The 288358-nt window shown below is 39.0% G+C and overlaps 6 protein-coding genes across 7 annotated transcripts in view; 3 read left to right on the top strand and 3 right to left on the bottom strand.

Annotated features, from left to right (window-relative positions):
* LOC307133404 (zona pellucida sperm-binding protein 1-like) overlaps positions 1-34527 on the top strand; it is a 596987-nt gene extending 562460 nt beyond the window's left edge. The window contains exons 2-5 of the mRNA XM_079828475.1: positions 30063-30152; positions 30225-30382; positions 30468-30651; positions 30721-34527. Of these exons, the coding sequence (XP_079684601.1) occupies positions 30088-30152; positions 30225-30382; positions 30468-30651; positions 30721-30757 (444 nt within the window). The 5' untranslated portion in view covers positions 30063-30087 and the 3' untranslated portion in view covers positions 30758-34527. The remainder of the gene's footprint in view (positions 1-30062; positions 30153-30224; positions 30383-30467; positions 30652-30720) is intronic.
* Positions 34528-97821: 63294 nt separating this feature from the next.
* Positions 97822-120840, bottom strand: e2f3 (E2F transcription factor 3). The gene is made up of 7 exons (XM_079829118.1): positions 120355-120840; positions 118425-118527; positions 118066-118285; positions 117784-117951; positions 114668-114782; positions 99750-99888; positions 97822-99656 (listed from the first exon to the last, which is right to left on the bottom strand). Exons 1-7 carry the CDS (start codon positions 120610-120612, stop codon positions 99382-99384), a joined length of 1278 nt encoding a protein of 425 aa, XP_079685244.1. The 5' UTR covers positions 120613-120840; the 3' UTR covers positions 97822-99381.
* A 537-nt stretch (positions 120841-121377) lies between these two features.
* srfbp1 (serum response factor binding protein 1) lies at positions 121378-127995 on the bottom strand. The gene is made up of 3 exons (XM_079829478.1): positions 127661-127995; positions 124843-125495; positions 121378-123753 (listed from the first exon to the last, which is right to left on the bottom strand). The coding sequence occupies exons 2-3, from the start codon at positions 125473-125475 to the stop codon at positions 121810-121812; spliced, it is 2577 nt and encodes an 858-aa protein (XP_079685604.1). The 5' UTR covers positions 125476-125495; positions 127661-127995; the 3' UTR covers positions 121378-121809.
* On the top strand, positions 127767-143994 carry maco1a (macoilin 1a). Its single transcript, XM_079829479.1, has 11 exons — positions 127767-128015; positions 129507-129648; positions 129796-129922; positions 133538-133661; positions 134798-134976; positions 138243-138735; positions 138825-138983; positions 140202-140384; positions 140542-140662; positions 141725-141899; positions 141993-143994. The coding sequence occupies exons 1-11, from the start codon at positions 127936-127938 to the stop codon at positions 142193-142195; spliced, it is 1986 nt and encodes a 661-aa protein (XP_079685605.1). The 5' UTR covers positions 127767-127935; the 3' UTR covers positions 142196-143994.
* A 2005-nt stretch (positions 143995-145999) lies between these two features.
* Positions 146000-178732, top strand: ldlrap1a (low density lipoprotein receptor adaptor protein 1a). 2 transcript variants are annotated; one of them, XM_079828500.1, is made up of 10 exons: positions 146000-146232; positions 157662-157804; positions 160704-160816; positions 169109-169223; positions 174071-174143; positions 174626-174721; positions 174818-174921; positions 175045-175079; positions 177344-177375; positions 178036-178732. In XM_079828500.1, exons 1-10 carry the CDS (start codon positions 146148-146150, stop codon positions 178080-178082), a joined length of 843 nt encoding a protein of 280 aa, XP_079684626.1. In that variant the 5' UTR covers positions 146000-146147; the 3' UTR covers positions 178083-178732. The 2 variants fall into 2 exon arrangements, with proteins under 2 accessions (XP_079684626.1, XP_079684625.1); XM_079828499.1 differs by lacking the exon at positions 177344-177375 and having other exon boundaries at positions 146015-146232.
* Positions 178733-191789: 13057 nt separating this feature from the next.
* fndc5b (fibronectin type III domain containing 5b) lies at positions 191790-225240 on the bottom strand. The gene is made up of 6 exons (XM_079829123.1): positions 225011-225240; positions 212701-212816; positions 208052-208250; positions 198254-198343; positions 196877-197062; positions 191790-192936 (listed from the first exon to the last, which is right to left on the bottom strand). The coding sequence occupies exons 1-5, from the start codon at positions 225087-225089 to the stop codon at positions 196923-196925; spliced, it is 624 nt and encodes a 207-aa protein (XP_079685249.1). The 5' UTR covers positions 225090-225240; the 3' UTR covers positions 191790-192936; positions 196877-196922.
* Positions 225241-288358: the final 63118 nt, after the last annotated feature.

Genomic DNA, 288358 nt, shown 5'->3' with positions numbered 1-288358 from the left:
CTGTGCAAGCAGGTTGTCACGTTGGTTATGTTGACAGAATATTTTCAGGCACTGCGTAATATCATAATAATATAATGTTGGTGTTATTTTGTCACTTATTGAACAGTAGGCTAGCTGGAGCCATTTACCTCCAGTCTTTGTGCTAAGCTACGGTAGTGGTGGGTGCGTCAGACAGAGTTATGGCACACACGGAGGCTTTAGGCTGCTGATTTTTGTTCTTGGCATTCAACTGCAAAAAGACAGAATAAATATGTTTGATATCTTTTTTTTTTTTTTACCTTATTGGAATCGAAACTGGGAATTGATAAGTATCGGAATAGAATCGCTAAATTTCAAATTATACCTAACCCTAGTGGCTAGTACTTTTTTGAGATGAAAAAAAAACTACAAGTAGAGGACTTTGCCTTGGATGTAGTCTCGCGTAGCTTTCTTTGGTCGAGGACCGCCCAAGAGGATGTTTGACTGACATGTAACGCAACCCATCATGTTTAGGGGCGTGAAAATTTAAAGTCTATGTCCCTGCAATAATAGACCGGCGTGCATCTATAAATGTTTCATTCAAGAACGTTGCGCAAGTTTACTGCAACAATGGAGCCGAGAACCTCAGATACTTTTGAAAATCCAGCGTTTAGTTGATCCTGGTAAGCGCTCATTGTCACAGTTGTAAACACGACGCCGTTCTTCTTTCACAAGGGAGTTTGGCGTCACGGAATTTGTTTCTAGGCAGACCATTAAAGAACGCAACACACTCGCCTCGCGGACATCCTGTAGAATTCAACCAATCAGATGATGACTTCGAAACTCCTGAAGTGTTTCCAGATAAGTGTGCATCAGACGTTTGAGGCTGAGACTACCTTGAATGCCCAAAACAGCTGACCGGATGCGTTGCAAATATGGCCGCCATGTGAACAGACTTTCCTTAAAAGGGATTTTGGTTTAACTGACCAAAGCTGTACTGACAAAAAAGAAAAGAAAAAAATACACCTGTGGTTACCAGAACTTCAAAACATTAAGCATTACAGTATGAGGATGACTTTTATGTTTTACAGTTCCAATATGTCATTAATTCATTTAATATGCCAACCAAAATATATACCAATAGTTTTATGAGCTATTAACAGCACAGCTGGTACACAAACTTCAAGAAATCATAAAATTATCCTTTTCAATTGACGCCAATAGTTTAATACATGGCATTTATTGCAGTGAAAAAGGCTGGAATACACTACATGACTTTTGTCCAGATTGTACCCGATTTACAGTCTGGATGAGATGCCACTAATTGCCGAGAGTCAAAGCCAGTCTTCAGTTTTGGGGGTAGTCAGAGTTGACAGATTTCACAGAAAATCAAGTAGTGCTTGATGGGCATAAACTGGTTTTGTAGCTTCAGACTTTGATTCCGTCCAGTCGGAGGATATAAAACATGTTTTAATTTGTTACACGACTCATGCCTCGCATTCCCCTAGCAACAAGGCAAATGTTTCTATGTGAGTATTTGTTGTTGTCGTGTAGGATGCCTTTTGTTTTAAAATCTGATTTTAAAAGTCATGTATTCTAGCCTTAATATGCATAAATGCAACAAAAACACCCCAAATAGGCCTACTCATACTCAGAATATTAATTCAAAGATTCAAACAAAAATACATTTTTCTTTTAACTTTTTTCAAAACATTAAATATGGATTTTCTTGTAAGCACACATATTTGTCACAACAAAATAAGCAAAATAAAAATAAGCTAGAGAAAAGAATGTGCTATATTTTTTACATATTTTACGTCATCTGTGAAAAGATTTTACTCGCGTTTACGTGGAAAAGACACTGAGTGACATGTCAAACCAGCCTGTTACCCACTACTGCCTGCATATTAGAGAATGTAATTTATTTCATTTTTAATACGACAACCCATTCAGGCACTGATATCACAAAATCACAGGCTCTAATAGTCATTGCTGCTTGCTTTATCTAAGATCTGTTGTTGCTGAAGTCTAATCATGAATGACATTTCTCTGTAGTGGAGGATGTTGGGCTCCAAGCATTGCAAGCCCCCCTGAAGTAATCACCATGTTAATTAAAACAAGGAAAAACAAATCATTCATTAGCGTGTCTCAAGGTGTCTCCTCAATATAATCTATTTATAACCGCAACACAAAGAAAGAGACCCCAATTAACCTTCAAATGTACTTTAGACCTACAGTATATGAACTATTACAAGAGCTGATGATAACACAGATAAGGGATAAAGAAAGAGAAGTGAGGGGTAAACGAATACTTAACCATATCATAACAAATGGGGCAAAAAAAATCAAAATCAAAGGAAGATACACGTTTACCAAAACTAAATGGAAGTTCAAATATTATGCAAAGTAATCAAGCCAGTGCTTTGGAGAGGAAGCACCACGTCCACCTCCATCTCTGGAAATTACTAATTGACAGATCAGTCTATTGGACGAGTTGCTACTGAGGAAAAGAGAAAAATAAAAAAACAACAACTGAAAATCAATTCACTTACAAATGACTACTGAGCCAGTTAATTTTGGTGATTCAAAAACAATAGCAAAAAGGTTTTGACCAGTGCACAAACAAATCGACAAGTCGATTCTTTTTAAGGAATCAAAAACACACAGCTCCACCAGCATATTCCAATGCAATTGATTCTTTTACAGTTTTTCTCTGTCGCTTTGGTACATTTCTCGAATCATCCTCGACATTTGCAAAATAGTAAGTGCATTTCTCCAAACAATTCGTACAAATAGCAAAACACCATGGATTACCTGCAAAAGCCAATCTCTTGCTCAAAATCCTTAGTTCATCTCTCAAAAGTAAATATCTGTGTCAATGAACATGTCAGTGCCATCAGAATGACAAGTCCTTGTGTCATTGTGTACGGATAAAGGCCAATTTATACTTCTGCGTCGAGTGCACGCAGAGAGTACGGCGTACCCTACGCATAGACGCGTTGGATACGCCGTAGCCTACGCCGTAGCCTACGCCGTAGCCTGACGCGCTCCTCTCCAAAAATGTAACAACGCGTCAATTCTACGCGGACCGCAAGCGCTGTGATTGGTCTGCCAGAACCCTTCCCTCAGGTCAATAAATAAATAAAAAATCTGCGATAGGAGTGTGTGTGTGTCCAGAAATTGGATGATAGTTCCTTATGTCTGCTATAACACAATATTTTGCAGTCCAGCGATTCTTTATGGTAGTAAATAAATACATAGATCCACTGAGTATAGTTTATTTATTTTCTCATTAAAACCAAAGATGTTAATCAGTAATTCTATATCAAGAACAGGGACACATTAGGGTATATTTCGTGAATGAAGTCGCCGCAACAGCAATCGATTGCTCGAGTCACCGCTGCTGAAAACAGCGGCCACGAGCTCCGCATGATTTCACAAACACATTCCAGCGCCAGATCGCCTTATTTAACTTTACTAATCAACTAGAGATGCTTAATTTGTATTAGATACAACAACTCAAGCTGCAAGAAAAGCCGCTCTCTCACTGCTGCTGATACTCCGACATGAATGTACAGATTCTACACAACAAGCTGCTTCTTCTTCGGCTGTTCTCTTGATTACACCAACATGCCCGAGGACACTGCCTACTAGCGTCTGCATGTGTAATTGCACATTCACGCAGACAACAGCACAGAAGTATAAATGCTCACGACGGCGTCGGCTACGCGCGTAGCCTACGGCGTACACTACGGCGTACACTCGACGCAGAAGTATAAATTGGCCTTAAGACGGTCAAAATGCTTAGTCATGTTGTCAATATAACCTTGTATACACTGGAGGGATGTTCTGATGTAAATATGGCTACAGTTTTGATGACAATTATTCTAAATTGTAGGTTACACCTTAGTGTATGTGGGAGTTTGATTGCAAGAGACTGGACAAGATTCACATTTACGCTTTTACTGTTTGTACTGTAATTTGTTGACAGACCATGTCATTGCGATACAGAAAGGAAAAGACAGCACTGCATAGCACAAAGAAAAAAAAGAAAAGTAGAAATGTGAACATCTAATGGAAATGTATAGAAATATGCTTGACATATTATGACAACTTTTTCAACCATTTTGCATGTAAAGACTTATGCTATGAACTAATGGCTAAATGTTGTGGGGGGTGAGACTATTCAACAGAGACCCATTATAATACATTTTGATCAAAATGACGTAAGCAATTGATAATGTAGGAAACAGCAGAGAATTGTACATAATCATTTGCATGGATGTACCAAAGCATTTGCAACTTGTTCAAAGAAATGAGAAACTGCTTTTTTGATGTGCACAAGTGACACAATGATGTGAAGATTGAACAGGTAGTTTTGAGAATTTCAATTCTGATCTGAGAAATGTACCAAAGCGACTGAGAAAAACTGTAAAATGAATTATTCAAAAGGACTCACAAACTTACCGGTTTTTAATCAGTCTGATGAATCATTCACAAAATGAACTGACTGAATCTGTAAGAGACATTAATGAATCAACGTCTGACTAAGGGGCCATTTACACGACACAGTTTTCAACTAAAAATGAAAATTTTCGGGGGCCTGAAAATGCTAACTTTTGAAAAACTTTTGAAAATGCTAACCATTTTTTATAGAACGATACCGCTATTGTCTCTGTGTAAAGTACAAAATTGCACATTTGTTTCTTTTAAGGTGGGCGTACACTGTGCAAATTCGGACACTCCGGAGGTCGTGAGATATTGTACTGTACATGTCATGAGTCAGCTGGTACACGGCACGAACTCGCGTGAGCTTTCGCACTAAACACAGAGTGGAGCTTTCAATGTTGCATCTATCTTCGAATACATCGCAATGGCGGCAGAATATAGCGTTTTAGTCGTTTCCGTGGATCTGTGTGAATGGGGATCATTTTGACAATGTTGTCATCTGTATGCGAAAAACGCAAAGGAAAAACGCATATGTTTTTAGTACATCATTGTCGTGTAAACACCCTAACTTAGTTAAAAAGTTTACATTACTTTCAGTGATATAATACATATAAAAAAAACATTTAAACATAGCTACTGTCACATTTTTGAATTTGACATTAGTTCGAATTGTTAAGGCTAAAACTTCAAGGTTATTCGAAGAACAAACTAATGTGGCGTTATTTCGAACAAAATCAGGCCAAAACGAAGTTTGGTTGGAGTTCACATCGGGAGTTTGAAATAGCCTACCAAAGTGAAATTTCTGGAAAAGTTTGCACAGGCTGGTAAACACCTTTGAACTACCATTGGAATGTGGCGATTACGTGATTGCCCTGTAGCTCCGCCTTTTTTGACGTGGAAATATTCTATGGTTCATTCCTTCTGTTCAGTCCGTCGTGGTCAGACGGGAGTAAAGACAGTATTCATCTAACATGTTTGCAAACAGTATACCGCTGCAATGATATTTTAAACTTATTTTTACCCCTTAGCAAAGAATGAAAAAGAACTGTGTATCGGAGCCTTTACTCGTCTAACTTTTGCAGTGTAACTTGTAATTAGCTACTCCCCATCAAAGCAGAAAATGTTTGACAGCTACAAACACAGAAGAACCTTAGTTTTGCTTGCAAGAGAGTGCAGACACTCCCAGGCAAAAATCACAGAAAAACTTCTCAAAACTTCATTATATCCTCTCCACCCTTCAAAATAATTTTCTGATTTGCCGATCGTGTCTATCGGCGTGCTGTATTTTTGCAGACAGTCTCTTGGGGTTCACACTGAACAACCAGGACTCCTCCAGCAGGTAATTGTCTCAAAAAGATCCTTCTGCTGCGAGAGCCTCTGCAGGAGTGACTTGACCCTTCATCTCAATCACCCATTCAACAATGCTCCAAACCATTCAGAATCATTACCCTCCATTACCCAGCAGCCCTTGCTGTAATGCCACCGCATCACATTCCACAAGGTCTCTCACACACGCTCACATACAAAAGACTAGGTGACACGGCGACCCGTTAAAAGTATCTCATCACACTGTCTTTTTTAATGTAGAGGAGTGTGAGAGGAGAAGGGCTACGGGAGAGCGGGGTAATGACACTTTGAAGTGTCAGGGAGGTCAGGTGAAAGCAGCGTTTGTGACTCTACTCCATTCCTGCCGAGAGAGGATTCAATTATCTTCATCCAGACCAATTATAGGCGTTCTTCTGTGGCCCGTGGACCTCACCTGCATTATTCAACCCTGCTCTTAAACATGAATGACATGATAAGGCAGAAAGAGTGGGATTTGTCAGAAAAAAATTGATGAATGCACACAGAAGAAAATGTGGAGTCTGAAAACAGTTCATGTGGGGATTTATGAGAATGGTACCTCATGTTCAAGAGCAGAGGGGCTTACGTCCAGACTGAGCCAACTAGAGCATGATGGGTCATCCTGACATGTTGTAGGCAATCCGAGCATATTCTTATTTGTAGACAATCTAGTTTGTAACACTTAAAGGTTCCTGGTATCTTTTTGCTGTATGAGGTTGTTTTATTTATTTTTTTGATGATTGAAAGAGTTCTTGTGCCTGTCCATTATTTTTCAGTGGTCTTGGTTCTGAAGTATTAAGTATTATTTTTTTTCAAAAGATTTTTTAAGTCTACATTAAAGAATTATAAGCCATGAATAAAACCAACCAGCTACAGATGAATCACAACATTAACTTTGATGTGAAGCATTGAAGTATTTAAAAAAATAAATAAAAAAATAAAGATTGTGTGATTAATAATGAAGGGAAAGAACTACAATCCAGCAATGTAAATGGAAATAGATAGACAGACAGACAGATACACCCTTAAAAATAAAGGTGCCAGGAAGAACCAAAAAGGGGTATTAACAGTGAAGCTATAGAAGAACCATTTTTGGTTCACTGAAGATCCCCTTTGTGAAAGGTTCTTTAAAGAACCATTTTTTTCTAAACATTTTATAGTCTAAAGAACCTTTCTAGAATACAAAGAACCTTTTGTGTAAAGGTTCTTTGGATATTAAAGGTTCTTCATGGAACTATACACCCCGCCAAAGAACCTTAATTTTTAAGAGTGTAGATAGATAGATAGATAGATAGATAGATAGATAGATAGATAGATAGATAGATAGATAGATAGATAGATAGATAGATAGATAGATAGATAGATAGATAGATAGATAGATAGATAGATAGATAGATAGATAGATAGATAGATAGATAGATAGATAGATAGATAGATAGATAGATAGATAGATAGATAGATAGATAGATAGATAGATAGATAGATGTTATCCGTGTCACCTCTGTTTGTAACATAGATAGATTTTTTTTTAATTACCTGTATGTCATGTGACCATTAACTAACATCATAGAACCGTGAGCATGTAAATGTGTTAAATTGCATGAAATATTAACTTAAAATCTCAGGGAGTACTTGAATTAAATATTTTAGGAATATAAATATTTGATGTTTTCAGCTCACAAAAAAAGTTAGTGTATCCCTGTTCTGCAGCATCATGGTGCAGCTTTTTGAAACCTTTATTTATAAGAGAGACAATGACAAACGAGTCCCCAAAACCTCACAAATCAGCAAGCATAAATATTTGAAGAGCATAATCCCAGTTTATCACTTCACCTTCAGAAATTGTAACAATAGCAAAAGCTTAACTCTAAGTATATTTAACACAACAATACATTACATAAATAATATTTTTATAATCTTAACAAATGGATTTCCAGTTCATTCGTCACACTGGAAATAAAAAGGTCATGCTGAGCAGACTGCATTATGGCATACAGTAATATTCCATCCATAGAGAAATTTTGCATACTATGCACAGCATGTATGCATATTATATGACATAATGGTATAATGCGTTTCTACCCAGATTGTTCTTACCCTATGGTGTGGTTTGTACAGAGCAGATTTAGAACAGGACACATGGAGGGAGAAAGGAGAAAAGTGGTGTCTTTCATCACTCCCATTTCTCTTTTCTCTTACCACCTCTACTTCATGGTCTGACAGTTTCATAGGGACAGGATTTGCTCAGCTCCAAGTGTAAGAGGAATCCTGCAAGGACTCCCAAAACTAAGTTGACGTGGAGCACCAAGGCTCACCTTGAAAATATAACTAGAAAGCTGAAGAGACAATGTAGATAATTCATAGATTATGGGATGAGGGAGTACACTAAATGAAAAAAATGAAGAAAAAACAAACTATTAACACCCTGATTAACTGGCTTTATTCAACTCGAAAATATTATGTATCACTGAACCTAAATACATTACACTCAATGTTCCAAAAGCAGGTTTTCACAACGCAATAGAAGAACCTCTTTGAGTTCCAAACCCTTTTACTGAACAGCATTTTTCGTAGTGTGAAGAATATTTTTAAAAAAATCTGAAGAACCCTTTTCCACTATAAAGAACCTTTTGTCAAATTAAAAAGTTCCATGGATCTTAAAGGTTCTTCGTAGGACAATGGATGACAATAAAGAATCTTTGTGTGTACCAAGAAAGCTAGCTTGGTTTAATCAGGTAGAAATAATTTCAAGATACCACATTTTAAAGTGTACAATATACAATGTAAACTAAGAGTAGGCCTGTCGATTTAATGCATTTATATAGTGTGATTTATTGCAATTAATTTGATCAATTAATCAGAACATCATGTAATTTGATCAACATTTTTAATCAGCCCAAGCAGAAAGCCTTACAGAGGACTAATAGCTCGAGCCTCTGCCATAAAAGCACACAGCACTGAAACTGCAGGGGTCACACTGTGAGTTTGTGAGTGTGTGTTTGCGTACACACAGAGCAGATGAGAGCACAGCATTACTCTATGATATGAGTGGCTGTTCGGTTCCCACATGTGTTAAATTATTCAGGTCCAACCTTCAACTCACATCAGATCACCCCCCTGCTGGACAATACGCTCTCATTTCAGTCAACAATCCTGACGATACTGTCGCCCAGAGACCATTATTGCGCCAAGGTAAAAGGCAGCTCAGGAGTGATCTGGCGAGCAAGCAGAGAGCCGTGTGTATGTGTGTAAGGTGTAAGATGCCCTTAATTACTGCTGTTATTTCTGGCAGTGTGTAAATCATGCGTTATCCTCACTAATGAGAGCTAGCGCTCCATACGTGACTGTAATACAATCTCACAGCTTCAGAATCATAATTGTCTGCTTTTCCTTTATCGGGAATTCAAAAAGACAGACAATATCCTGTGATCAAAGATTGTAAGTGTAAAAAAAAAACATGCAAAGGTAGGGTAGCTTTTTTTTTTGTATAAACACTTTTTTGTTATACTGGTTGAAACTCTCTTCAAATCCTGAAAGCAATCAATAATAGTAGTGGTCTAAATATACATATATTTTAAAAATAAATTTCTGTCAGGAACACTTTCGTCAAAGAAGATTGACAATTAGAATATAGTTTGGATTGGCTGTATGGTTCTGTTCGGGGCAAGAACTCTCTGCGCATGGATAGGAGCAGGGAGAGCAGCAATAACCCCCTTAGGGTAAACAGAACAGAACCAAAATTATGTATTACAGATATCATTATGTCAATATTTAATGTACAAAATAATTTAGGAATTTTATTCAAGGGGAATCAGAATACCAAATCCTGACTGGACGAGAGGAGGAGCTGGGGATGGAGGAGGGTAAATGAGCTCTGGAGAAACGCGATAGCTGCTGATAGTACTGAAAGATCTTATATATGTATGCTGTAATAGACATCGTATTCCTATAGGTAGACGTGATCAGCTGACAGTTAGCTGATGCGAGCTTAACTAACGTGACCTGCCAGAACCGACGCTAAACTTGATATATCTTCTGTGGAAGTCTCAGGACCAAATAATTGTTTGTCCAATCATTGCATTCAGTCCGAATGAAATAAAATAAGGTCCAACCTGCCTGTCAACATATGTATTTCCATACCTCCACACACATCATATGTCATCAGTGCGTTCCATGAGGCTATGCAGAGTTGTTGACAGACAGTCACAGAACCTGAACCAAAACAATGAGCTTATGCTGTGATCACGCCATGTCATAACCGCAATTTCGAGAAGGCAGCTGTTCAGCCGGAGCTGTTCAGCCAGGCCCCTTTAAAAGTGCACTATGTAAAATATTTTGAGTAAAATATCCAAAAACCACTAGGCCAGTGTTATATATTTTGTTCAGTTGAGTACTTACAATACCCCAAATGTTTCCAACTATTTGTAAATTGTGAGACATTGCTATTTTAACCAAAGAACAGGGACGTGTGAGGGAGTCGCCTGTCAATTGCATCATATCTGCGTTACCCTCGATTTCCGAGGTTATTTTGCAGAAACGCTTTACTCTCACTGAAGTGTGAACAAGTGTCATAGCAGCACAGAGTAACGTCATAACTTCATTTTCAACACACTCAGATGTATCTAATATGATAAACAGAGCTGCATTACCTCATACTCATGGCCGGAAAACCGGAAGTGGCGCCGGCGACTGTGTCATAATAAAAGTCCCACCAGAGACTGTGTCATAATAAAAGTCCTGCCTCTCTTATCATTAACAATCGCTCCAGCGGTCTAGCTCAGCTCCACAACACTCGGCCCTGCTCTGCTTCATACTACAGTAACGTTAATAATCACATCCACCAACATGATTTCTGCCCAAGTCCTATCCCGATTCTTTTCCACCGGCTGTGAAGTGAAGACCACATGTCACAAGATTCTGCGCTCAAACGTGGCGTCATCAAACTATGCCTTTGTTTTGAACAGGCGACCTCTAGTGGGTGGAAAAGTTACATTGTGCACCTTTAATCGCTAAACATAAAGTGCCCTTTCGGTTGTATTATGGTGCCTACATCTCACCCCTGCACTAGCGGAGGTTTGTAGTGCATGCCACTGGGTTCTTAGCCTGGTCCTACCAGACTCTTGCACATTTAATCAGAGAGTCTGGCCACTCTCCATTGACAAGCGTTAACTTCCTTGAAGGCGGGTACTCTGTTGAAGTTTAAAACGATTGGATCTGTCCAGAGCCACTTTGGACCTGCCATAATCAATCGCTTACGTTTGGTCGTGACGTATGTCATCTCAAACTAGCGCACAACATCAATGTCATCGTTCTCAGCCACTTCCTCTGTTCGCTGATTGGACCGGTTAAAATTTGACCGAATAAAACCAGAGAATATACCACAATCCCAGACGGAGTACTGAAGGAAAATAGAGCCAGGCTACTGGGTTCTGTGAGGAAGCAAAAAATGGTTATTCTATAGCATTGCTGAAAAAACCCAGTTTTGGAACCTAAACAAACAAACAGATAGATAAATAAATAAATAAATAAATAAATAAATAAGTAGATTGATGTTTGTGTGTGAAAAACAGTATGTGGCAAAAGAAGTGTTAGGTTATTTTCTTTATTTTATACCCGTATAATTAGGTTTCAGTGAACAAGTTCAGGCTGTTTCTCATATCATAGACAATACAACAGACAACACAAAAACAATACTAAACACTAAAACATTATAATAAATCTGTTACTTCATCTTATTACTGTTCATATGGTTAATCACTACAGGGACAAAGCTGTTCTTATACCGTTTTGTTGTACACTGTGATACTCTACTCTAAACCATTGATTAGATGGAAGATAGAAGTGTAGTCCAAATCAGACGGTAAAAAACATGACTGGTGTGAAAGCGAGGCTGTGAGGGATAGACTTACTATATTTTCAATGGCATCTGTTGTAAAAAGCTGTATATCCTAGATCACTTATTATTTTCCACAACTCATGCTGTCTGGGTTTTTTTGTCTACTCAAATTTCATGGAAAGATACTTTTGACGTGTTTAATCAGCAGAACAATCCAAAAACACATTATATAACACTGCAACACAATGAAGACATGAATGTATATCCCTCACAGCCTCGCTTTCATTCCCGTTTAAAAAGATGGCGCTACTGTAAATAAGGTCTATTCAAAGCACTCATGAAAGAGTAGGCATACGTAGGCAAAGAGAACCCGGGTGACCAACTTCCGGCGAAATTCTGAAGTGTGCAAATGATGGACATTTTAATGTGAGACCACGGGAGAGGATTTGCCCGACAGGTCCAGATATTTAGAATCACTCGTCTGTGATTCTCTCTGATCGCGTGTTTGATAATTCACACTGCATGATTGTCACTCAAGTGCACAAGCACCGATTTGCCTATGACTAGGGCATTTGTCTGCGATTTCGTGAAACCTATTGGCGAGTCAAAATCGGGCAGTGTGAACTCTGCATAAGCGAGTGAAGGGCATAATAAAAACTAAGTGGAACACAGTGATTAACCATTAAAGTGCTTAGGAAGCGGTTGTGTTGCTAAATTTGGAACTAAATACTACTCTTACTATTTCTGCCATATAAAGATATTGTAAAAGTAGTAATGCTGGGCTTCCGGTATGGCGTTGAGGTGAGTGGCCGTGTAGTTCGAGAGCTCCCAGACAATTCTGTTAATCTCCCCAGTCTAACCTAACTTTGCACCGTGTAATTAATTAATGAATATGGAGGGGGAGAAACAAAGAAAAGGCAAATTATCACAAAAACCTGAGAAAATTTAGAGACAAACAACGGAAAATGACGGCGGCGAAGACAACGCTGACGAACACGAGGCCGCGGATAAAACGCAAATTTGCATCAGTGCTATATATTCTGAAATTAAGGCGATTCTATCTGACGTGAAGACAGAGCTAAACAACTTTAAAGAAACCTTCACCAGAGATTGGAAAACTGACTTGGCAAGTCTGGGAACGGACATCAACCTTAAACTTGACGAAATTGCCAAAGATCTTAAAGACACGGTGAATAGAGTGGAGGAGGCAGAGCACCGGGTGGCGGATTTGGAAGAATGGAGTACCGAAGCTAGAGACGTGATATGCCAAACACTTGATATTCAACAAAAAATGCAAGCAAAGCTGACAGATCTCGAAGCAAGATCACGACACAATAATATACGCGTATACGGAATCCCGGAGGAGGCCGAAGGAGACAACATAATGGAGTTTATCGAAAGCTTCATCAAGATGGAATTGTCCCTCCCCGATGCCGAACTTGGGATACAGCGCTGTCACAGGGCGCTCGGCCCCAAGCCACCGCCAAGTGCGAATCCCCGATCGGTGGTTATCTACTTTCTCGAATATAGGATTAAAGAGATGGTCCTCCGTTCTGCATGGAAAAAGAGGGAAGTTTACATGAAAGGGAGACGTGTGTACTTTGACCAGAATTACCCCGCGGAGACCCAGAAGAAGAGGAAGGCATACACTCCTGTCAGGAAATTACTCAAAAAAAAGGGTCTCCATTTCCACACACCACCCCCAGCCAAACTTCGGGTATTTTTTGAAGATGGTCCCATTGTTTACAACAGCGCTACGGAGGCGATGGAGGACCTTACAAAGAGAGGACTGAGCTCGGCCAGCATCAGAGAAGATGACACCGTCGCATCAGCTTCAATGGATAAGCTGAGTAAAAGTTCCTGGGAAACAGCGGGCGCGAAACCGCGACGCAACCGTGATGGCCATCAAGAGAGGGCACGGAAAATACTCCAGGATTTCCGCCGGGACACCGGAGAGACTGTTTGACTCTTACGCAGGGTAAATTCAGAAAAACTGTCACATCCAAAAGCAACATTGCTAAAATATAGCAGTTTAATAGAACAAGAGTTTTTGTAAGGTTATATCTTTATGTTCATTCTCAACGACTTGATTTTGGAGTGCCATCAATGTTTGATTTACATTAGGGCTTGACAGACTCATAAATGAATAATGTTATGTCTGGGGGCTGAAGAGAACGCGTGCACTGAGTTATCATATCAGTTAGCACGGGGGAGGCCCTTCGTTAATCGAAGATTTTCCTTTCCAAATAGAAGTTACTTTAAAAGAAACTTTGATTATGGAAGTTGCTGTTTTTTACGATTATACTTTTTCCCTTACTTTTTTGTTCTGTGTTACTTGTGTTACAATGTTAAGGTCAATTGGGATTTACGTTATGACAGTATGCCTTAAGATAAATGTCACAAAAAGAATATAGAATTATTTCACTTAATGTTAATGGGTTGCAAAATCCTGTTAAACATAGTAAATTCATAACTAAGATGAAAAGAGAGAACCAACATATTATTTTTTGGCAAGAGACTCACCTAGTACAAACTGAACATGAAAAATTGAAAAGGTTAGGATTTAGAAATACTTTTTATTCATCTTATACTAAAGGACATGCTAGAGGAGTTGCAATATTGATATCGAATAAGGTGACTTTCCAGGTCTCCAGCCAAATAGCTGACAAAGAAGGAAGATATATTCTGGTGAAAGGGATCCTTGACTCAAAGGAAGTAACACTATTTTATGCTTACAGACCACCAGGACAGGATAAATTACTAATTAAAAAAAATATTTGAGCTAATAACTTCAGAAGCGTCAGGCACACTTATTTGTGGAGGGGACTGGAATGTGCAGTTGCATCCTACCCTAGACTCGTCAAATCCAACAAAAAAGATAAATTCTGAATCAGTGTATGTTAAAAGAAACTGAAACATGCAAGAAACTGGCATGATAGATATATGGAGGGAACTCCACCCAGTTGCGAGACAGTTTACCTTTTTCTCCCACCCTCACACAGTCTATTCAAGGGTTGATTATTTTTTCATGTTCCACTCAGACAGGCATAGAATTATAGGTTGTGATATAGGAACTAGAGATGTTTCAGATCATGCGGGAGTGTATTTGAGACTCCACCTGGATGTTCAATCAAAGAACACTATCTGGAGATTGAACACAAGTCTCTTAAATGACCCCAAATGTATAGAATATGTTACAAAAGAAATTAAAGATTACATTGAATTTAACAATAATGAGGAAATGTCACCAAGTGTTATATGGGATGCCGCCAAGGCAGTGTTAAGAGGAAAGCTTTTAAAGTGGTCCTCAAGGGAAAAAAAAGAAAAACAGAAGGTACTGACTGATTTATCAAACACACTAAAAACACTAGAACAAAAACATATTGAATTAAATAAACCTCAAATCCTAGAAGAAATAAAAGTAATAAAACAACAAATAAATAAGATACTTGATAATCAAGTAGAGATTAAAATTAAATATATCAAACAGAATTATTATGAGAATGGACCTAGAGCTAAAAAAATGTTAGCATGGAAACTTCGTAAACAGCTAACTGAAAGGTCAGTTTTCAAAATTAAAAATCCAGTAACCAATGCAATGTGCTATAAACCTGATGAGATATTAAGGTCATTTGAAATCTATTATAAAAGATTATATTCCCAACCAGAAGCAGCAGATCCATCTATTATTGAAACTTTTTTGGACTCTCTAGACTTACCATCAGTAGGGGTAACACAAAACAAACTGGTAACACAAGAAATTACAGAATCAGAAATTGATGGGGCCATATCAAATTTAAAGACAAATAAAGTACCGGGGGGATGGGTTTCCAGCTGAGTGGTATAAAACATTCAGGGAATTATTAAAACCTATGCTTTTAAACTGTTTTAACCACGTTCTTAAAGGGGGAGAGACACCGGTATCCTGGAAACAAGCTATCATATCAGTAATACCAAAAGTTGGAAAAGATAAGACAGAATGTGGATCATACAGACCAATTTCGGTTTTGAATATAGATTATAGATTATACGCTTCTATAATAGCAAAACGATTAGAAAATATAATTCCTGAGTTGATTGATACTGACCAAACAGGATTCGTGAAAAACAGGCAGACACAGGATAATGTAAGACGAGCATTATTTTTGATTGATAGCATGAATAAAAGTAATTCTAAAAATTTAGTAATTAGCCTCGATGCCGAAAAGGCTTTTGACTCTGTCCGATGGGAGTTTTTATACCTGGTACTGCTACGTTTTGGCTTCAATGAAAAGGTTATAAGATGTCTTAAACCACTATATTATCTACCGACTGCTCAGATTAAAATAAATGGTAATGTTTCTAGCTCAATCACATTGGAACGGGGATGCCGCCAGGGATGCCCCTTAAGTCCCACGCTTTTCGCACTATTCATAGAGCCACTTGCTCAAGCTATTAGAGAGAATGCAGAAATAAAAGGATTCCAGTTTAAAGGAAATGAACACAAAATATGTCTATATGCGGACGATATTCTTATGACAATCTCCGACCCAGACTCCAGTTTACCTAAACTTATGTCATGCCTTGAACAGTTCGGTTGGTTCTCAGGATACAGATTAAATTTAGACAAAACTCAAACCCTCTCTTTTAAATATTTACCACAAAAAAACATATGTAATAAATATCATTTTAAATGGAAAACTAATAACATTAAATATTTAGGAGTTATCATACCAAAGAATGTGACAAAAACATATACTGTAAATTATGAATCAATAACAAAAGAACTAAAAGAGGATTTGGACAGATGGATGCCCCTAACCCTTGGTTTGTATAATCGAATTGAAATTATAAGAATGAATGTATTACCACGATTACTATTTTTATTCCAATCACTGCCTGTAGAGATTCCAAAAAAACAGTTTAATGACTGGAATAGAATGATCTCTAGATTCATATGGAGAAATCAGAAACCTAGGGTCAGACTTAAAACACTACAATTATCAAGGGAGAAAGGGGGACTGTCTCTTCCCTGTTTGGAGGATTATTACAAAGCATCACAGTTGAAATGTCTAGTTTGTTGGTGTAATAATGAATATGATGCAAGATGGAAAGAATTAGAATTTAGCCAGCTGGACATTCCTCTCCCCTCCTTATTAGGGGACAAGGCCACTAAGATTAAGTACTCAAATAAATTGAGCCATTGGACATTAGTTCCTCTCAATATTTGGTTCAAGGAATGTAAAAATTTTAAACTTGAGAAACAAACACGGATGTTGAGATGGGTGGCCTTTGACAAAGAATTTAAACCTGCAGAGTTGGATTCAAGGTTTAAACAATGGACGTTGAAAGGCATTACATCATATTGCACAGTCTCATCTAATACTGGTTTAAAGAGCTTCCAACATCTTACTGACACCTATGTTTTAGAAAAACAAGATTTCTTCAGATATTTACAGCTTAGGAACCATTATAATAAAAATATTAAAATTAATGAAAAATCTGAAATGAATATCATCAATGTTTTTATTGATGCGTATAAGAATGGATCTCACAAGAGACTGATATCAAGAATATATTCAAGTATACAATCTTCTAAAAAACACTCTACAATATATGTAAAAGATAAATGGGAGAAAGAAGCAAACATAATTTTATCTGATGAAGAATGGTTAAACATTTGTAAAACACATGCTACCTCCAGCTCAGGGCAGTGGAGAGAATTCTCATGGAAGAATATTATACGATTTTTTATTACTCCAAAAAGAAAATATTTACAGAATGGTAAACCGGAATCTGCACTCTGTTGGAGACAATGTAAGAATTCTATGGCTGATTATTTTCATATATTTTGGAAATGTCCAGCAATTCAGTCTTTTTGGTTTGAGAAAGTCACTGAAATAAAATTGATAATAGGATTCGAAATGGAGAACAGCTTTGGTACTATATATTTAGGAAACATACCAACTGACCTCAATACTCAAGACAAATACCTACTTAAAGTATTATTGGTTGCTGGTAAAAAAACAATAACTAAGAAATGGTTGCATGAGAATCCACCAACAAAAGAAGAGTGGATTGTGATTGTAAGAGATATGTATAATATGGAAAAACTGACCTTCTCTCTAAGATTAAAAATGGATGCATTTTACAAATACTGGTCAAAATGGTTAATGTATAGGAGTGTGGATTGGACATAAGGAGATATTGTAAGTGTACTGACATTTGTTTGTTATTTATTTTCTCTTTTCTGAGACATTTGGGAGAGTAACCCCTGATATATAATTAACTGTATATGAACACCGTAAATGTACATGATACCTGTAATTGAATGTGACACCCACTGTGACCTGTCTGTTCTGTTCTTTTTTTTTTTTTTTTTTTTTTTTTGGTTCTACAAAAAAATAAATAAAAAGTATAAAAAAAAAAAAAAAAAAAAAAAAGTAGTAATGCTAGTTAGCAGCATGTCTAAAAGCTAAGCAGAATGCACCAAACATCTACCCAAAGTACTTTGGGCAAGCTCCAGTAGCAAACCTGAGCTACTGTCCTTTTTATTTGTCTTCAATATGACAAATCTGACTAATTGGAATCAAGAAACATCACATGCGTATAATTTTGAGAACCAATGAGAATCATCTGGTAGCACAAGCTCCCATTTGGGCAAATCTGGAGTATCATGACTGTTAATGAAGAGGGAGGGATTAGCGTTAATTAGCCAAAATCTGTAGAATAAAAAAGGGCAGCATCTCAACAGTGTGACCAGCTGTTGAACAACGCCAGGAATTTGGTGTGCTGTTCAATCTTTGGCACTTTGTGTGTGGTTGTGTGCGCTTTCTCTCATGCTGTTCCACAGTGGAGTAATCTGCCCCAGAATCCTCAAGCTCTGATACAGCAAACTGACCAGCAGGTTCAACAACTGGTGATGCAAAGTCCGATTAATTTCCGTGAACTGGTTCTTTTTGGACAGTTTGGCTCAATGAACTGGTTCAAAAAGCTGATTCATAGGTTCCTGACACATGCACTATGCATTTCTCAGTGTCATGTAATATCAAGGAAACATTCAGATAAAGTAATCTGTGTCAATGCATATTGAAACAATCGAATAAAGTTATTTGCGTGAGTGCATGTTGCTGATTATTGCCTTTCATTCACTTAAGTTAATGGTGTTTGTGTTCACATTAAATTAATCTTTCCTTCACGTCGGATTTGACTGAAAATTACCAGAACCAATGTGGCCCATCTGGTATCAGTGGTGCTGAGTGTCAAGCTATCAACTGCTGCTTTAACGGACAGCAGTGTTTCTATGGGAAGGCAGGTAAGAGTGTTGAGTCAATGTAAAGGTATTCATGTTAATCCACTCCTCTGCAATAACCTGCTCTTGTACCTTGTTCCAGTGACTGTCCAGTTTATAAGATAAGGTCAGTTTGAGGTAGTGGTAGCTAGAGATGTTACGCTACCTTGTTTGGAGCCTGGATTCAGTCTGTCTCCTGGGTCGACAGCCATTTTGAGTAGGTGGTTTTATGCTTTTGCATAAATGTTATTCCTTGACCAATGCTACAATCTCACTGTTTCCCCTGCAGGAAACCTCTGCAGCCTTACCCGATTCCTAGTTAGATTCCTTAATGTTAGTCCTTATTTTATAATGATTTCTGTGGCAACAACAACAAACACTCACTTTTTCTAGTTCAGCTTTGCTCACAGGAGCCAGGAGAGGGATGGCACACCACTGTACTACAGTGGATGAAGATTTAACAGAGGAGAAAAGGGTCAGGTGCTGCTGACCAATTAAGACTAGCACTTACCTATTCAATACTTGGGTCACTTTTTCAATACTTAGATCACTTTTTTCAAACTTCACTCAGTGATCACAACATCAGTCTATGTGAGCTAAACTGTGGATCATTTATTGTTTTGGAACAAAATACATTCAATAATGACATCTTTCAAATTATATGAATTATTTTCTTACTTGGACACAAACACCACCAATATTTTATGGTCAATTTGTACGTTTGCATACTCTTTTCATATATATATACAGTAATTTATGAGTGACAGCATATCTAGTGGGCCCTGGAACCATTTTGATGACCTCCAGCAGCACTGTGGGTGCTTCTCAATTCTTATTTGTGCATCCTTGTTTCCTTTCCTCGCGTCTTATCTCCACCCCTTCAGGATGCGAGGGAAGGATGCAAGGAAAAGACGCGAGGACGGAGGAATTGAATCAAGTGAAATATATTCTCTCTCCTTTTAGTGTCACTTCAATGCGTCATCAATTAATGATGACTACACTGCTGGATTTTGTTTGCATGTCAGGATTCTTGAACATAAGAGATAACTATTTATATTTTAATAGTTTCAACCTCCACAAAACACCACATTTGTCCATATTTTATTTAATATTACCAATTATTATTAACAGCAAATTATTAACTGCTTTTTATTTGTTGTTTATAGTATTACAGTTTGTTTCTTTAATTTTCTTGAGCTTTGATATAATTCTGCAACTGTCAGTTGTTGTTATTCGACAAACATTTGTGTCTTGTACATGTAAACATAATAACAATGAATAAACTGTGGCAAGATGTGAAGGGGGAGGAGAATTAATACGTGCGTCACGTTTAGTCGATAAAACACTTCCACAAAGGATACACCCGTGTATCCTCGCTCATGACTCCTCAGGAAGCCTCCTCAGTCCTCGATCCTCCCCTCCTCACAGTGAAATTAGAAAATTGAGACGTCCTACAAGATGGCTGAGCTCGGTTGGTTTCCGGGTCATAGGATGGAGGACGGAAGAGCGAGGAAACAAGAAGGGATATTGAGAAGCACCCAATGTCTGCCCTGTCGTTCCAGTGGGAAGCGGGACCATAACGTGAACTAGTGGTTCTCGCAATACTACAGGTATGGTTTGGTTAGGTTAGGTTAGAGCCCTAAAACAGAGGGAAGTTGTTTGAAAATGATATTGAATATATACAATTATAGCATGTTATAGTTACCTCAATAAAACAACCAAAATAAATGTGTGTAAAATTTGTATATTTCTCATCTTTTATTAAGCTAAAAGAGCCTGGGGACAAATTGACCCCAAAGAACACCGATCCTACAAAATGTGTACATTGGAAAGACATTGTAAAAATATCATCATGTTAATTTTATTTTTACAGAGTTGTGCCCATTAAATTGGGAAAAGTCATTCAATCTGAAGCAAAAAATAATAATAATGTCAATCGTGGTTTTACAGACATTAAACATTGAATGGGGTCAAATTGACCCCGAAGATAATAGGAGGGTTAATCTAGTTCAGTGTAACTAGTTACTCCCCAACACTGCTAAATACAAATGAGTAGACTCATCCCCTCTGTCATAATCAAGGAGTCGAGGGTCTGTCCATATAAACCTTACTTGTCCACTTGTGGAACACTTCAAACTGGCAACAGGGATTACCCCGATAGGAAGTGTTTCAATTTGGAACTACACACTACTCTTACTATTTCTACCATATAAAGACATTGTAAAATTTGTAGGGATGGCTGACGCGAAACTAATATTCCGGCGCTTTTTCGAGATCCCGAAGCGCAGATGTTTCGAAACACTGCTCCGAACTGTGATTCGAAACACCCATGTCACGTGACTATGGTTAAATGAAGCTTTGAATTGTTTCATCAGGTGGCGCCTGTCGAAACTGCATTTGATTGAAAGGGGAAATTATATGTAAAAAAATAAGTCGACTAAGTCCTTCAACAGCAGAGCAAATAATATTTTTGATTAAAAATGTTATGAAACAAATGTGACACATTGAGGCTTTATTTATTTTATTAATGTTCATTTTTCATGACCAAAAAAACCTATAGTTATTCACAATGAGGAGGCTACAGGTTACAAAACCAAGATCATGTAGTTGTCAGACAGATGTTAATAATTTTTTTTTTTACATGGATCATTGTCAAGGTATTTCAGATCAACACATGCAAGTGACCACTAAGTGTCACCGTAGAGACGGGTGTCGGATTAATTCGAAGCTTCGAAACAATATGGCACATTTGCTTTAACTGTTTCAGTGCTTCACAAAGCCTCGGTCTGCCCATCCCTAAAATTAGTAATGCTAGTTCCCTTTCGTTCAGTCACTACGACGTACGTTAGTGACTAACGAATGGGGGTTTCGCTTAGAAGCCAATCATCTTCATCGTATTCAACAGCGCCCAATGGCAGTGCCAATGCCATGGGCATGCGGAATTTGCATGCGTAACTCCGCCCCACCTCGTGGGTATATAAGGAAGTACGCTGCGAACATCGCATTATGTTTCTGCTTTGGAGCCAAGAGGATCTCTTCACTCCTACAAGCCTGAATTCTGAAGTCTTCTCTTCAGTCTTCGAGACCAGCGGTTCTCCAGGGTGTTGGTGTTACGGCGCGTTCCAGCGATCTCATGCTGCCTGCCTGCTGATCTGTGCAGTGATCTGCAACAGCTGTGTGTGTGTTTCCCTGGGCGCTTCGGCACTCTGCAGAGCTTTCCTCTCACAAAAAGAGCTTGCGCGTGGCACGTCTTTTTCAAGACGGTTCGCCCGTGCACTTCCGGGTGCGATCGATCTCCGTTGCTGTCTATGGGCACATTCACTGCTCGATGTGTTTGGGCTTCAGCACGTTCGGGCAGTGTTTGTGGATGCGTCATGTTCCCACTGCGGGAACGTGACCATCGCGATGTTGCGGTCGAGACTCAGTGATCTCCGTGAGGAGAGAGAGTCCCCTCTGCCACACCCCAATCTACCGTCTCCGAGTGAGGTGGTACTTTGGCTGGTGGCCAGGGTGACCTGAGTGCGGTGCCGTGGTATTAAGAACCCCGACGATCATTCCTCGGGCCACGCCCCCTCTCGCACATTGCTTTAACCCGCGAGTGTTGGACTGAAACAGCGGCCCGTCTCTGACGCCTCGTTCGTTTCGTTCACGCTCCAGATAGCAGTGAGATGTCGATCGCCGCATCCCAAGGTGGGCTGGAGTCCTTTGGGGATGACGATTAGGAGTTGTGCTCCGCCTCCGGGTGTGTCAGCACTGCCTGATCCGACCTAAGGTTGACAGCCATGTTATCTCGGGCAGCCGCGAGTCTCGCGCTGGTGTGGAACGCCGCCCAGTCGCGAGTGCTTGTGGTTGCGCGATTGGTTTTTGGGGACGGCACCCGACAGCTGTTGGGCCCCGCCCCCAATGCCTTTCGCTCCCGAGATGCATGAGGAGATCACGCGGTCCTGGAAGTCCCCGTGCTTCCCGCGATCGTTTGGTGGCCTCCTCCGCCTTCTCTGCCCTTGATGGGGCCGCGGCCTAGGGTACACTGGGGCCCCCTCACCCCCACTGTTGAACTCTCTGTTGCGCACTACGGTGTCCACAGAGGGCTTGACGTCGCGTGGTGTGGCTGTCCTAAGCACCCTCCCAAAGCCTGTGGGCTCGTCTACTTCGGTGGCGTGGTCCTGCAGAGCTACGGGCAGGCCGCCGCCCCGTTGCACATGCACAAGGGTGGAGCCGACCCAGGGCTCTTCATTGAGCTGCGTGCCGCGACTGATCCCGCCCCCGGGCGGTGAAGGTGGCCACACGCTCCCTGGGTCGGGAGATGTCCACAGCTGTGGTCCGGGAGAACACCTGGCCTTACCTGGTGATTTGGAGGACGTTGAGTGGGCCCGCCCCCTCAACTCACCCATATCCCAGGCTGGCCTCTTCGGCGGCGCGGCTGGGAACTGCGCCCAACAGTTCTCGGCCGCCCCAGAGCAGACTGAGGCTGTAACACGTACTGCCCCGGCGGCCAGCTGCTGCACCAGCCGCCGGCTCAGTCGCCTCAGTCCGCTCGCCGCCGAGGGCGCCCTCCCTCTTCCCGCCCGGCCCCAGCAGCAGCCTTAACCTGGGCCGCGCCGTGGAGGTGGTTGAGGATGTCGCCCAGTCCGCTCCCCAGCCTGGTTAAACGCCACGCTGGAAGTGGACAACTCAGAGATGGGTTCCAGTTCTTCCCAGGGGATGGTAGCAGGAGGGCCGGGGGAAAATCCTTCCGCTGCTGGCCCCCGGGCTAGCAGCGCTTGGGAAGAACTCATGTTCCTGTCTCTGAGGACCCAGAGACCGGTGATGACAGTGCGCGCCACCCACGGGTCCCGCCACTCGCATCCCTCTCTGTCGCCAGCCTCCTGGCAGAGCAGACCCCAGTGGAACGCGCGTCCTTCCCTGGTCTCCTCTGTCAGGACGCAGCCGTTAACCGCACCCCCACACCGGGACGCCCAACAGCCTCCCTTGTCCGGGTCGGTAACGCTGCATCGCTGCCCCACTCCGGGTACACCTGTAGTCCGATTGACCCCGCTGGTGCAGTTCCTGGGAGCCTGGCTTCAGATTCCAGGGCTGTCCCGCTGGGTCGCGAAAGACAGTCAGGTGCGGCTACGCGATTCAGTTCGCGCAGGTTCCTCCCTGCTTCCGGGGAGTCCGTTCCACTATGATCGGGGCTAATGCCCCCGTCATGCGAGCGGAGGTTGCCACCCTACTGGCGAAGGGTGCGATCGAACCTGTCCCTCCAGCCGAGGTGAATTCCGGGTTTTACAGCCCGTACTTCATTGTACCCAAAAAGACCGGTGGGCTTGACCGATCCTGGACCTGCGCGTCTTGAACCGTTACCTCCACCGGTTTCCGTTCAAGATGTTGACAGCGAAATGCCTTTTCGAATGCGTTCGTCCAGACGATTGGTTGCAGCGATCGACCTGAAGGACGCCTACTTCCATGTCTCCAGTCTACCTCGACACAGACCGTTCCTACGGTTTGCTTTCGAGGGGCGGGCATATCAGTACGCAGTTCTACCATTCGGGCTATCTCTGTCCCCTCGCGTCTTTACGAAGATTGCCGAGGCAGCCCTTGCGCCCCTTCGGCAGCACGGGGTTCGCATCCTGAATTACCTCGATGACTGGCTCATACTGGGTCACTCTCGAGAGCAGGTTTGCGGACACAGAGATTTGGTGCTCCATCACCTAGCCCGTCTGGGCCTTCGGGTCAACTGGGAGAAGAGCAAACTTTGCCCCGCGCAGAGGATCTCTTTTCTCGGTATGGACCGACTCGGTCGCCATGTGCGCGCAGCTTTCGAGTGAGCGCGCGCAGTCTCTGCTGACTTCCCTTCGACGACTCGAGGGCAAGAGTGCGGTTCCACTGAAACTGTTTCAGAGGCTCCTGGGGCATATGGCATCTGCAGCCGCGGTAACGCTGCTCGGATTGCTTCATATGAGACCGCTTCAGCACGGGCTACGCGATCGAGTCCCGAGATGGGCATGGCGGTCTGGCACGCTCCGGGTACAAGTGACTCGGGCCTGCTTACAGACTCTCTCCCCGTGGTCGAACCTCAGTTTTCTACGGACCGGAGTGTCCTTAGAACGAGTTTCCAGGCATCTTGTTGTATCAACAGATGCATCATCCACGGGCTGGGGTGCCATGTGCAATGGACAAGCAGCCACGGGCTCCTGGATAGGACCCCAGCGCCTTCTGCATGTCAATTGCCTCGAGTTGCTGGCAGTACGGTTCGCCCTGCACTGCTTCCGAGCGTTGCTGAAGGGTCAACATGTACTAGTCAGGACAGACGACACGGCCGGGCGGTCTACGCTCCCGCCGTATGTCTCAACTCGCCCGCCATCTCGTTTTTTGGAGTCAGAAGCATCTGAGGTCCCTTCATGCTGTCCACATCCCGGGAGTCCTGAACCGTGCAGCCTACGAGCTCACGGCTTCAGCCACTTCCTGGAGAATGGAGACTCCATCCCCAGACGGTCCAGCTGATATGGGAACGGTTCAGCGACGCACAGGTAGTCCTGTTGCCTCCCAGGACTCTTCCCATTGCTCCCTGTATTATTCCCTGACCTATGGTCGGCACGGATGCACTGGCGCACAGCTGGTCGTCGGGGCTACGCAATTATGCGTTTCCCCCAGTGAGCCTTCTCGCACAGGTACTGTGCAAGATCAGGGAGGACAAGGAGCAGGTCATGTTGGTCGCCCCGTTGGCACGGCCGGACCTGGTTCTCAGAACTGCTACTCCTTGCGACAGCCCCTCCCTGGCCTATTCCTCTGAGACTCCTCAGAGACGGGGCACCTTTTGGCACCCGCATCCAGCGTTCTGGAAGCTCCACGTGTGGCTTCTGGACGGGACGCGGCTGGTTTGAGTAGCCCTCCACCTGCGGTGGTCGCTACCATCACTTCCGCTAGGGCAGAGTCTACACGACACCTCTATGCGTTGAAGTGGGACCTCTTCGTCACATGGTGCTCTTCCCGCCAGGAAGACCCCTGGAAATGCCCGATCGGGTCTGTGCTTCGTTTCTCCAGGAGGGGGTGGGACGAAGGCTGTCTCCTTCCACCCTTAAGTGTACGTGGCCGCAATATCTGCCTACCACGATCTCCTGGGAGACAAAAAGGTAAGTAGCAGCACGACCTGATCATCAGGTTCCTGAGGGGGGCGAGGAGACTGAATCCTCCTCGCTCTCCTCTCGTTCCCTCTTGGGACCTCTCAGTAGTCTTAAGTGCTCTGCAGAGGCCTCCCTTTGAGCCTTTGCGGTCGGCTGAGTTTAAGCTCTTGTCTATGAAGACGGCTCTGCTGACCGCATTGGCCTCGCTTAGAGGGTCGGGGACCTGCAAGCATTTTCGGTTGACGAAGCGTGCCTTGAGTTCGGGCCGGCTAACTCTCACGTGATCCTGAGACCCCCGCCCGGATATGTGCCCAAGGTTCCCACCACTCCGTTCCGAGATCAGGTGGTGAACCTGCAAGCGCTGCCTTTGGAGGAGGCAGACCCAGCCTTGGCATTGCTCTGTCCAGTACGCGCTCTCCGCGCCTACGTAGACATGACGCAGTGTTTCAGGACCTCAGACCAGCTCTTTGTCTGTTATGGTGGAGAGCGGAAGGGAAGTGCTCTCTCAAAGCAGAGGTTGTCTCACTGGATAGTGGACACCATTGTTTTGGCTTACCAGCAGCAAGGCCGACCATGTCCCCTTGGTGTGAGGGCACACTCCACCCGGAGTGTGGCCTCCTCTTGGGCTCTAGCGCATGGCGCCTCGCTAACAGACATCTCAGAGCTGCAGGCTGGGCGACACCCAACACATTCGCCAGATTCTACAATCTCCGAGTGGAGCCAGTGTCCGACTATGTACTCGCCCCTACGGGTGGCCGGTAATGGACCAGGCTCAGGTGTCTTCGCTTGCTCGCCATTCCACTCCCAGGACTGGATACGTGCGATATTTTCCTCAGGTGAGCTCCCCGAGAGCCCTGAGCTCCTCCAGCACTGCTTACGCCGACATCAGTTCAGTCTGCCCTTTCGAGCCCAGACCCTCATGTCCGGCCAGGTGCTCCGTGTGCATGGTTCCCCTCCGGCGACCCCCACACGAGTATTCCCACCGTAAGCCTCCTCAGTGAGCAGGTGTCTTTCCCTTGGCAAGTCCCTGCCACCCCTAGGGTTAAAAATCCACCTTCGGCTGGTACCCTAGAGATCTTCCATATGCAACCCTCAGCGGGTCATATGTGTATTCTCTAAGTCCTCCCTACGGTAGGCATCTTGGCATTCCCTCACTGGGATATGCTTCCCAGTGTACCTTGGTATTCCTGTGATAAGTGGGAGTCCTACGGCCTTAAGTGGCAGGTCTCACACTTACGCAGGGCACTGGATGACAGCTGAGTGGCGTTGTTGAATAGGATCCCCCATTCGTTAGTCACTAACGTACGTCGTAGTGACTGAACGAAAGGGAACGTCTCGGTTACGTATGTAACCCTCGTTCCCTGAGGAGGGAACGGAGACGTACGTTTCCTTAGCCACGTCAGCTGTGCTGCCTGGAACGCGGAGTTCAGTCTTGGCTCCTGCAGCAGTAACATAATGCGATGTTCGCAGCGTACTTCCTTATATACCCACGAGGTGGGGCGGAGTTACGCATGCAAATTCCGCATGCCCATGGCATTGGCACTGCCATTGGGCGCTGTTGAATACGATGAAGATGATTGGCTTCTAAGCGAAACCCCCATTCGTTAGTCACTAACGTACGTCTCCGTTCCCTCCTCAGGGAACGAGGGTTACATACGTAACCGAGACGTTACTATTTAAGCATGTCTACAAGCAAAGCAGATTGCACCAAACATCTACCCAAAGTGTATGGGCAAGCTCCAATAGCAAACCTGAGCATGAACATTTTTATTTGTCTTCAATATGACAAATCTGACTAATTGGAATCAAGAAACATCAAATGCGGATTTGAGAACCAATGAGAATTGTCTGGTAGCAAGCTCCCATTTGGGCAAGTCTGGAGAATCATGACTGTTAATGAAGAGGGAGGGATTATTGTTAATTAGACAAAAACTGTTGAATTCCAAAAGATCAAAGGGCAGCATCTCAACAGTGTGACTAACTGTTGAACAATGGCACGAAGTTGGTGTGCTGGTCAATCGCTGGCACTTTGTTTGTGGTTTTGGGCTTTCTGTCAAGCTGTTCCACAGTGGAGTAATCTGCCCCAGAATCCTCAAGCTCTGATGTTACAGCAAACTGACCAGCGGTTTCAACAGCCAGTTCAACAAGCGAGTCTCAGCAGGTTAAACAGCAAGCTAGTCAACAGTTTCCTCAGCAGGTTAAACAACAAGCTAGTCAACAGTTTCCTCAGTAGGTTAAACAACAAGCTAGTCAACCGTTTCCTCAGCAGGTTGAACAACAAGCCAGTCAACCGTTTCCTCAGCAGGTTAAACAACAAGCTAGTCAACTGTTTCCTCAGCAGGTTAAACAACAAGCTAGTCAACAGTTTCCTCAGCAGGTTAAACAACAAGTCAACAGTTTCCTCAGCAGGTTAAACAACAAGTCAACAGTTTCCTCAGCAGGTTAAACAACTAGTCAACAGTTTCCTCAGCAGGTTAAACAACTAGTCAACACTTTCCTCAGCAGGTTAAACAACTAGTCAACACTTTCCTCAGCAGGTTAAACAACTAGTCAACACTTTCCTCAGCAGGTTAAACAACTAGTCAACAGGTTCCTCAGCAGGTTAAACAACTAGTCAACAGGTTCCTCAGCAGGTTAAACAGCAAGCTAGTCAACACTTTCCTCAGCAGGTTAAACAGCAAGCTAGTCAACCGTTTCCTCAGCAGGTTAAACAACAAGCTAGTCAACAGTTTCCTCAGCAGGTTAAACAACAAGTCAACAGTTTCCTCAGCAGGTTAAACAACAAGTCAACAGTTTCCTCAGCAGGTTAAACAACTAGTCAACACTTTCCTCAGCAGGTTAAACAACTAGTCAACACTTTCCTCAGCAGGTTAAACAACTAGTCAACACTTTCCTCAGCAGGTTAAACAACTAGTCAACAGTTTCCTCAGCAGGTTAAACAACTAGTCAACAGGTTCCTCAGCAGGTTAAACAACTAGTCAACAGGTTCCTCAGCAGGTTAAACAGCAAGCTAGTCAACAGTTTCCTCAGCAGGTTAAACAGCAAGCTAGTCAACAGTTTCCTCAGCAGGTTAAACAGCAAGCTAGTCAACAGTTTCCTCAGCAGGTTAAACAGCAAGCTAGTCAACAGTTTCCTCAGCAGGTTAAACAGCAAGCTAGTCAACAGTTTCCTCAGCAGGTTAAACAGCAAGCTAGTCAACAGTTTCCTCAGCAGGTTAAACAGCAAGCTAGTCAACAGTTTCCTCAGCAGGTTAAACAGCAAGCTAGTCAACAGTTTCCTCAGCAGGTTAAACAGCAAGCTAGTCAACAGTTTCCTCAGCAGGTTAAACAGCAAGCTAACGAAATGAAGCTAATGAACAGGAAGAAACGAATGCACCGACGGGGATCTCATTGGCTGGCGTGCACCTATTACGGTGCCTGTTTTGATTTCAGCAAATCAGTAAGAATGAGCGCTGACAACGTGATTAATATTCATGAACCCAGAAGCTCATTAATCCTTAGTGCAGTTTATTTTTATTAGTAGAAGAATTCGTGGTATTATCTTATCAACTCAAATTACTGAAGTTCTATCATTATTTTCAACTTTTTTGTAATCTGAAGACATTTTTGGGATAATTACTTTTGCTGTTTCTGCTATTTTTACCACTGTTTGCACCATGAGTGTATGAATAAATACAGAATCAGTTTACATGTAAAACTTGTCATTGATTTGAATTATTATTGTTTGTATTGTGTGATGTTTTTTAGCACAGTTGGACTATTTAAACATTACCTGCACTTTTACAGAAGACAATTATATCTGCAACTTTTCCATTTCTGAAAAGGCTGGTGTGGAATTTTACATTAAAAAAAATAATTAATTAAATATATATATATATATAATATATAATTTTTTAATGTATTATAGGAGCCTATTTGATGACATGTACGTTTTACTTTAGATCATTGTTTGTTTTTCTGAAACTCGCAAGAATGCATGCAGCTTTCACTTGTATCCAAAAACATGGGGAATGATACTACATTTATCGTCATTGATATCGTTATCGCAATAAATTCTAGAAAATATCGGGATAAATTTTTAAGTCCTTATCGCCCATCCCTAGTGGATATGTGGTGTATGAAAACCGAATGACCTCCTCGTATGAAGTGGGTGTTGGACCACTTGGTTCCATCACAAGGGACAGCCATTTTGAGTAGGTGGTTTTATGCTTTTGCACAAATATTAATCCTTGACAAATGCTACAGGCTCACTGTTTGTTGTCCAGGCTTCTCTTCCAGTGTAGGTACTCTGCTACTTCTGTGGAAGATCTAGTTGTGGAGGTCAACACTGTTCCTGCACCTCCACCAGTAGCTGCTCCTGGACCCCTCAGGGTGGAGCTTAGACTGGCAAATGGCCAATGTGTCACCAAAGGCTGTGCAGAAGGTAAGTGTCTGTCCCAAGTATACATAAGTATTTTCTAAAACTCCAGGTTGCAGCAGTTTCTGGTTAAACAGCTGTTCTTCCTCAGGGGATGAGGCATACACGTCCTACTACGGTGGTGCTGATTATCCGGTCACAAAAGTCCTGCGGGAGCCTGTGCATGTTGAGGTGCACATTTTGGAGAGAACTCAACCCAACATTGTCCTAATGCTGGGGCGTTGCTGGGCTACATCAACCCCCAGTCTACCCCAGTGGGACCTTCTGGTTGATGTGTGAGTAAGGCCAATCTTTATCTATCTAGTGTGCTGTAAGGCATTTCTGACTGCCTCTTTGCCTTTTAGATGCCCTTACCAGGATGACTGTTACCTCACCACATAAGTTCCGGTGGCTGGATCTTCTGGTCTTCAGTTCCCAACCCACTACAAGCGCTTTGTTGTGAAGATGTTCCCATTTGTGGATCCAGCATCACTGGCTCCTCTGCAGGAAACCGAATGCTCTGCAGTCTTGCCTGATTCTTTAATGTTAGTCTTTTTATATTGATTTGTGTCTTAACCCCTTCCCCCTCTGTTAGATCTTCATCTACTGTAGTACAGCGGTGTGTCATCCCTCTTCAGGCTCCTGTGAGCAAAGCTGCACTAGGAAAAGTGAGTGCTTGTTGTAAACTGACTTCAGGAGTTCACTGACTTCACCGTCTTCCTGCTGTGTAGTTGACTTGGATGTACATCATTGCATGATTGCCCACTACTGGTAGAACCCTTGCAATAGGTTGAATTGGAAAGTCCCAGTGTTGGGAAGGTTACTTTGAAAATGTAATCGATTACAAGTTACCCTATTTATAATGTAATGAGGTGTTACTTTTTCAATTACTTAACGTAATGTAACATTTGATCACTTTTTGATTTACTTTTCTAATTTCAGCACTGGAACGCATTTCACTTGTCATGGTGGCATCTCTCAGACAGAATTTAGCCTTATGCTTTCAGCGGCAATGTGTATTGATGTAATTGGCTGTTGTGCTGCAAATTCAAACAAGAACCAATCAAAAGCATCAGAATAACATTGTTTTACTAAATGACCTTTACAGTTTTTAACAATCACAAGGACCCATTTCTCAATACATTAATCATTTAGCAGACAAAAAAAAATCCAAAGCGACTTACACATGAGGAGAGAAATAGATGCAATCAGGCCAACACGGGGCAACAGCATGCAAGTGCTGTAACAAGTCTGTTAGTCTAGCACAGTAAAGAATTTTTTTTTATTTAAGAAAAACAAATAGAATAGGTAAGTAGTCTTAATTGGTCAGGTCCTTCTGACCAATTTAGATTAGCACTTACCTATTCAGTACTTTTTTTTTTAAACGTCAGTGATCACGACATCTGTCTATGTGAGCTAATGTGGATCATTTATTATTGCTTTGGCACCAAATGCATTCAATGACGAAATCTTTCAAATTACATTTTCTCAGACAACACCACCAAACCTTTATGTACTATACAGGTCAATTTGCATACTCTTTTACAGTTTTTCTCAATTGTTTACACATTTTCTGAAAGCATGCCTCATTCTCAGAATTCTACACACAAATCCAAAAAAACACACACAATGGGCAAAACCCCTCAATTCTCCTGCAAAATGAAACTTTACATTCAAAATAATGTTATTTCTTCTCAAAATGGGATTTTGTTTTCAAATGACACACATAAACATTATATGTATAGACATTTATAAGAACCAGCTAAACACTGTGCTCAATGTAAAACACTATGATGAATGTAAAACACTTCTCCATTCATCATAATGACTTGGGCCTTTTTTTTTGGTTCAGTGTTACACTTACTACAGACAGTACAAACAAGTGTGTTGCAAAATATTTGAGAATATTGTTTTTATTCTCCGAACACATACACGGTAACATTTTATTTTTCCTGCAAAAACAATGTACATAGTGTACATCCCATTCCCAACCAACACAAAGTTGCACATACACTACATACAAAACAACAGAATTTACTGTATACAGTTACAGTAAAAAAAACCTATGGTGCATCCTCTCTTCTGTTGCGGTCTGGCCACAGCACCTCATCCAATAGTACAATACTGTAAATACAAAGGTATACATTTCCTAAATACTTGAAACATACTTTACAGTATTTTTACAGTCCTACAGAACAGTCCACAGGCAATACTGTACTACTGTACTCATTGAGTACTGTATTGATATGCAGTACTGCAATTTTCTAGTGAGAGTAGATTTCTTACTTATTCTCATTTCGGAAAGTCCGGATGATGGATGCTACAGTGTACCTGCTCAAATGTGGCTGTACTCTTTGCCCAGCCTCCCTCATTGTTAGACCATGGTTGACCACATGATCAACCAAAGTGGCTCGGATCTCATCAGAGATTACGGTCCTTGGCCTTCCTCGTCCTCGTCCTCGTCCTCGTCCTTGTCCTCCCCGTCGTCCTCCTCTTACTCTCACTCCTCTGGCTCTGCCTCTGTTTCCAATGTTGGCATCCATTGCTCCAAAACAGAAGAGCTTACCTGTTGTCCTTTTATGCTAAAGCTCTGATTGCTAATTGTAAAACTGTGTGATGGGTGTTTGCCCTTGTGATGAATCAGTGTGAATATTTGAATGGCAGTGTGTTCCTTGTGAAAACAAGATATTTTCTGCATGAAAATTGTGCCAAAAGCAGAGAATTGTGTGTAGTGTTTTGAAAAAAGTGTGTTTTAGAACTGCAATTTGAGTGCAAAGCAGGAACTGTGCTTGTAGTTTAGTATAATTGGTTCAGGGGGTTGGTGAATGAGTTACATGTTGTGGTCATTGTGTCTCAAGTACCAGAATTTGTGTGTAAACAATTGAGAACAACTGTAAATAAAAAAAAATAAGACAGAAATTTGCAACATTGTTTTATTCTGAATCTAAAAAATCTAATGCTATCAAAAAACTAGGTGTAACTGAACACCTACACATTACCATCCATTCAAAGGAGGAAAACTTAGGAATAATTGTGTAATGTAAACATGCATAAACTGCAGTGAATTATAAGCAGTACAGAGTGTCATTCTGCTTTTGTAAAGAAGTTTTACAATAGAAAATCATTGATATAATCATTGAAATAATTGTATAATGCAACCTGACGTTAGTGTTTTTTTTTGGGGTCTGTGTTTTATGATTGACAAAGTGTGTTTGTTGGTTGAAAATCTTTGCTAGTGTTATGGAAGAATGAGTTGATTTGAGAAAAGAGAGAAGTTTGTTGGGAGAACTGTGTGAAGAGTTTTGAAAAAGTGACCTAAGTATTGAGAAATGGGTCCTAGCAATTGTTAAAAACTAAATGGCGAGAGGCATCTTGCACATCAAAATCAGGCAAAGCAACAAATTAATATTATTCAACATATCCTAGCTTTTTACAGAAAATATTCAGATGTAACCCCCCTTTGTAATAATTAATATTTTCATAAGTAACTAATTTAATTACATATTTTTTCAGTAACTGTAACTGATTACAGTTACATTTATTTTGTAATTAAATTACGTAATATTACATGTAACTAGTTACTCCCCAACACTGCAAGTAAATGATATTGAATGCACGGTCCTTATTGTAACATTTTTCAATTATTAGTTGGGCTTATACATAAATTAACATGCTCAGTCTTAAAAAAATTAAAGCTATCCCATGACTTGTATCACTTTTCCTTTTAACATTGTGAACTGCTCACATCCTGTTAATTTTTAATAACTATTTTTGCCATTCATAAATGTAATTGCTGTACTTAAATGGAAGGGATGCACTGCAACTCTAAACTAATGTAGGCTACAGTACGTATTTCTACCCAGACAGATGACAGATCCCAACCTCATCATCTGCAGAGAAATTTCCTTTTCACGTTATAAATGGACATGTGGGATTTTTTTCTTTTTTTTTTAAGTATTCATATTTAAAAAAGTGTTTATCCTTTAATAACATCAAACCGGTTTGGCATTCACTTGAAATTGAGAGCAAGAGAAAGTGGCATGTATCTGTTCCATCATTTTACTAGATGGCTCTCAGGTGGGCAAAGAGTGCATATGAGTAGGTGGTCTCAAGTGTGTCTAATGTGTTTAATGTACGCCTGCTCAAAACGTGCCAATAAAACAACAACCATGATAATCAAGAGCGACTCAACACATGCTTAGAATCCCATATTCACTGAACATATGTCAAATGAATACCTTCAGCAACATGTAGATTTATCTAAGACCAACACAATGTCACACACAAGACGAAGAGCAGTGTCACCATGAAATCAAAATGGATTTCTTGTTTTTTTTTTATGGAATATTGCAGTATTTATTATAAATGATTTATCCATGCACACACATTTGTTTTGTATAGTGACAGCTCAAATTACATACTACTTTCTAAAGGTAAAAAAAGGCCAAGTATGTTATCTTTGCTCTTTGAAGTTTGTCTCTTAGGCAACAGACAGCTGAGAAATGGTCTTTTATGCAAAAGACTTGGGAGGTGATTATTTTAAGATATAACCTAAAGAGCACATAAAAGGTCCACATTTAAATGGACAGATAAAGGCTCAGGTTAGAACAGCCAAACAAATAATTACTATAAAAGTCAGTCCTGTCACTGCCTGAGCTAAATGCCACAGAAATAAAGCCGCTTGATGCAGATATCTAAGACAAGGTGATATGGTACCATATAACCGGAAAGAGGTGTGTGTGTGTGCATGTGCATGTGCGTGTGTGTGTGTGTGTGTGCATGCGTGTGTGCGTGCGTACATGTTTTTCTATCCCGGTGAGGACTACAACCTGAATGCACACAGACTCATGGGGGACTTGTGTCACCGTGGGGACCTAAATTGAGGTCCCCATGAGGAAACAAGCTTATAAATCATACAGAATTAGGCCCCGTACACACGGAGTTACGTTTAGCTGTGTACGTAAAAATTTGTATCATATCAGCGTTTCGTCCAGACGGTTCCGGTGTTTTGGGAGCCTGAAACCAAATTTTTTTTAATCAGGTCCCAGAGTGGATAAATCTGAAAAAGACACCGTTGCATTTCATTTGTACAGCCAATCCGTATATTTTGTGAAACGATGATATCATCACCCCACGTCTAGACCCAAGTCAGACGCCGCATGTGCATGCTCCAAGTCTTCTTCTCTGTTTTTAGTGTATCTATATGGCAGAATAAGAGCACCACATACTAGTCTGGCATGTTTACTACATCGTTTTGAGTCGGTTTCAGTGGTTTCATGTACGCAGATATTTCTTGAGACAAGGGAAAAAAATGATTGGATAGGAAAAGCTCTGGCTTCGTGTGGATATGGCCAAAAAGTTTTCTGTGATGGGTAGGTTTAGGTGTAGGGTTAGTGTAAAGGATAGAATTAGTCCTGCCGCTGGCCGTCTTGGTGCCCTAAGTGAAATTACTTTTTGATGCCCGTGATCGTGACTTTGTAGAGAATGAGAGAATTTTCTTGTGGTCCTCAGCACTTGGTGCGTGCTGCGTGTTGGGAGCGGCAGCACTGGATAGAATATACAGTTTGTACAGTATAACACCCATTATGTCTATGGAGAGACCCCACAAAGATAGTAAAACGTGTGCGTGCGTGCGTGCGCGTGTGCGAAGTTTAGCTTTAGGTTAGTTGTTTGACTTTACTAGAATGTATTTTACTTCCTTGACATTTAGGTGGTTCAATGAGTCAATGATACATATGAACCATCTCTTTGTTGCGTAAAGGAAACCTGAGCAATATTAAGTGTCGTTTTTAAATCTTTTGTTCAAAACTATTCAGCACAATTTCAAAAATTTCATTTTAGGGTGAAATGTCCCTTTAAATATAGCTTGACCTTCCAGTTAAAGGAATGCTGAAACGCATTTGTTTTTATAATAGTTTAATCTTACCATAATATGGTATGGTATTATGTTTGTTGTTACTTTTTATCCATTTGAGCCTTTTTTTAATTAATATTTCTACATTTACAATGAATGACTATTCAACTGTATTGTGCCTTCTAAAATATAATTAACCACAGTGGAGAAAAGTGTCCTTGTACTATAGAAAATATCTTTCTTTAGTTTGTTAGAGCTGCCAACACATTCCCTCGTTTATTCAACGAAAATAACGCTTGCTTTTTCAATGTTTGCGCCGAATATCATTGTGACTTAGTCAGAGGAAGGTTATCTTAACAATAATCCGTTTCTGTGACAGACTGGAACAAGCACAGGCATGATTAGACCTCTTTAGCACAGTCGGATATTCTGCCAAGACCTGAAGAAAAACAGCTGGTGAAATATGCGAGTGAAAGAGAAAAGCATGTGTGTTTTTGAAACGTTGGAAAGTCTCAAATAGATTGTTTTCATTCACCCATGAAAGCCTCAGTGGTGCAGGCACTGGGAGCAGAGGACACGTCTGGCTAATATGTATTTGATGAAACATATTAATATTCTTCCGACAGCTTTTGGAGTGAGCTTCTGAGGGAACAATATGACCTAATATTGAAGTTAATAGCATCTAAGAAAAAACGATATATGAGGTTTAATGTAACACTGCTGATTTTCAAAAAAAAAAAAAGCAGCTAGAATAGAGATGAGTATGAAATGCATGAACACACACTTACATACAGTACACACACTCAGCCCTTGTGTGCTGACATTTGCTCCTAAACAACCTGCAGGCTGTGAGTGTATTTCTATATATCTGTACACATATGTGAACAAATTACACAGCTCCAGTGAAGATGACCTAGAGGTCAGGTTAGAAAGTCCAAAAATATATACTAGGCAATTTTATACTATATTAGACTTCAGTCTGTCATGTTTATACGCCTTTCTCTTTATTAATCTAGCTCCGTAAACGCTGATACTCATCCTGCTGACAATGTGCTTTGGAAAAGCTTGTGATTAACAATTATGCTTCCACATTTTGATGATTTAATAAAAGCAGAATTAATAACTGTAATTGATTTGCAAGTCATTTTACTGAATAAGCCAACCACATAATTAGATTCATGTGACTGGTTTCATGTTCCACACTGCAACTGATTCTTTCGCCAAAGAACAACCAGTTAATTCATGGCTAATGTCAATCAACATAGAATACTGTAGCACTAATACAGCTTATGAGCTCTTGCATGTTTGACGTAGTTATACTTTCAGCCAAATTGTAATAAAAAAATGAATGTTTTCCTTTTCATTAATTTAACATATTTCATGAATTTGTTTACTGTACATGGTTTGAAAATCAAGCTAATTGTGCCTGAGGCTACTTATAGTATAAAGTTAACTAGATCTGGACTTGCTAATTAGATCTCCCTTAGTCGCTGCTAATTATACTTGATTACTGTCTTTTTTAAATTGAATAAAGATTGACTGATGCTTTTGTGAAAGAAGAACCACTGAATTCATGGTTCACGATTATAGATCCTTTTCACATTTCTGGGTTTCTCAGAGCGGAAGTCGTCATAGTTCGGTTAAATATTATAGCTGTGAATGAGAGAATACATTAAATATTTTTGTGTGTGCCCATTTGCTCAAATAGCAAAAGAAAAACGCCACAATAGGGATTTCACAACTTTCAAAAAGAGGGAAAAAATAGTGAGATTGATAACGGCAGTCAAAAGAGAGAAATATGTTATTTTTTACCATCCCTCCCATAGACGCTGTATTAGAAACACCCTCACAGCAGCGGTAACTTGTTTTTTTGTAATTTGATACAAAAGTAATAAAATACAAGTATGAGTGTTATAAATGTACATACTGTATATATAAAAAAATGAATATACAAAAAACGTTGCAGGATTTACCGTTACATCACATTTTCACAGAATGTGATGACGCGATTTATGTGATGCTATAGAGCTCCGGAGGTTTACGTCACGCATAACTCCGCCATTTTGGCAGGCAATCGATAGAGCGGCTGTTGCATTGCTATCTATAAAATAATTTAAAACCAGACTGTTTAAAACTTTCTATTTCAACATGATGGACAGCTGACGTGCACCAGGATGCCAGAACAGGCGGGGGGAAGCAAAGGGGAAATAATTTTTTCATAGTAAGTTGTTGAAAGGCTGTGAATCTCAGTTTATTCTTCATTCTTAACTGGTACTTTTGCCTCATGTAACTAATGATAAAAATAAGTTCCCATTAAATACGATACTTAATCATGAATAACAGAAGCTCTTTTATATATAAATAACATTCAGAAACTGTAGGCTATTTGAAAGGAAATTAAGGATCAATAAATAAATACTGAAGCAAAAAATAAGAAATTGCATTTATTGATTATGACTGATTTTATTTGACATGCACAACACAGACCGATGGGACATATGCACACATCGGCGCGCTGTTTTGGATGGGTTCGTGTTAACCGCTAACATATAACGTTGATCAATTCACATGTTTTGTCTCTTACAATGTAAGCGCATGTAGGCCTATATCATTTTCATATACGTGTAAAGAATTGAAGTCTGTAATGTAAAACAAGAGCGTATTGATGCAGTTCAGTCTGCCTGCTATTCCAACCCATTCTCACTCTCAAGGCGTCAAAATCCGAAGCATGGTCAAGTGCTTTCCGCATCACAACCAAGACGCTAAAGGCACTCCTAGGCATCACTATATCGACTCCATTCATTTCAGTTGTTTACCCAATGCATCAGATCAAGACACATTTTATTATTTGCATTTGTAAAAGCAGACATGATTTTATTAATATTTAAAGATTACTTCAATATTTTGGAGCATCTAACCCAACTCCTACCCTAAACTTACCCACTTCTAAACAATATAAAACACGTAACAGGCAAATACAAATATAGTCACATGAATTTATTGCAAAAACTGACCAAAAACAGTATAAAAGTATTAACTCATGTTGCATTCAAGTTTTCTGAAGTCACCCGATGTCTTTATGTAAAGAACAGAGTTGATCTTATTGTTTTAATCGCTGAAATGATAATCCTGCCACTCCATGAACGCACTCATTCCTATTTCATTCAAATAATATACACGACTCTTAGCATGACGCATTCGGTCACAAGACACATGAGAGCCAATGACATTTTACAATCAAAGCTGACGTAATGACGCAACTGGTCACGAAACATACGAGAGCCAATGCAATTCACTATGAAAACTGACGTAACGGGCAGCAATATTTCAAATTGAATGTGTTCATGATCTTCTGCGGATGGAGACGCTTTTGGGGATTTCCTTCACACAAATCAATCGCTTGGCCTCGGAACACTTGGAATATTTGTGCTTTTTGAATAAATTGTGCATGCAGTCGTATCTGCCTGTTATATTGGTTTTATATACCACACAAATTGGTAGGTTTAGGGATGGAATGGGGTGGGGTTACATGTTAAAACGTGTCTAGAGAGCATAAATAAAATTATGCTGGGAGATTAAATTGAGAATCCCACTCAAACATGTCATAATGGCAAAAGAATAACCCAATATATGATCATCATTACAATAACGTTCCCATGCCCAGCGCATCTGTGTATGACGCCAAAGGTTTCTCATTGAAATGAATGGAGCACCTAGCTTTGGGAGTGAGAACGGGTTGGCTACTCTATCTGAAATGTTACTCCTGATTGGAGGCTTCCGTAAATATTTAGTTTATACGTAGATTTAGGCTTCAACTTAGTTTAATGGTGCAATGCAAAAATATTTAGTAGTTCATAAGTTGTAACTTAGTGACCAATTTACGTCAAAACTAGGCTATTTGTAACTTGCGCACAGCTGGTGCAAAAGGTGTCCTGACAGGAAAGCTATCCGTTCCTTTATCGATACACGTGAAAAGCACCCCGGGGCATTATAGGGATCTGTTATGTTTAATCTATTAAGTTTTGCCATTTACAAGTCTATGTCTTTTGAATTAAAGTGCACAGTGAACTCTGTTGCCTTGAAACTCATGCTGGCGCCGGGACAGAATGGGTCACGTGACCTCCGGAGCTCTATTGTATGTCATCAAAAGTATTTTTCAATTAGCATGGGTCTTTCATTCAAAATGTATGAAGAAAAATTAAATAAACACTTTATCATCAAAAAGCATAAGAAAGAATTGAGTGCATGAATATCTATCCATCTATCCATCTATCCATCTATCCATCCATTCATCCATCCATCCATCCATCTATCCATCCATTAATCCATCCATCCATGCATCTATCTGGCACTTTGCCGACAATGTGATATGGAAAAGCTCTTGTGTGCTTCCATAATTCGCTGATTTAATGAAAATAGAACTGATAGCTAATTGAATTGCTCATTCTATTGAATTAGCTGACCAAATAATTAGTGGGTAGTTTCATGTTCCACACCACAACTGATTCTTTTGCCAAAGAACAACCAGTTAATTCATGGGAAATGTCAATCAACATAGCATACTGTAGCACTAATACAGCTTGTGAGCTCTTGCATGTTTGAAGTAGTACTTTCAGCCAAATTGTATATAAAAAAAAAAGAATATTTTTTTTTCCCTTTTCATTAATTTTACATATTTCATGAACTTGTTTACTGTACGTTTTGAAAATCAAGCTAATTGTGCCTGAGGCTACTTATAGTATAAAGTTAACTAGATCTGGACTGGATTTGCTAATTAGATCTCCCTTAGTAACCGCTAATTATACTTGATTACTGTCTTTTTTAATTAAATAAACATTGATTGATGGTCGACAGAGTTTGTTTTTAGTGATGCAATGGCTGCACTTAGTCTTACATGAATTAAATTTTCTCTTAAATTAAATTAAAGACATTTTCTAACAAAATTGTTTCTACTAAGTTGGGTACAAGATGTAAGATTGGAGTAACAATTTCTTTCATAAAGTCTATAGAGCATGTTTGGGTCACACCGTGTTAAAATTTCTATGCATGTCTCTTTATTTCACAGCTTACGTTTATTTAACAGCCTAGCATTCCTGGAGCTCAATTAGTAGAGCATAGCGCTTAGCATAGCAATGTCAAGGTCATGGGTTTGATTCTGAAGGAAAGCATGATCTGATAAAACATGTAACTTAAATGCAAATGCACCAGATGTTCTAAATTACTAGATAGTGTCTACAATGTATATTTAAAAACAATGTATATATGCTTTACATTAGGAACAATTCTGAAAAATGAAATATGCCAACTATAATGTTGCATTAATTGTAAATGACATTTAAAATGCATTTCCATTCCAGCCAGTTTGTGCTGTTTATATTGTGAATTAATATAAAGTCCCACTTTAAATTAGGTGGCCTTAAAGGGGTACTTCAGCGCTGGGAAGATGAATATGCATTTAAACTGGGCCATTTATGTAGTAGAAATGTGAAATTATTTTTTAATTTGGTGCTTTCTAGACAGAAAATGTATTTTTGTCTCATGTGGATGAAAGACAACAACTCCCAGAATGTACTTGCTTCGCTGCCCAAAGCCACGGCCACTGGTTATCACTTGCCCACCATGACACCGCCCCCACCATTGTTTGGATTTTCATAGTAATAAAATAATTTCGTTCAGTTGGAGAATAGACACTACAATTAAAAACTGAACGTGTATTTTCAATAAAGTGTGAGTGAGCCGAACAAAAGTCACGGCGCAAACGCAGCAGGAGTCAGATTTCATTCATCACAAGAGCGAAGAGCTGAGCAGAGCTGAGGTAAGCGCAACAGTCATTTACGACAAGTGTCCAGTCAGGTGCGTTTTCAGATCAGGCCTATGGAAGCTTAACCTTCATAGGAATTCATTGAAAAGTTGAAACACTCACTTTGCTCCCCACCACTCCGTTATGAATGCTCGAGCCGAGCGGCCATGCGCATTTACATTCTGTGAGTGAGATCCCACCCCTATGGGCGGGTTGATAACATGCGGAACTAGCTCCTACTACTGGCTGTAGTCTCTAGCCTCTGGCCAAAAAATCCTCAGATGACGCGAAATTACTAAATTTGTGTCATCGTAGGATTTTTTCCAGAGATAAAATGCATAATTCTCTCGTCTCAGGGGGACATGAAGGGGGAAAGTACTATATTTTGAATATACTGCCGGGTTTCTACTGTTACAAAGCTTAATGCTAATCGCTGAAGTAACCCTTTAACTATGTACTAACATTTAAATTAATAATTTGATACAATGCACTTATTGTGTACATACATGCTTTTACATTGTACTTACATTTTAAAAAATACCTAGCCTGACGTCATACTCAATTCTACTCAGAATTTGAGTCTGATACTGCTCCGTTGGGCTGTGATTATGGGGCGTGTTTCAACCAAACCAGGAAAGACCTCAAGTGGATAGACCTACAACCAATCAGAGCAACGGAGCGACGCATAACGTTAGTTGTCAACAGAACTCAACTGCACTGTGTTGCCAAGTCCACAGGTTTTTCCATGTCCGCGGATTGAAGTGACCCCAATTATGTGATATACAGACCCAGGAATGCGAATTTTAAATGGGCAGCCCTGCCAAAATTATATATATTACCCCCCAAATGCAATTTTTTTTCCGGAGAACAGGTTCTGTTCGAGCATAATTACTCCTCTACGGATCAAGTCCAGACCAAACTGCCCAAGCTCAAATGTTGTGGGCAGGGCTAAGTTCGGCTGGCATCCAGGCGAAGAAAAAATACCTATATGTAATTAATTTCTTTAATTACATTTATAATTACACTGTTGACACCTCCCTTACACGTAACCCCACCCTTAAACCACCACACCTGTCCTTACCTTACCCATTGTTACAGTACACAGGAGGCAGACACCGACGGTGCTGGTTTCTCAGGGTGACTGTCGTGAAAGGTCTGGAGTAAACTGGGATCTAAGATGTTGTTCCTTGGGACCCAGGAGCGTTCCTCGGGGCCATATCCTTCCCAATCCACTAAGTATTCCAGCTGCCCACCACGACGTCGGGAGTTCAAGATCTCATTAACCTTGTAGGCAGTTCCGTCCTCCAGGATGAGTGGAAGGGGGGGTTCGGAGGGAACTACGTCAGGTAATGTGGGTGAAACAGAGGGATGGTGAGTTTTCAGTAGTGACACATGGAAAGTGGGATGTATACGATACCCTTGTGGAAGATGGAGTTGATAGGTGACTGGATTGACCTGCTTGACGATGGGGAATGGGCCAATGAACCTGGGACTCAGCTTTTTGCAAGGCAGACGCATTCTGATGTCTCTGGTTGATAGCCAAACCATCTGACCAGGCTGGAAGACCGGAGTGTCGGATCGTCGGAGATCAGCTACCATCCTGCGTCTGTGCAGGGCTCGCTGCAATTGATGGTGAGCTGAGTCCCAGACCCTCTCGCTCTCTCTGAACCAGTAGTCCACTGCTGGAACGTCGGAGGGTTCCCCATCGCAGGGGAATAGTGGAGGTTGGAAGCCAAGTACGCACTGGAACGGGGTGAGTCCTGTGGTAGACTGTTTCAGTGAGTTTTGGGCGTACTCGGCCCAACCCAGGAACTGGTTCCAAGAGTCCTGGTGGTCATGACAGAAGGTACATAGGAAGCGGCCAATTTCCTGTACCTTCCTTTCCGTCTGCCCGTTTGATTGTGGATGATATCCCGACGTCAGGCTAACGGCCACACCTAGGAGGGAGAAGAACGATTTCCATACTCTGGATATGAACTGGGGACCTCGGTCTGAAACAATGTCTTCTGGAACTCCGAAGTATCTGAAAACTTGGTTGAAGAGTGTTTCGGCTGTTTCCATGGCAGTAGGCAGTCCTGGAAGTGGGATCAGACGACAGGATTTAGAAAAGTGATCAACCACTACTAGGATGGTGGTATTACCGTCTGAGACCGGAAGGTCAGTGATGAAGTCCACTCCTAGGTGTGACCATGTGCGTTCTGGAACGGGCAGAGGAAGGAGTTTCCCAGCTGGTTGATGACGAGGAGATTTGGAAATGGCACACTCCCTACAGCCCTGCACGTACCTTCTGACATCCTGAGCCATCCCTGGCCACCAGAAGCGTTCTTTCAGCAACGAGAGGGTTTCATTGACCCCCGGGTGACCAGTACCAAGTGACGTGTGAGCCGAGTGAATGGTGGGAGTGTGTCGTGTCCGTGGGATGTACAGCAAGCCTGGTGGACAGCCCGGCGGAGGGTTCGTGGAGGCATTGGAGGAGGGGATAGTCTCTTCAGACCAGGTAATAGGACTTACGATGAGGGAACTTGGAATAATGGGTTCTGGTTCTTCGGTTTGTTCATCTGGAGAATGAAGACGGGAAAGGGCATCAGCCTTGATATTCTTGGTACCTGGGCGGTAGGAGATGGTGTAGTTGAAGCGGGAGAAGAACATAGCCCAACGGGCTTGTCTTGGGTTTAGTCTCTTGGCTGATCGAAGATATTCTAGGTTCTTGTGATCCGTTAGCACCAGGAACGCATGTTTGGCTCCCTCCAACCAATGCCTCCACTCTTCCAAGGCAAGCTTAACTGCAAGGAGTTCCCTGTCACCGATGGAGTAGTTGACTTCCGCCGGGCTGAGCTTGCGGGAGAAGAAGGCGCATGGATGGAGTCTACTTGGTGTCCCCTGCTGCTGCGACAACACCGCTCCCACTCCAGTTGTGGAGGCATCTACTTCCACGATGAAGGGTCTTTCTGGGTCTGGATGGACTAGTAAGGGAGCGGTGGTGAAGGCTTTCTTGAGCTGTTCGAAGGCGTTGGTGGCTGCCGGGCTCCAGGACAGAGACTTGGGCTTATTGCGTAACATACTGGTGAGTGGATGAGTGATTGAACTGTAACCCTTGATGAAACGTCTGTAGAAGCTGGAGAAACCGAGGAAGCGTTGGAGTTCTTTGATGGAAGTGGGTTCTGGCCAGTTGGTGATGGATTCCACCTTCCTCTCGTCCATCCGGATGCCACTGAGGTCGATGTGATAACCCAGGAAGGAAACAGATGCTTGGTGGAATGAACATTTTTCTGCCTTGAGGAACAGATGGAACTGACGTAGACGGTTGAGGACCTCCGCAACGTGTTGGCGATGTTCGGCCTGGCTCCGGGAGTATATGAGTATGTCGTCGATGTAGACTAGGACGAATCGATGGAGGAACTCCCGGAGCACCTCATGAATGAAATCCTGGAATACGGAGGGGGCGTTTACCAATCCATACGGCATGACGAGATATTCATAGTGTCCAGTAGGGGTAATGAAGGCAGTCTTCCACTCGTCCCCCTCACGTATCCGGATGAGGTTGTATGCGCTGCGGAGGACCAGCTTGGTGAACACAGTGGCACCACGGAGATGTTCTAGGGATGCTGGGACGAGAGGAAGGGGATATCGAAACTTGACAGTGATCTTGTTGAGTGAACGATAATCAATGCATGGCCGCAAGCCTCCGTCCTTCTTTGCCACGAAGAAAAAGCTGGAAGCAGCAGGGGAAGTAGACAGCCTGATGTAACCTTGGGCGAGGGCTTCCTTGATGTAATCCTCCATGGCCTTCTCCTCCGGGATGGACAACGGGTATATCTTACCCTTTGGTACTGGTTCACCCGGAAGCAGGTCGATGGCACAGTCCCATGGCCGGTGTGGAGGCAGCTTGGAAGCCCGTTGCGGGCAGAAGACATCTCTGAAGGGGGCGTAACACTTGGGGACGTCAACAGAGCGTTGTTCAACTGGACTTTCGATGGATGTGGCACAGAGAGTCAAATCAGGCGGAGACGATGACGGAAGAGGAAGTTCGGTGAGACATCGAGAGAAGCAAGTGTCGCCCCACTTCAGGATTTCGCCCGTCTTCCAGATGGTAGGGTTGTGCTGCTCCAACCAGGGGCGTCGTCAGCAGTCGAATCCTCCAGAACCAGCATGTGAGCCTTTTCACGGTGTAATAGACCTACTTGTAGAGTAACTGGTCCAGCCACGGTGCGGACGTACTTGCGACTGAGGGGTCTGCCGGTTATGGAGTTGATCCTGTAGGTGGTCGGAGACGGAGTGGTCTTGAGGTGTAACTGTCGGCAGATGGCACCGGAGAGGAAGTTGCCGGCTGACCCCGAGTCGAGGAGCGTGACCACTGAAAGGGAGACATTAGCGGCAGTAAGGATGGCAGTAAGCATAATCGAAAATAGACATGGATCCTTGTTTTAAATTATAAAGTTTCTCACCAGCTGAAGAATCTGTGATCGGTTTTCCAAACACTTCCCGGAAGTGGGAAATAAACGCTGCGTATGATTGCGTTACCGCGCCCTGTTGTGACCAGATGGAATCGGCCCGCATTGCAGCTGAGCTGAGAGATGACGAAAGCAATCTTGGAAGTGTCGCTCGGGTACAGGTGCGGCTGCATCTCCAGGACCAGTGTGCATTGCAGCAGGAATCCGCTGCAATTCTCCGCCGATCCTGAGTAGGGCGCCGGTTTGGCCATGGGACTTGCATACGGAGGTAGTGAAGGAGGGTTGTTGACAGAGTTGCTGGTGTTCGCTGGTGCAGGTGAAGGAACAGTAACTGGAGTGGGTGGTGGAGGAAATGTGCGCCGAAGCGCATCTACCAGTTCTTGGAACGGGTCCGGTTGGCTCATACTGGGTCTTCTGTGTTGGTCCGATCTTCTGTTACAGTACACAGGAGGCAGACACAGACGTAACAGGTAATGGTAGTTTATTAGACCTCAGTAGAGCAGATGTTGAGACACAGGTGAGTTAACTGGTAGTTGGTAGACTAAGAGGTGATATGAGAGAGAGAGTTACTGTCCTTTGTTTTGTAGATCGTTGAACGTTGGAGTATGGAGATCGCTGGAGAACTGAGGAACAGACCGGAACACACCCACACAGCAGACGAGGAACACAGACGGAAGGAGACACGCTGGAGACAGGTAAGTATGTGTAGAGAAGTCCTTGAGGTAAGCATAGCCTTGCGTATATGTGAACGAGACCGGACATGGAGTGCTGTGTGAGTGTGTGACTTATAGTGCTGGTGATGAGTGCCGTGATGAGGTGCAGGTGATGGTGATCAGTACTCTGGGGATGGAGTGCGCTGTGATTGGTGGAGGTTGGAACCTGACGTGTCTGTGACACCCATATGCCACCTCAATATCAGCAAAAGTGTTTTGCAATACAATATGAACACAATAAGTACATTATACTTATTTCTTGATGTAAGTATAGTAGAGAAGGCCACCTAATATAAAGCGGAACCAAAACATATATGTGAGATAAAAAAGAGGATTTTCTTTCATTCCAGCTATCCCTGGCTGCACAGTAATGTCATCTGTAAAGCCAAAGTATACAGAATTGCTTTTCTCGATAAAATGGTCACCGCAGCCGGCAACAATGCACAGGTGAGTATGATCTGAGCATCAATTACTATTATAAAAGCTTTGTGGCCTCTGGAAAGCACATTTTATTTATTATATAAGGAATGTGCTTTTCAACTCTAAAGCATTGGAAAACCTATTTATGAAGATGTTAAAAAGGAATGTAGAATTACACAAGTGAGTTTATAGATGTTTCTCTCCTTTTTGTTTAAGTAAAATCTATTATGTTCATGAAGGCCATAAGTAGCATTGTGAATGGACAGTATGTGAGGTCTTCACAATGATAAAAGGAAAAAGTGATAACTCAATTAATGTTTTTTGTGACTGGGCATGTTTATGCATTAACAATGGAAAGACTCTGACAGAGATATTGAATTTATGATCTATAATTGTATTGTTGCATGCTGTTGTTTATAAAGTAAACATAAAAATAATGGTAACACTTTAGTTTAGGGTCCAATTTTCACTATTAACTAGTTGCTTATTAGCATGCATAACTAGGATATTGGCTGTTTATTAGAATGTATAAAGCACAAATTAATGTGTGTACTTATTATGTTCAATGTACTCTCAACTATTATGTTCAGTGTACTCTCAATAAGTACAAAAAATATATCCCTTAATCCTACCCAATACCTAAATTTAACAACTATTTTAGTAACTATTAATAAGTAGTAATTAGGAGTTTGAGGCAAAAATCATAGTTAATAGTGAGAATTGGACCTTAATCTAAAGTGTGACCAGAATAACTTATATTATATTGTTAGTAATACTTTGAGAAACAATTACTGGACTGATGCAACTTAGGTTTATCCATGCATCTTTTTTTTTTTTTGAAAAATCATTAAACTGTGAGTATCAAATATGATACATCAGGCGTTTATTGGTACATCCATCAATTGTCATTGATTATATATATATACTGTATATATATTTGCCCCAACATTATAAACTACAGAGCTTCGATCATAAAACTAAACTAAATATCCTCTTACTAAAACATTTTCTTCAGGACGATGTAGTTCTAAATAGAACTATGACAATGTGTAAAGAGTCATCTTTTTTAGAGTGTATTTTTGAAGAGCCTAACTACATAATGCACAATGACTCTTTTTAATGAAAGACTGTAATACGAATGTGAGGAAGGTGAAAAGTTGCGACCGGGTCAGTGAGAAATATGCTTCTAAGATCCCATTGGTGTGAGCTTAGCACCATGACCGATCCTGTATGTAAAGTAAACAGGAGACCCCACGACTCCTAATCCCCAGCGAGGGTCTCACAGCATCTGGCCACATCTCCCCCAAAGCAAAAGGGAATCCAACTCCTGCTCTGATAACCAGTTAATCCCCTCAGCTTGTTAAAAAGTCTTTTATCTTCAACCAGCTCCATTCCAAACGGCATCTCTCTACATTTCCACTGAAATTCAAAGCAAGAAAAATCAATGGTTTGTCCAAAACAGTACAACATCAGAGTACCATAAACATTGCCTATTGCTATACCCCACAGAAATCCTCTAATCCAGCTAAAGGTTACCCTCCTGTCTGTTCTCTTCCTGCCAATCAAATCCTGTCGTGTTAATGTAAGTGGCAGTTGGCGGTCAAATCACGGAGGACCCTTTATTGAAAGCGAATCACCTGGGTATTGCAGGCAACTATAATCTGTGCACCACTGACACACTAGTCTGAGACTTGTACACTTAAAAGGGAGGTGATTGGTTAATAAATCCTAAAGGAAATCAATGAATTGTGAGAAATATGATGTTTCTCTTATCAGCTCCCCCAGAGGATACACTGATTTCAGTGAGGAGCCAGGCTTTTGTGGATCAGGGTAGAGAGATGATGTTCATAAACTGCTAATGCTGTATATCTGGCCCATGATGGGGACATCTCATCTTTAATCACTTTAATGCTGTGCGGCGTCACAGATAAGGAGAGAAATGACTGAGAAGATGAGAACTCAGCACAGGAAAGAATCTGATGTATGCGATGAGATAGGAGCAAAACCATCCTGCACCCCATCCCACACAAAGCATTAGGGCTAAATATGTGCTGAACTGATAGAGGCTGTGTATTTGTGTAACACTGGCATGCTCACACAGGACAGGAGCAGAATAGAGATCATTTTTTTGTGTTGGAATTAATAGGATAAACAAACAAAACATCTTCAGAATATTAACAGAATAAGATAATAGCCTGTTAAATGAATGAATGAATACATGATGATTACTAAACTATAGGGGAAAACTGACAATAAAATGGTACACCAAGTGTCCTGTTACCGGGACACTGACAGTTAACGGGCTATAGTCAATACAATTTTTCAAATGTACTAACACTATTGAAGTCTTTCTGCCGAGAAATAGGGTAGAGAGACGTTCAGACAAAACACCATCAGGGTAACATGACCCTAAAATAATACAATAAACATTAGCACAGTAGCTTAAAATGTAACAAAACACCATCATGTATTAACTGACATCCAAAATAAGAAGAAAAAAGGGTAACACTTTATAATAACTACACGCTATGAAGAATTTGTTAAGCAATAGTAAATAGTTAATTCATCATTTATAAAGCATTAATAGACATTACTAAGCAGTTTATAAATACAGCTGTAAATGCTTTATTCATGATTTATAAGCATATCTACACTGTCAAAAATTCCTGTAAATGTACATGGAAATGTAACAGTAAAATGATGTTTTCAAGTAATAACAGCAAGTTGCTGTTATTTACATTGCATTATGGGAAGACTTGTTCACCTCGGGTTGCGTGGTCGACCAACAACAATATTACACTGTTATTTAACAGAATTATACAATTTTTTTTTTTCAACGTGAAAAAGGCGGAATTTTGGATTATCTACACGAGGTAAGTTTGCAACTATTTATGATTGTATTTGCCTCTTTTTAAATTACTTTAATATTACAACTTAAACATCAAATGACACTACTGTTATTTAAATCAGGCGACTCTATTATAGGTAAAGGGGTGATTGAGCGACCGACGAATCGATTGTACGAGCCTCAGAGTCATTAGATACAGGTAAGAATCCCTCATTGTCATCCAAAATGGATATTTTACTAAACGTTATCCAATGAAACTATGACTGGGACTCGGTAGGAGTGAACAAAATCGATTGTTTTTTTGTTGTGTGGTAACTTTTAACGTGCGCCAGAGTCATGTATCTGCTAGTGTTTGCCACTATGTCCGATTTTAACCTTCAAGTACTTCTAAAAATAATATTATAAAGATCAAGTGAAGCCTTTGTAATTTTAAATAGGCTAGAAGCCGGTTAGTGAACGGGTATACGATTGCAATCAAATTGCTCGCGAGTCGTGAGCTCATTTGCACACACACACACGCTCACATACACTGCGTTTGTCGCCTATGCATCAATCATACAAGCGAAGTTTATGAAACAGCCAATTTCATGTGCTAATCTTTTTGTCTGTTAATGGTAAGTGAGGTACGAAATTTACAATTCTTGTTGTAGTATAATTACTGTATACATGATTTTCCAAACCGCTACTGGTTTGATCACAGAACTATTCGCGGGATGCCAATCTTGGACCGCATCTGCAACAGCCATTTTATGAAGACGCATTTAACGAGAATAGATGGGATTGGTAGTTAGTTAAGCTATCTGTTCTTTACAAAACTTCTCTTTCTTATCTAGTGGTTCAACTCCTAATGGCTCACTTCGCAGAAAAGCAGGAAGGACTCATTCTACAAGAAAATGTAAGTTTGTCTTTGTGTTTGTCTTTCATTGTGGTTGTTAGTTCTTAAAATTACACCTGTATTGGAATGGTTCAGCCGAAAATGAAATTCACTCAAATTTACTCACCCTTATGCTTTCTGAAATTCATAAGAATTTAAGGGGCACAGATGAAGATATTTTAATGAAGAAATGAGGTCTGTTTCCCTATAAAATGCAAGCAAACTTGAACTTCAGACTCTAAAAATGTCATAAATTGTTCTCTTTGACAATAGATGTCTGCCACTCCTGCTGACCTCGAGAAGACTGATAACCTGCCTGTGACTCCTCGTTTGATCCTGCTTGGTAAGTATATCATATTAGACATATCTGCAATTTGTTTAACTAAAACAAGGCTCATACAAGTTGTACTATTAGAAGTTCCACATGTATGTGCCTTACATTTACATTTATGCATTTGGCAGAAGCTTTTATCTTACATTGCATTCAAGGTACACATTTAACATTTGATCAGTACTTGCTTTCCCCTGGGAATCGAACCCATGACCTTGGCGTTGCTAGTGCCACGCTCTACTGTTTGAACAACAGGAGCTACAGGAAAGCCTTATTATAGCCTTATTCTAGAATCCACTGTCTTTGAATCATGTTTTATTGCACTGTGCTGGGCTACGTTTCTCAAAAGCATCATAAGCCTAGATTTATCTTATCTAGATAATCATTGCCACCAATTGGTCTCTACGATCAACTTAGGCGTATGATGCTTTTGAGAAACGCAGCCCAGGTTTGAATTTAAAATATTTATTCAACTAAGCCATGTCTTATTCTTAGTTTGAGAATTTAGTTCACCTATAGAAACCTCATATTTTTTTTAATCACTAATCACTTTGTGTTTTACCTTTTTTCCAATCTTGAAAGATGTCTTGTCGTTACAGTGTTAGTTCACCCAAAAATTTTTAATTCTGTCATTAATTCCTCACCCTCATGTCGTTCCAAACCTGCAAGAACTTTGTTCATCTTCAGAACACAAATTAAGATATTTTTGACTGGGAGCTCTCGGAGTTCATAAAAAATGTCTTAATTTGTGTTCTGAAGATGAACAAAGGTCTTACGGGTGTGGAACGATACGAGGGTGAGGAATTAATGACAGAATTTTTGGTTAAACTATCCCTTTAAGTAAAAAAGACAAGAACAAGGTTCGATGTTGTCATCCTGTACTCGCAGTCAGGTTGTTACAAATCAATATAACATTTTTGTCTATGGGTCAGCAATGTCACTTAGCATTCAAAGACATGACATTGTGTGCCGTTGTCAGGTTATGAAATAATTTTTCACTGCCTTTTCTACACTTTCTAGAGATCATAGAATAAACATTGTTCTATCCATTCCTTCATGGTGTAGGTGAAAATCCGGGGCAATGGATGAAACAGTGGATGATCAGCCTGGAAGGCCGAGTAATCTGCGAGGGTGTGCAGCCAACTTTTCTCACTGGACTTGCTGCATTGTTCTCTTTGTATTATATCTTTAATTTGCAGTACCAGGAGGAAGCAGCATCCACACTGGAATTCCTTCAAAGGTAAATTTGCACTTATATTATTTATTTCTAATTAATATGTTAGTATTAGTTTGGTGACTTAAAGGAATAGTTCACCCAACAATGAAATTTATCATCTCATGATTTACTCGTCCTCAAGCCAACCTAGGTGTATATGATATTCTTCTTTCAGCCAAACAAAATTAGTTATTATAAATAATATCCTGGCTTCTTCCAGCATTGTAATGGCATTACATTTTGTCCAAGTTTTGGAAGCCCAAAAAGTGTATTCATCCATTAAAAAAATGATTAACAGCTAAATTCCGTTTTTTCAGCCACAGTAGACAACTAAATTAAATGACAGTTGTCTACTGTAGCTGAAAAAAATTTATTTTGCTGTTAATTTCAAAAACAGTAGTGCTTCTTATTTTTACGGTATCATGCTGGCAACCACAGCTGCCAGTAGATTACCGTTTTTTTTACAGGGAAATGTTTTACAGTGTATAATGTGTTTAATAACTATTTTTATACTTCATAAATAAAGTATGAAAATACAATTGTTAAACACATTATAGATATGTTTATAAATCGAGAACAAAGCATTTATAGCTGTTTTTATAAACTGCTTAGTAATGTCTATTAATGCTTTATAAATGATGAATTAATTATTTACTAATGCTTTATGGCGTGTAGTTATTATAAAGTGTTACCGAAAAAAGTTATTTATATAATACAAAAATCATGTGTCACACAGGGACTACCCGGAATTATAAGGTCATTTATATTTATTTTAATGTATTTTACTTTACTCTGTTTAAAAAAAATAGGTTGTCCCCAGAAGCTGCTGCTTTTCCCTCTCTTGGCTTTTCGTGTAGCTCATGAAAAGGATGGGGAATTTAGAACAGAGCCATATCAAATGTAACTGCAAAATATGCCAATAAAAAGTTGACTAAAAGTTTGTCTATGGTGTTTTTACCTTACTGAACTAACAGTTAACCAGTTGAAATATATTGATGTGTTATTTTTAGGGGGGTTTCTGTAACAAATATAAACATTTTAGTGTAGTATATATATTTTTTATCTGTCCGTTTAAATAGATTGTGGAAACAAACCAATTCACTAGAATAAATTGCACTTTCCAATGCGACCTACATTATGTGAGAGAGGACTATTTAGGCTCAACTGATTTACTACAATGAATCTGACCTTCCTACGATAAGAGAGAGCCATTCAGTACGAACCAATTTACTAAAATGACTCAGATTTTCCAATGCTATGAGCGAGGGAACCATTTAGGATGAAAAGATTCACTACAATTAATTATACAGAGTGAGAGGCAAAAAGACGACAGTTGTGGTGAGAGTGTTTGATATTTCCTCAGCTCAGATGCTAAACCGCAACAAAGTAGTGTTTGGCTACACATTGGACAAAGTATCTTGTTAAGTTATATAAAAATAGCTGAACTACTCTCATGTAGGATGCTATTGAAAAATGTTGTTAGCTTAGCAGTGTCGCTAGTACTTAGGTCTAGTTTAAACTAGTGAAGCTATTCAAGAACTGATGAACGTATAGCTGCTATACAGTGATGATGACCTATTGACTCCACCCATCATTGCTCATTTTCAGAATGGCATAATTCACCTGTGAAGCCGCCCTCTGTTTCTGGTTAACCATATTTTCTTATCTCACCCCTTTCATTTTCATGTCCTCATAAAGCCTGGCTGGTAATTGGAAATCCGCTAGCATGCCTGGTTGAACTCTTTGTGAGGAAGGAAATCTCCAAATGGGACATTAGGATAACACACAGGACCTTCAATGAGTAATCAATCATGTTGTTCTTGTTGTTATGCAAATTATTTGTTGATTGGTTCTGAATCAATTAGCAGCATTCATTAATTAAGGACGAGGTGATCTGGACGACGTCAGAGCGGTGGGTAGATGTGCAGTGGGAGACTAACTCCTGCGTGTGATTAATGGTTGTATAAATATTGACTCTCTCGAGACACTGACTGGATTTATGTGCTTTTGTTGTGTGTGTATGAAAGTAAATGCTGACATTTTGAGTGATCTGTGCGTCTGTGTTTAAAAAGAGTGGCTGGTAGAGTTTAAGTTGGCATGAAATGGAAGTTGCTTTCCTATAGTTTTGTCTTTTCTATTCATAGTTTTCAGTCATGTGACTGTCGCGGAGCCCTTTGGGCAAAACAGCCATAGAACTGTCAGAGTCAGTTTTCCATCTTAAAAATAAAAATATATGAACAAGATGCAAGTTTTGGGCACTTGTGATCCATATACAGCACCTGCAGCAGTATTTCAATTACTAAAAACAGTGGGACGTTCAAAAACACTTAACGTGAAAAACACTTAGGGTAGGTTGCACCAATACGGATTAAATTAAGCAAAGTTGTTGATATGGGTTTTATTTTAAATTGAGTTGTGTTGCACCACTTAATTTTAAACACAGAAAGACTAGCAGTTATATGATGGATAGATGCACTTTTACGGACTTCAAAAACAAAACAAGAAGTAAGCTTGGAAGAGCCAGGACTTTTTTTTTATATAACTTATTCGTCCTAAAGAAGAATGGCATACACCTAGGATGACTTGAAGATGAGTAAATCATGGGCTAATTTTAATTTTTGGGTGAACTAACCCTTTAAAAGATCAAATTGATTTCTGCATACTATATATACAGGCGAGCAGATGTATATAGTGTATAGGCTGACTCTGTCTTGACGGACACTTTCCAGGACTCCAGGACAGACCTAGCCTCGGCCACATCTGTACCATGGCATCAAACCCCAATTGGGCTGGATGCATGAGAGAAAACCACAGTGGACAGTGGGCCATCTCTCGAGACACAAATAGATCCTATTCCACTGAGCCGAACCTCTTGCATATGGACAACACCTCTGGGTGAAGTCTCCACTCCCCGGGGCCTCAACCACTACCTCGACAGGACGTCTGCTCCCTGAATCTGGTCCCCGGGGACATACATCGCTCTGAGAGAAGACCGTTTCCCCTGGGACTACAGGAGGATATGATGTGCCAATCTGTATAGAGGGCATGATCTCAGACCACCCTGATGATTCAGATAAGTGACTACCGACGTATTGTCTGAACGTATCAGAACGTGGTAGCCCTTGATGTCTGGGAGGAAGCTCCTCATAGCCCTGAACACAGCCAACATCTCCAGATAACTTATATGCAATGAATTATGATGGTCCTGCCACAGATCCCTGGCAAAGTGGCCGCCCATGACCGCGTGGAAAGCCAGTGAGGGAGCCAGCCAGTGAGGGAGGCATCTGTTGAAACGGTTTTCCGGCGACATGACACTCCCAACACTGGGCCTTGGGAGAGAAACCACGGTTTCTTCCATAAGGAGAGGGAACGAATGCATTTGCGCATAACCCTGATCATACGGAACGGATTTCCCCTTGAGGAAAACCACTTGGCTTTCAGCCACCACTGTAATGGTCTTCTGTGCAGCAGGCCAATCAATTACGTTAGACGCAGCTGTAGTCTTTGAAACTGCTTTACAGTGATGTTATGGCCTAGCTTCATTCTGGAGATCATCGCCCATATGGGCTGGATACATGCAGGAGACATTTGTGCCCGCATCGTAGTCAAGTCCCATACCACTCAACCCCAAGCTCTGAATGTGGCCAAGGACGACATCCCGATGCCGAACTGCTATATTCTTGTGACTGTACCAATATGAGCCAGTCGTCAATGTAGTCCAGTACACGGATGCCCTGGAGCCTCAGTGGAGCCAGAGCTGCATCAATGCACTTGGTGATTGTGCGAGGGGAAAGAGCTAGGCAGAACGGAAGCACCCGATATTGGAACGCTTCGCCCCCGAAAGCGAACCTCAGGAACTTCCTGTGACATGGAAGGATGGATATGTGGAAGTATGCGTCCTTTAGATCTATCGTGACAAACCAGTCCTCGGATCTGATCTGACTCACGATGGTTGGAATTGTGAGCATCTTGAGTCTGAATCTCTTCAGAGAATGATTCAACTGCCGCAGATCTAAAATTGGACGCAACCCCCCCATCCTTCTTGGGAGCTATGTAGTACCGGCTGTAGAACCAGGAATCTCTGTCTGGTGGAGGAACACGCTTTATGACCACCTTTACCAACAGAGAGTGAACTTCCTGTTTCATTACCCAACCCGTCTCAGGGTTCACCACAGTCCAGACCACCCCGTTGTACTTCGCGGGATGATAACTGAACTGCAGTCTGTACCCCTTTTCTACAGTCTGCAGGGCCCATGCAGATATGTACGGAAGGCATAACCATGCGCCGAGATAATCTGCTAAGGGAATCAGCCTCTCGAGGCTGACTTCAGGTGTTCTTCGAGTATCATTTACAACCCCCTGAAGCGACTGACCGGCAGGGAGAGGTCGAAAATGATTTGCGGTGTGTGGACGCAGTCACTGCCCGGCCGAAACCCTTTGAGGCAGAAAAAGCAGCGCGCGTTCGCAGGAAACCGATGTGGCCTTGGACAGCGGGATCACAACAACGATTTCCAGAGGGCTCCGCGGAGGAGGCGACCTCGATCACTCCTCCCCAGGGTCAGAGGTCCTGCCAGAGCTAGGACCTCTTTCCGAAGCAGCCTCTCAAGACTAACCTCTGGTATTTTACATTTACTGAGTTCGTTGCCCTGAAGCGGCTGGCCGGCAGATGAGACCTGTACAAAATTGTGTTCAGTTTTCTCCTAAGGGAGCAACTTGACAGGGCCGCTACGACTTTGGGCGGACACTGCGATTAGCAATAGCTGGAAACCAATGTGTCCTGAAGCATAAGGTGGTGAGAATAAATATCGATTTTCTGAGGGGTCCGTGGAGGAGCGAGATCCTCACAATGCATGCAGGCAGCCCCATTAGAAACTGCCCATGCATGCACTACTCCCATCTTAGATTATTATTTAGACAAGTGAAACACGGTTCGGATGATAGGCTGATTTGAAATATCTAACTTCTCAAAGTTACATAATGTTTCATTCTAATTCCTCAGAATTAATTGCAGCCATAATCACCAGACGGTACTGTTTTATACGGTCTCGTAATCTACACGTTGCCTCTGCAAACACAAGATTCGAGCCGTTCTCAATATTTTTGACTTTCATCCCTCGCGAAGAAAGTCAACAGGCGCGAGGCTGAAACACTCGAAAGCGCACAGCTGTACGCATCAAGATATTTCTCAATGAACACAGCTCACACCCAAACATTATCACATGCACACTGATCGTGTGTCACTCTCGGCAAACGCGAGATCGAGCCTTAACCGGACACGCAAACACGTCATCAGAGAAGAGATGTAACTGCAAGTGGGAGGGGAAGTTATTTTGATTGAAGTTAATAAATTCATATAAAAGGATCAGTGTGTTACCCCTCTCAGCACCTGTTTCCGTTTGTCGGAGTTTGTTTTCACCCGACTGAACATGTTCAATCTGCGTTTGTTAGGTCTCAGAATTTCTGATCAGTGTGGTATGATTTTCCAACAAACGACAACAAACTCTGATCTGGACACAAACCGTTGTCATGATGATGAGGCCCTTGCAAAGACTGCGTGTAGGGGCTGGGTGTAAATTGTCCTTGTAATGAAAATGGCAGGTTTCTGGACAAATCAGAAGAAAATTATAGAGAAAGATCAAGGAGATATTTGCAAGACCACACTGGACAAGCGAGAGCAAAGCCATATTTGAAAGCACACGTCCAGTAAGTTTTGTGCTAGAGTGAATGAAATCCACCTTCGAGGATCAGGATCAAAAATGACTTTAGATTTTTAGTTTTTATTAGTGAAGTGTTAACTTTCCTCTCCTGCATCCTATTCTTCTGCGATCCAGAATGGCCTTACAACTGAAAGGTTTGTTTGAGCTGGTCGGTCCGATCCAGGACTGGACTGGTAATCTGGCATACTGGGCATTTTCCCGGTGGGCCGACTCACTTTGGGGCCGATAGCCTGATGAGTTATTTATATATTTTTTGCCACGGACTGGCTCATCATGCAGGGACAACGGCCCATTGGTTTGTCTTCTGAATTGACAGGCCAAAGCGAAAGAGACCTCCCCTCGTCCATATTAGGCACTGTTTTTTTTTTTTTTTTTTAGTGCATGGGAAATGGCAAAAAGCGAATATACCCTCAGTGCTGCCGCTGACGAACGTGCGCTACGTTTTTGCTGCTCTATGAAGTGATGAATGGCACTTTGACTCCGAATTTTGTTTTATACAGTCATGTGAAATGGGAACATTACAGGTTCTGTGGTTAATCAGCTGAAAACAGCCACGACCATGTAAATACATGACGAGGTAAATTGGAAAATGTACACACAACTACAAACTTGTCAATCTAGCACCACCACACCTTTATAATAATTTACCTTGCAGATACTTACAGTGAATAAATATGGCGTTTTGGCAGAAATGTATTTATTAAAAATGTTGCTATTATTACTTACATTAAATTTTGCAGAATGCAAATAACTTTTATGGAGGCTGTTTTCATATTTTCTGTTCACAATATTTTTTATTACAAATTCAATAGTTTATTATTATTTATTTATTTTAGAAGCCCATGGTAATGAGGAGCATGGTTTTACCTGTGACTACCATGATCTTAAAGTTAAATGAAACTACAGTTAAACTATAAATAAAATATCATTAGGGCAATTAAAGGATAATTCAACAAAACAGCTTTAAAGCCTGGATCCCATTAATTAAGGACAAAACTTTTTTCTCTTTAAATGTTTCATGAACTTTTTAATAGTTCTAATGAAATGTAATTAAATGTTATTTCAATGAGAGCCTCATTAAAGATAGATATCATTGTCTTACATAAATTAGGTGTTAACTCTAAAATATTATTGTTTTTAAAGGGGCAGTTCAACCCAAAATGTGATAATTTACCCTATATGTCATTACAAACCTGAATGAAACAGTTTTTTTTTTTTTTTTGTCCATACAATGGTTTGGTTGCCAACATTCTTTAAAATATATTATTTTGTGTTTCACAGAAGAGAGTAAGTCAAACAGGTTTGGAATAACTTAAGGGTGAGTAAATGATGAAATAATTTAATAGCAGTAACTTTCACTTTAATGCATCCTAGCTCAAAATCAGTTCTTTACTGTCAAGTGCTTTTCTGTGTGACAAAATTGCAATGTTAAATTTGTTATTTGCAGTAAATTTAATAATATCCGTCATTATTTGTCCCTGTTCTATTTTTATTTATTTACTCGAATTTAAGGCAAAAACATTTATGGGGGTACTCATGGGCTGGATGGGCTGGTTTTGTCCAGGGCCGAATTTTAGCCCCTGTCCAGCCCTGGTCCGATCTCATCACCATAGTATTTGTTCTGTTTGTCGAGTTTTTGTATTTTCAGAGTACTGAGGTTGTTATTTTGTGTTCGTTTTTATTAAAATTACTTTTGCGACTATATCCAGCCTTTATTTTCTTCCTTGCTTCAACCACTTCATAATTTGAGTATTGATTTTCTAGAAACATTGAGTGTTATACAAAGGAAACAAAAGTTTTTTTGACAATTAGATTTATTCAAACATACTTAAGACATCACTAACAGATAATACACAAATTATCTTGTCTTTCAAATGAGTTTACCAACTTTTAATGCAATGTGAATGTAACATTGTTTTAGTAATGTATCCATTGGGGGGGTTGCTATAACTATTAGTAAAAAATAGAAGAAGAATTGATTCACTCATCATGCCAAGCTACTAAATATGTATTTGTTTTTTTAATCAGATAGTCACAATCTAGTCTAGTCTGATTTATTGTTTTATGATTATCAAATCATATATTGTTGTCAATCTAAACCAAGCCTTATTATGCAGCCCTAAACATGTCACACAAAAAAAAACACATATTCCAACACGTTCTCCTGTATTTTCTGCGCAGGTTCATTTTTCACTTCCGAAATGAGTGAAGAAGGAAGAAAAAGTACTTAAATAACAATCTTTGCACCTAACATAACCTCCGGCGACAGTAGCAACACACACACCCACAATTCCACTTCACTGCAGTTTGTTCACACCTTACTTGTGAAAACTCTGCCTCCTCAGGCTACCAACTGCTCCCTTGTAGCAGAATAAGGGCAAATCTGGACTGCCAGACACCACCACTGAGTCATGCTAACACATACACGCTGCCCAACATTTCCTTGAGCCCAAGACTACATACCCTGTTTCCCGCACAAGAGAACGCTTTCTACATTCCAGCAATGCAACGCAGGGAAATTTAACATGCCGTCAGGCTCGAATAACTGGCCTTTGATCACAGGCCTCTTAATCTTTGCACAGACACCATTGCAGTTCGTCATGCATTCCTCCCAAATCAAACCCAAAAGCTGCTTGTTAATTCTTAACCTGTCTGGCGAAATTCGAGCGAAAGTCCCCATCCGATCTGAAATAATTACCCCCTTTATTGAAGAAAAATTAACCCACACCCCTCTGCTGCAGCAGAAAGCACCACCGGGGCCTTCGAGGTTCCCTTATCTCCACAAGTAATAAACATTCCAGTCCCTCAAGCTTCCAGTGTGAGTGAAAAGCAGACAAAAATTAAATAAATAATTAGAAAATCTCATGCATGCTCTGAACCCCTTTTAACCGATGTTTTCAACGCAGCTGATAATCAAAAAGAGGTATTACACACAGAACAATCAATCGTGTGTCTGCGCGGATATTCTACACAAGGCCTATTTGTGACAAGTGCTGGAATTAAGATTATATATCCTTCACTGTATTTAAAGAAGTATTTTATTCAAATAATTCAAGTAGCCTCACCTTATGCCACAGAGTGCCTACTCACACATATGCATGTTAAATAGAGAAATAGAAAGCGCTTGGCTTTTGTGTGTGGCTTTGCAGATGGATAAGGTTCTGATTGTTTGCAGGGGAAGATGTATTTTTTTCTCGCACACCGCTCCTTTCACACTCGCACCCTCTCTAAATATTGAATCATATAAAACTGAAAAGACCACATTATCCAGAGGATTCAATGCAATTTGCATATTCATTAGAATTAATTAAAATTCGTTGCTGTCTCTATTTTTTTTTCTCTTTATTTTCAGTACTCGAGAGGGGCAAAAGACAAAGAGGAAACAATCGGAATTAACAATTGGAGGGAGAGAGCTATTTGACTTCACCAGTGGAGGAGTCTTGCACAGGAAATGTGTTTTCATTCAAAATCAAGCCCGGATCCCTGTAATGAGTTCTATTCAAAATTAAGCAAACATGGTTGCTTTTTGAAAGCCTGGCCACTGTCTGTGATTTGAGGGAGTTTGCGTGCCTTTTCAGAAGGAAATTTACATTTTCAATGCCGCCCATGCCCCACGCCAGACGCACAAAGACCCCGGTGGCTTTTTGTGTGCGAGCTGCGATGTATGAAGCAGTCAATCAGTCGAGCTGAATGCATACACACGAGAAACGCCTTGATGCATTTACAAGCTTTTAAGTGAGGTATTGAAGAGCGAAGGACAGGTATGCGACGAGGTGATGGCAGCTCCGTGTCACACTCATTCTAATGGACAACATCGAAGGCTCTTTAAAAAAAGGTTTAGAGGAAGTTGGTGTAACACCAACAACTCTAGTTTCAGCGTTCTGTGTATGCGAGAAATGTCGCCATGTGAATTTTGTGATGGGGATTCGTGCCATTTCTCAGGTTTTGTGAAAGTGTGCCATTTAAATTAAGTGGAAAAGTGTCATAGCGACAATGCCGTCCAGTCTCAAGCTGGCTTGAGTGAACTCTGGCACTTGGAAAGCTGCCTGGATTATTCCTCGTGAATATTCATTCTTTTATTATTATAGTACTGACAAAACACATACTGTGTGTTAGGGATGAAATGGTTACTGGTTTGGTGATAAAATCCTAGACAGTTAGTATTACCATTTCATATTCTAACTATCATTAAAATCGTATTTGTTTACCACAGTTTGAAAAACTCATGATAAATAATGTCCATTATTAAGTTACACAGGTGCTACATGCAATGTAGGTTTTGTTTAGTATAAAAACATGCATGGCGTTACAACTTCTACAACCTTTACAATTGAGTGCTGAGGGAAATGATGTGTGATGAATATATACATATGAATGAATTTTATGAATGTATCTCTTAAGGAAACTGACTGTCTTCAGAAAAGATTCATTTTCTTTTCATCTTACCTCCGTGTAATGCGTAATAAAGTAATGTTTATAAGCGTAACGCTGGTTTGAAAGAAAAATCATTTACATTTTAATTCAGCCAGTCTGCCGTTTTGGTTGAAACCAACGCGAAAATCGGACAGAATTTTTTATGCACTGTTGTAAATTTTAACCGGTTGCTGGAAAATAATATGGGACAATGTACATCCAGCCGGTTGTTATCACAGAATAAACCTAATTAGACATGAAATATTGATCTAAGTCAAATTATTTTATGGCAGCGGCTATTTACATCAAGGGCCCTATCTTGCACCCAGCGCAATTGACTTTGTACACCGATGCATGTGTCATTCCTATTTTGCACCCGTGCAAAGCGTGCTTTTCCCTCCACAGAAGCATGTCGCTAAACTAGTGAATGAACTTGCGCTCCCTGGGCGGTTCAGCGCAAAAAAGGAGGCGTGTTCCGGTGTGTTCATTATGCTATTTTAAGGGCGCATGCTTGACCATAATGTATAGCGTGCACAACGCGCATACACTTTGCTCATGTAACCTACACAGATGCAACAGTTATTTTTGCAAATCATAAATTGTTACACTAAAAAAATATTAACACGAGATGACGGAAATCATTGTGGTGTGCCACGAAGATGTGAAAAAATAGGCATAAATCTAGCTTACAAATGATTCAGGCTAATTGTAATAATTAAGGATAAGACCTGTTTGCCCAATAGTGGCAAGACATATATGTATATAAGGACATCTGACAAATTGGTTTGTCCGTCAAGAACCAGGAAAAAAAATCGACTGAAAAACTGAAAAAACTGAAAGACTGAAAAAAAAAAGACTGTGAAATCACCTTTACCATAATGTACAACATTATAACTTCACTTCTCTGTCTTTCACTGCTCTTACAAGAACATCAGTCTCCTCGGCTGTGAACCGCTCCTGGCGTGCGCCTGGTAAATACGCCATAATAATAGCAATCCATAATGGAACTTGCGCACCTGCTTTTAAAGGGAATGTTGGATGACGCTCGGATTGGTTTATTCACGTTACGCCCAAACCACACCTATGAATAATGAAGCTACATCAGACCAACCCATTTTAGATTTGCGCCGGGCGCAAGAGCCATTTATCCCGCCGGGAAAATAGCAACAGCGTCGAGACCCGCCCACAAAGTTACTTGCGCTTCGCGCTTTGACACTTGCGTTTCAGATCGTTAAAATAGGGCCCCAAGTGTTAATAGCAACTAACATTCTATTTTCACTAAGTGAAAATAGCATATTTTCTTAACAATAAGTGCAAATAGCTGTAGATGCTTTTTACTAAGTGAAAATCGTGATATATTCTATTTACACCATATTAAAGTAGCAGTTCTTTGCAATATGTGTAAATAGTAATTACATTTTATACTTTATTTTGACAGATATATAATATTTGCACCATAGTATTGTTGTACATTTACAGGATGCCATAATAACATAGAGTGTAAAGGATTTTATTTATTAAAATTATTAAATGGATGCCGCCTTAATGAGACAATAAAATCTCTCCCTACACCGACCCTTAACCCTACCCAATACATGCTTTTATTATTATTAAACATTTTTGTTAGGCACTTTATTTCCACTTTTAGAACATTTTCTTACTTTTTATTAAAAGTAAATGCCTCTCTGATGCGATATGTGATGAGAAAAGGGAGAAGAGCAAGCTCAGCAAAAGGCGGATTCGAACCCTGGTCGATCGCATCAAAAACAAGATCCTTAAAGGGATAGTTCACCCAAAAATGAAAATTCTGTCATCATTTACTCACCCTCAAGTTGTTCCAAACCTGTATAAATGTCTTTGTTCTGCTGAACACAGAAGATATTTTTAAGAATGTGTGTAACCAAACAGATCCAAGCAACCGTTGACTACCATAGTAGTGAAAAAAAAAGTCAATGGTTGCTTGGATCTGCTTGGTTACACACATTCTTCAAAATATCTTCTTCTGTGTTCAGCAGAACAAAGACACGGGACTATTTTTGCGTGTGTTTATCGTCTACGTTTAACGCCTCGTAACTAAACAAAGGGCACCAATGTGAGTGTGCACACAGACGCGCAAAATGGCAGGCGTAAAAGCTTCATACTATATTTCATAACATATTTTTTATTTTTTTGTTTTGACCCCTGCGCATTAAAAACTGGCCGACCAATGAGACTGGCGCTTTTGGTCACATGCCTGGAGCTGCTGAAGTTACAGTAAAACACGACTTGGTGGCACTCAAACACAAAATGGTCTTTCCGAGCACACATTGATACAACGAAGAGAAAGTAAGTAGTCGAAAAAGAAGGTGAGCTGCTAATGCTGCTTGCCAGTTAGCAAATAGTGTGTGAATGGTTTTGGCAAGCACGTAAATACTGTCTCTCTTCTTCTTTTGTGTGACAAGTGAGTTTCAGAAGCGTAAAGTGGTGCAGCACTACCTTGTGTACCGGCAGTGCCATCTACTGAATTTGCACGTTCACTCGGCGCATCGCCAGTGTAAATCGCTTGGGTGTGAAAACACCGCCGGAAAGCGTCTCGAAAAACGCTGGTCGTCCCAGTGTGCACAGGCCATTACTGATTGCGTCACTGAAGTACATTGAAATACAAGCATTTTTTTTATCTTGTTTGGCCCAACCAGGCATTATTAGGCGGAGCTAGTGCGAATAGCACTTGCCAACAAGGCATGCTATTTGCACTTGGTGGGAATAGACACTCCGTTATTTTATCAGCTCTTTAAACCCAAAGCTTCCACGAAGAGAGCAGTTAGCAAGTTCAAACTAGACAGACATTTAAGAGATAGGTAGAGTAATACCACTTATTACATGGCATTTTGCCACCGGAACCGGAACCGGAAATGCTAAAATGCTAGCTCGTTTCCGCGTTTTGCCCTACAAAGTGATGTCATACCTGCACTACTCTATAGCGCTGCTGACTTCAGTAACCCGGATGAGCCTGTGTTATCTGTTTTAGCGGTTGTTATCGGAGAATAACATACCACTGGATGGTGCGATTGACCAATCAGAATCAAGTATTAACAGAGCTGTGTAATAAGCTAAAATTAACCAACTGAAAAGAATCATTTGTTTGTGAATCAGACAATTTTTGTGCAGTCTGTTTTTGATTCACTTAAAAATAAACGCCTCACTCACAAGACTCATTTGTTTGGGAATTAGATTAAACTGGATGAGCTATATGTTTTTGATTCACTAAAAAGAGGCGACACATAAGAGTCATGTTTGGCAATCGGACTACACTTCTCACGTTGTCTGCTTTTTAAATCACTAAAAAGAGCCGGCTCATAAGAATCATGTTTGGCAATCAGACTACACTTGCCGAACTGTATGTTTCTGATTCACAAAAACAAACCAGCTAGTAATTTGTTCTCGAATTGGACTACACTGGTTGCACTGTATTTGTTTGATTCACCAAAGAGAATGGACTCACAAGAGTAATTTGTGCTGGAATCAGACTACACTGTATGCTTTTTAAATCACTAAAACAAACTCATAAGAATCATTCGTTCAGCATAGAGACTACACTTGCCATACTGTACGTCTACTAAATTGAATCGACTCATGACAGTCATTTGTTCGGGAATTTACGTTTGTGACTCAAAATTTAGACTGTAGAGTTTTTGATGATGAAATGCAATGTAGTGGTAAATGGACAACTAAAACATATTTGGCTTTGAACCAGCCTGGTTTGATGACTTTAGGGGGATTTTGGCCACTGGGGACCAGAGTATCAGTAGAGTATCTTTACAATAATGGAGTCAGCAGCCATTATGAATGCATACGATAATACCATAGAGTCTTGTGATGAGGTAAGAGCTGAACAGGCTTTAGTGTTTCTGAGAGGTTGTTGCAGCTGAGCCGATCTTTAGCCGTTTAAGTGTTGTGTTCTTTTATTCATGCTTCAGATGTTTATTAGCTTTACAGCTTCTAACCAGAACCTCTAGGGAAGAACAGAGAGGGAACAGTGAGGAGAAGAGAGAAAGAAGCAAAAGAACCACCCAGAGAGAGAAAAGAAGCAAACAGTGTATGTGCATTAGGTGAACCCAGATCTCACAACGGACAGTGATGTTCTGGGTATTACAGTCATGAATACTGCATTGCCTTGCTGTTAATGTGGCGTGCCAGAGACTGTTGTTTTCTCCATTCATTCATGCTCTCTATGGTCAGGGGTGAAACTCGCTCAATGTCCAGTGGGAAACATGAAATAGTGATTCTCTGCTTTAACAGCACTTGACCTGAGTCACAGTCTCCTGGTGAAATGTTCTAGACGGCCCTCAGGAACCCTGAGGACAAAGTTGAACCAGAGAGTTGTGATATTTGTAAGGGTATGAAGTGGCAAGAGATTCCAGTCACGCAATATGAAACATTACATTTGAGGTAAAAATCACTCTAATTTAGGTTAGAATTACCTACGCCTTGTTTTACAAATGAACTTCATTAGGTATTTAGTGAAGATATCCTAGCTGTAGGTCACCTAGGACTGAAAGAAACAGAATGTTCAAGTGCATACGAACATGATATGCTGACCCCTTTCCACCTCCATAAAGGTACAGGAAATTACAATTCTTACAGTTTATGAAAAGAGAGGTGCTTGCCGTGCCACCATGACAAAGAACAAAATGTTTTTATAACATATCTTACTGCTGCATTTTGATTGCAAATATATTTTTTAGAAACAACACATGAAATATAAAAATAAATTTAAATTAGTTAATTTAATTTTTATGTAAAATACGTATAAAATATGTAGGCAATTTCAGGTATAACATAGCCTTTGACAGCACTGCATTATTACATTGTAACTACATTATTGAATGCTCTTTTTTACTGTACAATAGCATTATTGCAATAGTAATATATCTATTTATTATTTTTTAATTAAAAATATATTATTATTATTGTAGTCATTTGAATGGGGAAAAAATAGTATTCCTTCTTTTTTGTCCTTAGCTGATCACATGCCTGAAACATCAACATAATCTATTTTATAGTGAAAACGAAATTAGATGAAATTGCAATGGTTGTAGGAAGTTTTGTCAAGTCATATGAAGATGATCAAGATGCAAAAGGTTCAAAACAAAAGTATTTATTATGTCGAACAAACTCTAGTCCACAGGAAAGAAGCAACATAATCGCAACATATGACAATACCAGACAACTAACTTAAAGAAATGAGGAACTTAAATACACAATGATGATTAACTCTAAGTTAACAGGTGTGATCGTAAATGAGTGTCCAACTAATGATTAGCGGGAACGAAGGAATACAGGAAACAGGAAACTGAGGGTGATTTCACACCTGAGCATTTGTTTTGGAACCTGGGGTGCGTCTCAATTCTTATTTGTGCATCCTTGTTTCCTTTCCTAGCTTCCTTTCCTCACGTCTTATCTCCACCCCTTCAGGATGCGAGGGAAGGACACAAGGAAAAGACGTGAGGATGGAGGAATTGAGTCAAGTGAAATTATATATCCTCGCTCCCTTTTCACTTCACTTCAAAGTGTCATCAATTAATGATGACTCTACATATTCTTGAACATTAGACATAACTATTTATATTGTAATAGTTTCAACCCCAACAAAATACCAAATTTTTCCATATTTTATTTAATATTACCAGTTATTAATAACAACTATTTATATTGTACATCACCTGCAGCTCAACCTTGTAAAGACAGAACTGCTTGTGGTCTCATCCAACCCAGCACTTCACCACAATCTCTCCATTCAGCTAGGTTCATCAACCATAACTTCATCCAGGACAGCCAGGAACCTTGGAGTTGTGATTGATGATCAGCTAAAATTCACTGACCACATCACTGCAACAACACGGTCCTGCAGATTTGCGCTATACAACATTAGGAAGATTAGACCCTTCCTATCAGAGCATGCCACACAACTCCTGGTCCAAGCTCTTGTTCTCTCCAGACTGGACTACTTTAATGCTCTTCAAGCTGGCCTTCCGGCAAGCACTATCAAACCCTTGCAACTGATCCAGAATGCAGCGGCGAGGGTGGTCTTTAATTTGCCGAAGAGAGCGCACGTCGCCCCTCTCTTCATCAGTCTGCACTGGCTGCCAATAGCCGCTCGAATCAAATTCAAGGCACTGGTGCTCGCCTACAAAGCAACCACTGGCTCTGCACCAATAAACCTGAACTCGCTTGTTCAGCCTTACACACCCTCCAGAAGCTTACGCTCTGCAAGTGAACGACGCCTCGTGGTGCCATCCCATAGAGGCATGAAATCACTCTCACAGACCTTTTCCTGGACTGTTCCCACCTGGTGGAATGACCTGCCTATCTCAATTCGAACAGCCGAGTCTGTAGCCATTTTCAAAAAACATCTTAAGACATCTTTTCCAGCAGCACCTGACCAATCAAGAATAGCACTTATCATTCTATTCGTTTTCTGTTTGTCTATTTATTTAAAAAAAATAGATATATAAAAAACTGTGTGTTCTGTGCTAGAATAACTGAGACGTGTTACAGCACTTGCATATTGTTGCCCTTGACTGTTTTTGTTGCTTCTATTGCTCTCATTTGTAAGTCGCTTTGGATAAAAGCATCTGCTAAATGACTAAATGTAAATGTAACAATAATAACCCAGTTATTAACTGCTTTTTATTTGTTGTTTATAATATTACAGTTTGTTTATTTCATTTTCTTGTGCTTTGATATAATTCTGCAACTGTCAGTGGTTGTTATTTGACATACATTTGTGTCTTGTACATGTAAACATAATAATAATAATTAATAAACTGTGGCAAGATGTGAAGTGGGAGGAGAATTAATAAGTGCGTCGAGTTTAATCGATAAAACTCTTCCGTAAAGGATACACCCGTGTATCCTCGCTCATGACTCCTCAGGGAGCCTCCTCGCGATGCAATTAGAGAATTGAGATGTCCTACAAGACGGCTGAGCTCGGCCGGTTTCCGGGTCAAAGGATGGAGGACGGAAGAGCGAGGAAACGAGGAGGGATATTGAGAGGCACCCTTGGTGTGTATGTTCTCACCCTTGGTTCAGTTCGGTTCGTTTAGGCATATGTGAACATGGCAATTAAGCTCAGATCTGCACCAAAACAATCGCGCTGAGACCGCCATAACGAGGTGGTCTCAGCCCGATTGCAAACAAACTCTTGGACGGTTTCCTTGAGGTGTCAAAGCAATCCGACCAAACAGACCAACGAACCAAATGGTATTATAATGCATAACATGAAATGTGCCATATAAAAAGCAGTAGTGTCTGATTCTTTGAGTGAGCACATTTCACAGCTGAAAACCAAAAGTGAAAACCAAAAAACAAAACCTAGTCATCTTAAAATTTTGTGTAATTGCGCTTCTCAGTGCGAGAAAGCTGTCCCGATGAAGCCTTGATTCCTGCTCTAGCTGCATTATAACATCCGTCTTGAGACAGTTAAGCTCTAGACAGCCCTGGGAGATCCAGTGAGATCGCGTTTGAATTTTCTGCTGTATTAATACGAATGTAGTATATAATTTAACATCGGGAATGACCGCTACATTCGTGTAGTGTTTGTGTGTCTGGACACTTACAAATAAAGCCACAATAAGCTCATGGAGCGAACTTGTCAATCATCTTGGTGGATGACGCAGAGGACTCTGAGCATTAAGAGGACAATTGTTCTCGCATGTGACTTGCTTGCGTGAACATATTTTGGTACAATTTGAAATGTTGCATGGTGAAAGCGAACCAAACCAGGAAGATATGCAACATTGCAACAAATTAAGTCCTTGTTTCGGAAGAAAACAAACAATCTATAGGTGTGAAATGTGGAATGTGAAAATGAGACCAAAACAAAGGCAAACCGTGACAAGTTTCATTTTGGTTTGTATCTTTGAATGAGGCGTTTTAAAAACATAGTAAAATACTACACACAAAAAAATTCCATAAGAGAGGTGTGAAGTGTGTAATTTTTGCACCTTAGTGGCATATCAAACAGAATTCCATAAATGATTAATGATTTCAACACCCAGTTTTCCATTGGCAGGAAAATAGTCCCAAACAAAGTCAAGACAACATGGAACATCATAGAGTTTCTGCAACGTTTTGAAAAAGCATATTTATTGCATTACAAATACAACTTTTACATTAAGTATGGCAAACATAATACAACCTGTATTTTGCATTTCTACCTTGAAACTTTTTGGTCACTGCCAAAAACCACAGGGAAAATTCCATGCTATTCGTTGTTCCCGGAGGGCACCGTGAGTTGACAGGATCGTTAACTTAGCAAGGAGTTAGTGTGGATTCAGACACGGTCTTGTGCACCAACTCCCTGAGTTTTCTGAACGCTTATGTGTAAAGAAGGTTAACATCTGCAAATCGGTGGAAAAATCTGTTAGTGGGCCACTAGCTTAATTCTGCTCTATTGCAGTGCCGGCATATTAAGGCATGTCTTGGATTCAGGACTTGTCCAATGTGCCAGTCACAGAACAAATTCTAGCTATAAGCCACAGTAAAATGCAGAATGGAAATTTCCAGAGGAAAAGCTTGTAGAGGGCATGAGAAAGAAATAGTGGAGCTGTAAAACACCACAGCACAATTAATTTAGCTCAGCTCACATTAGCTGGGCCTGACAATGGATTAAAGAGAAGAAATTGAGTCGTGTACTTGAAAAATGTGACACTTTCCTACAAATCCCTGCAAATTCTGTGGTAAGAGAGCTGTCCTCACATGACACGAAATTAGGACCTCTTCTTCTTTAATTTTCTCTCCGTCCATCATCCTCACACGTCGCCTCCCTCTTTGCCCTTTCTCTCATCTTGTTGCCTCCACCCTGGGTTTGCTGGAAAGGGCCAAGCCTAATTTGTGCGTTCTCCAGCAGCAAAAAGCAATTGTGAGAGGTCACTGTGAGAGCAGAGCAATATACTGAACTGGGAACAAGACCAACACAGGCCCTCTTGTATTATTATCAAGCCATTCTTTATGTTACCAAGTCATCCCAGCTGAAAGCTAATGAAAGTGGCAAAATTACAGTAACAAGCATCTTTTTTCTTCCCACAGTAACAGAGAAAATGTTAAGTAACAACACAATCACGGCCACTAAGAGTAGTGAAGATGATCATTATCACACTTTGCATAAATGAAGAGTATAGAACTAAAAGAGCAAGTCTTGTTTTTTCAAGATTTTGGTGATGCTTTTTCAAATGGCTTCTTTTTTGTGGTTTTCTTTGGGGAACTTGAGGGATTTGTCTTATTATATCAAATGTTTATCAACTTCCATCAATCTCTCCTATGGGCTTAAATGTGTGTTTAATACTCATGAGGAGCAGGATTTTGGTCCGATGAGTTTTTGGTGTAGGCGAGCCACAGACACAATGCAATCGACAAATTGCAGCTCTTTTTGGTGATTTGAACAGAACCTCAAACTAAAGCTCCATTCAGACCAGGGTCATTCAAACAAATTGTAGATTTTTCAGACAAACAAAATGTTTTCATTTATTAATATTTTCTCCCATAAAAGCTGATCTTGGCGTTATTACTAGTCATTGTCAATGCCGTTTCAAACAAGGTGAGTACAGGATTTCTCCTTTGGCAAGCAGTTTATTTACAGAAATCAACAAAAACTCTGAAACAACAGGGGCCCGTTTCAGAAAGGAGGTTAAGTGAAAACTCTGAGTATGTTAACCCTGGAATAAGGGAAACTCTGGGTTTTCCGTTTCAGAAGGGGAGGTATGTCAAACCCGAGAAAGATACATAGTAAGAAAAGTATTTTTTGCAGTGCTGGAACATTCATTCATTGATCATATTTTCATCATGAGGACACTGTCAAAGTGACAAAAATGGCATGTCCTTTTATACAGGATCCTGACGTTCACTTGATAAACCTCTAGAAGTAACCTAATAATTAGAATTTCCTTTAGGATTTACAGTGGTTGGACGCATTGATGACACTCATATTCCCATCATCACACTTTCAGAAAACGGATTACTGTATGGAATGGAAGGATGCTGCCAGATGGTAGTACGAGATATATGCCGTAACCACCACCACAGCTGTTAAATCCATTTATTTAAAAAATGTTATGGTCATCTTTATTTCCAACAAATGCTTTATTCTTTTTCCTGTTGGATGTTAATATTCTTCCTCCATCTCCTCTTCATCTGTCAGTGGTGCTGGTGTTTTGCTGGCTTTAGTAGAAGTCAAATGTTAATGTCATTACCCTAATTAATAAATGTAACAGGTGGGATTAGAGAACATTTCATTATGTGAAAAGAGCATAGCCCCTTTCGACATTTCTGGGTTTCCGAAGCTGAAGTCGTCATAGTTGGGTTAACTTTTATAGCGGTGAATGAGAGAATACATTAAATATATATTTTTGTGTCCCCATTTGCTCAAATAGCAAAAGAAAAACTCCACAATAGTGATTTCACAACTTTCAAAAAGAGGGACAAAATAGAGTGAGATTAATAATGGAAGTGAAAAGAGAGAAAAATATTATTTTTCACCATCACTCCCATAGACGCTTTATTAGAAACACCCTCAAAGCATTTAAAAAAATACAATAAATGTTGCAGGATTTACGATATTGATGACCATTAAAACACGTCATCACTGTGAAAAGGGTCTATGTGGGAAAAGCTGCTGCACATTGGACACTGAATGATATTTATTTAATATGTCAAATGTTTGTAAAGTAATTAAACCTACACCCATGAATATTTTATGATTGAATTATGTTTTTATTTTTCATTTTTGCACATTCTTTTTGTGCCTTTTGGATACCATGAAAATTAAACTTAAACTAATTAAGAATTAAACTTATAGATTGACCCGGAAGTATGGAAACATATTTTTGTTGGGTGCTGTTGTCATGGTGAATCATAATTTCGGAGCTGCATTGATCGTGGCTTTTCATAGTTGGAGTGCATGTGCTTTACTCAGAATCGGTCTACTCAGAGTTGATTGAACTACCTCAGTTCAGCTGTTCTGAAACCCAAGACTCAGAGTTTCCCATCTCAGAGTAAGTCAACTCAGAGTTCAAGTTTAAACTCAGAGTTGGTTGAACCTCCTTATTGAAACGGGCCCCAGGTGATCAGAACACCAATTCAGACGAGAACAGACAAAGAACTGAACCAAACATCAATATTTATAAACCGGATAATAAAGGGTGAAAAAAGGCACAGGTAGGACTGATCACTAACTAAACAAATGAGAACATACTTAAGCTGCGTTTAACTCCACTTTTAGATATACACTCGCATACTTCTCTAAGCACTTCCCCCAGGGGGAATCCCTGCCATCATTTTAAAGTGCGTTCAACTTGGTCAAGTGGGTGAGGGAAGTTTATTTGGCTGAGGGAGCCAAGCCAGTCTATAGCTATGTCTCAATTCAGAGGCTACATACTTCGAACGCCACAAAGGTCAGACTGAGCATTGTTAAATGGGATGGTCTAGTCTATGGAGGACTGTTCTTGTCGCCTAGCAACTGTAACAGCTGCCATTGATGAGTAACGCTTGTAGCCTACTGGACTTTTTTGAAAGTTGCATTAAACTGTCTGAAAACAAAACAGGGTTCACAAATATGTTCATCATGGTCCATTTATGTATATAATAAAGAGTATAAACTATATAATTCTCATCTATGATAATAATAAACTGTAATCTTATAAGATATGTCAACCGTTGAACCGCTTTAATGGTTTTATTTTTACATTTGTATCATTAGATGTTTGAGTAAGCTGAAACCCAATAGGTTACATTTAAAAGTGTAATTCAGCAATTTCTCTCCAAAAAAATCCTGTCGTCCCTGGCACGCAATGAATTCTGGGGTAGGCAAGGCCGTGAAGGATCCATTTGTTGTAACCTCCATTTCATGGGAAACGAAGGACTTATTTGGAGGCCGCATCAGGAGCCTTCGAATTGGGACAGCCTTCGTCATGCTGCTTCAATGAAGAAACTGATTCAGTGAAGGAAACAGGAATGTACACAGGAAACTAGGACTCAGATATAACAGGAACAGAAAAACTTCAAAAAAACAGTCTGTGAAACAAAGACAACAAAACTAGACTAAAGCCCCGTTTCCACCTAAATTACCCAGAACAATTTGTCCCAGGAACGTTTTTTCCCCCAGACCTGCTGCTGTCCGCGTTTCCATCACGGCCTAAAGCACTGTGAAGATTAGTCCGGTGACGTAGGACTGCACGCGACTCCAGAGCCCACTGGATTCCGTCCTCCATAATAAAGCCTGAACCTTGTCGTCTGTATATTTTAAATGCCATTGTTGATACCAATAGCAAACAGTTCTAACTGCATGCACCGCAACAGATTTGTAGGTTGAAATAAAATGCTGCGTGAGCTCAACCAATTAGCATGTTCAGCGCACCAGTCCCACCTCCAGAAGTTCCTGAACTTTTCAAAAGTATACTACCTCAAAAGCCTTGGAAATTTTTCATTTTAGACTTCATTTAGACCCCGGTTTCTGCGGTCCAAACACACCAAGTACCACCCCAAAGGCCCTAGTTCCTGGGAAAAGTTACTGCGGTGGAAACGTGGTATAAGTCTACCATGACAAGCACAAGTTTTCTATACTTTAAGGACAGTTTTTATTTTATTATTTTATTTCACAAATTAATAAAGTGTTGGAAATTAATTAAAAAAATACTTTGATATAATAATAATAATAATAATAATAATAATAATAATAATAATAATAATACATTTATTTTTAAGAATTTGCCAATATCATCTTAAAATATTTAACTCTTATCTGATTATAATCAATAAATTATAACTTTAAATTATTTTCATTTTTATTAAACATTTAAATGATCCATAAAAACATAAAAAAATTCAATTATTAACTTTTTCAAAATAATGTGCAGACTGTGCACCTTCTTAATCTGTACTTTAACACTTAATCTGTACTTTAACAATGAAAGTACTTTTCTATGCATTTTCAAAATAAAACTTTTAACATTAATAACATCTCTGATAAAAACAAGCATTCTTTTTTTATTGAAAAGGTAAAGAAGTCCAGGGTGCTCAGGGAGTTCAATAAGACGTATGAAGGTGCTCTTTGGGGTCAGGAATTAAAATGAATGTGAAAAAAAGGAAAATCCAAGGCACTCTTCTTCAACTTTGTTTGGGAAGCACACCCTGAAGAAGGCTGTCTGTGCCGCTACGCGTGGGTTGTGTCCCCCCCATGTCTTTTAAATTTTCTATTATGAAATAGCAAGTAAAATAAAGGCTTTTTAATAATTTGAAGAAGAGCGCCTTGGATATTCCTTTTTTTCACATTCTTTTTTTATTATTTGTATTATATTAATAGATTTTCTTAGACTGCATTAATGTGTAAACACAGAAAACAAATTAAAATAAATAAAACAATAAATAATGTAAATGTAGGGAACAAGGATTTTTCACATGCTTGACACATTCAAATAAATATAAAAAGATGTGCAAGACAAGCCTATTTCATATACTGTCTTTTTATAAACTGTTATGTATTGAAATGTAATTTTAATTGGATTTTCTTGGAAACATATGTCCATTTTTATTATTTTTTTATTACCAATGAATTACTTTTTTCACCTGTTTTGAGTTGCTGGACACGCCCATAAAAAAAATCTGGTAGTTTTGTTGCTGGCGTTAACATGTTAAAGCTTAACATGGAGGATATTAGCTTTTTATTGCTTGTCATTTTGCTGCGTCTTTCCTGATTAGGACACGGTTTAGTGCTAAATCACCGCAGATGAGCAACAAAGAATGTGCAATTTTGTTGCCCCCATGCAAAGCTCAAAGATTCACCAAAGTAGATGTGTTTTTGAAATCAGGCAATAAGCTATTCTTAGATGAAGTGAAAATATATCAAGAAACGCAAAGAGTTGGGAATAAAGTTGAGACAATTACCATGTGATTCAGAGAGACTACAGCACTCCCTTGAGTCACATTATTGGAAAGAGAACTAATTTAATTAAATGATCCTAATTAGATTTCCTTGACTCCATTTCTACTTTAGCAAAGCTTTATTTCATACTCCCGTTTTGCCTTTAAGAAATTAGAAACAAAGAAATATCCCTCATTTCCCACAGCGTGGTGATTCAAATGTGAGGACACTTCCCAGACAATTAGCCAATCAGGACGTAAATTACCCATTTGTCAGTCAGAATGTTCCCGCTCCTCAGCATGCTTGCGGTGATTTTCCACTCCTCCTCGGCCTGCTGTGGGGTCATGGTGCGGGTGCCAGTACTGCAGCGGTGGGAAGCAATGAAGCGCTCAGTTCACAGGCTGCTTTTTGTTATTCCTTGCTGGTGTGACACAGCATATAAAGGTCACTTCAAAGTGTGTGCATGAGCAAAAAAGTAATCTGCTATGGTGTCAGTTGCCATATTTTCCTACTAGCGTCGTTTGCTACAAAGGGTTTCTATAAACTGCTGACTGTTTACAGTCGATACATTGCACGTCGTTGCCAGCACGATTCCAAGAACTCTTGCACCTGTTTGCTGGGGAGAAGCCGAGATGTTACACCTTATTACACTGGCAGTTTCTTTGATACATTGCTTCTTTCCTGTTAGCTTTTCAGCTTCATCTGGCCAGAGCATTCTGGGATTTCACTGGGGCTTTAGCAGTAGTCAGCAGCCTGGTGCTGTTCAGATGGCAGCGGGTTCATGTTCCTTTGCCAAAGAGGTCACACATATGGCTGGCATTACTGTATTTTGACTGGCACAAACAGCGCTCATTCAGATAATGCAGAAAACTTCGGATGACACTGCATTAGGCGAATAGCCATGCCACTATGCCATGCACAGCAATCTGGCATCATGTGTGTGTATTAGTGCACGTGTACACACCTGGTAAGCATAAAGCGGTCAGGGTGCATGGCATGAAAATGAGTGTGTTCTAGTAAAACAAACACCCCGAAATACCGCAATGACCGAAGGGCACATGGATGGCACACTGAAACCATGTGGAAAAACCCTTCGTGCCAGCCTCCATACCAACTCGCTGAACTCATCGCAACCACAGGGGAGGAAACCAGGGCTGCTGTTAAAACACTAACTGCCTAAACCCAATAAACCTCATCGTGCACATTCACTGAGAGCTTTCTGGTGTCCTTGCAGGGTAATTTGGGGAGGATCTTTTTTCCATCTACCTCTTGGTTTTCGCTCACAAACACACACCCACATGCAAAAAAACACAAACAAAAGAGTGTTAACCTTGTGGACCTTTGGTTGATTATCCTGCTGTGACTCAGGAAGGCATACGATGAATACAGCTCTTCAAAAAAGCCACCATCTCAGGGATATTATTAGGGTCACGCTGGTAGTCACCGCTGAACACAAACTGAGGCGAACTAAACAGTTGCTGGAAAATTATAAGCACATGTTTTCCAAGCATGAGGGAATTAAAAAATGGCAGGACACAGAAAAGGGCTTTAAAGACCCCATTAAATCGCTCAACGAGAGCAGTTTTCTATTTTGTGTTGAGGTGTTTCCTGTTGAAACAGGAAGTTTGGGCGGGACATATTGAAAGGCCTTGTCGCTATACCCTTAATGTTGAAACACAGCACAAAAATGATAACTATACTATTGTAACTATAAGAATATAACTGAGCAAAATTTTTCATTTCCATTCAAAACAGACTCATGCCGCCATGTTTCATATTAACATGCCTCTTTCAACACCCACTCAGGTTTCATCCATAATTCCTGTAAATATTACTTTTGATTTCTACTTTAGAAATCTGACTAGTGCAGGATGATGTCATCAATGCTTTTGCTCCATTTTCCCAGAAGAGAAAGACTAAATGCTTTTAAAACTATGCAAAAAAGACACCGCTTTCATGCATATTCAGGATCTTACAAATGCGCTTGTGTCAGTGAAGGTTTCTGTGATGTCATCAGGTTTCATTCTTGAGTGCATTTGTTTGAATAAAAATCTGTGTAGTGCTAGATATTTCTGTTCCATTTTCCCAGAAGAGACAGACTGTACATTTTCTGAATGTGCTAAAAGTGTATTTTCATGAGTTTGTGTGCCCATATAATCTTAGTGAAAGTGGTAAACAGATTTGGCTTGCTGTCTGCTATAGAGGGGCTCGGAGAGGATATTCTACCCAGGGCTTAAAAACGGAAAAAAATATCAATCGGTTCACTCCGAGCAGAACCGATATTTTAACGTTTCCGTTTTTGCGTTCCTCATTAAACATTACTGTTCCGAAAACGGTTTGATTTGAAAAATAACGGTTAATAACGTTATTTTAATTTAGCCTATACTTTAAACAAATATGTATAAATAAAGACTTATTTTCACTCAATAATAATATAACCAATGATAATTAAACTTGAATATTTCTTTCATAACATTTTTAAAACCACAACAGAAATACATGCATTAATTACAAAGCATAAACAGCGGGACAAATATTGACCTGTTTTAATGGGGCGGAAAGTGGCCCTCTATATGCCTAATTCTTTTCAGAAGAGTGTTAACATTCTTTGTACATAACTTTTATTTCAACACGACTTGTTTTAAAAATTTCATGAATAAAGAATAAATAAACTGGATAACGGATACAGGCGGCCGAAATGAGCTTTCTCCGCAGGGTGGCTGGGCGCTCCCTTAGAGATAGGGTGAGAAGCTCAGTCACTCGGGAGGAACTCGGAGTAGAGCCGCTGCTCCTCCACATCGAGAGGGGACAGCTGAGGTGGCTCGGGCATCTGTTCCGGATGCCTCCTGAACGCCTTCCCGGGAAGGTGTTTCGGGCATGTCCAACCGGGAGGAGGCCCCGGGGAAGACCAAGGACACGCTGGAGGGACTATGTCTCCCGGCTGGCCTTGGAACGCCTCGGTGTCCCCCCGGAAGAGCTGGAGGAAGTGTCTAGGGAGAGGGAAGTCTGGGCATCTCTGCTTAGACTGCTGCCCCCGCGACCCGGCCCCGGATAAGCGGAAGAAGATGGATGGATGGATGGATGGATGGATGGATAACCATTGCTCTTTTAATGCACCGTCAACTGGTAATTTCAAAGCAAACACTGCGAAACACGTCCTTGCATCACATAATCAAATTCAGTCAGCTAATAAAGCTTGACTATTTAATGCAATATACCATTTAATACGAAGCATCAACCGTCTATATAGAAAACACTGACCTGTCCTGTATTGGCAATCTGAAAGACTATAGGAAAAATGTTTGATAGATGCTAGTAACCTACTTGGATAGGCTTAAACGAAATCCACAAACTAGCCTAAATCAGACTATTTGAGCTTAAAGTCCGTACTGCTTATTTAAACATACGAAAAGAATGTCCTCCAATACCTGCGCTTTCATTGCAGACCTCAGTGGGGAAAGAAAAGTACTTGAGGCATGAAAATGCGTGCTCTACACTGACTTGCGTTACCGGTAGATTCATAGATGACTGGTGCGCGGGCATTTCACTCACGCTTGATCCGTCAACGTCACATGCTGTACTACTCTATTCATTTTTGGTCACTGCCAAATTAAAATATTAAAGAGAACGATAAAATAACGTTATTAACAGGTTAATGGTCATTTCAAATTAACGTTTCTGTTCAGAACGATTCAAATTGATTTTGATTTTGATTTTGATTTTGATTTCATTTTCGTTTTCGTTCCTTGAACCGGTTCAGAGCCCTGATTCTACCCGAGCTCCGATTGCCCCCCTATAACAGGCAAAATTGTACAAAAGGAGGAGCAGGGGAGGAGGAGGGATGCTGCAAGAACTAACAACGGGAAGAGGTAAGCTGCTGGTTTTATACCTTGGTATTAATTGGAAGATTAGATGGGCGTACTCCTCTCGAAATTACGTTTAATAACTTCACTTGTAACATTTAGCAGTACACTAGCATACAAAACTGCCATTTAAAATTCTGCTGCCAATTAAAATAAAGCTCAAATAAAATTTAAATAAAACATGTTTAAAACAAAGCACTCGGTATACTCTTTTTAAAGGATGCAGTATAAAAGTTTTTTTTTTTGTTCAGTTGTAGTTTATTTGTATTAATTTGAAGACTTGTACAAAAAAGTTGGTTAGATCACCCAAAAATGAGAATTCTGTCATTAATTACTCACCCTGATGCCGTTCCAAACCTGTAAGACTTTTGCTCATCTTTATAAAACAAGTGAAAATCTGAGAGCTTTCTGTCCCTCCATTGACAGCTACGCAACTACCACTTTAACACTTCAAAAAGTTCATGAAGCGATTGTAAAACTAATCCATATGAACTGACCGGTTAAGTCCAAATTTTCTGAAAAGACTCGATCACTTTATATGATGAACAGATTGAATTTAGGCTTTTATTCACATATAAACATTCATCAACTCACACATCATTTGTGGTTAAACGAAATACTATTGGGTAAACTGTCAACGTTATCGCACAGACCAAACAAAAACACACATTCCGACACGGAATGCACATTTCAAAGTAGAATAACTGGCTGTGGCTTTGTTTTTCTGAGAAACGAGTAGGTGAATTTAGCATATGTCCTAAATATCTGCAAGCATGTTATGGTATTTTTATGCTTTAGTAAAGTGTAAAACTTACATACAGCACCTTTAATAAATAATGTTAAAAAAAAAATACAAAAATAACACTACAATATCCCTTGGATAAAACAGTTGATTGCTCTGTGTTGATGCTGAAAAAAAAAAAGTTGTGTAACACCCACCACAGTAAAGCGTCCTGACATTCAAGCTTGGATGAACACAAGCCACACTCTGCAAGGGGCCATCGTGTTTCACAACAAATATGCTGGCCTCTGTACAAATTTATATAAGACACAACGCCAACTGTAGACACTTACTTAACATTTGGAACATGGTGAGGGAGAAAAATGGAGGTATACAGTAAAAGAGTCAGCAGGAAATACATGCATAGGTCAGCTGCCACATTTAAAATCGTCTGTTTGAGCAAGCTTTCTCCATGCATTGGTTGACAGGGCACAGAATTGGTTATAGAGAGTTAACACACAATCCTCCCTGAGGGTTTCAAAGTCCAACGAGTGCTCAAGATATTTGTATGCATTCTGACTTTCACAGCCACCCTATGTAGGCATATAGACATGCACCATAATAGCCTGAAGTGTTGATGCAAAAAGCATCATTGCATGGAAGCAAATGTATAAACCTCACAGGCAGTGGATATGCCCTGCTGAGATAGTTCACTAGAGCAGCGTGCAGATCAAAGTCTAACGCTGTATCAGAGCAACTGTACCAGAGCCCTATAGGGCTAAATATGCATTCTGGGATCGACACTGAATGCACACCTTCTACACTTTCTGGCTTCTGCACTACTTTAACCTGCAGGCTACTGAACACTGGCGTACTGGCGCACTGCCAAGACCTTGGCTGAATATCCGCTGAGACTTGTGTATTATCCGTGAACGAAGCTCCTCATGAAGTCTGACTCCTACTTCCTCTCATCGGTTTGAACTGGGAGGAAGCAGATTATTTTTACCTGCCAATGATTCATGCACTGCTCGGTGATTTGTTTCCTGTTTGCTTATTAATTACTTGACAGTTATCTATTGGGATCAGCCGGAAAGATTTAAAGGAACAAAGCCTATGATATCACAAATAATCATTGAGATATTAAAGGTGCATTATGTAACTTTTTTTGTTGTTTCGAAATTAACACAATTTTGTCAATACATCATCAAAATGGAAATATTTGCTTTACTTTCTAACATTTACAGATGGAGAATATGTCTGTGAAATGTAAGTTATGTACTGAGGAGATTATTGTATGTCACTTCAACTTAAAGATTATTAATGGAGTTCTGTTTGTTCCCACCAATCGCTGCACAAGTAAAGGTTACGCATGATGATGAAAGCACGTTAGTGCTAGCCGTCCCAGAACCCATAGAGAATGCGTTGCAGTGCCTGCAGTTCGAAAAATAAAGTTGTCGGCCAGAGTGAAATCGCCCAAAAAGGGGCGGTACTCCACGGAACATGACTTGATGCTGATTAGACAATATATCCAGAGGCAGAACAGTCTAAAATAGTGACAGCTAGCGTAACTCTGTGATTGAATGTGATTGAAAAATCTGTCCCTTTCGTACTTTGGTGGATCGCCCTAATGAAGAAACCGCCCTCGCCTTATACGTGTTTATATTTTAGACCTAGCAGGAAAATTTCTGCAGGATATTATATACATCACTCGCCTCATACCTCATATCTGTTTAGAGAACAGTTGCTCTGACTACTTTGTATGGTGTGGGAGTGGCATAGGTTAGTTGTCACTGCGAGTGAGAAAGATTGACATGTAGAACACTAAATCTCAAACCTAAAAAACACTGAACAGAGGAGAGTCTGCAGGCAAAAAGAGAACGCGGCGAGCTTGTAATAAAACAAGAATCAACATTGCCTTGGCTTTTCTTAGACTGCGAGAACAGGGATTTGAAATGTTGTAAAATCGACATGGAGATAAGGTATTTTATTGATCAGATAACTTGCCATGTGAAGCTCTCTGTGGCGAGCAGCGAGGCTGAGGGACCGTGAGAGCGGGACGAGGCCGCGGTCATTATTATAATGATGAGCGCCAGCTGCGTGCCACATTGTCCTCGTCTCTTGCGGAGGAGTGACGGGAGTATAAAGGAGGAGCGACGACAGTGAAGGACGAGAGAGGACCAGGCCTGGATTTTAAGTTGTATTTTTATTTATGGTTTTGTTTATGTATGTGTGCGGCAGTAGTCCGTGAGGGGCTGCCGCTTTTACTTTCACTTTGTTTGTTTGTTTATTTGATTAAAGTTTATTGTTTATTGTTCGCCGGTTCCCGCCTCCTTCTTCCCACACGAACAAACATCGTTACACTGGTGCCGAAACCCGGGAGGAAGGAGAGACATGCTGTCGAAGAGCCCTCGCTGCTGAGGGGGATCGCGGTGCTGAGGAGGTCGGGCAGCGCGGATGCGTGAAGACCGCGAGGAGCTGCCCGAGGCGGTGGTGCTGGAGCGAATGAAGATCCGGTGGAACGGAGAACTCGCTGCCGTGCCCCTGGGTCGAGGTGGGGTGGCTGCCGTCCGAGAGGGAGCGGAGGAATCGCCAGCGCTTGCCCTGAGCCGGAGCCTGCTGCCGTCCGCCATGTTTGGAGGAGCAGGGAGCGCGGGAATGGGATTCGCTCCGGCTGCCCTCGACAGGAGGAGCCACCGCCGGCCGCCAGGGGGCGGAGGAGGATCGAGCCGTCCACCGAGCGTCCAGTGCCATCGCATAGCACCGCGAGGAAGAGCCTCTCGGTGGGCTGAGGTCCGAGCGGCAGTGTGTCAGGGAACCGGACTAATTTTTTTTTTTTTTCTCCTCTCTCCACTCTCTCGTCTCTGTCGCTCCTCGTGCTCCCGGCTCCGTTCTCTCACCTCGCTGTCCTTACTCCCAGGCGCTGCGGCCGCCGTGATCGGCCCCCCCGGGGAGGGGGGGGGGGGGGGGGTAGTGCGCAGGCTCGTGGGTACCCCCCGGCCTGCGAAGGGCGTTGGGGGTATGTGGCGAGCAGCGAGGCTGAGGGACCGTGAGAGCGGGACGAGGCCGCGGTCATTATTATGATGATGAGCGCCAGCTGCGTGCCGCATTGGCCTCGTCTCTTGCGGAGGAGTGACGGGAGTATAAAGGAGGAGCGACGACAGTGAAGGACGAGAGAGGACCAGGCCTGGATTTTAAGTTGTATTTTTATTTATGGTTTTGTTTATGTATGTGTGCGGCAGTAGTCCGTGAGGGGCTGCCGCTTTTACTTTCACTTTGTTTGTTTGTTTATTTGATTAAAGTTTATTGTTTATTGTTCGCCGGTTCCCGCCTCCTTCTTCCCACATGAACAAACATCGTTACACTCTCTAACAGAGTTCATTGGAAAGCATTATCTATTGTAAAGGGTCATTAAATTATGGGTTGTTGTAGCGAAGTACTGTGTCTATTAATGGGTATAGCTACAGGAACGTCTTCAGCTAGTCAGTTCGAGATCCTAAACTGTTTAAGATCAAGGTAAATTGTACTCAATTTGTCTTCTGGGAAACATGCAAGTATCTTCTGTTGCTTCTGAAGGACAATACTTATTGAAAAAAAAAGAAGATATTTCAACAAAATAAGAAACATTTAGACATCTTCATCCTGCTCAAAAGTTTTCACCCCCAGCTCTTAATGCATCGTGTTTCCTTCTGGAGCATCAGTGAATGTTTGAACCTTTTTTAATAGTTGTGTTTGAGTCCCTCAATTTTCCTCAGTGTGATGGATCTCAAAATCGTACAGTTATTGCTGGAGAGGGTTCAAATGCAAAAGATGCTGGAAAACTGAAGAATTTGCAGGACCTGGAGAATTTTTCTGAAGAACATTGGACAGTTTAACTGCTCAGGACAGACAAGGGACTCATGAACAACCATCACAAAACAAAACAAAAAACAGCCGTGGATCATCCAGGGAACAACACACAGTATTGAGAATTAATGGTTCATAAACTTTTGAACTGGGTTATCTTAATAAATTCAGCTATTTTTTTGTCTTGTGGCAATGTGTAAACAAATATGTAAAAAAAAAAAAAAGTAAAATATTTTATTCAGGACAGTACTAAACTGTGGCGGCTTGTCAATAGAGGCGCCGGGGCACCTCCCCCATCAAAATTCCAGAAACTGGCTTTGATCGGTTAGCTATTTTATATGTTCTTCAATATGTTTCATGCGGTTTCATGGGCGAGGGACGCCGGACAAATGGATGTCTATCTGAGTCCAAAAATCCACGGGCAGCATGTGACCTGAAGCTGGTCTCTAATTGGTTTCTTAAAGATCCTCCTCTGGACGCAGGTCGCTGCGTCCCTGTCGAATCAGAATTGGATGCGTGTTATTTTATCCAATCTGATTGGTTCTCCTCACCTGTCATTCAACAGCGAGCGGGCGACACCGTCACTCCAACTCCGCCAAAACCTTGCTAGGATGATCACTTTCGAAGAGATGGCAGCAGTTAAACCAAATTCTTTCTCAAGGCGTTCGCTGGAACTAAAAAAAAGGATAAAGGATCCCGAACTGGACCAACGAAATTTACAAATCCAGCAGCAGGCCAGTGACTGAGGATGAAGCTGCACTCTGAGCTTCATGTGCCTGTTATGAGAAACGTAGGTGGCTGGCTGGATGTGTTGTTAGCAATGCTCTTTATTGCTTTCCCTGTCTTTTATTTCAAAGTGTCAGTACTGAAGTTTTGTGGACAACAACGGGGGTAAGAGACCTCAAATATCTAACTGAACAATGCATACGTCATGACACTACTGAGATGACTGACTTTAATCAGAGAGTCATTGAGAAATTTGCTGGCCAGAAAGAAAGGAAAGCAACATTTATTCTCAAGTAGTCAACATGCTAGTCTGTTGTTGCTGTTTTCTTTTGTTTTTCCTTGGGACATGAATGTGTAAAAAGATAAAAGTGAAGACACTATTTTCTCTTTAATGCTTGAATTTAGTCTAAATGCATCTTGATACTGCTTTGTATTTATTTGCCCCCCCCCCCCCCCCGAAAAAAAACGCCACCCAAAAAATAATTATCACCAGCCGCCACTCGTACTAAATAAAAAATAACATGCATTTTGTATGATCTCTATTATTTAGTTAAAATTATTCCGCATTTCCACAGATTCTGTAAGTGGTTCACATACTTTTTCTTGCCACTGTAGCCTATATGTAATACTGGCCGACGTGATGAAGAAAAACTCTAGAACTGCAGGCGAATGATCGTTCCCAGTGGAATTTGTTGTTACTATTCAAAATTGTGTTCATACTAAAATGTACTAAATTAATATTCACTTTAATATTTAGGATTCGGGTCTTGTTCAAATGTCTAACCCAAACTACGAGTCATTGCAAAAGTGATGGTTCCCTTAGCAATACCTCTAACCATAAGCTAGCGCTGGAAGCTTACAACATTTTACTGTTGCTACATGATACCAAACACTTTGGATTGATATTGATTTTTGGTTGCACAAATCTTTGAGGATTTTCCATCTCGAGAACATTTTACCACTTCAGTTTCAGTTATTGTATCGAAACAGAGGCCACAATCTCAATGTGCAGGGCAAATGGGGTGGAAAAACAGAGATATATTTTGAGAAGACAGATAAAGACAACAAAGAATGGGTGCTGTAAAGCTCGCACGCTGCCGCTGTCACACTGAAGTTACGATGCTCTCAAAGGTGGTGTTCCAAATGGTGTTATTGAGGCGCCACTTCTCATCAACAGAAGCCCCTCAGGTATGACCCGCACATCTCCTTCATTCCAGATCCCCCTTGTGGATTTGACACGTTCCGCTTCCACAAGCTTCCACCCTGAAGGAAAGGAACCGTCTCTGTGGAACGACGCAAAGAGATTCTCATTTCGGACCACGACGCTCAGAAGCCAATCTGAGCATTTATTAGAGGCGTCAGAGCAATCAGAAAGCTTGCGATTGCAGCGAACGAATGAATAACTGATTTCCAGAGGTTGGGGTTAAAAGGCTCAGGAGGCTCCTGTTGTGGGCGTCAGGGCCTTGGTGAGAGATGCTATTGGCATATGGATTCGGAGGTGAATTTCACACTCCACTAGGAGCAGTGTCATTATGATTCTGCTCGCTCGCCCTCTCTCCCTCTCTTTCCTTCTCTGTTTCTCTCTCTCTCCAAAGCTTTTGGAGCTCCAGTCGAGCAGAAAAGCCTCAACCCAAAAGCTTAATTACAAATCTACCCTGAGGAGGAAAGAAAAATATACTCTGTCGCCCTCACACACACGCACACACACAGTCTTGTGCTCATTCAACTTGGTGGCATGTGGTTGTGGTATTTGAAGCAATCCTCAGAAAAGAAAAAGTGAGGTGCACAGTGAGGGTGAAACGTCTGGGACTACTAGTGAAAATGATTTATTTTCTAATTCTCTCTCTCTCTCTCTCTATATATATATATATATATATATATATATAAATTAATCAATTAATTCATATTAATATAATGCATTTATTTATATTTAAAAATCATTTGAAATATGTATGTATTATGTATATATGTATTAGAAATGTATCATCATATATATTTTGTATAAATTATATTATATAACAATAGCAAAGCAATATGAGTTAGAAGTTCAATTGAAAATGTCCATTCTTCTCATTAGTGAAAATGCAATTGAAAAAACAAAATTTCTTTGCATTTTTCTAAATAAAATATACTAAAACAAATACATTTATTATAATGAAAAATATATTCATTTATATCTATTTATATAAAATATTATCAGCATAACAATTTGAGTGTTAAGTTGAATTGAAAATTAAATAATTATTTATTATCTAGCCATCAGTGAAAATAAAAAAAATTCTATCTATAATAAAATGAATACATTTATTCATTTATTCAATATAAATGCTATTATCAACAACAATTTGAGTGAAAAGTTGAATTGAAAAATGTATTAATTAATTAATGTGAAAATCTATTCAGCATTTTAATTAAAATGTAATTTCATAAATTATATTATATCCATCCTTAAGATGTGTGCCTGTTTTGGATTTTGTGAAGGAGAAAAAAATCAACAAATATATATAAATGTTATCTTAAAACATTCTTCTTATTAGGTTTTAATCAGATCTCAAACTTTTAGAACCCACTACATATAAAAAGGTTCAAATCACTCGAAAGCTTTCTTAAAAAGTCCCAGCTAAATTGTTTTTAAATCAGTTCACTTCCTTCCGCCCGGCCCTGGGCTTTTTCTTCAGACAGTGACAGCAGAACTAGACCTTCGCATTAACCTGTGGCGAAATCAGACCATTTAACGTGGCAAAACTAACCTCCCCCGCTAATGTAATGAATGCATCTGCTTCTTTTCTGAGTGAGATTGATCGCGCTGATGAAGGCAACACTCATCATAGCCCGGCCTAATTTTTCATCCTTACGAAAAGTATGACAGAACATCTACACATGCAAAATGCAACTTGATTGGGAACAGCTTGCACATCCCTATCCTGACAGCATGCAAATGTATTCTCTGGGTCATAATGATACTTTCCTTAATGAAATTAATTGCAATCAGAGGCTGCTTTCTCCCCGCACAAGGACGAAGGCAATTAAGGTCACCTAGCAGAGCAACCTCGGTTAAGCAGCTCCTATGCAAATGAGATGCAAACTGAAAACTAGTTAATTTGGCCTCTTGACATAAACCAACAGGCTTTGGGGGGGTAACTGTATGCAAATGGCATGCAAATGACCAGGCCAGGGACCACTTCCGGGACCTATTGTGCTGTCCTTCGCAATGTCTGCGGTTTGCAGGTGGGGCAGGTAGGAAGTTCAGGTGCATCTGCCTGTGTTGGTGCAACTGGAGCGTTGCGGTAACAACAGCTGGTCTGTCACTTCATACAAGAAGGTGCTACCTTCGACAAATGCTACTTATGTTACATTAATTTCGCATTAACACCAAATAAAATAGACTTGGTTTGTCACTCGAAGGTAGTTAATTGCCATGTGCTGTTCCAATGTTACAAACTGGCCACTCAACAGGGCAGCGCTGCATATCTGCGGCATGCCAATTTAAACTGCCGGTTACTGGCTGCTACTTATGCAGGGGGCACACATTACCTCATCCCCGACGGCCAGGGTCAGTGCATGAAAGAGACAGGCCGATGTGCCAACTGTCAGGGGTTCTCATTTAAAAACCTTGGATAATACTTTTACTGAGCCTATATTCATGCAGCAACTGTTACAGTATGAATATACTAATAACTGTTTTCATATCTCACCATTAGTTTGAAGCAAAAAAGTGCTTCTAATTTATTACAGTAGGAATCCTGATCAAATAAACTCCTACGGACTGAATAATTCAATCCAATAAGAGGTATCGACAGTCATTCTTCAGACTTAATATAATTTCTCTTGTGAAACGGTTTGTGCCAATAAAAGCATTCAGTACAAAATTATGATTCCATCCATTTAAAGGGATAGTTCACCCAAAAATAAAAAATGTCATTTTGGGGTGAACTATCGGATATGTTCATGTGTTTATTTAAATTAGATGTCACATTTTCTGATGTTCAATTCACCTATAAATGAAAATTCTGTCATTGTTTACTTCCTACCCTCATGTCATCCCAAATCTCTACATGACTTATATTCTTCTGTACGGCAAAAAGGAGTTTTGTACATGTCTATACAATGAAAATCAAATAATTGGAATGAGGTTTGAATCCAAATGTTTTCCAAAATATATTTTGTGTTCTGCAGAAGAAAGTAAGTCATACACATTTGAAACAAAATGAGAGTAAATGATGACAGAATTTTCATTTTTGGTGAATTATCCCTTTAATGTTGCTATGTGGTTGCTAGGGTGTTGCTGCGTTGTTCTGAATGTTACCCCTATTTCCACCAAAATTACCCAGAAAAATTTGTCCCAGGAACCTTTTGTTCCCCCAGACCTGTTGCTGTCTGAGTTTCCATTGCGGTAAAGTACCGTGAAGATTAGTCCGGTGAAGTAGCTATTCGAATCAACTCATTGTTGATTCGAATAGCAAACAACTCTTACTGCACGCACCGCAACAGACTTTTAAAAATTGTGGTTGAAATAGAATGCTGGGTGGAGTCAGCCAATCGGCATGTTCAACGCCCAAGTCCCAGCCCCCGAAAGTTCCTGAACTGAAATTATTACCTCACGAGCAGGGCAGTTTTGAGGGGGAAATATTTACCCGGAACTTCATTTAGACCCTGGTTTCTGCGGTCGAGACACAGAGTACCACCCCAAAGTCCCTAGTTCCTGCATGGGGAAAGAGTTCCTGCGGTGGAAATGCAGCTTATGTGGTTGGTTTCTGATCAAAAAAGCTCACCCCCAAATCTCAGATATTCTAGTCTCTATATACACTCTAAGGGTCTGTTTACATGACACCATTTTCAACTAAAAATAGAAAACTTTTCTTAATTTACATGACAACAGCGTTTTGGGGGCCTGATAACGCAAACTTTTGAAAACGGGTTTTAAAGTGCAAATGTATGAAAATGATACTGTTATCGTCTGTGTAAACGAAACCAGAATTTGTTAAAAACGGTAACGTCATGCGTATTATTATTATTATGTTCAGTCAACAGGTGCGTAGGGTTCCTTGGCAAAGGCAGCAGAATGCAATGTTTTTAGTGGTTTTTCGCTGATCCATGTGAATGGGGATCTGTACGCAAAAAACACAAAGGAATCACTTTTCCATTTTCTGTTTTTAGTACATTGTCGTCGTGTAAACGTACCCTTAGAAAAAAGGTTCAATGGGGTTCAATATAGAACCCCTATATTGAGCATAAGTTGTTTTAAGGAACCCTTTATGCCGAAAAGGAGAAATATCTTAAATGGTTGCAGGATACTATTGGGTTTATTGGGTTATTTCCATTTTTTTCTAGTGAGAAGTATGCTTAGAAGTATGCTTAAGAGCTGTTTAATTCATAAAATGTAATTAAAATAAAAAATGTGTTCAAACTAAATCCATAAAACTATCCTAAAAGGTTCTATATGTATGAAATGTCTGACAGAACCCTTTAAGCTTCTATTGACTTCGGAAATCAAAATGGACCCTATATACTTTGTTAATATTACTAGTCTTGAATTGAACAATCATCTGTGCAAGTTAATACACAGAATTTTTGTTGTTGTTGTTGTGGTAATCTTTAATCAAAATCTGATAATGGACTCTGCTCTGAAATGGCGTTCCTTCTCTGTTTGGGTTTGAATATCCTTAACCACTCCACTCCAACCGTCAGTCTGCTATGAGCGAGGGATGGAGAGGAGGTGCGCTAAAGTAAAAAACCCGCCCTCTATTCAATCTTCTGTTTCAGTTGGATACACGTCAGAACACTGATGTAAAGTTGGTTGCAACTTCCGGTTCACATGGAGTTTAAGTCTGATCAAAGAAATAGATCACATCTCCTTAACAAGCCACATGATCTATGCATAAAGAAATTATCTATTTTCTAAATACATTATTGATCTTATTATGAACAATTCATCCGTGTAGGTTTCCTTTTGTTGTTGTTTTTTACCTTTAAATATCATAACTCAACTTCTCTCTGATGAGTTATGCTCAAATCATTTAGTTCATTTAAACCTCATTCCTTGCTTACAATAAATTTTGAGCTCCGGCATGGGAGGCGGGTGCGCTAACAAGAGCGCTAAAGACCAATGTTGCTAACGCACATCTTGAGGCCCTGGGAGTGAAGTTTACACACTCACCCCCCTAAACCTCACTCCCATCCGGGTCATGGCACCAAATGTCCTACTCGACCTGCTCCAAGAGGTATTCGAACCGGTGTCTCCGGTATGAGAGGCGGGCAAACTAACAAGGACGCTAAAGACCGCAGTCTGTCAGTTGCTAGTGTGCCTCTTGGGGCCTGGGGAGTGAGGTTATGAGTGAGGTTTGTCTTTTCCAATAACCCGTTACACTCTGATGTACATCATAATACTTCCGTTACAATGCAACTTTAAATTACTTGCAACTTTAAATTGTGCTAAACACCTTGTGGGTGAATCATGGTATATTGTCATGTATCATGAGTATATTATGATATACACTGTAGAGAAAGGAACTTACTAATAATTAGCCATCAAATGTGCGATATCTGCTACACAAACAGAATTTCTTCTTTTATTCCCATCTGGAAACTAAACCATCTGGATCAATCACACACATTTTCACTGACAACAGAGAATTCTGTCTGATTAATTATCCATCACTGAACTGCCTGCATTGTAATTGTTTAATTCTAGGTATCAAACACATATATAATTAATAATCTTATGTTAGTTCAGTGGATAAATTGTGGCAATCTGGGGGAAAGACATCTGTATCAATCAAATTTCAGTATTTCAATTAAACAGCCATATAAAATCCCTTGTGAAGTGTGCTTAATTATATTATGCTTATGTATATTTTTAAAAACTGTACTTGCAGATAATACAATGTTAATATAAAAGACCACTTAAGTGTACTTGAAGTACTTTCATGATTATGTTTTTAAACACACTTAAGTACACTTTTAAAAAGTGCACTTTGTAACAATGTCAAATTAAAAGTACACTTTATATCATTGTTCTAATAATCTTTTGTCATGCTTTAAAGACACTCAGATGCGTTGACTAACATACGCGATTACACAGTTCAATTCAATTCACATGCGTATAGCGCTTTTCACAATACATATAGTCTCAAAGCTGCTTTACAGAAAATGCATCCGTCTGCATTACAATTTAGAGTGATTTGTTTTCAGAGGTGACTGTGCCCAAGTTATAGATTTCAGAAAATATACAATCACACAGTTAGCTTACAATGTATTTATAAACAATGTAATAATTTAAGGCAGAAACAATGGGCTCATTGAAGTAAAGAATACATGTTGTTAACAATGATTATGGTATGTAGAAAAGGTTTGTTGGTGGTAGAGTTGTCTCTTCACAGGTGATGGTCATTTGAAGTCTTCATGAGAGGCGGGATCCAGACTGGAACTGAGCAAAGACAATCATGTGCACTGATATAACTGGAGTACAAGGTTATGAGATGCATTATGTGAATGCTTGGCTAAAGAGATGCGTCTTTAATCTAGATTTAACGAGTTCACACAGTCAAATTTAAATGCGCATTTGGCGTGGTGTCCGGGGGGAGGGCTCCGAGCCCGGAATTTGGCCCGAACCCAAAGTACTCCCACCGTGTAGTTTACTATTACCAATGCTGGTCAGTACATTCGGCAGTGCATTTTGATATTTCAAAAACAATAGAAGTAATTGTGAAATTACATATGTACTGAAGTCCTACTTAAGTGGGACAAAAATAGCACTCAAATGTGAAGCTAATTGCATTTAATATACTCTCACCTAAAGGATTATTAGGAACACCTGTTCAATTTCTCATTAATGCAATTATCTAATCAACCAATCACATGGCAGTTGCTTCAATGCATTTAGGGGTGTGGTCCTGGTCAAGACAATCTCCTGAACTCCAAACTGAATGTCAGAATGGGAAAGAAAGGTGATTTAAGAAATTTTGAGCGTGGCTTGGTTGTTGGTGCCAGACGGGCCGGTCTGAGTATTTCACAATCTGCTCAGTTACTGGGATTTTCACACACAACCATGTCTATGGTTTACAAAGAATGGTGTGAAAAGGGAAAAACATCCAGTATGCGGCAGTCCTGTGGGCGAAAATGCCTTGCTGATGCTAGAGGTCAGAGGAGAATGGGCCGACTGATTCAAGCTGATAGAAGAGCAACTTTGACTGAAATAACCACTCGTTACAACCGAGGTATGCAGCAAGGCATTTGTGAAGCCACAGCACGCACAACCTTGAGGCGGATGGGCTACAACAGCAGAAGACCCCACCGGGTACCACTCATCTCCACTACAAATAGGAAAAAGAGGCTACAATTTGCACGAGCTCACCAAAATTGAACAGTTGAAGACTGGAAAAATGTTGCCTGGTCTGATGAGTCTCGATTTCTGTTGAGACATTCAGATGGTAGAGTCAGAATTTGGCGAAAACAGAATGAGAACATGGATCCATCATGCCTTGTTACCACTGTGCAGACTGGTGGTGGTGGTGTAATGGTGTGGGGATGTTTTCTTGGCACACTTTAGGCCCCTTAGTGCCAATTGGGCATCGTTTAAATGCCACGGCCTACCTGAGCATTGTTTCTGACCATGTCCATCCCTTTATGACCACCATGTACTCATCCTCTGATGGCTACTTCCAGCAGGATAATGCACCATGTCACAAAGCTCGAATCATTTCAAATTGGTTTCTTGAACATGACTGAGTTCACTGTACTAAAATGGCCCCCACAGTCACCAGATCTCAACCTAATAGAGCATCTTTGGGATGTGGTGGAACGGGAGCTTCGTGCCCTGGATGTGCGTCCCACAAATCTCCATCAACTGTCAATATGGCCTATCCTATCAATATGGGCCAACATTTCTAAAGAATGCTTTCAGCACCTTGTTGAATCAATGCCACGTAGAATTAAGTCAGTTCTGAAGGCGAAAGGGGGTCAAACAAAGTATTAGTATGGGTGTTCCTAATAATCCTTTAGGTGAGTGTAAATGTAAACTGTAATGCAATATAATAGCAATTGATATGCAATTGAGTGTCAGTTCAGTTCGAACTAGTAGAGTATAATTTAGTGTATTATTATTATATTATTGTCGTTTTTTTTACAAGTATGCTAAAGGGTACTTTTAACCAGGCATATAGCCACGACATAAGGCCTATCTTTGTGAATGCAATTAACTGCAGATACAAACATTTCCTACACGTGAGACAGACCTTTTTGTTGGAAATAATGCTAAACACGTGGGGTATGGAGTAATATTTTGGATGGTCATTTGGTCAGTAGTCTGAAGAGGCAGCTGTCCGGTTGCTGGTGGTAATTTAGTCCACAAATGAGGCATATGGGTTTAAATCTCAAACATCTGTGAGTGAAGAAGACACATTTCCAGCTGGGTAACCCTATGATTTTCCTAAGAGACATGATTCTGACGTGATATAAATTTCAAACAAACTTGCAAACAACATGCGAGAATCAAAAAATAGCACAATATATCAACAGTAACAACAGTTATTCAGTTGCCTTGGTATCCACTACTTTGAATTCTACACAGAGTTGGCACACCTTATGACTGCTTTTCTTAGAATGCAAACATCTCGTCCTGAAAGTAACAACTAGGAAAATGAACACAAATGAATCTGGATAAGATCACACATGCAGATTGCTTTCAAAGCAAATGTATGATTGTGTTTTATGAGCTTACAGCAAAGCTTTATAGCCCTGTTGTTTGCATTGCAATCGCAATACTAATCTATCCTTGTTTATACAGTCCACAGACCTCTGGCCACTGCTGCAGGATCCAGTCGAGCAGTCAGACTCACAACTGAAACTCTGAAACAGAGCAGGAGGAATGGAGGGCAGCCTGCTTCTGATTGGGCATGTAGGATGCGGCGCGGCGAAGCGTAGCGTAGCCCTCATCCAATCAGTATCCATCAAAACACGCCGTGTGCTTTTATGAATGAGGAGCAGCGTATGCTGTGCATGTGCACACGTGTAGCGCTTCAACGCTGCGTGTATGTTTCAGCTTTAGTGTAGCACTTATACGCGTTTAGTGGAATGAATCGCATGCTCCAGTAACTGACTTAACTCTACTATTACTCAAACAATCACTTTGAGAAAAAAAATCTGATCATAATGTGGCAGTGCAAAAGGGTGCAGAGGCTGTACAAGCACATGGGCTGAAATAAAGGGTGCTTTGAAACTGTCTGGCTTGAAATTTCCCACCGGAGCCTGTGCGGACAACAGCAGCAGCTGAATGAAGCATTAATCAAGGGCACACAAATATCAGTTTTCACATAACCAATGAGAACAGCTGCAGCCATTTGTTTTAACTGCTGGATGCACACTAGAATTTGAATAACTGATAAAATATGTGACTTTCCATGAACCTAGTGTCTGGCAAGCAAAACTAGGGAATTAGGTTAAGTGTGTCTGGGCCCTCGTCGGCGTCTCAACAGTGCCCCCTACTGGCAAACGAGAGAGGTGCTACTCAAAACAAATTACATCATACATCGCCTGCCCATTCACTGCTGTTTCAGACAAAGAGCAGACAGCCTCAGAGCCGAGACACATTAGTCGAAGCATGGCGAGATAAGGGACATCTGTAGAAGAACGTGCCCGCCTGTTCATTCTGATGACACTGTCTGCTCTGATGGTCCTTTTAAAAAAAATGATGTGAAATTAAACATTTAAATCACCTGCACTGCAGGACTGAAATAATGCAAAAATGCATTTAAAAGGTTTTGAAATGATCATAATATATATCTTGCAAGGAAGCCCTAAAGAAAGAAAACAAAAAAAAAGTAAAACTGCAAGCCTTCATGCAAAAAACAAACTGTGCACTTTAGTTTTGTAAGAAGCAGTTTAAGATCTACATTAAATGGCATTGCATTGATTTTGTTAGAAGAAGTGTCACGGTTGCGGTTTAGAGACATTTCTGTCTTTCAAATGAAGAACATGCCATCTAATGGCAAGCGAGAGAAGGACAGGCGTTACAAGAGGCATCACGCTGTACCTTAATACACAGAGAATACATTCATTTATCAATTTAAATTATGACCTCAATTTAAATGAGAAAAAAAAAAAACGACAGCACACTAGAGAAATTCTCCCCATTAACACATTTTAAATGGACAATTCTGCATCCATCATTACACAATTGGCATTTAAATTCCGTAGCGAGCTCAAAAGCTAATCGCATATTTATTCTAATATTTATTTGAACTAAAAATTCTTCATATATACACACACACATACATATATTATATATATATATATATATATATATATATATATATATATATATATATATATATATATATATAGAGAGCGAGAGAGAGAGACTTTCTCTGATGGACACTTCCCACTTGAGTTCATAGAATACCAGACATTCTAAAATATCACTTGAGAAATGAAACTGGTGTAACTCAATTTCCAACATTGGGAAAATTAAAAAGTAGCAGAGTTTACCCTACTGGCATATTACGGTCAATAAATATCCCTTTTAGTATTTTTTTGTAACATTCAGGATCTGAGAAGTTTCTCAGACGAATCAATGAAATAACTGCAAAAATATGTTTTTTGCGCAACATTCCCTCAAAAGACTAGTGATGTTCTATAAATGTTTATTCAGAACCAATTTTGAATGATCCAAGTTTAGCACAGAGTTAGGATAAGACCAATGATTTTAAACAGAACCAGTCCACTCCAAATCAAGGCATTTAACTGACTTTTACAACCATACTTAGTAACAATGACCAACAGAGCAGAATGTGCAGAATTTCATAACTTTATTAAAAACAATTTGCAAACAATTAATGCACAGTTTACAGTCCACATATAAAACTTCACATTTCACACATTGGCACACAAAACTGCCTCTAATTGTAAAAAAAAAAAAATGAACACTTAGTCAAAATCAAACTGCACTGTAGAATGAAATACATGGCGGAGTGATTAGTGAACATTTTTATGCAATATGGCTGCATACATGACCAACATCCTCATTCCAATGCAGAACCAAGAGAACTAGTGAGCATTAGCACTAATTCAAATTTAATATATGTACCATAATTTACTTTAACCACAGCAAAAAAAACTGCATTAACAAGTTACTTCACATTTGAAGTATTACACAATCAAACTTTACAACTAAATACAACTAAAGTAACAGATTGGTTTAGTCTAATTTGCTGGACTGAAGATATAAAGAGTGTGAAAAAAAAAAAAAATAGCATGGCTGTAATGGTGTCGCAACAATTTTAAAAACTATCAACAAATTAACTTATAGGAATGGACAAAGAAACATATGATGGGGAATTGACATGAACTTCAAACAAGAAAGCTGCAACTGAAAAACCTAAAATTACCTATGGGACAATAAAGGTTCGATAAATCACATGGCGAGTTACGCCACAGATGTCCATGATGGCTTCATAAGTCTTCAGTGCAATTCAGATACTGAAATACATTCAACATGAAGGGGGACTAGATTAGGGGTAATATCCAAAATTCTGTTCCCAATCTAAAGTTTAAAAATTAGCCAAAACTTTAGAACTTGCAGAATCATTACATTGTTGTTTACACATGAATCACACCAAAATGGAGGAAAAGTTGATTTCTTTGCACAAATAATTTGGTAACATAAGTGATAAGACGCTGTAGTTCAGGAAATCCGATTTCATTCTACATTTACCCAGACATCACTAGATCACCACACAAAGCACTCACTCCTTGATCTGTGCCCTGAGATACTGTACACTGGCATATAGCAAACTAAGTGATAAAGCACCAAATTCACTTTGGATCATTCAATAAGAGAACAACTCGCTGATATTCTTTGATAGTTAGCTAGCCTACGATGCTGAGATGACTTTCTCCCCAGGAAAGCAAGCGAGAGATTAACTCCAATGGCAAAAACAACTTGCATTGAGAGTAGAGTAATACTCTATTTTTGAAGAAATTGTGACCTTTCTGCGTTATCCGCAGGGGCTGCCTATCACAAAAACCAGTATGACAGTTTATAGACCAATCACACAATTCATGCAATTCACCACACTAAAATAACTTTAAAATGACATTATGAGGGTACAGACACCCATCTGTACAGTATCAGACAAGAGAAACCTTGGATCCTATAGCAGTAAGCCTAAAGATCCATGCGTAAACTGTGAATGTCAAATGCGATGATGAGGGGGAAAAAGAAATTCAGTCTGTAGTTCATCCCCAGATTCACGCCAATCAATCTTGTCAATCTAGTTTTCATTCAGGAACCAAGCAGCACCGGTCAACTAACTTGAAAACTGGTCCGGCTGGCATCCGGGATCGCTCATATCCTAAGCAGGTCATCCAGTGCTAGCGTGTCCAGGTCGCAGGAGTCGAACAGATCGCTTATGCCCTGCTCATCACCCAAGCTCAGCATGTATTCGTCACTGAGCAGAGCAGGAGACAGTGGCACGAAGGGAATGGACTCCTCTGGCTGTTGGAGAATGGAGGACAAGGAGGAACTGAGGGGTGACATGGGGGCACTTCCAGCCAAGGACCCAAAACCATTGACGCTACCGTTCATCTTCACACCATCAGCAATTCCATCTGAAGCAGCTTCTGAAATATAGAATGGGAAAATATACTTGAAGGACATTTTTTTTTTTGGAAGGACCAGATGTTATAGTTGCTGTAAAAGTTGCGAGTTCTTGCCTTGGGAGACTTTGAGAAACGCAGGGTGATTTCCATTCACATCAAGGCCGTTGTGCAGCAGACTCCCAGAGTCACCACCGTCCGTACAGAGGAAAACATCAATGGGACCCTTGGAGCTACTCAGGTGGACCTGTAAACTCTGAAAAGACATCACAAAGAACTTAGTATAAAAGGAACAAATATAAATTACTTTAATGAGCTGCCTCTACTAGAACCAGAGTAACTGTGGTTATTCACAAAATGAAGGGCGTAAATCGCGGGGGGGACCCCCCCCAATCTGAGGGCTGTCCCCCCCTAAAAACCATGCTGAGTATTGTAAATAATTTAATGACATATACTTAAAATTAAAGTGTAAGTAGTAAAACAATACAAACGGGATAAATGCGTTTTAAGTTTAGAAACATTTTGAGTCATCCCTCCCCCCTTGCCCAACAGTGGTTTGATCCACCGCGCACCTCAACTACCCATAGACCGTAAAGACTACCACACAAGTTTGGGGAGAGGACAAAGCTCTTCAGACAGCAGTTGTGAAACACCAGGGAGTTGCTGTCAAGGCTATTTTATTCACTTTAAACATCAGATGAAGTGATTCTTTTCTCTTTAATACAGATTAGGCAAAACACCATTAACACCATTAGGAAACGGACATTAGATAATTTTTCAGTGCACCAAAACGCCAAATAAGTACGAAATAGGTTTTTTTGTGGTACACAAATTCTTACAAGTACGATTTTTCCTATTATTTGTGTGCCCTTCAAAAATTGCTCTTGAGAAATTTCATGTTTATTGTCCCCCCCAACTATTAGATGAAAATTACGCCTGACAAAATTTATTTACAGAAATTGAAAGTTCTCATTAGCCTGAAAATCGAAGATAAAGGTTTAATAAATCAATTATTCAATAACACTTTCACAAACTGTTACAAAGGCAGTTTTTATAATCAACTTTAAAACAAAAGCTTAGTGTCTACTCTATTCAAAAAATTAAATGGTGGTTGTAATAACAGATTTGTTTGAACATGCATAAAATAAGGAAGACATCACTAACTGTTAAAGTCAAGACATTTGTTTGAATTTAGGGCTGCACAATATTGGGGGAACTTTTTTTTTTACACATATTTTGTATTTCTGTGATATATATTGTGATAACGATTTGAATATCTCTTTATAAACAATCACTCTAGAATGATTGGGGTGATTTTTAGGGCTGTAATCAACCAAAGAAAATCTTGGTCGACTGAAGTCCTGAAATTTTCGACCAAAAATCGACTAAACTGACGTTAGGAAAAAAAAAACGTTAAATGAATAAGCTGCGCACTGTGCGCAGTACTTGGTAGCCTTGTTGTCTGCCTAAATTAATTATAAACAAACATAAAAAACTAGTAGGCTATTTGCAGAATATTAAATCGTTTTTGAGCTGATTATTTTGCACTGAAATGGCTCTGACAGCGGTGCATCACGTGCACCTGCGCAATATCATAGCCTATGACTTCCGAGAATATAGTACTATGTGTTGTCAACTAGATATCATCACAAGAACTTTTGAGGAATATGCAACATAATTTAGACAATTGTTTTTGTCATATGTATTATAATGACTGACAGCAGTATCATTTCAGCCGCTCTGTGCAGCTCGAACAGGAGCTGAGCTCAGCTTCGCGGCTGAGACACGAATAGACTATTAACTTAAAGCTTTTACTCTTAAACACAAAAGGCACGTCCACTTAAATAAAAAATGAATATTTATTAAACAAGCCAGATCAAGAGCAGAAAAAACGCTCACAATTAAATAAATAATATACAAGAAAACTAGCCTTCTTCAATCGGTCTCTCTTCTCCAGTGTGTTGGGCTAATCCAAAAGAAGTGGAAACAATGGGGGTGTTCTGAAGATAGTCTGTTACCTGTGAAACAGGGGTGCTCTGAAAACACCCCCATTAGCAATTAGTGCTTTCCACCTGATGAAATGAACGCGGCGCGGCAAAACTGATGAAATGAACGCAGCAAAACTAATGAAATGAACGTGGCTCGGCAAAACTGATGAAATGAACGCGGCAAAACTGACAGTACAGATCCACTTAGTGCGGGGTTGTGATGCTTCCCCTCATGTGTATGTTGATGGGCGTTCCTAAAGTTTACCGCTATGGGTGTGCGTTTGAGCCAGCGGGAATGAACAAAGGACCCGCGAGAGACTTCTCTTCGCCAATGGGTTGCAGGGCTCCAGAGTGCGACCAAATGGTCGCATTTTGCGACTAAAATTTGAGAGTGTGCAACTGAATTTTACATCCAGTCGCACATGTGCGACCTGTAAATTTGCCTGCTGTCGGTACTGGAGAAATTAAGAAAATACACTTACTAATTATAATTGATAGACGTTATGTCTGGCAAATTCTATCTTTGCCAGCCGTTTCTATATGAGAGAATATTAAACCATTTGTCCGTGATGCATTTCGCAATCCAGAAGAGAGAGAAAGCGAACGAGCTATGTCACGTGGAGCTACGCGAACACAACACCACAGTCAGCTTTAATGAGTGACGATGGCCAAGAACTAAACAAAAGTTTAGTCTGCTTAAACTTTAGGGATGTGCTGTGATATTAATCTAATTTTATTTTCGATTTTGGCTTCCAAGAATTATAAAAAGATGGAATGAGGTAAAACTATTCCTATAGCCGTGTTCAGTCGAGCGCGACATCCTTCCCTTCACAGCCTTGCGCTGTCATTTCTTGTTAAACCTAAACTAAACGTCAGATTCAGTGATTGTTGTAAACTGCAGTCTCTACTGTTGCTAAACTGTGGAATGTGTTTGATAATAAAGAGCTATTAAATGCACAATAATCCGCGCAAGAGACGCTGTTTCCAACTTCAAGGCGGCTTATGTGTGTGTGCTGCGAAATGGACCGACTTGCACTTAATATTTTAGGCTTCGTGTGCGCGTCTAAACCATCAAATAAACAACAAATAGCCGGTGTCAAAATGACCGGATTGGAGAGTAGTTATTTTAACAGTTTATATCTTAAATGGGCATAAATAGTTTGGAGAAATAGGAGAATATGATATTAGTTATACATTCAATCGGTCTTAAAGGGGCAGCGTCTAATAAACCTGCTGACGATTGAGCCATTAATTCGAATCGAACAAAAGGCAAATAGAAAATATTCACATCTCTTGAATTAATAACTTTAGCTTTTATAAGCATTAATCTATCAATTTATACAGTGAAAACTATGCAGTGTTATTTTACATTTCATTACTGTATTAGATTTCTTTGCAGGTTTGTTCTTTACTGTAATATTAATGTTAGCAGACCTTCCGAATGCCTGCACACTGGTCCATTTACAAATAGATGTTTTATATTTTGTTCAAACTTTGCGGTTTCTTTTGCTATAGATATTTTACTTTTCAGATTATAAAGCCATGTTAATTATGTTCTTAATTATGTTTTTTTTTTATAAAAAAAAAAAAAAAAAAAGTATAATAAAAAAGAACCGGTAAGAATACTGTTAAAGTACCGGATCGATAAGCAGTATCGGTAAGAGTAGTAATACCATTAAAACCTTAACGATACAGATCCCTATTAGTAATACAGTGGAAATTAGTAGATTTGGTTAGCATGTTGATTTACGGTGTGCGCCCCTAAAATTTCTGGTTGTGCCCCTAAAATTTTCAGTTGGGGGCCACTGTGCTCCTAGTGAAAAAAGTTAGTCTGGAGCCCTGCGTTGGGCTAATCCAAAAGAAGTGAAAACAAGGGGGTGTTCTGAAGGCAGACTGTTACCTGTGAAACAGGGGTGCTCTCAAAACACCCCCATTAGCAATTAGTGCTTTCCACCTGATGAAATGAACGCGGCGCGGCAAAACTGATTAAATGAACGCAGCAAAACGAATGAAATGAACGCGGCAAAAAAATCGACCAATCAGAATTTTGGTCGAGCCAGAACGTATCGACTAATAATCGACTAATCGACTGGGAGATTACAGCCCTAGTGATTTTGTAGGGGAGTGCATCTGCATAGAAAAAAATTTAACTACAAGTAGGGATGACACGATACCAAAATTCTAGTAGACGGTACCAATACCATTAAATTTTTACGGTTCTCTGTACCAATTTCTGTACCACATCAAAATCTGTTGGAATCATTTTACCATTTAAATTTAACTATTTGAAAAAAGAAAAAAATCAATTAAACGTGCAGCTAAATCTACTACACAACAGTAGCCTAATATTTCTCTAAATTTCTTCAAGTTAAACCAAACTTTTATTTTGACGGGTTGCCTTTGAGTGTGCGTTTATGAAATGGCGATAGTTTCTCAAATGAAAAGGTAAAATGCTCATGAAGTGGCTTTGGAAATTAAGTTTGCGTATTCATGCCCTCATGAAGTGAGAAGGTAGAGGCTAAAAAGACTGCGAGCGCCACATGTGCTTCTGTGTGTGAGCGGTAAGTGAAACCACCCGTCTGTGAAATTTTTTCACACAGAGACATGCAGGATTAATATTTAAATTGTCTTTTTGCGGTTTAATATTCAAAGACACTAGTACATATCGGCTACAAAAGCTCCTAGTAAACATGGAAGTGACTGAAAGCTGCAGCCTATTAGTGGGTACCGAATATACCCGGTACTACAGAAATCTATTACAGAGTTAATCATTCATTTGTCTCTTGCTCATTAAAAGCGATTGGAACTCCATTTAATTTCTGCAAAAGGTTATTTCGGACAGTTTGTTTCAATGAACCAGTAAAAAAAATAAAACCATACACCAGTAGATCTTCCAAATTGTGTAAAATAGAGTGCCAAGACACCTTAGACCTAAAAAAAAACCTCAAAAGCCCTGTATAATATAGGCGGAATAAATGTTAAGAGATCTTGGTTTTCTCTTTTATTTTTCAATTCAACTAGGTCATTGATTTAGCTATCTACTTATATATCTTATAAACTTATGAAAGCGACAAAGAAGAACGTGCGGAATGCTGTTGAATCTGGAGGGGGAAAGCCAATGAAACGCCAATGACTGGATGTTCGAATGTGCTTCTGAGAGGGTGGCATAGACCAAGGTGCTCTCCATGAAGTATCAACATTTGATACTGACAGGAATATCCAAACCATGATCACTGAACTTAAGGCCACAAGGCTTATGACAAGGATAATTGGAGGAGATTTAATTGCAATTTAGGCAAAATACCATTTACCATGCCTTGTAGCCTAAAGCTGAGAAATCATTATGGTGGACTCGCTAGTAAGAGCGACCAACGTCCAGAAAAAAAGAAAAAAAAATGAACGAGTCTCACGCTTCTTGGTCTTCAGGACTACGTTGAAAAATGTGTTGATTCTGGAGTCCTTCTCTTTATGTTATCGGAGCTCCACTCTTTGTATGTAAATCGACTTCAGGAGCTGGGTGTGAGGAAGCAAGTCAACAAAACCAGATTGAAAAATCATTTGCTTCATCGCTTTCCAGATGCACAGGAACAATTTGATGGAAGGAATGCAGTTCTTGTTTTTGAGGAGAGCATGATAAATATGCTAAGGGAAGCTCTGAGGAAGAGAGATTTTGATGAAGACGCCGTCATCCTGGCAAGATGATTAGATATGATATATTCAACCATACAGGCATCAAATTCACTGGCTCCTTCCCAGAAAGATGTCAAGAAATCTCACTTCTTTCAAGCCTAAAGTCTCTTATCTCGATGATAATGAATGTCTCCAACTTGAAAGATCAAGATAAATGTGAGTCTCAGGCTTGCCTCACAATGGGACAAGGCATTCTTTATAACACAAAGAAAAAGGCAACACCCCCTGCTCGGATGATCAGACACAGCCTTGAACGTGAACCTCAAGGTATTCCTTCTCCAAGGGACTATGGATGGACCACAGAATCAGGGTCTTGGGAACCAGTTTGAATGACACTTCTATAAGTCCCCACAGCCTGCAGAGAACTTATCAAATGTTGCTGTAAGGGGGATTGTTCCAACTGCAAATGTGGCAAAGCAAGTCTAGACTGCTCACCTCTTTGCAAATACAATGACTCATTTTTAAATTACAGGGCCAATAACGATCATATTGCTAATTCTGACATGTATTGAAGCTTTAGTAATGGAAAAGTTCATAAATGTTAACTTTCGGGATTCATTTGAACACCATCTTGTGCAGGAACTTCAAAATCGCTGTGTTTTTAAGCATATTTAATTGATAATGATATACTTCTAATATGACATGTTACAAAGTTTTTTTTTTCCGAGGGCTCCTAGGCCAAAATTACAGTATAGACCCTAAGGAAACACCATGCAAATTCTGGTGCTTTTATCACCTCGGTAACGGTATTTTCACTACACCACCGGACTAATAACTAGGGGTGCTCCGATTGATCGGCAACCGATCTCGATCGGTCGATAATCGCTTTGGGATGATTGATCGGCGGTCTCCAAAAAGGCCGATCTCATGATGACGACACATAAACCCGCACCTGCCGTGAGAGCTAGGGCATGATATGGAGCGACACCGTCTCATTCTCTTTCCAGCGCGGGTAAAATAATTATAATGCTGAAGGTGAGGTACAATTCATAGTTCTATATTAAATAACTTACGCAGTCATTTGAAAACTTTCTGTGGGACGTAAGTTCACAAACAGCGCGCGTGAATCACCGCGTGCGCGCTCTCTCTCTCTCAAAATGCTCAAATGGCTACATATCAGCGCATCGCATTTGCACTAAAATCGAGCTGCGCAGTTGACACAGGATTTGCCACTTTGCACAATTGAGGCAGTGTCGCATCGTCACTAAAGTTTATCATTTGCATCATTTATCATTTTTAAGTCTTGCCAGTGTTCAAACCGCTTAGCACTCGCGCGCACGGTCTGGAGAGACACACACACACACAGGCCATCTCACAAAAAGCTTGCGAGTACAAATTGCGGTGAAATGGTCAGATACACACAAATGTATGTACTAAATTACCGTCTTGACGAGTATGCACGTAAACCCCGTCGTGACTCGTGAGTGAATGTTAATATTTGTGCAACTGCATGTAACCGTATCCGTGTTCGCTCTTAAAGTGAGAGCTGTCGAATAAACTGCTGCTGTCTCTGAGTTTCTCTTGTGTTGTTTGATGAACCTTTATGACACTCACTGCTCTTGAATGACTAACTTTTGCAACCTTAAGTGTAAGGATTAATCTAATTTAATTTATTCAGGGAAGACCAATATTAATTTACATTTGATTTCTTATTAAATGTCTTTAGTATTTCTTACCTCAATACTAATGTTAGACCTACCTGAAAAAAATGTTTTTAAAAACAAAAATGCACTGCATGATCAAATATTTAGGTGAGATAATTATATACATTTATTATATACATTATTTGGGAAAGATGGCCTACAGTAGCCTTGAGTTCTCATTTTCTAAAATAAACACTTGGTGGTTCTTCAAGATCTTGACTCAGTTAATTTAGAGTTAGTTTCATTTCTACAAATGGAGCAAACTCTGCAAGATTATAGATAAAAGATTGCAATTCCCCTGCCATTCTGTGATCGGCAGTAATCGGCAATCGGCAGATCATGATCGGTAATCGGCCCCAAAAATGCTGATCGGAGCTCTACTAATAACATAACTTTCAACACACTCAAATGCAGTTTAGATAGTGTAGACCAAGTGAAACAGCATTGCGTTTCCTCTTAATTTTAATTTGTCAAATAAACTGACCTGTATGAGTAGTAATTTAGCACTTGCAACTTTACTGGATTTTTATAGTAAAATAATTTTGTTCAGTTAGAGAACAGACACTACAATTAAAAACTGAACGTGTCTGCTCAATACAGCACGAGCCGAGTGTCGCAGCATAAACGCAGCAGCAGTCAGATTTCATTTATCAGAGAGTGAGGAGCTGACAGACAAGATGATCGTGGAAGATTTGATTTCAAAGTGAGTTTGTCATTGTACCATTTTGTTGTTGCGTTTTCATGAACCCACAATTCAAGCAACCCGCCCCCGAATAAAATAAGTAGTAAAATAAAATAAATTTTACCCCCGAATAAAAGTATAAAAGAATAAAAACTACTTTTAAATAAGTAGTATGTATGTATTTTATTTTAATTATTTATTTTTTGTGTGTATTATGCGTTCGATCATTGTATGTGTACGTGGGCACCAGAGTCCAAGACAAATTTCCCCATTGGGGACAATAAAGTTCATTGAATTGAATAGGCACCAATTTTAAACCGAATCTAAAATGAGCATGGCCGACCGGTATTTATTCCCGGCCAACCGGCATTCATTCACGGTGCGTGTCCAGTCTGGCGCATTTTCATTTCATGACTATGGAAGCTTAACTTTCTTAAGAATTCATTGAGAACACTGGCTTTGATCCACACTGCTCCGTTATGAATGTCCGTGCAGCTGTCTTTGTCTTACATTGCTGTGAGTGAGATCCCACCCCTATGGGCGGGTTTAAAACATGCAGAACTAGCTCCTACTACTGGCTGTAGTCTTTAGCCTCAGGCCAAAAAAGCCTCCGATTTTGAGTCATCGGAGGCTTTTTTTCCAGACATAAAACCCATAAAATCACTCGTCTCAGGGGGATATGGGGGGTTGTGGGCACGATCATTTGAATATACTACCGGGTTTCTACTGATACAAAGCTTAATGCTAAATCGCTGAAGTAACCCTTTAAGGTCTCATCTTCCGGTTTTTGGTTTGTTTACATGTCTTTGGTGCATTTTGAATGAAATAGCAACACAGAGTTCTTTGGAAGTAGACCGCATCTCTTGGTGCACACCAGGGTTCAGATGGCAGTGTTCACAGCAATCACACCAGGTTTCGTTTTAATTGAACCAAACATGCCAAGTGTGAACACACCCTAAAAATACAATACATAAATGAACAGTGGCTTTCAGTTTTGCTCTCTGAATTCCATATGAATTTGTGTGTTTATTTTTATTGCCACTTTTTGTGTTATCCTGATTGAAAGCAGCACCAGGTTTCGTTTTAATTGAACCAAACATGCCAAGTGTGAACACACCCCTAAAAATACAATACATAAATGAACAGTGGCTTTCAGTTTTGCTCTCTGAACGCAATATGAATTTGTGTTTATTTTTATTGCCACTTTTTTGTTTTATCCTGATTGAAAGCAGCATACAGCATGTATCTGACTACACAGTGTGAATAAATGACTCCAAAAGAGAAGGTTCTTTTTAATTAACCTGTCAAAATGAACTCTTGAATGAGTTTGACTCATCTTTCATAAATGGCTCACCTGCTCAATGAATCAGTTGGAGCGGTTTGTGAATTAAAATCGGTCATGTGCAAGTCATTAAAGTATTATCTGACCCAAAACGAGCACTAAGGCTCCCCCATATATTCTCGGCGAAGCTTGTATAGTTAGGATAGTGATATTGATACGGTTTGATACTATCTAGGGATGTGGCGGTGAGGAAATTGTCCCACCGGTTAATCGTCATGTGACATCACGAGGGATGCACCGAAATGAAAATTATTGGCCGAAACCGAAAACCGAAAAAGAGGAAACCAAGGCCGAAAACCGAAACACCGAAAGAAATTATGCCAATTATTAGGACCATTGCATTTATGGCTATGACTGTGTATTAACTTTACTAAAATCAAGGCATTGCAATTGCATAAATTAATATTAAGTTTCAAAGAATAAATAAATTACAAATTATGCCAATATTTATTTAGCACATTGCAACAATGCACAGTATAAAATAAAATTCAAACCAAAAATGTTTAACTTGACCCCACTCATTTGTACATTAATGTACAGGCCAACAGACAGGTTTTAAAATTAAATGTTCTCTCATAAAAACAGTGCATTTAGGTCAAGTGCATTTAAATTTCTCTGTAGGACTACTACAAGAAAGTGCATTCAGAACAAGTGCAACTGCTTAAAGATACAACTATTTTCTCTGTAGGCCTTCAACATAGTGTATCAAAACAAAGACTGCCATAGCCCATATGTTAACTGTAGAATAGGGGAGTAACGGTACAGAAAAACTGACGGTTCGGTACAGCAGTTTTACAAAATGGCTTTTTATTTTTATTGGTTTACTGAAAAAAAAAAAGGTATGTCCTTAAATGAACTAAATTATAACTAAAAGTTTATTGAAAATTATTGCTTTAAACTATATATGGAGCCCTTTCTTGCACATTAATATTAATGGTTAACAACAGAGCCCAAACTATTAGCCTAAATTCAGTTGCCATTTATTTTTAGGTCTAATAATCAACACTCAAATAACATAGTACGCAAACATGTAAACTTCACATAAGGCAGTTTTTGCAATAACTTCTAAATCTAATTATAAAAGTTGTTGAAATATAATAATTTATTATACACAGTGTCTGTCATTTTCATGACAGGTTTATTTAAACATGCATGAAATAATCAAGATATCATTAACAGGTTAAGTAGAATATAATGAATATACAGGCTAATATAGGTCATATTTAGTGAAAGAGTTAATCTCTATAGTCAACTCACAGCTGTAGACACTGAATGACTGCCTGAGGTAAGTGTGATGCTAAAGTTACATGACATTGTTTAGTTTACAAGCAATTATATTGACGTATTTTCGCCGTTGAAACACTGATTGAGCGATTACACCACATATGATACGTGACAGTAAGTTGTAATGTATCCTCAAAACACCTTAGATATTCATTCATGTTTATTGATGATCGATCCGCGCTCACAGATGATCGCGTTCACGTGCGCGCGCCGCCGCTTGAACTGTGATGTGATCAGTGATGCCACATTAAAGAACGTCAAAACGGCATTTATCGTTTGAATTTCGTGAACCATGTTGATCGTTGTTGGTGTGGGAACTCGTTTTAAGCGCGGAACACACTTCAATCCATGCCCACTGTTAAAGATTGCGTTCGGAAACCGTTCGGGTTCACAGTGAAGTCTGGTCCTCTTCTCATCGAGAACATGAGCTCTCGCTGTCAGTGCTTGTGCATGGAGCAGACGTGTGTGTTTCTCACGTCCACACCGCTGACATGTTGCTTCAGACAAGCATGTGCAGGTCGCGGTTTCGGTTTGCGTCATCACAACATTTCGGCCGTGTTGTTTCGGTGAAAAAAGTATTTCGGACGAAAACCGAAACTTTTGGGCCATTTTCGGTGGCCGAATATTCGGTGCATCCCTAGACATCACCGATAAAACCAGCATCACCTGCAGGGCCTTTTCAAATCGCTAATTTTAAACCGAAAGTAAAAATGCGCACGGCCGCTCAGTCAGTCATTCATAACGGAGAAGTGGGGAGCAAAGCGAGTGTTTTCAATGAATTCCTATGAAAGTTAAGCTTTCATAGGCATGAACTGAAAACACGGCAGTGAATGAATGCCCGTGCGGCTGTGCTCATTTTAGTTTCGGTTTAGAATTAGCGTCAATTCGGGGGTGGGTTGCTTGAATTGTGGGATCATTAGCCTATTATTCTTCATAAAAAAATACAACAACAAAATGGTAAAATGACAAAATCACTTAAATAGGCGCCTTTAAATTTCGCTTTGAAACCAAATATTCCGCTATCATCTCGTCTGTCAGCTCATTGCTCTCATGATGAATGAAATCTGACTCCTGCTGCGACTCTTGTTCGGATCACACTTTGAGCAGACACGTTTAAATTGTAGTGTCAGTTCTCTAACTGAACGAAATTTTATTTCTATAAAAATGAATACTACGGTAGGGGCGGTGCCAAGGTGGGCAAGTGATGTAACCGGTGTTTCACCTTAACACCAGTAATCGACTATCGCAGCAAGCCTAATACTATCCATCATTTGGTGCAAAAAAGACATGACAAAAATACGGACTGCATTATTTATGTGGAAATGTTAAATATCCCTACAGTTGGCAATTATAACCATTCAAACTAGGCTGCAGTATCTTTGTACAAATTTACACCTGGTCACTTCATGCATGTTCTCTGATCGGATAGCTATCCCATTGTGAAAAGACCGGGTGTAAATGCTCTCTGAGAGGGATCCAAATCTGATAATTCAAGTCACTTAAGGAGGTGGTTTGAGATGTATTTCAGATGAAACTGGACAAGTTGAAATGCATCTGGTTGCTGAAGCCACACAATTCAGTGTTATACCGGCTCCCAGTAGCCAGATAAGAGCGGTACTGCAACACGCATCACCACAGATATGGTATGACAGATGAACAGTTGAGTATCTTTCTTCAGCAAGCAGACGTGCAAACTACCAAAAATAATTCACCATTTGGCGTCACATCCTGAAAGTGGCATAGGCTAAAGTCTTTCACAAGTGCTGGCACTGCCCTCTCGTATTGCGGACTTTGATCATGAAATAAACTGATAAATAAGTTGCTGCACATCTGTGGCTTTCGATGACGCCTTCCCCATTGAATTGGCATATAACGTGGGAATTGAAGATTGAATTTATATTCGTTTTATGGAGACGTGTGGCCAAGCCTAAATGAAAACACCTTGACAAGTGTAAAAAAGGTGCACTTAATGCACAGATTCAATATATTAACACACATCTGAGGTAATTTGATTTCTTCATGAATGGTTTACATTCACTCAAAAGACAACCAAGTGTGTTTACATGAATAAGACAGGCATTTTGACATACTGTTATGTGTATTTGGCCATTGAAGCACAATAAGCTGTGAAAGAACTGAATTCGGGATTGTGTGCCATCTAAGGGCGAGTTCACACTTGCAGTTCGGTTTGCTTGGTTTGTTAGGTCCGGACCAAAAAGAAAAAAACATTTCATCCTGGTCTGCTTACCATTCAGATTGGCATTAGGCTAAAGGCATTAGGGCTGGGTATTGACACCAATTTCACAATTCGATTCGATTTCGATTCACAAGCTTTCGATTCGATTCTTTCCGATTTCAATATTGATTATTTTGGATATGTATCAGGTATAATACATGGAAAATTTTCAAGGAAAACAAATTTCTGAACTAATGTTGTAAACTATGGGAGTCAGTTGATACTACATTAGCCTACTAATATTGAAGGTACAAATTAACAGATTTGTACAAACACTTAAATGACACTAAATTATGTATTTTTTATTATAATAAAGTTAAAATATTAACTTTACAATTACATAATCATAATTCTACTCCAATTAGATTTTTGAAATATAAACATTTAAATGGTGGCTGCATAAAAACCTGCCAGATTTATTCATACATGCATGCATGCATTAAATATTGAAGAACATTGACAATGAGTATCCTATGTAATGTGGTGCATTTAATTAGCAAAATGCTCCTCTCTAGAGTTAATTTTTCTAGCTAACTAACAAGTTTATGGACACTAGATATGGTTTTTCTGAGGAAAATGTGACGTTACATGATATTGTTTACAAGCCATTTTACTTGCATCTTTCTGCGGTTGAAAAACTGATTGAGCTATTCTATGTGACATGATACGGATTTTGGCAAGTTGTCCTGTATCTTTTAACACACTTTCAGATGCTTATTCATGTTTATTTCAAGCTGTTACTGGTATAAAGGTGGAAAAGATCCGTTCATGTTTGCTCAGCACTGCCGGTTCTCTTGAGCTGAGGCAGAGCGATCTCGCGCCACAGCGCCCAAAACTGTATATGTTTTTGAATTTCGTAAAAAAAAAAAAGTAATTTGAAATCTGAGACTTTGTTTCATATCAATAGTAAAAAAGCACAAAGATGATTGCGATTTATTGGATGGGAGGCGTGCTTCACTGTTTATTTCATCCATTAACTGCAAACAGGATGACTAATCGATTCTTGGGATTTAAGAATCGATATGGTTTTGTAAAAGTGATAATCGATTAAAAATCCAGAAATCAATTTTTTAATCAGCCCTAAAAGGCATAGTGATGGGGATATGTTCACACCCTGATTGGGTGGCTTTAATGAATTAGGCTATTGCCTATTTTAAGACTGAACTTATCGAAAATCCAAAACAATGCTGTGCGCGGTGATAAATGCGCTCGTTGTGTGCACAGCCTTCATATGATGGTATTTTGCCCAGCTGAGAACTCGTGAAGAGCTTATAAAATGTGTGACTCTGCCAAAACAGCGGCAGGAATCCCGCCGTCACACACACAAAGACCTGCTGCGAGGAGATGCGGCACTGACACCTGTACCAAACTGTGATTGGCAACATCACGACTATGATGGGAGGAAAAAAAGGCATGCGTGAGCATTCGGTCCTTTAAACGGTCTCATCTTCCAGTATTTGGTTTGTTTACAGGTCTTTGGTCAGTGCTGCGTTCATATATCACTCAAACGCCACCAGAGTTCGTTTGGAAGCAGACCATGACCCATCTTTTTAGCCGTCTCAGCCCGCTTGTTTGGTGCACACCAGGGTTCGGATGGCTGCGTTCGCACTTATTCAAATGAACCTCACTAACAGAGCAATCGCACAAGGGTTCGTTTTAATCGAACCAAACATGCCAAGTGAGAACACACCCTAAGAGGTAGGTCACAGTGTTTGTCAGAGCGAGTACCCCATTGAGAACTTAAGTCTTAAACATTACGCACCTCTCAAAGAAACAAACCTGAAAAGACCAACACATTATGGACCAATGACAGTTTAACAATGTTATTGCTCTGATGAGAAAACTTTGTTTTGGACCGATTTTGTTCGAGAAGAAATGTTTGTTTGTTCAACTTGTTTCTTCAAGATAGCTTGAAGTCTATCCTGGTGCCTTTATAGTGTTGAACAAAGTTTAAAAGTCTTCAAACTGTTTACTGACTGGATGTTCATATGACGTAGTTAGACTACAATGTAATAAGCTACATTTAAAAGAAGGTTTTTGAGTTGTCCTTAATATAAACATACTATGTACAGTTAGATTCCCAACCTTACAAAACAGTCCTCATTTCATTCTGGGAGTGAATGGGCCTTTAAACACTACATGCATGAAACTAAGACACAAAATTATTTACCTCCTTTGGGTCAGGCACTTCCAGCTTTGTTTCAGATGGTGCTTTGACCGCTATGACGGTTTGGTCTTTTAGGCTCTTTATTCTTCGGATGTCCTGATAGGTCACATAGGCATATGTGAGAAAAGTTAAGGACAAAACAAATTCAATATATCTTATGTTCATTCATGTCCATTTCCTGCTGTAACTAGTGGTAAAGAGATGATCAGTTCACATGCCACTTGATCTGAGGTGGTTACAGCAATCCGTCATGCCACATTAAAGAACAGTATTGTTTGAATTTTCTAATAAAACTGACAACTTGAAAGCTGACACCGTTTCATATCAAAAGTTTAAAATAAGCTTACTGCGATTAATTGGATGGGAGGTGCATTACAGATAAGGTTTTGTGTAAGTTTTGTTTCCGTATCAACTGAAAACAGCATAGACTAAAAGATAGAATCTTGGGTTTTAAGAATTGATATTGGTTAATCAAAATGAAAATCTATTAAAATCAAGAAATCAATCTTTTCAATCCAGCCCTACAACTGCTACAGAAAGTGTGCGCTTTTGGCAATCCTATAAGATCATAACAAATCATACTGCACGACATGGATCTAATAAACTTGGGTATGACATGCATGTAGACTGTAGAATGATGACACCTATTGAATCATAGGCTACGATGCAAGTAAGGGTGTGAACCTACACTGGTCTCACATTTCGGTTCGATTACGATTATGTCATCGATTCATTTCAATTCGATATCACGATGCATTAACGATGCGCTGCATCCTCAATTTTACTTCACATGAATACAATTTTGTCAATAAATAAAAGCAGTCAGATATATGAACGGAACCTTTAATTTTACCTGCTCAAAAGAAAACACGCTTCTTGAATGTTTCAAACAAAACTGAAGTCTGGACACAGAAGACAGGAGTATTTAGAACAAATACACAAAAGTAAATACTAAAAGCCACTTCAGTAGGTGGTCTGGTCCGCAAGTCTAAATGCATCGGGTTGTTGAAACCACATAAGTAAATTTTACTCCTCCAACAATGCTAAAAAATAAACGCCTGACAGCGTGTTATGGGCTATATGTCATGTTAAAGTCAGATATGACAGCGCTACTCTCCATCAAGCCAACGCACAAACTACCGCAAATAAAACCGAAAGTCGCAGATGCTCAACACTAGGGCTGGGCGGTAAAACGATAACGATATGTATCGCGATAGACACGTAATTATTTCAATAAAACGTAAGAAACCAGAGGTTGCGAAGCAAGTTTGGTTGCATGAACAAAGGCACTCACTCTCTGGTAACCAAGCAACGTAAGGAGTGACAGGCTAAGAGCCAATCACGTAACTGTATCAAGTTTGGTTGCGCCATATATCGTTGTGTGTGTTGGATTCATTCTTCAGTAAACAGAACCGGCGTGGAGTGACAAGTGGAAAATGAGTGCTGCAGTGAGCGAAGAAATTGTTGATAAAACAGGAAAACAAGTCAGCTCACCAGTATGGCAGTTTTTTGGATTTTTTAAGTCAATGTCGTCTGCAAGACTGTCGTCCCCACCAAGACTGGTAATCCCACAAACTTGTTTTACCAGCCTTGTTATAATTTCGTCTGGATAGTTCGTTTGGGGACGTGTTCATACTCTACGCGCTCACCGTTGTGCTATTCTTGACTTTGGCTGAATCCGAAATCGCCCCTAAACCCTCAATCACTATTCCCTACTTTAATCCACTAATACAGTTCATTTGAAGGAATGAATGAAAACAAGTGAGTGAATTTGGACAGCCGCTGTGTGTACATCAGCTGTACACTTGTTATTGCAGTGCAAAGTGGAATAGAATAAGTGCACTCAATAACGTCCACTATCGTTTTGGACACCACTACAAATGGCTGTCCCCTCAAATAGTGCCCTATTTAAGGGTATAGGGGGTGATTTCGGATTCAGCCTTTGAAACTATATGGAGAGGTACTCTGCATCAGTGCCTTATGACAAAGCATCTAAACAGTTACAAAGAAATAACGGAGGCATTGCACCTTAATGTTAAGAGATAATTGTTAAATGTTCATTGTGATTGTGTTTATATTTTAATTATTTGAGTGTTTTCATTGGTTGTGTTGACATTTCTGCCTTTAAAACTGAGGGGATTATAATCAGAGGAAGGTTACGTTTAAAATAAAACAAATTTAAATGTAAAATATTTTTCTCCTGGTCCTTATTTTAAATAGGTCATAAAAATATCAATAATTATCGATATCGACCGATATAAACACTTATATTGTGATAGTTTTCAGCCATATCGCCCAGCCCTACTCAACACACAATCGTCTTCATTTAAAGTAAAGCAACTAAATGATCTTACCAGGGCTGTTTCCACGCTCTCGCCTATTGCGGTCTTTGAATTTGAAATTAGCTGATTAATAAAATGCAGCTCATATCGGGTTTTTTCGGTGACGTGAACTCGTCTTTATATCCATTTTGCGGAGATACTGAGATACAGAAAAGTGACCAGGTGTAAACAGTCCCTTTAAGAACACTAACGTTGATATAATTTGATCCATTTTTGGCTGAGCTAGGTCCACCTTAGCACACAACAGCTCAGGGTTGTAAACGGCTGACGTGGTTTCTCAAGTTAGTGGCTTTACCCCCCTGCATATATTATTTGTGTGAGACATGATTTACACGCAGCGTGTCTTCTCCAGGTTGTTAATAAAAGCCTAAATGTGCCCAGATGTCGGCTTTTAAAGCAGTTGGAGCATTTTAATTACTCGCCTCCCTCTGCCATTGTATGCTACCTTGACAAATGACGTCAGACAAGCATCAGTACATTATAATCGGGTATGGTCTATTACTGAACTGATACCGAATCATCCTCGTCTGCATCGTCCTCGAAACTAAATTTGTGACAACGACCATCTTTGAACCTCTCTCACTGTACAACATAGGACCACCGTTTAGGAGCCACGACCACAAATCGACACGATTGGTCATCTTTCGTCTAGGACAGCTCAAAATCATACAATGTGTACCGGCATATGGCTTACATTCCTACTCTTGCTCTCCTTTTCTGGCCTTCAGTGATCACTACATACATCAGAAAGTACAGCTAACAGCTTGTGAAGGATATTTCTGACTGTGGATCTCCTCGGTCATCTGCTGGACGTTACGTGTGCAGGTCTGAATGAGCTCATCCAGGCGTCTCTCCTCCTGAGTGAGCGCCAGCATCTCTCTGGCCAGGCTGTGACTCTGCATCGCTGGAGACGGAAGACCACCTTCCGGCGGCAGACTGGAGCCCCTGCGAACACCAGAGGAGAAGTCAATGCTTAGGTGCTACTAGGAGCTTAAATCTACCCTAACTTCCAAAATAATCAGTGTTGCAAAATGTGAACCACAATTTTAAGAAACTTACAGCCATTGTATGTTGTTCTTCGACTTTTTCTTGATGAGGCGCACTCCCTCCAGCACGTTGGTGATGTCATACAGACGTCTCTTCTGTACATTGAGCACAATGGCAGCTTTATTGAGATCCAGCACTCCATCGGAGGACTGCGCCAGCAGCTGACAGAACTTTTTAGTCAAGAAGCCCAAGGATGTGTCGTATCGGGTCTTCTCTGGTGGGGTTTTGGGAGCTGAAATGCAAGCAGTCGTTCAATCATTCATAACTCTGCAGCAGAAGGAAGCAGGGCTGGTTGGTGATATAATCAGACGGTATAATTTAATATCGGTGCCTCTACACACTTCTCATGAACAACTGTGGAATGACAATACCTTTGGGGACCTTCAGTTTAAGAGCTCCTTTACGACTCTTAAAAGTTTTGGCTGGCTCGCTATATTGGTGATCTGTGATGTCCAACTCCAACCTCCTTTTAGCCTGTGTCAAGAAAAAAAATACTGGTCATGTACATGTTTACAAATTTGTCTTATACTTAAACTTATATTACACAATTTAAAAATCAGCCAAAACTACTGTGCAGATACACAAACTCATTTACCCCACTCAATATATGTGTGCATCATTAATAGAAAATGCATGAGTGGATCAAACAGTGTTATTTGGACAAAGTGATAGAATTATTGGACAAAAATGCCAGTCAACATATTGTGTGTGACCATTAAAAAGTACATTTTTACAAGCCTAGCAGATTGTGTGTACCTAAAAGGCATTAAGCAGATTGTACAGCCGCATAAATTCATCTGAAAAGCAGCAGATATTAGTTTTTCGATTGCCTAGTAATACCACTTCAAAAGTCAACACAGATTGTAGGGGGGAAATTAAAATGGCTGTCCTCCATTACCCAAGTCTTAAACCCAGTGACCAGTGAGAAACTCATAAAGGACCAATGACACTTTAGATAATTATAGATGCAGTGAAGATCTATTTTTTGCATTTTGACATGTTGCAAAACTACTGCTGTCATCATTACATGACAAATGGGAAATATACTTGATGTCATAGGAAGTGCCCTTCTTAAGAGCTGCACAAATGATTCAACGCATTGCAACTTTAAACAGATAAAATGCACTTTTTTTCTTTAGAAATTAGTTTACAAGCATAATCTGGTTTTGGCTGAATTTAAGGTCCTACATATTTAGTAACATTAACACAAGTGGCATTAACATTAGAAAGATCATAATTGTATATTTAGCATCACAATTTTAGTTTTATGATTAATACTTGCACTATAATTTGAATTATGGTAGCATTGTTATTTTATTAGGTTTTGTTGTTGTTCTTTCAGTCATCTCATCTACATTTACCTGCCAATCTTCACTCACTTGTAGTTCACTTCAGTTTTGCATTTGTCGTTTTTAAATCCAAAACAATTTAGATTTAAGTTTGAAAAAGTTGTAATTGGTCTATTGCCCCATGCCCTGAAACCTTTAAAACTATCATAAAACAAAAGTTTGTTCTTTCAATAAGCCGTTTTGGTTTGGGTAACATTAACACCATCGACCTCGCGTATGTTAAATGACTTTATAAACACATGCCAGTTAAGAGTTTCTGCAGTAAATCACGATAAAAACAACAGTTAGCAAAGCATTCGGCTTAGCACAGAGTCCGCGAGCTCAGAAATGACTCCATCCCCCATCCTAAGACAACAAACCAGGGCCTAGACTCCACTATATCAAGCTTTTGCGTGTAAAGCAGACTCTTAGACTTATGTTAGACTATATTTAGTCGATATTACATTGCATGTGGTCTATATCAGACCTATATAGCGCGGTTTACAGCAGCAACACTCGAGCTTTTGAAGAAAACTTTAAAAGGTGTGCAACTGGACAACCAACCGAGTTACAAATACTACAGTGCTGTCATTTTAAGTTAAACAACAACATAATGCATTGCAGCATCTAATTTAATACGATTATAGTCGTATTGACTAATATAGTTAGTTATATCGTAACTGCAGTGACTACATTGCGGAAATGTGCCTATGTCTGTTTGTGGTAAAACCATCATCATGCGTCATTACGCATTTTGAGTAACATTCAGTAAAGTTCTTAATTAGTTAAGTATCGTAAACGTGCTAAGCTCTGCATAATAAACCTGCCTAGTCCAGATACTGAATGCACGTAAAGCAAATACAGCAGTAGCCATGATGACAGCAGAAGTAGGCTAAGTGGACTTAGCCTAACGACTTAACATTGGCAGGATTGAATGTGCAACACTTTAACCCAGAATTGAAAAGACATTTACCGGTGGTCGTCCTAGTGTGGGTCGCAGTCCTGTCCCATGTGTCGCTCCTTGTAGAGGAGTTGTATACAAACTGTCAGCAGAAGCCTCGGGCACACAGACATTATTGGTGGACGGCGGTGTGTTTATTTGTATACGGGCTCCATTGGAATAAGCTGCACATCGTCGATCGGAAACCGCACTAAAAACAGCGTGTTGTTCGCCTCTAACAACCCCTGTTAACATCACTTGTCCTGGGACCGAGGAACCCCCCTTTCTCATGATCCTCAGAGGCACAGGTTCCCTTTGTCCCACTTGTGATTAGAGGCTCGTTTTCAATCAAATTCGAGCGAGTGGATATAAAATGATCATAAATAATGAAAGCGCACAGTCTTAGGAATCCATAGTTGTAATATGAGTGAAATTGCTCAATCCTAAAACACCCGATGTAAGCGATTAAAACGCGATGCAAACTCCCTCTCGCTAGAGCGAAAAATGGCTCCAGGAAGCGGACAATGAAGTAGGGGATGAGGTTTACGCGCGAAAGGTCCTCCCGCGAAACTCGGATTTCCCGGGAAATATTTGAAACAGATTTGCATATGCGCAGTCATTCGCCAGCTCCGTGCTGTTTTCCGCCCTCAAGTGCTGACGTGTAGGTATAGTGGAGCCAATGAAAACGCACGACGGTGGGTTTTTTTTAATACACAGGTTTTGCCTCTAGAGGGCGCTAGATGTACGGACACAGGATAAATGTAAAAATAAATCTGCTGGATGTTGTTAGCTAATGCTAACAGACAGATGTCGATATACATCAATATTAAACAAAAAGTAGACTAATCCACAGAAGCTCATAAAAATACCAGTGTTGTTAACCTTAACTAAAAGTAAAAATAAAAATGTAAATTGAAATAAATTAAGCATTAACCCCTTTTTTAAGTAAACTTATTTTCAGTAATACAACAAATGATTTCTAGTACTCGTATAACTAAAACTTAATAAAATTAAAGACATTTAAACAAAATTAAGTGACAAAACTACAACACATTCAATAAACATTACAATTTAAATGGAGTATTTTTAAATAAAAGTATATTAATGATACTTAATAACATTGAGAGGGACTTTATTTCAATATTTTTATAGTATGGGTTCTGTGTACAGTACAATCTGTGTGTACAGTTTAAGAAAACTAGCCTAGAAAACTACAACCAATCAAATTGGCCATATTATGAGGTTAACAATTAACATCTTTGTGTTAAACAATATACAACACTATTGAGGACTTGGAATGTGAAGACGCAATTGAAGAAAAAAAAAAAACACGTTGCAGTTTTATCTATGAAATATGGAGAAGACATTCAAAATAACTTTTAACAGTCCTTCATTGTTTTATCTGTGTGTTTTAATACAAATTCACACTAAATAACAAGAATTATGATCAAAACATGGAAGCATTAAATACATTTTAGCAGATGTTTCTTAATCATCATCATCATCAAATCGGATCTTTTTCCCTTGGAATACTGTGATTTGTGCCTGCTGTTCTTTTCTTTTCCTGCTAGCCTCCCACGAGGGATGAAGGGACTGCTGGGGTGGATTTGACATGTTTCCAGGTGGACCTCTGGGATTCTGATACTGCTCGAACTGTGACCTTCCCCACCCTGCCCCTGAAGGTCCCGCTTGCCTTTGTCCAGCAACTTTAAAAGTCTGTCTGTTGGGTTTGAAAGGATCCATCCTCCTGTCAGCGCCACGGTCTTGGCCTTTATATTGAGAAGTTTTCATCCTATTCTCAGGACCTTTTCCCTGGTCCTGGAATCGAGGAGGTCTTGACCCATCATTGTGAGACCCATACTTTGCTTTCTGAGAGGAGATGGAGGATTTGGACAAAGCTGAGCAAAACACAGACTGCAATTTGCCACGGTTTGTCTCGTGAGGTTTGCTGCTGGCCTCCTTGTCAGGTTTTTGAAGCTCACTCTTTTTCTCCTCAACTTTACCTTGGTTGCTTTTCCGTTTCTTGAATTTGCTCACTTTGCCCAGGAAGAAGTCATCATCATCACTGTCTTCAGAGTGAGACGATTGCTTATGGAAACGTTCTTCTGTGCTGTCATCGAAATATTCCTTCTCTTCCTTCTCCTCATCATCATCATCTGATAAATCGCTCTCTTCATCTGCCTCAAGCTTCTTGGTCTCAGGTAGGTCTTGTTTCTTTTCTGACTTTAAGGTGATCTCCATTTCTGCTTTACCAACATTTTTCGTCGGCGTAGGCTTTGTACTGCTTACAGTTGAAGACTTTTCAGGAGAACTTTGAACATTTGGAGACGTGGCCTCTGGACTCTGTAATTTAACCGTGGCCCCTTTGGAGTTTTCTGAAGATGTTGTGATGATCTTGGATGGTGGCAATTCAAAAGCGTCAGGATCTTTACCCGTGGTTGACTCTACAACACCAGACTTATCGATTTCAGTGGAAAAACTCTTACATTTGTCCTCTACTGCCTTACCAACGTTCTTTGGTGGTGTAGACTTTGTACTGCTTACAGTTGAAGACTTTTCAGGAGAACTTTGGACAGTTGGAGCCGTGGCCTCTGAATTCTGTAATTTAACTGTGACCCCTCTGGAGGATTCTGAAGATGTTGTGATGATCATGGACGGTGGTAATTCAAAAGCATCAGGGTCTTTACCCTTGGTTGGCTCTACAACACCAGACTTATCGATCTCAGTGGAAAAACTCTTACATTTTTCCTCTACTGCCATACCAAAGTTATTTGGCGGCATAGACTTTGTACTGCTTACAGTTGAAGACTTTTCAGGTGAACTTTGGACATTTGGAGACGTGGCCTCTGAATTCTTGGATGGTGGTAATTCAAAAGCATCAGGGTCTTTACTCTCGGTTGGCTCCACAACACCAGGCTTATGGATCTCAGTGGGAAAACTCTTCAGTTGTTCCTCTACTACTATGTTAACATCCTCCTTGCTCTCATCGTTGTCATCTTCTTTCTTGGACTGTACCATGGCCAGCCTATCAGTTTTTTTCTGCTCAGCTTCCGCAGCCTTAGCTCTTTCCTCTTTGACGGCTTCTTTGACCTTCTCTAGCTTGTTGACGAAGCGGGAATGTGTGATGATACGTGCGATGGCTCTGTCCACTGGGGTTGCCTGAGGGTCCTGCAAAATCTTCTCAGGCTCAGCGTTCTCCTGAAGTGCTGTCATGGTCACCTGATCTGGTTTAAGATTTCTTAAAGCCTGGATTTCTTTCAGGATTCCCGCTGCTCTCTCCTGGTTTTCCTTCACCTCAGATTCCTGACCCTTCTTCTTCTTCAGAGAAGCCATTTGCTCTGCCATTTTACTGATGATCAGCACCCTCGTCCTCTTCACGTCCTTCCTCATCCTGATCACCTCCAGTGGGACAGCCACGGTTTCAGATGAGTCCTGTAAGAGGCAAATTTTTTCAGATTAATCTTCATGTAATGAGTTCTTTAGAGTAATGTTGTTTGACACAAGAGTCTAAATCTTGAATAAAAGCATGACGTTCAAAGGAATACTTTATCTAAAAAGGAATATTCTGTCATTTACTCATCTTCATTACGAACTTGTATGCTATTGTTTTTCAGTGGAACACAAAATTGTATTTCTGAAGTATGTACCCTCAGTTTTGGGGTCATGGTTGGTTCTGTACAATTTCAGTACAGTAGGGAGAATCTGTCTTGAAATTATTTATTTTATTAAGACAGCAGCTGCAAAAATTCTTATTGTAAAGGTACTAATTTGTACAGTGCATATAATGTTTTCAACTAAATTACAATACAAGAAGAATTTTAAGAAGCAATCATTTTTAAAGTCTCTCATGCTCACCAAGGCTGCAAAAGTATAATTTTATTTATTTTTTTATCTAACTGACCCCAAACTTTTCTGGACTAAACTATTCTTAACTAGAAAGAAAAGTGTATCTGTATCATTATTTTTAACGTTTCAAAACTAGATTTTAGTATCAAATTCCAGGTTTTCCCAAACGTCGTTTTATTAAAAATAAGCAAAAATACATTTTCAGGTTTACTATTTCAAACTTTATTTAGTCAGAATTATTCTCTGACTTTTGGCCTTAATTTGTTGTGGGAATGTGGATATAGAAACCGGCCATGGAAACTATGAATATTAATAAGTTAGATAACATCACCTATCTATCCACAGAGTTGGTATCTGCTTATAGTGATGAAATATGTTATTGTCACAATTTATGTCAATGATGTTTGAACCCGAGATGCATTTTGAATCTGACACTGTGTGTAATGGAGCAATATTTGAATCGAAAGCATTTCACACACAAATCATATAAATTCAGACGGAAGGCATGAAAAGATTCTTCAGAAATTCTCCTTTTGTGTTCCACTGACAAAGTAACAACATGAGATTGATTCATTTTGCTATAACTCTTCATTTCATATTTTTGTATAGCTTTGACCAATTATTTTACCTGTACTCTGTATCTAATCTACTCACACCACTTAAAAATGCACTAACCTCAACTGGTAATGTTATTTCTTTTTGGCACTCATTGGTCTGTTCTTTTAATGTCTCCGGATTGGTCTTCTGGCTCTCCTGTGAGGAACCATCAATCTCTTCTTGCTGTTCCTCTGTCTTTTTGTCACCCTCCTCCTCTTTCAGTTTCTCATTATCATCATCGTTTGATTTTTCATCATTATCTGCTTGTGGCTGATCTTGCGACGTGACAATTTCTTCAATGTCTTTTGCTTGCTTTTCTGCTTTTCTTGCATTTATTCTCTCATCTTTGAAAGCTTTGATGGCTGCTTTTATGCTCTGGATTTTCTTGCTGAACTGTGGATGTGTGGCGATGCGGGCGGTGGCCCGCTCGGATAGGCTGGCCTCTTTATTCCGGCACACTATGTCAAAGCTGATGTCCTTCTGTAAGGCGGCCTTGGTGACGCTGTCAGGCCCAACAACTTTCAGCTCATGGATCTCCTCCCGAAGTCTCGCCGCTCGCCTGCGGAACTTCTCCACATCTGCCTCATTTCCTTTCTTCTTCTCCAGGACTGAGATCTGACGGGCGAGTTTCCGGAGGAGGAGCACCTTCACCCTTTTAACCTCCGGCCTCATCTTGACCACCTCATTGCTGAGGTTCAGTACTGCAGGCATCTTTATGTACTTTCTGAAAGCTGAAATGAGAAAAGCAACAGGTGGTGTAACATCATTATGAAGTTATGTGATCTCAACATTTCAATTTTAGTCTTGGGTTGTGTGTATATGTAAACTGTGTGCAGAATTATTAGGCACGTTGATTTTCTGATCATATTTTTTTTCCAGGCACATTTGACCAATTCCAAACCACAGTAATCCTAATAACTACTATTAATTTAGTATTTAATAAGTGATATATAATTGTTAATGAAGGCTGGAAATGAAAAACACCTTATATTCAGGTGTGCAGAATTATTAGGCATGTTTTCTTTTACAGATAAATTGAGCCAAAAAAAGAGATTTAAGTAAAAAATTATGAAATGCCCATGAGAGGGATGCAATACTAGACATTGCAGTTAAGGCATGACCATTGGACAGTGAAATGCTCATTGGGTCAGCAGGGTCAGACAAAAACACGTGGCGGAGAGAAGACACCTGTTAACTGCAAAAGAATTAAGAATTAAGGTGAAGAATTAAGTGTGAAACCATCAGGAACCCTTTAGTCTCCAGCGCCACCATTTTCCAGAGCTGCAACCTACCTGGAGTCTCCAGAAGTGCAAGGTGTCAGGATCTCAGAGACTTAAATTAGGTAAAGAATCCTAAAAAATGACCCCCACTAAATAAGAATCACAAGCTGAAGTGTTGTAAAATACATGAAGACTGTTTTTTTTAATAGGCTTTATGGACAGATAGGTTGAGAGTGACTCTTGAAGGACCAGCACCACATCCTCTAGTACCACTGTTTGAAGAATTCATCTTCCAGAATCTGGCAGTACGCTTTGGGAGTTCATTTTTAGTCCATCTCTGCAAAACGGACTTCAGGGTGGACTAAAATGAACTCCCAAAACGTACTGCCTATAAAAAAACAGTCTTCATGTATTTTACAACACTTCAGCTTGTGATTCTTATTTAGTGGGGGTCATTTTTTAGGATTCTTTACCTAATTTAAGTCTCTGAGATCATGACACCTTGCACTTCTGGAGACTCCAGGTAGGTTGCAGCTCTGGAAAATGGTGGCGCTGGAGACTAAAGGGTTCCTGATGGTTTCACACTTAATTCTTCACCTTAATTCTTAATTCTTTTGCAGTTAACAGGTGTCTTTTCTCCGCCACATGTTTTTGTCTGACCCTGCTGACCAAACGAGCATTTCACTGTCCAATGGTCATGCCTTATGGACTGCAATGTCTAGTATTGCATTAGTATTTTATCCTTCTCATGGGCATTTCATAATTTTTGACTTTCCAGTCTGAGTTAAATCTCTTTTTTGGCTCAATTTCTCTGTAAAAGAAAACATGCATAATAATGCATATAAGGTGTTTTTCATTTCCAGCCTTCATTAACAATTATTATATATCACATTATTAAATACTAAATTAATAGTAGTTATTAGGATTACTGTTGTTTGGAATTGGTCAAATGTGCCTGGAAAAAAATATGATCAGAAAATCAACGTGCCTAATAATTCTGCACACAGTGTATGTATGCATGTATATATATACACACACACATTTATATTATACAGATGTACAAATTGTGACAGTATGTAGGTACTAACAATTGAATAAATATGATAGAATTTACATATTACAAATAATGTATTATTATTAAAAGTTGTAATACTGCATTGATGTTTGTGTACATCATCTGATTTTTTTAAAGTCTTTATGTGTTAAAATAAAGTAGACAATAGTATATAATTACATTAATATAAAATAATCACGTAAGTGACTTAACATCACAACAACACAGGTAAAAATCACATGGCCACGTAAAAGGTCTATGTGCGAATGTTGTAATAGTTGTGCAACATTAGTCAACGCAAATACAATGTTGACATGATAAGATCCGTGTAACCAACACGAATCTGTTAGTGACGTTCACGCAAAACAATCATCCAATCTTAATAAACATATGCATAACTTCGTCATCACTTCTAACTGCCAAACTTTTAATCAAATAATAATTTTATTCTAGCGACATGTCCCAACAAATTCTTGTTTCAAGCATGGCTGAAGGCATGTGTTGGAGTGGTCGAATGTGCTCTACTTATATACACAAGGTTTATAAAATATGCCACCTGTTTTACTTGAGTATTACTATACAAACCTTCACACCCATGGTTTATGTCAATATTAACACTTACCTCTACAAAATAATAATGAAAATCAGGCAGAAGAGTTGACTTTTCAGGACGCCGCCATCTTGCCTTGCGAACGTAGCGCACAGCGTCGTTACGTCACGAGGCTTCCAGAATAAAAATGGGAGGGCCTCACGCAGAGTGTTTTTATTTATCTCTTTGTGTCTGGAAAAAGGAAAACACTGACATCCTCGCATTGGCGTAGCGATGCCCATCAGTATTAGGACGCTCACGTTGTTTCCCTCGAGTGTTTAAAGTTACTGGAATCTAAAGGGTGGAGAATGAAGCGGCGCAATGCGGACTGCAGCAAACTCCGTCGCCCGTTGAAACGGAACCGAATCACCGAGGGTATTCACAGCAGGTACGGACGGAGAATCTCACGGCCAGTCGACCGCACCGTAATGGCGTCTCTGAGCAGAGCTTGGCTGTATATGAGCTGTCACAGTCAGATACAGATGACAGTTCAATGTGATCATTCACTGGCCTGACTGTGGCTTAGACAAGGATACCTCTGACTCCTCTCAGTAAAGCAAAATATGTGTGGATGCTGGCTTTTGCGTATCATCCACGGGCTTCAATAGTGCATACTTTGGATTGATAAGCATTGCATGTAGTCCTGGCCATGTTATGAATGTTCTTTAAGTTGTGCAGTGGTCTTGTATAGCCATCATCATCATCACCATCACTGTCTTGCTGGAAGATCCAGCTTGTTTTGGATCATGGGAACTGGTGATTTTTAGCTGGTCATTGGCTGGTCAACCAGCTACTCTTAAAAATAAAGGTTTCTTATTGGTACTGATGGTTAGATGAAGAACATTTAACATCCACAGAACCTTTTTGTTGCACAAACGCTTTTTATATATAGTGGAGAAATGTTTCTAGATTATTTAAATGTTCTTCACATGTATAAAAAAAAAAGTTACTTTTAAGAACTGACAGCTGGATTGTTGCTTGTCCAAGATAGTCTACCAGAAACCAACTAAACTGTCAAATGTTTATGCCACATTATTGAAACGTTTTTGATGCCTTCGCTGTTTTGTGTCAGGTGAATGTTATGAAGGAATCCTAATACGAACTGATTGTTTAAGACTGTTTTTCTTCTAGGAAGATGTGTAGATTAAACCCTGTGTGTAACTTGATCCTGCAAGTTTTGGTTTGTTCAACCTCCACATGACACTGTGTTGACCGAAACTTTATATCTGCGGTCCATCTGAAATAAGTTTATATAAACATAAACTACCAAGACGTACTCTGCCAAGACCTAATTTTGGCTGAGTATATTTGAATAGTTTTAACAAGCAGTATTCCCACTGTTAGAAACCTCCCTGAAATGTCAGGGAAAAGACTGAGAAAGGCCATGGAAATGTAATATCTTCACTGCAAAAAATGTCAGGTCTCCAATTAAAGATTTTCTAGTGACTGGTCACATCTACATTTTTTTAGTTGGCCAAATTGAATTTCTGTGACTAAAATTGTAGCAATTCGCCGAAATTCAATTTGGCCAACTGAAAAATTTAGATGTGACCAGTCACTGGAGAGGCCTGAATTTTTTTACAGTGTTAAAAGTCATGGAAATAGTGTCTATAGTGAATGTAAATTTATGTGGTTATGATCTGGATGGATACTTAGTCTCTTTTTTTTATATATATATATTTTTGATTTTAGTTTTCATTAATTTTAACTAGCCTATTGATCTATTGATATTTAACAAATAAATTCTCCCTAGCACTGAATTTATAAATGCTTATACATTAATCATGGAAACTGAAAAAGTAATTGAAATTAATTTATAAAACAGACATAGACATTGATATGTTTTTTTTTATTCTTATGATTTCTCTTGATCTGGCAGTACCTTTCTGTACCTGAAGTTCCTGGTCGTTTGGGCGCTGGTTCTGCTGGCCGATTTCGTGCTGGAGTTCCGGTTCGAGTATCTGTGGCCTTTCTGGCTCTTCATCAGGAGTGTTTATGATTCCTTTAGATATCAGGGATTGGTGAGTATTTTAATTCCCATCGTTGTGTAATTGAGCAACGAATGGCTCACTGTCGTCTTGGTTCTTGGTAAACCAGTCTTGATGGCTTTGAGTGACATGTTTTACACAGGTTAAATTGATCATCTCTACTCTTCTCTTATCCCACAGGCATTCTCTGTGTTCTTCGTGTGTGTCGCATTCACATCAGACATCATCTGCCTCCTGTTCATCCCCAAGCAATGGCTGTTCTTCGCTGCCAGCACGTATGTCTGGGTACAGTACGTGTGGCATACAGGTATGTCAATATTGCTCAAGCCCCGTCTGACTTTCCATGAGTATCTTTTTAGGAGTAAGGGCACTTAAACATTAGAGCTGATTGAATGTTAGACTCTGAGAATGCTGGGAATCTATTGATTGGATGGAGATGGTGAGTGGCAAGTGTTTGCGAAAGTGATGCTCCATCATGCAACTAAAAGTTGCATGCTTTGCCATAGGCATCCATTGACCAATGAAAACTGCAGACGCATGGATCCATGTTGTGCTTCCAGAAACCCAATTTATTCCACATTCATGTCTGAAATACTCCATCAGAGGTTTTGCTAGTGTGTAAGTGCCCATAAGCCTTTGTCACTGATTATTCAGTGGCATAAATCAGGAGCATTCTGCTAAATATTACGCAACCATTCACTTCCCTGGCAGTTACTAGAGAGGGAGATGTTGAAAGGGCTTTTCTTATGCAAACGATACCATTTGGATCTCTCTGGATACTGTTTATCATGAATGTTTGATGATTGCATAAAAGAACAATGAGCAAGCAGCATTGTTTTTGTTGGGGATTGACTTCATAGTTTACGTACACTACCGTTCAAAAGTTTGGGGTTGGTCAGAATTGTAATTTTTTTTTGCTCTCCAAGGCTGCATTTATTTAATCAAAAATACAGTCAAAATTTTAATATTGTAAAATATTATTCTATTTTAATATATTTTAAATCTAAAAAACAAATTTTATTTATTCCTGTGATGGCAAAGCTAAATTTTCAGCATCATTAATCCAGTCTTCAGTGTCACATGATCCTTCAGAATTCATTCTAATATTCTAATTTTCTGCTCAAGAAACTCTTCTTCTTATTTTTATTATTATCAATGTTGACAACAGTCATGCTGCTTCATATTTTTGTGGAAGTCATGTTACATCTTTTAAGGATGCTTTGATTAAAGGTGGGCTAAGTGGTATTTCAAAACCGCTTTAAAAAAGTGTCTCGGGCCGTGTACCAAAACAAACGTATAGCCAATCAGCAGTAAGGGGCGTGTCTACTAATGACGCTCCGTGCACATCATTATTCAAAAGACACGACACAGGACGGACATTAACCGAGCGACGACAGAAAGAGAGAGATGGCAGATAAAAAACAAATGTGGAAGATGTCTGTGGAACAAAAGAAGGCTTACGATCAGGCAAGAAGTAGGACCCGTGTAAATATCGGATCATCTTTCCGGCGCTGGAGAGAACTCAAGGAGCTAAAGGCCTGTACACACCGGGACGAATATCGCACGCGCTTATCGCCAGCGTTTTTCGTGACGTTTTTCGGCGCGTCTTGAGTGTTCACACCCAAGCGATTTTCACTGGCGATGCGCCGAGTGAACGTGCACATTCAGTAGATGCGCTCCCGGTACACAAGGTGGTGCTGCGGCACTTACGCTTCTGACACGCTTGTCACACAGAAGAAGAGAGACAGTATTTACGTGCTTGCCAAAACCACAGATATATTATGTCTATGGCAAAACCATTCACACACTTTTTGCTAACTGGCAAGCAGCATTAGCAGCTCCTCTTCTTCTTTGTCTACTTACTACTTCTTCTTCGTATCAATGTGTGCTCGGCAAGACCGATTTTGTGCTTGAGCGCCACCCAGTCGTGTTTTACTGTCACTTCAGCAGCTCCAGGCACGTGAACAAAAGCGCTGATCTCATTGGTCGGCCAGTTTTTAACGCGCCGCGTCAAAATAAAAAAACGAACCTGAGACGTTTTTTTTTAAATGACGCTTTTACGCCTGGCGTTTTACGCGTCGGTGTGAACACTCACATTGGCGCCCATTGTTTAGTCACGAGGCGTTAAACGTCGGCGATAAACGCGTGCGAAAATCGTCCCGGTGTGAACAGGCCTTAAGGCTGAGGTTGCTTTATTTCTTCTCGATAGGCGAGTAACTTTGATTTTGTTTTGTTTCACAGAACTAATATATGCTGGCTTTTGCTTGAATATGCTCATGTGTCATGTTCGCTTGTTTGTCCATTTGCGATCATATTGTCGTTCACTTCAGCGACGACAATTACCCATTCATTTCCACACCGTATAAGCCTGGAGCTTCTAATTCTCCTCAATGTCTGTTTCAAGCGTCAGCTCCAAGCGGCAACATCCCGCAGTTTCTCTTGAAGCCAATACGGAAGTGACTTAAACTGCAATTCCTCGACTGGCCACTAGAGACAGGCTCCAGAAGGGAGCAGGATCTCATTGAGCCCCATGTTAAAATGCCCAACTTTACAGCAGAAAAACACATGTTTACAGCCTGGTACAAATTGTGGTTTTGGTCTATACGGCTAATTTTGCCCTTCATGACAACTGTGAGGGGGGTTAATTTTTTTTATAACTCATTCGTTTACATTATATAAAGCTTTAAAGTCCTGCATAATTAAGGGCGTGGCCACTTTAAGTGACAGGTGGATAGCCATTTATATGCTGTCTGTTAATCATCGCGCGACCTCAGCTCCACCCACGTCCCGCCTCTTTTTGCCCATTTTCTATTATCCGGGAGTGACACGCTGACAAGATGGCAACGGCTCTTCAGAATCCTATGGGTGACGTCACGGACACTACGTCCATATTTTTTACAGTCTATGGTCAGCTCCCAAAGTGTGTCCGAAAAGTAAGAAAATATACTCCTAATATATGTTTGTTTCCTTTGGTTGCTCTTTTCATGATCGATGTAACCGTCTAATCTTTTCATAATTGTAATATTTAATATGTTCGTTAGTTGGACTGTCATGCTCATGCTATCGAGTTGTTTGTGTTTTTGGGATGTAAGGGATGATTTTTTTTTTCACTAAACATTCGACCTGGATTACCACAGTAACACATTGCTTTCACTTATTGATGAGATCATGCCCTCGGCCGGCTGACAAAACAGATTCCACCATAGTCATTGCCTGAGTTGCGTATGTGCGGGGCGGAGCTATCAAAATAGGGGCGTGTTTTTGTTGATTTGAAATCGACATCAGTTACCAGAAAGCACTTACCCCACCTTTAATGGAGAGTTCAAAAGAACAGCATATATTAGAAATAGAAATGTTTGTATCCTTATAAATATCTGTACTGCTTTTGATAAATGCAATGTATCCTTGCTGATATGTGTTTCCATGTTGAGCTTTACCTTGTTCTTGAATTTAAATTGTGAACAGCAAAGATAGATAGATTTGATAGATTTTTGAGTGCTCTTGTATGTCCTTTTCTTGGGTCGTTTCAGTGATACCTTAGGAAAGAGGAGGAAAATAATTGCTGACACTGAGTGATTGTTCCTTGAAAACTGTTTCAATATGCCTTGAGCTGTGACTGTGATTGCTCCTGCTCGTCTCAACAAGAGAGGGTGTTTTCAGCAAGCTGGGGGTTTTGTTTGCAGCCTAGAGCTTGTTTTGTGAAACCTGTGTGACTGTATTGATCTGCCAAACAACTAGTTGCCTTTTATATAACCCCTCAGATGTCTGATGACCCTAAAGGTCACTAATGGGCTCAAAGTCATTATAGTTTGAAGAATTATGCATGCCTATATATGCCGTAAGAATGTCATAACCATTAACAGCAGGCTAGAGATCAATTCTCAACTGTTATATATAGTTTTTCTATTTTCTTCCTTTTCAGAGCGAGGTGTGTGTCTGCCCACTGTCTCTCTGTGGATTCTTTTCGTCTACATCGAAGCAGCCATCCGATTCAAGGATTTGAAACATTTTCATGTAGACCTTTGCCGTCCATTCGCAGCCCACTGGTAAGATTTCTTTGATGCTTACTTGCCCTCATGTTGTTCTAAAGCAGGGGTGTCCAACCCTGGTCCTGGAGCACTACCACCCTGCAGATTTTAGCTCCAACCTGAATCAAACACACCTGAACCAGCTAATCATGGTGTTCAGGGTGCTAGATAATTACAGACAGGTGTGTTGGACCAAGGTTGGAACTGAAATCTGCAGGATGGTAGCTCTCCAGGAGCAGGGTTGGACAGCCCTGTTCTAAACCAATATGACTTATTTTCAGTTATGGGACATAAAAGGAGAAATGCTTAAGTATGTTTATGCTGTTCTTTCCAATAAAACAAACGCAAAATGGCATGAACTTTCTTCGTCATATATCTTTTTCAGTTCCATGTTCGAAAGGATGTCATGAAGGTTTGTATCATTTTAAAGGGGTCCCATTATGCTTTTTTACATTTGCAACTATGTTTAGTTTGTAATGTTGCTGTTTGAGCATGAAAATGGTCCATTCCAAAGTAAGAACTTGTTCGGAAGTTGAATACAGAAGGTGGTCCGCCGGAAGCTAGATATTTTACTTCATAACGTGTTAAATATGGATATTTTTAGAATATGGAAAACCCATCGATTCGCTTCAGAAGGCCTTTAGAAGGCCCCAGAGCAGTGTGGATTACTTTTATAATGGATGGATGCACTTTTTTTGGTGTTCAAATTTTGGGCTGCCATTATAAAGCTGGAAGAGCCAGGATATTTGTTTTAAATATAATCATATACACCTAGGATGGCTTGAGGGTGAATAAATGATGGTATACGTTTCATTTTTTGGTGAACTATCCCTTTAAAAGCTATTCTAAAAGACCCCAAAAACTAAATCAAGACTTTGAAAAAGGGATAATGGGTCCTCTTTAAAGGTTTGTGAAATATCTCTTCAGGCACAAAGTCATACACCACATACATTTTTCACAAATGTTTGATTATTGAACGTAGTAAATATCTGATGTAACTGTACTACTTAGTCAGTTTTGTATTTGTAAACACGCTGATGGCGTCTCCATAGCAGCACATGGGAGTGTTGCCATTATCTGAAGGTGTCTGATGTTGAGTCATCACTAGTTGTACCAATCTTTTTTAACATGTTGTTCTAACCCTTTCGTTGAAGCATTGGCTATCCGGTGGTGACGCTGGGCTTCGGCTTCAAGAGTTACGTGAGCTATAAGATGCGTCTGCGGAAGCAAAAGGAGGTGCAGAAGGAAAATGAATTCTACATGCAGCTCCTACAGCAGGCCCTGCCCCCAGAACAACAGATGCTTCAGAAACAGGAACGAGAGGCAGAGGAGGGTAAGATCACCATTTGGCCATTATGATAATACAATAATTTTTTTAATTATGTGTCAAATCTATGACGCAAAGAAAAAACATGGGTCATTCAAAAATCGTCAAGGCATTGACGTCACAACCATGATCTCATTTCCATATGATTGATGACCGTTCACATTCAAAAGTTTGGGGCAGTTAGTCATTTTTTTCATGAATTGAGACATCGAGTTTCCATGAGGTCATTGTACTATAGAAATATACTGTAAGTGTCAGAACTCAAAACTTTCTTCTCAAAAAGCCCAAAAACAGTTTTTACTGAAACCAAGCTGCCAATATGACTCGTTGCAGATTTTGTCACATTATGACGTAATAGTGTGACAAAAGACCACCTCTGCAGAAGAGGATCAACACCTACTTTTACATTGTTGCCTCTTTAGCTCCGTCCACCAATTTGCGCATTTCGTGTAGTATTAAAGATGAGAGATACAAACAAAGGATTTCGCTACCAACAACCAAAGAGATGCCTCCTGAAGTGCCAAGTTATGGAAAAACAGTCTTCGCAGTGTCTCCCTTGTGATCATCTCATTACGGTAGCGTGGTTGAACTTTTAACTAAGTTCGGGTGAGTAAGACACTGTTCGTTACAGATCGTTTGATATGTACTGAGTATTTATACTGTAGTGCCGCAGTCAAACTGTGAATGGTTGTGATTCGCTTTTGTTTCAACATTTATTGGGTTAATGCGGGGAGAAAGCAAGTAGAAAAAGCTGCTTTTGTTATTGTTTTGATCTAAGCCATTCATTGCCATTCATAATCCTGAAAACTGAGCGAGATCTTCTGAGTTTTGGCATCAGTACGACATTGCAACACTTTTCATTTGATTTAAAACAAGACACCGCAAATGCCAATTTATACGTTTTTCACATTATTGAAAAGGATGAACAATAAATAGCCTATAAGATTGACAGTGTGACAAATAATTTGTTTACACAAAACACCGTAAGCTATAACTGTGGTAACTCCAAGTACTTAAACTTGATGTGCCACAACCAAGACTTATAAAGCATGTGTTAAACACATAAATGTTTCACACTGTTTGCAAATGTTTCAACATCAGAAGATTTCAAAACAGCTCCACACGTGTAACGGCGGGCACGTTGAAAAATATTTTAATGTGAAAAACTGTTACCTAATCATAGCAGTGGGCGTTTACTTCCAAGTCTTGAATGTGGCCCGCATATCAGAACTTTTATTCAGCAAGGATGAATTAAAGTGATCAAAAGTGACAGTAAAGACATTACAATAGATCTCTATTTCAAATGAATGCCTTTTTAAACTTTCTATTCAAAGAATCCTGAAAAAAACAAAATCGCAGGTTCAACAAAAATGGCACCACAACTGGTTTCAACATTGATTATAGTAAGAAATGTTTCTTCAGCAGCAAATCAGAATATTAGAATGAGTTCTGAAGGATCATTCATGTGACACTGAAAACTGGAGTAATGATGCTGAAAATGAAGCTTTGCATTTACTGGAATAAATTACATTTTCAAATATATTCAAATGGAAAAGTCAATTTAAATTAATAATTTTTCACAATATGACAGCTGTATCTTAATGGCCCCAAAGGTTTGAACAATAGAGTATTTTTTTTTATTTGTTATTTGTATATTTAAAGGTGTCATAAACTGGCTTTTTAAAAAATTTGTATACTGTTGTCTGAGGTCAACTTATGACGTTCACGTGGTTTTGACATTCAGAAACATCATAATAAATAAGTAATAGGCTATTTTCTGCCTTGGTTTTGAGGCTCTCTGAAGAAACGGTCGGTTTTGATGGGCGTGCCACACTGAAGACTTGGAACGCCCACGGCTAGGATTGGATAATATTTGCATATTTAATGAGCCTCAGCTCATCTCAGTACATGTGGGGATTGTTTTGAAAGCGTCTGGGGAATCGCTCACAGGACTCGCAAAATATCTTTATCAAACAAACACAAAGATTCATCTCTCATCCACCTGCGATTGATTGGAATGTTGTTGCCCGATCAGTGAATATAACCGCGAACCGTACACACATACACACACATATGCGCGCACAAGAAAGAAATGTTATTTCACTATTTAAGATAGCCTGTCGGCAGGCTGAAAAACACATAGCATCGAGGACATTGGGCTTTAAAAAAAAAGTCAAGTCCGAGCCCTGGCCCATAATGTTACAAGTCTGAGTATGATCACGAATGAAGCAATAACACTTCAAATAGAGGATTCTCCAGCCTGTGACCGCGTGCTAAGGTATGTAATCAATAGATTTCAAGCGATCTGTAACAATGCAATACTAACACATATAAAAAACATGTTTTACTCACATAAGTGTGTTGCACCATTCCTGTCGGATCCAATATAGAAGGCACAGCAGTGTTTTAATCTCAATATGTCTGCAAATCCAGTCTCGACCTGTCTCTTGTTTACAATCGATTCCATGGTGAAATGAAGCGAACAAACGCAATGTCTTACGCAGAATACGCACGTGAGCTGGAACCATCATGCTTATTGCTCGGTAGCGCAGCCCGTTTAGCTCCGAGTCGGTGGGCGGGCTTGAGGCGGTGCTTCTGCATCCTATTACGTCAGTGGTCGACATATTCTGAGATCGATCGTTTTCTGGGCCTGGTGTCAATAAAAGCTTTTCTTTGACTAACAAGGAAGTTTTCAGCTCTGAAACTTACAGGATATTCTTATATCACTATGAACTTTTAATAAATCAAAGGCTCAAGGGAAAGTTAATTTCTCAATTCATCACCCCTTTAATATTTTTTTTAACCATTATGTGAAACCATACAATAAACTTTAAATGTTTTTGACTACATTGTCACTAGACTTTTATTGTAAACCAGTTATCATCGTAAACAGTTATTTTATATTTTTATTGCAACATTTTTGTAATGTTTGGCAAACCTTTCAAAAATATGTTCAAAGTCCTGGTTGATATCACGCTGGGAATGAAAAGGTCAATTTTAGTGCATTGCATTGTAAGAAACCATACTCCACGCTGAGTGCTTTGTATGTATACCACCACATGTTGTTTTGCCTAATGTTTGTTATCTGGGTATTACATGCTTGCAGAGAATTTTCATACTGTGCACATAGTGCAAAAATAAAATTAGTTATGGTAGTACTATATTGCCTATTAATTTGCATGATGCTTTACAATTTGTATTTTTCATTTGTTGTCATAGCAGTCAGATAGCATTGCCTTGTTACCTTAATCTCTCTTTCATTCATTTGACAGCCACCTCAAAAGGCATGTCTGAAGCAGAATCTGTGTTAGTAGCTCAGAACGGCACTGCTATTACCAAGAAACTGCCCATCCCTCTGCCTGAACTGGAGTATAAGGAGAAGGGAAAAGACAAAAAACAGCAGCAGCACAGCATAGGAATAAACAACAACATCTTACAGACTGTGGATGCTAAACTACAGGACATTGAGTATATGGAGAACCACCTAAACACTAAGAGACTCAACAACGAGCTCAGCGGCAGCGCAGAGAACCTGTTCCTAAAAGAGGAGGTAGGCGGTGGAGGAGGAGGCTCTGCCCCCTCTAAACATTACAAAAACTCCTCCCCCCATAGCCACAACTCCACCAATGGCAGCGTACCATCCTCCTCATCCAGCAGGAGTGAAAAGAAACAGAAGTGTGCAGGGAAGAACCTTGCACCTCACAGAGATCTGATGGAGAACTGTATACCTAACAACCAGCTCAGTAAGCCAGATGCATTAGTGCGGTAAGACTCCTCATGCAGCAACTACTATGGTCTGATTGAGCCATTGGAGTGAGTACGTTCTGTTTATTCACACTTTCTCCATTTGTCAGGCTTGAGCAGGACATAAAGAAGTTGAAGGCTGACCTGCAGGCGAGCAGACAGGTGGAGCAAGACCTGCGCAGTCAGATCAGCTCTCTGAGCAGTTCCGAGAGGAGCATGCGCTCTGAGCTGGGGCAGCTTCGCCAGGAAAACGAGTTGCTGCAAAACAAGTGAGAAATCAGCAAAGAATTGTTACTAATATGCCAATACACATTTTAAACCAAGGACTCTAAGGCCCTGTCCCAAATGGCACCTTAAACATCCTACTTTTGCAGTGTAACGCCACTTTGACTGTCAGGTAGACAGTCAGTGCGGGCTCAGCAAAAGTGCCCATCGACGAAGCTTATTGACCGCAAAGCTTGCAAGCACCTTTCTGAAACCTAAAATGACAAATGGGACTAGACCGTAAGTGCATATGAAGAGTGCCATTTGGGACCGGGCCATACTTTGATTACCTGGACCACATATCCATGGTGTTTTTCACTGAGGACAAATTGTGTCAATTAATTAAAGTTGCCATTCGATCAAAATGGTCAATCACAGTTAACCACAACGATCCAATCAATTCCCTATAGACAAAATCAAGTTTCACTCGGATGTACGGTACAATATGAAAGAAAAGATGATCACAGCTTCTGTTTCATGCCAACTTTAAATATGTAAGACTAAAAATGTATCATTGATATCACAAATCATTGAGCACTGAGAAATGTAACCGGTTGCAGGTAGGGACAACAATTTACACCTGCCTAAAGACCTTTTAACTTAAAATACAGTGAAGGATTAAAATGGTTATTTGGATGAGTGTTGTTATTGTTAACTAAAACTAATAAAGATATTTTTTGCTAATTGAATTAAAGCTGAAATAAAAAATAAATATTAGATGCAAACTAAAAATAAAAACTAATGAAAATACAAATGTCTTGGCAACAAATGAAATAAAGTTGAAGTGCTAAAATGAAAATAAATATAAAGTTAAACAGAATTATAAAATAAAAAAAAGCTAGTAAAAATGCCAAAAGCACATAATAAAATTACTATAACTTCAACTAAAATACAATCTTAATCAAAATATGAATGCATTCTATAATAATATATAAATACTGATTTGGTCATAACTGACCAGTTAGGGATTGTTTTATTTGTTTTTGTTTTTTTTTACCAGCAAATCCCATCATTAATCATTTTAAATAATCCATTTGATCAAATAAATAAAATAAAAAAATCTCAAACACACTCAAAAAACAAAAGTCTGTTTCCAAGGACCCCAGGTAAATACTAATCACTACCTGGTATTTTTTTCTGCATTTGTATCTTCATATGCACATTTCCATCTCTCTACCTGCAGTCGTTTGTGCCAGTGTTAATTATGTGCTTCTCTGTCTTAGGCTTCATAATGCTGTGCAGGCAAAGCAAAAGGACAAGCAAACGATTGTGCAGCTGGAGAAGCGGCTCAAGGCAGAACAGGAAGCGCGAGCCGCAGTGGAAAAGCAGCTTGCAGAAGAGAAGAAAAGAAAGAAGATGGAAGAGGCTACAGCGGCACGTGCTGTCGCTCTGGCAGCTGCCTCCAGGTGAGACAGATTAATAACTCACCCAAAAATATTATTCTTATACTTTTAGTATTTTCTGTGGAATAAACTTCTAAATGAGAATGGGGAGCTCTGTGTGTGTTTTTGCATCTTGTTTTGTCTTTGTACTGGTGGGCTTGACTTTCGTTTCCATTCACAGAGGGGAATGCACGGACTCACTGAGGAGTCGCATACGTGAGCTGGAGTCGGAGTGCAAGAAGCTCATGCACGACAATAAGCTAAAGGAGGAACAAATCAGAGAGCTCGAGCTCAAAGCGCAAGTAAGCCAGAACCCCTGCTGACGTGGTGCTTTCCCAAGAGCAATATTTAAGTTAAAGATTCAGGCAAAAAGTTATATTTGTGGATCAGAATATGAATATATGTATATATATATATATATATATATATATATATATATATATATATATATAATATAGTGTATAATTTTAGTTAGTGTTTAAGAAAGTTCTGTACATTTGGACCTTGGACCTCTTTACTTCTTTTATTTATTTATTTAAAGTAATTATATTTAGCCTGATTCCTGGGACAAAACATTTGGTATAATTTGGCCTGATTGCTGGGACAAAACGTTTTGTATGATTTGTCCTGATTCCTAGGACAAAACGTTTGGTATAATTTGGCCTGATTGCTGGGACAAAACGTTTGGTATAATTTGGCCTGATTGCTGGGACAAAACGTTTGGTATAATTTAGCCTGATTGCAGGGACAAAACATTTGGTATGATTTGGCCTGATTTCTGGGACAAAATGTTTGGTATGATTTGACCTGATTCCTGGGACAAAACATTTGGTCTGATCTGGCCTGATTGCTGGGACAAAACGTTTGGTCTGATTTGACCTGATTCCTGGGACAAAACATTTGGTCTGATCTGGCCTGATTGCTGGGACAAAACGTTTGGTCTGATTTGGCCTGATTTCTGGGACAAAACATTTGGTCTGATCTGGCCTGATTGCTGGGACAAAACGTTTGGTCTGATTTGGCCTGATTTCTGGGACAAAATGTTTGCTATAATTTGGCCTGATTGCTGGGACAAAATGTTTGGTATGATTTGGCCTGATTCCTTGGGCAAAACGTTTGGTCTGATTTGGCCTGATTCCTGGGACAAACATTTTTTATTCTCTACACTATCGGCTGCAAACTCTTATTCAGTTTATCCATAAAATGTTTCACTCCGCAATTACATTAAATGATGGACATTAAATAAGTTGTGATTTATATTTTAGATTTCATATTGAAATATAATATTAGATAAGATTTCATATTGACCGTTTAAAATCTTTTCTCCAACTAAAAAGTACCTTCATATATTTCTCTTTGTGCAGGAGCTGCGTAAATATAAGGAGAACGAAAAGGACACGGAGGTTCTGATGTCAGCGCTGTCAGCCATGCAGGACAAGACCCAGCACTTGGAGAACAGTCTGAGTGCCGAGACCAGAATTAAACTTGATCTCTTTTCAGCACTCGGCGATGCCAAGCGACAGCTAGAGATTGCTCAAGGTCTGCCCTCGTCCTGTCCTAATAGAGCTCTATATCTAACCTATATTTCTGCTTCTGCTCTCACTAACCTATGGTTTTTTGCCCTGCTCGCAGGTCAGATTTTGCAGAAGGAGCAGGAGATAAAAGAGTTGAAGCAGAAGATCGCAGAGGTCATGGCGGTCATGCCCAGCATCACCTACTCGGCAGAGACCAACAACATGACCCCTGTGACCCCACATTACTCCTCCAAGTTTATGGACACCAGTCCTTCCAGCTTGGACCCCAATGCCTCTGTCTACCAGCCGCTCAAGAAGTGAATGTTCACACACGCCGTCCACTCTTTGATTTGTCTAAAAATTCAGTATGCAAACCAATGGGATGGGGTTGTATTTTTGTTTGATTTACCCCTCCTCTGTTAGTATGACTCTTCTTTGTTATTGCTAACATAAGTGGAGGATTAGAGGTGAAAAAATGGATGTCATATTAACAAGAACTGCCCTCCTGGTGTTTAAAGTTATTTTTGAAGCTCTTACACCTAAATTATTTTCTTGGTAATGACACTTCAGCCTGTTGTGGTTCTTTTGTGAGGTCTTAATGGAGACCTTTCATGATTTTTTTAAATTAATATCTCCATCTTTATGTTAAATTTGAACCATTTTATGGGCCACAAATGGTGGCATGATGTCTTTTTACTTCCCTGGTGTAAGCGTACATGTTTAAGTTTATTGAATGTAAAAAGAAAAGGGAAAAACGTATTGAGATGAGGCAGAAGTATTAGTGATGGAAAAAATGTTGTGTTTGTTGCAATGGAGTGATTAAGAATGCATTTCAGTTTAATCATGACCATAGTATTGTGCATCTGTTTTTGGGAGGTAAAAATCATTTCCTTATAGATGTTGGATCTGAATTGGACATATATTTTTCAAATTTTTGGTTCCTCCCAATGCTGTTTTCCAAGATGTCAAAGACACGAAAAACCCTACGTGTTTAAAAAGGGACTGATCTTCACATTGTATTTGTGGACAAAAATGCTGCATAAATATTTGGGAATGTTGTCGTATTTTGCGGTCAATGCAAGTCCTTTTTGTTACCGGACAAAAATTTAAATAGAACTTAGTTAAAACCAGTTGAAAAACTGAACATATGATGTCTTGTTTGCCAGTTGTTATGTTACACAGTGCCTTGAAATATCTTGTTTAATATATTCTCACACACTTCCCATGCCATGTTCACTCACTCCTAGAATCCATCTGATTGGTCCGCATACCACATGACCTGTTTTTCCCAAGTGTGGCATTTAAAATCATCTGCCCTCTTTTTACCATGTGTTTTGTTAACGGGAAAAAAACATACAGGTAACGGCAAGCCCACTTTAATCCACTAGTTATCAGTGGTTCATTATTTCTGCCATGTCTCTAATTTACATTAGCATGTTCATTGCATTTTTGTAATATTTGATGAATGGTTTGATTTTGGTCAAATGTGCCAATTTTTTCTCCCCTCCACCATTTACCATGCATCATTTTATAGAGACCTCATTGCAGATAACGTCTAAAATCAATCCATTAATGCCTCATTACAAAGTTCTACTTCACATGTCTTCTCTATTGGTTTAAGGATTGTGTCATGATGCAAGCAGAATATGCTTGTTTGGTTTAGTCCTTGTTTTACAACAGGGGTTTCTTTTTTATTTGTCTACCTTGGGAAAGTATTACTGTGGATTGCATTTGGTGTTTTTATGGTAAACTTTGTGGAGAGTAAAGAACACGCCTTTGTTTTTTCATTGTTTAAATTTTTTAAAGAACCAAGCTAAATGTTGAGGTTGTGTGTTTATACAGGAGTGTAAAATACCTTATTACTGTGTTTGCTTTGGGGAATTTGCACTTTATTTAATTATGGACTTCAATTGCTAATACTTCTAGATTTAATTGGATGCAAGTTTGGTCATTCATCCTTGTGAGGATACATGTCTACAGCAGGGTTATTATTGACAACTAAAACCATAAAAACATATTTCATTACTTTAAATAAAATAATAATAATGCAAAAAGAATTTAGCTAGTTGCCAAGGCAGCATTTCTAATTTTGATTTAGTTTAAGGTATTAAAAATAACTCAAACAAAACACCCCTCCAAATCATTGAATTCAGGTGTTCCATTCACTTCCATTACCAAAGGTGTATAAAATCAAGCACCTGGGCATGCAGACTGCCTCTACAAACATTTTTGAAAGAATGGGTCGCTCTCAGGAGCTCAGTGATTTCAAGCGTGGAATCGTGATAGGTTGCCACCTGTGCAATAAGTCCATTTGTGAAATTCCCCTCAGTACTCAATATTCCACGGTCAACTCAGCCACAAAGTGGTAGGCCATGTAAAATCACAGAGCGGGGTCATCGCATGCTGAGGCACACAGTGCGCAGAAGTCGCCAACTTTCTGCAGAGTCAATAGATACAGACCTCCAAACTTTGTGTGGCCTTCAGATTAGCTCAACAACAGTGTGGAGAGAACTTCATAGAATGGGTTTCAATGGCCGAGCAGCTGCATCCAAGTCTTACATCACCAAATGCAATGCAAAGCGTGGGATGCAGTGGTGTAAAGCACGCCGCCACTGGACTCTAGAGCAGAAGAGACGTGTTCTCTGGAGTGACGAATCACACTTCTCTGTCTGGCAATCCAATGGATGGGTCTGGGTTTTGCGGTTGCCAGGAGAACAGAACTTGCATGACTGCATTGTGCCACGTGTAAAGTTTGGTGGAGGGGGCATTATGATGTGGGGTTGTTTTTCAGGAGTTGGGCTTGACCCTTTAGTTCCAGTGAAAGGAACTCTTGATGCTTCAGCATACCAAGACATTGTGGACAATGTCATGCCCCCAACTTTGTGGGAACAGTTTGGGGATGGCCCCTTCCTGTTCCAACATGACTGCGCACCAGTGCAGAAAGCAAGGTCCATAAAGACATGGATGAGCGAGTTTGGTTTGGAGGAACTTGACTGGCTTGCACAGAGTCCTGACCTCAACCCCATAGAACACCTTTGGGATGAATTAGAGTGGAAACTGTGAGCCAGGTCTTCTCGTCCAACATCATTGCCTGACCTCACAAATGCGCTTCTAGAAGAATGGTCAAAAATTCCCATAATCACACTCCTAAACCTTGTGGAAAGCCTTCTCAGAAGAGTTGAAGCTGTTATAGCTGCAAAGGGTGGGCCAACTCCATATTAGACCCTACGGATTAAGAATGGCATGTCATTAAAGTTCATGTGCATGTAAAGGCAGGCGTCCCACAACTTTTAGCAATATAGTGGATATAAAAAGTTGCATTCAAAATATGAACAAATACTAAAGCAGTGATTCTCAAACAGGGGGCCCGGGACCCACTTAGAAAATTTCTGGGGGCCACAGGATGACAAAATGATTCAAATTAATACTTTAGTATTAATACAATTCATAATAATAGCATTATTAATAAAATAAAAAAATGTAGAATGCTAAAAAAAATTTTTAAGGCATATTTGCCCTAAAACAATGTTTAATTATAACCATATATTGGAAAATAATTGTTGACTTGCCTTGAGTGTGAACGTGTTTCATAATTCCATCAAAGTAACATAAATTGTTTATGGAGGACCAAACCTGTTTATATATTAATTTATCTGAAATGTGATAATAGGAAGAAAAAAAATCCCCTTAATTTATTATTTTCTTATTTTATTTTTAAATGAATTTTTATTATTATTTGAAATTTTATTTATTTATTATTTTATTTATTTTTCCATTTATTCATTTTTAATTTCTGCAGGTTTGATGATTTCTCCCATATCCACACGAGCCTCACGAGGGCGACAAAGATGATATCAATAGACCTCTATGTTCGTGTCACTTGTTTTTCGTGTCTTTCTTGTTATTCTGCGAGACACGGAATGCGACCTAAACCTTATGAATATTTACTTATCATCAGGCATTATAGGGAAATATGAAGACATTATATACCGCATATACCTTCATACAAGCCACAGTTTGATTCTCGGACACAGCCATTTAAAAAGCACACGCCGAAGGATTGTTTAATGCCGTTTCCATGGAAACAGAATCTGGGCGCAGCGTAATTCGAACGTCATGTTGATTGACGGATGAAACACCGCCCAGTCGACGCGAAGACTCAAGTATTCCCACAGATGTCGGCATCGAAACGGCAATAACAAAGTTGAGTGGGAAGACGTAGTTCATGGCCAACAGCAGCACCTGAAGACGCTTCTCCGCTTAAATCCTCGCCATGGATGTGCTGAAATCAGCCAGAAGGGCTTTTATTCGGAGTCCTAGCCTGACCAAACAGTCCCGGAGCTCAGGCAAACACCAAAGTGAGTATTCGTGTCAACAGCGAGACTTTTGTTTGGGGTGTTTTCACGCGTCACTTGTGTTATCCATCCGTTAGCATCTGAACTTGTTTGTCAATTAATCATGTTTAGTAATACAAGCAAAAGATGGAGTTTGCCTAGTAGTTGTGAATCTGTATTAGTTAGTTTGTGGGTGAAAAGTGATTTTTATTTTACTTCATTATGATCTGTAAATATGCTGTCCAAAATGTGTTTAATGAACGACACAGGCGCCTTTTTACAGCTGTCGACGAGATTCACAACCTTCATACGAAACTAGTAGTTTTGGGGTAACGTTATATTAGTGGTTTACTGTGTCTCTCAACCTGTTGAGCTACCCATCTTTACATATTGCCCAAAACGTGGTCTCGCTTTCGAGACATTGCTTTGCTTGAGTATGTTTGTCGTCTAGATTAGCAGGTTTTTCATTAGCCCCCAGTAACCCATACTTTTATTTTAGCGAGCAACTTTTGAAGCTTACTATGCGAAATATTTGCAGGGTTGCACAATATCACCACTGTAAAGGGATAGCTGAAATGAAAATGTTCTCCCCTCATTTACTCCCCTTCATGTTGTTCCAAACCTGCATGAGTTTCTTTCTTATGTTGAACTTAAAAGAAGATATTTTAAAGAATGTTAGTGACCAAACCATGGACGTCCATAGTATTGTTTTTCCTACTATGGTAATCAATGGGTGCCGTCAACTGTCTGGTTACCAACATTCTTTAAAATATCTTATTTTGTGTTCAACCAAAGAAAGAATCTAATACATGCTTGGAACAACTTGACTGTGAGTAAATTAAGAAAAGGAAAAAAATCATTTTTGTCCGAACCATCCCTTAATAATTCACTATTCGTACATATTCTCTTAGACCAATAGGCTAGAATGTGGATATGTTCATCTCAGACAAGCTTTCTGACACTTTGTAACTTTGGCCCATAAATCTTCCTTCCAGTATGTTTATCTCAGAGTGCTCATTTGACTCTCTTTAAGTTTAATTGGGATACATTGAAAATCATTTGTAATATTAATCTGTGTGGCTTCATTGTGTGAATGTAACCACTACTTAAAAATGCAACAGTTTCAGATTTACACTACTGTTAAAATATTTGGGGTCAGTAAATGTTTTTAAAAATGCTTATGCTCACCAAGGTGGCATTCATTTGATATACATACAGTAAAAATATTGTTAATAGTATAACACTTTAAAATAACTGTTTTCTAACTAAATATATTTTTTAAATTAGTGTATTCCTGTGATGGCAAAGCTGAATTTATCTGGATCTTTAATTTAGTTTTATTTTAATTAAACATGGCTCTCGTCATGAACATAGCCATAGAAGCTGGAATGGCATTAAAAAAGGAAAGTAAAAAAAAGAAATAAATGCAAATCTTTTGCAACATTTAAATGTCTTTAGTGTCACTTTTGATGAATGCATTGCATCCTTGCTAAATAAATATATTAATGACCCAAACTTTTGAATGGTTGTGTATTTAGGTTGAATGGTTGTAATCACTTATCAATCACTGAACATGTTGGGAATTACAGTTTTTCTCAATTTCTGAAACCTTGCTCCATTTTCTGAAAACATTAAACACACAACCTCATCTTCAAGCACTATTTACAAAACCTCAGACTCGCAAAATGAAACTTTCGCCTCAAATTCAAAACAGTTTTACCTGTGTTCAAAATCAAACACTGCTCTCAAATCATAAACAAAGTGATCAAAATGATATACACTATCAAGCAGTCAGTAAACCATACACAAAAAAATAGAGAATACATTGTTCAAAACATATAGTTCTCAGGGAGAAGTACATTTTTAATCTCAAAACAAATGTGATCTTTTTCGTCATTGTCTTTTGATGAACTAAAACATGTTCTATCATAGTAGCTCAAAATGTATCAGAAATTACTACTCTGCTTTGCTCTTTGCAATTTTTTTGTTCTTCCTCCTCTTCCTCTTTCTCTTTTGTATTTGACTGTTGCCACTTGTTTACCAGTATGGATGACATGTGCATTTGAGTGGAGAATGTGTTTAGAGTTTTGCTGAAAAGTCTAAGTGAGATCTGCAAATTGTGTTTTACCATGTGAAATGGTTTACAGTATTGACAACAGACTGCACAATTAGCTAAATGAGTCCAGGCAACTGAGAACTTTGTTCAGCCAATGGGTTTTAGTGTTTTAGCAATTGAGAAAAACTGTAAGAAAAAAAGGTCACAGGTCAAGTACTTAAAATACTTGTAAATTTGCTAAATATGATCCAAAACACTGAGCAATGGTGTGAGTAAACAGTGACTTAATAAGTTGTGTGACCTTTATAAAGCTGTGGCACTCGAAATACCCATTTGTTTGTTGCCAAAAGTGTTGCTCTGATAGTCAATTTTACCTGCAATCAGGTAAAATAACATTTGTACATTTTAATTGATTTAAACATGTTGACATTTTGGTACAGTGTTTTTTTTAAGGGTTAATTAACAAAGGCCTTGTATCCCTTATTTTGTGAAATAAACAGTGCTACTGCAAAGCCAGCAGTGTGATTTTTTTTTATCGACATCTGAAATCATTTTCTTTCTCTTTGGCATCCATCCTGGACTAGTTTACAAGTAAGTACTTGTTTGCTGGTATATTCAAGACATTCTAAAGCACGTTTGTTTTAACAAAGAAAGACTTCTTAAAAGTTGCAATGGACAAGCTCAGAGCAAAGCTTTGAAAGCAGGTGAAGTGGGCTGGCTTGGTCTTTGCAAGTGCAACTTTTTTTGCTCTAGTGGAATTAGAAAGTTTGCTGTGCATTTTCATTTCCCCTTTAATTCTGTCTTGACTCCACAAAAGCGGCTCTGTTTCTTGGCAGAGAGCTGCTTATCTTAATGACCTGGAATACAAGACGTCTGCAAACTAACACGGTTAAAACTGTTTAGTCACAATTCAGTCACAGTGAAAAGGCTCAGGCTTTGCCAGAATGCTAAAAGTTTCCAACATCAGCAAGCTACCAGTGTTTATAGGTTGTTCTCTCAACGGCTGAGTGATGGAGAATAAGATGCATTTGTGTGTTTAACATTCTTTTGTTGATCTACCGACCTACTTTTAGCTGCAATACAGAGACTTCACTTCATTTCCCTCCTTTTTGTGGAATCCAGACCAAGATCTTTTTGTTTTTATTTGACTTGGTTGCTTGCGGTTGTTCATTTTGCTAGTTGGATTGTGTATGTTCCCTCTTTAAACAAATGGTTTTAAACTGGTGGGGGACAACCCAAAACTTGGGTCACAGATAAGGTCACAGTTGGCAGTGAAAAAAGTGGGTCAATAGCTGTTTCCATCACCCTGTTTCATGCACATTTTTAAGTATCGCATCAGGAACGAGTGATGTAAACGGCAAATTCCGGGGAAAAAATCCCTTACTTCGTAAAAGTTTTTTTTTTGCTCGCTTGAGGTGGTTTTTGACTCCCTTAATACAAACAATGGGAGATGGAAATGCATTTGCCCAATAAATTCTAACGTAGCGAACATTAAACCTACGTGACTAATCGGCTGTTTCTGCTAATGGTGTATTATTTACTGTGGTTACTAGGTTACCAATACCACCGTCATCTGCTCAAACTACTTGATGGAAACGCACCTAATTCACATTTGTTTGTTTATTTTTTTGCGAACTTTGAAAAGATTCTCTTCACATTTGTATGGAAACCCAGCTAGTGATTGTCCATACTATAGAAAAGGGAAAAGTCTATTTAAAGAAAATGTCAGAACTGTAATCTTTGTCTTCATGTTGGTTTCATTTGGTTTTGAAAAATTTGAACTTTAAAAGGAAAAAAATGTAATCACTCCAAAATGTCATGTGGCGTAGTTATCAAGTAAAAATATTTTTTTTCCAATGTACATTTCAAGTAATTTGTTTTTAACAAATATCTTGTATTAATTAATAAATTGTCAATTTATTTTATTTTACTTTTCAACACAAGTTTCTTAGCAAAGTCTCCATTACACTGTGCCTCGTTTACTGAACAATCTGCGGTCAAAAGCTCCAAACGTTTATAATATAATCCTCAGATGCGATCCATGACGCCATTAAAAATAAACCGTCCACTTGTTCCGAACGCGGGTGTCCTACTTAAGTCTGTACAGAGACACAAATTAGCTGTTTAAACAGGACGTGTCAAAACAAACGTTCTTTTTCTCTTCCATTTGTCCTTCGTTCGGCAGACTCGAGCGTGTCAGAAATTTAAAATATGGCCGTTAGTCAGACAATTATTTACATTGCAAAAAAGAATGTTTCTATTAAAAATATATAAACATCCTTGCAAAATATGTTTACCTTTTTATATAGGCATACATTTGATTTTGTTTAAAGGCACAGTATATAAGATTTTTGGATTAAAATATCCAAAAACTACTAGAACAATGTTATCTATTTAGTTGACTTTGTGTATTTACATTATCACAAATGTTTCCGGGAATGTTTAAATCCAGAGAAATAAGCAATTTTAACCAGGAGACGGACCGTGTCTGTGCGAAACCTATCAATGACATACACGCGTTAGCCTCAATTTTTCCTGTTTTATTTTGTAGAAACCATGGAAACATCAAAGACCCTTTACGTGTTATGTAACAATGTTATATCATTGTTATATAGCTCAATCACAGTTAGTCTAGTCCAGTTAGTTATTGTTTAAATCTTGTTTTCTTGATTTACAGCGAGTACCATGTTTTACTAGCCTGGTCCTACCAGACTCTCATGCATTTCATACACAGAGTCTGGCCACTCTCCATTGACAAGCGTTAACTCCCTTGAAGGCGGATACTCTGTTGAAGTTTTAAACTATTGGATCTGCCCAGGGATCACGTGGATGAATATGCATGGAAATATTTGCAGATGACATTATGCATATTAAAACTAGACATTGTAAGCTCTATATATGATTATTTCTGGGAAAAGACAGTGTGGAGATGCATGAACACACAATCTTCTGCTGGCTGGGTTTTATAAAGGGAATTTTATAAAGAGGAATTTTGCGCAGGTTCTGGCTTTTGTGAACGTTTTATAGATGAGGCCCCTGGTATTGACCAGGGTCAGCCGTTAAGTGACTGAGTGCCAGTGGGCTTAAGGTGTGATGTATAACTTTTCGCCGATGTCTTGCTCTAGAGACATTTATGCATTTGTATTTTACCCATGTGATGTCACAGATCCCACAATATCCAAATTAATTTGGAGTTTGAATAAATGCTTTGTTTATGATGTGCACAATACCTCTTAAATGTCAAAAGATCAAGACATGACAACTACATTACTGCTTATTTTGAAATAATAAAATATACGCTAATGAATTTTTTCATTCTTTAATGAGACTTTAAGAATTTTTTTTTTTAGATATCAATTAGGGCTGCAACGCCGCGATGACGTCGACTATGAAAATACGTCGACATGTATGAAATGCGTCAACGCTTCACATTATTTACGTTCTAGAATAGACCAGATCTAGAATAATGGCGGCTTCTGCACCTGTGCATAGTGAAAAAGATAATTTATCATATAAAGCCAGGCCGCGACATTCAAAAGTGTGGGAGTACTTTAAACAGAAGCCGAATAAAACTGCTTTGTTCGCTCTATAACGGTGCATGCGCAAGCAGTGCGATGGCAGAGCAGAGTCTGTGCGTGTGGAGAGCGGGAGCAGCGTGCGCCTGTTGTGTTTTCACACTGCCATTGTTTGTCTCGCGCAACTGAACCGTGGCGTGTGTATTGGAAATACAGACGAATATTGTCCATTCGGTCACATTTTCCTGCGTTCTCTCGTGCTTTGATTTATTATGGGCAGCATATATCTGCTGCAAATGCGACCTGGTTCCCCTCTGTCCCAAACACATATGCATATAACATAGGGTTATATGTCCATGTCGGTTATTTCGGTTTTCACGTGACTCCGCCCCGTCAGTCACATCAAGTGCAGTTTTCAGGCACACAGAGATGCAGGAGCGGTTATCTGTGTTTATTGAGGCTCAGAATCACTATAGTAACTGCATGTTTTACAGTTTATATACAGGTCAGTTAATTGCTGTTCTTATAGCCTACGCGCTGACACACACAGACGCCGCGCGCAAGCCCCGAATCCAGATCGCTTTCACTTTCGTGCTCATAAAGTTTGTCAAGTTAATGCGTTTAAAGGCTTGCCAGTTTCAATATTTAAAGCGATTGTGCACTATTCAAAAACAACAATACGGACAATGTATCAGCTTTTTTCTGTGACACAGAGAGCCGAGCCGTGTCGCGTCTCTGACAACGCGCGCACCCTGACGGCAGACCTCTATCACCTGCGTCCTCACAAAGCTTGTCATTTGTATGTGGTTTAAGCCCTGCCAGTTTTCGACCATCGGATGTGTATTATGTTGAACTAATGCCTGATATATTGTGACAAACGAACACTCAGACAGAAGCTCGCACATCACGCGAAGATCCCACGCAGAGGAGCGCAGATACACAGTGTCAACACTGTCCTGTGACTAAAGTAGCTTAGAAACTCAAACGTTATAGGCATACATTTGAATACCTTTGAAGTAACTACAAACCACAGCTTCATAATGAATTGAGACGGTATGAGTAATTCACACACACAATCACTCTCTCATTAATGCATTCAAATAAATGTAATGTAGGCCTATAGTATATGATGTATATATGATGTACAACAAGCAGAAATCTGCCCCATAGACAATAACTGCTGAAAGTCCACAGTTTCTTTCAAGTATTTTAAAATCACAAAGAAATACACTTTTTCATTAGAAAAAAAATCCACCTTTTAATAGTAGAAAAATATTTACAGTACAAACCTTATCAGGAACTTACTCAAAAACCTTTTGAGGGCAAAAAAAGCAAAAAAAAAGAGAGAAAAATAATCGTTCATTAATCGTAATCCAGGTAAAATGTTCAATTAATCGAGGTTTTTATTTTTGGTCAAATCGTTACAGCCCTAATATAACATGCTGTATATAGGTAGTTTACATGATTAAAGTAACATTAAAGTTAAGATATGCCTCTAGTTTTAATCATTTAAATGTGTCTTTGAAGTTTGGGCAAAACTTCTGGCAGCTTTAGTTTATGCATATGTATATCTTCAAAATAGACGACTAGTTATACATTACTGAAAGCTCCTGTATGTGAACCTTTTGCAGATAAATACAAGTGCATTTTCGTTTACTATTGACACAAATCAATAAGCAAATCATACTCAACTATGGTAATTAATAACCTATTATAGTAAACAACATTTCCTAATTAGGCCTACTCTGTATACATTTTATGATGAATAGTATCATTAGTTATACATAATGTTTAAAATGCTTCTTGTGTTCATTCATTTCATTATAAAATGGCATAAGTACACTACCCTTCCTGAAATACAATTAATATTGTCATCATTCATTGATTTCATGTTAAAATAATATACAAATTCACTACCCTCTTAGAAATACAATAATCAGTAAAAAAGAATCATCAGATTAATCTGGAAAAAATAATCGTTAGATTATTTGACTAATCGGAAAAAGAATCGATAGATTAATCGATCCAAAAAATAGTAATTAGATGCAGCCCTAATATCAATACGAAACACAAACATGGTAATCAAAGAAGAGGTGTATTCAAGTCATTGTGTGTGAATTGCATCTTAATGGTTTTTTTTATTATAAGTTTGTCAGAAAATTAGCATATTTCCAATGCACCCGATGCTAAATGCAGATAGTCAAATGAAAGTAGCCATATAATCATGCACAGTTAGGATAGCAAAATGAATAGGCTAGGCTTATCAACTTTTAAACGGGAGATTTGAGGACGATTCACCTTTTATAGTTCATAATTACTTTCCTTCCTCTCGTACTTCTCATTCAGCTATCTCCTATGATCATTTCTCATCAGAGTGATCAAAAATGTCCTTCTTGCTGCTCCAAAGTCATGTGCCTCAACAGAGAAAGTGCATAGCTTGCAGCAAACATAGCAGCATTGTAATGAAGAGAGAGTTTTTATGGTGTTTTATAGTGGTGAGATTTATCGCCCCGTGCCTCTGGATCTTTGGTGTGTCGGTGCCCTGCACATACTAAAAAGGGAGGCAATCTGACGCAGAGCATGAGGGAGATGTCCAGCAGCAGCTGTTGAGGCTTTTCCAGGCAGTCCATTTAATAAAAGCATTCAATATTCATGTCTCATGTTTCATAAGTGTGCTTCGTGTGAGAAGAAGCAGCACTAGTTAAGACTTTTAACTTACCAGGGAGACATGGGCCCGTATTCATAAAGATTCTAAGAGTCCTCTCAGAAAACTCCTAATGTAGCTTAAAAACTTTTACGTAGGAGTCTTAGCTTAAGAGCTATTCGGGACCGATCTGAGAGCAACTCTGAGCAAGGAAAATGCAAAAACTTTTATCTTAGTGAAGAGGCGGGGCTGACCCCGTTGCTACGTATGACACAGTCTTTTGAAGACTGTGATTGGTTGGTTGTCCAAAAAGGGGAAAAAAGGAGCACTTAAGTATAGGGTCTATTCTAAGCCTTCACTTTGAATTTACAAGCGCAAATTGTCCTATATTACCGTTCTCTCTCTCACACACACACATTATATATATGTACACTGAAAAAAATTATTATGGCCCGATTAAATTAAGCATAATTAATTTGTGCTCGTTTAAATCATTTAAATTTAGTTTTTTTTTTTTTTTTTTTTTTTTTAAATGAATTGGTTTTATGGGAATTGCATGTGTTTTTGTTTAAATTGAGATCAAATAATTTGATTGTGACCACTTATGATAAAAAAAGTAGTAAATAAAAAAATAAAAAAAAATTCAGTGTATATAAATCCTTTTATTATTTACCATGCTGTTAATTTCCTGTAAGGTATTTGATTGGCTTAGAATTATAAACATTGTTCATCTCTTTCCAATTACACTGATTGCTGGCATGTCTATTTAATTGTTTGTTTGAAAGTTGGGTTTAATGCAACAAACATGATCCCTGCACGATCTAATCTATAGCGTCTTATTAAGTCACTTTCATCCATTGTCTGCAACACATTTCTTCTCCCTCTTCGTCTTTCTGCCATTTTCTCCACTGCTGCAACTCTTAAGCCTCTTATAAGTCCTTGTCCGTGCTCCTAACAAATTTGACCTTAAGACCTCTTTTAAGGGTTAAGATGCTTTCTGAATTACTTTTTTCTTTACTAGGATTTTTTAGTTAATTTTAAGAGTAAACGCCCACATTTCTAAGAATTTTCTTAGAATTTTGTCACTAGGAGCTACTCTTTGCATTAAGATTCTTTATGAATATGGGCCCTGGAATGTTCTTTTAATATATTGTGAATTTATTTTTATTTTTTTCACACAGCCATTGTTACCTCATATAAATTTAATGTGGTCAGTTTAGTTGTTTGCAATTCACGCTAAAAGAATAAATATGATAAATCCGTCATCTCAACATTCTCATGAACATGTTCCTATCGCTTTACATTTATCTGCATTTGTCTCTTTAAGCGAAGATCATTTCCTGTTTCTTAAGAGTGCTGTTTATTTTTCCATTTTGAAAAATAAACGATGGGCATTCTTTCCTCGCTATCTGACCGAGATTGAAATAACTCCCAAACTTACCATGACCTCGAGTCACGGGAAGGGGAAAAAAAAGCTATTTTGCACCGAAATCATATCTGGCTTAAAAGCCATTTCAGTTTCTGATTTTAGAGCTTGGAGATATCCAGTGGTTTGGGCCACTCCACCCTTGGATGGTTCTCCAGGGACATGGTTAAGACAAAGTAGTTCTTCCCCCCCTGTGATTAAGGGCCCTTGGGTGTGTCACTAATCAGTATGTCACTAGGGCTGTATTATTACGCCCTTTTCCATCTCTCTATGTCTATGAATTACCCTGGTTTTATGCTGGGGTTGTAGGGCATCATCAATAATTTTTAGCGTGATATGTTATTTCTGGAGCTGTGGGCAAAGTAATGATATAAAAAGATCCTGTTGTGTCCTTAAATCACTTTTGGGAACTGCAAGTCACTTGTCAGCCTTTCCTTGTAATGATTCGATCCTCTTCTTTGGTGTCGCTGCTTATATATGAAATGCCACATTAGAGCTTTACATTTTGCCCTTGTCATGACATTCTTTAGTCATCCTTGTTTTCTGTTGGCTATACACAAGAATTAACAATCCCTTTCTGGGACCGATTCACTGTTTTCTGTGATTTGTGATTCCTGTAAATATGTATGATTCCTTGAACGCGTGATACGGTTGCTTAATGGTTAAGTGTTTTGGAGGTCTATTAGACCAGTGGCATTTCAAACCAAAGTAAATGAGATACAGGAAATACCTTTTCCTGACTTCATGAAGTTCCATATAAAATGGATACACTTTATTTACCCATCTGGGTCATAATTAGGAACATACAGAAAAATGACACAATAAGGTGAACTTTGTGTGACTTGAATACCTGTGTTTGTTGTTGAACACATCTGACTAAATGAAAAATGTCTTGCCTGTTTTGGCTTGGTGCCTTTTGTGTTGTAATTCCTAGAATTTATGAATTGTAAATGTTAAAGCTCCACTGCCAAAAGCACAGGTGAGCCACAGGTAGCCAGACATGTGAGTCACAACAGAAATAATGAGCGTTTACTTGTGTGCATCTTCGTTAATGGATAGCCGAAATGGCTTAATGTGTTATAATCATCTTGGGAATTTATGCACCTCTTGATGGCAGGTGTGTTGGCGGTTCACAGGTGCTCTAAACGCACTTAAATTTTACATATTAACATTTTTTCTTGCCTTCAAATAGCTTGGTATACAAAACACAAGCTTGAAAGCAAAGAAGCAATGCTGCAATTGCAAAATTGCACTTTATTGTCTGAAAATATCACTACTAAACTAATGCAATACATATGCATCTATATTAGTCAACCTAACCCAATTCTATTTATTCCCAAAGCTCAGCTTTGTGCAGGCCTTGTCAAGTTATTTCACATTGTTTTAAGATGAGCTGAGACAAGACACTTGAGAAAGAACTATGCCAGAAACACTGGTTCAAGAAAGACGTTTAATTTCTATAATTTTTCATCACTAACAGCTGTTCCAGAACTTTGATTGTCTTTGTCTGTTTTCAGTCAGCCCTAGAAATAAAGTTGCACAGAGGCATCCAAAATGTTTTTTGGCCTGGAATAGTTGAGTCTCTAGAGCAAAGGTTGTTTCCAACAAATATTTACTCATGCACTGTTATTTTTTCTTTAATATTTCATATCTGTTCATGACCTCTGAAGCGCAAGTCTCTTGTGTGCACTTTGGTTTGAGTTGTTTACTGTTTGTCTGTGCTGACTTGGTTTAACCCACATGTGTAAATGTTTTTGTAGCTATTCAGCGTTGCCTCATAAACTCTATTCATATTTTGTCTCCTTTATGCAGAGCTCCCTGAGAATTGGACTGACACGAGAGAGACTCTTCTCGAAGGAATGACCTTTAACCTTCGGCATCTGGGGATGACTCTGGTTGACCAACCCAAAGGCGAGGAGCTCTCAGCTGCTGCTGTCAAGAGGATTGTTGCCACAGTGAGTTCTGTCATTTGTCATATAGCTTGGATATGAAGATAAAAGAATAAAGATCATGGCTGCATCTGAAATCGCATACTTTCCTACTATATAGTAGGCAAAAAACTATATTTTATTATTAGAGTGTGACAAAATAAGTATGTCCAAATTTGCAGTACTTATTAAATATTAGACAAAAAGTACCTGGATGACCTACTACTTTCAGCATGATTCTGAAGTATGCATATGATGGACACTTTAATATCCCATGAGGCCACAGGAGAGGATTTGTGAATGGCAGTGATGCAACACAAATGACGCTGTAGGTCACATGTTGATGAAAGCATGGTGAATGTAGTACGTCCAGATTACATTCATACTACATAGAACATACTTTTTTTAGTGGTCGTGAAGTAAATACTTATTTGAAATAAGTTAGGGATGCACCGAAATGAAAATTGTTGGCCGAAGCTGAATATTAATAAAACACTTGGCCGAACATTTGGCCGAAAGCTGAATATCGAACATGGTTTTTCGATAAAAAATAAAATAAAAATGTAATTCTTATTTGTAATTATTTTGCCAGTTTTTTTTTTTACTATTACATAAATTAAATGGTAAAAATTAGCTTTTCACTATTTTGTCTTTCTTTTTTTTAAAGAAAAATAAATTACAAAACTGCAATTTTAGCATTCCAGCAGACATTATACATTATACAAACAAAGCACAATATAACTTAAAATATATATATTTTGTTAAAATGTAAAAAAATCTAAATGCCCTTTCACACCGGATGCGTAAACAAAAAAGCGAAGCGGAAAAACGAATATTTCGTGTGCGAATAGTTTGCGTCAAAACCATTCACATCAGCCGTGACGCGAGTTTGCGACGTCTGTGACGTTTCAGAGCTCCAACATTACAAAACATTCGCGGCGACAGCTGAGAAAACACAGACACTTCATCCAGTGAAGATGAGCTTTTCATTTTATTTAAAAGACCGAAAAGAAGGTATTGGGTGCACCCATTCTTAAAGAACAGAGAGTCTGAAGGGGAGCATGCTAATCTTGTACAGGAGCTAAAACTGTATCATGACTGGTTCCGCACTTACTTTCAAATGTCCGTGGGACAATTTGAGGAGCTCCTCCAGCAGCGCATCGGACGAGACAAACACACTTCAGGAACCAATCGATCCGGAGCAGCTGTGTTTACAGCTATGTTTCCAATTGAGTCACAATGTCAACATTTATGTGCCACAGACGTAACTTACTGACGGAAACACATTCACTTTCCATAGTCGCGGACACAATTAACGTTAGGTTAGAAAAAATCTAAAGAGTTTTAACTAAAAAGTTTATGATATCGTTGTCTGTAGCCTACAGTGGGCTAACACAGCTGGTAAACACAACTACAGCTGTAATCTTGTGAGAAATGCAAAACCTGGCAAAGGTTAATGTTGATTGAATAGCTAGCGATATCTACTGGACATTTCGGTACCTTTTATTTCCTTGCATGTGGTTTAAGCCTGTCGATGCGAGTGTTAAAATCGGCATCGAAACGGAAAAAATGGCGTGTTGCGGCGGGTTGCCTCCGATCCTTCGAATATTCCGATTTATTATGACCTCTGACCTGTAAAGTTTCCAGAATAATAATCATACGTTGTTTGTTAATTGGCCAGAAGAGAACTGGCACCCCGACTGAGCCTGTTTTCTCCCAAGGTTTATTTTTCTAAAAAAAATTCTAAAGCTGCTTTGAAACAATCTGCATTGTTAAAAGCGCTATATAAATAAAGTTGACTTGACTTGATATGTAGACTAAGAAACAGCTCCACCACAGCAGTGTGTGAACAGTGAGACTTTTAAGATTATTTAGAATTTCACAAATATTTTGCAACAAATATTTTTCTATTAGTCTGCCTTTTACATTGCTTTAATGCGTTACTATTTCACTATCACTTCCGAAACCTTGCAGCGTGCAATTGGCCATGAATCCTTTTTGCAACATGAAAAACAATAGTTTTATTCAATGGATTCAATAGACTGTAGACTCAAAAGCGAGCCAAGACCTCTTAATTTACGATCACTAAACGCTGTCGCTATGTCAGTTCATCGTGATCTAAAGTTCAATGAAGCTGCTAACAATGCACAATCTTACTTGCGTCAATTCGTGTCTATACTTTGTTTGTTTGTTAATGAGAGGTTTTCTGAGCCTGTCACCGCTGCAGAAATGCGTTGTAAATCGATACATTTGACATTCTTCAGACACAAATATGCACTGGAGCATTTGCCAATATATTATTACGGTATCAACTGAGGGTGCTCTTGCTTGCATTTGAGGGTGCTTGGACAGTGTCTGCAAACGGCTATTTTTGCGTCCATCTCGGACACTGCTTCCACTCTTCCGACATGTTTGCTGCATTTAGAAGCGTGTGCGCCTCTCTCTCACATGCACTGGTTGCTATATTTGATAATGTCATCAAAAACGTAATTGTTTGGTTATTTTATTCAGTCTTTTCACTTATTCGGAAAACCGAAAGTGCAATTTTTGCTATTTTCGGCCGAATAATTTTGGTTGCCAAACATTCGGTGCATCCCTAAAATTAGTACCTAAAAATAAGTACCTAATCGAGAGCATGCGATTTCTGACACCTGGAATAACAACATAACACATTAAAAAATGTTAGCAACTGCATAGCAAGGCGCTGGCTCCTAGCCTATAAACCACATAGCGACTCCCTGGAATTCACCCTGAATACCCTAGAAACTGAATAACAACAAGCTCAAAACAATCATAGTAATCAATACAGAACATCTTAGAATCAAGAACCAAGTTCTGCACAGACATTAAGCATCACCTATAAAATCACCAATGTAAATTACGTAGACCACGGACAAGCATTTATCGTTATTTGTTCATTTGTTAGGCCAAAGCCAGCGGGAAGAAACTGCCTAAAGTGGCCCTGAAAGTGTCTCCTCAGGGAATCATCTTGTGCGACAGTGTGTCTAACCAGCTGATCGAGAACATTTCCATATACAGGTGAACTCTACACACCTCAGCACAACTACTTCTCTCACGTTCAACTTCCTGTTAAACATTCACTTGCTGCGCCTCTGACCCACATTAGACTATGAAAGGAATGGTCTCTCACGCTTCCTCTTCTCAGAAGTGAGTGTCTGACCTACAGTGGAGATGATTTATCCTGCCATTCAGTGTTTTACCACACACACACACTCACTCACTCACCTCCCAAGTTTCTCAGTAGAGACATTTGAAATACAGCATACCGCAGGAGACCAGCTGTAGTCCTCATAAATCTCATCTTCATAGTTGAATGTGCTTTGGTTGAGACTAGTGTTGTCAAAAATATAGATATTTCGATTCGATACTGAAATATCTGAAACGATACCAATACTCCTTTCTACAGTATCGTGATATTGACACGAGTTGACACGCACCCGCCTCCTCTCATTCACTCCGGTTAAATAGTGTTGGTGTGACGGGTCTGAATTCCACGTGGGATTGCACATAATTCTACTCATTCCCGCAGATTTCACGCTCACATCTGAAGCGCACACACATACAGTAAGAAAGCTGCCTCTGACATACAAGTGCAAAAATGAGCTCCTTTTCCCAGCTTATTAATGGTCAAATACACTCAGAAATAATGTCACAACCTTGGTGAGTATTAACGTAAACACAGTCGTAAACAGTTCAGGAAGAATGTGTAACAGGAACGGTATTTTGGATCCATGCGTGCATCAGGTCTTAAAGGCCCCGCAGCCGAATAGACGTGCCACTCTCTATGCTGTTAATGATCACTTGCTCTTGACTGATTAACTTGTGTAACTTTAATGGATTAATCTGTATTTAATTTTTTACAGTGAAGATTATACAATATTATTTTAAATTGGATTACTTTAGTATTCAGGTAAAAAACTGAATAAAAAAATACACTGTTAGACCTACCTGAAAAAATAAAGTAACTTTATTCAATTGTTAGTAATTTGTTTTTGTTCTTATTTTATTACTGTTTACCTGTCTTTGTAAATTCAGTTTACCATTTAAAATCAAGCTTCCTTGTGCTGTGTGTAAGCTTTTGCTACAAAATTACCCCTTTGTAAAAAATACATTGATTTAGCAAATATTTGTGAGTTCCCTTTCGAGAGTACTCTCGTATTGCGTTTAGCTAAACGCTAGGGGAATTCCTTTTCCTCTAGATATTGAAGCAAATTTTTATCCTAAAAATACCATATAACACGCAGTGCAGCTGCACAGCTCTCAGCAGGAAGCTGCTGCATGCTGATTGGCTGTGCCGCTGCCACTGCAGGAACCTATGGCGAGACCGCTGGGCGGGACGGACCAATCAGGTCCTTCTATATTCCCACCACAAGGGGCAACAGAATTTGCATAGCCAAGGGTATATAAGACCCTGTCTCGCCAGGTTAGTCAGATTATTTCTCCTTCAGCGACTGGAGCTCTGGATCAGCCTGCCGTTGACACGCACCCAGCGGAACTCGCAGCCTGAGGACGTCGGGCTCTCTGCCTTCAGCCTGCCTTCCAGCTGCGCCATCCGGCACATTCTTTATACAATACCATTCAGTGTGTTTGCCGTTGCTACACACTCACAAAAAGAGCCGAGACGTTTTTTACAAATGTCTCGTTCCTGCGTCTCATGTAGAGGTTTTCTCTCGGACGAGGATCAGCACATCATCTGCGTGTCATGTCTCGAACAAGACCACGCGCAGGCTGCACTCAACCAGGGCGGCTGCCCGGAGTGCGACGAACTGGCGCTGCAGACCTTTCGGGCTCGGCTCGGCTCGCCAGTTTTGACCCGAATCCCGTCCCTTGCTCTCAGCCTCTTGAGCCACGGAAAAAGAAACGCCGCGACCAGAGGCCCCCGGAGCGCTCTGACGAGCACACGCTGGTCATTTCCCCGCGTGCCTCGCCATCGCCGGTCATGTTCGTCGAGGAACAGCACAGCTCCCCTCTGTTGGCGGCTGCTACGGTTTCCTTCGGCGGACCGCAGGAGGATGACAGCCTTTCGCTTGCTGCATCTGAAAGCGGGTGGTCTGATACCGTCTCGGAGCACGCCACTTCGACGCGGACTGCCAGCGGCGGCAAAACCTCAGTGGACGCTGAGCTTATGCGCCTGCTCACTAAGGCCGTGGACAACCTCGGCATTGACTGGTCTCAACCCGAGGAGCCCACGAGAAGCAGACTGGATGAGTGGTTTTTCGAGAACCGTCGCCAACCGACCGCTCAAAAGCCCGCTCCCTTCTTCCCAGAAGTCCACGAGGAACTATCTAAATCGTGGAAGGCGCCATTTTCGTCTCGCGCCAAATCCTCTTTTTCTCTCGGTGGTCGATGCCGCTCAGAAAAAAGGATACCAAGCTCTTCCTCCCCTCGAGGAAGTGTCCGCTGCACACCTTTGCCCGCCCTCCGCCAGAGGATGGCAGTCAAAAGCTGTGCACCCATCTAAGGCCTGCCGCACCACTTCCAGCCTCGCCGGTCGAGCGTACGCTCAGCGCTACACTCTATTGCGGTGCTTCAGGTCTTCCAGGCCAAACTCCTCCGTTCCTTGGATGAGTCGGTCCCTGATAACGAGGCTCTGAAGGATCTGCGCAGCTCCACTGACTTGGCCCTGCGCGCTACCAAGGCCAATGCTCAGGCGATCGGCAGATGTATGTCCAACTTGACGGTGTTGGAGCGCCATTTGTGGCTCAACCTAACCGAGATGAAAGACTCGTACAAGACCCCTTTCCTGGACGTGCCCATGTCGCCTTCAGGACTATTCGGTCCTTCCGTGGTTGGGTTCACGGAACGCTTCACCGAGGCGCAAAAGGCTTCACAGGCAATGCAACATTTCCTGCCCAAGCGTTCCAGCTCCTCTGCTAGCCGGCACGCTAAAGCTGGACCAGCCCAGCCCACCAAGGCGGCGCCACCAGCTCACCAGCCTCGCACGTTTTCTAAGCCCAGACAGCGTTCCCGCTCTATGAGCCGCAACAGACCGCCAGAGCGTCGAGGTCCCCGACCCAGCAATGTGTTGAAACCTGAGCCGCCGAAGCCGTCCTAGCCAGAGGCACAAAGAGAAGGTGGATAACACCCGCTTCGGCCGGTTTACCACCTCGCTCTCTTCAAAAACGTTCCCCAGCTCCCTTCAATCAGGTGGCTGGGAACATCACATACACAGCCAACGAGTCCGCAAACAAACGCGCTCGCCTGTACACAAACGGCGTTTTCATGGCGACCCATATGAGTCACAAAAAGAGTTTTCTCTGTAGGCAGTGTGCCAGCATTAAAGCATGTACCCCTACACTCAATCACTCCCCCATGTTCCCCAGCCCCCTGCACTCAGGTGGCTGGAAACACTATCCTCACAGTCAACGAGCCCGTGCTCAAACGCGCTCGCCTGTACACAAGCACCAATATTCAATGTCCCCCGGCCCCCTGCACTCAGGCGGCGGGAAACAATTCCCTCATAAGCGCCATTTTAACGCAACATTATCGGGCCACCGAGTCCCTGTTACTCAGCGACTCGCCCCACAAATTAATTCAGCCCCTGGCTTCGAAGGCAGAGGCCTGGCAGGCCATTCCCGGCATTTCAAAATGTGTGTTGAACAGACACCGGAGATACAGCTCCGTGGCCAATACCGCTGAGGAGAGACCTCCTCATGCAGGCAAAACGGCAGATCTGGCATCCCCGTCCCTATCTATGGGAGCTTCATGTCTGGCCCATCAACGGGTACATGAGAACCTCTCTGAAAATGTTTTAAACACTATTTCTGAAGCTAGAGCCCCCGCGACCAGGCGGCTCTATTCAGGCAAATGGTCAGTCTTTTTTTGCGGACTAGTGTACAGCACGAAGCCTGACCCCACATAATAGTGAAGTGTCAGTGCTCACTTTTTTACAAGAGCTACTGGACGCGGGTTGTTCCCCCTCCACGCTCAAAGTTTATGTGGCTGCTATAGCAGCGTATCACATTCAAGTGAACGGACTGTCACTGGGAAAGAACGATCTTATCGTGCGCTTCCTTAAAGGGGCTAGAAGGCTTCACCCACCTCGCCCCCCTTCAGTCCCTATACATTCGAGCCTCTGCATTCGGTGAGATTAAAGCTCCTATCACTAAAGACCGGTTTTCTGCTAGCGATCGCATCAGTTAAGCGGGTGGGTGATCTGCAGGCGCTCTCAGTGAGAGTATGTCTGGTGTACATACACATATATATATATATATACATGCATACATGCATACATGCATACATGCATACATGCATGCATGCATGCATGCATGCATACATGCATACATGCATACATGCATGCATACATACATACATGCATGCATACATACATACATGCATACATACATACATGCATACATACATACATGCATACATACATACATACATACATACATACATACATGTATGTATCTTGCGTGTTATTCTCATTAAATGGCCCGACTCAGGTCTGGCTCATATTGGGACTTTCATGATATCATTTTATGGTCCCACTTAGGTCGGCTTGGGTATGGTGTCTCCAGGCTTCAGAGCCGTTAAGCGAGCACGGCGTTTTGCATTTGGGTCCCCTAGCGTTTGGCTAAACGCAATACGAGAGTACTCTCGAAAGGGAACGCTTCGGTTACTAACGTAACCTCGGTTCCCTGAGTAGAGGGAACGAGTATTGCGTTTGCTTGCCGTGCTTCGCTTGCTCAGGAGTCGCTTCAGTCGATTAACCTGACTAACCTGGCGAGACAGGGTCTTATATACCCTTGGCTATGCAAATTCTGTTGCCCCTTGTGGCGGGAATATAGAAGGACCTGATTGGTCCGTCCCGCCCAGGGGTCTCGCCTAGGTTCCTGCAGTGGCAGCGGCACAGCCAATCAGCACGCAGCAGCTTCCTGCTTAGAGCTGTGCAGCTGCACTGCGTGTTATTTGGTATTTTTAGGATAAAAATTTGCTTCAATATCTCGAGGAAAAAAAATTCCCCTAGCGTTTAGCTAAATGCAATACTCATTTCCTCTTCTCAGGGAACCGAGGTTACGTTAGTAACCGAAGCGATAATTGTAATGGTAATTGATCAACGTTTACTTATGAAAAAAAAGCTTAAAAGCTTTATCATATCGTGATCTCTTCAGAAGAAATTTTGATTGCCTAGACTTTCAATAGATGTACAAAAAAATAAATATATAAAATATATATTTTTTAACCGTATATGCAGTGTTTTTTTTCTTCATGGTATCGGAAATGGTATCGAATATCGATACTTTTCCAGGTATCGTATCGAAGTTAGAAATTCTGGTATCATGACAACACTAGTTGAGACTACTTTCCACACATACAGACATGTTGTGTTTTCATGTTTTATGGTCACTTTCTGTAGACAAAAATGCTTTTTATACGGTATAATCTGTATCTTCTATCCCCCTACACTACCCCTACCCCTAAAACTACCCATCACAGAAAAGTTTTTGCGTGTTTTATTTTTTTTACATTTTTTGACCAAAAAATTTCCCCACAAGGTAAAGGATTTTGGATATTGTCATCTGTGTGCCACACACAATCTTTTCAATTCGTTTGGATTAATTGCTGATTTAGCGCTCAATTATTAAATGGTGTTTAATTCTTAATAATGGTTCTCATTATCAATGTTGAAAACCGTTTTTGCTGCTAAATATTTTTGTGGAAACTGAAATGTTTTTGATGAATAGAAAGTTCAAAAGAACGGCCTTTATTAGAAATCTCTTTGCTGCCACTTTTGATCAGTTTAATACATCTTTGTTGAATAAAAGTGTTATTTTATGGCATTACTTAACCCAAACCTTAAAGGGGGGGGTTAAATGCTGTTTCATACATACTGAGTTTTTTAAACTGTTAAAGACCTGGATTCCCATTCTAAACATGGACAAGTAAAAAAAAAAAAAAAAAAAAAAGTTGGATGTTTTAAAGAGTATTTCTGTGCCAAAAATACTTCCGGTTTCAGAAAGTTTTTTTCGAGTATGGTTCTATCTGACGTCAGCAAGGGCGGAATGTAGAATGTACGGAAGAAAAGAGCCTTTTCTTTTTGCGCACGCGACCAGAACGAGAGAGCAAATGCACGCCCATTAACACGCTTTGCTCCGCTTTAGGGAAGTCACCGGCTGCGCTACAGTAACAGGACTTCACAAAATCAACAATGTCACCAAAGAAGTGTGTTTTTGGTTGTCAGGGCAAGACAACCCTGTACAGCTTCCATAAAAACCCAGCGTTAATGGGACCGTGGATGGAGTTTTTGTTTGTTCCCCGCATTTCGGCGATGATCGTTTTATAAACGAGGCCCGGTTCAACTCCGGATTTGTAGCTCGTCTAATGCTGAGAGATGGAGCGGTTCCAGCGATTAAGGTTCATGGTCGTGCGTTGGCTGAGTAAAACTACTTCTAATGTCTTTGATTTGTTATCTATCAGCATGTAAGGGCACCTCAAGTAAACATGACGTGCAAAACAGTTCAGCTTGCTACTGCTAACTTTAAGTCCTTATAAACCTGGTTTATGTCATTATAAACCATGAATAAACACAAATGTTGTAAAAATCGCACATGACAAGCCGCTAAGCAAATATATACAGTTACAGTACATACCACAGAGACGTCCTGCTGTAGTCGTTGCTGCTGCTGCTCCTGTTCAATTGCAGCCTCTAGATCTGATTCTGGATCATACTTAAAGGGTTAGTTCACCCAAAAATGAAAATTCTGTCATTAATTACTCACCCTCACGTCGTTCGAGACCCGTAAGACCTCCGTTCATATTCGGAACACAAATGAAGATATTTTTGTTGAAAGCTGATGGCTGAGAAAGGCTTCAGATAGGCCTCCATTGGCATTCAGTACACTTATACTCCCAAGACGGATAAAAGGCACTCAAAACATCGTTACAAAGTCCATCTCACCACAGTGACTCTACAATAATCTTACGATGCGACGACAATAGTTTTTGTGCGCAAAAAAAATCAAAATAACACCTTTTTCCAACTTGTTACTGCCTTCCGTGTGTGCCTCCACGACGCATGCGCGAGAATGACGCAGATCCGGCGTTCGGACAGATGACCCAGAAGTGATTTGTTTACAATCAGAGGAAGACGCGCGTATCTCAGCTGTTGGATTCTACATTGATCGTGCTTTAGGTCTCAGCGTAGTGCTCAAAATGGGGTTAGAGTGGCATTTCATGGATTCCCGAACCCCGGCGCTACGTCATATTCTCGCGCATGCGTCGTGGAGGCACACGCGGAAGGCAATAACAAGCTGGATAAAGGTGTTATTTTGATTTTTTTTTTTTTGCACACAAAAACTATTGTCGTCGCATCGTAAGATTATTGTAGAGTCACTGTGGTGAGATGGACTTTGTAACGACATTTTAAGTGCCTTTTATCGGTCTTGGGAGTATAAGTGTACTGAATGCCAATGGAGGCCTATCTGAGGCCTTTCTCAGCCATCAGCTTTCAACAAAAATATCTTCATTTGTGTTCCGAATATGAACGGAGGTCTTACGGTTGTCCAACGACATGAGGGTGAGTAATTAATGACAGAATTTTCATTTTTGGGTGAACTAACCCTTTAAACGTGGAAAAGAAAACTGTCACAGCTTTCAGACGCTCTTAACGCAATAGCTGCGCGCGCTCGTGATTCTTTAGCTCCGCCCACACGATACGCCTCCAGCCCCCCCCCCCCCCCCCCCCCCCGAAAATGGTAGTGTATCACGGTTTCCAAAAAAATATGAAACAGCAAAAACTGTTTTCAACATTGAAAAAAAAAAATGTTTGTTGAGCAGCAGAATCAGCATATTAGAATGATGTCTGAAGGATCATGTGGCATTATAAAAATATATTAAAATACTTGTTTTAAATTGGAGTAATATTTCATAATATTATTGTTTTTACTGTATTCTTCATCAAATAAATGCATCCTTGGTGAGTCGTCTTTTGAAAAATGATTTTCTAATGTTTTTCAAACGTGTGTGTGTATGCGCACACACGCAAGTTTATAGAAACAAGTTACATGTGGGGACATTTAATTATTATAAATAATAAATGATTATTATGATACAAAATTCATGTAAAGTTTAAGTAATGAACTGAATAATTAGAATTCAACATGATCTCTCTTCCCTTATTTGTTTAAAGAAAAACAGCAGCCGTCAGTTCTTTAGTGCATAACAGTAGTACAGTAAACAGTCCTTGAAGTTCCAACACCGTCTGCGTCTGCTCTGCTCCATATACCCTGCAACACATCATCATTTTTATTTACACCGACCTGACTGCAAGTCCTTAACGCTGGTCTGTTTTGTGACCATTTCTCCCAGGATATCATACTGCACAGCTGACAAGATGCATGACAAAGTGTTTGCTTTCATCTCCCAGAACCAACAGAATGAGACCCTGGAATGCCACGCGTTCCTCTGTGCCAAGCGGAAAGTGGTGAGTGCTTGATGCTTTCCTTATGAAAGCTGTGAATCTTTCCATCACCACAAAGACTTCTGACTGGAACAAAAGGAGTCAAACAAAGCATGAAGGAGGAGGACAGTTTTTCATAATAGCTGACTAGATCACTTTCTGTCTGTTGAAGGACATGCTGTTCTTCTCAACATAGCACAACTATCCAAAAACATGTTAATAGGCCTGTTAAGGCTAAATGCTGAGGTTTAGATTCAAAAGCTTTTCCTACATAGGCAGCATTTGAAGGCACCGTATGTTTATTCCTTTTGAGTTTGAGTGAATAATTTAACACAAAAAATAAATATAAGTATTGTAACTGGAAGTGTAAATAATTATTATAATTAACATTATTTTTTACTGTCAAATTGTAATTTACAGCAGTAATTTATTTTTGTATTTATTTTCATAATTAGAGGTAGTCATTAAATTATTGAAAAATGTACTTTAATTATTTATTTACTTAGAGTACCCCCTGAGATAGACCGCAGCTTATTTGCTTTATATACTATATATATAAATATGATATATCCAATATAATTTATAATATAATAAATTATATTATATAAATATACATAGATCAGGCATAACATTATGATCACCTTCCAAATATTGTTTTGGTCCCCCTTTTGGTGCCAAAACAGCCCTGATCCGTCGAGGCATGGACTCCACTAGACCCCTGAAGGTGTGCTGTGGTATCTGGCACCAAGATGTTAGCAGCAGATCCTTTAAGTTCTGTATGTTGGATCGGACTTGTTTGTTCAGCACATGCCACAGATGCTCGATTGGATTGACATCTTGGGAATTTGGAGGCCAAGTCAATGCCTACAAGTCACTGTTGTACTCAAACCATTCCTGAACCATTTTTGCTTTGTGGCAGGGCACCTTATCCTGCTGAAAGAGCTTTCCATGACAGGTTGTACATGGTCGGCAACAATGCTTAGGTAGGTGGTACGTGTCAAAGTAACATCCACATGGATGGCAGGACCCGAGGTTTCCCAGCAGAACATTGCCCAAAGCATCACACTGCCTCCGCCGGCTTGCCTTCTTCCCATAGTGCATCCTGGTGCCATGTGTTCCCCAGGTAAGTGACGTGCACACACACCCGGCCATCCACGTGATGTAAAAGAAAACGTGAGTCATCAGATCAGGCCACCTTCTTCCATTGCTCCTTGGTCCAGTTCTGATGCTCACGTGCCCACTGTTGGTGCTTTCAGCAGTGGACAGGGGTCAGCATGGGCACCCTGACTTGTCTGCAGCTATGCAGCCCCATACACAACAAACTGCGACGCACTGTGTATTCTGACACCTTTCTATCTTAACTTAACTTTCATTAACTTCTTGAGCAGCTTTTCTGTTTGATCAGACCACATGGGCCAGCCTTCGCTCCCCATGTGCATCAATGAGCCATGTCCCTGTCGCTGAATCACCACTGTTCATTATTTGGACCACTTTTGATACATACTGACCACTGCAGACCAGGAACACCCCACAAGAACTGCAGTTTTGGAGATGCTCTGACCCAGTCGTCTAGCCATCACAATTTGGCCCCTGTCAAACTAGCTCAAATCCTTACACTTGCCCATTTTTCCTGCTTCTAAGACATCAACTTTGAGGACAAAATGTTCACTTGCTGCCTAATATATCCCGGCCACTAACAGGTGCCATGATGAAGAGATAATCAGTGTTCACTTCACCGGTCATAATGTTATGCCTGATCGTTGTATATAATATTTTCAATACAATGAATATATTTTAAAATCTCTCACCTTTTCATTTATTTTACTTCAATGGTTATTATAAATAAGTGATTGTTATCAATGCCAGAGATTATGAAATTGTTGCATATATGCGGCCAGTAGCACACATCATTCACTTGTAGTACAGCACAACTGGAAGTGTCAAATACTTAATTACTCTAGGTTTTAGTTCCTACTTCCTTTTACCAAAAATGTACTCTTTCTTGTGTATCTTCATCTACATTGGTCTTCCTTAAAATTCCGTAATATGCCCTCCCGACATGTAAATGTTTTTTATTTGGAAACATTTTAACTGACTCTCTAGACTCTTCCCAGGCCTGCTGACCTTGACTACAGAAAGAAGCATTATTCACATGTTGTTTCTCACAGCATTTTCAGCGTTTCTATAACATGAGAAAGAGACAAAAAAAGAGATAAAATGGGAATTATATCTGAGTGCGATGGAAGGAGGGGGGCTGCGCCTTGCATTTGAGTGCCTCAGATAACTTCCAACATCTCCATACTGCCCTACAAAGGCTAAGTGCAGTAACTACGCAAACACTGAAACTGAGAAAAATGGCTTTAAAGTTTTTACACCAGCCAGTCAAACATGTTGTGGGTAGATTAGTGGTAACGCATTCATGTATTGCCTTCTTAGGAAGAAATTTCTTATAGATAAAACCCATGACCACCGATGTGATCTTTGACCCCCAAAATGTAGATACTGCACTCTGCCTTGGAATGACCTTAAACAACTGAAACACTATTGCAAAGGCAAAGTGCAGTATCTACAAACTAAATGTGTTCATCCAACTTTTTTTCATGCTTCTTAATACATGTTTATAGTAATAATAAACTTTATATAATACAGAATTTTCATTTTCAGTTTAACTATCCCTTTAATATGGCCATATATAATTTCCTAGAATTAGAGGTTAGAGAGTAAGTTAACTTACGTATGCTTCTTCTCCCTTTAGCCTAACTTCTAAGCTTTTCTCAAACATGTAAATTTCCTGTTTATGCTATCTACACCCTTAAAGCTATAATTAATAATTAAAATATATTTATTATGTATTCTTAGCTAGCCTATGTATTGTTAGCTAGCTATCTGTGAAATCCAAAAAACTGATTGGCACTTTTTTTTTTTTGTATATTAAGTAGCCTACGAAATTAGTGCGTGAAAATAGAGTATTTTCAGTACATTATGCAAGTGTACTTTTTCACCTAGTGTGCTTGCTGTCGGCCCGGCTGCGCTCGTCCGGTTGTCACCTGCTGACTGACACCGCTAACTTTTAGAGTAACTTTGTCTAATAAGATAACTTTACCAGACCCAGCTAACTTTTGAAGAAGTAACCCCTGTCAATACAATTGGATTAGCTGCCTGAAACGGAGAGATGTCCGAATCAACAAACACCAACGTGATTAAATCGGATTATCATTACGTTGTCAGATGATATTGCCTTTAATAGAGCAGCACAGGTAAGTCTTAAATTTGCTAGCGGCTTGCTAGTCAGTGTTAACTGATTATAAAGCTGTCAGTTGCCTTACTATGAGTTTATATTTTGCTATCTTCCTTACCAGTCTTTGAATATTTGCATTTTAACGCGAGTTCAACCATCATTTGGCTGCGGGATTGTGCCACGGTAGGCTTGTTGTTTCTGTGTGTTACGATCGGGGCAAACCGCATACAATCCCCATTGTGACAAGGCTGAAACCGCAGTATCTGCGGTGTCAAAAACGGGGAAACAAAGCTAGAACGCAGTAACATCACTTACTGCGGTTTGCCTTGGTATTGGCTTGGATTTTGTAGTTACTGCAATTTTGATACGCTCGTTTCTCTAAAACTGGACAAAATTGAACCAGCAAACTTTGTCACAAGACAGAACAGATGTCACAAAGCCCATTTCAAGTCTTAACTCAATTTTGACCAAATGTGTAGTTACTGCGCTTTGCCTTTGGATGGCAGCATACTTATCAGTTAAAATCTAACCCTTACAAGTTTGCCATCGTCCCCTTACATTCAGATCTTGGCCATCATTGACTACCATAGTATTTTTTTGTTCCCACTATGGTAGGCAATTAGCCTGACAAGCCAGACCCACATCAAGATGTTGGGTCTGGGAACTCACCATTGGCAGGGCTCAATCGGAGGGGTGGGATAAACGGTTGACTTTCAAATTCCCTCTGCACGCAATAGGATTGCGCTACAACCAACCAGAGCAATGAAGAAGGTGAAGCGGAGCTAGTTGATAGATTAAATTTTCGCCGTATCCAGTCGGCAAAACTCTGAACACATCTTCCTTTCTTAAGAATGATTTCAGTCCCGTTCTTTGTTGTTTTCTCAAAGAAAAGCTTAACTCCAAGTCTTCCAGAGTTGCAGCCAAAGCCGATTCGAAAGACCGCTGTTCGCCAACTTTGTTTACAAGTAGGAAGTGGAACCGCTGCAACTCTGCCGTCATAATGTTAAGCCCACCCACCGACTCTATACACAATGTGATTGGCCTGACAAGAGTTTGGTTTTATGCCCTTTAAGTGACGTTTCTAATAGCACTTAGCGTTTTCTGTTCTTGAAACCTCGACAACTTAAAGGAAGCATTTGTCTCTAGATGATTTTGATATCATGTACGTTATCTCGCTCTCACTCGGTGAACATCTGTGCTTACCTGCACTCGTGAATGCAGTGTTGGGCCGCTGTCTTTCCTCATTCGACTGGTGTTTGGATTTCATGTGATTTTCTCATTGTGGTCGTGATAATATGATAACTCCGTTTCATTAATAGATTTGATCAGAAGTAACTCCATTTTGTAAGATCATTTTCATCGAAGTAATACTAAACATCGCGAGACAGACGGCGACATTGTGTTCAAATACACTCAACTTATTAAACACTCTCCACAGCTGTAACTGCGAGTATTAGAGGGGTTTATCATGGATTCACTGCAGTTGGTGTCCCAAAACTTTTGGCAATATTGTGTTATATTCTTTTTTTTTTTGTTGTTGTTTTTTTTTTTTTAGTATCTGTCCATTGTATATATTATCATCCTCCTCCTCCCTGTCTGAATGACTCACTGTTGTCCCGTTGCGTTTCCTCAGGCCCAGGCGGTCACACTCACGGTGGCTCAGGCCTTCAGAGTGGCCTTCGAGTTCTGGGAGGTTGCCAAAGAAGGTACAGAGTATCATATCTCTCCTCAAAACAATGTAGAGGTCATTTATAACAGCAGAGAATCTTGCCTCACAAGTGGAAAATAATTTGTCACCTATGTTTTGAAGAATTTGCTCTCCTGACAGGGTCTTTGACTGCCATAACAACAGCATCAACACCCTCAGACCATTGCTTAGTTGCCTTTTCTTGTTATAGAAATGATGGACACACACAAAATGATGCACTTTTTTATATATATATATATATATATTTGTATTTGTATTTGTATTTGTATTTGTATTTGTAAAACAGGAGCTAGTTAATACATCACCTTCAAAAAATCCCTTACATATTTTGTCACATAATTTTAGAAACTTTGTTTTTCAAGAATGCAAAGAAGAACCCAGTGCTCAGCGAAAGCACCAAGAAAAGTCATTTATTTGTTATGAACTTGTTTGATTTGTTGAAGCAGGATTATTCATGATCTACTGTTGCTCTGCTTTCAGAGAGAGAGCATCATGTGAAATGGGATTCAGCTGGAGAGGCGTCCAACAGTTCACAGTCAGAGAAATCGGTCAGCCTGACCAGCCTGAAAGGAGGAGGTACTGACTCCTTAAAATCTCTTTGCCTCCTCTTGAGAAAATCTCCCTTTTGCACTTCAATATTAATGGGCTGTTTTTGGTTGTTGTTGTTTTTAGCTGTAGCTGCAGAGAACCTTTTGGACATTGAAGATTACTCATCTGCTGTAGAAAATGTGGACAACCCTACCGAACCCAACAACAACACCACCACCACCCTATGGGTAAGATCTTGTCCACTTAAGAAAGTGTTTTTCTGTCGAACGTGACTCACGGGGAGGATTCCACATGAGTCACTGCCGGCCATTGTCTTTAAAATCCGACAAACGTTTTGCTTCTCTTTTCAGGAGACGGATGATGGCCTGGAAGAGGCTTTTTCAAGGTATGAGGCACCCAGAGCTGTTCTTATCTCCTCTTTCAAGCTTCTATTTCTCTCTTCAGTGAGGGACAGGGAGGACAAATCCTTGAGAAGTGAGCTGCGTGTAAAAAGCAGACTGATAACCTCTCGCGCATCAAAGCGATCTCCAACTACAATCGTTCTGTGTTTGTTCTTTAAGATTGTGGGATTCCGTTTGCTCCACATAACTTCTTGGCCTTTGATTTAATCATTCAGAGCAATTTTTTAAACAGCTCATTAAACAGCTTTACTTACCGGTAGTTTGTCAGGATCTAATTCACCCTGCAAATGTAGAGTTGATTTATTTCTGATGGCATATAGATGACAAACCTGACCTGAGTATTTGGGCTTTGAGTACAAATTCTTCTATTTTATTTGATTAAATCCACCAAACAGGCTGAACATGGAATGCTTGGATATGAATCTTCAACAAACGTTTATATAATTTTTTTGTTTCTTTTTCTCTTCTCCACGTCTACTGTTGTCAGACTTATAATGGTAGCAATGTATAATTAAGACTATGTAAAAATGAAAATAAATGTATTTATATAATAAATGTATGTATTATAATATTATTATTATTATTATTATTATCAATAATATAATAAATGTGTGTATTATATTTTATTAATAATAAATATATTCAATTATGTTTGTAGAACTGAATTATAATTAGAAAAATATAGATAAATAAAATAAATAAATGTATATAATTCATGTAAATAATAACGATGATGATTTTAGTATTACTACTACTAAATAATAATAATAATAGGGACTATGTAAATAAAATAAATGTGTATATAATACATGTTAATTAATAATATAGTAATATTGTTAGTAATGAATTGCATTCAAGGACAATACCGTTGTTGTTATTATTGTTAATAAAAACGTATTATTATTATTATTATTATTTGGTACACATTATATATTGTATTATTATATACATTTATTTTATTTACATAGTTGTTAGTATTAACATTATTAATAAATGTGTATATAGCAACAATAATAATAATTATTATATACATGTATTATATACATTTATTTTATTGACAGTTATTATTATTAATAATAATAATACATGTGTATATAAATATTATTAATAATAATAATAACTGTAATGACATAAATCTATATAACATGTATATTATTATATATGTGTTATATACATTTATTTCATTACATAGTTATTATTATTATTAATAATAATATAGTAATAATACTAGGGACTATTACGTCGTCATTTATTTATTACTTAATTTATTGCTTCGTATTTCTTTATATCTTGCATCAGAGGAACCATGTGTTGACTGAAGGATATTTATCAGTTTAATTGAAGATGTGAGCTTCCTTTTTGAGTAGCATCATCTTCAGGGTTGAAGCAGCTAATATTGTATTTAGCCTCTCATGTCTTCTGATAACTTAAAGGGTTAGTTCACCCAAAAATGAAAATTCTGTCAGTAATTACTCACCCTCATGTTGTTCCAACCATGTAAGACCTTCGTTCATCTTCGGAACATAATTTAGTATATTTTTGATGAAATCTGAGAGCTGTCTCACTCCTCCATAGGCTTTCAGAGGGAATGAAACTTGATCTATCATGCGACGAAAATACTTTTTGAGCGGAAAAACAACAAAAATAACGACTTTATCACACTATTATTGTTGTTCAATTTGAGCCTCTGACGAGAGTTCGCGGGAGTGCCACGACGCATGCGCGAGAACTGAGATTACGGCGTTCTTCTTCTACTACTACTTGTTACTGGCTGCTCACTCTTTCGGAGTAGGGTTAATCTCAGTTCTCGCGCATGCGTCGTGGCACTCCCGCAAACTCTCGTCAGAGGCTCAAATTGAACAACAATAATAGTGTGATTAAAGTCGTTATTTTTGTTGTTTTTCCACTCAAAAAGTATTTTCGTCGCATGATAGACTTAATACAGAGCCACTGTAGTCATTTGGACTCCTTAAATTACGTTTTTACTTACTATTCTGGGCCATCAAGTTTAATTCCCTCTGAAAGAGGAGTGAGACATGGTTGGAACAACATGAGGGTGAGTAATTACTGACAGAATTTTCATTTTTGGGTGAACTAACCCTTTAATCTCAAGATTAATACTCAGCTAAACTGGCTGATTCATGCATTGTCACCTTCCTCAGAATAGAATTGTGTTTCTTAAAGGGAACAGAGAAACATCCTGCAGCTCTCAAGCCCTTGATTGTTGTACTCCTCTCTTTGTTCCTAGCTGCAGTTTGGATAGCTATGAGTACTCTCCAGGTAACAAGTCCAGGTCCAGTCCTGTACCAAACGTCCACCAAAGCCATATCCAAATCTCTGTCTGTCAGTCTGACATCATTCCCCTCCCCTGTTGTCTTCCGGAACCCTGCCAACTTTCACTGATCAATCCAACCAAATTGGCATCCTGGCCTGGTACTACTGACCCAACAGACTGATCTAATTGTGAATTTGACGGCAGGGTTCTACAATGATCCGTATTTAAATGCAATTTGCATTTCAATCGTGATTTTATAAGGCTTGTTTCCTTCAATATCCCATCATCCTCAGCCTAGCCAGTTTGTATGTTGTGTTTCAGTTTGTCTTTTTCATCCTGTTTGTTTTTATCCCTGAACATAACACTATATTAGTGTGATATGATTACATTGATGTATTGCATGACTTCTAACCTTACAAATTAGTCCATACCAGTTGTTAGCATAGTAAATAACATAGTTATCAACCAAACGTGGCTTTTAATTAAACCTTTAGGCACATATGGGCACTTCAAGCATTATGGATGTGACTAAATCTGGTTTATTTTTTCCATGGTAAGATTGACATTTGCATGGAATTGCCCATATGCTATGCCATACTGTACATGTGCATCACTGTAGAGTTTGAGAATTTTCAGTTTGCATTCTTCTGTCTCTTTCCCCATAGACTCGCTGAGTCTCGTACTAACCCCCAGGTCCTGGACATTGGGGTGATACCTCAGGACTGGAACTCTGAGACCGAATGGGACAAGACCAATGGAAATGCACCAAACGCTGATGAGCTCTCCAGCCTCTGAGCACAGATGGGTAACATGGGAGAAAGAAGATCCAGGAAACTCATGCAGGAATCTGTGTTCAGTTGAAAGTTGGTCTATCACACCAAAGCAATAGCAGATGAGTCTATTTTTGCAACAACAACAACAACAACAAAAAAAGCGATATCCTACCTGAGTTTACATGCTTTATTTTTATCAATCGAATTGTAAACAGAATAATGTATGTCGATACCGGAGTCAGTATTGTTTTCATGTATGAAAAGAAATGTGTATCATATAAATATAACATGTATATTCAGGTGCACTGTAGAGTTGCTTTAAGGTCTAACTCTGTCATTTGCTGCTTTGAAATTCATTTATCACCATAATGCTCTTCATTAATGATAACACAGAAATCTGTGTTAAATTCACAGTACAGCCTGTCTTTAGCGTCTTTTGAGGCCTTTAAATCATATTTCAGTATTTACATGCGTGTATGTTTTTTTATTTAATCAGGATTGTATGATTGTTATAACACCCCAAGGGGCCATTTCATTTCTCTCAAAAGTCTAATAAAAGTATTAATATTATGTGAGAATTTATGCCATTAATGTGTTTCATTTGTCTTTTGTGTGTATTTCATTATCTTATTACATTTGAATAATTATTATATTAATTATATTATATTAAAATATAATATTCAATTATATTATATTTATTATACTGTCCATTTATCCATCTTCCAAATCAGTTGTTCTATGCAGATGTGTGAGAATATCCCAATGTCCCAGATATTTATCATATTTCATTATATATTACTTGCATCATTATATATTAAATCATTATATATTAATTACATTATATATTACTACATCATTATATATTAATTACATTATTATATATTACATCATAATGATGTAATTGATGTAATATATAATGTAGTAATATATAATGATGTAATTGATGTAATATATAATTACATCATTATATATTACTACATCATTATATATTAATTACATTATATATTACTACATTATATATTAATTACATCATTATATATTACATTATATAATAATTACATCACTATATTTACTACATCATTATATATTAATTACATCATTATAAATTACTACATCATATATTAATTACATCATTATATAATAATTACATTATATTTACTACACCATTATATACTAATTACATCATTATATTAATTAAATTAAATAATAATTACATCATATTAATTACATTATATAATAATTACATCATTATATATTACATTGTTTTTTACTACATCATTATACATTTACATAATTATATATTACATCAATTACATCATTATATATTTATTACATCATAATATATTAATTACATCATTATATATTACATTATATACTAATTATATCATTAAATATTACATCATTATATATTACTACATCATTATATATTAATTACATCATTATATATTACATCAATTACATCATTATATATTACATTTTATTATATTAATTATATTATATTATCCATTTATCAATCTTCCAAACCAGTTGTTCTATGCAGATGCGCCAGATATGTAAGGAATAATTGACGATGGGCCGTTGGATTATTAGAAAAATACAGCACACCCCGAGGTGGTGATGCGGTCACGACGCGAAGTGGAGTTATTTATTTATTAGTTATTTATCTCCCAGATATGTAATATTAAATTTGTATTATTATATTATTACATTGCATTACATTCATTATATTACATTACATTATATTATATTAATTATATTTCATTAAAAACTGTACAAAAAAAAAAAAAGAATTCACCAGAAGAGGGCAGAATTGCCTTCTAAATTGCTCTGGCTTTTCATCTCCCTTTTAGTCCTTTGTGTGTTTTTGTGCATTAGGTGGATTTCTTTCACATGTTCTATATTCGTCCCACATGGCAAAAAATGCACTTGACACATGTGGAGCACCTGCAGTTTGAAATGCCACAGGAGAGATGTGCCATCTTTACTTTACTGAAACACAATCGGCATGAGAAATCCCTGTACTCCTCGTGTATGACAGCTATTATGGCCTTAGATTGCAATATATTGGATAGAGGTTTTACAAAAACCTCAGACCTGTAAATCAAATCCCAAGAAAGTCTTACTGAGAGCTCACTAGGTATCAATTCAATATAGTATAGCCTATAATATTCTCATATCCTTTAACCCATAAGAAAGCTTTTCTTAGACCTACATGTGATTGTTAAACTAACTTAACCTTTGTGCTCCTGAAAATGGAAAGATATTTATTTTCCTGTACCTTTTGCTTCAGCTTACGGAATCGATCCCAACCGGTTTACTTGCCTATGGTTGTGTGTATTTTGTTGCATACATGTGTGGAGTCAGGTGTGCATGTGGGTTGAAGCGTGTGACGCGAAGTGCTCCAGAGAACTCTTGACGCACACGTACGCACACACTCCAACAAAAACGTGTCTAAAAACGTGTGGGAGGCTCAGAGCTCCAGAAAGCCGGCTCGCCTCTTGTTGTTCTCCCCTCACGCTTGCTGTATTCTCTCCCCTGAGGACTTTCCCTCAAACTTCATTTGCATTCATTCTGTAACGTCCCCTCGAAATTGTGTGAAATGTTTATTTTAAGTCACATAATGTGATTCTCTCTTTTTCTGTCTCTTGTCTAACTGTGAATTGAGGGTGAAATGCCATTGATTTTGCCAAGGTCTCTAGTTCAGAGCGGATGAAGCTTACGCTTTCAGGCCAGTAAAAATAGATTAAACCAAAAGGGCAGAAAGTCCAGAGCGCCCAGGCATCTGTATTCACTGAGCTGCTGTCTATGAATGGCTGATGGGATTTTGCTTACAATCTTAACACACCAAGGTTGAACAAGATGGATGGGTTTGATCATAGAGAGCCGGTTGAGAATGTGCGGCCCATTACTTTTTACTTAATTTTTTACCTTAGAAGCCATATTCTGTAATTCACTGCTCAGTTGCTTAGTAATTTCGATCTAACTGCCATCCGTTGTGTACATTTGACCCAGATGAATTGCTCTGATCTGAAAGGGTTCCTGCTGAAGGTCTTTAATTTACACCGTATGGACATTTCTTTCCATTCAGCTGGTTTACTGTAGTGCTGTATTAGCTGGGGCGCACAGCAAATTTGTTTCAATTACCATAAAATGTTTTTTAAACACTCAGTGAAGTGTTATTACTTCATTAGTCAGTGATGTCTTAAATACAGCCTGTCAACGGAAGTCAACCGTTTGGATGAATTCCATAATTAAACAATCAAGATTTGATTGTGAATTTGGGGATACTACAGTGGATAGACTTCAAAATGAAGACGAAATGTCTTCAGGCACTTTGTGGTTGTGAAACATTAATATGTGTAATATGTCCATAGTTAATGTGATGAACAACACCTGTGGTTACTCTGATAGGACACCTGTGAGAACTTATGCCGCGTTCCAGGCAACCCATAACCCGTGTTTTTTCAACCTTCTACCCGTGAAAGTGCACTGGAACGGCTGACAAACCCGTGACTTCCCACCCGGGAACCAGTTGCGCTCTCTGACGTCACATAGCCCTGCGAAACAACAATGGCAGCCCCTACGGATGCTGTATTTATAAAAGGTATAACAGGTCCTCTTGCCTTATGCGCCGTTTTTTCTCCTCCGTTTCCCTCAAATAAGTAAGGAGTAAGCACCTTTGGCAATAGAAATGATTATAAATGAGCATTTGTTTACATCTCAATCCCTTGTGCTCAGACAGTTTGGCGAGGCTTTGCCTGGAACGCTACAAAGTCGTGAGTCGTGGTTTGAAATCGTAACTTACGGGCTCAAAAACCTGCCTGGAACACAGCATTACTTCATACATTGGCTGCATCCGAAATCGCATGCTTCTCTATAGTAGGCGAAAAATGTTATATGTGCTGAGTCACAGTTCGCCTACTTATACTACGCCCTAAAAGCATGTACTCTTTTACATAGTTTTGAGTGTGTACCATAAGAGACAAGCTTTGGGACACACTATCATGTCATGAAATTGCATCTTTAATGCACTCTGTCGCATAGTTACGAGCATCCTGTCACTGTAAACTGGCCTGTCAGTCATCTTGTCACAGTTAACGTCCTCCACTTTTCATTTCATTTCCTACCATATTGGAGAGAAAAACGTAGCGCGTTGATCTGCCAGTCGCGGGTCTTTCATGCGGAGAGCTCTCATATTTTTGCATAATGATGCATTTAAAAGTTAATGGCCAAGTATACGGTTATAAAAGTTCACGTTGTTGCAGATGGAATATAACATGGATAACATTAAATAAATAATTTTTATCTAGTTGTTAAACCCCTTTATCTAAACCTCTTGTGCAAATCTGCCATGTTTGTAGTTTTTTTAACACTTTTTTCGTGTTTGTAGTTCTGAATCGAATCCTCTTCCTAAGCGTAATAGGTTGTGGGCAATATTAGTAATTAGATTGATCCACTGTTAAAAAATCTACCAAAATAGTAGACCATATAAGGATTTTTGGCATAAGCTACTCTTTTCCTTTGGGACAATCTTTGGGACAATCTCACATACTATTTAGGATGGATAGTATTCACATTGGGATGTAAAAAAGAGGTTTGAAAGAGTAAGCAAAATGCACCCGGATGATCTATTACTTCTGGAGAGATTCGATGAACACTTTACTATCCCATGAGGCCACAAGAGAGGATTTGTAAAATGGCAGTGAAGCGACGCAACTGACGCTGGTCACTTGATAATGACAACCCCTGCATTGGCCACATTGTCATTGTCATGTGTCTACATTCTATTCATTCTAGTACATACTTTTTTAGCAGGTGCGAAGTAATTATTCAAAATGAATACCTGCTCAGGGAGCATGAGATTTCGGACTCAGCAAGTCACTAAAAATGACCTAGCTGTAAGGAACAGTTGATTAAAAGTACTGACAAAAATGATATTTGGTCATTCGTACATTGTAATAACCATAGTCCATTGTTCTGAAAGGGTTCAATTATAGTCAATTTCTGATCAAGTGCAAAGCTCAATGATAATGTCCTGGGGTCAGTGTGACATGATTGCGGTTTCAGATCAGTGCTGCATTGTTATTGAGAATCTTACATTTATCTTGTATAATTCTTGTACATCTATTTGCCAGATTTAAGCATTTGGTTTTCTGTGATGTGTATCCCACATTGTTTTTGCCAATTCTGCTGTTGTCAACAAGAAAAAATTTTTTTAGGCAAATGAGTAACGCTTTTCATCATATGGCATTGTTTCCCAGCAAAAGTGTGTTTATGAATGCATGGACTTATTATAAAATGTGACTTAATATAATACTATGTGTATCAAACGTTGTAAACAAACAACGGCAGTTAGATCGAAATGACTTTATACAGGTGCTGGTCATATAATTAGAATATCATCAAAAAGTTGATTTATTTCACTAATTCCATTCAAAAAGTGAAACTTGTATATTATATTCATTCATTACACACAGACTGAAATATTTCAAATGTTTATTTATTTTAATTTTGATGATTATAACTGACAACGAAGGAAAATCCCAAATTCTCAGAAAATCAGAATATTATTTAAGACCAATACAAAGAAAGGATTTTTAGAAACCTTGGCCAACTGAAAAGTATGAACATGAAAAGTATGAGCATGTCCAGCACTCAATACTTAGTTGGGGCTCCTTTTGCCTGAATTACTGGCATGGAGTCGATCAGTCTGTGGCACTGCTCAGGTGTTATGAGAGCCCAGGTTGCTCTGACAGTGGCCTTCAACTCTTCTGCATTGTTGGGTCTGGCATATCGCATCTTCCTTTTCACAATACCCCATAGATTTTCTATGGGGTTAAGGTGAGGCGAGTTTGCTGGCCAATTAAGAACAGGGATACCATGGTCCTTAAACCAGGTACTGGTTGCTTTGACACTGTGTGCAGGTGCCAAGTCCTGTTGGAAAATGAAATCTGCATCCCCATAAAGTTGGTCAGCAGCAGGAAGCATGAAGTGCTCTAAAACTTCCTGGTATACGGCTGCGTTGACCTTGGACCTCAGAAAACACAGTGGACCAACACCAGCAGATGACATGGCACCCCAAACCATCACTGACTGTGGAAACTTTACACTGGACCTCAAGCAACAGGGATTGTGTGCCTCTCCTCTCTTCCTCCAGACTCTAGGACCCTGATTTCCAGAGGAAATGCAAAATTTACTTTCATCAGAGAACATCACTTTGGACCACTCAGCAGTAGTCCAGTCCTTTTTGTCTTTAGCCCAGGCGAGACGCTTCTGACGCTGTCTGTTGTTCAAGAGTGGCTTGACACAAGGAATGCGACAGCTGAAACCCATGTCTTGCATACGTCTGTGCGTAGTGGTTCTTGAAGCACTGACTCCAGCTGCAGTCCACTCTTTGTGAATCTCCCCCACATTTTTGAATGGGTTTTGTTTCACAATCCTCTCCAGGGTGTGGTTATCCCAATTGCTTGTACACTTTTTTTCTACCACATCTTTTCCTTCCCTTTGCCTCTCTATTAATGTGCTTGGACACAGAGCTCTGTGAACAGCCAGCCTCTTTCGCAATGACCTTTTGTGTTTTGCCCTCCTTGTGCAAGGTGTCAATGGTCGTCTTTAGGACAACTGTCAAGTCAGCAGTCTTCCCCATGATTGTGTAGCCTACAGAACTAGACTGAGAGACCATTTAAAGGCCTTTGCAGGTGTTTTGAGTTAATTGGCTGATTTGAGTGTGGCACCAGGTGTCTTCAATATTGAACCTTTTCACAATATTCTAATTTTCTGAGATCCTGAATTTGGGATTTTCCTTAGTTGTCAGTTATAATCATCAAAATTAAAAGAAATAAACATTTGAAATATATCAGTCTGTGTGTAATGAATGAATATAATATACAAGTTAGTGAAATAAATCAACTTTTTGATGATATTATATGACCAGCACCTATATATATATACACATACGTCATTTTTTTATCTAGTGTGTGTGTAGGAAAAAAATGTAAAGAACTTAAAATATTATAAAATGTAAATATTTCTAGATAATATTAAAATTCATTGCTAAAAAAAAGGCGGGGTTTGGGAGGCTCGGACCCCATGGACATCCCTTTGTCACCCCGGATCGAGGGAGACAGACTTGCTATATATGTATTGAAATCAGGCTCATATAAATGTCAGAAAACATGATTCCAGGATGCATATCACTGGATCTTTGGTAAGTTGTAAGGAACCCTGTATCGAGTCCAACTTTTAGTTTAAACTGATAATCGTTTCTTGTACTCGCGTTTTCCACTATAAACTCCAGTCACGCTGCAGCTCTTCTGCCACTCAGCCCCGGCTGAGGGGACGTGTTTTGGCGGGAAAGTGACAGCATTGCTTACCCTATATATACATTAATGAGTCTCTAAAGATGAAAAAAAGAATCAGACACTTACTTGAAAATACATGATCCTTTATTTTTTGTGGTTGTACATAATTAGACATTTATCTATTTTATGCCCATATAAATTGTATAATTCTGTGTAGAATAGCAGAAACATGCTAGCCCTCATGAAGCATTGTTCAAGAACAACAGTTAACATAGACTCGATGGATTACATAAAACATTCCTTCTGTTTTGAAATCCATGCGTTATAGTAAATATGTGGAACGAATGTTATCGTGACGTTCGTTATGCACCACTTTAACTCCAGCTGTCACGTCTACTGACTTCATCTAGTTCATTTTGGGTTCTTTAAGGCATGATCTCTCTGCTTTGCCTTCAGTAGACCTCCAGGATGCTTTACTGGAAACGCTAAGTTGCCACAACACAGAACTATGTACAAGAAATGCTCATTTGAAACGCATAATCTTAACCGCTACCCCTTATTTTAACCTTGCGTTATCATGTAACTATGCTGTGGATTGAGTGAAGTGATGAAATCTGAGCGTGATTTGATTTCACACAGACTGTCAATACACATGTCCATACACGGGCCAATGCATTGATTCACAAAAGCTTAACATAAGCATAAACATACTGTATCACTTGTACCCAAGGCTGTTTGTTCCTCATCATGGTAGCGCTAAATGACAGGCCGATAGAAATAGCAGCTAACGTTCGGCCTATTTTTGTTTCTGATTTTAAAGAGGGACTGAACTTTTTATGATGAACTGTTTATTCTCAGTCTTCAAAGACGCTTGGGATGCTTCAAATGTAAATTTAGAGATTGTTCACCCAAAAATGAAAATTATGGCTTTCATTCTTATGCAAAACACACACATTAAAATATTGTAAGCTAAATATTATACATGTCTTATATATTCTCTATATTCTTGAATAAGTTTTATTAGCTCATACAATGATGGTCATTAGGGAAAAAAGTCTCCTTTTTTTCTTTTCTCTGTGTTCTGCAGAAAAAAGGAAGCCATTTGAGAAAATTATCACAGAAGTTTCATTTTTTGTGTGTGAAACACCCCTTTAAGACATTTGCTACAACTTTTGCTCCCTTTGTACTAGAGCTTGTGAATCGAACGGACGGTTTTAATAAACTTCTAAACTTCAAAAATATACTTCATTTACATCTGTCAGTACATCCTGACATGTATTATAATCTTAAACTTTCTGACTCCTCAATAAGAGAAAGACCATTTAGACCATAGATATATGGTCGTTGAATATCTTTGGTTCTTAAAGGGATAGTTCACCCACAAATTATTTCATTAATGAACTCTCTCAAGCTGTTTCAAACCCATATGACCTTCGTTCTTGTGTAGAACAAGAGAGAGAGAGAGAGAGAGAGAGAGAGAGAGAGAGAGAGAGAGAGAGAGAGAGAGAGAGAGAGAGAGAGAGAGAGAGAGAGAGAGAGAGAGAGAGAGAGAGAGAGAGAGAGAGAGAGAGAGAGAGAGAGAGAGAGAGAGAGAGAGAGAGAGAGAGAGAGAGAGAGAGATTAGTAAAATATCCAAGCTGCTCATTTTCATACAGTCTTTGGACCCCATCCACTTTAAAGGGATAGTTCACCCAAAAATGAAAATTCTGTCATCATTTTCTCACCCTCAAGTTGTTCCAAACCTGTATACATTTTTTTCTTCTGCTGAACACAAAGGAAGATATTTGGAAGAATGTTTGTAACCAAGCAGATCTCGGCAGACATTGACAACCACAGTATGTTTTCCCCACTATGGTAGTCAATGGCTGCCGAGATCTGCTTGGTTACAAACATACCTCAAATATTTTCCTTCATGTTCAGCAAAAAAACAAAAACAAAAATAAATTTCATACAGGTTTGGAACAACTTGAGGGTGAGTAAATGAAGACAGAATTTTAATTTTTGGGCGAACTATCCCTTTGATTATATTGAAAAAAGCAGTTTGGACATTCTGCTAAATATCTCTTTTTGTGTTCAACGAATATAGGTTTGGAACGGAATGAGGGCGAGTAAATGATGGCATAATTAGAACTATCCCTTTGAAAGTACATGTCAAGCTTCTCAAATTAGTTGCGCTAATTGTGACCGTTTGTGTGTGTTAGTCTACGTCATGAGACGAGCATCAGAAGCCCGTCCAGCTTTTCTAACTGATGACACAAGTGCGCGAGCACAAAATGTGATTACATTTCCTAAATCTCTCGAACTGCGCAGCCTGCAAAAGCTTTCTCGAGTGTCACTAACAGGAGAATTATTCTCTTCAATAAGTAGCAAATGAGCTCCCTCTCTTAAATCCAGACGTTTGCTCTCTTTCTCTTTGAAAGGACTTTGGAGGTAAAGAACGGGATAAGCTTGGATTGCGGATACATTGCTCATTCTGAAATCATTTCAAACTGCTCATGTGAAATGTGGATCCTGATATGACGTCTATCATAAGAGTCGACTGCTGGCTTTCATAAGTAAGCTGATTTGTACGATTATGGCTGTGTTCAGAAGAGCATACTACCATGCTGATTTTCTGTTTGCATGTATAACCTACTGGGTGATTCTAATCAAAGTTGCACAGGTCATAATTCACCCCAAAATCACATGAAATAGATATGAAATAAGAAATTAATTTTTCATTACAAGTAAGATTTTCTTCCCCCTCGAAATTCTGATTCTGTTCCCAAATGCATCCAGATAATTACGATAATTTCCTTAATTTTTTTTTTTAAATTTGATATAGTAATAATGAATTTATAATTAAATAAAGGCAGCATAAAAAATACTACCATTATGCACACTACCATTCAAAAGAATAGATTTTTAAAAAAATATTTCTGAAAGAAGTCTGTACAGACAAAAATACAGTTAAAAACGTAATATTGTCTCCTTTTTATATTAATGTATTTTAAAATGTATAGCATTAACATGTAAAACTCCAGTCTTCAGTGTCACATGATCCTTCAGAAATCATTCTAATATGCTCCAAAAATATTCATTATATTATTATCAATGCTGAAAACAGTTGTGCTGCTTAATATTTTTGTGGAAACCGAAATGATGAATAGAAAGTTCAAAAGAACAGCATTAATTTGAAATAGAAATATTGTCGCATTATAAATGTATTTTTTGTCGCTTTTGATTTAACTAAAAGTTTTATTTACATTTTTTTTAAAGGCTTACTGAACGGTAGCATACAATTTAATTTTAATTCATTAATTTGATTCACACTTGGGTGTAAATGTGCTTAATTTGAATGAAACCCTTTTTAAAAATAAGTTAAATATTAAGATAAAAATGATACAGTTCTTATTTCTTTCTTTAGATTTCGGGGTAAAATACAACCCATACGTGTTCAACACAGTGTAAAACACTGCAAGGAATACAGAATTGATCTTCCATTTCCAGCGTGATGAATGAACCAGATGTGATTTTTAACATCTCATTCTTCACTATTTGAAAAATACATTTTTTTCCATAAATCGGAAAGCAAGCAGTAAGTGCAGTAAGCAGTACACTAGAACACAGCCCATATCTGTTCATTGTGGCACTTGTGTCTATTTCACGTGAAGTGATCATTGTAATCTGAATGAAAGTGCTGCCAGTTAATACAGGACACAAAACCTCAGTATATCTCTGAACAGAAAACACGTTGCCGGCCCTCTCTGGTTTAAGCCAGTCCTCACACCCAACCTTCTGTTCTTCTGCGTAAGCCGCTCAGACAGAATATTGATATGAGCCATTTTTCACCCAGCAGTCTGCCTGAGCTCTCTTCCCCATGGCCAAGGTTAATTAGCAGTCATTAAAGAAGAAATATACGCTTTCCTCCTCTGGCGGGAATGAAAAACGAAGGTGCAGATGACTCGTAGATGGCTGCAGAGTGAGAGGACAGTCCGTTAGGCTGTTGCCATGGTGACAGAGATGAGGAGGTGATGGTCTCCAATGTGGGAATGTTTAATTGTTCCGAGATTCCTTCAGGTGGCTTTCAACGCGCTTGATTAATGGTGCAATCCATCCCAACAATGAGAGCTTCTGAAAATAAATGGCGAGCCAACCTGAAGCCTCAAGTCCTCCGAGTAATAGAAGTATTAACTTTGCTTTAACACTCTTCTATGAGATGGCTCTATTTCAATGCCACAGCTCATTGTGTACTCGTATAGGTTGGCTTTCAGAATAATGGGAGGTTTTGTTCTTGACATCAAATGCTAACAGTCTAATTCACGTCCTTGGGAAATGCGTACAGTCTGTAACCTCATTAAAGTCGAACTGTTGCAGTGTCATTGTACTGAACTCAGATCATGTAGTCCCAAATGACCGATGGCTGAGGGAAATCAATGTTTTCTACACCTCTGACCTGCATTCCCATAATTCTTCATTCCTGACACGTAAGGACTTATTCAGTTTGCCCGAGAGACTATAGTCGATAAGTACAATACCCCGTCAGACCATCAGACAGACCAATTTGCCTAAACTGTCAAAAATAAAATTTCGTATACTTTTTAAATAGAAGGAATTTAAAGTCAACATGAAATATGGCCATTTTATTATTTTAATGTGACTACTATTGAGCCTGTAAATCATGTTGATAATTACATTCATTTTTAACTAGTGATGAAAATTTCAAGAAAAAAATACTGCAAAATATTACCAATGCACTAATTTTGATTTTGAAGAAGACAAATCTAAGTCAGTATGTTGGTGAGTTACCAACCTGGGGTGCGTTTCCCGAAAGCTGGGTTAACCAACTATGGTCACAAGTTCCGTCGTTATCAACATAGTTCAACGAGTCGGTGTTTTCCCGAAACCATAGTTCCAACGAACGTTCGCAAACAGCATCGCAAAGTTGCGTGGTTTGAACGACAGCTCTCGACCTGTGGTTAGAAGCATTGTTTGCATAACATGTGGACTTAATAAATCCTCATCTTGAGAAAATTAAGCAAGCTGACATTCAGTACAATCTATATCTTTTATTTAGAATACATACAAATGTCATTTACGTCTTTTAGTTTGTCAAGAGATTTAAAGCACTGTTTTAAAAGAGTGCGCATGTGCGTAGGTGCTCTAGTACGTAAGGACGAGCCAATGATTGAATCTGGAAATAAAGCAAAATAACTGAGAAAAATTAGAATTAGTCCTCAGATGCCATGTTCATAATTTATAGCAAAAAAATCTAGCATTAATTCAAACTTAAACGGATTCATTAAAAGAAGTTATTACTCCACCACCTGCATGACATCATTAACCAACGTGGTTGAACAACAGATTTGCAACAATACAGTTTCGGGAAACAGTCGTGACTAGCTAGTTGATTTCTTTAACGATGCATCGTACTTTGGTGAGTTACATCGTTGTACGGGAAACGCACCCCTGAGCTGTGTGAATGAAAAATGTTAAACTAAAGGTTGGTCGGTGAGGCAATCATCTATGGAAGCTTGTTTCTGCTATGGAATAAAAGAAATTAAAAATACTTTTTATCTCACAATTCTGACTCTTTTTTTCCCCACAATTGCGAGTTGACATCTCGCAATTCTAGAATTGCAGGATATAAAATTGCAACACTCTAAAAAATGCTGGGTTAAAAACATCCCAAGTTGGGTTGAAAATGGACAAACCCCGCGATTGGGTTGTTTTAACCCAGTAAATTGGTTGTTTTAACCCAGCGGTTGGGTTAATGTTTGCTTAGAACAACCCAATTGCTGGGTTAAAACAACCCAATCGCAGGGTTTGTCCATTTTCAACCCAGCATTTTAGAGTGAAAAAATAAAGTAAAAAAAAAAATAGAGATGTAAACTCGCAATTCTGACTTTTCTTCTCACAATTGCGAGTTTATATCAGATGTAAATATCAGAAACTCACAATTGTGAGAAAAAAGTCAGAACTGAGTTTATATCACGCAATTCTGAGGAATAAAAAGTCGCAATAACCTTTTTTATTTTTTAATCAGTGGTGGAAACAAGCTTCCATAATCATCTAAAAATGAAAATCATATATGAAATGTTTGAATATTTAGTAAAAATTTAGCAATTCTCTTTGCATTCTAAAATGTAATTTATATGGAAATTACAAGCCATTTTAAAATAAAATAAAAAATACAAAACATTATAAATAAATCTGAAGATTACTAAATTAGAATGGTATTTTAATCAAAAGACAAAAATCCTGACCAACAAAAAATGTTAAAAGTACCGCATATGACCAATAGTGACTTGTTTTTATTAATTTGTGGCCATGTTTTACTTATTTTATTCCTTTTATTTTTCATTTAATTAAATTGTGAACACGATTGAACTAAAACGAAGGAACTAATATACAGTATAATATATTTTTTTTTAGTATGTGGTTATGAAAGTACGTACTATGAAAGTAAATGGGGACAGTGTTGATTTCATGTTGACTTTAAGACTTTAACTAAAAGTTTTTAAGGAGACAGTAATCCAGAAAAGGCACCCAACTCTATATCGTAGCGGCACGTAAAAGCGGTAAATAGCCATACTCATGACGGATATGCTAATGAATGTACTATGAAGACCAAAATAATCATCACTGTACAGTAATGTGCTCATTAGAGACGACAAGCTGTTGATTTACTTGAGACAAACAAGCGATTAAATAGGTTTTCTATCACTATTATAATATGGAGCTCCTCATCAATCTCTGATGTGCAGTTCGGTCTGTGCAGTGTGATTGGGCCGCAGGTGGGTGAATCCGATCGGGTCCATCATCTTCCTGTGGATGTTTTCCTGAATGCCCTGAGAGCGAGAGTGCTGAGAAGAAAGATCCTACCCCACCAATTAAACCACTTCAAATTGGCTGTGGCTGTTGGCTGTGGCCATTGGCTGTTGAAGGGAGGATAATTGATTAATGAAAAGAAAACTAGAGGTGTCCAAAGAAGAAACAAAATACAAGAGATAGTCACAAGTATGGAGAGATAGTGATGTGAAATATCGTAATGTCACCCCTGTCAGAGACCTGATCCTGGCTCAGAGCTGATAATGACGGTGAGCTCGGAAAAACACTCTTCCTTCTTTTTCACAACACACCTTCCTGGTTTATTTAAGGTTTATGCGGGGTGGTTTCTCCTTATCTCTGTGAGTCTACATAGGAGCCAAAGACACTCCTGGTGGGGCGACGTCTCTGGTCTTCCAGCTCACAGCGGGGTTTGAGTCCTTCAGCTGAGGCAGCTGTGGATCGAAACTCAACAACTCGCTTCAAACGGCTGAAACTTCCAGCGTTGCAGTTCTGGAACCATCCTGTCCATTTCATCCTCAAGTTTGTCAATGTCCCAAACAGACAAGCACCAAAGAGTTAATGTTGGTCGATGGGAATACTAAAAGGTCGTTTGATTGAGGATGAGAGGTGGGCTTCACAACTTTGTGATTTGATGGCTTACTTGTTTTGTCTCGGAGCACTTCTGGGAAGACAAAAACAAAATGAGAGTTAAAAGACCAAAAGATTTGCATTTCCTCAAGGAAATACCCCTAGAGCTTGCAAGGCAGCAAAAGAAGAAGAAAGTTTTAGGTGAGCTTATTTTCGGCTGCACAGGAATCAATACACACGCTCTGTTCCAAAACCTAGTAAACTGCCTACATAGGCAGCATTTTAAAGGCAACCTTAAAAATAAAGGTTCCAAAAGGGGGATTTCCCAGCGATGGCATTTGGTTCCCCAAAGAACCTTTTTCAGTGAACAGTTCTTAAAAGAACCATTTTTTGTCTTTGTGTAAAAGACATTTTAATAACCTACAGAACCTCTTCCCATTATAAAGAACCTTTTGTGGGAAGGAATGGTTTAAAGGGTCATGAATTGAGAAATTGAGATTTGAGATTCCTTGTTAGTCCAAAAAAAAAAAAAAGATTGCCCCAACAACCGCCTGATCTGAGATTATGCCAACCCTTGACATCAGCGTGTGGTGAAACGCCGCCTCAACAGAAGAATAGAGTACGCCTGCTTCTGTAGCCCCGCCCAGCGACTCGTGGAGCTAAACGGATCGCCTTACCGAGCAAAAAAACATGCCGAAGATAGCAAGATATTGCGCTGGGCCTGGTTGTGGAAGAACACAGTCCCTGCATAAGCTTCCTTCAGATTCTAATATTAGGAATGTGTGGTTTAATGAAGATTTAAAGGTCCACTGAAATCAAAATAAAGTTTTTTAGCTTTTAGTATGATTATCTTCGCCTTAAGGATATGAGTAAGCTGGTGTGTTCCAAAACAATGACAAAATTTGCATTTAGGAGATATAAGAATTCAAAACTTGAAGTCTCTCACTTCCGTTAAAACGAATCAAAGATTTTGATGACATCATCGCAGACTTCACCTTCTCATCAAATCTTCTGTCCAATCAAATGCACTCTAGAATCTGAAGTCCCGCCCCCTGCATTATAAATAGACCTTGAACTGCATCTGAAAACGGTCAGTTGTTCACGCATTTACTATATTCTACATGGTAAATGGCACATAGCGCACTATACATGCGATAGGAAACAATTCAGACAGTGTAAATATGCTTTCAGTTGAGGCGAATGAAGTCTGGATTCACGATAGTTTCACGCGCACCGCCGCAGCGCACACACATAGTCTAGACCAGAGCCGTTGAATACACACATGGCAGCGTAGCGCGGATCATATGGGCGAGTCGGCGCAGAAAACAAAACATATCGGACACATTTAAATGCTGCACAGAATGCTGTATTTCAAAGCGACATGGAGGAGATTATGATGATAAACGGTTAGATTCGGAGGAAACTGGCTTTAAAAAAACAGAATGGCTCTAGTCAAACTGTGGTCATAACGAAACGCTATTGGCTGTTTCAAAAAAGGGGAGGAGCTGCTAACAGCTGCAGCCATTTCTGGGGAAATTACGTCAACACATTGAATAATGCTGCGCGTTCCAAGGCACTTCAGTGGGCCTTTAATGCTCTTTTTAATGAATGATTTAATGTGGTTTAATGCTTTATTTTTAATGAAGATCCAGCTCACGTGGGTAAGACGTTGCACATTTGTTTGCTTCATTTCACCGCGGAATCGTTTGTAAACAAGACACAGGTCGAGACTGGATTTGCAGACATATTGAGAAACTCATTAATATGCAAAACTGTTATCCAATCATAGGAGTGGCCGTTTACTTCCAAGTCTTCAGTGCGGCACACCCATAAAAACCGAGCGTTCCAGGAGAGAGGCTCAAAACCAGGGTAGAAAATAGCCTATTACTTATTCATTATGATGTTTTTGAATGTAAAAACCACGCAAACATAATAAGTTGACCTCAGACAACAGTATAAAAAAATTTAAAAAGCCAGTTCATGACACCTTTAATGGATGAAGGTTCTTCATGGAACCATTTATTTTGGTCTGCTACTGACGCAAATACAGTTCCAAAAGGTATGGGCAGCATTATTATATTAGCATTGCGTGTATCCTTTGTAAAGAAGGCAATCCCAGAATGCATTGTGATGAGCAATCCTATAAATCCAAGATGGCAGACAAAGTGAGAGTAGCCTAATGTCACTTATAAATATTTTCCAATTTATTTAAAAAGATAGCCACAAATATTTTAATATGATTAACAATGAACTATTTAATCTAACATTTTGTGTGTTAAGTATATTTATGCTTATTAGATTTGAATGACATTAGCTTAGCAACATGCTAACATCAAATTATATTGTGATACAGATGCTGCATCCCAATTTGCCTACTTATACTTCGGCCTAAAAGTATGTACACTTTCTCTCTGAAGAAAAAGTACATACTTTTGAGCGTGTAGCAAGCTTTAGGACATACTATCACATCGTAAAAATGCATCTTTAACGGACGCTCTGTCGCATAGTTACGAGCATCCTGTCACCGTAAAAGTGGCCAGTCAATCATCTTGTCACAGTTAACATCCTCCACTTTTCATTTAATTTCCTACCATATTGGAGAGGAAAACAGCACGTTGATCTGCCAGTCGCGGGCCTTTCATGCGGAGAACTCTCCACATATTTTTGCATAATGATGCATTAAATAAATGTTATATCAGGTTAAATGTCGATTATTAGTTGCTCTACTGTCAGTTGCAAACATCTGCCATGCTTGTAGTTTTTAAACACTTTTTATCCGTGTTTGTAGTTCTGAACCGAATCCACCTTTAAACCGCAATGGGTTGTGTGGGCAATATTAGCCATTAGAGTGTGCACGGATTTACACTTCAAAAATCTACCGGAAATAGGACACCATCTGGAAACTTTTAGTATACTCTTATTAACATACTATGCTTTGGGATACACTTATTTTAATCTCGCATACTATTTAGGATGGATAGTATGCACATGTACACACACGCAGGGATAGTCAAGTCACACGAGGAGTGCTATTTCTATTACTCACAGATTTGCCGTGTATGAAGAGCGGTCACTTATGAGGTTGCATAGCGAAATAGCTTTTGGAACAGAGCCACTGTGCTAAAATGAGCAAATATTGTATATGCCAGGAAGACAAAACCATCCAAAAATCGAAATTCATAATGCTATGTGAGGAGTTTGACCAAATGCAGTTAGGTATGCAAATATCGGTGACATCATTGCTGTTGGTGAAATTTTCAATGGGAGTATTTCAAACTTTAATTCTAAACTTATAAAAAAAATCTACAATAGTATTTGTTTATAAAAATATAATTTTTTGATAAATTAGAGTAAATTTAGGCATATACTACTGTTCAAAAGTTTGGGTTAAGTAAAATGTTTTGATAGAAGTCTCTTATGCTCACCAAAGCTGCATTTTTTCATCATATACAGTAAAAATGGCATACAGTAAAATTGTGAAATATTTTAAAATCTTAAAATAATGTTTTTTATTTGAAAATATTTTCAGATTTAATTCATTCCTGTAATGGCAAAGCTGAATTGTCTAAATCATTCTAATATGCTAATTTGCTGCTCAAGGAAAATTTCTTATAGTTATCGATGTTGAAATCAATTATGCTGCTTCACATTTTTATGGAAACCAAAATACATTTGTTCCAGGATTCTTTTATGAATAGAAAGTTCAGCATTTATGCAACATTATAAATATCTTTAAAAAACTCTTTACTAACCCCAAACTTGTACATGGTAGTGCACATTGTAGTGTATATTATATAAAATTACAAACTTTGAAAAAAATTAGAACAAACCTGATGAAAATACAGCGCTGCCTTGCAAGTACTTTAAATTTTTCCATGTTTTTAACCATAACATCTTATCAATAGTGAGTAGAATAGTTCGTATTAGAATACCAAACAATGAACCCTATCTTAAATACTATCAAACAACAAAAGATCAAACTTGATGTGATATTTTTTCACTTTTGATTTAGTCAAGCAAGCACACCAACATACCTGTCCTGAGGCTAAAGCCTATTATTGCCGACGGGGGAAGGCGGAATTAGACCTTGCTGCGCAGTAATCCCCCCGTAGGGTGCTCTGGGGTACTGCACTCTGACGAGTTCTTGGCTTTGTCCTTGTTATTGTTGGGCTCGTTGTCTTTGATGATGTCATACTGGCGGCAGAACAGAGCTATCACACCTGTGTACAAATGAAAGAGATTTCGGAGAGTTGAAGACAGGATGGGAGAGTGGTGGTGATGGATGTGAAATAGTCGAAAGAAGGAAAGGAAAAAACGCAATGATGGATTGCATCGTGATTCTGCCCCAAATAATAACATACCAATTATAGCTGGACTAGAACAGGATGATGAGCTGTGCTGCAGCCTTGAGTTAAGCTGTGCTAGTACTGTCCTGTCTGATGATTTATTCCCTAGTCTTCTAAAAACTTGATGTGGATTATAAAAAGATAAGGAAGGCCTTTATAAGACCCAATTATAACATTAGAAGCGCTCTCGTCTTCTCTCTACTCTACAAGCAAAGACCACATTTATGACCACATACTAGAGATTTTAATGACAGTTTTATCAAAACCCATCATTTGCAAATATGCACGCAAAGAGTTAGTAATGTCATGGAACTAAAATGTATGTATATTAACTACTGTACACACACACACACACACACACACACACACACACACACACACACACACACACACACACACACACACACACACACACACACACACACACACACACACACACACACACACACACACACACACACACACACACACACACACACACACACACACACACACACACACACACAATATTCAAAAGTTATTTAACTTTATTCTAAAAAATATATACAAACTTATATATGTTCACATATGTGTATGAACTACTGATATGTTAAGCATTATGTAATCTTAATGACTTAAAAAGTACATAAAAGTAATTATGTGTTACTGAGATATAAATCAAATGGGAATCACAGAAACATTCCTCACTTTGAGCAAAAGAAAATCAGAGCAGCGGGATAAAATTTATAGAAAAAGTAAAAAAGAAAAAAGTTGTTAGCAATAGGCAAATAAACAAATGTAAACATCTATATACAGTAAATATATATTTTGTGATGTGGAAATGGTCATATTTATAGTTTTTATAATAAAGTTTAATCATTTCAGAATTTTGTTAGAATAATATTTGAATATTTATGCATCATATATAATAAATATGTATTGTGTTATATAAAAGCTTTCTAAAAGCATGGATATATATACTTTCAAATGTGGGAATAAATTGCTGTGTGAATGTAGCCAATGTGAATTTCTCTAGTCAACATTTGATCATTGGTCAAACTGTTTGATCATTGGTCACATTCTGACCTGCCCACATGACGAGAACCACCACAATGATAATGAGCTCTCCAGCCCTGAGCTGGGCGGCCTGGCCAACCTCCTCCATGGTCACTTCATCTGTGTGGATTCAAACAAACACAGTTCATTCACTCATATGTTTTCAAAGTCAAAAAACAAGCACACTTCTGCAGTTATCAAAGCACAGACACTGTGACAACACGCAAAACCACAGTAGAATTATTTCAAGAGTTTGTTCACCCCAAAATGTACTCGCCCTCAAGCCATCTTAGGTGTATATGTATCTTCTTTCAGCCAAACACAATCTGAGTTTGGCTCTTCCCAGTCGTATAATGGGATTAATTAGTAACTTGGATTTTGAAGCCCCAAAAATGCATCCAATCATCATAAACGTAATCTATATAGATCCAGAGGGTTAACAAAGACCTTCTGAAGCGAAGCAATGCGTTTTGTTATAACTTTATAAACTACAACCACTGGCTTCTGGTAACGGCCGTACGCGAGTCAAGTTCCGGCAGAAAAGTTACCTCTGACCTTGCGCATGACGTATTGACGAATGCGGAAGCACAGAGGTCAGAGCAAAACAAAACACCAGTCTCGAATTAGAAGTAGTGTTCATTTCGTCAGACGAGACGAGACTAAATATGTTCGTCAACAACCTTTTTTTTCATGACTAAGACGCCCTAACCCTATTGTTGACGAAAAAGGACAAGACTAAAATATTTTGCTTAAAATAAAAATAAAATCTCTCTTCATTTACGTCTACAATCGTCTTTCCTTTTTCATCATGAGATGAATATTCAGCCGTTCAAAATATTCCGAAAGAGTTTGCGCTGTTGCTCAAGTACAGTTGCTGCCAGCATGTCATCTTGAGGCGGCGCGCGCGGTCACGTGGTTCCCGGAACGTTCAATACTTCTAGCGCTGTGTCAATACATTTGAATGGCTTAAGCCGCGTAAGTTACACAACAGCTTCACTATACAGGTGTTTGCAGCAATTTTTGGTAAACAGTACAGCATAGTGCGCATTGATTATTACGTCAACCATATTTACAGTCTCATTTTATTAAGGAGAGTGATGGAGATGCAACATTAACATTAATGTTAATGTTTTTCTTGTATTTAGCCCTCAGGTATTCCTTACTAATCAGTCACACTTATACTCATTGGCGGTCAAATGTGACCATACACCTTAACTATTTTAAAAATAAATAGCCTACATTTTAGTTCAATAATATTTATTGAATATTTTGAGGAGATCTTTTGGTACTAAATACTATTTGTGCAATAAGTATGGTCCATTAATGACCACTTAAAAAATGTTCTTCTAATATTTTTATTATTTATATTACAATTAGTGTATTAATTAAGGTTAAAATAGAGAATTTCAATGCAAAGAGGCAAATTAGAGTAATTTTGTGGCTGGAAAAATAAAAATGTTCACTTGTAATGCCATTACCCAGTAGGTGCATGTATGGCTCTTTAACCCTTAATCGCCCCTCAAGTAGGGTTTACGTTTGAGTCCCTTGGGGTCAGATAGACCCCAAACTTTTACAGAGCGATTGCATAAGGAAATATAATTTTTTTACATGGAAAACTATATATCATTTTTTTTATTTACTTCTCAACTATACATTTATGCTGTGTTTTTGTGGGTATTTGGTAGTTTTTTACCTATTTGCTGCACAAATACCTAACTATGTCATAAATTAGCTCATTAAAAATTATTTTTTTATGAAAAAATCACTTGAATGATGATCTTAAATAAATATAAATAGTTTTTGGACATTGCTCTATGTGTTAGGGATAGAATACCGCCATCTGTAGGTTTGTGGAAAAACTTTAGGAATTATAGTTAAAGAGAAAGAGAGTGCAATGACCACATTATCCAATAGAGGTCCATAGGGAAGTTATGCAAAAGTTAAGCTGCCTTTCATCTTTCTTTTATTTGCCCTTTTCCCTCTCTTTCTCATGATTGTTCCATGTTGCATTTGTCCTCTAGTATTTGTCCTTCATTTATGTATGGAATTTTTTCAGATTTATGCCAGTTTTGTTGATTTTATTTGCCAGTTTCTATAAAAATGCTCTCTGTTGCAGTCACACACATGTGTGTGTGTTTGTGTGTGTGTGTGTGTGTGTGTGTGTGCGTGTGTGTATGAGACAGAAAGTTCGTTCCACTTTGTGTTTATGCTCTAGGACCAGATCTTGATATAAATGTAGACATTTTCAGATTTATACTGGATTTAGTTGATTTTTTTTTACAAACAAAGTGAAAAAAAAGCATTTTTTACATTTTCCCATTCATTGCCAAAATCCAAAAAAATGCTCCAGACACCTGTGTTTGTGTTTGTGTTTGTGTGCGTGTGCGTGTGAGTGAACATGCTTGTTCCATATTGCATTTGTGCTCTAGTATTAGTACTTCATTTATGTATGAAAATCTTTCAGATTTATGCCAGTTTTGTTGATTTTATTTGCCAATTTCAATAAAAATACTCTCTGTTGCAGTCACACACATGTGTGTGTGTGTGTACGTGTGTGTGTATGAGATAGAAAGTTCGTTCTACTTTGTGTTTATGCTCTAGGACCAGACCTTGATATAAATGTGGAAATTTTCAGATTTATACTGGATTTAGTACAAAAAATTTGACAAAAAAAGTGAATTTTTTTTTTTTTTTTACACTTTCCCATTCATTTTCAATGTGGGGTCAATCTGACCCCGAGGGACTTAAACGGTAACTTTTTTTTTAACACACCCTTAGAACAACCAAATCAAGCCCAGATTTTTTTTGTGCATGTTTAGATAGATTATTTAGGAAAAGTCACCGAGTCTCATGGCCCTGAGATGAAGGGAACACTTTTAAAAAATGGAGGAAAAGTCCAGTGGGGTCAGCTGGACCCCAAGGGACGATTAAGGGTTAATCAATATACATGTAGTCTAGTTGCTCAAAAAAGTATAGCAGAACATAACTGTTTACTTATTTGTGAAATTTTTAAATGTTAATAATAGTGAATAGAAAAGAATGCAAGCAAATATAATTTAACCCCAAAAAAGTTTAAAATAGTGCTAAAAGGCAAACTTATTTTTCCTTATATATACAGTAGGCCATATAAATATGAATTCATACTGAATCAAGATCGAAATCGATATTTGTGCCCATCGTCTCATAAGCTAATGCTGATTTAGGCATCTACGCTGTAAATCAACCAGTTAGCTATGGTGTTGTGGCACATACTGTCAGGGTTCTGCCCTGGCAGCCTTGTCTGTGTTGTCCTTGTTTAATGTTTCTATGTTTGTGTTGTGTCTAAGCACATGGCTCTGTCTTTGTTTGTCTGCCATGTGTTCCTCTTGTTCCGCCTCCTTGTTTCCTGTTACCACACCCCCTTGTTTAGTCCTTGGGTGCATTCCATTCGACAGGGTCCCTACGCACTGTTCACTGCTCCCTACTCCCTGAGCACGGTATATCAGTTGAAGTGGACTTCGCTGACAATAATCGCTCATTTGGAACGGCCTGCAACGTCATCAAAGAAAGGCACAGACGGGTGCAGATTATGACATAAATTAATATTGTAATTTACTTTCAAATTGAAAACCATATAATAAGCATACATTTACAAAAACACACAGTAGGCTAAAACATATAATCAAAACATTGTCCATTAGTTTTATTAGTTTACTTATAACCTGTATTGACTATGAACAGATTTGAAGCTGCACCTGTCATTCAATATGAAAATACTTTGATTTGGTTAACTATGTTTGTAGGCTATTCTTAATTGGCTTTGTAGCGGTCTCATCTCGTGCGCTTTCTTTCCCAAGTGCAGCTGCACAGTAAACATTCCTGAGGTAAATAAAGTAAAATATAAAACATGACAGCCCTCAGGTGCTTCTCAACACTTTTAATTTGTTTACATATTCATAAAATATAATATAGAAATGTAACAGTTATTGCCATAACAATTCATAAATACTCTAGTTTGTATAATAACTAAGAATATTCAAATGCATATGTAAACTCCTTAATCGCAGAGCTGTTTAAAAACTATTCCAACCAACGGCTCTGCTCCATCATTAATTAGTTCAGACAGGTGATGCATGCGACGCGCAAAGACATTTGGGTGATTTTCACTCTCTACTTCCTGTGAAGTGATGTATCGATGTTCCCTTCTTCCCTGCGCCGTTCGCAGTACCCTTCGGACTGAACATGTTCGCTCCCTTTGGATTGGAATCTCACTTAAGATGGCGGAATACCCTCTGAAGTCCACTTCGCAGTCCACTTACGGTCGAACGGAACGCACCCCTTGTCTAGTCCTTGTTTCACTAATTGTGCTCACCTGATCCTCATGTGCTGTTCCCTTTATACTGAGCTCCTTTCCCTCTTGTCTTTGCTGGTTCGTTGTATGTATGTTTTCAGTGTTAGCTTGCTCATCTTGCCAAGTCAGTTCTAGATTTTGTCTCCTATATTTCTGGCTTTGAATTGAATTATTTTCAGTTTTTTCTTTGTTCCTGAGTTTTTAGTCAAGTTTATTTTGCTCTAGTTTTCTCCAGGCTTTATTTTGGTTTCTCTTTTGTTTTCCCCTTTATCTAGCTCAAGTTATATCTAATTCATCATTTGTTTCTGGTGTTCTAGTTTCGCCCGTTTTTATTTGCTGGGTTTTTTCTTGTGTTAGTTCCTGCCTCCTCCCTGGATTCCCTGCCTGCTGGTTCCTTCTGCCTGGTAGCTGGACTGGCTCTGAGTGCGTGAGCAGCAAGTACAGATCTCTGCTTCATTGTGTCCTGCCCTGTCTTCACCACTACCATCTACCTGTCCTGGTCAGTCCTCAGAGGTTCTTCAACCTGCTGTTTCTTGGAGCTGGTTCCAGCAGTCACCCTCATCTGTCCAGTCATTGTTCCCCGTTGGCCCTGCTGTTTGGACTCGCTCATCCACTACCCTCTTGTGCCTTGTTGAACTGTCCTGTCAATAAACTATCTTTTGTTCCCTCTGCATCTGGGTCCTCCATTTCAGAAGTCTTGACACATACATTATGCAGGTTATATATATTTTATGTAACTTTTTTGCCACACAATATATTGAGTTTTCCTTTGACTAAAACTAGACTAAAATGACGAGACTTTTAGTCAACTTGACTAACAAAAAAAGATATGTGAATGACTAAAACTAACAAGGACATTTGGCACAAGACTTAGACTAAGACTAAATTAAAAATAGGTGACAAAATTAACACTAATTAGAAGTCGAAAAAGTTAATTTTTTAAGACAAGTGTCGTTTGTTTGAACTGCGAGAGATCTTACGCATCTATGTCATACGTCGGGTCAGAGGTCATTCTCCACCGGAACTAGAATCATTATAAATATGGATATTTTTCTTACAAAAACGCATCGCTTTGCTTGTGAATGCCTTTGTTAACCCCCTATATGGATCACTTTTATGATGGATGGATGGATGCACTTTTTTGGGCTTCAAAATCCAAGTTACTATTCACTCCCATTATAGCTTGGAAGAGCCAGGATATTTTTTAATATAACTCTGATTGTGTTTGGCTGAAATAAGAACCTCACATACACCTAGGATGGCTTGAGGATAATTAAATTATGGCATAATTTTCATTTTTGGGTGTCTTGGAACATCTAACGGATTCTTTAATAAGTTTCAAGTCAAGAGGATATAAAGCGAAGCCTAAAGTAAACCATCTCCTCTGGCATAGATATATTCATTCTTTATATTTCATGTCTCAAATCACAATTAAATTCATAGTACTGGCTGCCTCCACCAAACCCAAGTCAAAGCTCATCAGAACGGACGACTGTGAGGATCACTTCAGGGTTCAGCTCTCCTCTCACTGGGAGAAGACCTCAGGGGTCACTTTCTTGGCTGAAGATTTAAAGTGTCTTCTAATTAAGGCCTTGTTATTTAAAAGAAACTGTATGTAGCGCTCTGATTAACCGCAGAGGGAAAAGCGAAGTTCTGCTTATCTGAAGGAGCAGCAGGGCCAAGCTTCATAATGACTGGGAGAAGTTACACTTGTCTCTTTGTTGGCTTCTTTTTTCTTTGAAGAAAAAGTCGATACCCTCTAGGTGAAACTGAAATGTTATTGGATGTCTCGGGCGTTTGAGTGCAGGGGAAAAGTTGAGGCATTTTTCAGCTTACCATCAACATCAATACATGTCACGAGTCCACTAAAAAAAACAACATGAAGCCACCCTGAAGCGATGGAGAGGGGAGGCCCACGGAGAGAAAGATTAACTGTCTGTGTTTATTAGCTGCTCTGGTATTTAGTGAAGTGTAATGGTGATCACTTGATTAATTCGAGTGTAACGTGAGCACTAATGCCTGATGATTAAACAGTTTTTTGTAAGCGCTCCTGCTATCTAACCGACACATGCGTCAGCTAAGAGTTAGCCATCCTTAAACTACTGTCTGCTGCGCCTAAGCACATTTTTACCCCCTATCCATCACAAATGACATTAGTGCAGAGTTGACAGATTTAAAATGGATCCTGAAAAAGAGAACTTTATACCTTAATGAATATGACACTAGAGTGTCCTTTAAATACAATAATAGATTCAACTACAGGTCAGTTTGTAATTTTTATATACAGTGAGTTCCAAAAGTCAGAGAACACTTGTGAAAATGCTGTGAAGAAAATACATTATTACCTATATTATGACCATAACAATTAGATTTTTTTATGGATTTTAAATTTTTTGTGGACCTACAAATAGTTTTTTTACAACATAATTTTTCATTAAATATTAAGATCCTAAAATTGTATTCATTTCAAGGTTTAAATTAGATGTTTTGACCCCCCTTGTACATTATACTGTATAATATAATGTTTAACAGTGTTTTAATATTGCACTTTTGAGTGGCATAAACCTATGAAATGTTGTTTAGTTGTATCAGTTAGTATCAATATGACTTTTTCAATCAAAAATGCAAAAATCGAAATCTGGGCACATATACCAAATATATTATTATTTTTTGTTATACACTACAGTTCAAAGATTTGGGGTCATTATGTTGTTGTCTTTTTAAAGAAATGTATACATTTATTCTGCAAGGATGCATTACATTGATCAAAATTAAAGTAAAGATATTTATGTTACAAAAGATTCACATTTCAAATAAATACTCTTCTTTTGAATGCTCTAAACATCAAAGAATCCTGAAAAAATGTATATAGTAAATTACCCCAACAATTTTCAACATTTATAATAATGAGAAATGTTTCTTGATCAGCAAATCAGCATATTAGAATGATTTCTGAAGGATCATGTGACACTGAAGACTGGAGTACTGATGCTGATCAGTACTTTGCCATCACAGGAATAAATTACATTTGAAAATACATATTTTTTTTTTTTTTTACAATATTACTGTTTTATTGTATTGTGCCTTGTTGAGAATAAGAGACTTCTTTCGAAAACATAAAAAAGATTCTTACTGACCCCAAACATTTGAATAGTAGACAGAAAATGAGGTAAATGTATCACTTATTTTTCACACTTTTTGTGAGAAACATTCTTTAAAACTAAATCATGGTTCCTTTTTCTTCAAAAACTTAGATATGTAAGATGAAGAGGTGTCAATGTCTGAGGTTACACCTCAGTGAAAACTCTGTGTGGATCCTGCCCTGACTCTAACCTGCACAACTGACGGTTTGACACTAAATGTCATCAGCACGGTTCAGTGCCAAGGCCTGACGCTCACCGATAAAATGGCAAGTGTTTCAGGAACACCAGCCTCCCCAGCAGATGTTTGTCCAAGTAAGTAGGTCATCGAAATGGATTATACAACATAAAAATTGACTGTATTGTGCGTTGCTCTAGATAAGACAAGCTCCATAGTAACAGAAAATGCAACGGGAAAACGCACAAAAGTGAACACTTCATGCCCTGAATTATGACAACACCATTTTTAGAGCGGTTGTATAACCACCTCCCTGCTGTGTTTTTTTTTCCCCCCTCTACGGAAGTGATTTGGCTGTTTAGTCATCTTTCAAATGAATCTCTGTTTTAAACTGTGATAAATGCGTTTTATCAATATCTGCATATAATCATTTATATCTAATAATATATTGACTGGTTCATCCTAAAATGAAAATTCTGTCATCATTTACTCACACTCATGTTTCTTTCTTGAAACATTAAGGAGATTATTATTTATTTATGTATTTACAGTGGCAAGAAAAAGTATGAGAACCACTTGCAGAATCTGTGAAAATGTGAATAATTTTAACTAAATAAAATATTATTTTTTATTTAGCACTGTCCTAAATAAGATATTTCACATTAAAAAAATGTTTACATATAGTCCACAAGACAAAAAAAAAAAAAGCTGAATTTATTAAGATAACCCCGTTCTAAAGTTTGACCCAGGTATGAACCATTGATTCTCAATACTGTGTGTTGTTCCCTGGATTTATCCACGGCTGTTTTTTTTGTTTTGTGATGGTTGTTCATGAGTCCCTTGTTTGTCTTGAGCAGTTAAACTGCCTAATGTTCTTTAGAAAAATCCTCCAGGTCCTGCACATTCTTCAGTTTTCCAGCATCTTTTGCATATTTGAACCCTCTCCAGCAGGGATTGTATGATTTTGAGATCCATCTTTTCACACTGAGGACAATTGAGAGACTCATGAACAACCATCACAAAACAAAAAAACAGCCGTGGATCATCCAGGGAACGACACACAGTATTGAGAATTAATGGTTCATAAACTTTTGAACGGGGTTATTTTAATAAATTCAGCTATTTTTTGTCTTGTGGACTATGTTAACATGTGAAATATCTTATTCAGGAGAGTAGTAAATAAAAAATAACATGCATTTTGTATGATCTCTTTTATTTAGTTAAAATTATTCACATTTTCACAGATTCTGCAAGTGGTTCACATACTTTTTCTTGCCCCTGTATTTATTAAATAATATACTAGACAGTTTTTCATGCAATTGCAATAAATGGATACTGGAGATTACAAGCTACAAAATAACCAGAGAAGTGTTAAAAATGTGTTAAAAATGTGGTTCATAAATTCATAACGTTTCAATCATTTAGACCAGTTTTGTGAGCTGAATCAATCTATTCACTGAAAAGTCTCACCTAAATCTGTTCATGAATCAGACCTTGCAAATTTTCCACTCGACACACCACAAAGAACTACAGCTAAGGTTAAAATGTTCAGTCAAAAATGAAGTGAATTTCATCTCTATTCCAGATTGTACTCAGTGCATGTACACCTCTGAACAATTTTAAACCTTGTATTTCAGCACTGTTCATGTTACTGCCTCCTTAGCTTGAATCGCTTTGTTTTATTCCTTATTTATAAGTCACTTTGGATAAAAGCATCTGCTAAATGAGCATCTGCTATCATATGGCTTTAGAAGATAGTGAATGAGGAATATAAAATTTTAGGGTCCTTTAATGTTTTTTTGTTATTTTGTAGCTTGACAGCCCCATCCCTTATTCACTTTCATTATATTGAAAAGAATCACCATCATATTCTTCCCACAAAAATAAATAAATAAATAAACTTTTCTTTTACACAGAAGAAAGAAGTCATACAGATTTGGAATAACATTAGGGTAAGTAAATTATGACAAAATGAATGGTCCTGCAATATATAATGTCGAAATTACAAGAAATTACATTGTGAATGCTTAAAAAAATTGTAAGATAAACTCACAATGTTGCAATTCTGAAAATGGTACTCTAAAGTATTTCAAAGAATACTATGGTACTATTATTATATTATGGATTATTATGTCCAAAAAAGGTGCTTTTGGTAGTTTTTATTAGTGCTGCTGGCTTACCTGGGCTTTTGGAGGCCAGTTTCTCTGACTCTTTGGGAGTGCGGAACAGAACCGGTTCACTCGGGGGGCTGGTGCCGCTCATGCTAATGGACTGCACATGCACAATGTACTCTGTGTCTTCCTCCAAGTCCCATAATGCACATGAACGAGTGGTGGTGTTCACTTCCTGGATGAATCGCAGCATGCGTACGTCCTTCTTCTATAAATTAAAAAATAATAATAATAATGAGATTGAGAGAATTGTGCTAATAAACCAAGGATAAATGTGGTTGATGCTACCACATGAAATCAAAATTCATCCTGTTTACTTTTTCAAATGCATGTTCTTGGTCTAACTGTGAATAATTCATCAGTGTATGTTATTGCAGAGATACATGTTCCTTGTCTAATTGTGAATAATTCATCAGTGTATGTTATTCCAGAGATAAAAAAATTGTCATTGTTATATTTAATCAATAAGTAATATTTTGCTCTGTGTCTACAACAACTTTCCTCTTTGATTGACGTCACCAAGTCCTCTTATTTTCACCTCTCCGTCCTGGTGTCACAGGGTGTGTGGCTTTAACAAAGCGCACAACGATGGAGAGTTCACAATAGTCCTTTTATTAAACAAAATCCAAGAGAAACACGGAGGAGAATAACTAGGGAATAACTTATAACCTCAACACATAAACGCAAATGGGACCGAAAACTGAACAGGAAGAACTCAGGGCTAAATACATGGTGAGATGTAATCTGCTGAACAGAAACAGGTGCATGGAACTAATTAACAACCAAGGAAACTAACTAGGAAAACAGAACACAGGCAAACAGGAAGAGGGCGAATAGCAAAACACAAGAAACTAAACATCTACTAAACACCCTGATGTTACACACCCCTCCAGAAAGGCGTCGTAACTATAGGAAGGACCTGGATCAGGTGAATGGCAGGAATCTGGAGGAGATGACAGATTGAGAGACTAAGGTGACAATGGCGGTGGGAAGAGCCACGGAGGAGCCAGGAGCAGGAGGAGCGAGGCGGGGACATAGAGAAATGGTGGAAATTTGGCAGGGTTTACCAGGGGGATAACAGAAGGAGACGGAGATGATGGAGGTGGAGACCAAGGCAGAGCTAAAGAGACACGGTTGCTCTAGAGTCCTAGGTGGAGCTGCAGCGATGAGTGTCTGAGGTGGTGCCAGGGTGCCAGAGGACTGAGGTGGAGCCGGTGCGACTGAGGACCTAGGCAGAGCCAAAGGGAAGGCGGAGGCCGACGGAGTCATAGGGGTGGAGGGATTAGGGGTTGAACGACTTCCGATTTTTTCAAGTCGACATTTATGTAATGAAAGTCGAGTCGATGTCGACTAGTCGCTGATGACGTCATTAATAAACAAATAACCCTGAACCTTGAGCTGAGATGCGAACACGAGTTTTCACAGGACAGCTATGGCATATGACACAGCGCTGCCCATAAGGTTATTGCTCCTACTACAACAGCTTTTGTATCAGTTCTTTTGTCTTTGGGTCGTTATATTTCTCACAGATTTCTGCTCGTTCTGAATCAGATACAGATAAAGTAGCACAATAAAGATTACCTGTGTATGAATGCATGAGTGGAGAGAGCGATTGCGTGTGAATTAATTCTACTTGCCAGCGTCTCTCTACTAATAGGGAAACTGTGAGTTTTAGTTACTAAGAAATATATACTAAAACTTTTCAGTTTCTAAGCTATTTTAGTGAAAAATCACAGAACAGTGTTGTTTCATTTCTGCGCTATGAATGGTTTTGTGTAAGGAGCGCGCGCGCGTGATGTGCGAGCTATGTGTGTGTTACAATCAGTCCCCCCGCTGACCGTTTTGATGTTTTGAAGCATTTTGAAGCGCGATCACTTTATGATGCCCGCGGTGGCGGCGTTCGCGAATTTTGCAGAGCTGGGTAGAGAGAGCATTTTCTTGTGTTAAATGCTCCCCAGAGCACTTGGTGCCCTACGCGCAGCGCGTGGTGATAGCGGCGGCACTGGTTACAATGCAGCACGCATTTAGAACGGTGATTAACTGACCTGTACAATAAGCGTGCATTCTCCCGATCCATTTTGAGCTTCCAGATGGTATAATCAAACATGTCTTGTGGAGAGCTCTCTGAGCATGTATTTATTTGTCATTTTTAACTGTTGGAAACAGAGCCTGGCAGCCTGCATGTCAGGATATGGCTTATCCTGTCGCGCGCCCTCTATAGGCCAGCGACTAGTCGACGTCAAGCTTAAAGCGTCACGGCAGAGCATCAAAGTCGACTAGTCGATTAGTCGACTAGTCGGTGCAACCCCTAGGAGGGATGAAGTGCACCTGAAGGCCTGGAAGTCTGTGGCACAGGCAGAGTGACGACTGACCAAAGTGAAACTGGAGGGATGAGGGAGCCCGGTGGAGCCACAAGGACAATGGTTCCAGGTGAAGCCAAGGGAGTGATGGGCTCGATGGCTGGAGGCGTAGCCAGGGGATCCTCTTGGCTAGGTGGAGCTGGTGACCGGAAGATCTGATGTGCATCCACGCAGAATAGTGGAGTAGACGAAGGAGGAGCCAAAGAGTTGAAGGGAACCAGCAGTGGCAGGGTCGACGGACTGGCTGGATTTGAAAGAGGAGGTGGGAGAGGGAGGCTGGGTGGGATCTCTGGAGATGCAGTAGACTTGGTGCTGAGAGGGAACAGCGGGCCGGACCAGTGGAGATGGGAGATTCAGGTAAACATCCTCTTCCGATTCATAAACTTATGCAGAGGCCAGCTGCAACTCACCCTCAGTGGTGGCAGTGTAGACGAGGCTTTCCTCTATTCTCTCATACACATGAGCAGCCCCACAGGGACGGGCGATATTGCTGGCTCACACACCTGGTGCGTTGGTTGGCTCAGTCTTTCCATCTGGCTTGTACATCGCGGCAGACTCGGGCTCTCCATCTGCAGTGGGCTCAGGCGTTCCCTGAAGGAGGGGAGGGGGGGGTGATTGGCTAGGCTCTGGTTCTGGAGTGGGGCTGGTGACGTCCTCCTCAGGCCAGATCCATTGTTCTTCAGCATCTTCTCCACAAACGAGGCGAAATTCTTTTGAGGACCAAAACCCGGTAGGCATGCCTTACACCACTCATTTAGGCTTGCTCGAAAAAAAAAAAATACACACAGAGAGTTTGGGGAAAGGCACGCCAGGTCTAGAAAGTCACTGGTGTGGTTCTCAAGATAGTTTTTCCCGGTAAATCAACCAGTAAATCCATTATCTGTTATTGGTTCGGACTTCTGTCATGGGGTGTGTGGCTTTAACAAAGCGCACAATGATGGAGAATTAAAAATGTGCCTTTTATTAAACAAAATCTAAGAGAAACACGCAGGAGAATAATTAGGAAATAAATTTCAACCACAACATAAACGCAAACGAGCGCTAAACAGCGCTGAACACTAAACAGAAAAAACTCAGGGCTTAAATACATGGGGAGAGGTAATCAGCTGAAAAGAAATGTGCGTGGAACTAATTAATAACCAAGGAAATGAACTAGGGAATCAGAACACAGGTAAACGGGAACAGGGAAAATAACAACAAAACACAAGAAACTAAGCCATTGTTTTTTATTATTTTAATGTATCATTTATTATTAAAACTAATTCCAGAACATAATCAATTTTGTGTTTTATGCTTTTAATAACTTTAAATTAAATAAATAAATTAGTAGCAAACTTTACCCCCATGAAACCCATACAACATCTCATGAATTTCCAGATATTGTTTCTCTTTTATTCCTATGTCTGCTCTGTTTGTGCATGTGTATTTCACTCAGAAAATGTGAGAAAGGAGAAATAACTCTTATCCAATATAACTATTTTGCAATACCATACATTTTTTTCACTTCAAAGTTTACGAAGCACATTCATTTTCACACAAAATAAATAGTAAAAAAAGTTAGAAACGAACAATTAGGACTGGTAAATTTATGCGAGTATGCGAGTAACTCTTAATACAGCATCAATATCAAAATTATTAGCACTTCAAGATTGATCCTTCCATTTCAATCAAATGTGTCTCAGTAAAAAACTATGTCAAATGTTGTTTAATGTTTACTTTAATAATGTCTTATTCACCAAAGACCCACACAAATGATGTCATTATCAGAACAGATTTATAATGTGCACTAATAAACAGTGCTATCAGCGCAATTCTAGTGAATTCATCTCATAGTTGTGATAAGTGGCATGAGAAATTCATGAGGAGATAAAATTAACACACACACATACACACACACACACACATTCATGCAGACTGCAGAAACTCTGTCTCGCTCAGTTTGGTGACAAGCTGTAATGGCTTTGTACTCCAGCAGATGGTCACTGCAGTCCTTATTACTGAGGTCTCCACACTGACTGCTTTACTCAAATCAGCACACACACACACACACACACACACACACACACACACACTAATGAATGCATGCATAAAACATTTACAGAAAGCTCAAGGCCACCTAAAATATCAACAGCATATGCCTTCGAAGAGAAAGCAGACCAGTCTACATTGACACATAACCAACATGCTTACACAAGCATTCCTCAATGATATTGCCTCATTAAACTTGAGTAATGAGGTGATTTTCCCCTGGTTTGCGCATGTAAGAACTCGAAAACTGACCATAAACTGGTTCAATACCTGCTGGGTGATGGCAAACCCAATGACTGGATCTCCCTCCAGAATTTCCCATGTCACTATTGCTGAGTTCCCCTCCAGTGCTTTGATGGTCACATTGAGCGGAGCAGATAAACTGTCTGAGGAAGAAGAAAAAAAAAGGGAAAAAAATGGATAAAAGGTACTGATTTTACATACTGCAAGACCTCTCTCGTTTTATAGTCCCTCATTCAAGAATATTAAGACTGCAGAAAATGTACGTGTTTGCAAAACTACGCTATATGCTAGGGTGTAATGCTGTATGTACTTTGCAACTGGAAAGTTAATTCTTGTTAATTTTTCCTAATTAAATTTCACTGTGTATTATGGCACTATAACTGAATTTGCATACTTCTGAAACAACATAACAACACTTTGGTCGCGTTACTTTCACCTGTAGAAGTAGATTGGACCAGTCACAGTCATTTGTGATAACTGATTCTGAATAACCATTGTATTTAACCTGGGACAATACATATAGGCTATATTTATAATTTACTGCATGGCACAAGCTGACTGACCTCTGTTGGGCCAATGAGCCAATGAGATTGCGTTCTCAATATTGAAATATTCTGGTAAGCTGATTCTGCAGTATTCTCTGAAACCCTCCACCTCCCCCAGCTCCACCTGCCTAGATCTGCTACAGGATTTATGTATGGTTATTTATACAGAGGCAACACGTTACATGTTAACAGCAGCGTGTCTATGTAGTCCATACTTGCTCTGTAGCAACAGCAGAAGTCAGCATTGCAGATCTAGTCTGCAATTAATTTGCTTTTATTAGCGAAACAAAGACTCTTATGCAATATTATCCTTACAACTTATTTACAGTTCATACGATGTGACAGAAAATGCATGACTGCAGCAAAACCCATCTTGGCTGTCTTGGGAATTTAGCAGATTGTTGCTATGCAATTGCTATTCTGAGGTTGGTATTCTGAGCATTTGTGGTCACTTTAACTCATAAGACCCTGAACACCCAAACACTTCTACATAGCCATTACGTTCTTATTAAGATATTCTTACATGTTAAATTATGAAGTTACTACGTAATTATTTTCACCCCAAATGGTTCATTCTGTCTCGGTCGACTTTTGTTATGTCATTCTCTAGCTTTTTTTTCTAATACCGAAATGAACAGTGCGGTTTGGCTGATGGAAATGCTCTGCTGCTCAGCTCCATGTTTGCTCTAGATCAATATTTCCACTGCTCTTTACTTTTATTTACTGTGTGGGAGCTCTTAGATTGTTATCTGAACCAGCCTCTTTGTCTTTGATAGTCATCAAACAAAGAAAATGGCCTGGCACAGCATAGAGCACACAAAGCCAGTCGCTGTTTGGCCATTGGGCATTTTGTTCATGAATTAAACGGAAATGTTTTGCAGCAAAGATGTCACAAGTTGTGTTGTGTGACATCGCTTGTCAGAATGATATGCCTGTTGTTTAAATCAATGCGTGAAGATCTAATTATCAGTAATGTTTGTTGACTACAGAGTGAAATGGTTGTCTGCTTAACGTCATCCATCACAATGTAGCAAATTCACACCCTGCAGATGGGAAATAATGTATTTAAAGGGGATGACAGACAGAGAAAGGCAGTCATCCCTGAGGACACAATATGTTTCCCACTGGGCAGGATATGCTTGGAACAGTCATACATTACACTTTAAATAGGGGAGTAATGTAACATTCAGAAACATAACTTAGTAGTTTATTGATGCCTGTGGGTTGCTCATTCGCACCCCGGAATTCATGGTTCAAGAAATCTTGTTGCGCAAAAGGTTAGTTCACTCCAAAATTTAAATATAAAAATAAAAGATAGTTCAAAATATTAATAAATAATATAATAATACTAAAATAACACTGGTCTTTTGAAGTCAGACAATAGTGTTGTGTAAGGAACTGACCAACATTGCAACATGTTAAGTTTGAATCTGCTACAGTTTGACAATTTTCAGAGAATAACAACTTGAATGTCTCTTTTTCACATAAAACTATCATTAGAAGACTCTATAGTGCACACGTTGTATGAACCACTTTTATTTACTTTATTTTCAGCTCCTGGTATGTTTTTATGGAAAAGAGAAGCATGAACATGCCGCTAAACTTCTCCTAGAAAGTCATAAGTGTTTGGAATGACATGAGGGTTAACACCAGAACCGCCAGGCGTCGTTGCATACCTAAAACCAGCAGCAGGTAAATTTGACCCATGCACGTGATTACTGTTTTATTATGGCTAAAACAATTATTATATCACTGTATTATGCCACTGTCTCCACAAAGTAATTTCTAGAGTCACAAAATTATTATTTTTAGTCATCAACTATGTTATTTTCCTGTCATTCAAGGCAGGATACACTAATCACTGAATATAGGCTAAACCAGCCTGCAATGACAATGAGAATTAGAAGGAAATAAATACATATTTGGGTGGCTTAATATTATCCATTGTGACTAAACCAGGGGTGCGTTTCCCAAAAGCGCCATTAGCCAACTATGGTCAAAAGTTCCCTCGTTATCAACATAGTTCAACGACTAGTTTCCCGAAACCATTGTTCCAATGAACATTCGCAAACAGCATCGCAAACTCTCGACCTGTGGTTAGAAGCATAGTTTCTTGTTTGCATGACGTGGACTTAATAAATCCTTATCTTGAGCAAAATAAGAAAGCTGACATTTAGTACAATCTTTTATTTTGAATACATACAAATGGCATTTATGTCTTATAAGTTTTTTCAAGAGATTTAAAGCACTGTTTTTTAAAGAGTACGCATGTGCGTACGTGCTCTAGTACGTAAGAATGAGCCTGTTTGAATCTGGAAATAAAGCAAAATAACTGAGAAAAATAAGAATTAGTCCTCAGGTGCCATCCATGTCCATAATTTATAGCAAAAATCTAGCATGAATTCGATCTCAAAATAATTAATTAAAAGCAGTAATTACCCCACCAACTGTGTGACATCATTAACCAACGTGGTTGAACGACAATACAGTTTCGGGAAACAGTTGTGACTAGCTAGTTGATTTGCACAATGCAACGTACTATGGTGAGTTACGTCATTGTAGGGGAAACGCACCTCATTTCCTAGTAACATAGAATGTTAAAACATAAGCAACACGAAAAAGGCATTATATAGGTAAATTTGACCTGTTGCCGCTTATATAAATGCCCCATTTTTAATCTTGTTTTATCTAAACAATTTTTACCAACAGGGGATTGTAAGCAACACAATTTTAGTAAAAGTCCATGTACATCTGAAAAACAGGCGTGGGAAAATTTTACCCCATGGTGGTTCTAGTGTTAAATTTCATTTTTGGGTAACTATTCCTTTAAAGGTGTTTGCTGGAATGTTTCCAGTCTGAAATTCTGAGAAAATCTAATCAAGCCTTTTATAGGTTGTGTCTCACACACACACACACACACACACACACACACGGTTTTTGGTTTCCCTTAGTTTGTTGTCATGGTTATTAAATGATTAGTCGTTCAACTGTGTTTACTGTTTACCTATTTATGTTCTCTCTGTTTCTGTTCAGTTTGTCTTGCCTTGTTTAAGGCTTTGTGCAGAATATCCTGTGTTCCTGAGAGTTATATGAAATACTTCTGATACTTCATCGCAGTCTTCGTGTTTGTTACTACAAACCGTGACAGGTTGACCGTGAGAGTATTTGTGAAACAAATTTGTTAAAAATATTTTTTATTCTATAGTATCGCAGAAGTTACACACTTCACTTTTAATGGTGGGATGTGTTTTATAATTCACCTCTTATTTGGATATTTTCCAAAAGTATTCAACACCAGGGCTTGCTCATTGGTGAAGCCTTTCAACTTAAATCGCCTTCTTAAAAATGAAGAAGGTCAAGCTGCCTAAGTTGAATATATTTGTTACCCCCACTGAAGAGTTGAGGTGTCAGACTTGATGTTAACGCATACAGTGCATTAATTTTACCTCGGGACAGGCAGAAGACGTTCATTCAGTCTTTCTGGATCCCATGGATTGGTAAAGGGCTTCATGTGAATGTTCTATAGGTCCTTGGCTTGCAGCCAGACACCAAAACTAAAGTGTATTAGCCTGTCCGCGGAGACAAACGTGTTTTGAATGTATAGACTTTCAGGGCATTCACTCAACCGGCAATCTTGCAATGAGCACTGCTTAAGAATACTGGCCCTTTGGAAAAGTTAATTTTATTCATTTTTCAACGTCACATTGAACTCACAATCATGTTTGCTAGCCTTATAGGAAGCAAGAGAATTGTGGTTGTCTTGTGTCTAAGGAGTGTGCAGTCAGGTGATAGTCATTACCTGGACCTGCAGCCATGATTTAAGGAGCCAAGGCTGAGGTGAATCTCCTGGCTTGGCTTGATTGCGTCCTCAGTCCCTAGACATGGCAGTCCTCGTAAATATCTAGTTTAGCACTGCTGTCCCACAGGAAGCCTTAGAGGGATATTTGTTGGGATAAATTTTGGTCAGAAGCTGAGGCTCTGTCACAATATAAGTGACCCTGGACCACAAAGGACAATATTTGGTCTGATAATTGGAAATCTGAGGGAGCTAAAAAAATAAATATTGAGAAAATCACCTCTAAAGTTGTCCAAATGAAGTTCTCAGCAATGCATATTACTACTAATAATACACTTTTGATATATTTACGGTATTTATGGAACATGATTTTTGGCATTAAAGAAAAATTTATAATTTTGGCCCATACAATGTATTGTTGGCTATTGCCACAAATATACCCGTGCGACTTATGACTGGTTTTGGGGTCACATAGTAACCTGAGGCTAATTTGATGGGGAGAGGTTGGGCCATTTAGTTTCAGAGTAAATGCAAAGATTTTTTAGTAGACAAAGATTTTTATGTTTTGTTTATATAAGGGCATCGGGTATTGTAGCTTTTTAAAATCAGATCATGAGTATGAATTTGATAAAAGTAATATGAAAGTAGTACGGTACAAAAATAGCTCAATAAAAGCTTAAAAAATGGAAAGGAAACTAGCAGTTCAAATGTTTCATTATTTCCTCGACTTGCTAAATTATTTCTTACTGTACAGCAATTTAGCAAAGCTCCCTTATGGAGAGTAAAAACTGAGCCTCTGATAAACAATTCAGTGATGACAGGAGGCAGTTTTGCCTAAGGTCTGAAGCGGTTTCACAGCTCAGGCTGACCTCTAGACTGAAAATATTACACCCTTGAGATTCAAATCCCAGTCTCTGATCCACAGACCCATGTCCTGTCTTGAACTCAGAGGAAGTGATGCAAACTGCTCCCCTCCAGCATCTAATAACATCTTAGCTTGGAGTCTGCACTCCATCTGACCGCCTCTTATTTTCAGATACTTTTGACAATATTTTGTGTGAGAGTAATATCATGCAGTGATTATCCACCATCTTAATTTTATGTGATTAATTTGAAAAACAGTGACAAATGATAACATTTTACTATATGTAAGATTAAAATATCCAAAAAACACTAAAATAGTATTATATATTTTGTTGACATTGTCCCAAATGTTTCCATTAATGTTTAAATCAAGAGAAATCCCCAATTTTAACAGTGTAACGGCCCGTGTCATTGCGTCGCCTGTCAATGACGTCATATCCGCGATATCTGCTTTTCCTTCCGTAGGAGCCATGTTCCAAAGATGCTTTATATATTATGCCTTTTATTAGACAGGTGAGGAACTGTTTGGATACATTTATCGACAGAAAACGAATCAGCTCAACACTGTTAGTCCAACCCGTATGAATGATCTACCCCTATCCCCGCCCCTAAAACCTACCCATCACTGCAGTACAGACAAATCGTACAAATTCATACGAGTGAGGTACAAATACATACAAATTGGCTGTGAGATATAGTGTTGTCTTATGGTTTGAATCTCTTGTTTTCTTGATTTACCACGAGTAAAGCCGGGTGCACACTATGCGATTTTGGCCCAGATTTTGCTGTCTGAGACAAATTTTGCAAATCCTAAAAGATTCCTCTGATCCTAGGCTAAAATCTGCTGTCTTTGATCGTTAGTTTTATATGTTCACCGACAGCTGATTAATGACCGCTGCGATCAAATTTTACCTCAGACTAAATTCTGACAGTGTCAGATTTGGGTTACAGTCCTGCAGTGTGACTTCTCCTACGAAGACTGTGACCAATGACCAAAATGAGCGCTAGAGATTTCTTTGTAGCCACCATTTCAATCCCGCGTGTAATACAGCTCAATGTCACCGAAGGCGTCACTGATTGATGATACAATCATCAATTTAATTTTTTTTGCGTGCGTCCGTTTTGAACGTGCCTTGACTATCGTACAGTCTGGCATTAATGACAGCTGAGATCTTACAGTGTGACATGGCTTACAGCGGGGATCATGTTCGTACAGTCTGACAAGGAACTAACTTAAAAAAGGACTATTATAAATCGCACAGTGTGCACCCAAAAACAACGCACAGAGCAACGTTATAACATAACTTTGAACACATTTAAATGTGTTTTTGGTATGACTGTTTTGAGCAAGTAAAACAGCGCTGAGTTAGCCCACAATTTTAATTAATCCAATAAAGTGGCTTATATGAGTAGTAATTCAACTGCTATTTTATTAGAATAAAATAAAATAATGTGAATTTAAGGATGCGTTCACACTTGTAGTTCGGTTCGTTTGGTCCGGACCAAAAGACAAAAACAAAACCTATAGTCCTGGTCCGCTTAGCGTTCACACTGGCATTTTTAAAAGCGAACCTAAAGTTACCGAACCAAAGGCATAGGGATACGGTCACAACCTGATTGGTCGGCTTTTATGACGTATATTCCGCAACGGAGCTTGCTTACCAAACATTCAAAACAATGCTGTGTGCTGGATTAAACGCGATCATTTTATGCGTGTACATATGGTTTAATTTGTACCAGCTGAGAACTCACGAAGAGCTCATAAAATGTTCAAAACATTCAAAACAGCACCAGGATTTCCTTCATTGTATGCAGAAACGAAGATCTACATATTGATGAGGCACTTTACCTCCTCGTTGCTCCACATTTGCCCCGTACTCATTTTGGATACACCGATCTTTAGCGTTGCATTACGTCCTGTTTTTTGGTTCGTTTACATGTCTTTGGTCCGTGTTGCATTCATGTATCAATCGAACTGCACCAGAGTTTGTTTGGAAGCAGACCGAGACCCATCTTTTTAGCGGTCTTGGTCCGCTTGTTTGGTGCGCACCAGGGTTCGGATGGCAGCGTTCACATATGTTCAAATGAACCGCACTAACCGAGCAATCGCACCAGGGTTCGTTTTAATCGAACGAAACACGAGAAGTGTGAACGCACACCTACCTGGTTTGGTCCGGATTTTTGGACTTTTCAGTTTGGTCCGAATCAAAATTACAGGTGTGAAACCTCCCCCGTACCACAGTCCGGACCAAACAGACAAAATTTGGTCCGACGAAAAGAGGTAGTCTCGGTCCGGATCAAACTAAACAAAGGTTCGGTTTGTTTGTAGCGTGAAAGCATTTTCTGTATGGTTTGGACTTTCAGACCATTTACAGGAAGTTCCTTGTTATGTTTAAATATTATAATGTTATTTTTAAATTTCATCTAGGCTACATTGATTATGAAAAGTGAAAAAATGCGCAATATGTCAAAGACAGAAGGTCAGAATTGATTTTGAAGAAATTTTGCATGATTTTGCTTAGAAAGCCTTTCTTTAATGTGAATTTCGTTTTGTATAAATTGTATCTTAATTTTAATCAACGTTTAATCAAATAATTGCCTGGATTTAATAAATAAGAAGCAAATAGTCGCATGAACTGGAGCGCGTCTCAAATAAACCGAAACTCAGCAGGCTACTTGTCTCACAAACATGAGAAATATGTGTATATAAAGCTTGAAATGTCCACTTTTAAACGTAACAAAAAGAAAATAGTCAAGCAATGCGCACTGTTTAATAGTGGCAGTGTTATGCGTCCGTTCATTCACCTTGTAAAAGATGCTGACGTCAGATGCACGTCCGTTTACAAACCAATCAATGTCCAGATGCAGCCCACATAGATGATGACGAGTGGACGCAAGTGTGTCATGTAAAGTTCTTTAGTCCGCATGTATAAAATGTATCAAAACCTGAACTTCGGTTCGGACCTTGGTGCGGACTTTCAGGTGTGAAAACGCCCTAAGTGATCGAAAATAACGAACAAAGTTTTAAGTTCAGGGAAGGAGGAGACAGACGTTAAACGTAACTTTAATCGTAAAATAAACATAAACAAAACGAAACGAAAGGAGCGACAGTGTCTTATTGCCATATAAAAGCATAATAAAAACAGCATTAATATATATATATATGATGAATAGAAAAGTAAGGAGCGGCATCAGCCGACTGCCATATGAAAGTTTACCTTTCTATTCATCAAATCAAAGAATCTTGGAAGAAAAAATATCAAAACCTGTTTTCAACATTGAGGACCATTCTTAATAATTGAGCACCAATAACACTAATAATTAAGCACCAAATCAGCATATTCTAATGATTTCCGGAGGATCATGTGACACTGACATGAGTAATGATGCTGAAAATCACAGGATCACATTTTAAAATATTTTCAAAGAAAACAGTTATTTTAAGAGTACTTATTTTAAATTGTAATAATATTTAGCAATATTACCGTTTACGGTAACTTTGATCAAATAAATGCAGCCTTGGTGAGCAGAAGAGACAAAAACATTAAGAAGTCTTAATATAAGCATAATTTGCTTTGTAATTATGGTGTATGGAGTGCAGATTGGTGTGTAAAATGTACAAAATGTGAAGAAGAAAAAACTTAAGGGTTACAAATACTTTCCCAATATAAAAATAAAACATCATAAGCAGCCAAAGCAGGTTTGAGTCTGACCTGAGCACCATAGCTCAACATGTTAGTACACAACCACTGCATCCGGACTTGGCTTTTGTCAGTTAAATATTAATTTATGTGCTTGTGATTAATTTGTCAACTTTATTCAATTACAATTTTTCATTGACTGACATCCCTGGACTTAATGCGTCAAAAGCAGAATCTCAGAGCGATGAACTGATAGATTTGCTCTAATATGCAATGCACAGGGGCATTTGGCCCCACTAAACAACATCAGACTCATAAAATATTCATAATGTCCTCCTGTAGCTTTGATGAGATGCCTGACACTGTCAGATGAAACAAACATGTGAGAGCTCGGAGCGAGGAACTCCGCGTTGCACATTGCGGGGGCACCTCATGCCTTTCATCACAAGCGTCATAACAAAATACAACAGGCCTGTAATAAGACCAAACCGTCATGCAGCCTCCAAAGTTGATCAGTTATTCTGTGACATGTTTGTTTCACCTGCTTCCTCTGTTGCTTCTCTGTATTAGACAGGGTGTTTAAACTGTGTTCTTTTCATAATGGTGTGGAAATGTCACTTGCTCTCTTCATTAATATTCCTCCGTCCTGCATCACTGCCAGAGCCTCAGTATAAAGATGTATGGACAGACGCTTTGTTGCTTCTCTAGACAACATAAAAGAGAAAAGCAGAGTGAAAATGGTTCGGTGTGCTTTATTAGTGTCTGTTTGTGTGTGTTGTCAGCTGTGGATGTCTATTACAGTTAATCTGTACATAACGTTACACATTAGCCGCTCAGAACAGTACCGTAATCATGTAGCACACGCTCTGCTTTTATTTCAGATATATGGAATGGTCTTGACAGATATATGAAATGGCTGTATTACTTCACAGCTACTTTTATGACAAAAGAGCCTTTGTTTTGTATTTCTACCCTAGTAGTATATAATTTTCAGATTGCCAAATCAAGTGCTACTGATGTGAAATAGTAGACTGTTCTAGCAGACTGCCCTACCTATTTTTTTTATGGAATATTGCAGTGTTTATTATAAATGATTTATCCATGCTCATTATGTTTTGCCCTCGTAATCTTTAATCAAAATAACTTCCCCTCCCTCTTGCAGTGATATCTCTTCTCTTCTCCGATGACGTGTTTAGTGGCGCAAGGGCGGGAAAACCTGTCGCCTGGTCACTGCAATTGCAAACCACAGCGATCCAATCAGTTCCCGAAAGACAAAATCCAGTATTTCCCTTGGATATATACGTCACAACAGGGAAGAAACTTCCATGCCATGCCGACTTCAATGGTGCGTTCCATTTGTCCTCGGAGGTGAGAAAGACCTAGTCCCCATAGGAACTTTTGACTGGAACGCCCCCCCTAAAGTCAGAGTTGTGACTGGGAAACTCGGGGGAAAGCGCAACAACCCCGGCTTTAGAATCCAACATGGCTGCTCAGCGCATCAACCGTTGTGTAACAGTAATAATATATTGTTTATTAGCACATTTGTTTGTCTCAAATGCAGTGGTGCACAAAGTGCTATCCAACCTCAATTTGTGTACACGATACTTCTGCATTATCTGTGCAAAATACAGCTTTTTATGTGTTTTATTGTGTATTCTGAAGGAGAAAGCACAACAAAGGTTTGCCTGCATCCATCTTAGATTTCGGACCTGTTTACTGGAACGTGGTCAACTCGGGTCTGACGTCATTCCTAGCTACAATATCCTAGTAACACTTTAGTTTATAGGGTCCAATTCTCTATATTAACCATTTGCTTATTAACATGCATATTAGGATATTGCCTGTTATTAGTACTTATAAAGCACATAGTATGCCTTATTCTGAATGCATGACCACATTGAACATCTCTCAATCCTACCCAATTCCTACCGAATACTTAACAACTACCTTACTAACTATTAATAAGCAGTAATTAAGACAAAAGTCATAGTATAGTTAATAGTGAGAATTGAATCCTAATCTAAAGTGTGACGACATCCCTCCTCCAAGGTAAATAGAACGCAGCAAAAGTCCTATAGGTTTCTTGATGGCAATTATCACCAATGCACCGATTTATCATCATATTAAAGTAATTTTATTTTGACAATTTCAAAACAGCTGATAATCCGAGCATATTATGTCTTGGTGGTAAGCAACCTGTCCACATATAGCAAGCAGCATGACGAATTCAAAGTCATTTCAAATTACTGCTGATACTTTTTTTACTTTTAGCATTTTTAGGTGTCAGGTGATGCACTTATTTTCATGTCACCGCAAAACAGAAGTGAAACTTAAAACACGCATACCACATGGGGATCAAACTGCTGAAAACATACTCATTAGGACCAGTTATTGATTTGAATATTTAAATTTACATTTGCCATTTACATGCCCCCCAAAATGCTTTTTTATACTTCTTGTTTTCTGTAAACTGACATTCATAAAAAGATGAATGTGCATTAATTGTGGTATAGTCGTTGATTTACATTTGTCATTCAAAGTATTGGCACTTCATTTTTTATATCTCAGCTTTCATACTGAGAAACTGTTTTGTACAGCACTTTTAAAAAGGTCAATTATTATTGTAAATCCCTTCCAAGCTGTTTATCTAACAGTATTTAAGATAACAGGGGAAAAGCTGAACCATCCAACATATCTGACAACTGCACATCATTTTTTGTAATAGGCCAGCTATTGTTTTATAGCCTATGTTAAAAAGGTTAATAAAGTAATAAAAGGTTATATTTAGGCCAGAGGATAAAAAAACATATGAATGCAAAACATTGATAGGCTATTAAATGATATATTACTTTGAAAGGGTAAATTAACGGAGGAAGATAAATGCAAATACGATTGAAGGGGATGAATTTGTGACCTTGACAAAGTAATCATTATTCTGTTGTAGTTAGCTGTACTAGTTATCAGATCATTTGCCATTTAACAAATGAATTCAGTAGCCTATAATGTGCTGTGTGCATCTAGACAAATTCCCTAAATCCCAGAGCTCTCAAATGTGATCTATTGTCCATTCAAACTGTGATTTCTGTCTACCGACCAGGTTTCTACCGTCTCGGTGAACAATGATTAGGTTTTACATGAATTTCAATTAGGATCACATGAATTGTTCACAACATTTACATGCAGACTGAATGAACAGTGGAACCCACGAGCGTCTGTGCTTCCCAATGGAGGGCTGAACAGGTAGTAGCGCATCATTTATTCATCTCATACCCGCAACCTGTCTGTTCTCTGCCAGTGTGAACATATCAGAATGCATTTTACTGTGCATATTGTTTGTAGTTAAAAGATAAAACAGTTGCCATTCTGTTCATTCGTGCAAAAATAGTGTAACAGGGTTTCGTGTCTTTTTCTCTGTCTTGCGCAAAAGCCCAATAATGACCATTTATAATAATGACATTCCTGACTAAATGAATACAATCACGCAAACTTACCGGCGTTAACCGAGGACACGGAGATATAAGCCAAAAACAACAATAACAGCGCAGCACACGAGCCTTTAATTCCCCACATCCTTCAAGGAATTCTTTACATTCTGTTCGGAAAACGTTGAATCCCATTTACTCGCAAGATTTTGAAACTTATAAGTCGGCGTCTATGCGTTTAACATTCACGACTGGTTGCCGTCTTTATTCCTGCATCAGTCCAGAACAGCACTGGATCTAAACTCCGTACTTGCCGCAGAAAGTCGACATGAGAAGACTGCCTGAGCCCATTGGACGGCATATGCCACTATTACCAAACGGTTATAATGTTTTATTCCTCCAGGGGGCGCACGGTGGCTCACAAAGCCGAACTTCTCTATTAAACCGCATTCAAATTGTACTGCATTAAGAGCATTTCTAATCTAAAATTCAACGTGTTTTGAACCTATAAATCCCAACTATTCTATAAATTTTCTATATCTGTCATATAAACGGAAGTCAGTCACAGCAATAGCAGTACAAAGGCTAAAACAAAATACCTTATTCTGTAATCACAAACGACTGTGATTGGTCTGCCTTACCTGCACTGAGAAAAGTAACAGGCACCACGTGACAACATTGTCCACGTTCCAGCGGTGATATGGATGATAATTCACGCCAGAATAAAGACAATTACGATCTTCTGAGTTGAAAAAGAATTGAAATTGAAGCATAAAACAGGATAACTTAGACCTTTAGAGGGTCTATAATAACTCTCAAACTGAGGATTGACCTACATCCTAAAGGAGGGAGGCTTTTAAGTTACCATGAAATCAAAATGAACTAATCTTATTTTTTTAATTGAATATAGCACTATTTATTATAAATTATTTATCAGTACACTTTTTTTACTTCATATTCTTTAAACAAAATAACTTACCCTCCCCTTTACAGCATTCTCTTATGACGTGTTTGCTGACGCGAGGGCAGGCACCTGTCACACAGCAATTCCCGGCCTACATTTTTTCTTGTTCGAGAAGCTGTCACTTTCGATAAATATCAATAGGGAATAAAAGACTATCACAACTTCCTTTTCATGCTGACTAGTAGCTACAGGCCTAACAGTTTCGATACGTGTTTCAACAACAGCTTTTCAAATAGGCTACAATTTTAGTAACCATGAAAGTTACTCAGACGCATATACCTAGCACAAAATAAACGCTTAATGTATGTTGTTAGGATCAGTATTGACTGCCGAAAAATTTATTTTTGGGGTAAATATTCACTAATAGCATATGTAGAATATGTAAGCTTTATGTTTAAAAGGTATTAAAGGTATGCATATGTAACGGAGGCCAGTCGCTGTGCGAGTAAACCTCACTCTGATCTCAGTTACAGCCAGTTTTGACAGCAAATGTTGATTTAGTTTTTGTCATAGTCTTTTGACTAAAATGCCATTTAGTTTTAGTCATATTTTAGTCACCTGAATTGTTTTTAGTTTTAGTCAAGTTTTAGTCGACTAAATATCATAAGATTTTAGTCGACTAAATCTACTGTAGATTTAGTCTCCTAAAATCTAATGAGTTTAGTTAAATTGTAATAAATTAAGCATTTAAGCATTACATAACTGACTGTCACTTGAACTGACATTTTGACATCATTTTGTTTTTGACATTAGAAATACACGAAAGAGAGCTCAATTCACTTTTTTAAACATCTATATAGTTTTTATAACTTTGTATTTCTGTTTCAGTTAGTAGGCCATATCAGGTTCAGCTAAAGCTTCAAATAAGTTTGTTTATTTCTTTTTTTTATTTTCAGTTAACATTTATTTAATTTAAAGTAATGAAGGTTTTTTTTTTAAAACTGACATTTTGACATCATTTTGTTTTTGACATTAGAAATACACGAAAGAGAGCTCAATTCACTTTTTTAAACATCTATATAGTTTTTATAACTTTGTATTTCTGTTTCAGTTAGTAGGCCATGTCAGGTTAAGCTAAAGCTTCAAATAAGTTTGTTTATTTCTTTTTTTTATTTTCAGTTAACATTTATTTAATTTAAAGTAATGAAGGTTTTTTTTTAATGGTTTTAGTTAACTATTATAACTCTGATACTTTATTGAATATGTGTCAAATACTGGTCTTTCCTCCTGACTATGAATTAAATTGGAATGAAATTAAATAGCCTACAGTTTATTGTGTAAGCAAAAACGAATATATAATGCCTGACTTTTAATTATAAACAAGCTCGAAATACACCGGAACTCTTATTTTGAAATGTCTGCGCCTTACTATTGCAGTTGCAGGATGCTCATTCAAGTACAGATGAGGGAGATAAAATATGCATTGTTACAACCGTCTAAAACATCGTAAAGTAAACATTGTCATTATTCATCAGCATCAGTTCATAAACAATTACCCTGCATAAACGTGCGCTATTAATTGATTGTGAGCCGCTCTGGAGCGCTGTATTGGGGATGAGCCTGTAGAGCGTGCAACAGCGCCGTGTTTTCCAGCGGTTAGATCAGCACATTCAAATGAAATGTGCGCATCTGTTACACAGGAAATCAGTTCTGACTGGATCTCTTCCCTAATCGTCCCTCCCTAACATTTTCGTCGTTGACGAAAATTATGATGAAAATTATTCGTCAACGAAATTAACACTGGTTGCAGCCTTTAGACTCCTTGTAATAGCGTCTGACTGTCATGCCGGCGAACATGGGTTCGAGTCCCGCTTGGAGTGGGCGGTTCGAACAGTAGGGTTTAGATATACTGCCATGTCTTGTCTGTAAGGGCAGGTGGGGCTGAGCCCCATCAAAATATTCATCCAAAACAAAGACCTCTATATAAGTGAAGTCAAGTAAAATGCTGTGAAAGCCGAGATTGGTAAGTCATATTCGGAATCTGTCCTCTACATTTAAAGGGTTAGTTCACCCAAAAATGAAAATTCTGTCATTAATTACTCACCCTCATGTCGTTGGACACCCGTAAGACCTCCGTTCATATTCGGAACACAAATGAAGATATTTTAGTTGAAAGCTGATGGCTGAGAAAGGCTTCAGATAGGCCTCCATTGGCATTCAGTACATTGACACTTCCAATATCCATGAAAGGCACTTAAAACGTCGTTACAAAGTCCATCTCACCACAGTGGCTCTACAATAATTTTACCATGCGACGACAATAGTTTTTGTGCGCAAAAAAAAATCAAAATAACACCTTTATCCAACTTGTTCTCGACTTCCGTGTATGCCTCGACGACGCATGCGCGAGAATATGACGCAGATCCGGCGTTCGGACATATGACCCAGAAGCGATTTGTTTACGAGCAGAGGAAGACGTGCGTGTCTAAGCTGTTGTATTCTACATTGATCGTGCTTTAGGTTTCGGCGTAGTGCTCAAAATGGGGCTTAAGTGTGTATTTCATGGATTCCCGAACGCCGGCGCTACGTCATATTCTCGCGCATGCGTCGTGGAGGCATACACGGAAGTCGAGAACTAGTTGGATAAAGGTGTTATTTTGATTTTTTTTTTGCGCACAAAAACTATTGTCGTCGCATCTTAAAATTATTGTAGAGCCACTGTGGTGAGATAGACTTTGTAACAACGTTTTAAGTGCCTTTCATGGATCTTGGAAGTGTCAATGTACTGAATGCCAATGGAGGCCTTTCTCAGCCATCAGCTTTCAACTAAAATATCTTCATTTGTGTTCCGAATATGAACGGAGGTCTTACAGGTGTCCAACGACATGAGGGTGAGTAATTAATGACAGAATTTTCATTTTTGGGTGAACTAACCCTTTAATGCTGCCTTCATGTGCTATCAGAAGTATCGTAAATACAAGTTACCTATAGGTAAAAATTGCACATGTACGGCCTCTGATGTTAAGTTTACCACTGGGAAGTTCGGAAATAATTTTGATACCCAAATTCCAGAGATAGGCGTGCCATAAACTTTAAACATGGTGGCGGGGAGAACTACTGCTGTGACAGGGATGATTATTCATTTTCCCCCCAAAACAGCTAGATCGCCTTGCCTTGCCTTGCCATTAATGTAGTTCATACTTACATATAGGCGTAGGCCTATTCATTTGAAGTGTAGCCTATTGTATGTTTTACTACACAACTGAAATGGTCTGCATTTGACCGAAATTACAGAATCGGCAGAAAGCGGATGTCATCTGGATATCATTGTAAATTGTCAGTGCATGTGACACTACATATAATGAAATGATTTTCCCAATAATTATAGGCAAGAATAAACCTGGTGTCCTCTTTGCAACAAGTTCCTAATCGCAACTTTTCTGATAGCATGTGAAGGCAGCATAACACATCCAAAATAATACACACACATTAGGAGCAGACAGTGATGAGTAACACACATACCAAGGTCGTAACCATGTCTTGAACATTGAACACAATGTTTTAATTTTTATAAAGCATAAAGAAACAAAATTCTGGTGTAATTTTAGTTGGGAAATAATCCTTTTGGGACTATTTGCAAACAATATTTGCATTCATTTGCGTCAAATATGTTATTAGTCCCGAAATTCTTTGCATTAGTGAATAAATACATAGATCTTCTGTTGCCATGTGAATTCCCTCCTGGTCTGGTGGTAGAATTTTTGTAAACCGTGTCAAAGATTCCGGGTTCAAATCCGCACTCAAATAGTCTTCTTCATTAAAATCAAAGATGTTCATTAATGATTGTATATTAAGAGCAGGGACACGTTTGTGTGCATTTTGTTTTGTGATTTCACCGGAAAGAATAGAGTCTCTCTCTGCAACGGCATTAAGCGATAGATTGATTTGATTGGCCATCTCAATCATTTTGACATTGACGAGCGCTGTTAGACCACTGAGGCAAACCAGAGTAAAATGTAACTTTTAAACCTTTTTGTCATCCTAACAACGACATAATGAAGTGCAGCAGAGCAGTGCAAGAAAGACAATTTGGCCATTTCTAATTATTTTCCAATGTAAATCTGTGGTGAAAAATGTAACTGCAGTGAGCTCTAATTGAGAGCATTTGGGGCAAATTTCAGACTGCCACGCTTATTTTCACATTTCCTTATGTTAACCTTGCTCCAGACCAAGACAACATCGATCTGCTTCAGTGTATATTCTGCATCGGGTCAGTAACAAGTTGGCATGTTCTTCGTATCAAATTAATGAACGTTTAATGTGATTATTGTTCTGCTGTGTTTGTTCTGAGAATAGAAATGACTTTCTTTTCCTCACCGGAATTCTTCCAAAACTTGCAACATTCTAAAAAAGATTTGGAGGCAATAAATACTACATTAAGATAGCATTCTATCCGTGCCTGTCAATCAACATTAGAGCACCAGTCTCAGGCTCAATAACTCAAGGACGTTAGACCTCTGCCAAAAGTGTGTCTGCGTGTGTTCAGTGATTAGAATATAAAGCTTACAAAATGTTTATCAAACCAGCTCTATGACCCAGAATCTGGCCTACCTAAACTTATGGTCAGGAGCTGCTTCTGGTTTACGGCAAGACAACCGATTGCTAATTTTTCCATAGAAGTTCCTTTATATAAACCCCCTCAAAGTTATTGTGTAAGTTGCGCATGGGCTGTCTGGGCTGGTAAGCGCCACCTATTTTAGGACTCCCTTTGTCATGGTAATTTCCATTCTACTCGTGTATTCAATTTCTATGTAGTAGACCTACCTGGGACAGTGCAGCGAGCTCTGCATGACAGCCTCAGCTTTAATACGCATTGATGGTTTCCGGTTTACAACATGGGGTACACAACTACAAAGCAGCTCAAAATGCAATGACTAAAGCTAAATGGACGGTCAGTGACTGCTGATCTATATTCATCCGCTGCAGGCCATTCAGTCTCCGATTGAAATGTAGAGTGAAAAGTGCTGGCAGTGTCTTCATCGCTCCCTCTCGCTTGTTCCTGCCAGAATGCTTACTCAGGGAAACCACTCTTCCTAAAATTGTGGAGGTCTTTCCAGCTCTCTCCTTGATCGCCCGTGCCAAGTGCTGAGAAATACCCTCTGCATGTCGAAAGGAATTGCCACCACTTTAAATTCACAAAATGCACTTTCCATTCACACCACCTGACACATTTTCATTATTCTAATGTACAGTATAGGCCTAATATTGTCATTATGCCAAATAAAAATATCTACATGTACATATTTACATTTTAAATATGCTGACTTTTGCATTTGCAATGCAGATTTTATCAAGTGTAAGACTTGGCCTATTTACACATTGTTTACTTACATCATGTAGATCGATTTGGGAGGAGTAAAGTTTACATGTGGGCTAAAAAACCAACATGTATCCAAACCACCTCCTTTGTGATAAATTATATTAAATACATTGTGGAGGGCATTTAAACTGGGTCTTTTCACGACAGGATAGCTATATTCGTTCAGTAAAAACACAAGTGACCAAGTAGTGTTGTTAATATTAACTAAAATGAAAACGATTAAAAATGTATTAAATAAAAAATAATTAAAATAAAACTGAAATGTAATATAAATGTAAATGTTTGATGTTAATTTTAAAAGTCTAAATAATACAATTACAAATAAATAAAGCTGTAGAAAGAAAAAATAATAACAAAAATGACAAAATCACAACAAAATTCATAAAACTTATAAAATAACAGCTAATTCAAAATATTATTAAATAGCGCACTCATTTAAAAATGTTGGGTTAAAAGTAACCCAACAAGTAATCCAACTGTGGGTTATTTTAACCCAATGCATTGGGTAAAAAGCCAGTTGGGTTAAAATTAACCCAACAATATAGTTAACCTTTTATTTTTATTCATTACATTATTTTAATAAATAAAATACACAATGTTTTCAAACACAGATTGTTTATTTGTATAAAACAATACATATGTTTTTTTTTAAATATATACATATATATATATATATATATATATATATATATTTAAATTTCAAACTAAATATTGGGGAGTCTAGCATTTAATGTAAATATACATAAATGTGTGCATATTAAATTCAAAATGCACAGAACACATAATACATTTAAAACCTATTCAAATGTGTACAAACAGTACACATTCAAAACCTATATTTAAAACCTACACAAAAATGTACATACACTCTAAAAAATGTTGGATTAAAAATAACCCAAGTTGGGATGAAAATGGACTAACCCAGCAATTGGGTTGTTTTAACCCAGCAAATGGGTTGTTTTAACCCAGTGAATGTGTCGTTTTAACCCAGCAGTTGGGTTAAATGTTTGCTTAAAACAACCCAATCGCTGGGTTAAAACAACCCAATTGCTGGGTTAGTCCATTTTCAACCCAACTTGGGTTATTTTTAACCCAGCATTTTTTAGAGTGTAGAGTAAACATACATAAAATGTGTACAACACAAAAATGTAATACAATAATGCACTGAGTACACAAATTCATAACATTAAATCCTTCCAGAAATAAACAACTTTTTTTAAAAGGTCTACATTTATCACATGTCTGTTTGTGTTTGGACTTTCTTCTGTTTGTATTCTGATTTGTTCATGTGCTCCTTTGTTCAGTTTCCCGCCACTGCTTTGTTACCATGGTTACCTTCATTATTAGTTCATTCTGTTCAGTTGTGTTTGCTTGTGTTCTTCCTTTTCAGTTTGCTTCCATTTAACCTGTCATTTTTGGATGTATTATCTTCGTCTGTGTCTGTCTTCCTGAAAACCAAATGTTTTTAACTAAAATGTAAACTATTCAAAATTGTTTTCAGTAATTAAAATAAAACTGGAATGTAATATAAATATAAATGTTTGATGAAAACACTTAACCAGAAGAGAACTTAGAAAAGTTGAAATATGAAATGTTAAAAATAATAAAAAGTTACAATAATAAAATTACTAAAAAATATATAAATAAAGCTATAATAAAACTAATAAAAATGACAAAAATTCATAAAACTTATTAATCTTAAACTTATTCATTAAAATTTAAAAATTAAAGCTAATTCAAAATATTGTTAAATAGCTTATAGTACATATTAAACAAATAGTATTAACATGAAATAAACTATAATATTTAATGATATTAAAATAACTGGTAAACACCCTCACAATTTGTGATGGATGTATCAGCACTGTAAAGAGTGCTTACCTTGCAAACTGTCTGACCTTTCACTAAAGAACAAGTTCAACACATTCTGCTTTTAATGATTGAACAAAACATTAAGAGAGCAGAACATTCAGAAGCAGCATGTCCCCATAAATGCTACCATCTGTGTGGGAAATTTTTATCCATTTTTCTCTTATTCCCACCCTTGAGACAATTTGGCTACAATATGAACATTCGTCCATCATTTTGGCAGATGCTTTCCCCCAATCTTTTTTTCAGTGTACTGAAGAAAACCCCCCCTGATGTTTAGCAATGATCATTTATCTCTCTCTCTTTCACTGTTTGAATGTGATTATATGGGCTACTTTGTGTTTATAAGGCATTTTAAGGCATCACTGGCAACTGGAGTGAGATTCTGATCAAATGAGAGACTGTGCTGTGGCTTGTTTTGGACAAAAACTCATATTTACATGGATTTGCTTATCACTTTATTGTGTCGCACCAGCTGAAGCAGGTTTTATTCAGTCTCTAATGGCTTGGGCTACTGTGGACCCCAGTGAAACTGAATATAGTCGGATCATGTGCAAATTCATTTTTAAACCTGTAACACTCTACAGTACTTCTTCTGCCTACGGCTGCTGTATAATTATTATTGATTACTAGATCAAGAGGGAAATAGCTCTTTTTTTAGATCGATACATAATTAGCATTTTTGTCAAACAGTTGTTAAAATCTCTTTTTGCAATGTTTTTCTAAAAATAAATAAATGAGAAAAATCGAATAACACTTGAGGGAGAACTCGCACTTGCTTAGTTGTTTGTGAGAGAAACACGCTTTTTAGTAATAGAGTGTCCCCTCAGGCTATAGAGGTTCTTGTCACAGGAACTATCAGTAAGAAGAGCTGTGCACAGGAGATGTTGGCCGTTTTCTGTGCCGTCTCATCCAGAAAATACAGAGAATGTATGCTGAAAGTCGCCTTCGAGGGACTTGAAGTGAGACTGCCACATTTATATAATGGCCATATGGCTTCTGTTACACTTGGATGCCCAGTCGGATACTCTCTTTTTTTCTTTCTTAAAGGGATAGTTCACCTAAAAAAGAACAGTTTATTATTTATCCACCCTCACGCTGTTAATACCTTTATTTTTCTTCTGTAGAACACAAATGGAGAATTATTCAGTTTTTTTTTTTTTGTTGTTTTTTTACATGCAATTAGTCCCCATGGGAACTGAGGCTTTCAAACTGCAAAAAGGACACAAGCGCAATAAAAGTATCATCAGTAATGATCCAAATGACTTGTGTGCTATATTCCAAGAAGTCATTCAATAACGTGTGAGGAATGAACCATTCAAAACGGTTTTAAGAATTATATCAACTGATTCACCGAAGACATCTGATTCAAAATGTGGTTGTTTGAGCCATGCAGAACTACAGATTCGGTAAGAGATTCAGTTTTCCCATCAGTGTTTTTAAAATTATTAAAAACAGTGGCTAACACTTTATAATAAATCTCCTTTGTAAAAGCTTTACGAGGCATAAATAGTCCTCAACTTTAGATGAGCTCACAACAACAGTTAACAACTTAGACAACTGGTTTATAACTACCTGAATTAATCATGAATTACAGCAGGAAAAAGTGTTAATAAAGCATTACTATACATAACTAATTACTATGTCTAAATAAGATGTATAAATGTACATTTAGGTTATTAATAATTTACTTGCACTTTCTAAAGGATCCACTGACATCTCCTAAATAACTGGTTTGTAAATAATGTAATACTTAATTTAGAAATGGTAAATTGATCATTAATAAAGTATGAAAATACAATTGTTAAACACATTAAATATCAAGAATAAAGCATTTATAGTTGTTTAATGATAGGCTGTATTCAAACAATGCTCAGTTGGTACTAAGGGGCCCAAAGTGAGCCAAGAAAATATCCCCCACACTCCATTACACCACCAGGTACCTGAACCATTGATACAAGGCAGGATGGATCCATGCTTTCATGTTGTTTACGACAAATTCTTACCCTACCATCTGAATGTCGCAGCATAAATTGAGACTCATCGGACCATAAAGGCAACGTTTTTGCAATTTTCTATTGTCCAATTTTGGTGAGCCTGTGTGAATAGCCTCAGTTTGCAGTTCTTAGCTGACAGGCCATCTGCTTCAAGGTTCAATGTGTTGTGCGTCACAGATGCCCTTCTGCACACCTCGATTGTAACAAGTGTTTGTTTGTTTTTTTGAGTTACCGTTTTCTTTTCTATCACCTCGAACCAGTCTGGTCATTCTCCTCTGACCTCTGGCATCAACAAGGTATTTTTGCCCACATGCAGAACTGCCGCACATTTTGTCTTTTTCTGATTATTCTCTGTAAGGTTGTGTGTGAAAATCCCAGTACATCAGCAGTTTCTGAAATACTCAGACCAGCCCGTCCGGCACCAACCACCATGTCACGTTCAAAGTCACTTAAATTACCTTTCTTCCCTATTCTGACACTCAGTTGAACTTCAAATAATTTTGACCATGTCTGCCTAAATGTGTTGACTTGCTGCCATGTGATTAGATTGCATTAACAAGCAGTTGAACAGGTGTATATAAAGTGGCCGGTCACTCACTAGAACAGAGGGTACACATGTGACGTCACCGTCGGCCGTAGTGACTGCGGTTATGCCCACTGAGTGGCAAAAAGACTGATTGGCAGCATTGGTTTTCAGTGTGAATGCTGTGAAAAACACACAAAACACATCTAAAACGGGAAAAAGCTTTGAGATTTACTGTACAAACAGATTTGACAAGAAATCTAAGGTCTATTTTTACAGACTTTGGCAAGCTACTGAAAAGAGAAGCAAATGGGTCGCTGCAATTCATAGAAACAACTGGACTCCAGGCAGCGAAATGTGGATTTGCAGTTATCATTTTATCACAATAGCCCCTTTCCACCGAAATTACCCGGTACAATTTGTCCCAGGAACTTTTTTCCAGACCTGTTGCTGTCTGCGTTTCCATCGTGGCCTAAAGTACCGTGAATATTAGTCCAGTGACGTAGGACTACGTGTGGCTTTCCAGTTCCCGCTTTTGTCTTCTGCATAAGCTTAATAAAGCCTGAAGCTCGTCGTCGATCCATCGTCGTCTTTTTTAAACTTAACTTTTTATTCAAATAGCAAACAGCTCTTACTGCATGCACCGTAACAAAACCGTGACTTTTAAAAATTGTGGTTGAAATAAAATGCTGCGTGGAGTCAGCCAATCAAAATGCTGTGTGAAGTCAACCAATCAGCATGTTCAGTGCCCAAGTCCCACCCCCTAAAGTTCCTGAACTTTGAAAAAGTACTACCTCGCGAGCAGGGCTGTTTTGAGGAGGAAATCTTTACCCGGAACTTCATTTAGACCCTGGTTCCTGCGGTTGAAACACACCCAGTACCACCCCAAAGTCCCTAGTTCCTGGGGAAAGTTCCTGCGGTGGAAATATGTAGAATTTTTGGGTAAAACCATTCCCTATAAATTGTATTCTTATATATTGTATTGACAACTCATCAATTCAAAATTTACCATCTATTCTGTCTAATTTAATGTTTTTAAATAAACACTGACAAAAACTTTTCAAGTTTTAGGGCTGGACGAAATGACGATATATATAACATTGACATAACAGATCACCTGGATTTAGACCTATCTATATTGTATTTATATAAAGCAAATTTGCTTTATGTATTCATAAATGTCAGGGAACACAATCTGCATGTCAATATCCATGGATCACTGCATCTTTGGTAAGTTGTAAGGAACACTTATATCGATTCCAACCTTTAATTTAAACTGAAAATCATTTGTCTTACTTGCGTTTTCACAGTTTCCCCTATTAACTCCAGTCATGCAGCAGGCTCTTTTGCCACTCAGTCCGATGTAGGGACATCAATGCATACCCTCTATAACACTAGTTCTGATTCGTTGTAATCCCATCAGAGCAACCTGCACATTCTTTAAAATGTCTCTTTTTGTGTGAAAACAGAAAGTTATACAGGTTTGGAATTACATAAGTAAATGATGTCAGACTTTAATTTTTTTTGCTGAACTAATTATTTCATCTCTGCCTTTCAGTTCTTTCCTCTCCCAGGTTCTCATCCTGTATTCATTTATCTCTCTTGCCGATAGAAAGAGAAATGAGGGCAGAGTGGCTCTTCACACAGTGTAGTTCAGGGCAGCGGTTTTAGAGAGTCTATAAATTGGCGTGAAGGTGAATCTGTATCTCGCATTACTGGGGCTAATCCTGAGGGATAACCCCGCATCTTCGTTTCTCCAAGCATGAGGCTATTGTCTACTACTTCCTGATCCATCTCACGTTACCCCAGTAAAGCAGTCACTCCTGCAGGGCTGAGGCTTAAGGACATATTATTGCCACAGCACATAAATGAATGTTTATGTTTTACGTGTTTAAGAATTCTGTTAGTTTCAGCCTCGAGTCTTATCAGGCTGAACATCATAACTCTGAACAAATTTTCCATTAATGTTACTGGAAGAATGTTTTTTTTATAACTTTGAGAGACAATCGATTCAATTGTGTTCCCACATCCAAACATAACTTCAGCATGTGTTTGATAAAAAAAAAAAATTCATTATTGAAAAAAGTTGGAAAAGCTATTTCTGCTCCCATAAAAGTTTAATATATTGCTTGATTTTATGGGAGCAACCATATATCGCAGGTCAGAAGTCTGGTTGTGTGGAACTGTGACTGTGTGTAGCTTTATTGTAGTAGAAACAATAAAACGAAAGGTGGTGACAAGAAGTAAAGTGAAGTATTTATTTTTAATGCCTGGACTCCTAGACCTCGCATACTGATCTCAGTGGGCACTTTCTTAGTGAACAAATCACTGAACAGGTTTACAAGATGCCATTTGCTTTATGTTGCAGACGGTCCTGCTGACTCACTGATGGGCTGCAGTGGTTCTGTTGACAGGATGAAAATCTCTGAGCGAGAGCAGTGATTGATAGGCAGAGGTGGCGCTTTTCTCTGCATGCAAATGAATAATTTTCCCCTCCATTTTTTTGTCTCTGGCCTCATATATCTTTCTTCTGTTCCTTCTGGAGGTGCTTCAAATGATTCATGCACTTTAGAGAAACTCACACGTTTTAGAGGATTTAATTGACTGCTCCAAAGAGTATCATAAATATTGAATGGTGGTCTGGTGGTCGCTATATTTCATAATTAAGCTTCATGTCAGAATGTTCACTGTCATCCGCAGAGCAAATTTCGGTCATAGCGACATAATCTCCATGACATGCAGCATATTCTACTTTGTATGAATGTTTTCCCCTCTATACAGCAATTCAAAGAATGTATTAGAATAACTATTATAATAAACCTCTCTTCAACAAGTCACATGATTTTCGGTATTATTCATGTCTATAGCACAAACAGTGCTGAATGAGTTACGGGCTAAAGTTAATTAACTTAAAGGGGCTATATGCAACTTTTCCCCCAAAATAAACGTAACAATAGCCTTTTTATTTTACCATTTATGACTCAAACATCTCCTGATGAGCATACTGACACCTTGTCCGCTCACAGTGGGTGCACCTATAAGCCTGTATCCTATTTTTCCTATTTTCTGGCGGGTCGTTTTTTCCCCGCGCTGTCTGCGGATGTGACGTCACCACCGCTGCGAGAGCGAGCAGAAAATAAGAGCAGTTCTGTTTTTTGGCCACAGGTGTCAGTCGCGAGTTTAAATTTCAGAAAAACGCATATAGCCCCTTTAAGGGTATAAGATTACTCAAATGCCTCACCCTTATTATAACCCTTGTGAAAAAGAAGTGCACCTAATTGTATTGAATGTGCAATTGTAGTGTACTTCAAATCTTAAAAGTATATTTAAAAAAAAAAAGTACTTGCACATGATGAAAGGCCCCTTAAGTGTACTTAAAGAGTAATATATTTCTTAATACACTTAAGTAAACTTTTAAAAAGTGCTCTTTATAATGTCAAGTTTAGCTAATTGGATTTAATATCAATTTAAACTAATCGATTTTCATTTAATTACAATAAAGTGTCAAAAAACATTACATTCAGTTGGGTATTAAGTATATTCACATTATATTTCTGTAATAAGTAAAACCCTTTTAAAAGAGTCGTAGTGATGTATTATGGGATAACTAGCACAATCATGATGGATTATGTATTACAGTACCTGGATTGATTTACAGATATCTGATAAATGTAACATGCTGAAACATTAAAAAGAGATGAGGAATATTTTTAGACAAAGAATGGGAAAAAAGGTTGTTGGGGAGACGAGTGGATGAAATATGTGCTGCGAGCAAAAAGATGAATGAATGGATAGATTTTCATCAGACATAAGAGACCTGACATTCAGAAATAGAGAGAGAGAGAGAGAGAGAGAGAGAGAGAGAGAGAGAGAGAGAGAGAGAGAGAGGCTGCATCCCTAAAGTCTAGTTTAAGTTCAACACTTCTGCAAAGTCTGTAAGGCCCTGTTAACCCCTGCTATTAACTTAAGTGTCAGCAAATACATAATGCTGCTTACAACTGGTCCCTAAAGCACCTTCTGTGAGAATATGTGTGATCAGATTATACATTACTTACTAATCGATGTGTTTTGTACTTAATATATTTATGTACTTAAAGGTGTTATGAACTGGCTTTTTTATTTTTTTATACTGTTGTCTGAGGTCAACTTATTACGTTTGCATGTTTTTTTTTTACATTCAAAAACATCATACTGAATAAGTAATAGGCAATTTTCTACCCTGGTTTTGAGCCTCTCTCCTGGAACGCTTGGTTTTTATGGGTGTGCCGCACTGAAGACTTGGAAGTAAACGGCCACAGCTATGATTGGATAACAGTTTTGCATAATAATGTGTTTCGGCTCCCCCTTCAGTACATGTGCGGAATTGTTTTGAAAACTTCCATTGTGGAGAAACGGCAACTGGAATCCACCCACAGGGCTCGCAAAATGTCAAGCAAACACAATTATTTATCTCTCATCAACCCGCAATTAATATGAATGTTATTTTTTATTACTTGGCCCGCCCGATCGGTGGCTATATCCTCAAACCGCGCATCACTAACACACACACACACACACACACACACACACACACACACACACACACACACACACACACACACACACACACACACACACACACACACACACACACACACACACACACACACACACACACACACACACACACACACACACACACACACACACACACACACACACACACACACACACACACACACACACACAAGCCAAGCACATGCATCAGCAAAACTTCACTGCAGACAAATCAGCATGTTCAAAACTTCCGCAACATAATCAGCAGATATCAAACGATCTGTAACAATGGAATACTATCACATATAAAAAACGTGTTTTACTCACATAAATGTGTTGCACCATTCCTGTCGGATCCAATATAGAAGGCACAGCATTGTGTTTTAATCTCAGTATGTCTGCAAATCCAGTCTCGACATGTATCTCATTTAAGATACAAATTAAGTAAACAAACGTGAAACGTCTTACGCACGCGAGCTGGAACTTCATTAAAAATAAAATTCAACCACACATTCCTAATATTAGAATCCGAAGGAAACTTATGCAGCGACTGTGTTCTTCCACAACCAGGCACAGCGTGATATCTTTGGCATGTTTATTGCTCGGTAGCGTGATCCTTTTAGCTCTACGAGTCGGTGGGCGGGCTTGAGGCGGCGTTTCACCACATGATGACGTCAAGGGTTGGCATATTCTGAGATTGAGCGTTTGGGTTTGGTGTCAATAAAAGTTTTTCTTTGACTAACAAGGAAGTTTTCAGTTCTGAAACTTACAGGACATTCTTATATCACGATTAACTTTTATATCGTCGCTGCCCGATGAAACTCACGTATGTCCAAAACGGTTACTTTTCAGGAAGTGAAAAAAACACTGTATTTCAAAAGCAGTTGAATGTAGCGTTGTCATACTTGGTACGGCATCTTTACATGTAACCATATTCTTGCCAGTGTAATGATATAATCCACATTTGACCAAAATTGAGTTTAAATGGACATACGTGCATATTTTACAGTAACGGTGGTCGATACGCGTTCTTCCGATCATTAATTAGAATGGCCAAGTCGTGTTTCATATTGACAGAGGAATATGTGCTGGACATTCTCAGCCTCTGGCAAGCGGTGATAGCAGTATGAGTGAGGCATGTTCTAGTGACAATCATGACAGTAGCATTACAGGCTATAATTTGATCAGTTTGACTAAGAAAAAAAAAGTTTGAATCTTATCAATGAGACCGAGTTTATTTATATACTAGCAAGCAAACTAATCTGTGAAGAACTAGATTAGAACTAAACTGTGGAGAGCTTCAATGTCGTACTTTCGGCTATCCAGTGCTGAGCTTCGATGAAACTTCACGAGACCGGCGAGATGCTTCCACAGGGCGTGAGATATGCGGCGTGATTGACAGCTTTGACACCAAATGGATATACGTGAAAATCAGATGACACAACTGATTTCACAACTTTTCATTGGCCATTTAGATATGTGAAGCATACTGTATACGGTATATACGGTATAAAAATCAAAAAATCGGCAAAATGGACATACGTGGTTTTCATCGGACAGCGACGATATATCAAAGGCTGAATGAAAAGTCGATTTCTAAATTCATGACCCCTTTAATGTAAATAATACCTGCAATGGTACTTTTGGTATACTAAATTGAAATATTAAGAAAAATGAAAATAAAAGATTAAAGACTTGAGAGTGAGTAAATTATGACTTTAATACCAGGTGTAGATAAGGGTCTAAAGTCAAATGAAAGGACATCATATCCAAACCCTCAACTTCTATGGGCTATTGTCACTATTTCGCTCTTCTTCCCAGCGCCCTTCTTGTCTCCCCTGCTTCTTGGCGTTTCTGGCAGAGAGCTGTTCCTCGAGGTGATTGGTTGTGTGGAGCGAATTTACTTAAGTGATGTTGGAATGCAGAGTTAGCATGAAGCTGAAGGAGAGGCTGCCCTTTGGATAAGGAGACGAGCAAATGGCTGGAAGAAGTTTGTAAATGACCCTACATTTCATGTCAGCGCTTTCCTCCAGCCCTCAGAAAGGGCATGCATAAAATGTAGTGTTGAGGTTGCAATCGCCATGATTAGACGTCAATGAGAGTAGCCCTGGCCCTGCTCCATCATCACTGCATCTTAACCACACCGGCTCGTCTAATTAACCTCCCTGATTTTAATCTGAAATATGCACAGACACACATACACAGTTCACGGTGAAGGACAACACTCATCAATAAGCCCTCACGATAACACACACACCGACACACACAAGAGAAAAAATGCCTCACTCCTGCATTCCATTTATTTACATTTATTCAGGTAGCAGGTGGTTTTATCCAATGTTACAACCTCAATTTGTTATTGTCTGTATTGGAGACTGCCTCTCATTGGTGCTGCTGATTCTAGGAGGGTTTTAAAACGTTTCTATTAACATTCTTCAGGAGCTACACAACACCGTTTTTCAACTAAAAACGGAAAACTTTTTATGCATTTTGGCCATTCATTTACATGACAATGGCTTTTTGGGGGCCTTACAATTTTTTTTTTGGAAAATGTGTCTCAAAGTGCACGTTTGTAAAAACGACAACATCATGCGTGCATTACGTGTTCAGTCTATTGTCGCGTCGTTTTTCTTTACAAAGTGACATCGCCAAATACTGGCCTTGCAGCATAATACAGCGTTTTTAATCGTTTTTGAGAATCCATGTGAACAGGGATCGTTTTGACGTTGTCGCCTGTACGTGAAAAAACGCGAAAGAAAAACGTTCCCTTTTTTAGTACGTTGCTGTCGTATAAACATAGTTGCCCCTTTGTGAAAAGCTTGCTATTTCTTATAATTACTGTTTTCCTTTGATTCTGCTTTGTGTTTGAGAGTGCATTTTGGTTCCTTATTTGTAGTTGTAAATTATTGGGTTTATATGGGTTCTGATGGCATTCATTGTTATTTTCTTTGTCTCTGCAAAGTGCTAGGTAAGTATGGAAGATACAATTTTAAAATTTTCAATTTTACTTTTGGTGAGGTGAAGTACAGTAGAAGGATTTGGTTTAATGTTTAAACCTGAAGTTTTTCCCAAGTTAATTTTTCTTTGCTTCATTGTAATGAATCACTGAAAGCTAAGCCTTTCTGTTGCTGCATGGCCCTAGACAGGAATTTTAATATAACGATTATTTACATACATCATTTATGCTGTCTCTCTAAATTGTAAAGAGGTTTCATCTTCATGTAGCCACTCATGTTTGACTTTATTAGAAGGATAGCCCCTTGAGATGTAACATCTCATTTTCGAGGGGGTCCCAGTACAACAAAATACAATACAAAATACAACAAATGAATAAACATAAAAAAGTCACTAAACAGACAAGCAGCTCACTCCCTTTTTCTCCCATCTACAACTGTATTAAACAAACAGGACAGGAGCATGTACACACAAGAGGACATACATTTTATTACAAACATGAAAAATTAGAGATAACAGAAATAAAATAAATAAATACAATTATTAGGAGAATTAATGTGTTGATATAGAAGCCTTGATTTAAAAACTTTTATTTGGTTAAAAGTGAATATTTATCAGTAGACCGTTATTAGGGCCTACTTGGGTGCCGCCATATTTTCACACAAGTTCCCAAGTTGGAAGTCCATCATCAGGTGATTTGAACCATCAACTTTGATTTGAAGAAAAAAGTATTTGAAAATCAGACAAAAAGACTAAGACTGTGTGTGTACAAGCTTTAATGAGGGAATGAATTAGGCTAGATCAAGTCAAATAAAAAACGGTGTAAAGTTGGTGATTAGAAACAATATTTGCAGTGTATTTTACAATATTTGCATTGCAAAATATTGTGATCTATAAGCTTGAGAGTGTAGAGAAGCTAAATTGATTGCATAGAGAGCACTTTTGGTACCCTTTGATTGCTGTGATTCTTATTGTATATAGGATCATCTGTGTAGTTATTTCTAATTAAAGTTGCGATGAAATTGAAGTAGCAACAGAACTTTTCTTCTGTCGGAGTGCAATGTGCACATGCACGGATAAATCATTTATAATAAATATTGCAATATCCAAGAATCGTCAATTCTGATTTCATGGTGACTTTAAAAGCAACGGAGTTTAAACGGCTCCAATAGAGCTTTATGAATGGCCCAAAGTAGACTTCTCTTTCGTCAGCACATCCTGCTTGCTCATAGGCTACATGCTCATACTGGTAATTTTATACTTTTTTTCACACCGGTATTTTACTGGTAACATCTCATACTGGAAAATTGACAGACCTGATAAAAACTGACGCATCATTGTGTGTGTCATTGTGTGACCTTTTTTATTAATAGTACACATGCATATAAAAACACAAGTTTTGTTCCCAATACTGTAAACAAACAGCTTAATCTGTGATTTGCCAGGTTTAGTGATTGGGCAGGTTAGTCGACAAAACAGGCAGACAGGGTTTCCACACAGATGGAGCCAAATCTGCGTTTGATCTGTAAATATTTACCCAGCCTGTGAGTGGGTGCTACAGCATGCAGAGGACATTCGGCTTCGCTCACTGGACAGTGTGTGCCGAGCTTTGCCACCTGGGTGCATGCGTGTGTATGTGTGCATGTGCTTGTGTACACAGTTCAGCATCCCTGCAGAGAGATTTAAAGAATTGACTCTCCACTCACGCCCATGCTGCACTGTAAATCTGATTTTCCCCACACTCTAAAAAAAAAAAGGTTCTATATGGCACCAAAAATGGTTCTTGGCTCGTAATCATAGGGGAACCTTTTTTAGTGCTATATAGCACCAATCTTCAGCGGTTCTTCAGAGGTGCTATATAGCACCTTAGTCAAAGAACCGATGAAGAACCACTGAAGCAACAAAATTGGTGCTATATAGCACTAAAAAAAGTTATGATTACGAGCCAAGAACCATTTTTGGTGCCATATAGAACCTTTTTTTTTTAGAGTGCAAGACTCATTTGAAACACACACACTCTGACATTTATATATGAAAAATTGTATATTGTATCTGCCAATCGGGGGCAGCAGCTCAATACGCCAAAGCATGCCGGCATTGACAAGAGGTTCAATTGTTGTTCAGACAAAACACCAGAACAGGGAAGAAATGTGATCTAAGTGTCTTTGACTGTTGAACGATTGTTGGTGCCAGATGGCAGTTTGAGTATCTCAGCAACTGCAGATCTCCTGGGAGAGTACAACAGTCTCTGGAGTTTACAGAGAGTGATGGAAAAAAACAAAACAATCAAGTAGAAAAGTTGGTACACTGCTGAACAGCACCTCCTGAATGCGCCTCAAAACAAAATGAATCACACTTTTTACAGAGGTAGCAGCTGGTAGAATCAGAATTTGGCATAAACATGAATCCAAGGATCCATCCTACCTTAAAAAAGTATATATATATATATATATATATATATATATATATATATATATATATATATATATATATATATATATATATATATATATATATATATATTATAGGTCATTGTAGTGTCGATATTAAAGTTGGCATTAAGTGGAGTTTTACTCTATTTTCTAAGTCCATCTTAAAGTGCCCCTATTATGGATCTTTGGAGAATTGCCTTTCATGTATAGTTCTAAGTGAATGAAAACATCCTGCAAAGTTTTAAGCTGTGCAAAGCTCAGTAAAAAAGTAAAAAAAAAGTAAAAAAACAACAAAAAAAAACATTTTGTGTGTAGTTCGTATTTAGGGTTCAAAATTCCTCAAAGTTGTGCTCATCTGTGATAATTATCTTGATAGACAAAATGTGTAAGTATAAACTTCTGTTGATCACATTTTTTTTTTTTTTTTTGCGATAATCCAACAACGACACACTTACCTCAAATTTCACCATTCCCTGACAATAAAAGAATAGAGGAAAGCATGGGTGAGACTGATATGGCTGGATGAAGGTCCTTCTTTTAAAATAATATGTAGGAATATGTTCGTGTGTAGTAGACCTATGCATTTCAAAACACATTTACATCTATTACATCTCATATCTTCAGCCTGGTGAAATGTTCCCTTCCAAATGTGCATTCTGAATAATAAATACATTTATTTCCCAACTAACCTGCCGCAGTCCAGTGATCTTCTTCTCAACAAGAGTATTTTTCTTACTGATGATATTTCATATCTGTTGAATTTACATTTTAAATGAATTTGACTGATAAACACCCTTTCGATAATTAACCATGGTTTTATTCTAGTAAAAATTTAGAAACCATGTTTTTCCCCCCCATGGATTGATTACCATTTGTATTACCACAGTTAGCAGTTACTACTCTCAAGGTTTTTTTCCATGGATTGATTTCCATTTGTATTACCATAAACACCCTTTCGAAAACACCCTTTCAAAATGAACCATGGTTTTATTATAGTAAAAATGTAGAAACCATGTTTGTTTTTTTCCATGGATTTATTACCATTTGTATTACCACAGTTAGCAGTTATTACTATAGAAATACCATGGTTAAACTACAATAACCATGTTTTTTTGTGTTGTTGTTTTTTGTAGTAAAACCATGGATAATTTCAGTGAGAGCGGTATTAAAATAGATGAATGAATATGCAGTAACTGCCTTAAAGAAATGTAATGATTTTAAATAGCCTATTTGATATTATTAAACAATGCGTTGACAGCATAACTACTTTGAATATTAATTACGATTTTTTTGCATAATGTGTGAATTACATACAGTGAAATGATTGTCAATTAAAAATGAAAGAATAATGAAATAATACATAATAATAATAATGTTTAATACAAATAAATAAATATGTTCCAGGGCTTACACACACTGCAGTGTTGCGGTCATAGACGAGCACTGACACCTTGGTGAAATAAGTATGTTTACGAGCATCGGTTATGTTGGATTACAAAACTACAAATCCTTTGAGTTAGGAAAATCCAGGCTACAGTAATGATCAGTTCTCCTGTTGCTGAAAATGTCCGGATTTTGAAATCATCATACGGATGCTTCAACTAGCTGTTAGCTTGAAAATATACTTAACTGGAAGAATCAAAACACACCTTTGACGCGTGCACTTCCGGTATTCCATTCCGCTGTGATAGAGGTGTAACGTTATCGCGCGTGTTAGGTTGTGAAAGTTTGTAGACAGAGATGTCGCAGAGTAAAGTAACCCCCTGTCTCCGATCCATCAATGTGCACATAGCAGCGGCTGAATGCAGTGTGAAAAGAGCACTGATCCGACGACTTTGAATATCGTGCCAGTGTGAACGCGGCATTAACGACTGCATGTCTACACCAGCTTCGAGCCGTCAAAAGCAAACAATCACTAAAGCTGTCTGGATATTCCTGTTCAGTTTCTGACATACTCCATACTTGTCTGCTGACAACAAATGGAAGAGTAAAAACCGTTTTAAACCGCTTTACAGACATAGGACACCGGCGCAAGGAACATTATGTTTGTTTGGAACATTTGACAGATTTGCTTTGTAAACGAGGAAGTGTAATGGGTGGTTCGCTAAGAAACCTTTGTTGAAAGATGAAGCAGCCAACTTTACAGGATCTGACAGCAGACACATTGCAACCGTGAGTAAATAACTTCATACTGCTTTATTTTTTTAACTATTTCTTATGCAATGGGTTAGCCAGTCATAAACGTTGATGTTTACTGATAAGCCTTAAAGGATCTTTCAGGGTCAGAATGAGGGTTGAAAATATATTAGTTTTTGTGCATATATTAACATTAAGTGAACCTCAAGGCACACATTAAATTAATCATAATAAACCAATCCATGTCATGACCCTTTAAATGCTACAGCCTATCTGATTAATTTATTGCTGCCAACCATGTTATTTATGGTCACAATCTGTCCATATTCTGGTTACTTCTAGCAAGGTAACACACTGTGTCGCATTGCACACATTAGGCTGGTCCTGGTGTATTCTTGAGCATTTTTATTGTGGTCCAAACAAATGGGCAGGTTACATGACCCCATTATTTTTTGCTTGTAGGCCTACTGTGTTGATAAATGTTACCAGTGCACAGTTTTGTTTTGGAGGCCCTTAAAAAGCATAAACATACTTATTTTTACCTGTTTGCTGCCTTTGGGCTGACGTCATTATTGAAGGGTTTTGGACTGTGCACATTGTTTGTTTTTGTGACATTTTCCAACTCAGAATATAAATAGAAATTAAAATATATCCCTTATACTATTGCTATAGGAAGGACGTCTGAGCTCAAAATCTAATAGGCTTCTCCACAGTACACAGCCTCAACTCTGAACCTCATTTTGGTCCCCTATATTGCATATCTGGCTGTGCTGGTATTAAAGAAGATATATGAAAGTCCCACTCCAGCGGCATGAAGAAGGGTGGGCTGCTTAACTGGATGTGGATGGGGTTTAATTAGCTCGTAGGCCCTAAGGACGCAGTGAAGACTTCCTGGGATTAGTAAATTGCATTCCTACGCTGCCAGCATTCTCCCATGTCGCGTCTCATTTGTATTCATGGGTATTTGGGAGGGAAAAAAATAATATTTCCCCAGCATGCTTTCTGTCTCTGTGTGTTGTGAGGGGAATTCAACTTATTGTTTAGGGTGCAAAATTGTTATGATAGTGGTTGGATGCGCTAAATTGTACTCCGTGTCGTCTTCTGCTTAGTCTGTTGGACATTTTTTATAAGTCTTCCATTGTGTGGACACAAGCATGGAGTCACTGTCATTTACTGTCATTCAGAAGAAACAAAATACAGACTCCTCTAGCTACAGTGCAGGATGTAAAATAATTCAAATGCATAAAATATTGAGAAATGTAGCAATAAATAAAAGAATTTAAACATTTAATTTAAGTAGGATTTGTGTATGGCAGTGAAGCGATGTAACTGATGCAGATAGGTCAAATGACAGCGACAACATACATGATTAATGTAGTACGTCCAGATTACATTAATACTATAGAAAATACTTTTTTAGGGGTCGCAAAGTAAGAATTTTTTAATAAAGGGAGTATGCGATTTCAGACTTAGCCATAGAGAATCACTTGTTTTGTTCCTGAATGAATCAGTAGCTATGAGTGAATTGGTTGAGTGAATGATTCATGACTCATACACAATGGCTGTAAAGTGTCCATTGTGTGCAAATTTCAGAATCTTGAACTTTAGAATCTACTGTTTTTCGTCCACTATAGGCTATGGTAGGGAAGTATGCGATTTCGGATGCAGCCAAACACTTGTTTTGTGTGTTTCTGATTGAATCCGAGTCTTTGGCTGAATCTTTGAATAATTCAGTGACTAACTCATAAATACAAGCACTTGTCGACTTGTCCAGCTAAAATAACACACACTCTTTACTGAAGAAATAACATAAAATAGATAATGTATCTAATCTAACATATCTAATAACATTAAAAATGAGTATGCTACATAAAACATTTGAAATCCTCTGGAATGTCCCTTCGATTTCTACAGTGCTTTACTGCATACATGATTTTTTTGTTTATACAAACTGAGAGATTCTTCAGATTTGCTCTGAAAGTGGTACATTGAAGTGTTGCTGTTTTAGTTTGCATGTGTACTTTTTGAGTTTGGCTTCATCAGACTCATTACTCTGAACGTAATGGCACTCTCACACCACATTAAGTCCTGCTCTGCACTCCTGCCCACACCAGTCCACACTAGCCGCGGTTTAATAACCTGTACCACACACTCGGCATCACTCATTCTCCATTACACACACACTACACAAACATTTAAATTTGCCTCCTGAGGGGAATGAGAGCGTTTGCACTTGTTTGGGTGGGAAGAGCGAGCTTGAGTGAGGGAGATAGCGAGTGGAGGAGAGAGTCAGGGTGAATGTTTGTCGATGCAGGACCTTGTTGAGAACAGGCGCGCTGATGTGTGGGCTCTGATGCATATTTATAAATGTCATGGTGTGGCCCAGGAGCCAGTCTGTGTGGATGTGTGAATGAGATCTCCGCAGACGCCGGCCCTTTCATGCATATTATAACACAGCCTGTTGTAGTTTCTTCTGGAACATTCCTTTCTTTCTTTCTTAATTTTTGTTTTAACATTGTTTAAATGTTTTTTTTTTATTGTTCCCCCTTTTCTATAGACGTTTAGGGTCTATTGCGCAACAAATCCTCCCCCATGTTCTTGTCAGTCATCTCGCCTTACTCTTGTCACGAGACCAGTAAACTGTGATTCCTGCTGCACTGTGTTGCAGAAGTGTGCAATAGTTTACAACTGAAGTGATCATTATCCAACTGAATTAAAAAACTGCTATAAAAAAGTAAAATGCTTGTGGGCGATGTTATTTAAGTGTTGCGGTGATGAGTTGCGGTGATGATTTGCGGTCCTTCTACCCTGATGAGTCCCCCAGTCCCTGCCGATGATAAACACCCCCACAGCATGATGCTGCTACCACCACACTTAACTGTTGGGATTAGGGTTGGGCAAAACATTTTTTTTCCGATTAATCGTTTTTTAAAATGTGGTCGATTCAAAATCGATTCTCAAAGGCCGCAAATCAAAACAAATTTTTTTCCATATTTATTTCTGCAAACATTGAACATAAGATTAATGTAAATCTAATTACTAGTCTTTTCCACTAGATGTCACCCTCTTATTTGCCTTGTGCTACGTTACAAAGGAGAGAGAGGCGTGCCTGTCATTCGTTCATTCATTCATTCATTCATTCATTCATTCATTCATTCATTCATTCATTCATTCATTCATTCATTCATTCATTCATTCATTCATTCATTCATTCATTCATTCATTCATTCATTCATTCATTCATTCATTCATCCAGTTCTTAAATGGTGGCTTCTGGTGCTTTGTCGACGTTTGTAATGCTGAGGTGAAATGCTGTAGTAATACTACAAATCTGTGGAACCATTTGATGAGACATCACCCAGGCATTGCAACACCCCCACAGCCAAGAACACACGGTAAAAATAGATCACATAAATGCGAATGCTTGCCTTGCATTATGATCATTTTATTAAACTTGAGCGTTCACTTAAGCACGTACGTTGGCCATAATAGACATATTCAAATCAACTGAGTCAATAGACAGACCAATAATTCAAACCTAATAGCTTATATTATAAACAGATTTCCTCAAATAAAAGTTAGTCCACATAAGTCAGCACGTTAAGGTATTGTTGTTCGTTACCACGGTAACTACTTGTGTCCAGGTATGAACGTGCTTCTCGTGTATGAAAAGTAACTGCACACGACGGATGACAAAATCGCAAGAAAAGCTTGTTGTGTACTGAAAATTGCTGAAAATCATCCAATATCCTTTTTATGTTTTAGAATAAATATATAAAAATATCCATAAAAACAAAATTTTATTAGCGGTTTGAATCGCCAAATTTCAGCAGTTTGGCGGTTTGACACGCGATCCGAATCATGATTCGGCTCACTGATTCATAACGCTTCGAAGCTTCATGATGCCTTGTTTTGAAATCGTCATCGCTATGTAAGTCGTTATTTAGGGTTTTTTTGCGCACAAAAACTATTCTCGCCAATTCATAAAGTTATTTTAGAACCACTTTAGTGAGATGGACTTTGTAACGACGTCTTTAGTACCTTTTAAGGGTCTTGAGAGTGTAAAGTGCCATTGTGCTAATGGAGGCCTTTCAGAGCCATCAGATTTCAACTAAAATATCTTCATTTCTGTTCCGAAGAACGGAGGTCTTACGGGTGTCGAACGACATGAGGGTAAGTAATTAATGACAGAATTTTCATTTTTGGGTGAACTAACCCTTAAATATACCCAAGTGTACCTAAAATAAAAAGAGTATAATATACAGTTTTGTGGCTCTTAATTTCTTTTTAATTATCCACTTGTAAACTTATGTTCAGTTCACTGTTCTTTTTTGTAGTATTTGTATTAAATCTATATTCATTGAGTTGAATCGAGAATCGAAATCTAAATCTAAATTGGAAATCGAATCAAAATCGAATCGATTTGAGAGCTTGCGAATCAAAATTGAATAGAATTGGAACATCTGAATCGATACCCAGCCCTAGTTGGGATGGTATTGTGCAGGTGATGAGCTGTGCCTGGTTTCCTCCATACATGATGGGAACTGAAGTTCATCAGATCAGAGAATCTTGTTTCTCACAGTCTGAGAGAGTCCTTTAGTTGATTTTTGCAAATTCCAAGTGGGTTTTCATGTGTCTTCACTGAGGAGAGTCTTGAGTCTGGCCACTCTACCATAAAGTCCAGATCGTTGGAGAGTTGCAGTGATGTTTGTCCTTCTGTAAGTTTCTCCCATCTCCATACATAATAATGGAGTTCAACTACATAGAGTGACCATCAGCTTATTGGTCACCACTCTAATCAAGGCCCTTCTCCATTGAATGCTCAGTTTGGACTGAAGGCCAACTCTAGAAAGAGTCCTGGTTGTCCCAGTCTTCTTACATAAAGGATTATGGAGTTTACAGGTTTCTGTGAACCTTTAATGCAGCAAAAATGTTTTTGTACTCTTCCGCAGATCTGTGTCTTGACACAGTCCTGTCTCTGAGATCTACAAGCAGTTATTTTGACCTCTTGGCTTGGTTTTTGCTCTGATATGCATTTCTAAAATGCATATTTTGAATAATGCGCCTTTCCGAATCATACCCATTCAATTGAATTTACCATATGTTAACTCCACTCGAAGTGTAGAAACATCTACAAGTGAAATGCTACGCAATTATTTCATTTAAAAAAAAAAAAAAAATGTACAAAATCAAGATCTGTTTTTTGCTGTCATTATGGTGCATGGACTGGACTGATGTGGTAAAAAGTAATTTAAAGCAGTTTAGCATAAGTCAGCAACACATTTTTTTTTTTTTTTGAAAATATGAAGGGGTATGAATACTTTCGTAAGGCACAATATATACACTCACCTAAAGGATTATTAGGAACACCTGTTCAATTTCTCATTAATGCAATGATCTAATCAACCAATCACATGGCAGTTGCTTCAATGTATTTAGGGGTGTGGTCCTGGTCAAGACTGAGGCTGTGTTCGACATTGCCCCCTATACCCTCATTCACTATTCCCTACATTAGTCCACTGATATAGTCCACTTCGAAAACGAGTGAGTGATTTCGGACACTAAGTGCGCCTGAAAGGCTGCCATTTTTGCAGTTTGTGCTTGCTGTTTGGCAGCTCCAGTAATAATGAAAAGATTTATCCTGAACTCTGCTACGGAAACTAGCATGTAACCTTAATCAAACAATATAATAATCATCTTAAAAAGGATCATTTATACCTGTATGCATGATAATGGGCTGGACCAGTGCGGTTCGTAAGATGGCACTATTTGAGGGAACAGCCATTTAGTGGTGTCCGAAACCATAGTGGATTATTTAGCCATATCGCATTAATTATCGCAGGCGATACGTCCGTGATAATTAATGCGATATGGCTCAGCTTGTCAGTGAACTACGGCTCTGTGTAGTAAATGCCGCTCTATCTGAAAGCAGGTGATGGCGATTTACTACTAATCAAGGAACCGGCTTTACTGACGAGATGCGCCTAAAAATGTCATGCGATATATCGCCCAGCCCTATATAGGCCTACAATACTATATATATATATATATATATATATATATATATATATATATATATATATATATATATATATATATAATACTATATACAAATATTATTATTATTTTTTTAATTAAATGCTTATTAGTTACTTTATTATTCCCCTTTCCAAGTAAGTTCAGTGCCACACAAGTAAAGAGTTATAGGGTTAACTTTAAGCTTGTTGGCTCGTTTTTGGAGTAGTGGAGTAATGGAGAATGAGGGTGCATAGGGCGAATCGGACAGCGGTAAGTTAATTCATTCAGGGCGCGGCTCTCACAGTGCATTGAGAGTACACCGTCTGGTTGAGTGAGAGAACGATTCAAAAGCATAAGGAGTTGTTTCTCGTTTGCTCTCGAAATGCTCTCGCGGGACTTTGCTGTCATACGCCGATCGGGCATCGAACAAGCATATTCTCCAGCGCGTACATCTACTGTACACTCGTTATTGCTGTGCATTGTGGGATTGAATGAGTGCACTCAAAAACGTCCACTATTGTTTTGGACACCACTACAAATGGATGTTCACTCAAATAGTGCCCTATTTAAGGGTATAGGGGGCGATTTCGAACACAGCCTGAATGTCAGAATGGGAAAGAAAGGTGATTTAAGCAATTTTGAGCGTGGCAGTTGAAGACTGGAAAAATGTTGCCTGGTCTGATGAGTCTCGATTTCTGTTGAGACATTCAGATAGTAGAGTCAGAATTTGGCGTAAACAGAATGAGAACATGGATCCATCATGCCTTGTTACCACTGTGCAGGCTGGTGGTGGTGGTGTAATGGTGTGGGGGATGTTTTCTTGGCACACTTTAGGCCCCTTAGTGCTAATTGGGTATCGTTTAAATGCCACAGCCTACCTGAGCATTGTTTCTGACCATGTCCATCCCTTTATGACCACCATGTACCCACCTCTGATGGCTACTTCCAGCAGGATATTGCACCATGTCACAAAGCTCAAATCATTTCAAATTGGTTTCTTGAACATGACAATGAGTTCACTGTACTAAAATGGCCCCCACAGTCACCAGATCTCAACCCAATAGAGCATCTTTGGGATGTGGTGGAACGGGAGCTTCGTGCCCTGGATGTGCATCCCACAAATCTCCATCAACTGCAAGATGCTATCCTATCAATATGGACCAACATTTCTAAAGAATGCTTTCAGCATCTTGTTGAATCAATGCCACGTAGAATTAAGGCAGTTCTGAAGGTGAAAGGGGGTCAAACACAGTATTAGTATGGTGTTCCTAATAATCCTTTAGGTGAGTGTATATGTGTGTATAAAATAAATATACATTTAAAAAAATAATAACAATGTAAATGTGTATTAAAAATGTACTCTTCATTGATATTGTTATTAGATTTAAAAAAATATATAATTCCAGTCAGAAACAATGCCTATTGAAATTAAGTCATATTTCATAAAATATTACGCCTACTTCAGGAATACAACAGACCGTTAAAGATTCAATGGGCCCTATTTTAACGATCTTGAGCGAATGGTCTGAAGCGCATGGCACGGGTGCACTTAGGGCGTGTCTGATTCCACTTTTGCTAGTTTAACGATGGAAAAACGGTCGGCGCGCCAGGCGCCTGGTCCAAAAGGTTTGTACCTAGTCTCTTAATGAGTCATTGGTGTGTTTTGGACATAACATGCAATAAACCAATCAGAGTCTCCCGTTCCCTTTAAAAGCCAGTTGCACTTGCACCATGGCAGATTCGCTATTTACATGGCAGAATTTATGAGTGGAAAGACTGAACGTTTCTCCAGAGAGGAATCCTTTTATTTTTAATATTTAAAAATGTTTGTGTTTGTGCATCCATGTGTGTGTAAAATGCAGAGTGTGCATTGTGCACCCGTCAGGGCACATATTACTAATGTGCCCTTTAAATAACACAACAAAAACGCACTGACGTCGCATTGCGCTGGGTGTATGATAGCGCACAATATACTTACTAGGTTAGGTCAGCAGAACATATTAAAGTAATCTGAAGGACAAAAAAGTAAGAGTTCAATTACTATTATTATTCTCAACCTGCCATGGCTGAGAAAATGCTTTTCTTCTAATGGTATATCAATTCAACACATCTCCTCTGTAAATATTCTCTGGATGATTTCTGCTTGCTTTACTGCATTATATCTACAGTATTTAATCTGTGTGCAGTGTATTTTGAACTCTCCTAACACCTGTGTAATATCTGGGGATTACACTCCTATAGGTTCAGATTATTTGTGAGCTTTTCTACTGTTGGTTTAACACCGATTCAGTGAGTTGCAGCTGAACGAGAGAGAAATGGAGGCAACAAATGGGCTTGATGAATAACTGCGGTACTGCTACTGACAGCAGACATCAGAGCTTTGTTTGCACTCCTATTGATGTGTGTTTCTGTTTGTGTGTGTGTGTGTGTGTGTGTGTGTGTGTGTGTGTTGTGCGCGTCACGCTCACTGCTTCTAATGCCGAGACGAAAAAGCTGTGTCTGCTATAGACGCTGTTATCATTCAATAGCCTGCACTGGAGTATGCTTATTAGGACTGCAAATCGATTCCAAATTCCAGTTTTAATTGAATTAATGACATGAAATGCCCATTAATTAATCAAATGAATTGCATACTTATATATACATTATTGACCTAGTACCTACAGTCCACAGTAACCAATTCATTTGAATCCGTCTGACACTAGAGGGGTCTATGACAATCACTCAAAAAATCTTTTTTTTTCTTTTTTTTCTTCAAAATCCTGGGTTGGGGCTATTTTTTCAGTGTTTGGGTGGTTTTTGTGTTACCCGGCCAGCACCTTGGTCAAATGTAAAAACACAGTGTTTGGGTTGTTTGTGTTACCCAGATCCTGGGTCAGACATAACAACCCAGGGGTTGAGTTATTTATCGCAGGCTTTTTGTGATCTCTTCATCTTCCATCAAATTGGGGCATGTCTTCGGTAAAATACAGGTTTGTGTACATTTTAATTGTATCTATAAATTCGTTATTGTGCTGTATATTGTTTAATTTTATGCAAAGCAATACATGGGCACAATGTAAGTCAACTTAACGAGTGTTGCGTCAGTCTTTTCGCGTGATGGGAACGACTGATGTCTTGCATAAAATGTTATGTTTTTATTCAAAAAGAGACAGCATATAAATACTTAGGATGTTAAAATATGTTCTTTGAAATATACACTGATTGTTTATGGACAGGATGTGTAGCCAGTCAGCATATTTCAACCACGAGTGAAACGCGGGGCGGCGGTCTGAAGTTAGAAGTTCCCCTCGCTGAACATGATACAATGATACAAACATGCCGTTACGGTGGAAACGGGACAACAGAGACTGGTCGATTACACTTGAATTACTTCTAAATGTAAATTTTTTTTACTTCTAGTATTTGTTAAACGAGCTTAAATAATATGTATTAAAAACATAAACTGTAAAAAAAAAATGGACGTAGTGTCCGTGACGTCACCCGTAGGTTTCAGAAGAGCATTTTTGAAGCCTTAAATCGGCTGTTGCCATCTTGGCCATGCGTTACCGCGCGTCACTCCCGGATAACTCAAAATGGGCAAAGAGGCGGGATGTGGCTGGAGCTGAGGTGAGGTGATGTGATGACTAACAGACAGCAGACGCATGGCTAGTAGTGACAGCAGCGGCAATCCGCCCTTAATTATGCAGAACTTTAAGGCCTAATATAATTTAAACAAATGAGTTCACCCCCCTCACAATTGTCATGAAGGGCAAAATTAACTGTATAGTCCAATTTATGTAAAAAAATAAATAATTCTGCTCTAAAGTTGGGTATTTCATCATGGGGCACAAAGAGATTCTGCTCCCTTTTGGAGCCTGACTCTAGCGGCCAGTCGATGAATTGCAGTTTAATTCACTTCCGTATTGGCTTCAAGAGAAACTGGGGAAGGTGGCTGCTTGTGTAAAAACAATATAAAATATGATAAAAAATAAAAATAATTATCATGCAAACAGTGGTTGTGTGGAGTATTTTAGAGGATTAAGTTAATAAATAAATTAATTAATGTATGATGTAGGGCTGTCGATTTAACACGTTACTTAGATGAATTAGTTACGGAAAAAAATTATGAAATTATTAACGCATTTAATGCACTTTTCAGAACAAAAAGCACGCTTGCCATGCTTGCTGCCTCCTTTGTGTGTGTGTGTGTGTGTGTGAGAGAGTTGGCTCGCCCCGCCCTCATGCAGTATAATTGGTTGACACCGCGTGATTGACAGGAACAGAATGTGAGGCTGATCAGACCGTCGAAACAAATGTGGTCTAACAGCGCTCGTCAGTGTCAAAATGATTGAGATGGCCAATCAAATAAAAGTAGGCGGGGTTTACATTCTCTTTTGGCTCGTCACCCGAGTAATTTCTCAGCCAAATTTGATGTGTGATTAATTTGCGATTAATTAGATTAATTCATTGTCTAATTAATTAGATTAAAAAATTTAATTGCTTGACATCCCTAGTATGAAGTAAAATAAAAAAGGTGGTATTATAGTAAAAATTAATCAACCCGTTATGCTGGGTTAAATAAACAACCACATTTGCTGGGTAAAATTAACCCAACATGTGTTCTGTCTTATATTTACCCAAATTGGGTTGTTTTTAACCCAATGATTTTTAGAGTGTATATACAGGTATTTGATACACTGCCGATTTTGCAGGTTTGCCCACTTACAAAGCATGTAGAGGTCTGTAATTTTTATCATAGGTACTCTTCAACTGTGAGCGACGGAATCTAAAAAATCCAGAAAATCACATTGTATGATTTTTAAATAATTAATTTGCATTTTATTGCATGACACAAGTATTTGATACATCAAAAAAGCAGAACTTAATATTTGGTACAGAAACCTTTGTTTGCAATTACAGAGATCATATGTTTCCTGTAGTTCTTGACCAGGTTTGCACACAGCAAGGTTTGCAGCAAGGATTTTGGCCCACTCCATACAAACCTTCTCCAGATCCTTCAGGTTTCAGGGCTGTCGCTGGGCAATACGGACTTTCAGCTCCCTCCAAAGATTTTCTATTGGGTTCAGGTTTGGAGACTAGGCCACTCCAGGACCTTGAGATGCTTCTTACGGAGCCACTCCTTATTTGCCCTGGCTGTGTGTCTCGGGTCGTTGTCATGCTGAAAGACCCAAAAAGTGATTCACTAATCACTTTTGTCTCATCAGACCACATGACATTCTCCCATTCCTCCTTTGGATCATCCAGATGGTCATTGGCAAACTTCAGACGGGCCTGGATATGTGCTGGCTTGAGCAGGGGGACCTTTTGTGCGCTGCTGGATTTTAATCCATGACGGCGTAGTGTGTTACTAATTTTCTTTGAGACTGTGGTCCCAGCTCTCTTCAGGAAAAGCCGTCCTGCCGTGTAGTTCTGGGCTGATCCCTCACCTTCCTAATGATCATTGATGCCCCACGAGGTGATCTTGCATGGCGCCCCAGACCGAGGGAGATTGACCGTCATCTTGAACTTATTCAATTTTCTAATAATTGCGACAACAGTTGTTGCCTTCTCACCAAGCTGCTTGCCTATTGTCCTGTAGCCCATCCCAGCCTTGTGCAGGTCTACAATTTTATCCCTGATGTCCTTACAAAGCTCTATGGTCTTGGCCATTGTGGAGAGGTTGGAGTCTGTTTGATTGTGTGTGGACAGGTGTCTTTTATATAGGTAACGAGTTCAAACAGGTGCAGTTAATACAGGTAATGAGTGGAGAACAGGAGGGCTTCTTAGTGAAAAACTAACAGGTCTGTGAGAGCCGGAATTCTTACTGGTTGGTAGGTCATCAAATACTTATGCAGTGCAATCAATGCAAATTAATTACTTAAAAATCATATAATGTGATTTTCTGGATTTTTGTTTTAGATTCCGTCACTCACAGTTGAAGTGTACCTATGATAAAAATTACAGACCTCTACATGCTTTGTAAGTGGGCAAACCTGCAAAATCGGCAGTGTATCAAATACTTGTTCTCCCCACTGTATTTCAGCATCTCTCCAATGTACAAAAAGTATGTTTCCTGTAGGGCTGTCAAAAAAAGTTCGAATTTCGAATATTCGTCGAATTTACAAAAAAAAAAGCGCATTACAATGCAAAAACTGTGCATTCGAATTTTTGGTAGAGGCACACGAGACATGATGATGACGTAACTGACAAGGTTTGTTTATCCAGTACAGCGGTGCGACTGTAAAAAGGCGTAAAAAATGGGCAGCCTGTTCAACGGCGTATTCAGTCAGACATACCCCTTTTCCACCAAGGCAGTGCTAGAGCTAGATCGGAGCCAGAGCCTAGTTTCAAATCGGTTCTTTGTGTTTCCACACCCAAAGCCCCAGCTCCGAGCCAGGAAAAGTGGTTCTTAAGTAGCACCAAAACATTGCTGGGCTACAACAGGGCTAGAAGTAAGAACCGATTACGTCAGGCGCTGGGGGCGGGGTCAACAAGACCAACACAAACTTGAGATCCGCCATTGTTGAAATAGCAGCTAATGGAGCTAACAGCTGCTGCTCGTTTGTAATCTCCGTCTATACAAATTACGGCGAACTGCATGAATGCGTTGGATTCGCTGTGTTTTCGTTGTGTTTTGATGCCGATGTAGGATCGTAAAGCCATGTGAATCAATAGTAACGCAACGTTTGCATTGTTGATGGAAGGCTTGTTCGCAGCGGTGCTGTGCAGAGACCGATCGCCGTATGATAACGAGTCCAGCGAGAGCACACGACTCCTTATGCTTTTGATTCACTCATGCGTTTTTTTTTTATATCATACGTGGATCGGTCTGCGCAGCGCCGATGCATCTTGAACAAGCCTGGTGTGTGTTCGTGTTTCCCGCTGCCCAGGGTTGCCAGGTTTTCACAACAAAACCACCCAATTGCTACTCAAAACAAGCCCAATCGCGTTTCAGGTGGGCTTCCCCGGTAAAAATCACATTTGGGGGTAAAATGTGTTTTTTTGGCATGGTTGCCTACTAAAATTCGCATTCCCGGGGCTAAATATCACATAATTGGGGTCGCTTCAACCCGCGGACATGAAAAACAGCCCGCGGCAACAGTGATGAAGTAGTCCAACTTGGCAACACTGCCGCTGCCTCGCTAGCGTTGCTGAGAAAGATGAGACGTATACAGTGATGTAAGACCTGGCTCTGTTGTGGCTCTCAGCATGTGGAAAAGCAAACCGGTTCTTAGAAGGCTCCTCAGTCGAACCAACTGTGAACTGGGACTAGCTCTGGCTCTGAACTAGCTCTAGCACTGCCTTGGTGGAAAAGGGGTAACAGAGCAGTGCAGAAGAAGGCAATCAGGGCTTAGGAGCATGAGATGGATATAAATGAAAGAGAAGATACACTAACGTTACCTGCTGACGAAAATCCTCTCAGTTGGTGGCAAAAATCATGTGGTATATATGTATCCACATATTGCGCAGCTGGCAAAGACATACTTGATCATACCTCACCAAAAAACGCTCAGCACTCGCTGCAGGTCAAGTTGACTGTTTGGTGTTTTTCACCAACAATATGTATATGTTTAGTGAGTGGAAATCGATTGTTTCTGAATGTCCGTTTGCTATTTTGTGTCCACATTACATTGCCTGTTGAAGCGTGTCTTCTCAGGTTACTGATGCACTTGCAGTTTTATGCACTTTTGTTACCTAATTTTCCTTACATGCTCATTAATGAAATTATATTTTATTTAATAACAATTCTTTAAAAAAAGTTAATGCACAGTAAAAAGTGAATGTCATTTCATTTCAATAAAATATGCGATGCTTGATTTGGTTGTTGCGCTTGCTTGCGCCCTCTTGTGGCCATAGGAGACAATACAGTACATTTTCCATCTAACATTTAAATATTGCCTTTAGAATTCGAATATAATTTTGCTAATTTCGAATTTTGCTAATATTTATGAAAGAATTTCGAATTTAGCTTTTCAGACATTTTGACAGCCCTAGTTTCCTGTAAATGCTGCATAGCAGTTATAGAATGATAACATAAATAAATAAAGAATGTTAGCATAATCATATTGATTTAATACCAGCTTGAATTGCTCCGATAGCAGGAAAATACCTTGTTTTTGTGTGTTGTTGGCTTCATTAGCCATACCATTCGTTGTTATTTGTAAGTCAGCAGCTGAGTGGACATTTTTTTGCTGTAATCTACACATTCTACCCAAACACAATCTTTTGTTCCGATTTGCATCTGTCAGTCGGCCAAAAATGCATTGGAAGAAGTGTTTAGTTTGCAAATGAACATTGGTGTGATTATTTATTGACATTTCTTCTTAGTTTCCAGAGCTCATTCCACCACTTAGATTAACAGTCGCCTGCAACTGATCAATCCACTTCCTCAGTCAGGATTGAAGGCAATACACATAATATGCTTTATACTTCAGATCCCGTTGTAAGTACAGGTTACAGACAGATTGAAAGACAGATTGAAAGAATACAAGGTCGAGGAAGCTGTAGATAAAGAGGGAAATAAAATCACAGCTACTTCTGTATTTTTTGTGGTCTGCAGGGCTCAAGTCTTCCTCTCCTCCACAACAGTTTACCAGCAGCAGATTCACAAACTCCAATCGTTTAACAGTCACCGCAGGCCCGCACATCCCAATTTCTCCTTCATGTTCACTGAATCATTCTTGCCCTGCATGGACTCAGGGGAAGGCAGATCTGAGAAATCCTCTTTCTCTTTGTCTCCTCGCTGGGTGCTCTGCAGCCACCCTGTCCTCATTAGAAGGAAATGGGGGCACGTTTGCTATCTTGGCTCGATGAAGGAGCAGACCTCTTTTTCTGCGTTTTTTCATTCGCTATTATCAGCAAGCGGTTTCATTTTCCCTTTACCACCATACTCTGTCTCTCTTTATTTTCTCATTTCCATCACAAAGAAGCTCTTTATTTCTCAAGCCCGCGCACAAAGCGACGTATCACATGATGATGTATTCAGATTTGAAATAAGGTGAATGTGATTCTGCCGTGTAAAAATCTAATGTAAATTTATTATCCAGTAGACATAAATAACTGCATTACATAAAATGTGTAGTATTACTTTATAATGAACATTACTTTATGTATTATACACTATATTGCCAAAAGTATTGGGACACCCCTCCAAATCATTGAATTCAGGTGTTCCAATCACTTACATGGCCACAGGTGTATAAAATCAAGCACCTAGGCATGCAAACTGCTTCTACAAACATTTGTAAAAAATAATGGGGCTGCGTCCGAAACTTGGAAAATGCTGCCTTCGGAGGACACATTTCAAGGTAGGAAGGCATTAAGGCACGTCCGAATCTAATGTTAGCTTCACTTCCTGTCTCCTGAGATACCTTCATCTGATACATTTTTGAAGGCAGCATATATGTATCCCTTCGCTACCTTTGATCCCACAATCCTGTGCGTTCCATTCTGTGACAGTTGAGCTAGAAAAAAAGATGGCTTTCGAAAGTTGCTGGTCAGTTTTTGTGTAAATGTACATTTTTGACCAACATTTTCCACTTCTGATGTCATTTCTAGCGAGAAATTACTAATGTAGTAATTAAATATTTGTTTAGTTCTTACCAAAGCTCTCTCTATTTTGCTGTACATCAAGCTGTTATACTGCCTTAGAAGTCTGTCCGAAAATTAGTTGCGTGAGGTGCCTTCATGCACAAAACGCAAATCATTGTCTGATAAGGCAGCGAGACAACAAGTCAGCTGCCTAGGTTTTCAGACGCAGCCTGGGTCACTCTTGTGGTACCATGATAGGTTGCCACCTGTGCAATATCAATTTGTGAAATTTCCTCACTACTAAATATTCCACGATCAACTGTTTGGTATTATAACAAAGTGGAAGCAATTGGGAACAACAGCAACTCAGCCACAAAGTGGTAGGCCACGTAAAATCACAGAGCGGGGTGCGCAGTGCGCAGAAGTTGCCAACTTTCTGCAGAGTCAATAGCTACAGACCTCCAAACTTTGTGTGGCCTTCAGATTAGCTCAATAACAGTGTGTAGAGAGCTTCATGGAATGGGTTTCCATGGCCGAGCAGCTGCAGCCAAGCCATACATCACCAGGTGTCTGAACGGTACTTGCCTGACTGCATTGTGCCAATGTGTTTGTTGAATGCGGGGTTTATGGTGGTTGTTTTTTCAGGGGTTTGGCTTGGCCCCTTAGTTTCAGTGAAAGGAACTGTTAATGCTTCAGCATACCAAGACATTTTAGACAATGTCTTGCTCCCAACTTTGTGGGAACAGTTTGGGGATGGCCACTTACTGTTCCAACATGACTGCCCACCAGTTCACAAAGCATGTGCATGTAAAGGCAGACGTCCCAAAACTTTTGGCAATACAGTGTATCACCAGGTTTTCCTAGATTAGTAAAATCATTATTTATTCAAATACTTAAGGTCCATGAACTACTGTTCTGTTACTTTTATGTTCTTCCCATATAAAACTTGCCGTCATGTTACTGTTCTGAGTTGTGTAGTCTATACCCAAGTCTCTATGATTTTTGGTCTATATGGTTTTAGTCCCTACTAATGTGAGTCATTTTTTGATGTTTTGTCATCCACCAAATGAAATTAATGAGTCCAATTGCCTAAAAAAAGTAATAGAAAATCCTCAATAGTCTGATTTGCTAGCTGGTTTTTATTGAAGAACATGCATCTTGAAACTTGAAACGAGTTAAAGGTAGGGTAGGTAAGAATGATCTAAAACTTTTGTCCAAATTTGTTTAAACTTTCTTTATATGTCAATACATAATTAAAATTTAAGTACTCTGAAAAAGAGAGTATAAAAATCGAGTGACTCTAGACTTTTTAATCTGCAATAAACACCGCTCATTATTTTCGTTCAGGACGAAACAAGTGATTGGCTTGGGCGACTGTCACTCTCTCTCGCTACCATGGCTACCACCGCTTTTGCTACAGGATCTGCCCACATGTGCGCGCCCCAGTGTTGCCAAGTCGGGCTACTTCAAACACTGTTGCCGCGGGCTGTTTTTCATGTCCGCGGGTTGAAGCGACCCCAATTATGTGATATTTTGCCCTGGGATTTGCGAATTTTAGCAGGCAGCCCTACCAAAAAGACACATATTTTACCCCCCAAACGCGATTTTTACCGGAGAAACACAATTGTGCTTGTTTTGGGCTAGTTTTGAGTAGCAATTGGGCGAATTTTGTTGTGAAAACCTGGCAACCCTGGCGCACCCGTTTGATTTGAGGAGTTCAAGAGGCTGTATTTCTGCTTGACAGGTAATCTTTCATTTTGATTATACGTTTTTTTGGTTTATGTTTTCATGAAGCATGTCTCACTAGCACACGTAGCAATATAGCTAACATAACATTACTGAGCATAAAGTTACAATATTATACACTTAGTGAACCATTAGTTGAGATGATTTAATACGCAATATGCTTAGCTCAAGTTATTCGCTGTCATGTTGAATTTCGCAAAATGTAACTTTAGATAACAAAATGCATGTGTAAAAGCTAGTACACCGCATCCAGGAACTTTTTTTAGAACTAAGTTAGCTTTAGCTACTACCCTCTGTCTAAACTCTTTTACCATGTTCACCGGGAACTTCACCTGCACGTTTATTTCGGCCCTTGGTTTGTTTTTATATACTCTACCAATATTTATGTTGATGTTTTTATCTTGTATATGTGTGTCGTAGACACGGTGTTGTGTGTGTATTTTAAACTTTACCAGTATCGTTATTCTAGCTTGATAGTGAGTACTAAAAGACATCTTATTTGTTTATGTTCATAATGATAAAGTTAGATTTATTACATGTGATTCTGACATGATGTCACTACATGCACTTCTTCTCCGCTCGTCTCGGGTAAATAATGCGTCTTTCAGCTGAGCTGAGCGGTGGGCGTAGCGCGTTCATGTGTTTTGGGGGCGTGGCTTTGGAAAGAGCCCAGAAGGGGAAGGTGGAGTGAATGGAAATAATGAGCTGTCTTTAAAACAGTCGTGAGAGGTCTACAGACCCTCAATTTGTATACTTTCTTTTTCTGAGTACTTACATTTTAATTATGTTTGATATATAAAGAAAGTTTAAACAAATTTGGAAAAACGTTTTTTAACCAAATCCTACCTACCCTACCTTTAATAAAGGCCTTCTAAAGCGAATCGATGGGTTTTTGTACAAAAAATATCCATATTTAACACGTTATAAAGTAAATATATCTATCTAGCAGCTGCATGTCTTACATGCTCACAAAAGTATGTCTGTGAATGTATTTGCAGTAGCAAGTCTCGTTAGCATAGCAGATCTACATTCCGACAAGACCAAATTCATTAACATTGCCATATCCATTACCACGCCAATCTCTTATACCATGCCAATCTCTCAGAGAGTTGTCATGACAGAACTAACAATGAACAGTTGTATATTTTATTCACTAATCACAGAATACTGTAACAAATGTATTGCTCATTGTTAATGCATTAACTAATGGGACTTTATTGTAAGCTGTTACCATATTTTCTGTGGTGCTATATGTTCTTTCCAGTTTCTAGCTCAGAGGAGAGTTCACCTTAATGGCCTTTTGAACATGTCTACAAATGCCCATTTAAGCATCTATTCTTAGGTTTTCCACACATTCTCCCTGGGGCACACAATCCTCTCACGGGAATGTGTGTTTGCTTCAAGTTCAGCCAACCCATCTCGCTTATTCAGGGAAGTAAGTTATAAACTCCTCTGCCTTGAGAGAGTGATGTTGTTTGTCACTGACCTTGCAGCACCACAACAAACTGAGGTGAGCACTGCACAAATACTCCTGCTTGAGTTTAGCCATTACTGACATTATACAGTCATGTGAAAAAGTTAGGACACCCTGTGCCTTAATAGCTGGCATTGCCCCCTTTGGGTGAAATAACCTCAATAAGACGTTTCCTATAACTGTCTACAAGTCTCTGACATCGTCTGAGAGAGAGTTTTTCCCACTCCTCTACTTAGAATCTTTTCAGCTGTGTGATGTTTGAGGGGTTTCTTGCATGCACAGGCCCGTTTCAAATCACCTCACAGCATCTCAATAGGATTAAGATCCAGGCTTTGACTTGGCCATTCCAGAACTCTCCATTTCTTTCTTTTAGAGCCATTTCCTTGGTGGATTTACTGGAATGTTTTGGGTCATTGTCATGTTGCATAGTCCACATCAGCTTCAATTTTCTGACAGATGGTCTTACATTTTCCTCAAGAACCCTCTGATACAACAACAAATTCATAGTGAATTCTATGATAGGGAGTTGGCCAGGCCCTGCTGCAGCAAAGCAGCCCCAGACCATGACTTTTCAACCCCCATGCTTCACAGTTGGTACGAGTTTTTTGTGCTCAAATGCTGTCTTTGGTTTGCACCACCACTGCATGAAAAGTGGGATTTTCGACCCCGTAAACGCCTGTAGACTCCCGGAAATCTCCCTAATTTTAGGCAGTTTTCGACAATTTAGAGGCAGCGAACGTCGCGTTCGTCTGTGCCACAAATTGTCGTAAACGAACCATGACGTAGGTGGAGAGCCCCCCGCTGAGAGACCTCGGATAATAATAAATATATAATTTATGTTGTAGTAATTTATGTTTTATATTAATGTTATTGTGCTATGAACTACACTATTCATACCATCAAGGAATATATGGGAAAATTTGTCCAGACCGTGCCGTTTATTCAAAGAAAGAGCTTCATTTATAAACACACAACTGTTTATTCAAAGAAAGAGCTTTATTGTCAAACACACAACTATGTACAGTGCAGCAGTAATGTCTCTTGTTGTCCTCCAAAAATGTCAAAAAGAAGTGCCCAACACATTCGGGTAACACAGGCGTATATGGCGAGTTGCCCTGTATTTCGGTATCGCCTCTAATCTGGATTGCAAAGTGGCACAGAGTTCGGAGAGCTCCAGGCTGCGAGAGGGCGGTGGCCGCACAATCCATCCAGACAACCCGTCAACAATGCCGTCTTCCTCATCAGATATGAGTTCAATGGTCGCGGACTTCCAAATGTTCATCTCATCCTCAGCCAGCACACTTCGTTTTGCTTCCAGCAACTGTAATACAATCCATAAAGACAATAAGCAACCTGAAAAATACTCACATTGACAAAAAACTGATCTAATATAATAAATCTTACCCTTTTTCTTCTTGATCGACTCCGAGCAGTTTCCGCTCCGGCGTGTCGATTCATAATACGTCTTACAGGCAGCTGGAAAACAATTAAATGAGACTGGTATTAATAAAAACAGTCACGGTAAAATTAAACAAGGAATGAGAAAAACATTGGAAGTTATACTTACACACAATGTCGTCATGATCAGCGGTTAAATCTGGACTCGCGGAAATCGCTCCAAGCAGATAAGAGGTCACGGCTTTGTTATGAGGCGAGGATAGTCTGTGAAAACAAAATGTGCAGTTTTAAGCTCGGATCTATTAACACATCCATGTCCTTATACAGCTGAATAAAAGCATATTCTTTAAATCGTAACGTTACATTACCCATGCTCTGGTTCATAGCGCCTGCAGTTTGCCTCAGAGTTGTGAAGACGCCAGACAGCCTCCTGAAAATTAGTCCAAAAAGTTGGTCGCCTCCATGCAGAGGAGTTGAAGGCGAGACGAAGGCGAGACGGCGTCCTGTCATTGTTGATCACGAAAAAGGAAAGCAGCAAAAACATAGGAAATGTAAAAAAAAAAAAAAAAAGTCCAAAACACGTCTGTTTAAAGCTCATCTTCATGTCTTGTTCGCGTCATGGCCATGACCTTGCACGTGATTGGACTAGGGCGAGAAGCTCTACTATGGAACGCGCCCGGGGCCAAATCTCTTTATACGAAACGCGTGACTTTTGACCGTGTCAACACGCACTGTTTGTCCACGTCAACGCAGCAATTTTTTATACTGTTCTGTCTCTGTTTTGTTTCCAGGAACATCTGATGAGTGCTATAATAAAATGACTTCATTATATTTAAAATATGTTTTGATATTCATTTTATTTATATTATTAATATTTTATTTACCCATAAACGTGTCTTTAGGATGCCATAAGTTATAGACACAAGAATAACTTTTGCCATTTAAATGCCACATTCATTTACTGAGGACCTATACAGCCAATGATCATGTGTGAAAACACTTATACATAAATTGATCACTTAGAAATCAAAACTCAGGTTTGAGAAAGAAAGAATATGCATACAACAAAATATATTGTTTCATAGCAGCTTCAGTAACAAGTTCAAAACAAATTCTGCTGTAAACCGGCTCTAACAAGTTTATTTCAGTTCAACTGTAAAATTCCTCAGTTGTGCATATTTGTGTGTAGTTAGTTATATGCAAAAACAAAATTTTTGGAAGAGTTAAAATAGTTTTGCACAAAGTGTTGCTTTTGCAAGAGATGTCTGATGTTTTGCATGTTGTGTGTTTTGTGTGTAGAGTTACAAGAAATGGAGCCATATTTTCAGAAATTGTGTGTAAGCAATTAGATAAAACTGTAACTGAATCCTGTTTATTTTAGTTAAGGACTCATAGTCCAGGGGCCCGTTTCAGAAAGGAGGTTAAGTGAAAACTCTGAGTATGTTAACCCTGAAATAAGGGAAACTCTGGGTTTTCAGTTTCAAAATGGGAGGTGCCCGAGAAACCCGAGAAAGCAGGGTAAGTCAAGCCCGTTTCTAAAAGAGAGGTAACTTATACTCAGAGTAGGGCTGTACGATTAATCGAAAAATAACCGAAACCGACATTCAGAACCTCTAACCGACGTATTTTTCCCATGTCAGTTATTTCGGTTTTCACGTGACTCCGCCCCATCAGTCACATCAAGTCCAGTTTGCAGGCACACAGAGATGCAGGAGCAGTTATCTGTGTATATAGATGCCCAGAATCACTATAGCAACTGCATGTTTTACACAGTTTATACAGGTCAGTTAATTGCTGTTCTTATAGCCTACGCGCTGACACACACACACACAAACACACACATACATACACACACAGATGGCGCGCGCAAGCCCCGCAGCCAGATCGCTTTCACTTTCGTGCTCATAAAGTTTGTCAAGTATGCGTTTAAAGTCTTGCCAGTTTCAACATTTAAAGCGATTGTGCACTATTCAAAAACAACAATACGGAAAACGTATCCGTTCAGTGCTCAGCTTTTTTCTGTGACACAGAGAGCCGAGCCGTGTCGCGTCTCTGACAACGCGTGCGTCCTGAAGGCAGACCTCTTTCAGTCCTCACAAAGCTTGTCATTTGTATGTGTTTTAAGCCCTGCCAGTTTGAACATTTAAAGCGAGTTTCGACCATCAGATGTGTATTATGTTGAACTAATGCCTGATATATTGTGACAAACGAACACTCAGAAGCTCGAACATCACGTGAAGATCACGCGCAGAGAGCAGCGCAGAAACGCAGTGTCAACGCTGTCCTGTGACTAAAGTAAAGTCACTAAAGTAACTTATAAACTAAACCGTTATAGGCATATATTTTAATACCTTTGAAGTAAGTACAAACCACAGCTTAATAATGAATAGACGGTATGAGTAATTCACACACACAATCACTCTCTCATTAATGCATTCAAAAAAATTTTAATGTAGGCCTACTGTGTTAATTTATCTGTATCTGATGTACAACAAGCAGAAATCTGCCCCATAGACAATAACTGCTGAAAGTCAACCGTTTCCTTCAAGTATTTTAAAATCACAAAGAAATGCACTTTCATTAGAAAAAAAAAATCCACCTTTTAATAGTAGAAAATATTTACAGTACAAACCTTATCAGTGAACTTACTCAAAAACCTTATGAGGGCAAAAAAAAAAAAAAGCAAAATAATCGTTCATTAATCGTAATCGAGGTCAAATGTTCAATTAATCGAGCTTTTTATTTTTGGTCAAATCGTTACAGCCCTAACTCAGAGTCAGTTACCAGGGTAACTTACTCTGTGAACCTAACCTGGTCAGGAGCAGGTTTTCTTTGGTAAACCCAGAGTTTCTTTCAGTCACCACCCCTTTTTTAAAGCGCCAGCTGTGTTTAAATAGTTTATTCATTATGTGCACACATGTCTTCTGCTACTGGGACCAAACAATTTAGCTTTGGATGCATCGGTCCAAGGCACATTGTTCCAGAAGTCCTAGTCTTTGTCTAGGTGTTCTCTGGCAAACTTTAGTCTTGATGCCCTGATGTTTTTTTGTTTTTTTTTGACAGCAAGGGTTTCCTCCTTGCACACCTCACATGCAAATCAAATGTGCAGTCTCTTTCTTAAGATGGATGCATGTACTTTGACATTACTGTGGCAAGAGTTACCTGTAGGTCCCGAGATGACATTTTAGGATTGTTGGAGACTTCTTTAAGCATCTTGCGGTCTACTCTTGGGCTGAACTTGCTAGGACGGCCTGACTTGGGCATGTTGGCAGTTTTAAATTTTCTCCACTTGTAAATTATTTTCTGGACAGTGGATTGGCTGATTTTGAATATTTTGGAGATGAGGTTTAAACAATCATCTCTAACGATGTTCTAATCTTTTGCACATGATGTGTGGCACACCTGATTCTAATTGCATTTTAGGAAGTAAATAAATGTGGGGGCGTCTGTCACAGGGTAAGCCTGTGACTATGCATGGACTGCACACACACAAACACGTTACGCGCATACACCGGCGTCATGTATTACAGTCTGTTAGCCGACATATATTCATGTATGAATGGACCTGTGTAACATTCGATGTCACTGTGTGTTGTAAACTTGTTGTATGATGTCCTGTATGTAGTTTTACCTGAGTTATATGAGAACTAGTAACCGTAACACGAGTGCATATGATGATAGCAGAATAAAATTGTCTTTTCTCAAATACAGAAATAAATCACCACCACGAGTATTTGATTCACATAGTTTATTGAATACAGTGTAAGAGAGATACAGATTATGCTTACCACATTTGAAGAGTCATTTGCCAAACCTGTTCAGTTAGACATTCTGTCTATTTATAGGTTTTTGTGTCCGCCATCTTGTTCATGGGAGTGATGTCACCGGAGAGTCCATTCTCATAGCTGTAGGAGAGAAAGGTTTCTCAAGTTATTTGTTTCCTTTTAATATGCATGTTATGTATACTGCATATATGATTTCTTGCATGTATGTTTATTTGTATTTATTATTTTTGTTTTTGTTATTTTCATTTTTATTATGTATTGCTGTGATTGTATGTGAAACGTGTTACCTTTCATGTGGTATGTTCCAGAGTAGGAGGAGTCAGGCCTATAAAATGGCTCCAGAAAGTTAGTTGGATAGTTCAGAGATAGGATGCGAGGAAAGGTCTAGGCAGACCATGGACAGTCTGAGTCTACGACTGGAGACTCTGAGAGACTGTAGAGAGTCTCTGGGAAAGTGCTGCTTATGTAGTGCAGTTTGCATATACTGGTCAGGTTATGCTTTATTGATATAGTTTGCTTTGACCTTATGTTTTGTTCAGTTCCTATTCTGTTGCATCTGAGTTTGATTTCTTTTGTTTTCTTCCCACCATTTCGGAATCACTGTCACTGTGCACCATAATAAAAGCTCTGTTAAGCAGGACCAACTGTTTCCTCTGTCAATTGGAGCCTCCAACCGCTCAAGGCATTCGTAACAGTATCCTATCTTTTTCCTCACCAAATAATGAATTTTTTATTAAGTAAATTTTACAAATTTTTATTAGTTTTCATTATTATTATTAGGGCTGGACCAGAATATTCGGGATTCGAATATTCGTTTTGTTTTTGTTTTGTTTTTTTCGCACACACCTGGCATCCCCCTCGAAACGGTTCTCATTCGCGCTTGCATATGTTTACACTATAAAATCTGGCGAAATACAATACTCTTTTTTTTTTTCATAATTATTTTAGAGCTTTGCAGTTTTTAATAGGATGGACAGTTGAATAGGAACCCAACCTCCTTATACTTAATAAATATATTTGCTTCTTAGTGTTCCCTGCCACAGAGTATTCTCTTAGCCTTTTTACCCATTAGGGATGTGACGGTGAGAATTTTCCCTTACCGTCACATTTCAGTGCTGAGTGGCTGTGAATGAATGAATGCGCAGTTTACTTTCGGTTTGCCAATTCAGGGGCGGGTTGCTTGAATTGTGGGTTCATTAGCCTTTATATAGCCTATTATTCTTAATGAAAAACACAACAACAAAACAGTACAATGACAAACTCCCTTAAATAGGTGCTTTTACATTTCGCTTTGAAACCAAATCTTCCAATTTGCTTTGAAAAGGTGTGAAGAGTTTTTTTTGCGGCTGACCTTATTGCATGCATTTGTAGGAGTTTCCTTTTCGGATGCAAAATTTATGGGAGGAGACTATTTAAATGAATCATGCAACATTTTGCGCTAGTCAGTGTACTGGTAATTTACGCCATTGTTTATGGCCCAAATAATGCATGTCTTAAACAAGATGCAAATTTTCGCTGCTCTTGGTAGATTTATTCATCAAGTATGTATTAAATTGATCAAAAGTGACATTTAAAGACATTTATAATGTTACCAAAGATTTCCACAAAAGATTCAATATTGATGATAAGAAGAAATGTTTCTTGAGCAGCAAATCATATTATATAATCATAAGCTATACAAATCATAAGCTTCATTCTTTTCACTTTAAGTTTCTGATGAAGACAGGAAGCAATTTGTCTTCTAGTAAAACAAAATGAAGAGTAAATAGGTGTGTAATCGATGTTTTATGTAATATTGTCATTCTTGTGCTGCCACAGAAAATGATGGGGCATGCAGTTTTGTTGCTTCATTATAATTTTCGACAGGATATTCTTCATCAACAATTCATAAAATGCCTGCTAACTAAATTGTACATTCAACATTCATAATTTATAAACAATTCAAACTTGCTTTCACCATGATTTGAATAAACACAGGGCTTAAAAAATTCAGCAAAGAGTATGAACAGTTTCCCACTGGTAGTTTCAGCATTGTAGTGTCGTTCACGCCCCGTCAGTTCATATACAATCATTCCAGTGTTTTCCACAGGATTTCGGTGAAACTGTGGTGGGTGGACCTCGGTCCCTCTAGAGCAGTCCGGGGGCATGACCCCCCCCCCCCAGAAGAAAATGTTGTGCATTTTAATGTTAAATTCATCAATCTGGTGCACTTTGAGAGTTCAAAATGAAGAAATACAGCCCATATTCAATGTGCAAATCAAATAAATCAATGCACAGAAAAAGTTTGTGAATTGACTTTGTAATGAATGGGAAGCACTGAAATCTATTTGTGGCGGTCAGTGTTAATATTGTGGTGGGTAGCCGCAAATAAATCAGTGTATGGGAAACACTGCATTCTGATATGACTTTTGTATATAAGGTTGTCAGTGAGATCTGTCCGCTTAGTAACTTTAACACTAGTTTTATCTACAGTACCTCAAATAGCTTGTTTGGCTTATGATGTGTCACTTTAAAAAATGTATGTATGCTTGTACAGCAGCAGCATGTCCTGTGTGTATATTTGCAGTGGCAAGTTCTGCATTTGCTCTGTATTTCCAGCATGATGGAGCACCATGTCATAAGGCAAGAGTGATAATGAAGTGACTTGGAAATCATTACATTGAAATTTTGGATCCATGGCCAGGCAACTGCCCGGGTCTTAATCCCATAGAGAACCTGTGGTCAGTCCTAGAAAAGGCAAGTGGACAAGCAGAAGTCCACAAATTATGATAAACCTGGAGCATAGAATATATTGCAATCAGTCAGGATTTGGCCCAGAGGCTGATATCCAACATGCTAGAGCAGTGGTTCTCAAACTTTTTATACCAAGTACCACCTCAGAAAATATTTGGCCCTCAAAGTACCACCATAATGACCAACATTAAAATACAGTAGCGTAGTAGGCCTAACTATTCAGCTAGAGCTCTGCACAGTTCAAAAACGAGGCAACGATGGCACCAGATGTTGGCGGGACGGGCAGATGAAGTCCTGTGTCAGTCCGGCAGTGGATTATCAGTGAATCCCAGTTTTCTCAGATGAACGTTTGTAAAACTATCCGGTGTAAAACGATCACTGCAGAGGCAGGTGTTGGTGGTGATCAAGGTAGCTGTTCACAAAATTAATCCACCTCTTCTTGATATCAGCGATTTTGTTTTATAAGCTTTCTATATGTTTTACAATTAGGTAATATGGATTGCCGTGATGAAGGCATAACTAGCTAGCTAACTGTAAACTGTAGTAACTAACGGTAGTGACAGCAACGCGCGATTGAACGGGTGAACTGATTCGAATGTTGGTTACTCTAACGTTAGTTGTTATAGTGTTAGGGGAGGGGCCAGGCTCAGTGGCTCCAATGTGTCATCGAGCCACCGTTTTAGTACAACACAGTTCACAGTCTTTGTAACGTGTTTCAGCAATACATTTCTAACATAATGTGTTTAGAATAGAAACCAATTTTAGAATTGCCTTTACAGTGACTTTAATTTAGTGATTCCTCTGCGTACCACAAGAGGGAGCCTGAGTATGACTAGTGGTATGCGTACCACACTTTGAGAACCACTGTGCTAGAGCAAATTGCAGAGGTTATGAAAAAGAAGGGTCATATAGTCCTATTTGAAGCAGACGTCACAATTACGTCACTCGTAGCTGCGCGTGCATAGTGTCTGCAGAAAAATAGCATGACAAGTGGAGGAAAATGGGCAAAAAACCACAGAAAGAGAAAAATGTTTTGTTGTGCCTTTGTATGTCAGAATCGGAATTCAAAGTCGGAAGTAAAAAATACGGTCTTCATTTTTATAGAATTCCGTCGTTGAATACTCCCTTTGAAGCTAAACGCAAACGCAGTCTACTATTAAAGCATGAATTTGATGTAAACAATAAGTTTACATAATATTCACATATGCAGTTCATTGGGGACAAGTATTTGATACACTGCCGATTTTGCAGATTTGCCCACTTACAAAGCATGTAGAAGTCTGTAATTTTTTATCATAGGTACTCTTCAACTGTGAGTGACAGAATCTAAAACAAAAATCCAGAAAATCACATTGTATGATTTTTAAGTAGTTAATTTGCATTTCAGGTATTTGATACATCAGAAAAGCAGAACTTAATATTTGGTACAGGAACCTTTGTTTGCAGTTACAGAGATCATACGTTTCCTGTAGTTCTTGACCAGGTTTGCACACACTGCAGCAGGGATTTTTGCCCACTCCTCCATAGAGACCTTCTCCGGATCTTTCAGGTTTCGGGGCTGTTGCTGGGTAATACGGACTTTCAGCTCCCTCCAAAGATTTTCTATTGGGTTCAGGTCTGGAGACTGGCTGGGCCACTCCTTAGTTGCCCTGGCTGTGTGTTTCGGGTCGTTGTCATGCTGGAAGACCCAGCCACGAGCCATCTTCAATGCTCTTACTGAGGGAAGGAGGTTGTTGGCCAAGATCTCACGATACATAGTCGCATAGTCCCCTTTGCAGAAAAGCATCCCCAAAGAGTGAGGTTTCCACCTCCATGCTTCATGGTTGGGATGGTGTTCTTGGGGTTGTACTCATCCTTCTTCTTCCTCCAAACACAGTGAGTGGAGTTTAGACCAAAAAGCTCTATTTTTGTCTCATCAGACCACATTACCTTCTCCCATTCCTCCTCTGGATCATCCAGATGGTCATTAGCAAACTTAAGACGGGCCTGGACATGCGCTGGCTTGAGCAGGGGACCTTGTGTGCGCTGCAGGATTTTAATCCACGACGGCGTAGTGTGTTACTAATGGTTTTCTTTGAGACTGTGGTCCCAGCTAGAGGTCGACCGATTCATCGTTTTTGCCGATTAATCGGCACCGACCCAAATGTTGCATATATAAAATTAGTGATGTGAGAAAGCAAAGTGTCTCATCATGCTGCCGACAGAAACATAATGCAGAAACGCATTTGTTTTGTATTAGATAATCTCCTTCTAAAAAAGCAGACTGTTTGGATTTGAATGAAATGGTAACACTACAATACGATTCCATTTGTAACATTAACTAAGATTAATAAATGCTATGGAAGTATTGTTTATAGTTAGTATTTTAATTTCAACATTAAATTGAGTTTGAATTTTTATTTTATCTGGTAACCTTTGTTATGCACTATGAACTAACATGAATGATCTAGGTACAATATTGATCATATTAAATGCTGTAAAAATGTATGCATAATGCATATAGTTCATGTAAGCTAGCGCATCCTTGTTGCATAGGGACTTGCATAGTGTTACCTATGATATGTACATGCATGTTTCTAGGTTATAGATAAAGAAACAAATTCGACCTGTAATATTTTAATGTTTAAATTTATTTTCTGAAGAATTTGTTCTGTTAGAACTTCTTATTTTAATATTCATATTTATATGTTTTTAATTTAGCACATTTTCATGAATCAGTACTGTTTTTTATTTCTTGTTATAAAGTTCTGCACTGTTTTACTTACGTTTTTTTATCCAGTATCCATTTTAAAAACTATCGGTCGATTAATCGGTTATCAGCAATTGCGGTCCAACCTAGTTATCTGTAAAATCCACTATCGGTCGACCTCTAGTCCCAGCTCTCTTGTAGTTCTGGGCTGATCCCTCACCTTCCTAATGATCATTGATGCCCCACGAGGTGAGATCTTGCATGGTGCCCCAGACCTAGGGAGATTGACCGTCATCTTGAACTTCTACCATTTTCTAATAATTGCGCCAACAGTTGTTGCCTTCTCACCAAGCTGCTTGCCTATTGTCCTGTAACCCATCCCAGCCTTGTGCAGGTCTACAATTTTATCCCTGATGTCCTTACACAGCTCTCTGGTCTTGGCCATTGTGGAGAGGTTGGAGTCTGTTTGATTGAGTGTGTGGACAGGTGTCTTTTATACAGGTAACCAGTTCAAACAGGTGCAGTTAATACAAGATTATGAGTGGAGAACAGGAGGGCTTTTTAGAGAAAAACTAACAGGTCTGTGAGAGCCGGAATTCTTACTGGTTGGTAGGTGATCAAATACTTATGTCATGCAATAAAATGCAAATTAATTATTTAAAAGTCATACAATGTGATTTTCTGGATTCTGTCACTCACAGGTGAAGAGTACCTATTATAAAAATTACAGACCTCTACATGCTTTGTAAGTAGGAAAACCTGCAAAATCGGCAGTGTATCAAATACTTGTTCTCCCCACTGTACATACATAGCAGTTACAGCATGAAATAATATTTAAACCTATAACATTTTACAGATAACTTTTAAACATAGCCTGTAACTTGCAATTGTGAGTGTATATCACAATTCTAAGGGGAAGAGAGTCACAATTGCGGGATATAAACTCCCAATTCTGAGGGGGGGAAAAGACAGAATAACGAGTATATCACAAAATTCTGTTTATCCTTCTAAGAGTTGTGAGATACAAACTCGAAGTGAACTTTTTTTAGTCTTTTATTCCGTGGCTTCCACAAATTGCTACTGCAGAACTTTCATTTTTTGCGATCAGGTAGGCTCAGCCCACAAAAAAACATCATCACTGTTTGCAAACACAAAATAGGTCTATTGAATGTAGCATTTTTGTCTTGATCTTAAACAGGTTATAGAGTATCTTTGCTAGTCATTATTGGTGGGTGAAATTCCTACCTACTTATTCAGTTTGAGAAGATTTTAGTAAGAGCTTCAGAAATCATACAGTATTTTTCGGATGATGAATGCTGTTCTGAACTGTGGAATTGCAATGAGCTGTTATGAGGGAAATAGATCTCATTAAGTGTAATGAACCTGGCTGGAATCATCACATCCTCATGAAGCCCAATATATGAGTCTGAGAAACCACTCTTTCCAAAATCCTTCAGCCTCCACAATCATTACCCACAATCCCTCTGCCTCTGCCTACATAATGTCCTGAGTTGAACCTGTTTCTGGGGGGGAACAGATGCTCTCCTTCCCCTTCTGACGGCCCCCTCCCCTGCCAAAGACCCCCGCAGGAGAGCACTGACTTTCAGTGAGTCATCCTTTCAGTTGTTCCTCTGACATTCATTGGGATTTTAATAGTTCAATAAAACAGAATTCTTCGATTAACTCAAGGAAGTTAAGTTGGCTTGGGGCCACCTTCAAAGTCACCTTGATTTCGACAGCGCAGAGCATATTTCATCCTGCAGATGGGCATAGGTCATGTATGAACTACATTTCCCAGAGTGCATTGAGTGTTTATGGAAACAGTGGGGCAGATGTGCGGTGGTCAGCATGCTTCATTAGGTGCCCAGCGTGGTTTGAAGTTGACGGGCAGATGTCGTGACCACCGTCTTTCGTTTTAGAGCCTGGGGAAGGGATGTCTAATTAGAACAGGTGTCTCATTCAGGTCCTTTCCTCTGTTGTGTCATTACCTGCTGCTTCCAGTCAAGAACAAGTTTTGCCTGAAGGTGATTTTCAGGAGATTGTGATAATTTCCTTTGCTTCATGTCATCCTGAGAGAGTATTTATCATCGTGAATAATTTACACGGGCCTTCTGTAGGCACTTGTGATGTAAGTGAGCATGTGGACTGAGGACTGGTTTTTAATGATCTTGAGTTGATGTGCTGTCCAGATTGTTGACTTCTAATGAGGACTGTCAATGTGCCCTGTCCAGCATTAGAGATGGACTGTCTCAACTCCATCTGTCGTGCTATCCTAGATCTTAGCACTTGTTCTGTCTCACTGTCATTTTTGACCTGTTAATAATAGCAAATTGTACCCATCTTAAAGGGATAATTCACCCAAACAATAACAATTCTGTCTTCATGTTTCTTCTGTGGAGCATAAAATAAGATATTTTGAAGAATGTTAGTTACTAAACTAAGTTTTGGTTAGGGCTGCTCAATTATGGCAAAAATCATATTTGTGGTGGGTGATATGATTAAAACCTTATTTCACAATGCGAGTTATTTTTGATATCAGTGAACTTTCTCAAGTATCGATACCAGGGCTGGACAAATCCTGTGTCAGGCCTGGGATGTATAGAAAGCATGGCTCCGAACCGGTACAAGGAATCAAACAACATTTTAACATAAAAAAAAATCGAAATCAAGTTTAATCGTTCTGAATAGAAAAGCAGATTTGAAATGACCATTTACCAGTTAATAACGTTTTTTATAATTCTGTTTAATATTTACGTTTACATTGAATCATTTAGCAGGCACTTTCATCCAAATAGATTTACAAATGAGGAGAGGAACAGAAGCAATAAAACCAACAATAGGGCAACAATATGCAAGTGCCGTGCATAGTTTAACACAGTACACGTAGCAAATTTAAAAAATATTATATAGAGTAGTAAGTGTTAGTATTAATGGGTCATGTGCCAAAAAAATGCATCGTCAGCAGTTTCTTGAAAATGGCTAAAGACTCAGCAGCTCGGGTGGAGATGGGCAGGTTATTCCATCAGCTTGGAACTGTCAGGGTAAAGGTCGGTGAAAGTGATTTTGTGCCTGTTTGGTACCACAAGGCGCTGTTCACTTTGCAGAACGCAAGCTTCTGGATGGCACGTAGGTCTGAAGTAATGAGTTTAGGTATAGGGTTGCAGAGCCAGTTTTTGTTCTGTAGGTAAACATCAGTGCCTTGAATTTGATATGTGTTACAATTGGTAACCAGTGCAATTTTGTGAGGAGAGGTGTGACATGCGCTCTCTTCGGCTCGTTAAAGACCACTCTTGCATTCTTCAGCATTCTGGATCAGTTGCAGAGGTTTGACAGTGCATGCTGGAAGGCCTGCCAAGAGAGCATTACAATAGTCCAGTCTGGATAGAACAAGAGCTTGGACAAGGAGTTGTGTAGCATGCTCCGATAGGAAGGGCCTGATCTTCCTAATGTTGTATAAGGCAAATCTGCATGACCGGGAAGTTCTAGCAGTGTGGTCTGTGAAATTCAACTGATCATCAATCACAACTCCAAGGTTTCTGGCTGTCCTGGATGGAGTTATGGTTGACGAACCTAGCTGAATGGAGAGGTTGTGATGAAGTGTTTGTTTGGCCGAAACCACAAGCAGTTCTCTCTTCACAAGGTTTAGTTGAAGGTGGTGGTCCTTCATCCAGCAAGAAATGTCTGTCAGGCAGGCCGAGATGCGAGCAACTACCATCGGATCATCTGGTTGGAATGAGAGGTAGAGTTGTGTGTCAGTGAGGAGCCAAAGTGGAGTTTAGGCTGTCAACACCAGGGGGATGACCGACGGAGACGATGCCAATGGAGGTGAAGCCCAGGGTGCAGACGGAGAGCATATGGGACCGTGCGACACAGATGGTCCTGGAGGCAGAGGCGGAGCTGTAGCATCAAGTGTCCAAGTGAAGCCAGGGGGCCTGATGACTGAGGCAAAGCTGGTGGGACAGAGGACCGCAGGTTGGGTGACATCTGGCCAAGGCGTAGCCGGAAAGTTGAGGGAGCCTGGTGGAGTCACAAGGATGATGGTCTCTGGTGGAACCAGCGGAGGTGGGGCTAACTGACTGGCTGACTTTGGAAGATGAGGCGAAAGAGGGATGCTGGGAACTCTGGAGCCACAGGAGACATCGGGCTGGGCAGTGGGGACGGGAGATTAACCCTCTCGAGTCGGCCGTCGCGCCGGCGTGATTGGTTTGCTTTTTTTCTTATCAGTGCCAAAGAGACTCAAATAACTCTGTCGTTTTTTATCATTCAGGCAAGTGTTATACATTATAATCTGTAAAGTTTCTTTTTTTTTAGTACAGTCACAATAAAAACAAATTGTTGTGCTTTTTGCAAAATAAAGAAATCAAACATGATGCGCGATCTGCAGCCTCTCTGTCAAAGACGTTCATTCAGATAGTCTTCAGAAAATGACCTCTAGCTTTGTAAATAATTTGGTAAAACACTAAACCAAATCAAAAACAAATATTCGGTGTTTATGTAATCCGTTTGAAAGCAGAGCGATGTTAGTCGTTCCTGAGTGGCTCATTATACACTAATGTGACCACGCCCACAAAGCACGCGCTCTATTGAGATTCAAATACTGAGGCGACGCCCACACACACACATCAGCTCAAACAAACACATTGTGCACGAGGGCGCACTGAAGCTTTCTTTGTTTAAATTAGCTCAAAATTACTGTCAGATGTAAGTAATTACCTTCACAAACTATACATCATTTAAAAGATCTAAGACTCAAGCTTCCATTTTTGACCTCTGTTTTATTCTCAAAGTCATATAGTGACCGTAATTTGTTAATATGTGTCAGGAGTTATGAATATGAATACCGTCGGTACCTTCTAAAGATTGTAATACGACCGTCAGCTGCTCTCATTCATAAAAAACTCTTCATACTTCATACTGGCAGCCGGAGGGCGCTCCGTGCACATGTAGTCCATATATAGCACGCATGAAGAAGATACCATGTGACATTGACATAAACAGCTTCCAGAAATAGCTCTAAGATGCAGCTAGACACGTTTGAAGATAATAAACACACAATCTGTGTTATTTATCCCATGTTGGGTGTTTTCATGATAGATTATATTTATAATGCAATGCTACTCGAGCTTTTATAATTATGCAGAATATTGTAAAATATATTTTCTGTCTGATTTTGTGATCCAAAGCCAAATGAGATCACAAGGTTATTTAAAACATTTGACTTGTGATATAAAGTAAGTTCAAACATGGTTTTAATCCAATTAGTATTAACCAATTAGGTTAGTTAATTGTTGTGTTTTAATAAATTGGTGTAATAAATTATAGTTTAATAAATCATAAATTGTTGTGGCAGAGAATATAGATTGTTTTAAGTTATCTGGTCTACCTTTATGAAGCAACTCTGCACTGTGCCCAAGCAGAATTTCTCCTTGGGGACAATAAAGTTAACGAACTAACTAAGCAAAAACTCACTTCATTTTGATTTTCCCCCCAGAAATTTGTACTTATCTAGTAAATTAATCTTGATTTAAGAATTTTAAATATTTGGACTGGAAACAAGAACAAATACCATATAAGAGGAGCATTTTTTTGCAGTGTAGTCAAATCTTCTGATCATTTAATATAATAGGCCTTTGTTGACTAAATTCTAAATAAAATAAACTACAAAAAATATATATTTCCTTTGCTCTGTTGCTTTCTGTCACAGGCCTACCTGAAGCTCATTCATTATGCAGCTCATTAATGCGAGTCCTTTGTTATCTCAGGTGCTCTCATCATTATTCATTAGATATCACGCCTCCTCGCATATTGGCTTTGTGAAGAGAAACTGTCTTACAAATTTTAAATCAGTGTATTGTTTTATGTGAATGAGTGGGCTCAATGATTCTCACATCAGTTTAAAGAAAAAACTCTATACAAATACAGACAGGAGTCAAAAGTCTTGGGAACAGATATCTATTGTGTGTTTTGAGGCCTTAATTAAAAATGTTGTGTTTTGTTTTTTCAAAATCCGTGCATAAACATTTTTCTCTCTAAAATACAAGCATGTACATACATGTTGCTCACATATTCTGGTAGCCCAGTTTGTGCTGAATACAGTGTAATTACACTTTTGCCATTAATGTGTTTATAAGCAACGGAAAAAAACACAAATGTCAGAGCATGTCAAAACTTCTAAAGGGCCCCAAAACAGCTCAGACTCATAGGGGTTAAGAGAAGCATCCTCTTATAAGTCACAATATAAACAGACTACAGAGACCAGCTGCATCTGACATTCAGCGGCGGGAGTGTGGGCAGGGACTTTTTCCATTCCCTCGAATTTTGAGTGGATCGAGCGATTTATCACTGTTCATCACTTGATAGAGTGGCGGAAACGAAGAGCTAGTTTGTCAGCACTGTGCGGGTGAGACCGATCTTTCTCTACGTTCGTGCGTCACTGGTAGATGCACAATTTAATCAGACGGCAGCGTTTCTTCAAGCTTTAGAAATATTTTCCTCGTTTTTTTGTGTTTCCCATGCAATCCAATTTAAAAACAGCACCTAAAGTAATATGGGGGAGGGGGATCTTGATTTATCTTGTTTTCAAAATAGTTGGAAACCAAAATCGGAATCAAAAATAAATTTAAATTAATTGCACAGCCCTTGTTTCGGATCCCATTGACTTCCGTTATATAGACAAAAATACAGTGGTAGTCAGCGGGAAACAAAACTGTTTGGTTACCAACATCACCATAAGGGTGAGTAAATGATGACAACATTTACATTTTTGGGTGAACTATTCCTTTAAATGCCCAGCGTTTTTTAGATAACAATTAGATGCATATACTTTACAACTACTTGTTATTATTATTATAACCCCCCTGTTATTATTAACAAACTATTAATACTGTAACATCCTTTTGAAGGCAAATGAGAAAAAGCTAATTGCTATGTTTGTTGTTGAAGATTTTTCAAGCTCTCCTGGAGTGGTCCATGAGCTATTATCATCATGCCCTTGAGCACAGCACCTGTCCTCGGGTTGCTCCGAGGGCTGTCACTATAATAAGTCACTATAATAAGTCACTGTAATATAGCCTACTGTATCTTGCTTTGGATAAAACTGCTATTGACTTACTAAATATAAATATAAAAATAAAATGAATGTTATAGTCAGCATACAATTTAGTCTAATTACATGGAGGATAGATGAAAAAACAAAAAATAATGTGTGTATTGTAGTGCAACGGCATCAAATTCCATACAAAGCAGCCTTTTAAATGCTTCTGCTCATTTATTTGTTATATTGCTTTTTTGAATAGATTTTGTTTTCCCCTTGCCAAACACCCAGTAAGCTAATTTGTGAAGTATTCACAGTATTGTCCCACAGTGTCATTTCTTTATCAAGGAGACATCTTGAGATTAATTATGAGGAAAAAATGCCAAGGGAAATAATCACTTGTGACCAGTGTTATTTTAGTATAATTATTTATATACATTTTATATTAATATTTAGAATTAATACAACCGAAATAAAACTAAATTAAAAATGTAATTAATACAACAATCTTTTTTATACAATCTTTTTATTTTTATATACTCAGTTTTCATTTTAATTAAAACAAATTTTTTTTTCGTTATTATTAATCATTATTTTATATCAGTTATTAATTTTAGTACTTACGCTTGTATCAGTTATTTGCCAAGGCATCGTTTAAATTTTTTTGTTAACTTTTTTTTTTATTATTATGTTTTTCCTTTTATTTCATCTTTATTTAAATTAACAAAAATATATTTTAATAGTTTTCATTTTAGTTAATGATAACAAGACTGCTTATGAGCAGAATATTTTCTGCTGGTCATTTCCCATCAAGCTGAAATGTAAACTATGTAAAAACTTGGGGAATATTTAATATTGTGTATTATAAATATGTAAAATGCAAATCTCATCACTGTCACTTCCACTAAAGAATATTATCAAAGTATACATTCAAACGGGGTTACGGAAAAAAAAAAGGGTCTTGCGACAAAATTATTACTTATAACAGCCATTTAAGTACCCATATTTGGTAAAACACCTGAATGTACTGTAGGCGTATTATTTTTTGTCCTTTACCTACTTTTTATTAAACCACCACAACTGTCAAGTTGACCTCAATACTGCCATCCATTTAACATCTGCTTATGTAAACATGTTGAGTTAATTTGTCATATATATCTCTTTAACACATAAAACTGCAGACATGTATTATACTAAGGCCTCCTTAGGCTTATATGCAAGAGTTCTTTGAGTAACAAAAATAACATAAGTATCATATTTTACATATGTCCTTTTACAAAAGTGGCAGTAATAGAGAGTATTTTTGCTCAGCAATGTGGGCTCCTCAGGTGGACCGATAAGCTCCTAGTCATTCAGGTGGAGAGAAGATAAACATGGCAGTGAATTCCCCAAGAGAGGGATAGGGATTGATTTCCCGCTGAAACCTGCTTTAGTGGAGCGTGAGAGAGTTTCAAGGGACTTCATCTCTCCTCACCACCAGACTGTGTCTGCGGCTCATCTCAGTGTGGGTGAAAGAGCCCATCTACACCTTGAGCTAGCGCTGCGACTAGCGTTCTAGTTGGTTGCGTCATGTCGCTTGCAGTGTGGATGAGTGTAAGAGCCTGATACAGAGTGTGAATGTGAGAGAGACGGCTTCCTCTTCTTAAACTATTTACACTGCAAAGTGATAGACATAATTATCCAAGTGTTAATGGGAGAACGGTGAATAAGAGACTAATTAAGCGCGTCACAGAGGAGAGAAAGAGGCAAGCGCACACAAACACACACACTGATGCTGAAGATGATGGATGATGTAGCAGTGTTGGGGAAGATACTTTGAAACTCATACTCGGTACTACTAATTTAAAGTTCAACCACATTCAAGCTACCTTTTTGAAAAGAGTAGCTACACTACAAGCTAGCAACAATGAGGCTATTTAAGTTTTTTCTTTTAAATAACTGTTGACAACTTGAACAGATACATGTACACTAATTACAGGTAATGAAACAATATATATTTTATATAATTAGAAAGCACCCTAATTATATAAAACAATGATGAACAATTAAGATGAAACATTTAGTACAGGCACAACATTTAGTACAGGGACCCATGAATCTTAAAATGATTTTTGAACCACTTCACTAAAGCCCCGTTTCCACCAAAATTACCCGGAACAATTTGTACCAGGAACTTTTTTCCCCCAGACCTGCTACTGTCTGCATTTCCACTGCGGTCTAAAGTACCGTGAAGATTAGGCAAATTAGTCCGGTGATGTAGGACGTGCGCGTGGCACGACTGCTGCTCCCAGTCACCGACAGACAGTTATCACTTTTGCACGACACTGTCTGCAACAATATCAAGTATGGAGGAGATTCAAGCAGCGCTGCTTTTGCTGGTTATGTATTGGTTTACTAAAGGGGTAATTAACAAAACGGCGGAATTAACAAACGTGCGATTGCAGAGGCGACGCGCATCCTCGGACAGAAAGAGCAAGACTGATATTTACTGAACGCAGAACGAAACTCGCAAGACTTTTAAAAATGCCGGTTGAAATGAAATGCTGCGCGAGCTCAACCGATCAGCATGTTCAGCGCCCAAGTCCCACCCCCGAAAGTTCCGGAACTTTGAAAAAGTACTACCTCGCGAGCAGGGCCGTTTGGAGGGGGAAATATTTACCCGGAAATTCATTTAGACCCTGGTTTCTGCGGTCAAAACTCACCGAGTACCACCCCAAAACTCCTAGTTCCTGGGGGAAAGTTCCTGCGGTGGAAACGCGGCTCAAGACTCAATATGGAGAAGATAGCTGTGTGCAAAATGCTGTCACAAAAAAGTAGCAATACTTGTATATAAAATGTATATACTTATGTAGTAAAATAAACAATTTCACAATATTATTGTTTTTACTGAATTTTTATCCAGCCTAGGAAACTTCGGAAACATTTTATTTTACAGTGTCCTTGTTACATATGTTACATGCACTTACTATAGTAATAACAGTAAATTGTGCATAATTGCATGCAACTAACCCTCAACCAAACCCTAATCCTACCCTAATCCTATAGTAAGATATAATTAATTATTATTACCCAGTACTTAAATATAATTACACTGTAACAATGACACCTTAAAGCTACACTGTGTAACTTTTTTAGTTTATTCTTAGCTAAAAATACTTAGTTCTTTCAAAAATATATGTGCTCATTAATGTATATTTACTTCTTTCAAGTAATAAAGTATTCTCGTAAGTTTATAATATACCATTGAAAATAAATACGGGTGAGGGGTTCGAATGCCGGTCGCCATGTTTCCCCTTCATCTTGAAAGTACATTAGCCAAAGAGGGACATACCCGTAAATTCAAGCTTCGCCTTTCGCGTTTTAACACTCAATGGCACCGTGTCGAATGTGGACGAGGTCGAACTGGAAGCCATGTTAATCTTGGACTAAATCGGCCACCGTAGGAGTTAAAACGAAATCGGAATTGAGAGGAACAGAAACTAATATTCACTGGATGGTCATATACCTTTTCACCGCTAGATGGGGGAAAATATCACACAGTGTAGCTTTAAAATAAAGTGTAAGGCCGGTTTCACACTGCAAGCATTAGCAGAGCATAAGCAGCGCATATTTTTTTCGGCACCCATGTTAACAGATTAGAGCATTCACACTGCACACAGAGGTGGCGCGGCAGCGCGTCACAGGAGCAGAGCAGAAGCAGCAGTGCCGTGATCGTTTCGGCGCCGAGTCTATTTTTGCCAAATAATTAAAGCCACAGTGCATTGTTCTGATCAAAATTGACCTGATTAACTTGAAAAATAACACATTTCACCATGAAATCAGGTAGTGAAGTGTTCCATGTGTTTCACAATCACCATATGACATCCAGCGTGAAAAAAATAAATAAAATACACGAAAACACATTACTGCCAGAAGTTGGACAGAGGTGGAAAGGGTCGCATTCGCAGCAGATATGCTGCCCATCATAAATCAAAGCATGAGACAGACAGGGGTCGGCGGAGAACACAGGGAAAGGTGACACAATTGACGATATTCGTCTGTATTTGCAATACACAAGCCGCGGTTCAGCTGCTCCATACACACAGCGCTCTTCGCACTGCTTCTGCGCGTGCGGTGTTAAGGCGGTGTAACTCTGAATCATAGTGTATATTTTATATTATATTATATTATATTATATTATATTATATTATATTATATTAATTATATTATATTATATATATTATATATTATATTATATTATATTATATTATATTATATTATATTATATTATATTATATTATATTATATTATATTATA

The sequence above is a fragment of the Gobio gobio genome, assembly GCF_949357685.1.
Source record: "Gobio gobio genome assembly, chromosome: 11".
NCBI classification, from domain to species: Eukaryota; Metazoa; Chordata; class Actinopteri; order Cypriniformes; family Gobionidae; genus Gobio; species Gobio gobio.
The sequence above is the reverse complement of the archived record's forward strand: the minus strand, read 5'-3'. Positions and strand labels throughout refer to the sequence as shown.

Bases quoted from the DNA above. Each gene is read 5' to 3' on its own strand.
- maco1a (XM_079829479.1), top strand. From the start codon at position 127,936: ATGAAGCGGCGCAATGCGGACTGCAGCAAACTCCGTCGCCCGTTGAAA. The intron at 129,649-129,795 runs GTGAGTATTTTA...CTTATCCCACAG, and splicing joins CCTTTAGATATCAGGGATTG to GCATTCTCTGTGTTCTTCGT. The intron at 140,663-141,724 runs GTAAGCCAGAAC...CTCTTTGTGCAG, and splicing joins AGCTCGAGCTCAAAGCGCAA to GAGCTGCGTAAATATAAGGA.
- e2f3 (XM_079829118.1), bottom strand. From the start codon at position 120,612: ATGAGAAAGGGGGGTTCCTCGGTCCCAGGACAAGTGATGTTAACAGGG. The intron at 118,528-120,354 runs GTAAATGTCTTT...TTCTTGACACAG, and splicing joins CCACACTAGGACGACCACCG to GCTAAAAGGAGGTTGGAGTT. The intron at 114,783-117,783 runs ATATCCTTCACA...AACTTTTCTCAC, and splicing joins GAGGAGATCCACAGTCAGAA to ATATGCCTATGTGACCTATC.
- fndc5b (XM_079829123.1), bottom strand. From the start codon at position 225,089: ATGTGGGGAATTAAAGGCTCGTGTGCTGCGCTGTTATTGTTGTTTTTG. The intron at 208,251-212,700 runs GTATTGAACCAG...TTTAATTTATAG, and splicing joins GGTTTGCCATCACCCAGCAG to AAGAAGGACGTACGCATGCT. The intron at 197,063-198,253 runs GTCAGAATGTGA...ATTTGTACACAG, and splicing joins GGTTCTCGTCATGTGGGCAG to GTGTGATAGCTCTGTTCTGC.
- srfbp1 (XM_079829478.1), bottom strand. From the start codon at position 125,475: ATGCCTGCAGTACTGAACCTCAGCAATGAGGTGGTCAAGATGAGGCCG. The intron at 123,754-124,842 runs GTTAGTGCATTT...TGCCTCTTACAG, and splicing joins AAATAACATTACCAGTTGAG to GACTCATCTGAAACCGTGGC.
- ldlrap1a (XM_079828499.1), top strand. From the start codon at position 146,148: ATGGATGTGCTGAAATCAGCCAGAAGGGCTTTTATTCGGAGTCCTAGC. The intron at 174,922-175,044 runs GTAAGATCTTGT...TTCTCTTTTCAG, and splicing joins ACACCACCACCACCCTATGG to GAGACGGATGATGGCCTGGA. The intron at 175,080-178,035 runs GTATGAGGCACC...CTTTCCCCATAG, and splicing joins CTGGAAGAGGCTTTTTCAAG to ACTCGCTGAGTCTCGTACTA.